The sequence below is a fragment of the Capricornis sumatraensis genome, chromosome 22 (genome assembly GCF_032405125.1).
Source record: "Capricornis sumatraensis isolate serow.1 chromosome 22, serow.2, whole genome shotgun sequence".
In the NCBI taxonomy this organism is placed as follows: domain Eukaryota; kingdom Metazoa; phylum Chordata; class Mammalia; order Artiodactyla; family Bovidae; genus Capricornis; species Capricornis sumatraensis.
Genome location: NC_091090.1, coordinates 23,356,981 through 23,645,338, shown reverse-complemented (window position 1 = coordinate 23,645,338; position 288,358 = coordinate 23,356,981). Strand labels below are relative to the sequence as shown.

The window sequence follows — 288,358 nt, the reverse complement described above, 5'->3', positions numbered from 1 at the left end:
AAAGCACATTTCTGTCTCATCAGGAAAATCTTGTTCCTTTCAAGGATTCATGAGATGTCAAAATGTGTTGCCCAAAAGGTTGTGTGATCTCATTCTGCAGTAAGTCATTGCTTTTCAAGTCTCCTCAGTATATAGCTTAGGTGAAGGCAAGGGTGACTTCCCAAGACTCTTTCAGCCCTGCCTGTACTGCTCTAGTTAGAATGACAGGCTCCCCATCCACGCCCACCAGAGTCTGAGCTCCATATGCTGCTCACTTCTAGAGCCTCTGCATCTCCCTCTGGTTCACGTAACTAATTAAAGCAAGACGCTTGCATGAAACACCCTGCCAGGCAGGGCCAAATCTCTCTTGAAAAAAACAGGCCACCCTATGAGTTCTAATGTAGAGACATATAAAAGCCTCACTTGTTCTAGCTAATCCCCCTGACCAACTGCCATGAAAATCCTCCCCATTTGATTTAGTACTTTGAGGTAAGGACTATGCATCACCTTGGGCACATCTGTTTGAGTAGATGGGTACCTCCAACTGGTTAACCGTCTCTTGGGAAGAACAGTGATTCTGAGATAATAATAGCTTAGGTCAGGAGAAATTCAGTTTGTGGACAGGAAGGTAGATAGAAAGGTTGAGATTTTGCCTTGCTGGAGAAATGAGTCAAAGCGGGGTGAGAAAGGAAAAACCAATGAGAGATAAGAGCTAGCTGAAATTCAGAAAACACCAGTGCAGACCTGAGACATTCTTGTCCTTCACAACTGTCCTTCAGCCCAGCTTTGACTCAGGTCATGCAACATCTATTCAAGGCCGAGAGTCTGCACCAAAGACCTAAGTGCTGTGCAACTTTGATTGTACCTCTCTCAGCCAGCTGGAATCATAAGCATATGTTTTTACGTTCACTTTTCTATGAACTTCGTTTTGCTAGAGATTTCATTAAAACCCACTTCCAGTGTTGATATGTGCAACATGAAATCCTCCAGATGAATTGGGTCTGTAGATGGTGACAACACTCTCGCCACACTCCATGGATCAAATTGCTCTGTATCCACTTGACTTGGCCGGAATGTAAAGGCAAATGCTGAGCAAATGCTATGAAATCAATAGTTACAGAGTGTTGCTTTCTTGTTTTTCTTTTTTTTCCCCCTAGGCAGACCCCAGAGGAGACTGACACGCAGATTAGACAAATCACTTTTCATAATCCTAAGGACTGCAGCATGACGTATCCAAAGTATTAATCAAAGGCTGGGACCAAGTAAAATGTGAATTAAATTTCTTAATGGAGAGAGACGTAAACTTTCTATCCTCAGATCTCTGGCTGTGGACATCTCTAAGGCAATGAAAAATTCAGCTACCCAGTTTATAATATTCTGAGAGATATATCACCAAAGTGACACAACTTATTATGGTTACATTTTCTGTTTAGAGAACTTGCTTTCCGACGTGGCTGAAAGGAGCTCAGGGGCAGCTGGCAGAGTTTGAGGGTAGCCCGTGAAACCTAAGGTCTTATATATTTAGGGTCATTTAAATATTTCTTTCCACTGGTGTCTGGGGGCCTGTCCTGGGGTCTCAAACAGACTCCAGGGCCTTAATATTTAGTCCATGGAATTGCAAAGAGGTGAAATCTTTTGCTTTCTAAGCCAGCAAAGCCAAGATGAGCCTAAAAGAAATTAGACTGAAACCAAATGAGATGTAATACTAAAATTGAAAATAAACCTGCACTATGGCTTTTTCAAAGGTCAAACTCATACCATCTAGAGTCCCTGCTATGACTCTGGTTAAGTTAGGGATAAACAGCAAGGAAGAAAAAAAGCTAGTCAATGAGTTTGTGAAGCAAATAAGTTTTTTCTCACCCCTCACAGAGATCTATATCAGGGCGGGGGGTGGGGGGGGTGGGGAGCTGGTCATGCAAAGTCTCTCTAGGACCTCTGTCTATCTCAGAAGCACTGGCAGCAGTAGCCAGGCGGGATTCCTTCTCATCCGGCACTCTCTGGCTCCTTGAGGATGGATGGGGCTATGAACACACATGGAATTTTTATAGGATGCAGTGTTTGTGCATAGACAAATTTTTCCTAAGGGGTTAAAAGCCTTTTATGGGCATTATCTGACTTATCCTCCCCAATCTCCTGGTAGATGGAGGGAAAGGAGAGGAAGCCAGCAGTACAGAGTGGCACACCAATCAGAAATCCACAAAGCCTGCTTTAAGAGGTATCAGTGAACTTCCCTGGTGGTCTAGTGGTTAAGAATCTGGCTGCCAACGAAGGGGACATGAGTTCGATCCCTGGTCCAAGAAGATCCCACGTGCCGCCGGGCACCTAAGCCCATGCACCCACCACAACTACTGAAGCCCACGCGCCTAGACCCTGTGCTCTGCAACAAAAAGCCAGCACAGTGAGAGCCCACTCACCGCAACTAGAGAAAGACCCAGTGCAGCCAAAAGGAAAGAAAGCTACTCCAGCATTAAAAAGAAGATTCAGTGACTTGCCCAAGAGAAAGCAAGCTGGTAGAAAAACGAATCAGAGGCATTCACTTTCCCAAGGAGACAGGGGTTGAAGAATTGCATGCCACATGCCACACACACACACACACACACCACACACACACACACGCATACTCTGGGCCTCCCTGGAACTCAAGATTACAGAGTACACTTTCCAGGACAATTGCACTCATCCCACATGCTGGTAAAGTAATGCTCAAAATTCTCCAAGCCAGGCTTCAGCAATACGTGAACCGTGAACTTCCAGATGTTCAAGCTGGTTTTAGAAAAGGCAAGAGGAACCAGAGATCAAATCGCCAACATTCAATGGATCATCGAAAAAGCAAGAGAGTTCCAGAAAAAACATCTATTTCTGCTTTATTGACTATGCCAAAACCTTTGACTGTGTGGATTGCAATAAACTGTGGAAAATTCTGAAAGAGATGGGAATACCAGACCACCTGACCTGACTCTTGAGAAACCTGTATACAGGTCAGGAAGCAACAGTTAGAACTGGACATGGAACAACAGACTGGTTCCAAATAGGAAAAGGAGTACATCAAGGCTGTATATTGTCACCCTGCTTATTTAACTTCTATGCAGAGTACATCATGAGAAACGCTGGGCTGGATGAAGCACAAGCTGGAATCAAGATTGCCAGGAGAAATATCAACAACCTCGTATTCAGATGACACCACCCTTATGGGCAGAAAGTGAAGAGGAACTAAAAAGCCTCTTGATGAGAGTGAAAGAGTTGGCTTAAAGCTCAACATCCAGAAAACTAAGATCATGGCATCCAGTCCCATCCTTCATGGCAAATAGATGGGGAAACAGTGGCTGACTGTATTTTTCTGGGCTCCAAAATCACTGCAGATGGTGACTGCAGTCATGAATTTAAAAGACGCTTACTCCTTGGAAGGAAAGTTATGACCAACCTAGACAGCATTTTGAAAAGCAGAGACATTACTTTGCCAACAAAGGTCCATCTAGTGAAGACTATGGTTTCTCCAGTGGTCATGTATAGATGTGAGAGTTGGACTATAAAGAAAGCTGAGTGCCAAAGAATTGATGCTTTTGAACTGTGGTGTTGGAGAAGACTCTGGAGAGTCCCTTGGACTGCAAAGAGATCCAACCAGTCCATCCTAAAGGAGATCAGTCCTGGGTGTTCATTGAAAGGACTGATGTTGAAGCTGAAACTCCAATACTTGGGCCACCTGATGAGAAAAGCTGACTCATTTGAAAAGACCCTGATGCTGGGAAAGATTGAGAGCAGGAGGAGAAGGGGACAACAGAGGATGAGATGGTTGGATGGGCTCACCAACTCAATGGACATGGGTTTGGGTAGACTCCGGGAGTTGGTGATGGACAGGAAGGCCTGGTGTGCTGTGATTCATGGGGTCACAAAGAGTCAGACACAACTGAGTGACTGAACTGAACAAGGAAATGACTAAGGCAAAAAAAAAGATCCATAATAAAGGGTAATTCCCTCCTAAACCCTTCCCTCACCCTTCTCACTGCCATATCCATCTAGAAATGGGCCTCAGAAGAGGGCAGAATGTACAAAGCAGCCAGATTGGCAGCAGGAGTGAAGCTTCTAACAACCCCTCAAACAAACTGACTATAGATTCTGTATATTCTGAGCTAATATACTGTCCAAGCAGCAGCCCCCAACTTTTTTGACACCAGGGACTAGTTTCGTGGAACACAGTTTTTCCACGGACAGGAGGGGGTGATGGTTTGAGGATGATTCAAGGGCATTACATTTTTTGTGCCCTTTATTTTTAATCTTTTATGCTACTGCTGATCTGATAGAAGGTACCGGTCTGTGGCCTGGAGGTTAGGGACCTCTGCTAAAGCACAGACTCAAATGTACTTTGTATTATGTCAGGCTAAGAGTGCACTGAGTCGCTGGCTGAACCTTCACCTTCTTCTGCCTTGCCCGACTGCTCCCCTTTGCCTGTGATGGCCTGGATGCAGATTTCACCCCTTCCCTTCCTCTCCCCGACTTGGAGACCCAGGGATTTTATCGGCATGTATGCAGTAAATCTTGACGGTCTATCCCCACTTGAACGCAGTGTGCTAGAGCACACCGGGTTACAAGATGCATAATTAGAACTCATTCGGCTGACAGATTGATGGGGGTGCAGTGGAGGCCAGATAGCAGTAAATTAAGCAGCAACACACTGCAGACTCTGGAGTAACGTCAACACCAAACTGCATGACTTTCGTAAGGCCTCTTCAAAGTGTATCTGTTTTAGGAGGGGTTTTCTTTTCAAGGTACCTCAGCATAAATACTTTTATGGGGAGTTTTTCCTCCTGGAATTCACCACTCCACTGACCCAACTATTTCAGAATCACCTACTTAATACACACTGTATATCATTATGGCCTATTGTGGGATGAATAGTCACATGTATGCATGACAACAATGACTTCTTAGTAGGACTCAGAAATACTCTACCTGACAAGCTAAAAAAAAAAAAAAAATCCAAACAAATCATTTTTTTAAGTTCTGATTACCTGATTCTCTGAAAGTCAAATTGGGTAAGAAGAAAGTTAAATTTCAAAGTGTTCTGAGGGATGAAACAAACAAACCTGAGTGCTACAGGTGTCCTCATTCTGTATAGGACCGCTCACCAAGATCTCAGATTAGACAAATTCATGTTTAAAGATACGCAGCCGATCTTCACCCCCAGGCCTCCGAATCTTTTTCACTTGTTTCTATCTCCGCTTAGATGTCTGCAATGTTGAGAGCATTTTTCTGATCCCGGCTCCTTTCTGTCTATTAATGAGTTGTCCTCTTTATCTGTGTTTCCAAGCTTCCTCTAAATCAGGGATCATCAAGTGTATGCACTCACAAAAGAAATTTTTAAGACTCCTCTTTTCAGATGACATCTACATTTCATTGTCATACACGTAGATAGTTATAAAGGATGTAGGCTTCCCAGGTGGCACAGAGGTAAGGAATCCGCCTGCCAGAGCAGGAGATGCATGAGACAAGAGTTTGATCCTTTAGTTGTGAAGATCCCCTGGAGGAGGAAATGGGAACCCACTCCAGTATCCTTGCATGGAAAATTCCATGGACCGAGGAGCCTGGTAGTCTGCAGTTCATGGGGCTGCAAAGAGTTGGACACACACACACACACACACACACCTCATCTGGCAGTGGTTATTTTTTACTGGTACTTCAGCTCTGTTTCAGCAAACTCTTACTACAACAGGTTCAGGTGATCCCATTTATGGAAAAGGTTTACTGTCAAAAATGCCTGCTCAAATTGTCCCTTTATTTAGGGACCCAGAGGATATTTAGACCCTGGAGTGATGCTCTGGAGTGAGATTGGAGTTGGTGAGAGAATGTTTTTTTCTTCAACACAGTCTTCTCTTTATTGGTTCTTTGTTACTATTGATAACAATGTTTAAGGCTATTGAAACAGCAAAAATATGCATAGTAAGGTGTTTGCCATTTTCAATATAGCCCCACACCCAGAATCCAAAAGAACATGGACTGTCCTGTACAAGAATTTTTTATTGTAAAAGTGTGAGAAGTGCAATCACAAAGGGATAATGTTCTCAGGCTGGTGAGTTTTAGAAAAGATGGAAGTGAAGAAACTCAAAACCCATGCCTTTAAAGCCACGTGCATCTGCATAGCCCCTGGAGAGTCCAGGTACCCCCAGAAGGATGCATACGACAGAGTGAAGATGCTGTCCTTGAACAAGCCCACCAGACAGGGGTCATTCTGAGACCAGCAGTGAGAAACACCTGATGTACCACCGCCTGCCTCTATTCCTCCAGTGATCGTGAGCAAGACCAAGAGCAAGAGCAACACTCTTCACTCACTCTTCGATTCATTCAACAAGCACCTTCTCTGTTGAATGACCATTCTCAACCAAATCCGGAGACTCCCATCAATCCTCATTTGTGATTCAGATAATAATTAAACCAGGGGGAGTGCAGAGAGCCACTGGTTACTTGGGAAGAAAAACCTGCCTTTGGTATTTCCAGACACTGGAGCCATCTAGAATTCCAGATCCCAAATAAAAATAAAATAAAAGGGGTGGGGGGGGGGTTGCCTGAGGGAAGAAGTCATATCCTAAGCTCATTGTTAAATTGCTGAGAAGTGTGAGTGATGAAAATGGCCAGAAAATATGATCCTTTGGTGGGTTGGGATCTCACTCATGTTTAATTGGGTCTCCTGTGAGGCATTTAAATCTATGGGCAGCTATCAAGGGTGAGAACTCTGCTCCAGTGGCCCCCAAATGATTTCACCTTCACTTTCATTTTAGTGGTGGAGGAAAGCCAGGACATTTGCTAAAATATTTGAACTGTGGGTGTGTGTTTTAAGGCCTGTCTGTGTGTGGCAGTCGCCATGGAGGAAATTCAGAGTTCCATGATTGCTTTCAGCATGTCGCTTACCAAAAACCAGGGCAGCCACTGTGGAGGTCCAGGCACCTTGTACATGCCCTGGATTTCTCAGTTTCCCAACACAGAATTTTTTTTTTTAAGTATGGCTTAGAAATATATTCCAAAATATATTTATAGAAATATATTCCAAAATTTCAAGTATTTCCAAACTTCCTTCAGGCTGAAATCTAGGTGCTTCCAAATAAACAAAAATGGTTTACAAAGCACTCCTTAGGGACTACACTGGTGGTCCAGTGGTTAAGAATCTGCCTGCCAGTGCAGAGGACCCAGGTTTGATCCCTGTTCTGGGAAGATCCCACATGCCATGGGGCAACTAAATCCAGGCACTGCAAGTACTGAAGCCAGCGCTCTGGAGTCCTCGGGCCACAACAAGAAAAGCCACCACAATGAGAAGCCTGGGCACTGCAACGAAGAGTAGCCCCTGCTTACTTCAACTAGAGAAAGCCTGTGCACAGCAGGAAAGACCCAGCGCAGCCAAAAGGTAATTCATTAATTTTTACAAAGCACTCCCTCGTCTCTTCACTCCAAATCCATTCAAAATAAACAGGAGAGTAAAATGTTGTTTTGTTTTGGTTTTCAGTTCTACCTCATCATTACCAACATGGGGACGAGAGACAGGTAGGAAAAGCGGTGGCTCAGGAGGCAGGAGACGGAAGGGTGTAGTCCCAGGTCTGTGGAGAGACCAAGGACACTCTAGAAGGAGGTGGTGAATCTCCACGCCACACTCCCTTGCAAAGTGATCTTGGGGAAGTTACTTAAGTACCCTCTGCCTCCGTCTCCTTATCTGTAGAGTGAGGAGCCTCTGAGTGCGTTGGCGAGGATTCAAGGAGATAGGGTGTCGGGACTGCTTAGCCTGGCACAGGCATATACCACGAGCTCGGTCCTGTCTGCCGCTACTGCCGGTGGCATTAGGCAAGTCACTGAGTTTTCTTCTGCCAATGTAGGGAGGAAGAAAAGCACATTTTATGGCTTTACCACAATAAAGTTTTACTGCAAGGTAAATGGATAGAAAAACAGTTTCTCCCTCCATTAAACTGCAAATGTCTTGAGTCCAGGTCAGAATCTTGCTTTTGAATTCCACTCCAAGCTCCCCAGCACCCCTCCATTGCCCATCAATACCTTATGCAGGGTGGGCAGCCATCTATACACGTTCATGGACATGGAGTGTCTCTAAGTTTACCTTTGTGATAAGCAAAGGAGTGAGGCCGTTTCTGTGGGGGTGTTCAAGTGTGTCTGGGAGAGCCTGTGTGAGCGAGAGTACATGTGTTTATTAGTGATTTACAGAGGAGGTGGGGGAGGGGCAGTTGCTCACTCGTATGAGCATTTCTGTAATTACTGAGCCTGTTTTCACTGACCTACTACTAAATTCACAGTTGCACAAATCTCCGGGTCAGTAGATACAGATGCTGTTATTAAAATTCTAAAATAATAATAAAGAAGCACATTTTAGCTCTGAAATGAATCAGATTTCGACACTGATCTTCCAAGGATAAGTTCATGTGGGGAGAAGAGATGAATTGCATGTTTTCCATCTTTGCCTTCCTTGCTTTGATTTATCCAAAACTATCATCTAGAAGAGATAGCTTTTTCACTTCAAAACAACAAAAATCAACCCCTGCTTCTGCACAGGCCCCCGCCCACCTCCCTCTGAATAACACCAAGTGCAGATGAAGCCCTCTGCGACAAGCCTGGGTTTCTTAGACTTTGCCTCAGAAACCCGAAGTTAAAAACACGTCTCTGCAGTGGCTGTCCATGTCTATTTCTTTTTATTTTGAAATAAAAGAAAGATAAAACAAAACCAAAACCCCCAGTGTTTTACCTGGCATGCGTTTTGTGATGACTCACTTCAAGAACATTCGATGGGGGAAAAAAAAACCCACTTCACTTTTACCTCTAGGAAATTCCCTTTTCATGGGAATGAAAATCCCGGCTCCCACGCGCTCATATTCTGGGGACTTGAGGAGGTGGCTCCGTCTTCCTGCCCTGGAGCTCCGAGCCCTAGGGCAAGGCAGTGCTTTCTCCCTAACCAGATCATATTTTTCGATCTGAACGGTTTTACGATGGGGGCTTAAGCAACTTCCTACAGTCCCGTGGTTGCTCTTAATTTCTTCGACTTGGAGTGAAACCCCTCCGGGGAAGCCGTAAAGGAAATAAAAGAAAGAAGGGAGGAAGAAACTGTTTCTCTCTTCTTTCCTCCCTAAACCCTCCTCATAAACATCCTACCCTGTGTCGCAAAATGTATGGCGCGCGTTAAGCCTTGGCAGTATTTTGACACGATGCGTGGTCCCTCTCTCCCCCTCTATTCCTTTGAGGTTCATCTTGCAGCCCAGGGCTCTGTTCCTCTGCCAACTTGGTGGGAGTGTTTAGTGACTGGAAGGCTGTGGCCTGCTCTCCCCAGAACTTCACACTTCATTTTTCCATATCCCTGGGAGCAGCAGCAAATATTTCACCAGCCTGGTTTGCCGGCTACCGCCATAAATCAGACTTAGGCCTCAAAAAAATATCCAGGCCTGTCAAGGCATTAAGCTTTTATTTTCTGACTCCATCCAGTGGTAAATGAGAGCCTGTATTTTCCTTTAAAACTGTAAAGGGATTTTTAAGGATTGTCGCTGGATGGTTACCAGCTCCGAAAGATACAATACGGAGTGTAACTGGTTAGGAGAGATTTGAAAAAGTCTTAAGTATGAAAAATGGCTTTTCTGAAAGGTTTTTCAATGAAACGAGAAACGGGGCTAAAATTTCATAAAGATTTTTTTCCTTTTTTTTTTTTTTTTTTCAGAAAGACCTGAACTGTTCATGAGAAAAGCATTAGGAAGAGTTGTGTTCTTGGAGAAATGTGAGTTATATTGGTGAGGCGTGCCTGTCTCCCTCGCCCCGTTCTCCCTCTCTTTCTCTGTGTACACAGATACTTGGGTTGCTTCATTAAGTCAGTTCCTGCCATCATGACGGATGATATGACAGCAAGAACAAACAGACTGGACAGTTTTATGTGCTGTGTATTAATTGCTTCATCATTGAGGCCGGCAAACCAAGTCCTCTTGGAAAACCCTCGGCTTAAAATTTTAAACAAGTTTGCAAGGTGCAGACCTTGCCTCTGAGGTCACTTCTTCGTATCTCCCCCTGTTGAGGAATCCAGTCTCACAGTCCTAATGCCGAGAACGTCCTTGCAGTAGAAGAGTGATGGAGTTAAATCGGCAGGTATTTGCACCAAAACACCATGTCCAGGAAATCTGAGGAAAGGTGCATGGAACCAGGCTGAAATCAGGCACTCGGGGCAGAAAAACAACCCCACGTAGAGTCTGTGATGTGTCACATGTCATCAAGGTACGTGTCAATTTTCAGTGGAATATGGTGAAATGAGAATAAATGTAAGATGTCCCCGGCTTCATCCAGGTCATTGCATAGACTTGCCATCCGGGCTGGCAAGGAGGTGTGAAAAGGCAGAGGAGAAATTACTAAGGAAACAAGGAGTCTCTAGTTATGAAGATTTCACTGCATTGAAAACAGCATGAGACAGATCAGGAAGATAACAGGCCATGTAGACGAAGAGATCTGATTTTTGAATCGTGAACCTGGGCATGAGGTGGATGGGACTGATAAGAATGTCACTGCATTGAAAACAGCATGAGACGGATCAGGAAGGTAACAGGCCATGCAGACGAAGAGATCTGATTTTTGAATCGGGAACCTGGGCGGGGATGGGACTGGTAAGAATGTCATGGATCCTGGAGGAGGAAATGACAGGTGTGCAGCAGAGTGTCATAGTGGGGAAGACATACCCTGGGCTGACTTTGCATGAACCCCATCCGTCCTGCTTGTGCAGGGACTGATGTACACAGCTCCCATCCACCCCCACGTCGTTAGTTGCATTACATTTTGGGTGTGACTTCCCTGGTGGCTCAGTGGTAAAGAATCCATCTGCCAATGGAGAAGACATGGGTTCGATCCCTGGTCGGGGAGGATCCCACATGGCACAGAGCAGCTAAACCCGTGCGCCACAACTACTGCATCTGTGCTCAGGCGCCAGAGCCACAACTACTGAGATCCATGTGCCACAGCTACTGAAGCCCGTATGCCCCAGAGCCCACGCTCCGCAACCAGAGAGGCCACCACAATGAGAAGCCCGAGCACCTGTGCAGCCACAAAGACCCAGCACAGCCAAAAACAACAAATAAGTAAATAAATCAATAAAAACTAAAAAAAAAAATTCTCGGGCATTCCAAGGTGGGGCATTATTTTCCTGGTTGCTTTGTATTCTTGAGAGAGTACAGCAGAATCTGAAAGCAAGCTTTCTGGACCAAAGCACTTTGAGCCATAGTTCAAGGCTCACTGCCATGCCCACATGGACCCACTACTAACATTCCTTCCAGCTGATCCGGCTCCATGTCTTCAAACCCTTTAGCAATACCTGGAGCCCAGCTTCCAGGGGCTAAAGCCTCTGCAGCCACATCCCTCCCCTCTCACTCGCACTCAATGGCCTGTGACCACCTTCTGTTAGTTCTTTCCATTTGCTGGGCTCTCACTTGCCTCTGGTCCTTTCCCCTCTGAAAACTGCAAAAAGTATATGAAATTTGGACTTCTATCTCCATAAATCAAGTTTTATGGGGACATAGCCGCGTTCATCTGCTCACAGATTATCTATGGCGGCTTTCACAGTAGAACAGCACAGTTGGGTCGTTGTGACAGAGATCGTGTGACCTGCAAATATTTACATCGGGCTCTTTCCAGAACAAGCTCGCTGCCCTCTGCACCACTTCCCTTGTCAACCACGCACACCCACGCTGGGCCTGGCTGGCCCCTTCCTCTTCCTCCAGAGCTGCCTGCAGACTAGCCCTCAGGCTGGTGCTTCCCTTCTCGAAAGCTCTGAACAGAGCCTTGCAGAGTGAATATGTCATATGTTGAATTCATTTCTAAATGCTTTTTCACTCAAACTACAAAATGGCAAAACTACTACATGAAAAAATTTAAAAGTCATCCAGCGGTCATTAAAAAGAAAAACAAACAAAAAAACCCTACTAAACAACAAGGTCCTACTGTTTACCACAGAGAATTGAACTCAGTATCCTATGATAAACCATAATGGAAAAGAATATTTTTTAAATGTATGTATACATGTATAACTGAATCACTCTCCTGTACAGCAGAAATTTACACGTTGTAAATCAACTATACTTCAATGATAAATAAATAAATAAAAGGAAAAGTTTTTCGTTAAAATTTTAAAATACCCTACTTGAAAACTGGAATCACATAACCAAAATGTCCATATTAGTTATCCACAAAGGGTGATACTTTAGATGAATTTAACACAGTTTGACTTCTCTGCATTTTCTAAATTTTTATAGTATACATCTCCTAAATTTTCTCTATGATATACATGTTCTAAGTTTCCTAGAACATATATTCTATCATGTTTAAATGTTAATTCTAATTGGACTTTTATAAAAATATATATCGGGCATCTTTTACATGCAAGGCACTGAATTAAGTGCTATGGAAATAATCCATGCCCTCAAGAAAATCTAAAAGCTGGTAGTTTACAAAAAAGGACATGCATAATGATGGTGACAATATGCCAGCTTTGCCTGCTTTGTTTGACTATTCAAGAGAGCAACAGTCATTTGCTGAGGAAACTGGTTTGTTATGAGATGACATATACATGTCTATCACCCTCTGTTTTATCTTCCACTTATTTACCAGAAGTCCTTGAGTATGTCTCTATCCTTTTTAAAAATGGAATGTATGTGTTTTCATTTACATTAAAGGTATTCTGGTATAATATCATCCTTTAACTTTTACATTCTTTGAAAGAGTTATTAAAAATCCCCCAAAAGGTTTTGGACAATCTTCTGTTAGCTTCATTCCTAAATTTATTGTGGGCTTAGCTGGTCTTGTGGATAGGGTCTCATTTCCCATATTCTTTTCTAGTTGGTCATTGCCAATGGGTCATGAATCTTAAACTGGTAACCTTGCTGGAGAAGGGAAAAGTCAGTAAAATGCAAAAGAGCCTCTGACAGATCACTGGGCCACAAACTAAGGAGCTGAGTCTGCCCCTGAGGTCTAAGAGCCTGGGGTGGGATGGGGTGGGGCAAGGGAGTCGTCTGTATCTTTGTTACTCATCAGAGTATCTCATGCTTTTCACAGCTGAGACCCCTGGAGGCCTGCTGCATGCACCTGGCATTTCCTGACACCACATCACCGCCACCCTGACTTTATCCAACCTCACCATCTATACACGCCCACCGAACAACCCATCCTTTCCTTAAAAATCCCCTGCAGAGTTTTACCAAGGCTCTAAGCCCATCCTTTCTGCTATAAATCTGTGGACAAGAAGCAGTACTGGGACTTCCCGGGTGGTCCAGTGACTAAGACCCCACCTTGCAATGCAGGGGACATGGCTCCATCCCTGGCTGGGGAACTCAAATCCCAAGTGCTACAGAGAACCTAAGCCAGCGGGCCACCGCTGAAGACCCTGTGTGCTGAAACCCGTAAAAATGGGTTGCAGCCTAAATAAATAAATAAAATAAATATTAAAGAAAGAAAGAAAAAAAAAAAAAACAAACCAGCACTGACATCTTTCCCTTTACCCCCTCCAGCTATCCTAGTAGGCCGAATGACCTCCAGGATCCATCACATCCTATTGGGTAGAGCTTATTATTCTAGGGGACTCCCACTGGTTCAATAACATCTGGAGGACTCTGGAATGATCTGAGTAACCCCTGAGATTTCAGGTCTTGGCTGGCCCCTCTTACCACTACCACCACCTGAGCTAAATCATTTCATGGGTGTTATAACGACCTAGTTCGCCAAGGGCTTTGCTGAAAACAAGCGCCATTTTGGCAGAAGTCAAAAGAACCCAGCAAACAGATCCTCTTTGTCCACAGTCATGAAATGTGGGGAAGAAGCTTTTGAAAAACTTGCCAAAGGGCTCTAGATAATCAAACCATCCTTAGCTAATGTTTATGCAGGAATAAGCTATGCTACTTCTCACTAGGGCCAGGCCCAGCTTTCCCTAGTGAGTTGCCCTCTCTAAGTACAGTTAGTCATCCCAGTTCTTTCAGAAACTAGACGTGGCTCTCAGTCACCTGGCTCTCAGCAAATACCAATACTGAGGCCCCACCCCAGAGAAACTACATCAGAATTTCCCCATTTGCTGTGCCAACGGTATCATGCTGGTCTCTGAGCCCGAGCGGGACCTGTCTGTCTGGAGATGGGGAGGAGTGGGGTGGAGAGCCTGTCCTCCGACCCCACCTCTCTCTAACCACATCTAAGCTAAAACCCACAAAATCAAGTAAACAGGCAAATGAGGGCTGATGCTGTGATTGGAAGGAAGGGGGAGTGGTAGGGTGGGGAGGATGGATGAGGAAAGGAGGCCATGTTTGATTGACAGAGTCTTCCTCAAGGTCAGAATGGACCTTCTATGGAGGAAGTGATCTTGGAGGGTCAGGGGGAAGTACCGTGCCACCAGTGCCCAGGCTGAGGAGAGGACTGAGCCTCAGCTGAATCCAGACCAGCCCCAGGACTTCCTGCCCACCCTCCCTGCAGACCCAGGCTGCCCCCTGGCTCCTCTGTGTGGCCCCTTGCACACACGCATGCGTGCGCGTGCACACACACACACACACACACACATTCACTTCATCACCGCCTGTGCTTCTTGGGTGTTCCATCTGCCTCTGGCTCCCATGTGAGGGGATTCATTTCCTAAAATGCCACAGCCTCGGCAGGCTGGCCGTTTAGGGAATAGCCAGGAGAGTTGGCACCTGGCTCAGGAGGCTGTGTCTCCACCAACCAGAGGTGCCAACACTCATTCTGGGGGCCCCTGGGGTTGGACGGTTTGCTCACCAGAGGTGTTTCCAAAAAGGAGATCAGCTTTCCCAGGCCTCCATGGACACTTTCACCAAAGTTACAGAGACAGAAGAACTCTGCTTCCATCTCCGTTTTCCTGCCCAAAGGACCTCTCTTTCCCAGCCAAGGTAGTCTTTGCTTCATCTCCATAACAATAAATACCTTCAATCACATGCTAGCTAGTACCCAGGGCAGAGTGCTGAGTGCTTTCTGGGTGTACTCTTCTGTAACATTCCATGCCGAGATGAAGAAACGGGCCCAGGGAAATCAGGCAGCTTGCCTCACATCTCATGGCCAGTAACTGGCAGAGGATGATCAGAACTCAGGCCTGTCTGAAACCAAAGCCAGAGAAACCATCACATCATGCTGAGGATTTTGTAGGCCAGGGACCCTAGTGGTCAGTAAAGTCAGAGGTGGTGCTCAAAGAGCCCAACCATCTTCCACCAAATTCACCAGAATTCAGAGCCACTTGGTGGCTCCAGAGCAGTATAAGCTGGAGTTGGAAGCACCCGCAGGCTTTGAAGTCAAACACTCACTTGACTATTCAAACCTTAACTTCCTCATCTGTAAACTAGGACAACAGTACCTACTTCATAGGGTTGTTGCAGAAATAAAATAATATAGCCCAGGGGAAATGTTTACTACAGGGTCAAGCGCCGAGTAAGAGCTCCATAATGTAGCCATTCTATTGTCAATGGTAGTATTATTAGAAATATAATAACCAGCAAACATTTTCTCACTCATTCAGTGAATATTTATAGAGGGTCCTACATCAGTCACTGAGATAGAGTTAAAAAAAAGCTCATTCTCTCCCCAGTTGGAAAGCCCACTCTGCAAAGCAAGTCACCATGGGAAGTTGCAAGTTGTGGATCATCAGAGAATGATGGCAGGTGTATTCAAGTTGTGACGGCTTGAAGTGGCCCCTTCCCTACAAGCATCTTTGGAGCCAGGCTTCAGGGTGGCCTGTCACATGGAGGAGAATTGAGGAGAGAAAGAATTAAGCTTTACAGAGCGCTTCCTGGGTGTCAGGCACAAGGCTCTTTGCTTTCATGCAAGGCATTTCCCCCCTATAACTCAGGATGCAGGAAATGCTCGTAGGCAGGACCTGAAATGCTCTGGGTGTCGTGAAGTCAGAGCATTAAATAACATTGACTCGCAGTACCGGAGAAGAAATAACACCCTGGTGACCAATCACTTTGATTCCCATTGTGTCTGCAGCCCAAACTAGCTGTGTGCTTTGAGCAAGTGATTTATTCTGTCAGCCTGAGTGCCTTTAGCTAGACAAGGGATGGAAATAATAGGACTAGCTGTCTCATAGGATGGTGAAATACGTGTAAAAAGAGGCTGAACAAAAACAAATATATATTAAAGCATAGATGTGGAATCTAAAAAAATGGCACAGATGACCTGCAAAGCAGAAGTAGAGACAAAGATGTAGAGAACAAATATATGGATACCAAGCGGGAAAGGAGGGATGGGATGAATTGGGACTGGAATTGACATATATACACTGCGTGCGTGAATGCTAAGTCGCTTCAGTCATGTCAGACTCTGCAACTCTGTGGACTGTAGCCCTCCCGGATCCTCCGTCCCTGGGATTCTCCAGGCAAGAACACGGGTGTGAGTTGCGATGCCCCTTTCCAGGGGATCTTTCCAACCCAGGGATGGAATGCACGTCTCTCCTGAATTGGCAGGCGTGTTCTTCACCACTAGCCCCACCCTGGGAAGCCCTATATGTACACTACTCTGTATAAAACAGGTAACTAATAAGAACCTACTATATAGCACAGAGAGCTCGACTCAGTGCTCTGTGGTGACCTAAATGGGAAGGAAATCCGAAACAGAGGAGATGGAATATGTATATGTCCGGCTGATTCGCTTTACAGAAACTAACACAGTCATGTGAAGCAAGTGAAAAGTGAAGTCGCTCAGTCGTGTCCGACTCTGCGATCCCATGGACTGTAGTCTACCAGGCTTCTCTGTGCATGGGATTTTCCAGGCAAGAGTACTGGAGTCGGTTGCCATTTCCTTCTCCAGGGGATCTTCCTGGCCCAGGGATCAAACCCAGGACTCCTGCATTGCAGGCAGACGTTTTACCCTCTGAGCCACCAGGGAAGCCCAATGTGAAGCCACTATACTCCAATTTTTTAAAAAATCTACAAACAAAATAAAAGGGAGGAGAGGATCAACAAGGGGGCGGGAGGGCTCAACAAACTTAATCCATTTCTCTTCTCTTCTGTCCATCTTCTTCAATGGACCAAATAGAGTATCTCAGTTGTCTGTGCTGCTAAGTTTATCTGACCTCTAACAAAAAGAGAGCAAACCGCAGGCTCAGAGTTCCACAGACAACAGTACCTAGCAAGGACTTAACAACCTCACTTTTTTTTTTTTCATTGTGGTGTGTGTTATATGAAAGAAAGATTAACTTCTAATTGTATTGAGTGATACTGGTTTTTCATTCTTGCTAGTCACAGAAAGCTTCCTTTTAAAATAAACAGCTTTTAATTTAAAAAGAAATCAACTTAAATGCAAATATTACGGAAATAAAAGGACAGGTGTGTGCTAAGTCACTTAAGTCACATCTGACTCTTTGTGATCCTATGGAGCTGTAGCCTGCCAGGCTCCTCTGTCCATGAGATCCTCCAGGCGAGAACACTAGAGTGGGTTGCCAGGCCCTCCTCCAGGAGATCTTCCTAACCCAGGGACTGAACTCACATCTCTTGAGTATCCTGCATGGGCAGGCGGGTTTTTTTTTTTTTTTTTTTTTACCACTAGCACGACCTGGGAAGCCCAAAAAGACAGATAGTAAGTGAATATGACCAACATCTTGACTGTGACATTTGAATGATGGAAGTTTGGGAAACGAGGATAGAGAAGCACCCATGTCACAACTTCCAATCTCCAGTTAGAGATGAGTGCCCAGAAAAGAGCCAGCGAGCCAAGCTGAAGCTTGAAGTGTATGTGTGTGGGGGGGGTGCTGGTATTCTGCCTCCCTTGGGCACCTACGTGTGCTCCTCAGTATGCACTACCAACAGACATATGTCTTTGCTTTACAGATACCCATTTTCAGACCCCAGAGAGACCACTGTCCATCAGACATCCCCTTCTTCTAAGAGGTCATGTACCATGGCTGTGGGTTCTTTCCCTGGAGTTTCCTCCTAGGCTGGGGGATACAGCCTTGTCCCCTTGGCAGGATCAATCTGGTTTTCATGTCTTCTTAGAAGCACAACTATAAGGTGACTCTAGGTGGGCCTACTTCTGCACGTGGCTCACCCCATTCACAGGCTACCGGGTTCAACTCTTAACACTTCCTTCCTTAGACGGCAATGGTGGCGGTGGCAAGAGCTGCTCCAATCCTACAGATGAGCATCTCATAAAACAGGAGCGACCAAAGCCACGTGAAGGATTGTGTCTACTGTGGCTCTTATTTCTGTTTCTCACTTAAGAGAAAGGGGGCCACTGGGTAGACATCACCCAGTAAACAGTGTGCTTTGGCAAAGCTGTGATGGTGGGTCTTAGAAGCCAGTGGACTAGGGAGTCCAGGGGATGTGGGTTGAGAGAGATGAGAATCATAGTATTTGAGATGTCGGCATTCCCCCAAACCACAGTTCCATAACTCTGCTTCACACACAAGGGGAGTGAGGCTGAGAGGTTACTGGACCTACCCAAGGTCACATGCCTCCCAGTCAGAAAACTGCCATGTGTCCCTGTGGGCTTCTGAACCCAGTTTGACCCTGGGCCTCATTAAAAATTCTTGCCATGTCTTCTTTCTTCAATGGATAATTTAAAATAGAAATAATAATAAATATAACACCTCGTTGTATATGTGTAGCACCTTTCTTCCAATAAATGGTGTTCTTTCAGCTTGCCCACCCGTGCTGCAGGGAGCGGAAGAGCTTCCACTGTGGACTCTGACACTGGGTATTGACTGAACCTTGCCTCCAGCCCACACACATACCCCTATCAAAGGTGCAGCTCACAGGACAGGGCTCAAGTCCTACAAGAAGATATGTGATTCACTACTTCAGGGTGGTGTTTTGAAAAAAAAAACTCTCACACATCATATACATGAGAATTATATTTAGAAAGCTAATGTTGTAACAGCTTTTAAAATTACTTATTTTTCTCCTAGTTCTTTGATTCTCCAAGGAATGACAGGCCCTTTTGTGTTTTTAGTAGCTGTTGTACTGGCAGTAAAATAGCAGCGACTACCCTCATTTGTTAAATGTAATAAATGTAAGAGTGATTATCATCATTTCTTAAACTTCAACACTGGAGGCATTTATATCCAGTATCTTATATAATCCTCACAAAAATCTTCATGATACAGGTATTATGCCGCTTTTTGAATGAAACAAACAAAAGCTCAGAGAAGTAATCTGCCCAACACAAAAAAGGTAAATTCTTGTATTTCTTTTTAATTTGGCTGCACCAGTCTTAGCTTCAGCATGCATGCTCTTTTACTAGTAACCTGCAGGATCTTTAGTGGTGGAGTATGAACTCTTAGTTGGGGCACGAGGGATCTAGTTCCCCAACCAGGGATCGAACCCAGGCCACCAGCATTGGGAGTGTGGAGTTTTAGTCACTGGACCACCAGGCAAGTCCCAAGTCTTCTATTTTTGACAGTAAGGTCAACCAGATTTTTCAGAGAATTCCTAAGGGTACTAGGTAAAATATAAATTCTTTATTTTTAGTGCATGACAGATTTGGCTAGAAAGTGAAATAATTCTTTGTTTCCCAGAAATGACCAGCAAGCCAAAATCCAACAGCATCAACGAGTGCTGGAGTCAGCATTTCCCACACTTCAGGAACAAATTCTAAAGCCCAAGCAGAGTGAAAGATCAGAACAGAGACCAAAAATATTGCAGGGAACGCTCTCAGTGAGTGAACCAGAGAAACCCAAATCCCACAGAACAGGAAGGTGGAGATCGTGACCTCTTGGCCTCAGCTCTGAGTGGAGCAGAAAAAGAAAAAGATCCTCCTTCCCTATTTCTAATCACAGGCCTGGACTTTCATGAATTTGAGGCCTGAATATACACAACCATTGCAGGTGGAAGAAAACTGCGAAATGTTAGTTTCAACTGGTTCTAACTTGGTGATATCCTCAGGCACCGGACAGCAGCAAATTCCAGTTTTCACTAGAGGAGAAATGCTCTTAAATGGGGCCTCAATGAATCCTTACACATCAAGTTACAAGGAGAAGGAACTCTTTCTTTTAAAAAGTCACTAAACACACAAGGAAATAAGCCACACCAAGTGAGAGTCAGCTGGAGAAAGAAAGTCTACAATCAGATCTTCAGAGACCACAGATACTGGGACAAATCAAACATAGACTATAAAATTAGTATGATGAACAGGTTCAGAAATACATAGAGACATTGATATAGCAAAGGAAAAAAGAGACTATTGTAACTGGCCAGATTTGATAAAAGATCAGATAGAAATTCTAGAAATGAAAAATGTGATCAATAAAATATGGGAAATATGAAACTGTGAGAATATTCTATAGGAAACAATAAAGACAATGAAGAAAAGCAATATTGAAAGAGATAATGCCTGAGAATGCTCCAGATTTAATGGAAAGGTGCCAGTACATGGATTAAGAAAGCCCAGAGAACCCTGAGCAGGATAAGTAAAAAGAAATCCATTCCTGGACATATTGCAGTGAACCTACACAACAGCGAAAACAAACAGAAGATTTTAAAGCAATCAGAGAGAAAAAGCTGATAATCTGGGAAAGAATGACATGTTGACAGCTGAATTCTCAAGAACAGCAGGGAAAATTAGATGCATTAATATCAACCAACTAGTATCCAGTAATCAACAAATTAGAATTCTGAACAAGGAAAGCTATTTTCCCAAAGCCTAGGGTAGGGGCAAAATTTTTTCAAAGTATCACAAACTGAAAGAATTTACCAGAACACTCTCATTGTAGGAACTTCTAAAGAACATACATTTTAGAAAGAAGGAAAATGATCCTAGAATGAGGGTCTAAAATGCAAACAGTTTAGTGAGCAAAGGAAAGGGTTGAAATGTGGCTAAACCTAAATAAATATTGATGGTATAAAAAAGCAATAATGTATAATTTAAGGGGTTTTTTTTAACTAAAAGAAAATTAAAATCCTGGACAAGAGCATGTAACATTTGGAAGAGAGCAATTAGAATTCAAGAGTTCTTTGCTTCTTTTACCTTTTGGAAAGAGCTTAAATATATTAATTTTCAACTTTATTATGTTAACTATACATATTGAAATGTCTAGGGTAACCTAGACATTCTTTAACCTAGCATAAAAGCATTGGAAATGATTTTGGGGGTGAATGAAACCAATCAATTCAAAACAAGGAAGCAAAGGAGGGAAAAGAAAAAGGAATACAGGAAAAGCAGGGTATTTATTACCAGAAAGTGCAACATAAGATGGTAAAAACGAATACAAAGAATTCAGTTATTGCAAATGATTTAAATGGATTAGACTCTAATTGAAAGACAAAGCCTGTTAGACTAGAGACTGACATGGAGGAAGAAGTTGGTCCAAGTTGAGGAAGGGTAGAAATAAGATTAAGAAGGTGATGCAAAGCAGCACCATGTCACACAGTGATGTAAAAGCTTAGCACATGACCTTGATTCAACAGGGCTTGCTAGTGTGAAGCAGGGGGCAGGAGACTGTTGTTTTCATTATAAGATTTCTTCTATTGTTAGTTAAATAATTTTTGTTTTTATATGCATGAATTATATTGATAAGTATTTTAAAGTTAAAAAAGACTAAAAGAAAGAATCTCAAAAGATCCATCCTTTGGTTTGATGATAGATGGAAAGATAGATGATAATAGATAGATATGAGGTATTTTTCCTTGATACACCTCAATAGGATTTGAATTTGAGACAGTGTTATTTAAAAAAAAAAAAAACTGTGATTTAAAAAAAACTCAAAAATAGGTAATGGGATACTGTAGAACTTTGAGTCAGGGGCACTTGAGAATGAGATATTATTATTCAGGAAGTAGACCGCAAGATGGATTGAGAGGTCAGAAGACAACATCTAGAATCAGAGAAACAAATTGCAGCAACTAAAATGATTGTCTGGATCAATGAGATAAATGTGGGATGGAAGGGAAGGAAAAATCTGAAAGGAAAGAAATGACGGTATTCATTGACTCTTCTTGTTTCTGCAGGTCAGGGGTAGTCAGAGCAATTGAGTTCCTGAAGATGAAGGAAGAGGCAAAAATTTCTTAATGAATGATGATGACAATGCTTGTTCTAGTCTGCCCTTGCAGGAGTCACTTCTACCCTAAGCCAGCTGCAGAGACTCTCTATTTGGACATTCTGGAGTGTTCGCAACAATCCCCAGTTATATTGTAACCCCCTGCTTGGTATCTTTCCTGGAAATAATTTGGCATAGCAGAGGACCAAACACTACTGTAGCCTTCAGCACCTCCAAAATACAAGGCAGTTTGATTATAATGGGGAAAAAAGATCCTCATTTGCTATTCTTCTAAAACCTCCCCTACTCCCAGTCCACAGCCCTGGAGGATCTGGAAGGATCTTGGAATTTCAGATACGTTATAAAAAAGGAGAGGGCAGTGCCTCAACCATGCCATGGGTCCTGGCATAGGACGGGCAGGTCCATCCTCTGTGCCCTAAGCCAGGTTCTTCCTGGAGCCACCTTGTCCAGTGATTGGACAGGAGACTCTAAATGCCCAAAGGCAGGGAGCCAATTACCCGAAATCACCTTTATCATGACTTTTGGTGCCTCCAGAACAGTATCCAAACTGGCCATTTCCCAGACCCTCTAGAACTTCACCTGTGTGAGTTGAGCAAGCCACTGACTCTCTCTGAGCCCTGGTTTCCCCATCTGTAAATGGGCATGGCAGTAACAGATGTCTAAAGCTTTGTTATAAAGGTGAACTGGGTCAGTGACATAGAAATCATAGAAGGCTTGGCCAAAGTACCAACTTGATACTTATTTGTTACTTATGTTTTTAAAGAGTCTTATTACTTTTTAAAATTTATTTTTAAATTATTTTCAATTGAAGGATAATTGCTTTACAAGGTACTGTTGGTTTCTGCTGTACAACAATGTGAATCAGTCAGAAATACACGTATATTCTCTCCCTTTTGAGCTTCCTTCCACCCCCCATCCCATTCCTCTGGGTCATCACAGAGAACCAAGCTGAGCTTCCTATGCTATATAGCTTCCCAGTAGCTATCTGTTTTACACATGGTTGTATATAAATATGTCAAAACTACTCTCTCAATTTGTCCCATCCTCTCCTTCCCTCACTATGTTCACAAATCTGTTCTCTACATCTGTGTCTCTATTTCTTTCCTGCAAATAGGTTTATCTATACCATTTTTCTACATTCCATATATATGCATTAATATACAATATTTTTCTCTTTCAGACATATTTCACTCTGTTTAACAGAGAGAGAGCCCTTCTATTTCTGAAGACGTGCCAGTAGAAATATCAAGGCAAGAAAAGACAGGAAAATTAGAGAAAGGGTAAAATCAATAGAACTGAATAACAGAAATGAAAGAGATGGAGTCTTTCATAATAACACCTCGGTTATTATGGAAAGTGTGTTATCAGTGATCAAAATAAAGGTGTCAGGAGGGGAAGTCTTGTCTCTGCAATGAGATCGTAGAATGTTTGAGACAGGAAACTGTGCTTCTTCATCACGGTATTGAGCACAGTTTGAACATTATTTTAGTTCTAAAGAACTCAAAGTATCTGTTGAGTAAATAAAGAATAAGGGAGTGAATGAATGAGAAGGAAAAGGCTGCAGAGGGAGGGAAGGAAAGAGAGCAAATTGTAACACAAGGCAAGTGCCCTCTCCTAAGGCTGAGATAGCAGCTGTCTCATGCTGAGGAGGGGGGAGGCAATGGCAGCCCACTCCAGTACTCTTGCCTGGAAAATCCCGTGGATGGAGGAGCCTGGTGGGCTGCAGTCCATGGGGTCGCTAAGAGTCGGACATGACTGAGCGACTTCACTTTCACTTTTCACTTTCATGCATTGGAGAAGGAAATGGCAACCCACTCCAGTGTTCTTGCCTGGAGAATCCCAGGGACGGGGGAGCCTGATGGGCTGCCATCTATGGGATCGCATGGGGTCGCCCAGAGTCGGACACGACTGAAGCGACTTAGCAGCATGTTATCTATTCCAAAACAAGATGGGATTCTGAACCTTGAGGTCATTTGGACCTGATTTTTAAATTAACTAATTAATTTGGCTGTACCAAGTCTTAGTTGTGGCATACAGGAGCTTCAGTTGCAGCATGTGGGATCTAGTTCCCTAACCAGGGATTGAACCCGGGCCCCCTGCATTGGGAGCATGGAGTCTTAGCCACTGGACCACCAGGGAAGTCCTCCATTTGGACATTATTATGCAGAATCTTTTCCAAGAAGCTAGCACTGGCCCTGAGCATCGTTCCCTCCTCCCTCATAGCATCTCCAGAGGTCTGAGACCTAAGAAATGCCCAAGGGTGCCGTCCAAGGTCATCACTGGCCTTGCTGGTCACAGGTACAGAGGCAGGGGCTAGCCTGAAGCTTAGAGCTAGCCCACGGCGCTGCTCCAGACCTGGCTCCCACCACAAAACCAGTCTCCCCCAGAGGGATCACCCGCCGCCCATCCTGGCTGGTAAGTAAAGTGGTTTCAGACCACCTTGTGTATGGAGTCAGGACACGGAAGGAGATATTTCTTTTCCCTGCAGACGGCTTGTACTTCTGATAAACTGCAGTCTGATTTCATTAATGCCAATGCTGGAGTGTATTTTCTCATGATTAAGCATCTTTTCCTCCCGCCTCTTTAGACTTTTGCTATAAATAGGAGCTTCTTTGTTCTGTCTCCTCTGGGCAATAATTGGAAACATAAAGTTGTGGCGGGGAGCGGAGACACCCTCATGTCTTTCCGAGTCTCTTGATTGTTTCTCCACAAGCAGGCAGTCGTGCAAACAAACAGGCCGCTTTGTTTGTGTTTTCTCCGAAGTCACAATTTCTTCCACTAAATGTTTATACATTCCAGCATCTTGAGGACTTGAGGACCAAGATTGATGGCATTTTAATATTCGTTTGAACATGTGCACTTAATGTGCTTGGTTAATTAGGGTAATTAGTAGTCTTTTCATTCCAAGGCCGTTGTTGAAATTAAATTGGGGCTGTTATTTCTTTTAACGAACTAACTGAAGAATTTTTATTTTGAAAATGAATCAGGACTGGCAGACATGAAGTTCAGCTCTGCAACAGAGGAGGAACGGACAAGGATGCTGGGGGTCTGGGGGGTCTTTGAGGGAGAGTTCCCAGGTTCACTTAGGCCCTCCAGACTCCCATCTGTCAGGAATTACAATTCCCAGGGTAATATGACTTTGCACCCAAACCAGGACACTTTTGAGAATGAAATGGGGCCCCATTGCTGATTTCAACAGGACCACAGCCCTAAACAGTCCCGGATAAGCCAGGACTATGGGCCCCCTACCCCACATATGTATAGCTCTTTACACAGGACATTCACTATTTGACCTCATCTGCTCTCACTGGGAGGGAGGAGTTGTTCCCATTTAACAGATGAAACAACTAAGGGTGCAAAGCTAAACCACTTGCCCCCGGCAGGAGAAGAAACCACGCTCAACTGAGCTCTTCCTTGGAGCCGTATTCTTTGTCCACCTCTCTGACCCACATTCCTTTTGGTCAGTCAGGAATGGCCACCATGTGGGTGGGGTGAGTGGTAGCATGTGAACGTGTGTGGCAAAACTGGAAGATGGATGGGAAGGTGGTGGAAAGAAGAGCCGCATTAAGGAGCTGGCAGGAGGCTCCGGCCAGGAAGACTGGCGGACGGCAGGCTGGGTTTCTGAAAGAGGCTGACTTTCTCCAGGAGCCTCAGAGATGGCTACTCTGGGGTTCCAGCCCCACATCCCACCCCCTGGACATGGATGCGGCTCAGACGAACTCCAGGGCTCCTAGGTGGCCAAGGGAGCTCTAAAGCAATGGCTGTTGTATAAGAATTTTCCAGGAGATAATATTTGGCCAACTCCTGGCCAGGAGGGCTGGCCACATGCAGCTGTGGGCTGTTGCAGTGACTGTATGTCACCCTCCTCGGTGACTCATCAGACAGGCAGCGCTGCTTCTGTCGTGTCAACGTGTTTCTCTCCACCTCCCGTCTCTCCTGCTGCCCTCATCCTTCCCGCTTGGCGAAGGCAAACATCCTCTGCTCAGCTTAACTAATCCTCTCTGATATCAGCATTTCTATCTTTACAATTTGGCATCCCTGTGAAGTTTCCCTTTGTACATTTCCCCGTTCCTGTATTCCCATCATTCAGGTATCATCACTCAATAACCATTCGACAGCAGTAATGCTTTGCATATGGAAAGAATTGGTTTTTTATTGATGGCAAATGTTGTGATGAACTTTCATGCCCACTTGGAGCCAGAGGAGCTTTTTATTGGGTGAACCGCACTAAGATGTGATTCCAAGAAATGTCTTTGGAGTGTGGACTGAGATGTACTTTTGGGAATGAGTCTTGTGGCAGGGGATGGGGGAGGGAGGGCAGCCTTTTCCTTTATTAAACTCTCATCAATCAAAATGTATAATAACAACATTATTAATAACCCCATAGTTGCATTGTGCTTGGTATTTTTTTCAAACACTTCTTTGGAATATTATTACTTCCATGTTACAAGTTAAGCAACATTGTAACAGGATTGACTGGTCAGGTGAGCAAGGAGTTAGCTGATAAGCAGGTCCCTGTCCCATGAGAAAGATACTTTTTAGCAGGTGTGAAATCCATCTTTGGGCGCCTCTGAAGATCAGAAGTCCCTTCCAAGTTAAACTCTTCCCAAGATCCCCTTTGCCCGGTCAAAATACACGATGAAGGCCAACAGGCCCAGGCATAGTGCTCATCTCAAGGCTTCCTTTGATGCAGTTTAGCATCCTGACACCTAATCCAGACGCAGTGGGAAACCAAGGCTTATTTAGCAACATATGCCAATGGCATATGGTGTGGTCAACAGAATATGAATGTCACGTATTGTTCCCAAACCAGCGCTGTTCTCCACTCAGACTAACAAGAGAATGGTAAGCACTAGATGGCGGTGGTGGCGATTTAAACGCCAACCCACCACTGCACTCTTCAAAAGCCATCCTTTGCACTGGCCTTGGTTAAATAAGGGAATGAAGGGACTCTATAGGAACTTGGAAGCCATCTGGGGCTACCACTATCACCATTTTATTAATAAGGAAGCTATTGATAAAGCCTAAAGAGTAAGGAGGAACTTGCCATAGTTAGCAGGGCAAGCCAGGGCAGAGTGGTACCAAGGACCCTAATGGAGAATGTGGCTCTTCACTCAGCTTCCCATATAGAACGAAAGACTCTCCTGACTCACCCTTCCTGACTTTTCTTCTCCTTTCTTAGCCCATTGGCTCCCCACTGTTACTGGTCTGCAGTTGGTACTCAGGGACTCACCAGTTTATCTGAGTTAAGAGGAGGGTATCCTTCTACACGCATGGTTTCCCCTGCCCCACCCCCCATCCCGCATCACTTCCACATCTTTCATTATAAGAGAGCAAAACTCCCTGATCAGCAGGTTGTACTGGAAGCACTTGGAGGTGGTGTGAAGCAGCCAGATGCTGAAACTCAATGGGGTGCATGGTTAGCATCCAGCTGCCATGCCTGGAGGGGTGCCCTTGGGGATCTGTCCTAAGAGCTGGTCCCAGACAGGACAGATCACTCAGGAATGCTCTGAGAGGAAAGGTGCTTTTGTTTCTAGCACCTGCTTCCATCATTCATGGGTGTCCCTCAGCAGGTCCTCAGCCTCGCTGCTTGTCTGACTGAATGGCTCATAATGGAACATCCGGACTCCATGGGGCTCAGATCTTCTGTCCTTTCAGACCTGACCCTCCCTGGCTCATGCTTCAAGGGATGTTTTCCTGACTACATTCTTGGTTTTCTCTAGTTCTTCGTCTGCTCGTTCTGTTTTGCTTGGCTTATGAAGTGTCATTTTTCATTCTAAGCCAACAAGCTGCTCCTACAGCCAGTCTATTTCAGTCTCAGAGCACTGAGGAGGGGGCCCAAATCCCAGTTGGCTTCTGTAGACTCTAAGGTTGCAGGAAATCCCATCCAGTGTATCCCAGCCGGTGTATCCAGTATCCTAGTGCACACCTGTGCTGTATGTAGGGCTCTTCACACTTTGCTTGGAAAACAAAGCGATTTATGGGGACTTTTCCTCCTCAATTTCCTCTCAGCACCATCTAATGGTGCTACTACCACCGAGTTAAGGGGGAAACCAAGGCCACCAGTCAGAGCAGTGGTGGCCAGTGAGACCCTGACTTCACGCCTGTTACAGCCTCTCTGCCCAGTTCCATCTCATCCTCTGTCCTCATAGCATCTGTCGGGCCTTCCTCAATCCACCTTTTCCAGTCTTTTTCCTCTTGGCTTCCTGGCTGAGGATAACCTAGGGGTTGCTTCCTCAGATACCCATGGCTGTTGCTCTTTACATTGAGGTTATCAGGAATGAAGCACCGATTCTGGGCCAAACACCGTGCTAGACACGTTGCATACCTTGTGTACATTATCTCCTGAAATCTGTACCATGATCTTATACAGGACACGTGGGGACTGAACTCAGAGAGGGTAACCATTACCCAAAGTCCAGGCAAGATTTAAATCATAGCTTCCTGGGACCTCCCTGGTGGTCCAGTGCTTAAGAATCTCCCTGCCAATGGTTTGATCCCTGGTCTAGGAACTAAGATCCCACATGCCTCAGGACAAAAAAGCCCATGTGCCACAACTATTGAGCCCATGCTTTAGGGCCCAGTAAAGTAAATGCTCTGCAGCAAGAGAAGCTATCGCAAGGAGAATCCCACGTGCTACCACTAGAGAGTAGCCCCCGCTTGCCACAGCTAGAGAAAGCCTGCGTGCCCCAATGAAGCCCTTCATATTTATCTAATTCTCATCATATTGTTGAAGGCGACAACCAGGACTCTCCTTTCAAGAACACAGACCTAGTGACTACGTATAATGGCAACCTGCACACACATTTCAGTGAACAGATGCCACATGGGGTGGGGTCACCAAACCTGAAATAGTGAGCCCTCCAACTTTAGCAATGTCGCCCCAAGGCACAAGCCATTCCCAGGTGTCGCTTAGAAGCTGCATCTGTGGTTTCTACATGTGCTTAAACATGATAAGTCCAGGACTTCCAGAGATCCCTAAAGAAAAAGTTCCCAAGTATTTTTGCAGAGGCAGAAAGAAAAAGTGCCCTGAGCCAATTCTCACCAGCCCCTGAGAACCAGCTGTGCCCATCACTTCTCAGTTCTGGCTATAGTGACATCACACTGGTGTTTGAACTTGGCCAAAGAGGAAGTATTTACACCACAGAAATTGGCAAACTACACATAGGGCTTTTGATTTTGCTCTGGGCAAGAGTGATGAAACTGACCAACTTTTGGAAGGACAGGTAGAATAATGAGAAACAATGGAGTAGCCAGTTTACCTATGGTGGGCTTTGAGGGGCTCCCACAAACCGCCACCTGCTCAAGACTCATTTGCCAGGTTGTCCCTCCACCAACAAGCCTGGGTCACTTCTCAAGACCACACTGCAGAGGCAAGGGCTCTCCTGGAAGTCCTGGTCACTGTGCCCACTTAGGATCCCACTTGTAGTCCAGACTTTACCCCCTGCTCTGCCCTCAAATACAGAGGCCAGCACCCCTTTTACCCCAGGAGGAAGCTGCCACTTGGAAGCACAGGCATGACTGGCAAGGACCCAAGAGGACCAGAGGTCCATGCTGAGGAGGACAGCATCTAAGTCTGAAGCTTTCTTACTCTCCAGATTCCTAGTTGTGGGAAGGAGCTACAGGAACACTTGGGGAAAGGAAGAAATGACGTTGCAGAGGCAGGAAGCTGGGTTAAAACTGCAGACTCTAAAGTTCCTGCGTTTGGGCATTTCCCTTTTTACCCTCCAACTTCTGGAAAAGAACTGTCCTTTAAAAAAAAAAAAATGACTGGAGTGATATTTATTTTTTCATTTAGTTTTTTGGCCATACTGCATGGCATGCAGGATGCTAGTTCCCTGACCCGGGATTGAACCTGTGACCCCTGAAGTGGAAGTGCCGAGCAATGAGCCACCAGAGGAGTCCCAAGAACTGCTCTAATTTGAGAACATCCAGGCAGGTGTGCCGTGGGCCCTCCTCCTTCCTGAGAAGGACCCCAGGTGCCCCCGCACTTGGCTCCACATTTTAGATGAAGCCTCTAAAGGATGAGCGGCAGAAGGGAGTCAGAAAGGAGAATGGGAGAGAGGAAACAGAGGATAGAAGTAAAGCCAGAGGCAGAGGAGGAGCATCAGAGACAGCGCTTTTGCACTGGAAACCAAAACAAGGAAAGAGGGGAGGGTGGGGCCTGGCGAGGATGAGGATGCAGGCCAATGTCACCATCTTACTTGTTCCTTCCACAAGGCCTTTCTCAGGACAAATCCATTCTGTAGCCAGCAGCTGCATGAACCATCCTACAATACCACTTTCAATAGGCCAAAATTTTCAATGGCTTCTTGCGACTCCAAATCACTAGCTTTGCACCTAAAGTCTCCGTTATCTGGTCCCAATCTGCCTTATCCAACTCATCTCCCACTGAGCTGTTTATAGAGGATTATTCTAAATTATAATCCTCCTTGCCTGCTCCTTGGAAGAAAAGCTATGACCAACCTAGAAAGCATATTAAAAAGAAAAGACATTACTTTGCCGATAAAGGTCCATCTAGTCAAAGCTATGGTTTTTCCAGTAGTCTTGTATGGATGTGAGAGTTGGACTGTGAAGAAAGCTGGGCACCGAAGAATTGATGCTTTTGAACTGTGTTGGAGAAGACTCTTCAGAGTCCCCTGGACTGCATGGAGATCAATCCAGTCCATTCTAAAGGAAATCAGTCCTGAATATTCATTGGAAGGACTGATGATGATGCTGAAACTCCAATACTTTGGCCACCTGATGAGAAGAACTGACTCCTTAGAAAAGACCCTGATGCTGGGAAAGATTGAAGGCTGGAAGAGAAGGGGACGACAGATGAGATGGTTGGATGGCATCACCGACTCAATGGACATGAGTTTGAGCAAGCTCTAGGAGGTGGTGATGGACAGGGAAGTCTGGCATGCAGTTGATGGGGTCGCAAACAGTCAGACATGACTGAGGACTGAACCAAACTGAGCTGATTCTAAATGAGAAAAGACAAGAGGCACAGACACTAATGCAAAATGTGATCCTTGATTGAATCCTGGAGTTTTTCTTAAGTAGCTATAAAGAATGTCACTGGGACAATTTGAGAAATTTAATAGCTCACTATTTGTAGTATAGTAACATATTTAAATAATATATTTTAATATTTAAATGATCGTATATCATATGATATATGGTCTTCCCTGGTGGCTCAGACGGTAAAGCGTCTGCCTGCAATGCAGGAGACCCGGGTTCGATTCCTGGGTCGGGAAGATCCCCTGGAGAAGGAAATGGCAATCCACTCCAGCACTCTTGCCTGGAAAATCCCATAGACAAAGGAGCCTGATAGGCTACAGTCCATGGGGTTGCAAAGAGTCGAACACGACTGAGCGACTTCACTCACTCACTCATATCATATGATACAATAGGCCAAAGTCTCATGGGTATGATCATTGTATTTTGGAATACACAATGAAATGTTTAGGTGTAAAGTGTCCTGATATCTGCAACTTGACTTTAAAATGACTGAGAGAAAAACAGAGGGAGTAAGTACGGTGAAATATGAATTGATGAACAAACTAAGTGAAGAGTATTTATTGTAAAGTTCTCTTAACATTTCTAAAGATTGGAAAATGGTCAAAATTAAAAGTTGATTTAAAAAGAAAATACCAAAGCCTAAAGTAGCTCGTGGCCTCTATCCACCATCACCACCAGCTTCTCTGGTCCAATGTCCATCACAGCCTACGACTGACTGGTGGTCCATGAACTGGTCCTGGCTCCATCTCTTCCATCTCGTGGCTCTCTCACTACTCTCCAAGCTCATAAGCCTTCTCACTGTTTCTAGAGCCAAGCGTGGGTATTATAACTAGAGAAACAGACAACACATGTATTATCTGATGAAGATCGCCTTGTGTGAGTGCAAGAAGGAAAACAAAGCATATGCCTGTTTCAGGGCCTTTGCACTTATAGCTCCTGTTGCTTGAAACAGTTTCCCCTGGGGTCAGAGCTTAGTCACTCACTTTCTTCAGGATTCTATTCAAGTATGACCTCTTCAGAAAGATGAGTCCTGGCAATCCTATGTGAAACAAAATCCTCACCGACCTCATTATTCTCTATCCCCTTTCTTCGTTTCTGGTTTATGCAAAACACTTAGCAAAACTTGACATTATGTGATTTATTTTATTTTTCATTTACTGTTTATCTGCCTTTGTCATCTGCAGTGTCTAGAACAGCAGATGACACATATTTTAAACTATATAAAGAAACAAGTGGATAACTGAATTGTTTATATATTAATTTGACACATAAATATGCCCGACTGGGCTTCCCAGGTGGCTCTAGTGGTAAGGAACTTGTCTGCCAATGCAGGAAATGTAAGAAATGGGGGTTAGATCCTTGGGTCAGGAAGATTCCCTCGAGGAAGGCATGGTAACCCACTCCGGTATTTCTGCCTGGATAATCCCATGGATGGAGGAGCCTGGTAGGCTGCAGTCCATGGGGTCGCGAAGTCGGACATGACTGAGCCACTTCACTTTCAATTTTCACTTTCATGCATTGGAGAAGGAAATGACAACCCACTCCAGTGTTCTTGCCTGGAGAATCCCAGGGACGGGGGACCCTGGTGGGCTGCCGTCTATGGGGTCGCACAGAGTCGGACACGACTGAAGTGACTTAGCAGTTAGCAATCCCATGGACCAAGGAGCCTGGAGGGCTACTCTCCATAGCATCACAAAGAGTCCCACTCCAGTATTTCTGCCTGGAGAATCCCATGGACCAAGGAGCCTGGAGAGCTACAGTCCATAGCATTACAAAGAGTCAGACATGACTGAAGCAAATCACGAATGCATACCTGACTGCCTATCATTGTTTACCTTGTCCAAGTATCTTCCATCACACTTAGTTTTGGAAAGTTACCTTTTTGTTAATTGATTCTTTTTGTTTGTTTGTTTTCCAGTTGTCTCAGTGATAGTCAGAGCTTCCCAGGTGACTCGATGGTAAAGAATCTGCCTGCAGTGCAGGAGACACAGATTTGATCCCTGTGTGTAGAAGATCTCCTGGAGAAGGAAATGGCAACCCACTCCAGTATGCTTGCCTGGGAAATCCTATGGACAGGGGAGCCTGGTGGGCTACCTTCCATAAGGTCACAAAAGAGTTGGACAAAACTTCTCAATTACACAATAACAGTTTTTCATGAGCTTCAGTCTCTTAACTGAAATAAAATAAAACAGAAACCATAAAGCCTACTTCATAGGCATGAGTTGGATTCATGGAGTAAATGAAACAGATGAATGAGACGCAGCGCCTAACACAGTGCCCTCTACAAAGCAGGCTGCGAGCTTTTCAATGGTCCCTTCACTCCAGGCACAGAAGGAGATGGGGGGCAGCACACCAGGTGTCTTGTCCTGGACCACACGGCTGCTGGGCTGCCTGGCCATGAGCAGGGCACCCCCCTAGCTGCATCCACCTCAAGGTCACCCGGCTGGCACACACCCAGCCCCCCTTCCTCCCTCCATTCAGATCTCCTGAATGCCCTGACCTCACCCAGCACTTTGCTCTGAAGATCTCTGAGGGCTTCAAAGACTCCTCTTCAGATTCAATACAAAGGATGTTCCTTCTGGGTATGTACACAGGTGGGGGCAAGGCTAGAGGGTGGGGCCCAACCATCCCTCAAAATGAAGCCACAACTCTCTCTGCTCTGCTTTTAAGGAGACTTTCCTGCACTACTATTTCCTCTGGGGCTTCCCTGGTGGCTCAGAGGGTAAAGCATCTGCCTGCAATGTGGGAGACCCAAGTTCAATTCCTGCATTGGGAAAATCCCTGGAGAAGGAAATGGCACCCCATCCCAGTACCCTTGCCAGGAAAATCCCATGGACGGAGGAGCCTGTTAGGCTACAGTCCATAGGGCCGCAAAGAGTCAGACACGACTGAGCGAACTCACTTTCACTTTCACTATTTCCTCTGCTGTCAGTGGAAAAAACCACAAAGTCCAGTTCATCACCACATAGCCTCTGGGGTGAGGGCTTTGGGGTCCACCAGAACGGTCTTACTCTCACGGGTGGAGAATGAAACTGTCCAGTCAACTGCTTAAAAGCCATACTTTCCCCCAAGGTTACCCAAGGTAGTCCCATTTTTATTCTGTCTCTGTAATCTTTTAAAATGCCCCAGAGAGCAAGTGTCCAAGTCTCATCTCTTTAAGACTGCCTTTTTCCCCTGAAACAGCACCAAAATCCTTTGTTAGCTGGTGAGCTCTCATTATTCAGAAAGCAGGATCACCATTTGTCCATGATGGCTTAAACTCCCTGGGTACCGGGTCTTCGATGCACCTCCCTTGAGAGACAGGATCCCCTCTCCTGGAATCTGGGTGGACTTGGGACCGTGTGGACCAATGGATACAGTGAAAGTGACACCATGTGATTCTGAGGCCCCAGCATTAAAGGCCGTGCAGCTCCCCCACCCCAGGTTAACTGGACACTTGTTCACAGGGCCAAGCAAGAACAAGAGAAGTCCAATGACCCTGAGGTCCCCACACCCAGAGGGGGTCCTGGCTCAGACAACCCTTCATCCAGCCCAATCTAGGCAACCAACAAGTGAATGAAGATACCTCTCAGTCCTTCACATGTTCCCAGCTGAGGCCACTTGTATGCCATGGAGATAAGCCTGTTCTAATTTCTGATCCATGGAATCTGTGAGTGTAATTAAATATCAACTTCCTGCGCCACCATATTTTGGGGTGATTTATTGTTCAGTAACAGATGATGAGGCCCAAGTACCATGTCTCTAAACCGGGGATTCTGGAAAACTTAATTATACAGACTGAATGCCCTAACTCTCAAGGAGGGGATGGAGAAGGGGGGGAAGTGGCTAGGCAACAAGTCCACTAGGAGTTGTTGATGGAAGAAGAGGCAAAGTTGGACCCACGTAAGAGTTGTCTGGAGTAGAATTAGCAGGAGAGGACAGATAGGCAAAAAGAGACATCTTCTTTTTTATTTTATTGTAATTCTGGACTGATCTTTCAATTAATTTTTTTTTAATAAAAGGAAATTGATAGAGAAACAAAGACTAACTAATGTGATTTCAATGGATGGCTTTATTCAAAGATTTTCGTGTTGCCTGGAAAGAAAGTGAAAGTGAAAGTCGCTCAGTCGCGTTCTACTTTTTGCAACCCCATGGACTATACACAGTCCATGGAATTCTCCAGGCCAGAATACTGGAGTGGGTAGCCTATCCCTTCTCCAGAGGATCTTCCCGACCCAGGAATCAAACTGGGGTCTCCTGCATTGCAGGTGGATTCTTTACCAACCGAGCTTTCAGTGAAGCCCTGTTGCATGGAACTCTGCTCAATGTTATGTGCCAGCCTGGATGGGAGGGGGGTTTGAGGGAGAATGGATATGTATATGATGGCTGAGTCCCTTCACTGCTCACCTGAAACTACCACAATATTGTTAATTGGCTAGACCCCAATCCAAAATGGTTTTGATATTTTAAAATTTTTTAATTAAAATAAAAAAAATAAAATTATAAGATTTTCATGTTGAAATTTGCCAGTGTTGGAGGTGGTATTTTGTCTCATTTAGTTTCAATGTTTCTGCAGCATTTTATCTTCTGGTTACCCCAATGTTCTTTGGGGTCCTATGGGGCAAGCTACCAAGAATAAAGGCCAAAGTGGCCACTTTAAGTTGCAGTGTGCTATTGCAACTGAAATACTGCATGTCCTTAGAAGGACTCAGATGTCAAGGAGGAGCCTTGGGCTGAGAGGAGGAAATAAGGATGCACCAGTGTGCTGTGTGCATGCGTGCCGAATCGCTTCAGTCATGTCCAAGTCTTTGCGACCCCATAGATCACAGCCCGCCAGGCTCCTCTGTTCATGGGATTCTCCAGGCAAGAATACTGGACCGGGTTGCCATTTCTTTCTCCAGGGGATCTTCTCGACCTAGGGATCTAACTTGCATCACCTGTGTCTTCTGCACTGCCTGTGGATTCTTCACCCCTGAGCCACTGGGTAAACCCTAGTGTGATCCTTAAACCTGGGTAAGTCATGTTAACAAGTCCAGGCCTCAGTCTGGTCATTCGCAAATTGGACTCAGTGATCCAAGTTCCCTATTCTAACATTTTGGAGAGAGAGAAGTTAATATTTATTTATTCTATGCTAATATTTAATACTTATGCTAGGGCCCTCTATTTAGGTTATTTTATTTACTCTTCCAAACAACAACAAAAAAATTCCTAAGAACAAGTGTCCCCATTTTGCCTATTAGGAAACCAAAGCCCAGTGGGATGAAGGTTTCAGTCACTGGGAGGTGGAGGGATGGAACTCTAGAATCAACAGGGCCACCCCCCATGGACGCTCCCTCCCTTTCTGCCCCGAGAGTGGTTCCCACACCTTGTGCCCAGAGGCTTCAAGAGCCTAGTTCTTCAGTTGGTTCTAATCCTCCATAGTTAACAGGGAAGGTTCTACCCACATTCTTTTGTACTGTCATCAGCTACTTAAAGTGGCAAGAAACAATAGCCTCTTTCTCTGCTCTCCTGGAAGGGTGGCTCTTGGACCCTTGCTGAGTCTTTGAGTGACAACCAGGGCAGACTTTCCAGCCTGACTGCCCCCAGGTGCCCTGGCCAAGTCTAGAGGGATCCTGCCACCCAGCTCTTCCCTGCAGAACTGTTAAGTAGTGTGACCTTCTGCTTTCCCCATAAAGAGAGTCCCTCGACCCTGGTATATTTGGCATATATTTGATCCATTACAGGACTCAGAAAAGCATATCATGACCCTTTTGACAAAATATTAGGGACTCCTCTTGATAAACAAACCCATTCTCTATGGCCAGAATGCGCCTTATCCAGATGCCTCACACCTGAGATCTCTTCTCCCACACCTGTCACTGATGTCTGGATCCTGAAACAATCACCAAATGCTGACCAAGTCCCACTGCAGTGGACCCTGAGAGGGGTCATTGAGAACTGTAATATCTAAGGATGTAGCTACAGAGGGGTTAAGCTCATAGGCTTTGCTTCTCTTGCCATGAAGAGTTGTCGGGTCTACTTCCCCTCCCCTTGACACGAGGCTGGCCCATGTGATTGCCTTTGACCAACAGAACGTGGTAGAAGAGTGACCTTGCCCATCTCCTCTTCAAGGTGGACCTTAAGAGAGATGCAGCTTCCACTTTTGTGCCTCTTAGAAGCCCTGACTGGAAGAATTCTGACTACCCTGGGACTACCATGCCATGAGGAAGCTCAAGCTAGCCCTGCAAAACTGCAGGGCTGAGCCCTGCCAGCATTTTTGACCCACGGAATCATGAGCAATACAACAGCTATTGTTCTAAACCACTAAACTGTGATGCTGCTGGTTAAGCAGAAACATAGATAACCAAAAGAATGTAAGAGGATTACAGCACCAAACTCATGGGGTTCAGACAAGATATGGTGTCACTGAGCGCTTGAGTCAGAATGGCTAGAAGTCTGCACAGAAGCAGACCTGAAGATTTGTAAGAGGAGATGGATTTGGGTGCATGCAAGGACAGGGTGTTGGGGAGGAAATTCTACAAGATCCAGCTACTCCACAGGCCTCTGGGAAAATGCCCTGAACACCCACCAGACTCCTCCTTTATTTTCACTTCGACTGCCTGACTGCAGAGAGCAAACCGTTAACCCTGGGGCATCAGCCTGAATTTGACCCAAAGAAGGCAAGGCAACCCACTCCGGTACTCTTGCCTGGAAAATCCCATGGATGGAGGAGCCTGGTAGGCTGCAGTCCATAGGGTTGCTAAGAGTCCGACACGACTGAGCAACTTCACTTTCATTTTTCACTTTCATGCATTGGAGAAGGAAATGGCAACCCACTCTAGTGTTCTTGCCTGGAGAATCCCAGGGATGGGGGAGCCTGGTGGGATGCCGTCTATGGGGGTCGCACAGAGTCAGACACAACTGAAGCGACTTAGCAGCAGCAGCAGCAGCCCATTATAAGTAGGAGATTTCTCCAGAGTCCTGTTTTATCTCTCCAACTCCTATGAATTTCATATTGCATTCCATACTTTATTCATCTATATCTTAACATTAAAAAATGTTTGAAATTTCTTAGCAGTTAAGTTACCTCAACCACTTCAAGGAAAACAGATACTCCAGGAAAAGGGGTCACAATGAGATAGACTGTGTAGACCCAAAACACACGTGCACCCTGAACGGGGGCATCAGCCTCACTCTCACTCTGCAGCCAAAGACTTTGGGATTTTCCTTTCAAGATCCAGTCACACATCCTTAGCAGCCATATCTAGCCTCTGGCATCCCCCCACCCTGTCTCATTCCCAGCTTGAAGCTCACCCTAGGTTCACAAGGGGCCCAGCTCAGGAGAGAACCTGCCAACTCCCTCCAGATGTGGATTAAAAATTACGGTCACCCGACACTTTTGTTCTTCTATCTCTGATCCAGGTTCCAGGTCAGCCACCAGTAGAGTGTTTGGAAAGCAACCTGAGGTGATTCTCAGCCTTTCCAACACACTCAAATGCTCCCCCAAACTTCTTTTTCTTAGAGAATTCACACACACCCACACACCCACACACACACACACACACACACTCACGTCTACAGCCTGTGTAGATACGTTGACACTTGGAAGCAATAGAGAGGAAAGCTTTTATTATTGTTTGCCATTTGAAAATGATTATCCAGCAGGATGATGTGTATTGAAGGAGACAACTCACAGTTAGCATCCCGGGGAGCACTCCCTCCCTAACCTGGGTGAGCCTGCACCACCTCCCGGCTTCTCCACTGGGGACTGCCTGGTGCCAGACTTGGATGCCGACCAACACAAATTAAAGGAATAAACGGCCTCCTAGACGGGACGCGGGATGCGAGACAGTGAGAATGCTGAGAATTTTAAAGGGCTCATCACCTCAGTAGGAGACAAAAAATAAGCCTCAGAAGGAGCAGCTACCCCAACAGATGGTCACCTTCTCCAGTTCAGAACGTCTCTGGTTCCAGGTTACCCAGTGATTGCAGAGGCGATCTCCCCTGTGCCCACATCCCTCCTGCCCACTTTCCCCCTGCCCTGCCCTGCCCGGGGCCTCCAGTCCTCCCTACAGCAAATCTTCTCTCCTCTTGGGTCCTTTCTGGAAATACAGTCAAGCCTTGTTTAAATCATGAGGCTCTAAGACGGCACTCTGTGCAAGAACGCAGCTAACCAACTTGTGTTCAAAAGTGGACCTAGAGGTGGCCCGGGCTTAATGGCATCTGTTTGGGGTCATGGGAATGCAGCAGTCTCACAATGTGGAGAGTGGACTAAACGCCCCTGAAAGGTTCCCTTTAAAATGGTTCATTCGGGCCCTTCCCTGGTGGCCCAGGGGTTAAGAATCCATCTGCCAATGCAAAAGACATGGGTTTGAGCCCTGGTCCAGGAAGATCCCACATGCCAAAGGGCAACTAAGCCTCCACACCGCAACTACTGAACTCCCCATGTCACAACTAGAGAGTCATGCACCACAACGAGAGATCCTGTATGGCGCATTTGCACACTGCAACTAAGACCCAACACGGCCAGATAAATACATATTTTTTACAGAAAGATTCATTTTATGTCATGTGAATTTCACCCCAAGTTGGAAAAAAAAATGATCTCGCAAGAAAAAAGTAAACCCTTCTAGAATTCTATTAACTAGCCCACATTCAACATTATATGATTGTTCCTAGTTCCTTGCGGGACAGCACTTGAGAGGCTCCTAGGACAGAGAGAAAGCAGAATCAGCGAGCTGCCCAGTAGGCTAAAATTAACCGACCCTCCACGATCTGGATTTGGCAAGTGGCTAAACGTCTCTCCTGATCCTCCTTTGTAAGCTCAAACGTGTCTTATGAGCCTCGAGAGGAGCTCATAAAAGCAATGATAGACTCAGGCCAAATCTTGTGGGGGCAGGCTGTATGTCTGACCTCCTAATAACTTAATTTCTTTCTCAGCCCCCAGCCAGCCATCTCCAAGAAGCCCCCACATCGGGCAATGCAGAATTTTTCTTTATATATGATTTTAATCTTCAATAGCTCTGGCTGGTTCAACATAAAGAGAAGGGAAGATACTGGGAGTGTGTCTCCTACAAATTTTAAAAAAGAAAATGAAAGCAGTCTTGTATTCCAACAAGTCCTTGTGATACTCAGAAAAGAGTCCTTCTGGTCAAAGAATATTTTATTTCGTGTGTCTATATAAATAGGCTTTTTTTTTTTAATAGAAAGCACATCACTAGGGTCTAAAACAAACGTGGTTTTGATTGAACCAGACTTACATTTATATCTGAAGCTTGTTGGCTAACAATAGAACTGGTTTTCCCATTTGCCAACATCAATGTTGACCTGTTTTCACCTACATTTTATAGACGTCAGGAAAAGAAACTGTGCTAGTCAGGGGCGTACCCTGGCCTTTCTCAGCCACACTCACTTGCATTTTTTGCAGCTCCTTTAAATTCCCCTTGTCACAAAAACTAACAATAAGGTCAAGTATTTCAGAAAGAAATATTGAATTATTATCCAACTTTGTCAAACCGCCAAGAGCCTACGAAAGCTAACCACGAACTGCAGAAGGGCGGATTAACCTCAGGCCTCCCAGCCCTGCCTCCATTGCTCGGGGAAGGATTTTTGGCACTAAGGGGGCACCAGGAGGGTTGGGGGGAATGGGAGCTGGACGGCTCACAATCACGTCCCAGCGTCCATCCCTGGGGAGTGTCTTGTTGCTCTCGTTTGCTGCTGCAAAAGAGCCAGCTTTGATTTTTCTTGGAGAAGGTTCCAGGCACCCTAACATCTCAGTCATGCCAACACCACGAGGCTGCCCAGCTCTCCTGATCCCTTGGCCGTATCCCTGTCCATCAAGGCTAATTTCTATGACAACATAAACTTCACTGTGTCGCCAATAAACTCAAACCCAATGGAACTTGATGCAGCCAGGACGGAGAATGACAGACGGGCAAGATGTCAGGGCTGGAAATAGAACTCGTTCCGCCAGCCAGTGGTTTGGGAGGGGTACAGAAGGATTTATGTGTGTGTGCATGTGTTTTATTTGCTCTAATAAGTCTAATAAAGTTCCATTAATCAATAAACCGCCTCTTGCAGAGACAGGAATAAAATGCAAGGCCCCCTGATGTGAGCTTCAGGTAGAACCAGGACTCTCTCCCTCATTTTCACTCCAGCCCGCAGTGGCTAAGAACACGGGTCCCCTATCACCTCACGGCATCTGGGCAGGGTTCTGAGGCAAGAGGGAGAGAGAAAGAAGAATGAGGGTTGGCTTTCAACGGGGCAAGGCAAGGATTAGCCTATAGGAAGGCAGCAGCTCCAGGAGATGTCAAAAAAAACCATCCCAAGCAACTTTTCTGCCCTTTGAGCTGGGTATGTGACTTTGGAAATGAGGTTTCAGTGGTTCCAAAAAAAACCTTTCTTGAAATGCAAGTACACTTGCTCCTTAAAGGTGAGTGTCGGGACATTTTCGTCTTATGAAAGAAGAGGTCCACAGTGCAGGGGTAAATGGTGTGAGCTCACGGAGAGACACAGGGTCCATGGGGGTCCTTCAGGGGCATGGCAGGCCTCCAAAGGAGGGATCTGCAGGGGTGGGTAGAGAAGGTCCCCAAATCCTGCTTTAAAGTTTTACATAGGGTCAGTCATGAGCATAACTCGCATGACATTCTTTGAATAGGTCTCATCCAGAGCATAAACGTGTCCCAACCCTTTATACTTGTCACTCTGCTGAACACTGAAAGGTCTCAGGTGCCAGATCATCTCTCACTTTCTCATCAAGACTCCAGTCTAGGACTTCCCTGGTGGTCTAGTGGTTAAGACCCTGGGCCTCCAATGGAGGGGGCCCAGGTTCAATCACTGGTTGGGGAACTAAAATTCTTCATGCCCTGGCATGGCCCCAAAAGTAAAAGACTTCAATCCACTTGGTAGCAGAGGTTGAACAATCAATTTTATCTGAGCAATCAGATAAAATATATCTACACTTTGTCCTGAAATTTTGATATTTTGTGCTGTCATCCCTCGACGTTTCTTATAGTGGTGTTTCTTTAGTTAAACATTAAGATGGCACATTTTTATCTTCATGCTGTATATTTTGATAACATGGATCTTTAATTATTCTGATATTGAACATGGTTTCTGAAGTGAGACTCATATCACACAGAGTTTCTGATACTGCTCACCCAACTCCCTCACTCTAAAGCCTCTGAGAAGTCCTCTTTCCTGTCTTATTTATGGATATGTGATCTGGAACACAACAGAACACCACAAGCCTGGGATGGCCATATCACTCTCTTTTTCCTTCTGGAGAGCTGTGGGGGCCTGCCTGCTCCCGGGTACCACACTGCAAGGTGGACATGGGGCTTACACTCAAGCTCGGCGGCAGACCCAGAACAGCAAGGAATTGATTACTCATTCTTCCAGATCCAGCTCAAGCGTCATCTTCCTGTCGCTCCCAGGGGCTGCTGCCTATATGGGGTTCCTCTACCCTTGGTTCTCTACCATTGAGAAGGGGACGACAGAGGAGGAGATGGTTGCATAGCATCACCAACTCAATGGACATGAGTTTGAGCAAACTCTGGGAGATAGTGAAGGACAGGGAAGCTTAGTGAGTAAAAGTTGCTCAGTTGTGTCCGACTCTTTGTAACCCCAAGGATTATACAGTCCATGGAATTCTCCAGACCAGAATACTGGAGTGGGGAGACTTTCCCTTCTCCAGGGGATCTTCCCAACCCAGGGATCAAACCCAGGTCTCCCACGTTGCAGGCAGATTCTTTACCAGCCAAGCCACAGGGAAGCCCGAGAATACTGGAGTGGGTAGCCTACCCCTTCTCCAGCAGATCTTCCCAACCCAGAAATCGAACCAGGGTCTCCTGCATTGCAGGCGGATTCTTCACCAGTTGAGATATCAGGGAAGCCCAATACGGCCTGGTGTGCTGCAGTTCATGGGGTTGCAAAGATCTGGACAGAACTTAGCAACCAAACAGCAACAACTCTTGGTTCACAGCTCGCCTGTGGCACTGCTGTGCCGCGTTGTCACTTACAGGCGTACTTCTCTGTCTCTCTGAGGAGATGGTGAGTTTTTTGAGGGCACAGAGTATGTCTCATTCACTGTCATTTCCATCATTTCTAGTGAGTGTTCAATCAGTGTTTATTGAATGAATGGCCCCTGCCTCCAGGCCACATGAGAGTCTGGGGTTGTGAAGCAAAATAATAACAACTGTTCTCTCAAGCAAGGGATAGGGCAAAGCTACAGATTTTTCCTCTTCTTAGCCCTCCACTTCCTTCTGCCCTGTAAATGGCTTTGCACTTGTGTCTCACAATCACGAGACATAATAAGGCAGTGCCTATCATTGAACAAGCATTAGATGATTAATCACATTCTAAGTTTTGTCTAACAACACTACACCTGGTACCTGTGTCTGCCATCCTTGCACCACTAGCACGGTTTTCTGCTTGCATCTTTAAAATTGAAGATATGTGTTGGTTGTAATGTAACTCAGATAGTAAGCAGATAAAAGGTAAAACTGAGATGAAATATCTGTCTTTTTTCAAGATTAGCTAATTTCTTTAGATGGCTAGGATATCATGTGAATGAAATCCAGAGTGTGGCCTCCTCTCTACAGTCAGAGCATGAAACAGCAAATAGAAAGACCTTGGATCACAGCAAGGTCATGACATCTACCTTTAGTACTGAGGACAAGGGGACCTCTTGTCCACTAAGGGACAATCAGTTTGAAGCATGTTGCCAACAGACAGATCATCTTTGTTCAGGAAAGAATGACATTCATCCTCTTACACCAAATTTCTCACTAGGTCAGACCTGGTATCTTTACCTATGATTTTAATGAAGTCATGTATAATGGGTCTTTTTCAATAAGGTTAGCTGGAAAAGATCCTGATGCTGGGAAAGATTGAAGGCAGACGGAGAAGAGGGTGGCAGAGAATGAGATGGTTAGATAGGATCACGGACTCAATGGACATGAATTTGAGCAATCTCTAGGGGATAGTGACGGACAGGGGAGAGTGGCATGCTGCAGTCCATGTGGTCACAAAGAGTTGGACACCACTTAGCGACTGAACAACAGCTGGAGTATGGTATGGAGTTCGTATGTTGTAAATTAATTCACATGTGTATAAGAAATTTTTAACAGAATCAGTTTAAGTTAATAACAAATGGCAACAGGTTCATAAAAAGTAGAAAAGTAAACAAATGCTTAATGAAAGGATAACACAGAAGATGCTACTCTAAAAAAGGAAAGAAATGCCCCTTCCAGGCAATGAGCTTGAGAACTGCTTGGAAATAGATTCCAACCCTTGACGTCCCCTCATCCGTCTACAGCGTGATTCTGCAAAAGTGATTTGACCTCTCTGGGATTTCATTTCCTAATCCTCTACAAAAGGGCCACTTTGGCCAATTCTGTGAGGAACAGTGGACCTCGTTATCTCTCTTAATGCTAGGCAGACTCTAGCTGCCTCTTAAAACTCCCCACAATTTCTCCATTCTGAAAACCACTCCAAATCTATAGGTAAGAGTTGCTGCATGGAACCTTAGCAGACCATCTGGAAGGTAACATATCACTGCCTACACTTCAGGAGAAGGTCAAGAGAGGTTAAGTGGCTTGTTCAAGGTCACACGTTTGGTTAGTAGGGATCTGGAACTCAGATCTTTTTTTGCCACTTACTGCTTTCCCCTTTCTTTTGTTTTTATTATTATTATTTACTTATTTGGCTGTGCTGCAGGGCATATGGGATCTTAGTTCCCTGACCAGGGATTGAACCGGTGCCCCTTGCAGCGGAAGTGCAGAATCCAGACCACTGGACTGCGAGGGAAGTCCCTGCACTTCCCCCTTTGAATACATTGCTCCACCCCTTCATGCAGCTGCATGACTGTGACAATAGGAAAGAGAAAATGGAAGAGCTCTTTTTCAACACCAACTCTCCCATATATTATGGTGGAAATGAAAGGCTTGTATGACTAAATATAATGTCGAGTATCTTACAAATACTTGAGTATTTTAGGAAGCGGGAAATGAAACTGGCTGTAAGCAGAAATCAAAACTATCTAAATTCTCTCTAGAAACGAATCTTAAACTTTTGAATCTCTGTTTTCGGCAACCCGAAACATTCATGAATTTGCTTAAATAGAGAATGGCATGACAAACATCTCTTATTGGGATGGATGAATTGAACAGAGATGCCTGCCAACATGCTTTTTAATGGTGGTGAGCCTTCCACTATATTGCTCTGCTTATAGTAGGTGTTCAATAAATATTTCCAGAAAGAAAAAAGAAAATAAGGCAGAGAGAATGAAAGGGAAAGAGGTCATTCTATTCTCGGAGATTTCGGGAAAATGGGTATTAATTCCATATAAAATAGATGTAAGGAAATATTCTGTAAAATGCTTTAAGACAGTGGGAGAGAAACCTACTTATTCAGTGAAAGAGATTTAGATGATTTAGGGCAGAAAACACTGACATTCCATTCCCAGGCTCCTCCAGGCCCCTGTACAAGTACACAAAGCCATGTACACATCAGGTATCCCAACTCAGACCTCGGGCCTCCAAGATCAGTTCTGCCTCTTAGTGATGCCAGTTCAGAAATGGGGAACCTGGGTGCTGCTCCTTTGTCAGGTGGCAAGAAGGACCCCAGAGCCACTCTTGGAAAGGCAAGAGTTGAAGTTGACGGGAATTTCTTGGTCTGGGCCTTTCTCTTGTTAAATGAGTGCAATGCTGCCAAATTAGGTTCATTGATACCTTTTTCAGCAGCAACATTAACATGAAACTCAACACACCTAAATGGAAGACCTTGGAAGAGATCACAGATTGAGGGTTGAGGTTGGGGCAGAGTCGATATTTCTGTTTTGAATGTGCCCGTGCATTTTAAATTTGTCCTTTATGCTAAGTGACGTCTCTGAGTTCCTCTAGGGAAGAGGCTATGATAAGCCAATTGCCAAAGTTAGCCATGATGTTCAGTAGAAAATTAGTCTATAAAATAAGTTAAAAAAGACTACTTTGAAAAAGCAACATTTTTTAAATGTCCAAAGAATATTTTTAAAAAAGCATTCCACTTGGGGCTCCAGCTGTATTGAGAGTCAAACTATTTGGAATCTTTATAGACACATTTTAACAGAATCAATTTAGTCATTAGGCATAACAATAACACCTGTGCATGCTCAGTTGCTTCAGTCACGTCTGACTCTTTGCAACCCCGTGGACTGTAGCCCACCACGCTCCTCTGTCTGTGGGATTATCCAGGCAAAACTACTGGAGTGGATTGCCATGTCCTACTCCAGGGGATCTTCCCAACCCAGGGATCAAATCCTCATCTCTTGCATTGCAGGTGGATTCTTTACCCACTGAGCCATACAGAATCTGCTTGCCAGTACAGGAGGCATAAAAGGTGTAGTTTCGATCCCTGGGTCAGAAAGATCCCCAGGAGTAGGAAAAGGCAACCCACTTCAGTATTCTCACATGTAAAATTCCATGGACAGAGGAGCCTGGAGGGCTACAGTCCATGGGGTCACAAGAGTAACTCTAATAGAATCCATCTGTTTTATATTTATTATGCTACAGACACTTTGCTAGGTTTCCTCATATCTCATTAAGTCATTTACTTTCTCCACTGATGATAAAGGAGAGTGTGTCTAAAATTTTAGCTTAGGGACACAGTCTTTAGAATCATACAGATCTAGGCTTGAGTCTTAATGGCTGTGTCACTTGGGCAAGTCTAAACCTGTTTCCTCATCAGTAAAATGGGGATAAAAACAGTACTATCTTCTTCCTATGTTGCTAGGAAGATTGAGATAGTCTCATGAGACATTCAGCCAAGTGCCAAGGGCACAGTCAAGTGTGCAATGAAAATTAAATCTTGTAAGTATTCTTATTTGATCAGGTTATCAATACCAAATATGACTTTTCCCCAAGAGGAAATTAAAACAACGGCCTTCAGTGCCATCCCAAGAGGGGAAAGAGGTAAATCATCCTCTGTCTCCATTGCCTTCTCCCTGGAATGGTCATGCTAGTGAGGTCTGGGCCTAATAAACTGCAAAGACAGCGATGGAGGAAGAAAACAGTGAGAAAATAGTAGCTAGGGTGTCCTGTCGCATCGCAGGGGAGGGAGCAGCAATCAGGAGAAGGAAGTACCAGGGCTTAGGAGGAGAAGGCAACGGCACCCCACTCCAGTACTCCTGCCTGGAAAATCCCATGGTCGGAGGAGCCTGGTAGGCTGCACTCCACGGGGTCGCACAGAGTCAGACACGACTGAAGCGACTTAGCAGTACCAGGGCTTAGGAGGATGATGGGGACACAGAATAAAAGCCATAAGGAGGACTTCATTGGTGTTGTTCAGTGGCTCAGTCATGTCTGACTCTTTGCCACTCCATGGACTGTAGTCTGCCAGGCTCCTCTGTCCATGGAATTCTCCAGGCAAGGATACTGGAGTGGGTAGCCATTCCCTTCTCCAGGGGATCTTCCCGAGCCAGGGATTGAACCTGTATCTCCTGCATTGGCAGGCGGATTCTTTACCACTGAGCCACCAGGGAAGCCCCAGGAGAACTCTGGGGACCTGATTGCCAGTATAAACCTCTCTACCTGCGCCTAACATCCATTCCTTCTCTCACTGCTGCAGACTTTGGGCACAAAGCCCCAAGGAGAGACAGTCAGGGAGCACCAGGCACCCTTGCTCTCCGGGAAGAACTCCTGGGTGGCGAGAGCCGGCCTCAGTGTGCAGCCGGGTCAGTGTCTGCTGTGGTCAGCCCAGCCCTGCAGAGCGCCACAGCGGCTCTGGCAGCTCCCTGGGAAAGAAGAAAGCAGCATCTTCCATGTGTGGCAGACCCTAAAACAAAATAAGAACTGCGAGATTTGATGGACTCTGACAGGGGGAAGAAGAGAGTGAAAAAGATGGAACAAAGATGCCATTTTAAAATCGCTGGCTCAGGTTCAGGATTTCACTATTTTCTATGGCAAGGAGCAAGTAAAAAAAAAAAATCCCTCCTGTTGATGAGTTTTTTGTTTGTTTTTTTTTACAGTCAGTGAAAGCCGGAGGGCACGGGGCTTCCGATTTTTCCCTCTTGGGGACCTGGGAGCTGGTGCTCTGGAGAACTCAGGGAAGGGCAGGATGGCCAGAAGGCAGCAAGGCCCCCAGCAGGCAGCACGAGTGGAGGAGGCACCAGGGCAGGAGGACACACTGTGTTTTCAACTCAGATTCTGTGATCTTTCTGCCAAACGGGGGTTTACAAAGCGAAAACCTCCAGAGCATTCTCATACTTTCTGGCTTATTCGCCTGGTGTTCATCTTAACAGGAATCAGCTGCTTGCCTTCTCACTTCTCCAGCATGTTGCCGGGGAGAATTTAGCATCTGGTCTGGCTATTATTAAAAACAAGAACATCCTGCTCCCTTGGGAGAACAGCACCACTGGCAAGAAATGGACAGAGATATTTGCATTCAGGATTCCAGAGCTGGTTTCGGTTCAATATCTGCTCTCCCCCCACCCCGCCCCCCACCACCCCCATCCCAGGCTTTCATTTTGAAATTTCCCCATGCATCTGTCATCCGCAACGTGGTCTCCTCTTGCCCGAAACAGAGAGACAGAGCGTAATTTTTCCTTTCACTGGGAGGCAAGAATCACTGGAGTTGTTCAAATACTGCCCGGCTCCTTCAGTGTGATAAAGTTGAACTACCAGAGGAAAAAAAATTTTTTTTTTACAACTGCGGAAATGAAAAAGTAAACAAGACTGGGGCTGCATGGGTATTCAGACTCTGGCTTTTTTGCTGTTGTTTTCATCTTTTGCTTTTTATTTTAAGCATTGGGCTAGAAGCCTGAAGGAACCATATAATATGAAAAACCCTGAGAGGTTTTATTAGCCAATTAAAAAAAAAAAAAAACTGAGTTCCTATTAACCACTTAACTCCTTGCTAAAGTTCCGCCTTGCATCCCTCTTGGATCCTTCCCTCCCTTGGATGCTCGAGAAGAGTGAAAGTCAGTCCAGAAGTCTCTCCTAAACGGTTTGAGTTCCCAGTGTGCCCCAGAAGTTGTGGTGGAGAATTACAGTCAGTAATAATCTCTGCCTTTCTCATATGTAGAACCACTAACGAGATCTTGATAAGAAGTTGGATTTTCTGCACCCACATAGCCACACCCAGAAAGACTCTCTGGGCACATGGCTAAAAAGGAGAAAGGTCATTGTGATATTCAAGATTTCAAAATTAAATGACTGTGAGGGAAAAAGAGAATCGGGTTAAGACATTACTGGAGTCTATCACAAGTCCCACAAAAGGTTCCTCTCATTTTAGGGCAGAAGAATAGAAAGAAACTCACAGAGAAACAGAAAGTGAAACTGGCTAGAGTTGCTGCAGTGTCAAAGATGGAAGCAGTTATTAAATAATGATCTAATTTAAGAAGGAAAGGATGCCCAAGGAGACTTAAATCATAAAGCCATTGTATCAAGGCTCTCACGATTACACACATCACATGGTTTTGTGTGTCGGCCTTTTGCTATTTTTAAATAATACATTTGCACTTTTTACACCAAAGCATCATCTGATTGTGTTTTGGGAGTTGCTGGTACCCTCATCTCTCAAAACCCTGCTCCGGCTCTGCCACTGTGTCCTATATCTCCTGACTCCGTGGATCCCACTCCATCTTCCTCCCTGCACTGGTTTTCTTCCTCCCTGCACTGGTTTACCTCTGGGACTTTGGCTTCTCAGAGAGAAATGCCGCAAGGCAGTAGGAGAACAGGGCCACAGGAGACCTGGCTGCAACTGTGTGTTCTGACCTCTTCTGTGTGGTGAAGACAAAATTAGTTCTTGAGGGGCTTGTGTGGAAGTTCTTTAGCTTGTCCCTGGCCCTCCTCAGCCCCCTTTTTTTACTAGCATTCTGCTAGATGGTCTTGCTTTCTCCATAACGATGGTATCTCAGGGTGGGGGCGGGTGCAGGGGGGCAGGGGTGGTATTCCTCCCTTCCTATTGGCTGTGGAGTGACACAGAACCGGGAACAAAGCATGGCAATCACGAAGTGAGCTAGCTTTGTGATGCTAAGACATAAAGTAGGTTTTTCAGAAAACCCCACCGAGTGGTCAGACATCATCGCAACAAGATCATAAAAAAAAAATAAATAAATACGGTAAGTTTTAGTAAACGTTCAGTGGGTTTCTAGAAATTTGATCTTTCTGCTTTCCAACTGGTTGAGCATGTCTGTCAGGACAGCAGGGCCGGCTGAATCATGGAACGCTTGTGAATAAAAATGCTTTACAAAAATGAATAATAGCCCTTCTTAGTCGTCCGCATCACTGTGCTTCTCACATCTCAGGGAGGCGGCCGGTGTCCCCGGTCCCTTCTAAATAACCTATTTGAGGAAGAATAATTGCTTGTGGGAGGAAGGTGTGCTTTTTTTTTTTTTTTTTTTTTGCAGAGTTTGCAGGAGCAAGAACATCTGAGGCAAATAAATGCTGTGTCAAGGGGCATCTGTGTGTGCACCAAGCCTCATCTTTCCCCGAGAGATTGCTCTGGCACCTCTTTCCATCCCTTCCCCCTTCTCCTTCCCTCTCCCTCCCTTCAGGCGTGCATGTACCCATCATACACACACACACACACACACACACACACACACACACACACACCCGGCTTAGTGTATTACCCTTTACATCCGCAGTGGATCCTAGGCTAAATTTTGATGAATTTTTTTTAAATTTAATTTTCAAAGCCTCGCAATTGAATGGCTACTACAATGAAGCCCTGGGGCAACTACAAAAAAAGGTGCTTGTCTTTGCTCAGAGCTCATAATTTAAACAAGGACCTATCCATGTATTGGTTACTACCTGGCCTTCCTTCAGCATCTTCTCCAGGCCCAAGGAGAGAGCCCAGGAAGCAAGAGCAGAGGTGGTGGAGAAGGGATAGGAGTGGCCAGGTCACCCAGGGCGAGGGAGAAGCCAGCTGCCCTGCTATCCCACATTCTCTGCACCAACCCCCGGAGAGCTCAGGTGGTGCAGACCTTCCCATGAAGGCATCCTTCCCAGGCCTTTTCAGCTGACTTGAGGAGCTAATGCATGAATTTGCCTGGGGTCTCACAGGGAAGCTGGCCTGCGCTCACTGAGACAGAGGTGGTCAGTTGACTTCCCCCAGAAAAACTCAGAGACTACAAAATAGCAATCTTATCACAAACCACCCCACAACCAAAAATAAAAAAATAAAAACCCTTGTTTCCTAGGGCAAGTCTCTAAACTAGCTTTAAATGATTGCGACAGACACTGAAACTGGATTGCACCCCCATTAACCTGACCGTCTAGGTAGGGTTGTTTGCTTACATCAGACCAGCCGGTACCTCCATTTCTACCCTGGCTCTTGGTTGGGTCAGTGCAATTAACCACCCGCTTCCAAAGGGGTTGAAAAGTCAGCTTGCGAAGACCTGCGGGCCCTGCCCTCCCAGTGAAAGAGGAGTGCTTCCCCTACCTCCTTCCTGGCCTTTCCAGACTGTTCTCAAATCCCATAAATATAAACATGTGGCTCTTCAACCGCATCTGCAGATAATAACTTCAGGGGGCTTCCTGTTTACATGGCAATACCCATTTCCCAGCCAAATAAACTCTGCGACAGAGAGCTGAGGTGTTTATGGGGCTGGTCTCGGCTGGGATTGAGTTAACAGGAAACACCCACTCTCTAAGAAATGTCTGATGATTCAATATTTGGGGGGCAGGGGGCACGAAGGGTCAAAAACACTGGAGAAATTGCTTTCTTCTTCCGCCGGTCGTTTTCAGTGAGAAACAAGAGAGCCCTGATGAACACAGCCAAGCTGGACAGTCCTAGCAAAGCCCCACAGCTGTGCTGATCAAGGGCTACGCGGCCCGTGAAGCGGGGAGGAGGGAGGCAGTGCAGAAGGGAGAGCCAGAAGCCGTCTCCTGACACATGCAGACCTCAGGGTGCCATCAGGTGAGGTGGTGAGAGAGGGTGATGGGCATGCCTCCCTGGGAAGTCTCTAGGTGTCCTGCCTGATTCTTCTGTTCGAATAAGCAATGTCTTCTTACACTGGTTCTGTACAGAATGCCTAAGAAGTTAGAGCCTTTGGCCCAATGGTTCTCAATCAGGGCAATTTTGCACCCCACCCCGGCCCCGCCCCACCGTCCACCCAGGGGACATCTGACAATGTCTGGAGACATTTTTCACCATCAGGACTGGGTAGCTGCTCGTGGTATATGGCCGGTAGAAGCCAAGGATGCTGCTAAACATCCTTCATTGCACAGAACAGCTCCCTGCACACACGCCCAAGAATTATGCAGCCTGAAATGTCAACAGCACCAAAGTCTAGCTCAGCACCTTTCCATAAACCAAGAAGCTGAGACCCCCGAGGAGGACAGTGATGCACCCTAAACCCTGCTGCCACTGGACAAGGCTGGAATGGCCAAGAGAGCCACCGTGCCCACCTCCCGTGCAATGCCTTTTAAAGTCACACAGATGTTTAACTTACAAGGATAAATAAATATGCATCCTCAAAGAGCTGCAAACAAGTTCCCCGGCCTAAGCTCACCCCAAGTGCTTTTAGGATGTCTCCTAGGCTTAGAAATGAGCGGTTGCTAAGCTCTTTTAGAAAACAGAGCCAAAGAGGCAAGAATGAGCAGATCTGAAAGGCAGCCTCTAATTCATAGCTTGACGTGGGCCCCCAGCCAGTGGTCATGCTCGTAGGTACTGAGGTTTCCCTGTCTCTCCCTGAAAGTGTGATAAGCCAAGGCATACAGACAGCACAGGACAGAAAGAAAGCAACCACACTAACCCAGGCCCTCGACCTTCTTGCAGAGGAGGGACTTACCAAAAATAAACAGTGGCCCAGAATAAAAGTCTCCAAACTAGAGTTAAGGTCACTACTAGTAGAATTTTTCTGAGGCTAGAGTTCCCCAGGCTAAGGTCCGTTTTTACTCATCCTGGTCTTTGGTTGACTTTCTTTTTAGGAACCCCAAAGAGATGTGACAAGGAAAACAGAACGCCCTCCTATGGTTGGGCGGCTTTTGTGATTACAGTCAAGGGTTCACTGCTGGCCCTATATATGTGCCTGGAGATGAGAATCATGAAACCATCGAGGTTGCTGTCTTTCCACCCTGACTGGTCCCCTGGTTGGAATAAGGGGCTTTACCCAAGAGTGGGGTGAGCACTCCTCCTTCAGACAACAGTCTGATAAGGAAGTGAGCGCACTCCTAGATTCTTCACCCACCCATTTCTGTGTCAATCGCTCAGTTGTGTCCAACTCTGTGACTTTATAGACTATAGCTTGCCAGGCTCTTCTATCCATGGGATTCTCCAGGCAAGAATACTGGAGTGGGTAGCCATTCCCTTCTCCAGAGGATCTTCCCGACCCAGGGATCAAACCTAGGTCCAAAGCAGAATCCAGCGCTTACCAAGATGCTTTTCCTCTCACCAATAACATAGGATCTCTGCTCTCATCCAGCCCTGGCAAGTCCTATGACCAGTAAGTGCCCAGGTGTAGACAGGAGCAGGCGTCAGACAAGAGAAGAAGCCGCGGATGAGAAAAAACCCAGTGTACACACATAACAAAACCAAAAAAGCCATTTTATTGAAAATTAAATTCAAACTTCAAATTAATATTACAATCATGAGAAAAATGCCAAATAATTCAATTTACAGTTGCAACATACAATACAAATAGTCCCTTTGAAGTTAAGAGTAAACTCATCCACAATCATGACCTGTGGCACAAAGCAGAATTTGTACAATATGTGCACTAAAGCAAGTCTTGGGCAACAGCGATTGGAAAAAAAATAAAAATTGAAAGCTTGTATTTACACAAAATGCTACAAATATTTTTGTTCCACAGAAATCTAAGAATGGTAAAGCATATCCAAAAAAAATGGAATTTTATTCAGAATACCTAAGAAATGACTGTAAGTTATGGTTTTGGCTGATAATATTTCAAAGTACTGCATGAAAAGGCAAACAGTTATTTGTAAACATGAAGTAAACAAACATCTAAAAACTTCTCACATAGAAAATAAGTTTCAAAGGCATTATCTTTTTTAAGGACAACAAATTCAAGGTTTGGGAAAAAGTCATCTTTTATTTATTTATTACGGTTCCTTCGAATGTCATAGGTATAATTATTGTTTTTGCTAATGCTTTGTGTTTTCACATATTCCCCTAGACTCTGAGTCAGTCACTTTCCTGGGAATGGAGGGAACTCTTTCAGCCAGCACACCCATCTCCTCCCCTCTGATTCCACAATGAATGGGGCCTAATGGTGTGCAGTTCTCTGCTCACTTTTAAAAGGTCCTGGTCGGGGTAAGACGGCCTGAAGCGTGAACCACAGCTAATCTGTTGAATCTTTGAGTTCTAAACTGGATGTCATTTCACAAAAAATCTAAAAATCTTTGGTACCTAATCTGGAACTCTGACACAGGTTAAAATAGGTTTTTTGTGTTGTTTTGTTCTTTAAAAAGTAGCCATATTGGTGACATTGTAAACCATGTCATTTTAACCTGAAGAAAGTACAGTGCTGGCTAGTTCATGGTTCCATAGTAGCAGTAAGGCTTTGTTTTAATCTTGAAATCACAAATCATGCACGTGACTCAGTGCAAATTAAGGACTTGTTTGTTTTTTTTTTAAAAAAAAGCAAAATTTAACCCCCAGGCTGAAAAAGGGCCAAATTTGATCTAAGAAATATATTTTGCCCCATTGAAATGGTTAGAGTAAAGAGAGAAGGAAGAAGTGCTTGAATTTTTCCCAAGAAAAAAAAACTTTAAAAGTGTTTCTGGGTTGCTGCCTGCAGCCATTACTAACATTTCAACACAAAAGCGTCCCTCAAGTCACTTAGTATGTGTACTGTAAACTTAAAAAAGCCCTTTTAACATTAAACAAGAATGTACAGATATAGTACCTTTTTTATTAAATAGGGTACAGCTGGCACTGGAGATAACATTTTTATGTCAATTAATTAAGATTGAAATGTGTAACCAGACACTGGCTTTTTTAAGTGCTGCTGAAACAAACACACATATTTTATACTTAAAAATAAATGGACGGTGGTGTGCTTCAAGCTACCACATACAAACAATAAATAGTATCCATTACTACTTCCATCTTTAGGAATAGAAAAGTGGCTTATTTATCTAGGCATACTTGGTATACAACCTTTAGAAGGCAAAGTGTCTTGGTTTGGTTTGGTTTGGTGTTCCCCTTGATTTTTATTAGGGGGAGTCAGGGTGAATTCCCAGGTGAGAAGCTCAGGTCCAATGCCCCTTGAGCTGCCCCGAGATGCTTGGTGGGTCTATGAAGTGGGCTGGGGGATGACGAGGGAGCGAGGGGCTTCTGGGGGCTGGAGGCAAATCTCTAACAGGTTCTGCTTAGGGTGGCGGGGGGGAGGGTGGCAGGAGGGGGGCACAGATTTTGAATGAAAGAGCCCTGACCTGTGGGGGAGGTGGGTGGGGATCTGCCTGGTGGTGTCGTGACATGGTCCTGGCTTGGATTAAGGACCAGGAGGGCTCAGAGTGCATCCGACAGGAGGGCTTCAGCTCAAGTTCACACGCAGTAGTAGACACCAGATTCCACCAAGCCTTGCCTTCCTGACACCCTCCAAGGTGAGAAATACAACGAATACCAGAGGCTGTGTATGGGTCCCCACAGCCTGTGTGTTCTCAGCTGCCTGTTGGAACTTGCCTGGTCCTTCAGATGACCTTGCTCTCAGAAGACAATGACTTAATTCTGCTCCTTTAAATGCAAATTCTGTGGAGAGCTGCCAGTGGGGCCCAGGCTAAGGCAGATTTGGGTTCCCCTGACTTACTGTCTGGGTAAGGCGGGTTGGGTAAGGCTCCCTGGCACAGTTCTGCTCTCCTGTACCTTAAGTATTATGACTGATCCTTCAGCTATGTGTGTGGCTTTAAGCTGACTGCGTCTTCACCATGAAGCCTGGCAATTTTGAGTTTTGCTTTAACTATGAAACCACAGAACGCCATTCTGCAGTTCAAGGATTCACTTGTGCTTGTCTTTTAATATGACGAGAGTCATCACTATTTCAAAGAAATTAGGAAACCACATCACTCCAGCATTTTATGCTGATAAAGGGCAACATAAGTGATAAAGGACTCAGGGTTGCTTTTTAAATCTCTTAATTATTGCTATTTTTTTAAAAAGGCAAAGCTGTGTTAGAGGCAATCAAAGATCTGAAAAGAACGAAACATATCAATTCCTTCATACATCGCAAAAACAAGCTACATCTAAAATATTTGGAGATGGAAGTATTTTTTAAAAATCACATTGTGCCTGGATGAACTGAAATTGCTTAGCAATATTTCAGATATGGCTCTAGCCCACTGAAGAAATTTGTTATTTAATAAAGAGCACTTTTAGAGACCGAAGTCAACATATCAATACACTAAGAAATGTTTCAAGGGTCCAAATGTCATTAAATAATTATAAATATATCTTTAAAGTTATATGACCATTCACGTTAGCAAGTTACCTCAGATTTTACACATATTCATAATTTAAAAAAAAAAAAGAAGACAAATAACACACAGCCAAACGCAAACACTATCTCTACCATTATGGCTATAATAAGGTATTGCCATTTTCAGTTTCGCATAAAAGAAGGAGTGGGTTGGAGGGGGCAGGCGGTTCAGGATTGGATTTCCTTTTGGTTCAATGGGAAAAGGAAAAAAGAAGTATGAAAAAGTAAAATAAAATAATCTATCCTGATCAGTATTTTTTTGAAGTCACTTTCTTAAAAGTAGGAAAAAAAAAAGATAATAATAAAAACAACTGAACCAAACAGTTCAAATGAGTACTTGCAGAAAGTATGAAAGCAAAAGTTTCGAACAGTTACTCTGAATGGATGGCAGGGGAGTGGAAGCATTCCTTTCTGCCTCTTTTCCCTTCGCAGGCACCTGGACCGGCTTTGTAAGCAGGTCTGCCCAGGGCACTGGTCCACATGTTGCGGCGCCGTGAACCGTAAGGACGTGTGGTTTCAAAACACAGAGAGGAAGCGGCTTTGCTCTTCCTCCCGGACTTGGAGTCCACCTCTCTGAACAGGCATCTGAACAGATGATTGAGGATAAGAGACCAAACAACAACAGCGAACAAAAAATAACTTTTTTTTTCCCTTTGTTTGTTTGCAAAGGTACATGTTTAAATAGAAAACGATCTGAAACCTGGTTAGGACTGTCTCTCTCTTGGGCCTTTTGTTTTACAAGATTTACCCTCTTAGGGTTGCAAGATCGTGACAGAGTGACTGAATGCCAAAAAAAAAAAAGAAGAAGAAAAGAAAATTTTCTAAAAAAACAGGCACTTTGTAGATAGCGAGTTGATATACATATATATGCACTCTCTATATATGTATATGTCGATACACTGGGGATGTGGCTCCCCACCGAGACCGCTGGGGCCACTGCTGAGGAAGTTTCAATAGGGTCGCCAAACAGATTCATCCATTCTGCCACTAGAATTCAAAACGGTGGGGGAACTGCTGTGGCTTCCGTCGGCGTCAACGCCATCGTTCTGGGTGGGCAGGTTTGGGTTTAATAGCGTGCTGCCATTCGAGGTGGTGGTGCACGGCGGTAGCATTCTGGAAGGAGACCGATCTCCCCCGGGCACCATGGGGAACTGATAGGATCCTGACGAGGTGCCATAGTAGAGATATGGCGTGCTGCTGGTCTGGAAGGGTCCGCTCTGGCTTTGGGAGGAGCCGGGGTAGGGTGGTGGCAGGTAGGTGTGGTAGTGGGTGGTGGCGGACATACCGAGGGACATGCCTGAGGTGACTGGCGGGGTGTAAGTAAAGGTGGCTGGATAGTGCATTCGTGGGTTGGAGAAGCGGCTCTCAGTGAGGGATGAAATGCTTGGGAACTGCCTGGGGTCTGAAAAAGGGCCCAGTTCTGAAGCACCTAAAAATTACAACAGAAGATGGGGGGAGGAAACATCTGTAAATATCAGTTAAAATCATGAAAGAATTTTTTTTTAACAAGGAAAAAAAAAAAAAGAAAACTTTAGCTTTTCCCCAATGGAACAGCAAGCCACAAACAGACTTTCAAATGCACCAGTCACTACACAGTCTTTTGGGTTTTTTTTTTCTTTTTTCATTTTACAGTCTTTTAGCCTCAAGTTCTTCACACACACCCCACCCCCCACCGCCCCAGAGAATCCCAAAGGGCTTTAAAAAACCCAAATACGCGCTAAGTTGTGCATGTAAACCCCATACTTCATGAGACAGATTTCACTCACCAGACTTTAAGACTGAATCCTCATTGATTTTTTTTTTCTCCTCCCTTTCTGTTTCTTGTGGCACCTCAGATATTTGGAAGTGACCTTTATACTAAGTCTGACACATTTCTTTTTCTCACCCAATAATAAAGAAATTCCAAAATGATCCGTTTTGGTATTGATACTCTTAGTAGGGGCCTTTCATCAATGAAGGACTATAAAAAAGATACCCTAACACGGGCCTATCACTTGAACTTGTAAAATAATGTAAAATCCTCATCTTCGTAATCAGTTTATGTATTTTTCCTCATCTCAGTAACTGATTTCAAAAAGAAAATCAAACTAGATTTCAATGTTTTCTAGAACTAGCTTATGTATCTGGGGTCATATAGGAAGAGTCTGACCCTTAGAAACTGCTGAGGGTCCTAAGCTAGCAGAATTGAAAGTGGCTGGCACCTAGCAATCACTGCACTTCAAGTCTTGACGGGAGAAGCAAGACCTGATTAAGGCTACATGCCAACAGCACCTTTGGGGAAAAGCTCCCTGGAAAGGAGAAAGAACAGGAGGGCATCTCACCATCCACCTACTGGGCCCATATACCACCTCCTACAGAATTAGCTGCAGGCCAGTTTGAACTGGGAACCTGAAGCAAAGACAGTTTTCCCCTAAAACATGAGGTCCTTTAACTTCTAAAACTAACAGGATGCCTTCTTAATAGGTATTTCTGGCACTCAACTTATGAAACCACAGTTAGAAACCACTTCATGTGGAAATTAGTTTTCGGAAATGCCAAAAACTTATAGTTGTGATCTTTAAAGACTGGGTTATGAATTTCTAACACTGACAGAATTGTGACCAGCCTTCGATAATACCAGTGTTCTTAAAGATTTTGTTCACACCTGAACTCTTCCAATCCTTTGGCTCTCATGTATTTGCTTTTCCTACCACTTTTATCTATAAGGGAAAACACTCAGTATTCTTTTAAAATTTTTGGCCACACCATGCATGGCATGTGGGATTCTTAGTTCCCCCATCAGGGATCGAACCTCTGTCCCCTGCACTAGAAGGCTGAGTGGGCCACCTTAACCACTGAACCACCAGTGAAGTCTCACTTGGTAATTCTTGAAGGCCTTAGTGAGCAGGTACTTCCTCAGCTTCCTTTTTATTTAGCCCCCGTTCTCGGATCCTAAAGGAAGTATCCCAATCCTCTTCTTTCAAGGTGCTGATCGAGAGTTGTTCATTTCTGTTAAAATACACACTGCCTTGTGTTCTTTGTAAAATGCTCAGGTTAAGTGCCTTAGTGGGCACTGATAACTAAAAGTGTCTACTTCAAAGCAATATGTCGTTAACAAAAGTGTTTCTCACTCATCGGGCAGTCTCAGCCAGACAACCCCACCCAGCCCAACCCAGCAATTGTGAAAAGTCTCACCTGCCTGGCTCTTCTTACTGAGAGTGGAAGGCCAGAGGCAGAAGTCAGAGGTGGCAGTGTCATCATCTGTAAAATGAGGGGATGAGCTCTAAGTTCCCTTCTGGTTCTACCATTCTATCACCGTGAATCCCAAGACAGCAGGAGAAGCTACTGCCTTGGGGGAGGGGGAGGGGAGGCTGGGAAGTTCCCACCCCTCACAGTAAACCTTCCCGGAATCCACAGGCCCCATAAGCAGAGGGGGAAAAGCTGGTGAGCAGCTAGCTTCTAATACCGGAAGCAAACACTTTCAAGATGACAAACCAAAACTCGCACAGTCTGGGCAGTTGCTCTCTGCTTTTGATAAATTCTTCCATCCTCCACTGGCCTCTCCCTAACCCCTCCCAAGTACGAAATGCTGACAAGTTCAAGTGTGAAAAGGTGCAAGGAGGGACGCGGACAGAATTGCCCACGGTAGTGCAGATGAGACCTGCCATCTCTCTCCCCTGGGCTTTTGTAGTGCCTGACACGATACAGGCCCGGCATGGAGAGCACAGATGCTCTCGGCCAGCCCCATTTTCATCGCAGGGCATCTAGGTGAACTTGAGTCGGGAGAGTTAATAGGTGTAGGCAGGCCACTTCTGTATGCATTAAGTTCAACACTCAGCTCATGTGAGAGAAACCAGAATAACGTGAGCAATTTCAAAAGGAAAGAAGTCACACTTAAAACAGCAGCGTTTGCTCCACAGAAGCACAGAGCTCACACAAACAGGCTCATCGATGTAAAAAATGCTTCTTGTGAGTATTTATACTTAAAATATCCTGCCCTTATAATTAAAATTCCATGTGGTTTCCCTTATTTTAATGCAGAAGCCCTATTAAAACCCTTTATGTGGGACCCTGCCAGTAAACTCCAATGTGGCTTTGAATTTATCTCTCCGCCCCTTACCCCCAACTTCTCGATTTTACCTGATACGTTTGGCTGATGTTTTTATTATCCATCACATGCCGGGATCACTGTACCTTTTGGGTTTAGAGATGCCGGCTAATGCAAATTGACATTCATTTTTCAATTAATGAGCTCTGGTTGTGGTTTATAGAACACAATGCAACAGGTTTCCGCTAGGTTTATAGAATTTTCACCAATGGCTTCCAGTCACTTAAGACTGTCAGGTCTTGAGGATTTAACTCCTTCTGAGCAGAGAGAGCTGATGTGGACTTTAAAGGGATTATACGGCCATTTTTATAACTTAAAAAAAGATGATTCTCTAGAACTTGCTTAGTCATTTTGTGTCACACTGCAATGTGTTCTGTAGGAAGAAATTTTAACAACTTGTTGCAGTCTCACGTGAGATCTCATATAATAATCAGTGGTGGGGAGACTGAAAGAATCCTCAACTTAGAAAGAAAGAACTTAAACTCCTTCCTGTCAATTATTTTCTATAATAATTATTACAGAAACAAATGCTATAACTAAATTTTCTTTCTATACTTCTAATCTCTTTTCTGTACAAGAACTCAGTTTTTCTTTTAGACCATCTTCTCAGGTTGTTCTGATCTTTGTGTCCTAAACTACTCATACCCACATCACCAACCACAATACATACAACCACAAACCATCTACAGACCTAGATATTATATCAACTAAAGAAAATGTAGTATCTATTTATTAAAAGGATAAGGACGAACACCTGGAGAGTTCTGGAAGTACTCTTACCCCAATCTAATTTTAGAAACATAAAGCCAAAGCTCAGTAACTGCCCCAGTGATCTGCCTTGTAGCCTGAGAGCTCCCCAGAGCCGGTTTAAAACTCCAGATCACAACCTACAGATTAAATAAATCCAGTACTGCCAGGAGTTACTTGAAGCCCAAGATAAACATGGTACATCTTCCCAATAGGCTGGCTTTACTCAGTCTGGAAACAAGCAGATGCTGTACGGTAAACACGAACATGATATGGACTAGCACGACTGAAGCGACTTAGCAGCAGCAGCAGCAACAGCAGCAGCAGCAGCACGCAACACTTGGGTGAGTTTTCAGGCAAACGAAAAAACTGTTTCAACAAAATTTTCCATTTGCAAAGCTTTAGAACACGTAGATGAATTCTTAGACAAATGAAAACTGATTTCAATAAAATTTTGCACTTGGGAGGCTTTAGACTATGCCCCCAGGTTCCCTAAGGTACCCATTTATCCTCCTCTGCTGGTTTGGGGTATTCTGGTGACAAAAATCCAATCTCCTCTTTTACTGTCTAGATAATCCTAATCTAACCCACTGAAAAATAGGGAAGCTAAACAGAGAAAGGGAACCATTTACTCTACAAAATCACCCAGCTCCAGAGAGGCAAAACCACGGTTAGACAAGACCTCTCAGACTTCTAACCTCTCTTCAATCTTAGTCACCCTCAAGGAATTTGGCTGACACAATCACAGATACAGATATATATATCTGCCTTAAAAGTTCTATATGCTGAAATAAATTTGCTTAAAAATATTTAAGTAGGTTCTTCTGGTGCCCACATGTTGCCCCCAAAGAGAGTTACCGTCCTTGGGAGACTATTTAAAAACTCTTTCAGCACTTGCTGACCTAATTTGCTAAACAGTGAGCAATTAATTCAGTTATTCATGGTGTAATCTGATTGAGACCAAGGTCAAGGGCTTGATTCCCTTAGGACCTGATGGTTCCCTACAGATGCATTTTATTCCAGAATGACCCTCTGCACCCCCTGCCAAAGTCAGAGACCTGCAGATTTCTCTCATCAGAAAGAGAGCTGCAGGAAACATGCTCATTGAAACGGCGGCAGCAGCAGCAGCAGCAGCAATTTTTCACAATCTAATATACCTGGGGAAGAATATATTGATGAAATGCCCATGAAGCTCCAATAAAAATAAAATCAAAGTTAAAAATAAAAATTCCCTGGGAATTCCCTGGTGGTACAGTGGTTAAGAATCCACTGGTTGGGGAACTAAGATCCCTCATGCTGTGGGGCAACTAACCCCTCATGCTAGACCAAAGAAAGCCCACGCACCCCAACGAAGACCCAGCACAGCCAAAAGGAAAGAAAAGGAAGCACTGATTATTCTTCAGTGAATGCAAAGTCTAATCATTGTGAAAACCATTTTTTAAAAAGTAAAAATTTCTTGCCCCTCCCCTCCAAAGTCTATGGGGAAAAAGGAAATAGCCTGCTTTTACCCAACCATGTCTCTCGTGTCTTCTGAGCAAGTGGAAAGTGCGGTGGGGAAGGAGTGAAACCAAGATAAGGGAGAATAAAAGAGAAACTCTGATCTCTGGTTCCTGTGGCCCGCAAACCTCCACTCAGCGCCTTCCACATGCTGCTGTCTAATGCTAGTTATCTTGACTTGTGCTGGACTCCTAACTAGAGGGAGCTACAGCAGCAGTGATCTAATACTCATTCATCTTCCCCTTTTGGGTTTAATAACAACCATGCTTGATGTTTCTTTCCCTAGTACTTTCACATATATTTTCTCATTCAGTAGACACTCAAACCATTATGGCTTGGTTGGTTGAAGATGGGCCAAGACAGCGCTAAAAACAACGGAGATAGGAGCTTGAAAAGAATATTGGACTGGGGTACTTGCCATTCAGGGCTCTCAGCTAGGAAACATCACACCCAGGAACCATTTCGGCTAGGGAGTGGCATTTACACATCCCAACTGCGGAGGGCAGGTCGGGACACAGAAAAGGACCAGGGACCTTGAGTCCAGGTGGAACACAGGTTGACAAATGCAGACTTCTCTGTCCTTTTTTAATGCAAGGGCAAACATATACTGTATGAAAAGCCATCAGACTTCTCAGCAATAAGGTATTAACTTCAAAGCTTCATGAAAGCCTTTTAAATGATGAGTTATCACTTCACCAAATCTCAAATAACATCCAGGTACTTTTTATTAAGGGCTTCCCTGATGGCTTAGTGGTAAAGAATCCACTTGCCAATGAAGGAGACACATGGGTTTGATCTCTGGGTTGGGAAGATTCCCTGGAGAAAGAAATGGCAACCCACTCCAGTATTCTTACCTGGGAAATCCCAGGGACTAGGGAGCCTGGCAGGCTACAGTTCATGGGGTCACAAAGAGTTGGACATGATTTAGCAACTAAACAATAACACTTTTCATTAACCCCCTTGCAGCATCTTCTCTATTGGAATAAGAAGCAGTGCCTTTCTCCTCTAAACATCTTCCCCTTCTACATTTCGGCTGCCGCCTTCCCAACTGCTCTATTATATAATTTCCTATTTCACTCCTGTTCTAACAGCATTTATTTTCCATATCACTCTTTTGGGCCCTCAGCCACTGAATTATTAGCTGTTTCTTAGCCTGTGCTCTCCAACTATAAAGTAAACTTTGGATGGTAAGGATTATGATTTATTTTCCTCTCATATCCCTCAGAACAGTCTACAGGGTGAGAGCTTAATTTTTTTTAACGTAAGCATGTGAATGGATGAATAAATCAATGAACAAGGCAAATGGGCTAGGGATTCAAGAACTCTGCGCAACAGCTGGTATGTTTTTGATGCATTAAGAAAATAGATATTATAATAAGCATTCAGCAATGGTGGCATCAGACCTAAATGTAACTCAAATACAATTCCTAACTTATGAAATCTCATAAAACTCTCTTTAAAGGGTGTTCAAAGCTCTCCCCAAACATCACTACATCACTTGATTTCACGTTTCAGACAGAGGCCCACCAATGGTAGTTGCCACTAGTGAACAGATGCCACCAGGCTGTGTCCAGTATCCTGAGAGCCCGTATCTATGTTAAGTCTGCACTGGGGAGTCAGAGGGAGAAAAGAGAAAGGAGAAAGAGGGCCAGGCTACAAGTGCACAGTGAATGGCACATTCCTATCCCCAGGACCCCAGGGTAACTGCTGACACTAAGGTTTTGTCATTTATTTGGAGTGGGTAGTAGTAAAGCTCACATCCTGTTTGAATTTCTGGACAGTAGATAGAGCCAGTATGTCAGCGTCACCCAGAACTGAGGATGGCCTTTATAGATGAAGTGGCAGCCTGGAGACAGGTGGATCTTCATGACCCTGAGATGAAAATGCAGTTCTGTCCTAGGCCAGCGTGAACATCTCCCCCTTGGCTGCCCTGACAGTGCATGCCAGCAGGAAAACGCAGAGCGTCGGCCTTAGATCTGAGTTCTCTGAAAACAAACACAGAACGGGAAAATCTTCCACCTTTTCAGGCCACGCAGGTGCAAGGCCTTGAAAAACCAGAGGGTATCACGCTGACCCAGCACAGGTCATGGCTACCCCTTACCAGGTGTGACCGAACAGCTCTGCAAAGCGGACATAAAAGATAATGGGAAAACTACTGGCATCGTCAGAGCTTCCTGTTCTACCCTTCCAAGGTCACATCTCACGCTGCTCAGGATGAACCTTCCTGTTTGTGGTAGGACATTTACTCAGGACCCTCACTGTGGCTCTGTGCATGCTCAGACTTACAGCTACTTCCCTGCTGTCTGCCAGACCCGGGTACTGTAAGCAGGCCCTTCAAAGCTCACCACCACACAAGGACTTTCAGGTATACAAATCCTTATCATCTTTTCTTTACCCTATATATTCAGGACATTTACATATGTAAATTTTACCACTCTGTGGTAAAAATTTTGTCACTGGTTTTAGAGAAATATTTTCATTTTCCAACTAAGGTATTTTAAAGAAGTACTTAGAATATTTAGTGTTAGAGTATTTAGAAGTACTTGGTATTTAGAGAAGTATTTTCATTTTCCAACTAACGGGAGAGCAAATGAAGAAGAACCATGTATCCTCCTTTGAGATCCTCCCTATTTCCACAGTATGGTGTTGAGAAAAGATGGGTACTTCCAAAAAATCTGCTAAATGAATGAACTATTAGCATAGTCCCAGGCAGATAACATGACAGAAGCAGAAATGCTGTATAAACATTATCTAAAAATCAACTTTCATCTCTACCCAGAAGATTACTTTGCATTTTCCACACTGAGGCTTTAAGAGATTTTACATCAACTCTCTCTTTCCCTGAATTTATTCCTTCACACTAAAATGATCAAGTATTGATCACTCAATTAATTTTACTTTTAATTTCATTAAATCAGTCAGAAAACTACACCCCACATGGAAGAAATGTGATGGGTCAGGCTGGTGGGAAAGAAAGCAGAAAAATGAGAATCTGAAATTGATTTTTTGAAGATAATAAAAGGTCAGACCAGCAAGCTCCATAGTTGTGCAAAAGAGAGGAAAAGTGCCTCGACTATCCAGTATAAATATTTATTTTCCGTGTTGTAATGAATTGTACTTTTCCACTGCACGCTCACAAATTCTGAGACCAGCTGATCCCAAGGCTAAGGAAGTATGCTACGTTGAAGGAAAGAGAAAAAGGGGGAGAAAAAAAAGTACAACCTGGCAATTTTCAAAAACTTCAACCATCCCTTTAACCCACCCAAATTTTGAGGATATTGTTGGAATAATACATTTCCTCTTGGTGAGGGGGAGGAGGGAGGTGTTAGATGCTTAGTGTGTGTGTTCGTGCGTGCACAGGGAGGGAGGCTAAGAGGAGGAAGAAACCAAAAGATGGGGTGGTAGGGGGAGAGAACGGAGTTTAAAAAAAAAACCAGAAAACACGAGAGGGCTCTTCTCGCTAGGCCTTGATGAAGAACTTTTTAAAGGCTAGGAAGGGTGGATAGTCTTTGAAACCAGATCCGCAGCAGGAAGGAGGCCAGCACCCAGGACACCGTGTCTTTCAGAAGAGGCCACCCACGGTGCCGCGGCGGTCATATGATTGCTCTGTCACATCCTGAAGCCATTTCCAGCCCATGCACACGTCTGTGCTCCCATTTAGAGAGGATGGGATATATTGGGAACACACATATGGAAACACTTTCAGAGAATCAGTTTCCATGAAATTCATAATGAGCCAAGTGGCTTCAGATGTGGTTGCGTTCCTCCGATTAGCCAGAAAAAAAAGAAGGGGAAAAAAGGAGGAAAAAAGGGACAAATCTACCCTTTCAGACCTTATTTCAGTTTCAGAGAAATTAAAAACCGCTAATGACTTATGGCTACCAAAACATAGAGCCACAATTAAGAGAGGAGGGACTAGGAAAAAGAGGGAAGGAGGTTGGAAAGCAATAGCCTTTCCCTCCTAAAAATAACAGCTTCGGTATCAGTAATCTTATCTTGGATCGGGGGCGGCTTTCCTGTGACGGTATCTGCCTCGGGTGATATAATTAATTTTCTGACATCCTGGCAACGTGGAGTGCGCATGCGCACGTGTGGGGTGGGGCCATGTGGACAGAGGCAGAGGCTAGGAAGACCCACTCTTATTTGATAACATATGTGGCCAATTAAGATTATTTTAAAAATTGCAACTAAATGATAAATTGTTCCTAAATTAATCTTTCCAAAAAGCCTGAATTTAGAAGGGACAGGCTGGTATTTTCCTGTGGCCTGTGCTAGTGGTAACTCAGGACTATATTAAAAGCAGAAATTTATGAACTGGCTGAGATGTTATATATTAGACATCCAAGCCTAGCTGATAGGAGGGCATGAAATAAAGAAAGGAATACATGGGGGAGTTTTTTTTCTTTCTTTTTTTTAAGGACATATTACTGATATTAGTAAATTAAGATGTTATTTTTATATTAAAACCAAAGTAGGCATATCATGGAGGAATATTCACATGACATGAAAATGCTCTCCAGGCAGGAGCTGGGTGGTTTGCGGTTATGTCAGCAGACTGGGGAGCAGAGTGTGCGGGAGGAGCTCCAGAGTTCCCTCTGCCCTTTGAGGTGCTTCAATGGGAGAATCTTTCAAGCATGGTATGTTGTTTAGGAATGCCGTGAGGATGGGCTGGGGACCAGCATGGACTGGTGCTTAATAGCCCCAGTCTTTGTTCCAACCATAGGGATCTTCCAGGTGTTTCTGTAGTCCCAGCATCTCGTGGTGTCACAGATTTTACTAATGGGGAAGAGATTTGAGGATCCCACCTGCAGAGCATCCATGAAAGACGTCTATTCACATTAGAGCATTAAATCCTCAACCCAGGAAGGGAGACGGTGTCACTGACCCCACGTTATGGATGACAGACTGAAGCTCAAAGATTTCCTCAAGGTTACAGACCAGTAAATGGTGGCCCAGAACCTGGCCCCAGACCTGGGGGGCTCTGCTGCCACAGTCCCTTCCACTGTTCAGAGATTCAGTGTCATTTAAAAAAATTTTTTTATTTTGTGTTGGAGCAGAGTCAATTAACAATGCTGTGATAGTTTCAAGTGGACAGCAAAGGGACTTGGCCATACATAAACATGTATCCATTCCTGGGGTCGCTAAGAGTCGGACACGACTGAGCGACTTCACTTTCACTCTTCACTTTCATGCATTGGAGAAGGAAATGGCAGCCCACTCCAGTGTTCTTGCCTGGAGAATCCCAGGGATAGGGGAGCCTGGTGGGCTGCCGTCTATGGGGTCGCACAGAGTCGGACACGACTGAAGTGACTTAGCAGCAGCAGCAGCAGCAGCATTCTCCCCCAAATTCCCCTCCCATCTAGGCTGACACATAACATTGAGCAGACTTCCCTGTGCTACACAGTAGGAGCTTGTTGGTCATTCATTTTAAATATAGCAGTGTGCAGAGATTCAGTGTCATTTTTCTGAGAGTGCTAACATATTGGAGGCCATGCCTACCTGTAGGGCAATGATGAAAAGAGTTCTGATCAACTACCCATCCTGGGGGTGGAGGCAGAGATGGGATATGGAACTGGGAGATTGGCTGTTCATCCCTATCTTGAGGGCTCCACTCGGACTCTGAATTCCCACATGGTCTTTACCACTGAAGTTCTGAGTGATTGTAAGCAGGTCACACTTTATATTCCTCAGGTTCTCTCCCTGGATAAGACTCTTGTAAGTGAGAACTGGCAAAAGTACACAGCAAATGGTAAACATCTCCATCTCACGAGAGTATCCCTTCATATGGTATTATTTGAATTAGAAGAGCCAGAGAAGAAGGAAAATGTAAAAACTGGGGTCCAAGCTAGGAAAAACGTGAGTTTGGAATCAGAATCCTGGAAGCTCCCGATTAAACTCCACACACCCAGCGCCAGACCCAACCAAACTCTTCTGTAAAAATAAACATGCCTCTTGCAGTGGGAAAAGGAGGCTAGGAGAGCAAATAATCACCATAGCGACCACATTCCACCATCCCCTAAATGTACAGACTGTGTTTTCAGATCGGGCTCGATTCTCCCCTTCTTAAAGTCAGAATAGATCTGCCCCTCTAAATCCGGCATCAGCACAGCCTGACTCTCCCTGTGACTGACTCGAGCGCTGACCCAGGAAGTCTCCAGGCGGCAGCCACCTCAGAGGGAGCATCCTTTAAAACGTTGACAAGCTCGGGGCACAGTTTTTCTTCAAATAAAATTCCCTTCAAAGGGCTTAGCGCCCTGGTGTGTCCAACAGCCCCAAAGCCATCTTGAACCTTAATGTCTGTGACTCAAACCACCCAGTGCCCCAAGACCTGGAACGCGAACCAGATGACCAAAATGCCCTGGTCCAGTCTCCGAGTCAGCTCCACCAGCTCTCCCAGGCCTCACACGACCCACGTTAATCTGAGATCAAAACCACAGGCTTCAGCCTCAAGCCGTGTCCTGCGGGACCCAGCCTTACCATGCCCCTGCTCCCGCTCCACTCAGATGCATCCGCTGACCTGCCCCCTCTGCCCAGGCCCTGGGATGGGTTCCCGTCCATGAAGACCCTGTAAGAGGCTTCCTGGCTGTGACCAGAAGGTCGCCCTAGAATCAAGAGCCACTTGTGTGTGTGTTGTATCTGCTGCCCAGATGGCTCATCTGGGCTCCTGAAGCCTTGTCTCCTCCGACTTTCTGGCTCCTGAGGCTTTCCTTGTGGGTGACTGCCTACGTGTTCTGTGACTTCATGTCATGCTTTTTCCTCAGGTTTGTGTACATGTCTTGATCTCTCCACTAGGCACACAGCAAACACTTGCCGGAGTAACAGTCCTGTCCCAACTGGCCTTTCCAGTCTCGTCTCACTGTCCTTTGGGAACTCTACGATCCAGTCAGACTGGACCCCTGTCTGGGTTCTGTCCTGTCCACCCTCTTCTATCTTGCCTTGATCAGGCGCTGGTTTTACAATCTTCTCTCAGCCTTCAGTGTCCCCACGCTCACTCTATCTCAGTTCCTTGAGATTCTAAGCAGCCTGCAAAATCTGCCTCACAATCCCCCTCGGCGTCCCAGAGTCGTCTTCCTGTGTCCTTGCTTTAGCCCAGAGTGACCCCTCCCTCCTCAGCACACCCACCCACACCCCCCACCCCGTTCTTCATCTGTCTGTCTCTTCCAGGCAGGCATGCACGTGCAGAGGGCCTATAGTCACCTCACCACTCTACCAGCCTGTAAATTCCTTGAGAATGACAACTCTGTCCTGCCTATCTACAAGTATCTGCAAATGCACTGTAGCTCCTCTCAAGAGTGACATTCGGAAAGTTTTTAAATGCGTTGTGTGTAAGGAAAAAGAGATGGTGATGCCAGGTTTGCCCTAAGTCCTCATCTCTAACCGCAGTTTGCCTGTGCCTTCTGATTTCTGCCGGTCCGTCTTCAGCCACCTGCTTTTCCTGACCTACTACACCTATGGTTTACCTGCACCTAAAGGGCTCAGGTCAGTTCTAGATTCACACCTCTGCTTTGCCCACCACTTCTGGGTGCATCTCTCGTTCTAACCTGTCCCCTGCATTGGCGCCCTTATCCTACGAGCTATTCTTTTTCAGTCCCAAGCCAACTCTCCTGTCTCAAAAGTAATAACTGTATTTAAAAAGCATGCCTCAAATGTATACACTGCTTTTCAGGTTGTCACTGTTTTTATATACATCTGGTTTAAGCCCAACTGACAGGTACCAACGGATAAGGAAACTTAGCCAAGGAAAAAAGGCAGTGACTCGTGGATGCAGCCAATTAGTGGCAGAGCCGGAGTGAAATTGTCAGGTTTCCTAATTTGTGTCCCTTTTCCCCACTAGACTTGTCTCATTGGCATCTACTACTTTTTATCCTAAGAGAAGTCCTGACAGGCGGAAAGATGGTGTTTCTTTAACAACAAGGATCGTTTCGGTTGAAATTTTTTTAAAAAGTGATCACCAACAAGCCTTCCCACATTGGAGGAACCAATATCCGGAGCCAAAGTACTACCTTTTATTTAACTGAAAACCTGACTCACTTTGAAAAGAACACTCGCTAGGATTTAGCCTAAAACCACGTACAAGACTCTTCCTACTGTCTCGATGCAATGCTTCTGCAACTTCCCAGTCCACACACAGTGTTGGCCGTAACTCGTTCCCCCGACAGCCTGAGCTTTCCCACTCAAGCCCTGCACACGGAATTAACTCAAAACTTCTGCAAGAGAAATGTCCCTTTCAGAGTTTGATTTGGCATCCATTTCAAAGAGCTGTTTGTATATTTTAGAATATGGAGAATTTTCCTTTGATTGAAACCTCTCTTTTCACAATAGACAAGAGATGATTTCTCTTCTGAGTGATTTAAACAAAAACAAACACATCTTAGTTACATAGAACCTTGTTCTCAAAGTGGGTTTTTTGACACAAATCAAAACTTACAGATTGTCAAGCATTTGGCAAAAGCCTTCAAACAGCCAAAGCCAAATAGTGAAATTTTCCTTGTTGTAGGAGATAAACAAATACTAGTGCAAACTGAAAAAAAAAAAAGGAAAAAAAATAAAAGGACTTCCTTTCACTTTCTACTCTGCTCGATAACATTACCCTCTCAACATACCCACCCACCCCTGCCAGAGGGGTTTCATCCTGTGTTTACTCCTGGTGCTAGAGTCATAAACTCGCCACAAATGGACAGTGTCAACATCTGTTGTGGCTACTCCCAGACTCCTTGTATTTCTTTAGGACATGAAGCCCGCTGTCTCCCAAGTGTAAACAGACACACCTAATTATGTATTAAGGTGTCTGAGAGGAGCTACTTGTTTTGATGACCAAAAAAAAAAAAAAAAAGAGAGAGAGAGAGAGAGGGCCTGGTCAGCTCAGTATCCTTGAGAGAAACACACAAAAACACAGCAAACAGTCCAACGGTAGCTCCCCCAACAGCGGAATTTCTCTGCCTGCCCCAGACCTGAGCCCTACATTCCCCAGCCTGGGAATACTGTCCACTGAGCCCCCTCTAGATGCGGCCCAAGACAACTGATAGCTGGTCAAGAGAGATGGTGCTGTCACAGGTGTGGGGCTAGGTCTACTGAGCCTCTTCATAAGAATTTAATTTGAGGGTGAAAAGAGGAAAGGGGCAAAAGAGATAATTCATGGATATCTTTTTCAGATCAAAATGGCCAGGTACAGCAACAGCAACAACAAACAAGGGTCCGTGGCCTATCAGAAATGTAGCAGGAGGGACTTCCCAGCTGGTCTTGTGGTTAAGAATCCACCTTCCAATGAAGGGGGCGCAGATTTCATCCCTGCTTGGTGAATTCAGATCCCACATGCCGAGGGGAAAACTGAGCTCCACAACTGGAGAGCCCACACACTGCAATGAAGACCCAGTACAGCCAAAAAAACAACATCGAAGGAGAATAGGATTCTAGAGCCTTGGACTAGCAGTTGGGCTGAGGTTCTGGAGACAGCATTGCACCCAATGGGCAGGGTGATGGTGGTGGAGCCCCTTCTCCCTGACCCCACACATTCATCGTAAAATGACAGGACCTGACTCAACTGTCTCTCTTGTTTTCCAGCTCTAAAATTTTGATTCAGCTACACATTACAAAACCTTGAGAATTCCAAAAGTACCTTAAAAAATTCTATTAGAAATACTGTTCTAAAGAAAGATGAAAAAGAGTATTACAGTTTTTTTAATGAGGTATGTCTACTGTGTGAAAAATACCCGGTTCCCCTCTAGATACAATGTGCTGATTAGAAAATGTAGTAAAAAAAAAAAAAAATGTATAATTGTTGACAATAGTTTGCAAGAAAGCCAAAAGAAAACGCAAACACTATTAGCTTTTTAAGAGTTTTTCGCCATTAACTTTAGCAGGAAAGGGGTTTAAAATTCACTTTAGGCTCATACATTCAACAAGAGATATGATGTAAGCTATTTCTTTTTCTTCTTTGCTCTAGACTCTCAGAGAATTGTTTGGACCTGACTTATCTGAAATTAAAATAACAATATTTATATCCACCTTTCCAGCTCTTGCAGGGTAGGATATATTGCATGATTTAAGTAGCTTAAGTTTCTTTGCCCCCACATATAAAAATATATACTTTCAGGTTTTAAAATTTCATTAATATATGCATTTTTAGTCTCTACAATAAAAGGTAGATTTACAAAAATCAGAAGGTAGATTATTTCCACTGTTGCTTCTGGTAGGAATCTGGTAAATTTTACCTTATTTTGGGTTATCTGATCTATTTCAAGCATGGATATTGCCTACTTAGTAAGGAAGACTGGTGTTATGTTCCCTGAGAATACACTGGATGTGATTAAAAAAAAAAAAAAATCCCTGAGGATAACACTCAACAGGCTTTTGTAGCAAAATCTGGCTTTGACATAGAGACTCCTATGACCATGCACAGTGGGGAAGGCACACTTGGAGCCCAAAGACTCGGGGTTGAGGCTTCATCTCCCCCTTTTTCCCTGTGTGACCTAGAGATCAAGTCTCTGAATGCCCCTGAGCCCCTAGTTCCTGCAAAACAGGGACTACAATAGCATCAGTACCCTGGTGAGCTGCTGTGAGGTTACATGAGGATGTCTGTGAACATCTTTTCTATAGATTTAAAACACTGTCTAAATAGTATAATGATTAATCCTGAGGTTTTCTGTATACCCTTATTTTTACTGTCGCCTTTGGACATAGTTGCTGTAACCCTTCCCGTTTGCCTCTGCACCTAATTTGTTGTAACATGGCGTTCTTTAGCTGTAGGCTTTATTTATTTATTTTCAATATTCATTTACGGGCTGTGCCAGGTCTTGGTTGCGGCACAAGGCATGTCCGATCTTCCTTGCAGCATGCAGGATCTTATAGTTAGTTGCACCATGTGAACTCAAGGGACTGAACCCAGGGCCCCCTGCATCAGGAGCGCAGAGTCTTAGCCACTGGACCACCAGGGAGGTCCTTATCCACAGGCTTTCATTTCTGCCATTGGAAAACCCACTGTTATTGACGACGGGCGCATCCTGGGTCTTTTCAGTTTCCTCTTGTTCCTCCAGCTGCTGAATGAGAGCGGCAGATTTCAAGCTTCCCCATCGCGAGGACAATTCCTTCTTCCTGGTGGTGTCTTCAGTTTTTCTTCATATGTTCAGGGCGCCTGCGTCTCCTGGTCTCAGGGTCTCCATGTCTCCTGGTTAACTCAGCCTTCAGGCCACCATCCCCTAAGCCAGACGAGCTGCTAGAGCCTCAGACTGCACTGGGTCACGGTACTCGTCATACCCAGAGTGATGCCGCTGAAATCTACAGTCCCAACCCGCAGGGTTATTTGTACAAATCTCTTTGTTCTTCCCGTTTTCCTCAGTGCTAAGCTGCCTATTTGTTCTGTTTGTTAGAGCTTACTTGCCATATTTTTCAGTATCCAAAGTTTTACCTCCGCGTGAATGGCTGCAATTTGCCATCTGCATTACCTTACTTGGTCCTTGCTTTTTCGACTTTCACAAACTTTCAGATTTTTTCCCCAACTTCTAACTAGAAGTTCTGTTATTTGCAATTTGAAATGTTATCTCTATCAAAATGTTAGAAGGAAGACCCTTGGATGGGGTTTGCTTTGGTAAAATTGGTTGGTTTTTTTTTTTCCCTCTTTTAGGCACCGGGGGACGTGGCACAGAGCAGGGCAATGTCAGCTGGCCACGTGCAGGGACCCAGGGCAGCAGCTATGGCTTCAAGCTGACATTTTATATACTAGTTGAGAGGATCTGAGTTGGGGCTGAAATACAACCAGATCACCAAGTTTCTAGTGCCAATCAATGTCCCTAAATAGAGGTCTAGTTACGTATCTCCTTATCCGCTTTTGTGGTGATTCTTTTAAATTAATTTATTAATGTATCTATTTTTGGCTGAGCTGGATCTTCACTGCTGCATGTAGGCTTTCTCTGGTTGCGGCAAGTGGGGGCTGCTGTCTCGTTGCAGAGCACAGGATCTAGGGGCCGGGGCTTGACTGCCCTGGGGCATGTGGGATCTTTCCAGACCACAGATTGAACCCATGTCTTCTGCACTGGCAGATGGAGTCTCCAACCTTTGGACCACCAGGGAAGCCCCAGTGATTTTCAACATCATACTGCAGAGTTGTAGCAAAAAAGAACAGGGCCAAAGTCTTGAAACTGGAGGGAACCATGAGCCTGGTCAAGACCACCCCTCATCTGATGAGGAAGCAAGCCGCACCATCAGTATTCAGACCTCCCGGCTCCTGGGGCGAAAACAGCCCTCACTCTAAACCATGTTGTCTCTAAGTTTTATTCTTTTTAAAAAGTGACTATTTTTTCTCCGGTGGCCTGTTATTTGGTGTTTCTCCCTCTGGTCTTGCATCCTCCTTACACTGAGTCTTTTGGCTTCCATTCTCCTTGGGCCATGTCTAGACAAAGCCAGAGAGGAAGCTAAGAACTAGGTTCCAAAGCTAACGGAAGAGCCCACCTCTTATCCAGAATTCCAATCCAGCATGTTTTCAGAGCCCCTGGAATGATTCTATCATCCCATCCTATGCGATGCTGATGTCCTTTGAATTGTACTGTATTTTGAGTTCTTTGAGCTTCCAAAACTCACTGAGAAATATGCTCCCCAGATTCTGATTTTACTGCACTCCTTTCCTTTAAAACAAGCTGACAAGGGACTTCCCTGAAGGTCCCGTGGTTTGGACTGTGCGATTTAATGCAGGGGGCTCAGGTTCAATCCCTGGTCAAGGAACTAATATTCTACATGCCTTGCAACGACGTGGCCAAACAAATAAATAAATAAAATTAAAATAAGTTCTCTTAGAAAATAATTTTTAAAATAATAATAATAAAAAGCTAACAAATTGTGGTAATGGTTTTAGGATGCTTCCCTCTGTCCTTTGGCATGGCAGGAAGAAGAGGTCACTGGTATCCACAGAGAGCAGGATTTTTTGTGACTTCAAACAGGAAATGTAAGAAGCGCTCTTATCTTTGTAAGATCTGGAAGCTAATTTCTAGAACCACAGATGGAAGGTTTGGGGGCAGAGGGAGAGAAGACTCTTTAAGGTTCGGTTAGAGGATATCTGAGAAGGGAGTAATCACTGACTACAATGGCAAAACAAGTGTCTCAGCTATTTGAAGATTCCTCCGTTAATGTTAGCCTGTGCTTGAGATTCTGCTTAGAACAAGTCCCTCACCTCTTATCAACTCAAGTTATTCCCAATTTAAGCCATGTCTTTATTTTTCAGTCCTCTGGGAGGCAGCTATGTGGGGTTGTTGACTCCATTCCCAGGGAAGACAAATGCTGGTGTCTCACCCAGCTTTCCTTGTCTCAGATGCAGGAGCTGGGCTTGCAAGCCTGATGTAACGAGCCCCCAGCCCCTCGCTCAGGGGTCTCCTCCCTTCAGGGCTGTTGCCACACGCTTTCTGTATGATCATCTAAAAGCCCCAGTATAGCATTTCATTCCATCTTTAAAAGCCGTGTATAGCAGTGGATAGAGCCTCTCAGATGGTGTTAGTGGTAAAGAACCTGCCTGCCAATGCAGGAGACTCAAAAGACTGGATTTCAGTCCCTGGGTTGAGAAGATCCCCTGGAGGAGGGCAAGGCAACCCACTCTAGTATTCTTGCCTGGAGAATTCCATGGACAGAGGAGCCTGGCTGGCTACATTCCATAGGGTCGCAGAGTCGGACATGACTGAAGTGACTTAGCAGTAGATAAAGGCAATGAAAGATATAAAAACACACTACCTACATTTTAAGAGGACAAAATACAATGCTGGTCAGTCCCCGCAATTAATCTCATCATTGCACTTCATTGCACCGCAATCAGGGTTTGCAGCGTGCCAAGGAAAGGGAGCTACTGGAAATAATCAAATTAATGTGTCAATGAAAACAACCAAACCAAACATTTCAGCTCTCAGAGTGGATTGCTGGCCTGAATTTTCCAGGTGGGTGGTTCTGTATTCACCTAATAAATCAAGCAATTCCTGAATGACCGATTCACTCCAGGGTATAGGAACAGTGTATAAACATTAAGGTTTTAGAGGATGCAATATTCTTCCTTTCAAAGTAAATGAATGATCGGGGCGGTGGGGAGTATGATTAAAACATGTTGATGATACAGGCAGATACCACCGCCGCCCCCCCACCCCAATCCACAGTCTCTCCATCCCCACCCTTCCAGGTTGAGCATAAACCACCATCTTGTTGCCATAGCGACTGCCTCAGCCTCCCAGCCACGCTCTTGGTCTGTCCCTCATCCTCCTACACAGTTCTCCCCCAAAAGGCCAAAGTGACCTTCGGAAGATAGAAACACATTTATATTTTGACCCTACTTAAACTCTATTGGTGGCTCATCACTGCAGGTCCCTGCAAATCCAAACTTCTAATCCTGACCAGCGAGACCTCGCATGACCCTAAGCCCGTCTCTCCGACGCATCTTATCTGCTGCATCCGCAGCCACTGGGCGCTCTGCTCCCCGGTGAGGGCGCGAGCGCTAGCCTTCCCCACTGCCTGGGGGGTCACACGGCTACGCCTCCTGGCTGTTCGGGTCTCAGCTTAAATGTCACCCTACTCATCAGGTCACCCTACTTTACTTTTTCACAGCACGTGTCCATAGATAATACTTTCTTATTTTCAACTGCCTACCCTTACCTAGTAATAGCTAACATGTATTGTGTGCCAGGCATTATTCTAAGGGCTTTACATATATTAGCTACCTTTTAGTCCTCCTTTTGAGGTTAGTGGTAGCCCATTTTACAGATGGAAAAATTGTGGCACAGACAAGCTAAGTAATAACCCCAAGATCACACAGCTAGTGAGTGAAGAGGCCTGGCTCCAAAAACTGAATGTTTAATCGCCACATCATATACCAGTAGAAAAAGCTTTCTGAGCTTTTCTCTGATTCATCACCATATTAGTAAAGTTTTTATCACACAGACATAAAAAACTGTGATAGCAATATTTCACTAAACAGAATTTTGTTATAAATATATATGTCATAAATATAAATATATTTGTCATAAATATAAATGTCTAAATAAATCATTAAATATATAATCTCTAAATAGATCTAATTTCTTCAATATAGAAGGTCTGGTCTTTTGATTCCATGTATTCTTTTATTAACAGAATTCACCTGCTCTTTTGTTTTAATAACCTTTAGCTTACAAGATTCTCATTTCTCCAATGAGATAAAGTGTACTTCATTATAACCATCCTCAAGTAAAGAGATGTAACACAGATACACTGCATAAAGCCATGCAAGGATGTGTAAAACATCAATGAGATAAAGTTTCTTAATTCTAAATTGAAGAATCTGTCTGCAGACCCTGACACACACATGCACATATATGAGGCTTCACCATGTACAGAAGCTCAGCTGTGGGTAAGGTCTGAATGTACTTTGGCATTAATTAACCTGATCTCATGTTGCTTCTCATCAGAATCAACTGAAGTACAAGACAAAGCTTTCCTCGACATCTGCAGTATTTATTTCTATAAATTTAGTTCATAAATCAAGCCTTTATTCTTATTATAGGTGGCAGTATCCAGTTCTCTTATGTGCTTTCAGGCCTTATTTTAGTATCACAGACATTCAAAGCTTTATGAATCTCTAGCCCAACGAACTCATCTCACACCTGAGGAAACTAGAACCCATGGAAATTAAGTGACTTGCTTAAGAACTCAGAGGTACATCCAAGATTAAATGCCAGGTTCCTCAATTCCCAGCCGAGTGCTGTTTCCAACACACTTCCAATGATGCTCTGAGAGTTTAATCACCATGCCATATGCCTAGGCCTTTCAAGAAATGTTTTTCTGATAAGCCAAGTCAATTCAATACAATTTTACTCAACAACTGCTACTTTTATCACTGTTGGGTTCTACTCTCTTTGGAGGTACATGTCCCAAATTTAAATGTTTCAATCATTTGCTAGATTAAATAGGTTATTTGAGACTTTACTCACCCTTCAAAGAGAAACCAATCCAAGTATATCAATAATCACAATAAATGTCAGTAGTTTCAAGGCATCAGTTAAGACAGAGATGGTTACAGTGGATCAAAAAATAAGACCCAGTTGGACATTATCTACAAGAAACTCACTTTAAATATAAAGGCACACAGAGATTATGTGAGCAATGAGAAATCTCATTCATTGCTGGTGGGAATGCAAAATGTACAGCCACAGTGGGAGACAATTTGGTGGTTTCTTTCAAAACTAAGCATACTTTTACTATGCCATCCAGTATTTGGACTCCTTGGCATTTACCCAAAGAAGTGGAAAACTTATGTTTACACAAAACCTACATGCAAATGTTTATAGATTGCAAGGTACTCACAATACCCATGAAGTGGTATAATGTTATTGGAAGTAGAGCTGGAGCAGTCACAAATGTATATTGCAAACTCTAGGGCAATGACCAAAAAAAAAAAAAAAAAAAAAGGTTAAAAAAAAATCAGAACTGATATGCTAAGAAAGGAGAGAAGAGGGAATCAAATAAAACACTCAAAACCACAAAAGGTAGAAAAAGAGTAAAAGAAAAAATCAAATAAAGAACGACACTAGTACAAACAAAAGAGTAACGAATACGGTAGATGTGAATCCAACTACATCAGTAGTCACTTTAAATGTCAACAGTCTAAATGCACCAATTAAAAGAGATTGTCAGAGTGGATCTAAAACCAAGACTCAGTTAATGCTTCAAAGGTATTAATGCTTCAAAGGTAGGGTACTCTTGACAACCAATTAACCTCTAAGGTCAGAAAAAAATGGAACTTGTTCTGTTAACCACCCAGGAGGTCAAACTCTCCTTTTCAGAATCTTTAAGGTCAATTCTCCAACATATCTTTAGGTAACACTGAGAATCACTGTTTTCCCAAGGTATAGTATGGGAGCTGACAAGTTTGTTATTTTTAATAATGAGTACCACAACAGTATTATCAGACTTTTTTGTTTTCTCCAAGGCTTGTTTGATTTCCTTTGTAGTTGTTATTTAGAAAGGGTTCTTTTTAATTACATGTGGATGTGACCACATCAGTGGGTATATTATTGATTTATCATGAATCACTGCTCTCCTTGTCATAGGGTGGAGTGTTTATAACCATCCTCATATTTGTTATCATTATTCCATTAATGACAGCATTATTATTAATGACAACAGGGAGCTGGAATGGTGACCGTTTGGGTTGGAGAGAGCTGTAGCCAATGTTTGGATACAGAAACATGGGCTTCTCCAGTCCACTATGCTTGGCTGGTTCTAAGCTGGTCACTGAAGGTCAAAGTCTCTCTAGAAAAGATATGACACCTTCCTGGTGAAGAAATCCTTTGAGATATTCAGGGACAATGTCACTTGAGCAGACTTTTAATTTACATGACTTTCATAGACTACACATTCCTGAATTTCTTGAGAGCCACATCAAAAAAAAAAATTTTTTTTTAGACATTTTAGTCAAATGGGATCCTAGATTTGCTTCACACCAACTCACTTATATTCTGACCTAGTTTAATAATATATGTTTGTTTGTTTCTGAAAATAAACTGTTCAAAACAAAATACAAACCCAAAATGACTTTGAACTCAAGCTAAAGAGCCATTATCGGCATTTTATCATATAAAATTTAAATGATAAAAAAGCTTTTTACCTGTTTAGTTACCTCTTTAAATGTATCTTTCTAAGTTCCCCTTACAACTGTTTCTATGTATTAACAAATCTAAAAACTAACTTAATATTATCGCACAATTTCTCTTTCCCTTTTTCTACAAGCAGTGATCAATTAATACTTCCTGAAAAGTCAAAGGGCTTCTCTGCTAGCTCAGCTGGTAAAGAATCTGCCTGCAATGCAGGAGACCCTGGTTCAATTTCAGGGTTGGGAAGATCCCCTGAAGAAGGGATAGGCTACCCACTCCAGTAATCATGGGCTTCCCTGGTGGCTCAGATGGTGAAGAATTCACCCAAAATGTGGGAGACCTGGGTTCAATCCCTGGGTTGGGAAGATTCCCTGGAGGAGGGCATGGCAACCCACTCCAGTATTCTTGCCTGGAGAATCCCCACGGACAGAGGAGCCTGGCGGCCTACAATCCATGGGGTAGCAAAGAGTCAGACGTGACTGAGTGAGTAAGCACAGCACAGAGAAGTCAATGCTCAATAAAGTAACAAAATAATACTAAAACATGGGGGTTTCAATGGTCCTATTTTTCCTGAAAAAAGTAGTAGCCTTGCTGATGGAGAAGGAAATGGCAACCCACTCCAGTGTTCTTGCCTGGAGAATCCCAGGGACAGGGGAGCCTGGTGGGCTGCCGTCTATGGGGTCACACAGAGTCGGACACGACTGAAGTGACTTAGCAGCAGCAGCGGCCTTGCTGATATATATTAATATCCCAAATAATAGACCCAGTCAAGGATATTTACATGTATATTCATTCTAAATGTAGAGAACAGATGACTACATGCATCTGTGCATATATATGTTACAGCACACAGCTAACTGTATTCCTTCACTTTAAAAGATGATAGTGGAAAATTCTATGACATAATCATGTGCGAGGACCATATCTGTGTATATGGAATACGAAATCAGGGTAAATGACAATTGTCCTTAGTCTCCTATGTAAACCCACTTCTAGATCTATTAGCCAATTCCTAAATATGGGCTTCCCTGGTGCCCCAGTGGCAAAGACTACCAGCCAACACAGGAGACCTCGGTTTGGTCCCTGAGTCAGGAAGATCCCCTGGAGAAGGAAATGGCAACCCACTCCAATGTTCTTGCCTGAGAAATTTCATGGATAGAGGAGCCTGGCCAGGTTATAGTCCATGGAGTCCCAAAGAACATGACTTAGCAACTAAACAACAACTATGGTCAGAGCATAATCAACCCTGAGGCATGCAGCCTGGACTATTGGGTTGACCTCTCTTCTGCAGGCAAGAACTTCCCATGAGCACCCACATGCACAGCAGAGAGGGAGTAACAGAGACAGAGAAGGATAAGAAGGCCAGTTCCTTGGCCTAAGGGGAGTCTTCAATCTAGTTGAAGTCTTGGAGAGATAGCAAAGGATTAGGAGGCGAGGCCCTTGGCCTATGGGAGCTTTCAATCTAGCTGGGAAAAGACAAGATCTTGTATATTCTTGTCTTAAGAAACATTATAAAACCACACATGTCAACAAGTGTAATCTTTTTTTCAGCTGAAAATGTAATTGTCGAAGCAATTCAGAATAAAAATATCATCTGAGCAGAAGGGAATTGCTTTTTAATTTCCTCAAAGAGAAGACTTTAAGTTTATGCAGGGGTCAAAAGAGATCCCCGTTCACTAAAATCCTGAGCATTTTTTGCATATTCTGGTATCCATGTGGGCTGGTATCATCATATAACCATGTCATATTCCCATCCGATTGTCTTCTGAATGAGACTGAAGTCTTCCTGAAGCCAGAGACAATGTCTTTTTATTCACTGCCTGCCTAAGCACATTTTAAGTCATGTGCCAAGTATTTGTTGAACTGACTTGAACTGGCTGAAATGAACTGAGGAAAGACATCTCAGGTAGGAAAGAAAGCAAGAGGCTACTATCAATATATTGGATGAAATTAATAAAAATTCAAAGTTCTTGACAGGCAGAAGCTATTACCTGAATTAAATAACATAAAACCTAACAGGAATAAGTGGGTTTCCCTGGTGACTCAGATGGTAAAGAATCTGCCTGCAATGCAGGAGACCTGGGTTCGATCCCTGGGTCAGGAAGATCCCCTGGAGAAGGAAATGGCAACCAACTCCAGTATTCTTGCCTGGAAATGGACATGAGAAGCCTGGTGAGCTACAGATCATGGGGTAACAAAGAGTCAGACATGACTGGGCAATTAACACACACAACAGGAATAACCATAAATTTCCATACTTGGATCTAAAAAAAAAAACCTGAAAAAGTAAAAATGTGGAAGAAATGCAGCTTGACAGAAAGAGGTCCATAAGAAAACAGTGTAACATGGTCACCAAAGAACCAAGGCCACTTTAGCCGGCACCAACAGGGGCTGAGAATGAAAGAGTTTGGTTCTGGATGCCAGGCCTCAAGAGGGCCACTGAGGAAGTGTGGTTTGCCCAAAGACCACTGACCAGGACAGTGAGGTCTTATGTCACAAAATCTCATCGTACAACAAGAGTTTAAAAAGGGGAGAACAGGAAAAATTCAGAAGATAAGACTTTATGAGAAATGATAGTTGTCCCAACCAGATCTGTTGCTTTTTTTGAGGAAGAGTTTTGCTTCAGTTAATATAGTTTCTATCGTTTTCTCAGAAAAGACTTTGACACTTTATTACATGACAGCTATAATTAATGTCAGACTCTAAATTAGAAATCAAAAACTCTATTTGATCATTTGGTTTCAAGCTGGACCTAAAGTATGTTTTGGCATGATTACTAACTGTTAGCAGCAAGTTCTGGAAACAGATGCAGTCTTGATATGTGTTCTAAATGTGAAACACATTTCAGAGAGACTTGGAGATAAAAATATACACTGCTCATGCACACTCTTACTGTGCTATTTCCTGTCCTTATCAGTCAAAAGTTTCTCTTGTTTTGCCCTTTATTTGTTGTCCTAGGTGAATAAAAACTTTTTTTCTTCTTTTTCCTTTTTCCCTTTCTACCTCTAATTTTCTCCCACATGCCCATCTTCCCTTTTTTTTTTTTTTATTTGCTCTTTTCTCTTTAAATTTGACCAGGCCATGTGACATGTGTGATCTGAGATCTCGGAGCAGGGATCAAACCCTCAGCCCGTGCATTGGAAGGCAAAGTCCTAACCACCGGACCGCCAGGAAGTTCCCTATCTTCTTCTTTCGTTTTTCCCCTGTCATCTTTTCCACTAATATTTGTTCCATTAAACATTTACTGAGCACCTACTATACGCCGTAACTGTGTTGGTTATAAGAATACTCAAGAACATGTAAGGCACAGGCTTGTCCTTGAAGAAGCCTGTCTCCTATGAGAGGGTGAAAGCATGTAATCTAACTATTATCAAAGGAAGATACATACACATTAGAGGTGTGTCCAGTACAAAGAAATGGATGAAAGAGTGGTTCGTCTGGAGGAAAGTGGATGGTTGGGAAGAAGATGCCTGAGAAGGATCAGCCTGGCCCAGTCTGGGCAGCGCAGAAAAGTGGGCTGGCCTGAAACTGGAGCAGCACAACACACGTGAAGAACACCAGGCATTCTTGGGACATAAACAGCATCCTTTACCTGGGAGAGACGTCCCTGTAGCTCAAACGGTAACGAATCTGCCTGTGAGGCAGGAGACCAGGGTTCAGTCCCTGGGTTGGGAAATTCTTCTGGAGGAGGGAATGGCAATCCACTCCAGTATTCTTGCCTGGAGAATTCCATGGACAGAGAAGCCTGGCGGAATACAGTCTGTGGGGTTGCAAAGAGTCGGACACGACTGAGTGACTAACACAGTTACCTAGGAGAGTTGGGTATTTGGGGAGGCAGCTAAGTAGCCACATAAATGGATTGTTATTTTTAGCTGGGCCAGTCCAGTACTTGAGTCAACAGGAACAACCACCTAAATAGTAAATGTTCCTACGAGCAAAACCATTCCTATGAGAAGAAAGTTTTCATTCAAAAATGAGCCAAAGATAAGGAAAGCCATAATCTGGGCCATTTGGTGACAATGTCTAAGACAGAGGAAATGTTCCCCCAGGCAGGAATGCATGAAATGCTTTCTAAAAAGAAATATCACTAAGTCAGCTTCTTCAAGGACAAGCCTGTGTCTTACATGTTCTTGAGTATTCTTACAACCTAGCACAGTTACGGCATATAGTGGGTGCTCAGTAAGTGTTTAATGGAACAAATATTAGTGGAAAAGGAAATGGTGTGGTAGTATTCAGAGGTGCAGGGAGAATGGCCTGAATGCTTTTAAAAATTTAATAACATCCTTACAATGGAATATCATTCAGTGGCAAAAGGAAATGAGCTATCTAGCCATGAAAAGATATAGAGGAACCTTAAACGCATAACGCTCAGTGAAATAATCCAGTCTGAAAAGGCTACTTACTGTAATGCCAATTATATGATATTCTGGAAACAGCAAAAATATACAGACACTGAGCTCCCCTGGTGGTTTAGTGGTTAAGAATCCACCTTGCAATGTAGGGGACACTGGTTTGGTCCCTGGTCCAGGAAGATTCCATCTGCAGAGGGGCAACTAAGCCCGTGAGCCACATCTACTAAGCCTGCATGCAGCAACTACTGAAATCTGTGGGCCCTGGAGCGCGTGCTTCACAAGAAAAGTCACTGCACTGAGAAGCCCGTGCTCCACAATTAAAGAGTAGCCCCCACTCTCCACAAGCAGAGAACGCCAGCATGCAGCCACAAAGAGCCAGAGCAGACAAAAGTAAAATACATTTTAAAAATATATACTGATAGGAAAAAGATTAGTGGCTGCCAGGGGTGAAGAGGGCAGGTGGGGAGGGATAAGTAGGTAGAACCCAGGAGACTTTTCAGGGCAATGAAACTATTCTGTGTGACTCTGTAATGGTGGATACATGGTACTAAGCATTTGGCAAAACCCACAGGCACATACAACACGGAGAGTGAACCCTATTGTAAACGATGGACTTTAGTTAATAATAACGTACAAATACTGGTTCGTCAACTGTTAACAAATGTACCAAACAAAAGCAAAATGTTAATGACAAGAAAAAACGGCTGGTGCAGATGGTGTTGGGGAGGGATATAGTAACTCTGTACCTTATGGTCAACTTTTTGGAAATCTAAAACCGCTCTAAAAAATAAGCATTAGTTTAAAAACAAATATACATGCTAGTATGTTTCTACTCTTTTGAAGGGAATGACATAACTTAGTCCTTCCACTAGCATTTATCAGGTCAGACAAGCTTTCTTTACCAAAAGTCCTAAGGACAACAAATCCCTGGACAGACACAATCATACTCCCTGAAGAACCTCTGAGACAAGTGGCTGGACAGTTCTGAGTAACTCACTTACACGAGACCATGGAGGTGTAATAAATTAACTGACATATTTGAGAAAGATGCAAAGACTCTTTAGTGACAATGAAACCAAAACTCAGGTTTCCTCAAGTTCAATTGCCTCCACCCTCGTGTGGATCCCGGTGAACCACAGAAGCCACGGCGTCATTCGAAAATTAACTTTAATACTTTTGCTCAAGTTAGGTTCAAGCACCCAAACTTCTATGAAAAGAAAGGGATTACAGCAAATCTTTCACTAAAATATGTAACCACGTTTTTGCCATCCCTGCCTAAGCATGATCGCTTTCATTACTGAGTCTTTTCTCCACGTGTGGGTGGCTATACGTGTTATCAAAAATAAACCCTCAATGAAAACAATCGACAAGAACCACGTATACGGTCACAGTTGAACCTTGTACCCAGGTTCATCCTGGGCTTTGGTAGCTCATTCTAGCTACAAATAACAGTAACTAGTCACACAGCCAAATTTTGTCAACTTTGTGAGCTGGGCCAACTATCCCTAATCAATCTCATAGGAATGGAAATCATTCTTGTATCCTCAGCATCAGAAACTCAAAAATTATGCTCAGCTGAGGTCCAGGGATGCCCTTGAAACTGGGCCTACAGCAATAAGATAAAAATACCCTCTGCTTGTGTCAGAAAATATCCTATTTCTAAAGAAAGCAAGATGAGTTTTAACTCACAGAACGCAAAATTAACCCAACCAATCACAGTCAATATTATAGGGAAGAATATTGAATATTCACTTGGTAACACAGGGCTTGCCTTTGTTTAGGGTCCATTAAATTTAATAACTTCCCCCTCTGTGGCTTTAAACAGAGAACTTCTTCAAAATAAGAGTGGCTCCTATTAAACTTAATTACTTGCCCGTGGCTGAGATGGCAGAGGTGTGTCTACCGAACAGGTAGGTCTTAATAAAGGAATAGTTCTATAGTAAAAAGTAGATGGTCTAGTGTTTTATTATAGTTGCTTTACCTTTCTGATTTAATTGCTGGAGTTTTCCTTTTAACCTCTCTGAAGGCGTCACTCCCTCCTGTGAGTTAAGAGAGGCCCAGCTAAAATTAACATCCACATATACTTGGCACATTACTGAAGCTGCTGGTTTCAAACCCTCAAACCAGAGGAACTGACAGAAACTCAGCTATAGAAGGGATATTTAAAAATGAACTACATCAAACATTGCTGGCTTTGAAATGACATGAAACAATCCTGCCAAGTGACCTTGAGTGATCAAATGGAGTTTTTCCTCTGCAATTTCTAGATTTTGTAGAAGTAATAAAATAGTTTTTAGGAACTTTCTTTATCAGACTAACCCCTATTCTGCTGACTTTTTGGAATATTATAGTTTAGCAACTAAGAGTCACAAAAATGGAGACATCTTAGTGGCCCTGTATAGTTGATCAAGTGGCATTTGTTGATATTTAAATATTTTGAAAGAATAAATTCAAGACTGCTTGCTTAAACAGAAAAAAAAAAAGATCTTCAAAAAGATTACAGTTCTTAATGCTGTCTTATGTAAAAATAACCCTACAATTGTAGAGAAAAAACATCCATATAACCTGTATTGGTCTCTCCCAGGGACCCCAAGGCAGATAACATATATGATCCTGTATATCTAATTCATGTGTCTTACATCTCTAAGAAACTTCCTAAAAGGTTCACAGAGGCCCATGGGTACAACGACCAAGACCACAGAAAAAAATGCCAAAGAGCAGTACAGACTTAGGCTAATCTAAGATGCCTCAGGGCTTCCCTGGTGGCTCAGCAGTGAAGAACCTGCCTGCAATGCAGGGGATGCACATTCGATCCCTGGACTGGGATGATCCCCTGGAGGAGGGCATGGCAACCCACTCCAGTATTCTTGACTGGAGAATCCCATGGACTGAGGAGCCTGGCCAGCTACATCCACAAGGTCACAGAGTTGTGACTTTCAAGATACGACTGAAAGGACTCAGCATGCACGCACACAAGATACTTCTAGGGTCTATGCACCCTAGACTGGTTGGAACCAGGAGGTTGATGATGCTGACTCCCCATTACCTCACCTCCAACCAATCAGAAGAACATCCATGAGCTGATCATGCCCTGTTCCTTGCATGCTATAAGATTCCTCACTACCCACCCCAGGGTAGGTCACACAATCTAGAGGGCATTAGCCCACTGTGGCCCCCTTGGCCTGGCAAAGTAATAAAGGTACTCTTTTCTGTTTCACCCACCCACCCAAACAAGGTACTTATAACTTACATGGGTGAGATGGGAGGAGTTATTTGCAATGAATAAACCTATGTACAGTCTCCGTTAGAAGGCTAACAATAGCTCATACTCTGACTCATAAGTCAAAGAATAAGATACAATAAATAGCTAGACATCTTTTTGTAAGAGTATAATTACATAAAATACATTTTGAAAGTCAGTAATTATGTGTCTACATACTATTTTTTAACGAGCTCCAGAAAAGTAATTATAATCTTTGTGTTAAGCCTCACAAGTGCTTTGAACATCAAAAATGCCACGAGTGATAACAGTATTACAGTGATGAAGCCATGCAGTGGTCTGGTTTGTTGTCAAGTCTCCCTGCCTTCCCACACACCTTGCTCTTTAATAGAATCAGTGAGAAACAACGTTGGCTACCTCTGTAGGGTGAATGTTCTTTTACAATCATGTAAGATGAAATAAGAGAATACGTAAAATCACTGGGTGTTCAGGGGTGCTACTTAAATCCCAACTATTATGTGATAAAGCCATATTTATCATTGTAAGTATGGTAGGGAAAGGAACCAATCCCTCAAGGGCTTCCTCTGCACTAAATCCCTCTAGACTGGTTTCTGTTTGATTTTCATAATTCAGCTGGATATGAACTCAATACAATAAGGTCAACCCTATCAGTCATTTATAGGGCTTCCCTGGTAGCGCAGCTGGTAAAGAATCCCCCTGCAATGTGGGAGATCTGGGTTCGATCCCTGGGTTGGGAAGCTCCCCTGGAGGAGGAAACGGCTATGCACTCCAGTATTCTGGCTTGGAGAATTCCATGGACTCTTAGATGGGGTTGCTACTTAAATCCCAATTATTATGTGATAAGGCCATATTTATCATTGTAAGTTCGGTGGGGAGAGGAACCAACCCTCAAGGGCTTTCTCGGCGTTAGATCTCTCTAGACTGGTTTCCGCTTGATTTTTATAATTCAGCTGGATATAATCTAAACTCAATACAATAAGGTCGGCCCTATTAGTCAGTTACAGGACAACACTTTATTGTTCAGCCATAAACTTATAACTGCTGCTATTGTTCTTCTTATAGTACTGAAGGCTACTCAAGGTTAAAGAAATGTATCCTGGATCTTGGAACTGCCCCCTGTAAACTTTGAGATGTCTGGTTTTGCATCTTTATTTGCAGTAAAGTAGGGATTGCAAGTAATGTATCTTTATCATCTTATTTTATTTACTCCTTGCTTCCATAAAGGATGTGGGGGAAACTACAGAATATACAATTTGAGCAAACTCTGGGAGATAGTGGGGGAGAGAGGAGCCTGGAGCCGCAGCCATGGGATCACAGAGTTGGACGTGACTTAGCGACCAAACAATACCACCACCACCACCACCAGGACATATATACAGGCTTCCCTGGTGGCTCAGTGGTAAAGAAGCCACCTGTCAATGCAGGAGAAGTGGGTTCGATCCCTGGGTTCGATCCCTGGAGAAGGAAATGGCAACCCACTCCAGCATTCTTGACTGGGAAACTCCATGGACAGAGGAACCTGGCGTGTTACAGTCCAATGGGTCACAAAAGAGTTGGCTACAACTTGGTGACTAAACAACAACAGGGTATATATGGGTTAGTATTATTGTCTTTATTGTAATTCATTAAGTTTGAGCATTTGCAGCCACACTTGATAAATGACTCAGAAGAAAGAACAACAGAAAAGGAAGTTGTAAAGCTGGATTCTCTGAAGGTCTTTAAATAGATTAAATTGTGCTATTTCTTTGCAATGGTCTTCTCGGATAAAATGGAATTTCCTTAGGAATATTCCTTTCTGAAAGATATTTCTGGTGACTTTTATGCTTATGATCCCTTGGAAAAGAACATTAGCATGCCTAATTACATGTAAGTGTAATTTAACATTTTCTGTCTTCTGACATCATAAATGAATAGTTATTTTCTCTTAGTGCTTTACTGACTTTTTGTGAATGCCTCCCAATTTCTTTTAGCTCTATGAAAATTCATAGTTAGTCTATGGAATAATAATAGTGACAAATATTTATTGAGTACTCTATGTGTTAGGCACTGTGTTAAGTGCTTTATGAATGCCATATAGTATTAACTTATTTAAATATTTCATGAGTTTTTGTTTGTTTGTTTTAAATATACTCTGTGACCACCCATTTCATAAAGCAAATAACTCCTTTAAAAGTTTAGATTTTTATCAACTGATTCATTTAAGTCAGGGCTTGCCTACAAATTATAAATAGACATACAATTTTTACAAAACACTTTTAGCTCCTTAATATCAGCTACAATCTGTGTGACACACATACGGTGTGTCAGGCCTGCCCAAACACTTTACACCTATGCATCTCATTTAATCCCCATAGTAACCCTAAGAGCTAAATATTATATCCCTGTTTTACCAATAATAAAAGTTTCCAAGAAGTGAGAAACTTGCCTAATATGAGCTGGGATTCAAACCTGGGCCTGGACCTCCACCCTTACTGTGTAAGTGATGAATTGTATTCCTTCTCACCCAAGCTCATATGAGAAAGTTTTGATTAGGGAGATGAGAACGGACTGCTCTACACTAAAAGAAAACAGGAACTATTCTGGAAAGCATCTCAAAAAGTGAACACAGAACTGGCAACAGAGATGGCAACAGAGGTTAATATTTTAGCTGTCCGTGTTATAGAGACATAGCGTCCTAGAACTTAGGGACACCTTTCGATACTGAGGGGGATAATAACAAGACAGAAAGTATGCAATGTGGTACCTGAGAATCTATGAGACAGACTTCTGTCCAAGGAGTGTCCTAGAACCAGTCCCAAGGGAACTGGAGATGGGGCTCACTCCTGAAGACTTGGCTCCGTAGTCCACCAGGCAGTGCTCTGGGGCGTGGATGCAGCCCCACACCCAAGAGCAAGGTCAGAAGAAGCAGGGCTCCTCTGGTTCCCTGACAGTTGACATCTAGTTCTTTCTTCCTGATTCGTTACACGCTGACAAGAGGGATTTTCTGTTCTCTTTGCTCTCATGTTTACACAGAACCTCCCACCCTGGCCCCCATGCTACTTTGCCAGGAACAACTCATAGAGATGTTTCGGGTGGAAGGAAGAAACTGGACTAAACTCAGGTTTAAACTAGTTTCAAGCAGAAGCCCGTTCCTACCTTTGGCCTCAGATTAATACATGGCTGGATAATAAACCAGTCTCTGCCTCCTCCGTGAAATGAGAAAAGCTGTGTCATATTCGTTCATGCAAATGTTTTCAGTAGATCTCATTAAACTGCCTCCAAATAACCTGGCTGCTCCATATTACACATGATAAATGATAAAACGCCATTTAGGCAGCTTTTTTTTTTTTTTCCAGTGTTATTGTCAACGTTTTCTCATTGAATACACCTCAGAAAGAAAATGCTGGAGATAAATGTCTCTAAAGCTGCCATCTCTCCCTGAGGTTTTTTTTTCCCCTCCAGGTAAAGCCAGAGGATGAACAGCTTCAGCCACAGAGGGTTGAACAGACAGAAGCCCCAGAGAACCCTAAACAGAGGCAAAGTTGCACAAATCTGTCCTGGCAAAGTGTCACCTTGGCCCTAGGTAAGACAAAAACAGACTCAGCCTAAAAGACGTAAGGGAGGACCAGAACTAACTCAACACCATCCAACAGTGTCCCTGTGACCCTGCATCAGCCCTGGTTACCCCTCTGTGCTTCCCTCATCCTTTCCCGTGTCCTTACTTGACGTTTGCCTAAAGGAGGGAGCCGTTCCAGTAAAGGGAAGTGATCACTACAGTTCTATACTCTGCAGATTCCCCAATAAATACCATATGATCATGACAATAACAGCAGTTGGAATGAGAAAGGGTCACGTGGTTTTCCCAAGACTCGGAAGGTTCCCGTCCACCCCCCACCCCTGCTTTCCCTACTCACCCCTAAGGGAGTCCGTCTGTGGCAGAAAAGGTGAAGGCCTTAGGACCCGAGAGCCCTTTCCTGCCATTCGCTTCAGAAACAAAGCCTTCCCTCCTCCCAAGTTGAAAGAAATAAAGGAGTCTGAGCTAATCGCAACCTGCAAGCCTGCGGGCGGCCCATCAGCTTGCCAGTGGTGCAACCCGGCGGAGCGAGTACCGGCTTCGAGCTTTTGCAGAAAAGGAGAGAGGGAGAGAAAACAGAGACAGAAACACAAAGAGAAAGAAAGAAAGGCATTAACCTGGCCAGGAGTCAAATAGATGCATGGAGCCCGAACGCTGAGAGCAGTGTTGGACGCATAGAGGGTCCGACTGTGTGTGCTTCTTGCAGAGGGGGTGGGGGGGAGCGGGGGAGGGCTGCATCTGAATTGATGGGGGCAGGGCTGCGGTCCGGATGCAGGGGGTATATGACAGATTTTTTTTTTTCTTATTCACAGGACTCAGAGGGTTGGCCGAGAGCCTTTAACTTTCCTCCACTTGTCAATCTGACATCTTTGTGGATACTCTCTGGTTCCCAGGGACAAACGCTCTATGAGAGGGGGGTGGTGAGGCCAGGATGTTGATCACACACACCCCCACCATGAGTCACAGAATTTCGTGGTGCCTTGGGAAGAGAGGACGGTGAGCCCTGGGGGCTGCCACGTTGCGAGCAACAGCAGTGAGCTGTGTGATTCATGGCACTGCCTGGGTCTTGAGTTGGCTGCTCAGAGGCCACAACACGTGGCCCTTTAAGCCTCTTGCAGCCTCACTGTCCTTGGAGTGACTCGTGTCTGTCTGACGGGGATCTGAAGTGTGCAGTTTCTCTCTCTCTGAACTGGCTACCTGGAACTCCTGGGTGTTTAAGAGCCTCTAGAAACAGAGGGCTGTGCCTTCAGGCTGTAGTTTGGCTTTCAGGCAGATGTTAGGAACAGAAAGGAACGCAAGCAGAGGAAAGCTGGGCGGGCGGGCACAAGACCCTCAGGAGAAGGCCCCAGTTGGGAGACAGCGCCAACCGAAGGGGATGCAATTCAGCAGGACTGAACCTTGGGGACACTGAGTGTCCTCTTAGCAAAGGATGCCATGTCTGGTGGAGATTCAGGCTCTTGACCTCAATTTAAGTTCAAGCCCTCACTAGCCCTGTAATTTGGAAAACCTGGTTTGCAGCTGTGGGACCCCTGTTCACAAGCCTCTGACGGAGAGTTTACTGTGAGCGTAGCTGAGACAGCTGGGCCCACCCTGCAGCCCCAGTCCCACCCTTGCACCAGAGTGGGCTCTGAGATCAAGTGTGGTCTTTACCTGAAATGCGCCTGGGCACGTCGGTGATGGCGGGCAGCCCGGTGCCCCGCGTAGAGGACAGCGGGGTGGTGGAGTGGATGGATGGAGGAGTCATCTGGCTCAGGTATGAGGGGTAGGACTGGTCATAGGACCAGGGCGGGGAGGACTGCGCCTGCCTGGGGTCTGGGAAAAAGAAGAAAATCCTTAGCACACCAGCCACTCTGGCCTACACACACAACCCCAAACTTAGAAAGGATAAAGCAGGGGAAAAAAAAATCAGACTATACAAGGACGACGAATTTCCCACAACCCCACCCTGCAGGCCCTATGGAGCGCACAGCTTTCTAGACTCCGAGTCTCTGTGAAAGTAACAAAATGCATCATGCCTAAGGACTATTTGTCTCCCTCACACATAAATATTTCTATTTGGAAAGACTAACAGTCATTTAGAAAACAATCTGTTTTGGGTATCTTCACAAAGTTGAACTCTATTTTCTTTGTTTTCTGTGTTTTTTTTTTTTAAATTTATTACTCCAATGAACATGTATTACTTATTTCTTTTTTAAAAAGAAATGTTGGAACAATTTACTCAATTAAAAAGTAGAGAGATGGTGCCTTTTGCTGCTGCGCATCCAGTCAGTATCCTTCAGACGTGCTTTCTGGTTCTAAAAAATGCATGATTCTGTGATTTTAGCACAGTTCACATCCCAGGCAGGTCAATGGGGATGAGGAGTCTGGGGTAGAGATGAGCACAAAGGGGACAGCATGTAAGTACAACAGGAAAGAAAGGAGCCAGTTATGTTGGGCTTCCCAGATGGCTCAGTGGTCACAGGTTCGATCCCTGGGTCAGGAAGATCCCCTGGAGAAGGAAATGGCAACCCACTCCAGTATTCTTGCCTGGAGAATCCCCATGAAAAGAGAAGACTGGAGGGCTACAGTCCATGGGGTCTCAAAGGGTCGGACACGACTGAGCAAGTGAGCATGCACAGTTATGTTATTCTGATGCTAAAGCTACCCCAGAAAATAACCGTTAAGAAAAAAACAAACCTTAATTTCAAAACTAACCAAGAACAGAAAAGCTTTATCACCATCTAGTTTCGATGTAAAGCACATGAGTTTCTGACAGGAAGAAAAAAACCCAAAACACAACAGGGAAATGTCTTTAATCCTATTGGAATCTGTTTAAACGATGTCACATGTTTGGAATGTGGCCTGGAGTTACCTACAGTCACTACAATAACAAAAATAATGGGCAACCAACTGGTTAGAGTGAACGGCTGAGAATTAGTAATATCTTTCAATGTATCTCTAACAGAGTTTTTTGGAGATACACAAAGAATCATAAGCTAATTTCTTTTAACTTTTTTTTTGCGAAGTTCACTTTTTCTTAATTTTAAAAAATTCCAATACACCAGGCTGTTCTCAAAACAGCTTTGTATATCAGAATAGCCATGGATTTTGGAACATGTCGAATTAGGTTCAAGTTCTGAGGCTTATATTTCTAAGCTGTGTGATTTTGGGTTAATCACTCAGTGACTCTGAACCTCGGTTTCCTTATCTGTAAAAGGGGATGGGAAGTAATAATATCTGAATCACAGAGATGTGGAAATTGCATGAGAAGACTATGCAGAGAGGGCTAGCACAGGAGGTGCTCAGTGATATTAATTCTTGCCTTTTAAAAAACTTTTGGTGACACAGGAATTGTTTCATGATTAAAATACATCTGAATTGGAGTTAATCCATTCAGAATAGGTTTAATTTTTAAATTATTCCCATATCACCTATCAGCCTCTGAAAATGGAAAGCTCGATTTTTGAAAACAATAAATATATTTGAGTCAATTCAGGTTTATCTCTACCAAAAAAAAGTGGATAATAAGATGTGGGGTTTTTTCTGAGATCATTCCTCCTTTAAAGCCTCTCAGTTTTTCTGTACAAAGCCATTTAGTTTCAGCTATTTCTTGTTTATTTGTTCAATTCAGAAACAATTTATTTAAAGACTATCTAAATGGGACATACTTTCTTTGACTCAAAATAATTAAATACATCTGGATATTTATCAAATGTTTACTGTATCAACAGATATACAGAAAAATTTCATCCAATTCTGTTTTAAGGAACATTTACCTGAGTTTGCAATTTGAATTTAAGTATACTATCGTAAATGGTTCACAGAGACGTTTCCTTCAGAAATTGGATGGATATTTAATCGTTCAAGTAATGAAATTTTGTGCTTTAAACTGTTCAAGGTTGAGATTGTAATAGATCGGCAACATTTCAAACCTGATCCTTGTTATATATCTGATACAGATATACTTCCTTGTTTTAACCATTAATGTCATTTGCTATTCAGATAAATGGTAAATGACCTTCAGATGGAAAGAGATGCATTCCTTACAACATCAGAAAGCAGTCTCACAAAGACAAGGCCTTCCCTCAAGCACCATTTTTAATAGATACAAAGGATAAGAACCACACAGCAAAATGAGCAGGGCACACGGGACTCAGATAATCTAACATCACCGGATGACTTTCTGAGCAAGCAGTTTCATCTGTATCTCCACTCCCATACTGTAGCATGTTACCAGCAGTATAGGGCTCTCTGCCTAAAAGTGGGGGAAACACAAAGAAATCTAAAGAATGACTAAAGTCACTGATGTTTAGACATGTCACAAAGGAATCAGGGGACTTAGCTTGAATGGAAGATACAGCTTTGCATTTCTCCTTAAGCTGACAGGCAGCTCAGTACAAGGGGAAACAAGGGGCCTTTCTGATGAGAGGATCTGAGCTGGGGTCCCAGCTCAGCTATGTGTGAGCTGGATACCTTGGCTGTACTAGCTAACCCTCTGAACCTCAGTTTCCTCGTCGAGAAAATGAGGCAGCATAGCATGGTGAAGTGAACATAGCCAAGAGTTCATGTGTGCCAGCTGGACAGCCAATTTGGGGCTTGAATCACAGCTCCCCACTTTATTGAGCAAGTCACTTAGATTCTGAGGGCCTCAGTGGCTCACCTGGAAAATGGGAATCAGGATGCTGATTAGGGCTCTGTGAGCATTTACACGGACCAGGCCTTATCTAGTAGGTTGTCTGCCACTCTTGGCACATACAAAGTACACAATAAATAGAAATGATTATTGCTATCTGTAAAATGAGTATAACTACTATCATTTTTGTTTACAGAATTAAATGAAATAACACAAGAAAAGCCTTTTGAAAACTCTAAAGTACTACATGAAAATGGTCATTATTCTCATGGGATGTGGGAGCTCACATCACATGGCCAAGGCCCTGCTGTGTGACATGGGGTGTGTTTCTTAATGTGGCTGAATTTTAATTTTCCTCATCTGTAAAATGGGTATGATAACACAGTCTCAGAGAGTATCATAAGGATTAAATAACACAGAGCGAATGGCTAAGCATTATTCAAAAAAATTAAAAATCTGACTCTAGAGGACAAAAAAACACAAAACATAAAACAGAAGAAATACTGTAACAAATTCAATAAAGGCTATAAAAATGGTCCACATCAAAAAATCTTTAAAAAAAAAAAAAATCTGACTCTAAACTATCCAGCGTGGCTGGGTTGTCTACTGTTAGTCTTAAAGATGTTTCAGAGCAGACTCATCACAATTCAATATAATGTCTGGCACATAGTAGGTGCTCAAGAAATAACCACTGCACGAACCTCCGGGGTGGCTGGAGTGAATAATGCGATTTTATAAAGAAGTAGTATTTAGTCTTTCTCTAACTTCCCCTTAGGCTATAAAAGAACTTGTGTCAAATGAGGTTTTAGCTTTGATATAAACTTCCTGACTGCTAGAATACACACTTGAACTATCAAAGGATCACTACCCTTTGAGTAGAGGGCCTTTCTGAAGATTTCCAGTGTTAGCAAAAAGAACTTCTCACTATCCCTAAATAAGTGAGAAGATCTATCTTTGCTTTCTGTCTCTCAAAGAATAGGCTGCAGGCTGACTAATCTTTCTTTCAAGGTCATCATCCTAAGATTCTATGATACTTAAGGAGAATAGGACAGGGCTTGGCAACTGAACAACAAGAAGGAGAGTTACTAAAGAAAAACAAAACACAAGAACCGCCGTATGGGGCTTACTAGATCTAGTCTAAGGCATTTTGAAAAGGAACTGCAATCTTAAAAAAAAAAAAGGACTGGTCTCCAAATACCCCAGTCTTTCTCTAACACCCTGTGAAGGAGGCCTCATCAACCCCAGCTCCCTGATTTCTGGCCTGTGGGATCTTGGACAAATTATATAACCTATCTGACTTCAGGGTTCCTAATGTGTATAATGGGGATAAATAAGACTTCCCTCCTAAAGTTGTTTTAAAGATTAAATGAGGTCATGTAGGAAAGAGCTTAGCACATGGAAAGAACCCAGTAAATGTTCACTACATTAAAGCATCTCCTTTACTGAGCCTTCGTTCTGTATTTATGTTTTCAGCCCATAACCTCTTATTCTAGCAAAAGGCCATTTTTAGAAAGCTTCCTGCAGTTCTGAAGTCTGCTGTTTGGAGACTATATCTGAGACTATATCTGGTCACTTCGATAGCCTTTACAATCATTTAACCTGAGTCACGCTCCTTCTTCATCCTAGCTTCTCCCAGACCAAGAAATCCTAATCTGTTTAGTGTCTTTTCTAATACTGTATGCGTCAACTTTTTTCAAACTGTTAGTGGGGGGAAAAATGGCTATAAAAGATCTTGACTTCCTAAATGCCCAACCACTAAGAAAATGTAATCTTATAAATATATGATTACAGCATATTTGCTTTGTTGTGGACAATTATTAAGGCTGACAATAGAGAAAAGTCACCTTAACCTGATCTCACCAATGATTTCTGAACTCAACTTCCTGAAGAAACCTGAGACTTCTGAGATTGACTCTGAACTTGGATGACTCAGATGACAGATGTTTTTAGGCATCAATCCTAAGATTACTAATAGGGAATAGTGAGTGTAGGACCTAGGTCTAAGACAAACCTACGAATTAACCATTAACAAACAAGAAACGATCTTCATCTACCTTGGGCCCCACAAGGCTAGTATAATGCATTCCTTCCCTCTGCTCCATCCAGAGTTACACTAAAAGTCTTGTCAAGTCTACAGACACATGGAAGGAAGTACCTTGTCCTTCCAACCCAACACAAATAAGAATATCCTTGATTTGGGGGTCTCAGAGGCTCAAGCCACTGTCTTGGTATCACATCCTGGGTGATCTGAAATTACTTATGAACACCCATGAGTTTTCAGAAAATAACTGAACTCTATTTCATAGAAAAAACTGCTGTTACACTTTAGTTTTAGGGTGCTTTAAGAACAGTAATTCAGTACTTTTCTATGGCAATCTACAGAAACAGCCTCAATATTATTTTTATTACTATATTCCAGACATTCAAAGCATTGACAGATGTTTTTATATAGATATGATCACTGTAAAACAAGACCTTGGGTGCTGGTTTTTTTTATGGGCACATACTCCTTCGTGCTTGAGAAACCTGAAATATGAAATAACACATGAGCGTTTTAATAGGTCTCCACCCCTATTTTTCCCCAAGTTTCTCTCCTATCACCTAAAAGGTGTGTGTGTGCGGGGGCGGGGGGGGGGGTTACTTAAACAGAGGTGATAATCAAGTTTGACCTGTAACATAAACTTTGAGAGAGAAAATCAGGTCTTCCTTATACAATGGGCAGCCGTGCTCACAGCAGGATGTGACTGATCACAATGACTCAAAGGCAGAGAAGACCTAGGGCTGAGCTCCTGGAGGCGCTGGGGATGACCAAGGAGAGAAGAGCCCCCAGTCTAACTGGGGACTCACACTCGCAACTAGCACCTGGCTTCTGAGGTCAGGCTTATTGGACACCTCAGACCTACAGCTGCACACGTGCAGAAGAAATTGTGGTCTCCTCCGTGTCAGCGGACCAAGTCTAGCTACGAAGAGTGCTGGGTAAATAAAAAGGCGCCAGTTACGCCACTTGACAAAAGGAATCCCTTCAGCTTCTAGCTGAAGCAACGTCTGTTGGATGAACTTTAAAAAGATACCAGAAAGGCACAAACTATTGGGTATAAGACAGGCTCAAGGATGTTTTGTAGCAAAGGGGGAATACAGCCAATAATCTGTAATAACTGTAAACAGAAAGTAACCTTGAAAAATTGTATAAAATTTTTTAATTAAAAAAAAAAAAAAAAAGACGGACCTCCAGAGTGGTCCAGTGGTTAAGACTCTGCTTTCATTGCAGGGAGCACAGGTTTGATCCCTGGTTGGGAACTAAGACCCCACAGGCCTCAAAGCACAGCCAAAAGTAATTAAATACAGAGAGAAGATACAAAAAATAAAACAAGTAAATAAATAAAAAGACACCAAAATCCAGGGACCTGCATACACTTTGCACTTTCTCTCCCAACACTTTGCACTTTCTCTCCCAATTCAGTAAGTTGAGCACAAGGTTCTCATTTAGCTGTCCCTTTCTCATCTCCAAAGTACCAATGGTCATAACTGCCACCCTTAAAAGGGCTTTCGGGATGGGGTGGGGAGAGAAGTTTTTACATGGTATTCTGGTGAGTCAGCAAACTATCCATTTTCCTTGTCGTGAACAGCTTCTGTAACCTACAGAGCAGTGAGATGGTCTAAGGAATAGATTAAAAAAAAAAACAAACCCAAAGACATTTCTTGCTGTGCAAAAGCTTACACAAGCAGGTGGGGAGAGTAAGACTAACAGATATAAAATGACATGTTAGTTCAAAAACTGTCAAAGCATGCACCTGTGTGTTTTTAAAAGCTCTAAAGATAGACATGAACCATGGTGCCCTGATATCATTGTGGATCTTATCAGAGCTCCTTCTAGAGTGGTGCTCCTTTGGCTTAGGCTACCTGGAGACTGGCCTCACATCCTACAGACCTCAGAACATAAAAGTACCAAAGAAAACATCCCCGGAAGATGCTCAGAAACTGATGCTACCTGGGGGAGAAGTGGTTCATGCATCTCACGTGGTCTCTCTATCAGGCAGAAATGGAGACTAGCATTTATTTAAACCGTGGGTGTGAGAAAAGCAAGATCTCTCCTTTGAGTTAGACCATAGTTTCTGAAATTTAATAATGGGTGTGGAGAAAATGAAGCAGCGTCATGCATTTCCTGAAATGATTTGTAAAGAGTCATGGGATCTAAGAGTACCCAGACTTTTCAAATGACTGAGAAACTACATTTCATGTCTACACACTTGAACTCCGAACACTTAGGGTCATAATAAGAGGAAGGGGGAGGCAGATGGTTAGAAAAGAAAAAAAAAAAAAAGCACTGTAGGTCAATTAAAAAAGCACCAGAGGAAAAACAAGTGACTCTAGGAGAACAGGTCTTTTCTTAATGAATACGATAACGTGGGGAGAGGAGAGTGGGCAGAGAGCTTTAGAAAAGCCCTTGGAGGAAATTCCCTGGGGATAGAGTGATTGCAGCTCTGTGCTGCCACTGCAAGGGATGCGAATTCCATCTCTGGTTGAGGAATTAAGATCCTGCGTGCCACTGAGCCAAAAAATAAAACAAATTTAGAAAAAGAAAAAAAAAAGCCCAGGGAAAGGTACATATGGAAACTCAGGAGTTGCTGTTAACAGGTCCCCTTCGGTAAACACTCTGGTTAGACACCTACAGGTGTGAAAGGACTGCTTCCTAAGAACTGCTCACAACAGGGCACACCTTGGATACGGTGTTCAACTTCACGCAGAGATGGGAGGAAACTAGCCAACGGGGCCAAGCCCAAACCAGCACACAAGTGGCTCCTTCCTGTTTGTGCTGCCAGAGGGCTGCTGGGTGACGTGGCAGGACAGTGGCCAGCGGTTTCTGCCCAGACCGTGCACCCCCAGGGAGCACCTGCTATACTAGGGGACCATCACGTTGGAAGAGCATCATATTCCCACCCCTTCTCCTCTACCCACTTCCCCCTCAATGGCACTCAACTCAGGCTGGAAAAACCCCAAACATTTCTTCAGAAAACTGGGGTATTTAACATGAACTGCATAGACAGTTCTCCTGAAGATTTTGCCTTTCTGTTGCAACCGGGATCAAAGTCAATAATCTCAATGGAGGGGAGCAGTTTTACAATTTCCTATCCTAGGCTGTTTCTGTCATATTACTATCACTCATAATACAAATAGATCCATTCATTCATATCCATTCATTCACATTTCCTAACATTTATACTAAAAATGTTAAGTTCTATGTCTTTTCTAATAACCCTGCTAATAACTAAGTGAACATTTAGAATGTGCTTTCCCACTCACTTCTGGTTCTCTTGACCAAGAAGAAACATGGTCCAAAAATAGGCTTCTTGGGGTGCAAGAGGAACCCTGGCTGGGGGGCCTCTGGAGCTAACTGTGCAATCAAACACCAGCGATTCGCCTTCTCTGAGTGTCGTTGTTGTCAGGCGTAACATGAGAATGGATGGTCTCTAAGATGTTTTCCGAAGATAAAATGCTGTGATGCTAACCACTTGCAAAGTTGGGTACCCTACTACACTCAGTCCTTTCTGGAGATGGTAGCTGCACCAGAAATTACTGAAGCCCTGCTGAGCTGATCTGGGGTGGCTGGGAGAGGGGAGCTGACACTCAGGGTGCTTCTCATCACACAGCTTGTGACCCATGTCATCACAGAAGACCTCAAAAGCAGGATTCTGACCTCCCTCCTTGTCCCCAGTCAGGGTTCTCTCCAACTGACCAAGGTGGCCAGAATCACTTGGCAGAAGACCAACCCAACCGATTCACAGAGCTTAAGACTGAAATTTGAAACTTCACTCAATGCTCTGATGGTGACCTAAATGGGAAGGCTATCCAAAAAAGGAGATATATGTATAGCTGATTCACTTTGCTGTAAGGTAGAAACTAACACAACACTGTAAAACCACTACACACCAATTAAAAAAAAAAAAAGACTGAAATTTGACCAAAAAAGCAGCAATCTGTTTGGATAAAACCAGATGCCTCACAGGGTACATCAGGCACTAGGAGTTAATACAAACAATGGGAGGAGAGGGTCTCCATGAATCTCCACGAATCTTAAGAGACAATAGTGGAAGAGAGAATGAGAAATGATACAGTCTAAGACATCACAACCTCTAACAAAATATTAAAAGAAAAACCAGAAGGAAGCTAAGACAAGGTAAAAAGAGGTGTCTGTTCAGTCTCACCAATTTGGGGCTGGAAGGAACTCATCACTGTCCTACAGAAAATGAGGGAATTTCCTTACTTCAGAGAAAAACCTACTAGAAGAAACAAGAGGGCATATCATACGTCACAGCTAACCCGGTCTCAGCCGCAGCATGTCTAGGGCCTCAGTGTAAAGGCAGTAGAGGAAAGGGAACTAGTCACAAGCAGGTATGGCCAGAATCTGAGAAATGACAGGGATGTGGTGTTGGCCAGGGGACGTGACCTTCGTTCAAATCACAATATCGAACTGAATGCAGTAAATTCAAGTTCAGTTCAGGCTATTAACATCCAGGGGGGTGCGCTTATAGCAGTGGGAGTGTCACAGAAGGTCCTCAGGCATGGTGAGTCCTTTTGTCGGATAGATGATGCTATTATCTGTGGTTCTAAGAACCGTCTGCCATCACTCACTCATTCATTCATTCAGAAAATATTTATTAAGCACCTACTCTGGTACTGTGCTAGGTTCTAGAGACATGAATGGTGAATAAAGAGTCTGCATGCCCTCAATAGAGTTTACAATTTGGTGGGAGAGACTGACATTAATCAACTAATCATATAACTGTGATAAAGTGCTAAAAAAGAGATGTCCTTGGCATTGTAAGAATGTGCCATGAGGGACTCCAGCCATGCCTGGGGGCCAGGAAAGGCTTCTCTAATGATGTAATGATTAAGCCAAGAACTGAAGGGCAAGCAGAAGTCCAGAGGATACTCAGGTGGGGTTAAAAGGGCTGCAGGCTAAGCGACAGCATATACCGAGTTCCGGAGACAGAGGTAGTACAGTTTCTTTTTTGAAGAGGTGAGAAAGCCAGTGTGGTTGGATGACTGACAGAAGGTTCAAAACAGTTTGAGAAGAGGCTGGAAAACAGGCAGGAAGGACCCAGGCTATGCAGAACCTGTCGGACCACGCAAGAGGTGTTGGTTGGTCTTTATACTAAGAGCAGTGGAAGGTCACAGGGGTGTTTTTAAGTATAGGGTGACATCATCAGATACGCATCTTTTTAAATCTCCCTCTGACAACATCACAATAGAAACAGGGCAGAAGTCCAGCCCAGGACTGGACACACAGGGAAGGGTGTGTAGGGAAAACAGCAGCTGAAAGGGAGGCCAGGGTGGAGTTCAGGAGCTGCACCCAGGGAACCAGGAAGCAGCCAGAGGCACCCAGCTGCCTCTGCACATGGCCCGACCACGGGGATGAGCCCCTGAGAGGCCTGGCCTGGAGCAGGTTGGCTCTGGGTGGGCGAGGTGAGCCCCAGGTCAAGGGCCTGGGGCCTGCAGCTGCGATCTGGGCAGGCTCCACCTCATACCTTCTGGTTCAGGGGTAAAGCCTGGGCCTCTGTACCTGTAACAAGTTCCACAGGAGATGCTAACAGACGCCAGAGTTGGAGAACAATGGGCATGATTTTTACTGATGACAGTTAGAAAGGAAAATTACCCAACACTACTTGATTTAATCTTCCCTATCAAGAAGAACAATCTCCAAATAGAATGAGCAGAACAAACATGCTTAAGAGGAAATGAAGGCCCAAGACAGGTGAGGAGATAAGAGAGAGCAATCTACTGCTTTAAATGAATTCAAGTGTCTGCTCCAAGATGAATTATACCCCACAAAATTGCAAGAACGTATGGAGACTGGCAGATAAAGGGCCTCTATGTGACAGAGCAGGGTCGGCAAAGTTCTTTATATTAAGGAAAGCACGTCTTCCTGGAACTCTGTTCACTCCTAATCTTAGGTTCACCACCTGGGATTCCTTGTCCATATGACAGTTATTAAATTATTTGAAGATAATGCCTTTAAAGTTTACTACATAATTGTACTTTTACATGCTATCACCCCATCTACCTTTTCTGGAGATGGCATTGCTACTGGTAAAATCTAAATTACAACTAGCGTTTTGGAATCATTGCTTGCAGCCCACTAAAAACACTGGAGTCACTTTTGACAGCCTGTGTACAATCAACGCTTCACACTTGATCCCCAAAGTGAGAATCAGAAAGCGGGATGGGTTCACTAAAAACTTGTTTCCCAGGATTACTTGAGCAATAGGTTAAGGGAAAGGTCCTCTATCTGCTGTGCATCTTGACCTCAGCAAGATACATACCTCTAATGGGATGTACAGGTACTTAAAAGGCCCACCAGAAAGTGATCACTGACATGGGTCATGGTCAGCTTTGAAAGAGGAACACAGTAGTATATTCGAGGGCTTGACAATCCTAGTTACATTCAGCATCTTTAGCAAAGTCTTGAAGAGTGAAAAGCAACTTTCCTAAGCTTCAAGATGAGATGAAATGGGGAGGGAGAGTCAACATAGCGGATGAGGAATCAGAGCTATAAAATAACTACGAGATGGAAAGAGGAGGTGGAAGTGACACAATGAGACTGCCAAAGGACAAAAGTGCAGCTGCAGCCGGTCAGCTCCCAGACAGGCCCAGGAAGGCTGCCTTGAATGCAGCAAGCCTTTTCCATGGCCTGCACACCACAGTGTGATGGGGTGACAAAAAGCCAACACAGTCCTGGGATGTATTAACAGAGCACACGTGAACCCCTACCCCCAGATAAGACAGTGCTAGAGAGTTGTGTTTTCTCGAGGTGGGGTCAGCCCAGAACCCTGGAGGAGACGGAGCAAGCTGTGGGACCTCCATCTGTCACAGGAGGAATGGTTAAGGGACAGCCAAGAGCTCCCATCCACCCTCAGCCTCTCCCTGGGACACCTACTTCCCACCTGAACTGAAGCTTGGTTTTCTCCCCATCCTTCCTCCTAACCTCTCCCCTGGGTCGCGGCTCATTCTCCAAGGCCACAAGATGAGCCAAATCCTCTTCAGAAATTCTTCTGTCTTTCCTCTAACCTACCAACCTCTAGAACCCTCCCAGACACTGGTAAGAGGTTCCACATCTTTCTTGTTTCCCTGACTTGCACCAAGTCCTACAGAATTCCACGAGAAATTGCCATTCCCACCGACATCCACCAAAGCAGAGCCCACTTCTATTTACAAACTGCAACCCCTGCAGGAGACAATCATAACTTTGCTGACTGGCTCTTCCTCACATCTCTGTCCTTCCTTGGGTCCTCCGTGATGCTCAAAGTCATTTTCCTTTCCCCACCCACTCACCTTGCTGACAGCCCCAAAGGTGTACTGTTCTCCTAACCTTTTCCCTACATCCTCCCCACCTGAAACCACCTTGTCAGACTTTACCTTCCCAGGACACTGACTTATAATTTCAGCCCTGAGAGTTCCAGAAACTCTTGACACCTCAATTTTCTTATGTGTTAAAGAGGGTTCATAATACTGACTCTGCTGTGAAATCTGTCCTTTAAAGACTGTTACAGCCAACTGTTTTCAAACAGCTAAAAAAGCAAGTCCTTATCAAAATAAACAAAGCCCTGGAAAGAATCTGATGGTCTTCACTGGGAATGGTCCCATACAATTTTATTCCTGGAATACTTCTGCATGTATTAAAATAAAAAAGAATGGAATGAAAATACTTTTCAAACTGATAACATCTGTAATATGCTGTTGCTATTAATACTACATAGTACAATATACTCTGACTCTGAAGCCCTGGGTACCCATCCACAATTCAACATCAAAATACACCATCAGAGCATCCTATAACTGCATACCTGACTTGCCCCTCTCCTGGGTTAGTCCAGGAGGTTGAATATGTCATTATTAGACTCCTGTTCTGATCATTCTGCCCAGAATCCATTGCAAAAGGCAAAAAGGGGAAAGAAGGGTCCCTAGGCAATGAGTGACAGGGGAAGACACAAATACATGTATGTACATATATAGACATATATGTAAAGCTCAAGGTAAAAAGAGAAAGATGATGCTTTGGGAACAAAGGAGAGAAAGAAACACAGACTTCCACGGGGCACAGTCCTAAAGTCAGGCTAGAGATGGAACAGTCTTAGGGAAGGAGAGAGTGAGGTGTTATCAGAGATGGATTCTCCTTATCAAAACTAGATAGTAATTGAGCATCATGTATTCCAGACAGGAGGAAATTACAATGACAAGATTCTGGAACTCAAAAACTTGATTTTTCTTGGAACATTACCCTTCTCATCTTTTTGTAAAAACATAATAAGGCCAGAGCATCTTCATTTAAAAAGGGAATTTCAACCAACAGAAGTCCAGGGACCTTTAAGCAGCTCATCTATGGATGATGTCAACAGCTGTGGGGACAACATGGCACATTGATGGCCAGCCCCTCACAGGGTCATACTGAGCCTTATCCTTCAAAGGCAGCACAAGCCGGACCTGAACTCCACGTTTCCTTATTAGGAAAAGAGATTTGAACTCATGTTCACTCACAGGACTTAAGCTGTTTCTTCATGATGATTGTAATGGGCAACCTCTTCTAAAGAGCCTTCCTGCTCACACACGTGCATGGTCGCAGCAGATTTTCCTGGCTATTCTGCCCACAAGATCTCCAAGGAAGGAGGCAGGACAAGACTCCACAGTAACCTCAGAAATGATAGCTCAGCACCACCCAAGTGAAAGAATGGTACTTCCAACCACCTGTCTTGAGTGTGGCGATTTCAGTTCCTTAAGACAAAAGATGCCTCTAGGTGAGTAGGACCACAGCGGTCGAAAAGCAGGAGAGAGACCTCGGCAGACTCCCACTCCCCACATCCTACAGTTCTTCTCACCCACAGTCACGCTTCCTGCTCGGCTCCAGTCACTGCGCCCGCCGTGGGCTCACCCTCCTCACACTCAGAGCCACAGAAACTGCAGCCCCACCCACTTCACCTCCAACTCCTTTCACACTAAAGAATCACAGGACCACTGGGCACTCGAATAGGACGCTGTGCTCCCCTGTGTCTAAAAGGCCTTGCTAATAAATGTTCCAGTGCAAGCCCAGCAGACTGAGGGCTAAGACAGCCAAATATCAACCTGGGTGAAACCCAGCTGGCAGGGATTCTCCTTCATTTTTAACTAAAATTTATTTTACTTCAACTTTAATTGGAGGATAATTGCTTTACAATGTTGTGTTAGTTTCTGCCGTACAACAAAGTAGATCAGTGCTACGTACACACATATCCCCTCTTTTTGTGGATCACCTTCCCCTCTAGGTCACCACAGAGCACCAAGTATATCTCCCTTTGCTCTGCAGCACCTATTTTATACTTAGGACCGGTAGTGTGTATGTCAATCCCAATCTCCCAATCCATCCCATCCCCATCTTTCCATCTTGGTATCCGTACGTTCGTTCTCTTCACCTGTGTCTCTATTTCTTGGGTCCTCTTAATGCTTAAAGGAGCGTGTTTGCCAAGGAGGGGAACACAGAATCAGACTGAAGTTGGGCAGAAAACGACTTCACTTCCGTCAAGGAAACCATCAATAAGACCACATCATTCTACATGATGTCTGCCACGTCGTTTTTTTCAAGATACCCCTAAAAAGGTTACCTTGAGTATAGGTTCATATATAACTGTCCATTAACTATCAAAAACAATTATGCTGCCTTTTAAAGCATAATTCAGATATTCACAATGCATCATTTTTATGAACGTTTTGTCCCTGAGGGTCCTAAAAAATATCCGAGGGGGAAAGGAAGATGTTGGTCCCTTAGGACACGTGTCAGATTGTCAGCAACCTGCCCAATTCAATGGCCATGACGCTGGTTGCCCACTAAGAGTCTGGAACTCAAAGTCAACTAAACTAGCTCCAAAAGCCTAGAGCAACACATTTCTTGAGAGTCCTTTTCCTCTACCTGCAAAAAACCATACTTTTCACAACTGCTTTAAGGCTTCAGTAAGAATTTTGTGTAAAACTAGTCTGTAAATGGTAACTGCTGCTGCTGCTAAGTCGCTTCAGTCGTGTCCAACTGTGTGTGACCCCACAGACAGCAGCCCACTAGGCTCCTCTGTCTCTGGGATTCTCCAGGCAAGAATACTGGAGTGAGCTGCCACTTCCTTCTCCAATGCATGAAAGTGAAGTCGCTCAGTCGTGCCCAGCTCTTAGCGACCCCATGGACTGCAGCCTACCAGGCTCCTCCGTCCATGGGATTTTCCAGGCAAGAGTACTGGAGTGGGGTGCCACTGCCTTCTCCAGCAAATGGTAAAGAGCTGCACAAATAAAAGCCTGAAATGGGAGGAAACAGGGACAGGAGAGAAGTTCACTTCAGCCTCCCAAAGATGCTGGAGGTTGATTGTGCAGGGTCCTCCAGCCATGTGGATCTTGCCCTAATTCTGATATTAACGACTCACTAGAGGGTAAGTGGGACTCTGAGTAAGTTATTGAGCCTCTCAGACCATCAGTTTTCACATCACCACCTAGCTCATAGACCCGTTGTGAGAAATGCCTGCTACACCATATACAGCAGCCACGGCAGTACTGTTGACACACAGCAGCTAATAGCAATCCAACTCAAAGAAGTACTAGGAAAGAGATTTGGGCCAGAATAGTAACAGGTCACCCTTCCTGAAGAAGTCAAACACCTGCTCACTCATTCTTCACCAAATCTAACGTCGCCAAGCAGTGGGCACCACCAAAGACAGTGGGGACACAGAGATCAGTAAAACATAGCCCTGCACTTGGAAGATTCTGATGGAGGAGATGGACACGCACACACACAACTGTCACCGTGTTCAACAGTGGTGTGGAGATTGGACTTGATTTGGGTAGGCTGGAAAAGGCCTAACAGAGGCGCCAGCATTTGATCTGAGTTCTGAAGAAAGAGAAGTGCAACCAGTCTTAATTCCCTCCCAGATTCCTGCTGCTGTTTCCTGAATGATGACCCTGCTCCTGCCTCTGCCCCCTTAGGACCCGTGCTTCACACAGCAGCCAAAGTGAGTTCTTAAACACATGTGAGTAAAACAGATGACTACTGAGAACCTACTGCAGAGCACAGGGAACTCTGCTCAGCGTTCTGTGGTGACCTAAATGGGAAGGGAATCCAAAAAAAGAGATATAGGTATACATATAGCTGATTCACTGTGCTGGACAATGGAAACTAACACAACATTTTGTAAAGCAATTATACGCCAACAGATTGTTTTTAATGTGAATTAGATAATGTCATTTGCCTGCTTCACATCTTTCAATAGTACCCTTCTGTGCTCAGAATAGAATCCACTTTCCTGAACAGGGCCTGGAAGACTCTCCATTATCCAGCCACTGCCTACTCCCCTCGTTCACTCCACTCCACCTGCCAGGACCTTCCTGTCCCCTGAACGCACCACACTTGCAGCTCCCTGAGAGATTTGGCCTGAGTTCCCTTTGGCCAGAAATTCCATCCTCAAAGCTCTCCAAAGAGCCCTTTCCCCACTTTCCAATCAAAATTAGCTTCTGCCCTGCTCTCTCTCTCATCCTCCTTTCATTTTCCCAAAGCTTTTACTATTATCTGAAATTATCTTGCATGAATGCTTGACCCAATTGCTGACTATATGTCACCAAAACACAAACCCCTGGCAAAGAGAAACTAAACTATCTTGTTCCCTTACATCCCTGTCTTGCAAACAGAAAGCACTCAATAACTACTTTTTGGAGGAATGAAGAACAGCATGGCAGAATGCCCACCTCAAAGGTTAGATGGATTTCCCAGTCTACCAGGGGCTGAGTCAGCTTTTTACTCCTTCTAGATGCAGCTTACCCGTCCAGAGAGCATTTTGAGTTTAAAAACAGTGCTTATGGGGAATTCCCTGGTGGTCCAGTGGTTAGGACTCGGCGCTTTCACTGCCAAGGGCCTGGGTTCGATCCCTGGTCAGGGAACTAAGATCCCACAAGCTGCATGGCGTGGCAGAAATAAATAAATAAACAATAGTGCTTACATGAGCAACATCTCCTGACATAGTTATCACCACCATTATCACCACATTCTGAATCAAAAGAAGTGGATATTTTTGACAGACTAGGTGTTTCCTAGCACCCAGAGACAGGCAACCGATGTCTGAAAGATTAAAAAAAAAAAAAAAAGAGGTACAGAGGAAGCAACTTCCTCAGGAAACCATGGGGAGGCCCTGGGCCCTCAGGCAGAACGACAGCCATTTAAGACCTTGACAGTGACAGGCCAGACCAATGCTGCAAAGAAGCCAGCCCACTGCACGGCTAGGACCCTGAGCCCCAGGAACCACAAGAGACACTAACATGAAACATTGAAGGCTTAGGACTTCCTCAATTGATAATTCCTAATTTCATGTCGCTCTTCTGGGAGTTCAACTTGACTTTTATGCTGGCAAGTGGGAGAACTCAGTGATTATACAACCATGATCACTATTAAGAAAATAGATTCTTCTTAAAAGAATCTAACACTCAAGCTCCGAAGGCCATTTTAAAGACATCAGTCATTAGCAAAATATAATTAGTAAACAGTTAAGGATCACATTGGGCTTCCCTGATGGCTTAGTGGTAAAGAGTCTACCTGCAATGCAGGAGACACAGGTTCGATCCCAGGATTGGGAAAATCCCCTAGAGAAGGAAATGGCAACCCAATACAGTATTCTTGTTTGGAAAATCCCATGGACAAAAGAGCCTGGTGGGCTACAGTCAATGGGGTCATGAGAGTCAGACATGACTTAGCAACTAAACCACTACCAAGGATCAGAATACAAAAATCACACATTTAAAGAACCCAGGGATTGCAAAATCATAGAACATGTATTTTCCTTATATATATCATAATAGCCATCATAGTCCTTCCAAATCACGTATAAACACATTTATATATGTGTACACATGGTTCTACACACACACACACACAGAATCTAAAGATTCCTATAAAGACAAAAGGACAGCTATTATGACCCTTAATCACTAATATAAAATCCACCACTTAAACAAACTACTGCATATAAAAAACAAGCTATGAGGATACATTGTACAGCACAGTACATACAGCCAATATTTTATAATAACTATAAACAGAGTATAATCTATAAAATTTTAAAATCACTGTTATACATCTGAAACTAATATACTACTGTAAATCAACTATACATCAATAAAAAATTAAAAAGTCCATTACTTTAAATGCATCAGCACCTATAGCCACAAGCTTCAAATTCACAAGTTAGTGTGAATTTCACCCTGGCATCTTTATCAAGGACCCATGTCTAGTGAATACATTAACCTGACTCCTACATTTCAACATTTGGAGATTTATTTAAATCTAACACATGATTCTTCTTCACAGAGTTCTAAGGATCTTCCCTAATACAGGTTTCTGTTTCTCTTCAGTGCTTAGATATTTTATTTTTATAGTTCTATATTATATTAAACACATATACTCAGGCATACCCAAATTTTCAGACTAATAGAGACCCACAGAAACATAAGTAAATATCCAAGAAGATATATATCTAATATGGGCAGGAGAGAAGCAGACGCAGGTCATTTTGTTTATAAACAATTATGCTTACAAACCACTAAGGACACTCAAAACCTAACTGCTACAGACAAAAACTAACCCTTTGAAATGATCCAAGTTTATCATACATTTTATTCTGAATCCTTTTCCCTCTCAGCTGGCCCCTCTGCCAACAATAGTAACTAGATGGTCTATGAGTTCCTTGCTGCTCTCAGTACTGTGATGGCGAATTAAAGATGTACAATGATTAGCACACTTTATCATCACCATGACATAAAAGCAATCAGACTAGTCCTACAGTAAGATCTGCCCAAGCCAGACAGGATTAAAAAGAGAAAAAGAGTTGGGAGTCTTAATGCACCAAATGTGAATGATTAGTCTGTAATGCGATGCTGATGTTCATTTTGAAGAAGAAAAGTGAAGCAAGAAGCACGCTGGAATGCACGAAGAGAAACGTCGCATGAAGACCGGGAGCTCAACGGGAATGGGCGGGGGAGGGGGTGGGCTTCTGCCCAAGGAGCCGCTCCTTGGTCTTGCCTTGTAACCACCAATCAAGACTTCCTGTTAGCCCTGGGCAGTTTTCAAGCACACTTAATGAAATAGTTATACATGTAAGAAACTTAAGCCCAAATCTGAGCCGGTAACACTAATTTTCTAATAGTGAGGGTGTGATGGTATCCCCCACACCACCTGGACACAATATAGAGAAACACAACACACATTCTCCCGGAGAGCATGGTATAACCATCCCACCTCTGCTCAGACTGACATCACTATGGAGGACAGCATCCATAGAGACTTCCCCCAAGCTTCATCCCCAAGTTAGTGAATATTGGTATTTGCTTTTTATTAAAAAGAAAAAAATAAAAGAAAAAGAAGAAGGTCAGTATCTTCAAGTGTCGATCTCTTTCATCGTAAGCCATTTCCCAGCTCCAGGAGTTGTGAAGTGAACGCGTCTCATCTGGAAGCCCCTCACCCCCAGCCTGCCGGAGTCTGCGCAAGTGAGACCTAGGAGTCTGTCTTACCTGTAATCTGACTCTGTCCTTGTGGATTAAAAGGACTTGGTGCAGAGTTCAGGGAGGGCCGTGGGTTCTGAGGCGGGACACCTACTCTCATACTGGGATGAGGAATGCGCCCTAAATCACTGAGGCGATCAGAGAACAAACTAGGTTTAGAGTCATCAAGCTTCTGTCTGTGCCCTGGAAATAGCAAATCATAAAATAAAAGCATATTAATTAGCTGAACAATTGACCATGCTAAATAGATACGTGAACATACATACTGGGGGGAGGGAGGGGTAAGCCAAGGAATTTGCAATACTGATCTTTATAATGAAGCATCTGTATAATGTCTTCCATTTCAAAGGGCTTTGTAAACATCATTCCATGGTTAGTGTCCCTGGCTTGGTTCTGAACGGAGAGCTGAGGGGTCCAGAGAGGTGACTTGGGGCCCAGTGTCAGTGGTGAGGTCTGGATACCAGAGCCCAAAAGGGACTCTCTGGGCGCCCTCTCTGGCCTCTTGGTGAGGCTGGGAAGGGTGACCATGTCCGGGACTGTGTTTGCTCATTTTAAGAAGGTGGAAACACCCCCATGAAAGTTGAGTCTATGCATGGAACACATACTGGGCCGTACTTGGGGCAGAGACAGAGACAAACACACTTGTCAAAGGGACATTTCCGTGATGACCATAAGTGACTTTTCCTTTTTTATGTTACAACTGTACCTTATGACGACTCCTTTCTGAAAAATGAAAACTCAAACTGAGAACCCCTTTAAGAGGGAAACAGAAAAACAGGCAGGGAAACTCAAATTCTCGAGAGGAATGTGGCTATTTTGTGATATGCCAAAGCCTGAAAGTGTATAATAAACTATGTTTGATCAGAGAGAATGCTTTTTTATTTTAAATCGAGTACTGTGGTTCTGTAAGAGAAATTGAAAAATACCCTTTGGGTTACCATGGGAATGTGAGAATCCATTATTTTGAAAAAACAAGAACAACAAAAACTTTGCTTTGCCTCTCTTCTAGTTTATTCGAGTATAAAATCCAAGGGAATTCTAGATATTAAAGAATTATGCAAACTGAAATACAATCAAGATCCTAGGACTTTAAAAAAATCATCCAATCATTCTTAGCAAAGAGTATAGTATTGCCTTGGTACAGGTATTAACAGGAAAACATCTGAATCTTGATGCAACATTAGTTTAGTATAAATCCATAGAATGGGACTGGGGTGAACAAGTAACATTATGTCTACTGGCTAAACAGAAACACATTTCATATTCTGCACCAGTGAAGCCCTAGTATGTTGCCCCAACAGTTTAGTAAAATGTTAAGTAACTGAAGCTAATTTAAAGAAGAGCCATTTAAGATGATGACTAGAATAAGAATTTGCAGGAAAAAATTAAGGGCATTGACAGTACTATCCATAATAGAATAAACCTTGAAGGCAGATTATTAAGAGCCATTGAGAATGGGAAGGTCGATTCTACAAGTAGTAAGAACACCTCCTCACCCACTTAGTACAGGATAAAAGAGATATATCAGGACAGGGTTAAGCCCAGCATTAGAATTTCCCAACTATAAGCTGTCCTCCTAAGACAAATTCCTTATTTTATTTGCCCCCAAATGTATTTTCCTGTCTCCTTTTTCATTGCCTACCCAGCCCAAAGAAAACAGACAGGAAGCCAAGGACTGGTAATAGGAGTGTAGCTGCCTTCACAGCCAAACATGTTCCAACTAAGGCCCATTAACTGAAGTGCACCCACCACCCTATTTCCTGCCAGTGTTAAGTCTGGGGCCTGCTACAACCGAGGGGCCGAAACGGAGAAAAATGATCAGGACAAACTAGGAAAGCTCATTGTTTACTGATGGCTGTTTTCCCCACCATTTATGACATTTTATCCAGATTACAAATAGATTATAGAAATCTAAAGGACCTTTATGTGTGCCAGTTGCTCAGTCATGTCTGAGTCTTTGTGACCCCATGGACGGTAGCCTGCCAGAAATCCTCTGTCCATGGGATTTCCCAGGCGAGAATACTGGAGTGGGTTGCCATTTCCTTCTCCAGGGAATCTTCCTGGCCCAGAGATCGAACCTGGGTCTCCTGCATTGCAGGCGGATTCTTTACCGTATGAGCCAAAGGACCTTCAGAGACTATCCAAAACAGCTCCCAGGCCCCAGAAAGAAAAGTGCTCACAGATGAAGTGACCGAGGCCTACAGAGATAAAGCAACTAGCCCGCGGATCTCAGCTACTGACCACCTCAGCCTGGATCAGGATGCAGTTCAGGTCCTAGTAGACTAAGTTTTCTACACATTGCGTGGCACCATCCACGGTGGATCCTAGCATCTCCCTTCCTCTCTCAGCTGCTACAAAGGACTGAAAAAATTCAGACTACCAGAATGAAGGACCTGAGGACTAAGCCCTGCAAGGCGTCAGGCTGGTTTTCAAGACAAGCAGAAGCAGTAGCAAGGATTCATCCACAAAGTTAATAGCTCACCCATTACCCTAAACAAACTTCCATCAATACACTTTGCTGAATCTAACAAGGTTCGCAATTCGAGAATTACATAGTACTCATCACACTTAGATCCAGGGATTCTGTTGTTCATACACATAACCAAGAAAAAGTATTGGTGTGGTGTTGATACAGCTGTAAACATTAACAAGAAAGCTTATGGAATTGTCTCTGGAAGTTATTTTTTTAATAGGCCATATTTTGGGAATGGCAGATTCCCTGAGGGTTGAAGGGAGGGCTCCATGATCTCACATGGTTCCTCTATATAGTGGGGCTTTATGGGGGCCACAGTCACAAGAAAATTTAATGAGCTTTGCCTCTGCTTTCTACAGACCTTTCATTAGGTTTTCATGGAGACCATATGTGAGGGCTTTCCCAGTGGCTCAGATGGTAAAGAACCTGCCTGCCAGTGCAGGAGAGGCCAATGACAAGGGATCGATCCCTGGGTCAGGAAGATCCCCTGGAGAAGGAAATGGCAACTTGCTCCAGTATTCTTGCCTGGGGAATCCCATGGACGGAGGAGCCTGGAGGGTTACAGTCCACAGGGTTGCAAAGAGTCAGACACAACTGGGCATGCATGCCACGCATGGAGTCCATATAAGGTGTGAACTCAGCACACAGGTGTGTGAGGACACATTTATTTCCTCTGGTGCTTCAGGGCAGTGACAGGAGGTCGTAAGCAAGAATCAAGGACTTCAAGGAGCACGCGTGTGTGAGAAATTTAAGAGCAGGTGCAATCTGAAAAGCCTCAATGACCTTTTGGAAATGATCCTCAAAGATGAGCTACAACCAAGTATCTGTAGACACCCTACAGTAATTCAGGGAACATCTATCTGCAGTTGCATCTGTACAGAAAACCCTGCATTTTTCCTTCTAGAATGTCTGCCCCTCACAGCCACCACCATGACCACAACAGAATCCTTGTAGGAGAATGAAGAGCAGAAGCTAAATGGTGCTTCATCTTTCAACCATGACAAGTACCTGCTACTACTAAACCACTTCAGCGTGACACTTGAATGACAGGCTGAAAGAAGAGGTACTTAAACCCTCAGCACCCAAGACATCCCTTCAGAAATCGAGGACCCGGAGGACAAAGGGTACACTGACTTAAATCAAGGACAGACACTCTGCCATGGTACTGAGAGAACCAAATGTCATCTGAAGGGCCAAAGGAAGGCTTCCCTGGTGGTCCAGGGGTTAAGACTCTGCAGTTACACTGCAGCAGGTGTGAGCTGGATTCCTGGTTGGAGAACAAAGATCCCGCATGCCACATGGTATGGCCAAAAAATAATAATTATTTTTTAAAAAATGTTTAAAAAGATAAAGGACCAAAGAGTGGATCTTCCAAGCAGGAGAAAGCTATGAAGAATGGATAACTGCTGTCTTGTATCTGTTGCTATTGCTGCTGCTGGTGGCTCAGTGGTAAAGAATCCACCTGCAACATAGGAGACTTGGGTCTGATCCCTGGGTCGGGAAGATCCCCTTGAGAAAGAAATGGCAACCCAGTCCAGCATTTTTGTCTGGAATATTCAATGGACAGGGAAGCCTGGCAGGCTATAGTCCATGGGGTCACAAAGAGTCACATACAACTGGGAGACTAAACAGCAATTGCAGCAACAAGGAGCTTGGAAAAATATGAGTGTCCATCAGCTCAGTTACACCCGGGGCTCTGGAAGAGGGTCCTGGGAAGGTTATTCTTTAAAAGTTCACCACATAGTCCATCGCGCAACCGATGCAGAGAGCCACAGCCCAGGATGATCCCACAGCCCCACGAGCTCAAGACCACCAACTCACTCCAATGCCTTCCCCCACTGCTGTGGTGAACCTTGACCTCTATCCTGAGATTCAGGTTTGTGCATCCTTCTGTCTACTTGACTTTCCCCTGAAGCATTTCAAAGGTATCTTCAATGCAGTGTATTTAAGACAAAAATCTTGATTCTTTTCTCCAAGAAATCCTGTTCCTCCCTAAGAGCCCCCCTCTCAGTAAATGGCACCAGCCACTCTGTCCCTTAAGCCAAAAACCTTGACACCATCCTTGACTTCCCCTTACCCCTCAAACCCCGCGTTCAGCCCATTATCGAGTCCTGCCATTCCCATCTTGAGAGTCTACCTTGAATCTATTCAGTTCTCTCATTTCCACCAGCACAGCCCTGGCTCAGGACCCCGTCAGGTCTCTCTGGGCATCTGCCATTGTCTCCCTCCAGTGTCCCATCCCAGGACCTCTCCGTCTTCTGCTTAAAGAAATCACGCATCTGAAACGCTCTCCCTTCATTCTCCACACAGCCTACTCTTTCTCATCTCTTAGACCTCAAGGTGAACACCACCTCCTATGAGGGGTGCCTGCCTACCAGACCCAGCGTAGGCTCCCTCCCGCTTGAGCACACCCTGTTCAATTCCCTTGATGTCTGTCGTCGCAATCTGTAATCATCTCAAGCACTGATTCATCTCAAGACTGAGTCTCACGAAGACAAGCGCTCTGGCTTGTTTACAACTATATTCTCACAACCCAGTTTAATCCCCATCATATAGGTGCTCAATAAATGTTCAGACAATGAATGAATGGTCTCCTTTTTTAGATAAATATCTTGGTTTAGAGAACTTTTTCTGTCTCAGGATATTATATTACAGCACTATCTTCCTCCCCGCCACCCTCAAAAAAAGTCTTCCTTTTTTGTTTGGAAATCGCATGAATCCAGTGGGCTAGGCTCCTTTCTTAGAGACCAGCCTTTATTGGGTGCTTCCTAAGAAATTTCCCTGAAGAACATTCATTTAAGTGAAAGCTTCCTTGCTTTCTGAAAATGTCCCATTTGCTCTTACTATAATTCTATTTCTTTTTATTGGCACATAATTGCTTTACAAGGTTGTGCTACTTCCTGCCGTACAACGAAGTGAATCAGCTGTGTGTGTGTGTGTGTGTGTGTGTGTGTGTGTGTGTATGTGTGTGTGTGTGTGTGCGCATCACCTCTCTCTGGGATCTCTATCCCATTCCCCACATCCCACCCCTCTAGGTCATCATAGAGCATCAAGCGGAGCTCTCTGTGCTATAGAGCAGCTTCCCGGTAGCTCTCTACGTTACACATGGTAGTATTCGTGTATCAATACTACTCTCTCAGTTTGTCTCACCCTCCTCTCCCCCACCCCGCTTCCTGTTATGTCCACACGTCACTATAATTCTTAAGCATCGCTGCAAGTGATTTAGAATCACAGAGCTGAAAAGGACAAGAGAAATCATTTAGACTCAATTTTAGAGCAATGCACTTCTTTAATGGATGAGGACTGAGTCCCTGAGAGGGGAGGTGACCTGCCCAAAGTCACATAGTTAGTGTCAGGATGAGAACTCAGGTCTTCTGACTGCTGGAGCAGGGCTATTTTCCCTCTCATGGCCAACCAGCTTATTTTAGATTAAAATGGCACATCATCATGGACTCAAGGGAAATCAAGGTCAAAAATTAATATCAAATGGGGAAAAAAAAGGAGTTTTCAGAACAAATTTCTTTCAAAAAGTTTAGTGTGTTTGGCTGAATGTGACTTTTGTTGCAACAAACGCAGGGGCACAAGAAGAAAGCGTGATGGAAAGGTCACAGCATTCACACATCTCTAGAGCAGAGATGCATGAGGAACGTTAAGTCATCAACCAATAGTCTAATGGTCCCATTCTTCCCCGCCTGGCTCTTTCAGTCCAAAGGCGCGGCTCACCCCCAGCGAAAGTTGGGAATGTTGCCATTAGAACTTCTGCTTTAAAAATCATGCATTTGAAACTGGTCCATGAAGACTCTGAAACTGTAGTATGTGAACTATGAAAACGAACGTGCCACTCTAATGTGACCCATTTTGCCCATTTTTATAAAAGTCGATTGAGCCCGGTCAGAACCTCACGCTCTCTGCACTGTATCTGCAGCGTGATGCACTGCCTCGGCTACAGCACCCTCTTGAAGGACGCCCAAGTGTACTGACAAAAGAGTACCCCTTTCACAAGGGGTATGCCATGTCACAGCCCATCCATCCTCACGTGGCACTGCGGGGTTCATTTTGCTGGTCACTGGGGCGTGATGCCTGACAGCTCCTCTCTTTACACAAGTATTTGAAATTGGTTTTAAGTGCTCCTTGCTTGGGACCCTGGTGGCCCAGTGGCTGAGACTCTGTGCTCCTAATTCAGGGCGCCCAGGTTCAACCCCTGGTGAGGGAACCAGATCCCACATGCCACAAGTGAAAAACCAGCATGCTGCAATGAACATGGAAATCACATGTGCCATAAGTGAGATCTGGCACAGCCAAATAAACTCTTTTTTCAAATAAAAGCACTCACTTCTTTTATTAGATATCTATCTACTTGCATCCCGGGTATCAGGAAGACACAATTTTTAAATAAATGTTAACAGGCAGATCTGCCCTAAAGCATCCATCAGGAACCAGTGCACGCCCATATCCAGGTCAGTTAGTCCAATCAGTGTGTCCTGATCATCTACCATCCAAGTCTCACTGGGCATAGTAAGCGGGGGGGGGAGTAAATGTGTAAAACAATGTCCTTGCCCTCAAGCAGCGCATAGTCTAGTAGGAAAGAAAGAGGAACAATTACATATAACTGCAAAGGACTGTGAGGCAATCACTGAAACACTACAGTTTGGGGATCTATTGAAGAACTGTTAGTACGGACCACTTCAAAATATTAAGGGAGAGGTGCTTTTGGTAATTAAGTAAGAATATGCCCTTGCCTTTTAGAACAAATAATTATAGGTTAAATGTCCTGATGTTTGGTGTTTCTTGTAAAATATTTCAGTAAAATAACAAATGAAGCAAATATGGCAAAACGCTATTCATTATAAAACAAGGTGATGGGTATCTGGGGTTTGATGAAATATAATTTCTTTTAATTTTTCATGATAAAAAAATAACAAAATGCCACTGGAAAAGCAGTGGAGCAACTGCTGTTAACTAAAAGGAAAAGGGAAACCCTCACCGATGAGCTCATTATGTCCTCAAAGGTGGAGGAGGATTTCGATAAGCAGAGAAAGGAGAAAAGCTAGCTGGAAGACAAATGATAAAAACTGTCTGAACAGTTATTATATATTACATATAATAAATATATATGATATATAATATAATATCTATAGAAACTGACCCTAATAATAACTGTCCTATGATCAAGATAGTGCTGAATATATATGTGACATTATCCTAAACAGAGGCAAACCACCTTCAAATCACTTGACACCTCTCGTTTGACAGCTATACAATCCTTTTCAACGATGCAGTATATATTTACATATGTTAATCTGTCCTTATAAACAGATTATTCTACCCCTTGCCCAATAAAGTGACACTTTAGAATCTGTGAGCCTCCCCGGCCATGCATTAGGCTTCCCTGGAGGACAGCGGGGGTCTGGGAAGATGTGAGCTAATTTCGCTGCCAACAAATAAGTGACAGAATAAGATCTGGGCCAGTATCCCAGGGCTCAAGCCACAGGATAGAACCATCTAACAGTGTTGAGACAATGACTTAGAGAGTAAAAAGGAAGATGGGAGAGGACTTGCAGAGGGGAGAGAATTACAATCTTTCAGAGTTAATAGGTTATATGCAATAGGGATGCTATTCCACAGCAGTTGTGAGGAGGGGGGACAAAAATGATGCCTTCAGTCCTAATCTCTCTACCCTGAAAGTGATACATGAGGGAGTGTTTACAGAGAGGGGTTAGGGGACAGATTGACTAAATTTACTAATTTTTTTTCACTTTTAACTTTTTATGTTGTATTGAGGCCAATTAACAATGTTGTGATAGTTTCAGGTGGACAGCAAAGCTACTCAGTCATATACATGTATCCATTATCTCCCAAACTCCCCTCCCATCCAGGCTGCCATATAACACTGAGCAGAGCTCCAGGTGCTATACAGTAGGTCCTTGCTGGTTATCCATTTTAAATATAGCAGTGTGTATATGACCATCCCAAACTCCTTAACAATCTCCCTTCTGCAACCGTAAGTTCCTTTTCTGAATCTGTGAGTCTCTTTCTGTTTTTATGTTCATTTGTATCATTTCTTTTTAGATTCCACATATAAGGAGTGTCATATGGTACTTCTCTGGTGTCTGACTTACTTCACTCAGTATGGCAATCTCTAGGTCCGTCCATGTTGCTGCAAATCAGGTGAATTCTAAAGTCATAATTCAATTCCAAATGAAATTACTTGGAATTTTACCTCAAAGGATAAGCCTTACTCTATCCGAGAGAGTTTGGTTTAGATGGTTTTCCACAAAAGCACTGTAACAGAGATGATGAGACAAACTCCAGTCAGTTCTTAGGGAGGCCATGCCAAGTTTGGGTCCAAACACTTTACTGAGGCTCTAGATTAAAAACCTTGAATTTCTGCATTCCTACATACGTGTGAAAATGAAAATACTGTTGAGAAAAGTGAAACTCTTCTTTGTTTACATTCAGAGGACTACATTTCACTGGTGGTTTGTGAAAGTCTAAAAATCGAAGACCTGTAGCCTTGTCACGCTTGTAATGTTTAGACAAGCTCTTCGCCTCTCCCTCACACACCTCCCCACCCCCTGCCCATGCCACTGCAAACAGTCCCAACCAACTTCTCCTCAAATGTCCCTGTTTCCATTAATATCACCATTTCCCATCTCCCAGGCTCAAAATCCAGCTGAGGTCTTTCCCACCTCCCTTTCCTTGACCCCAGCTTCCATCCAGTCAAGCCCATGCCTATAGTATCTGCAGGTCAAGTCCATCTACAGGGATGTGCCCCTGGGTTTCATTTCCACTAGGACCACGCCTAACCTCTCACTTGTGGCTAAGACACCAGGGCAGCAGGCTGGTATATTTGAAACAGCAATGACTGGTTGTTGCCATTCCCTTCTCCAGGGGATCTTCTTAACCTAGGGGTTGAATCTGGATCTCCTGCATTGGCAAGAGGATTCTTTACCATCTGAGCCACCAGGGAAGATTCTGTATGACCACAGAAAGTGTTTAATGGAACTCTCTGAGCCAACTAAAAATGAAGAGATAGTTTTCATACTTCCTAAAGTCCTTTTAGTGCCTGAATCCTAACAGTGACATTACTTACCTGCTCCAACCCTTCCCATTGTCTTAAAGTGTCTACTGAATGAAGCAGAGCCCCTGAGCCTAGCAAACAAGAACCTGGAGAAGATGGTCTCAAGGTACCTTATCAAGCTCTGTTCCAAAGGCTCCAACTGTACTGCTACCAACCTAAGCTCTGTTCATACTGGAGTCCCCACAGTTCTTCAGAGTCCCCATGCCTTTGCCCAAGCTTCCTCCTCCACTCAGAATTGGCTCTCCTCAGCATCTACATTGGCCAAATCCCTTCCCAGCCTCAACCTGGTCATCACACTGTTCCACTCTTTTCTGTCTCAAGGGCTTTGGTGAGTCTTCTGGTTTCTATCACGGCAAACTGAAATCAGCTACAACTGCTTTTTGTCCACTGCATGTGGTTATGCTTAAGTGTCGTAGGCATTCAGTAAGCATTAACTCCCTGGTGCCTCAGATGGTAAAGAATCTGCCTGCAGTGCAGGAGACCCAGGTTCGATCTCTGGGTTGGGAAGATCCCCTGGAGAAGGAAATGGCAACCCACTCTGGTATTTCTACCTGGAGCATTCCATGGACAGAGGAGTCTGGTGGGCTACAGTCCATGGGGTTGCAAAAGAGTCAGACACAACTGAGCGACTAACACTTTCACTCTTCCATGAATTTATCTAAAATTTAAAACCCTCATATCTTAGGTTCTCCTGGACTTGACTATGAACCTGAAGATGAGTATCATGTTTTACATCTAGCACTCTAGCACAGAACTTAGAGTCTAAGTACAGAGAAGACACACAACAGATACTTGTTGAATTCAGAGAATTTAGAATTCTTTCTCCTTTTGTTCAGTAAAAGTCAGAGAGGAGAGGGGAAAAAAGGCTGGTTATTGGGAAACATTTCCCACAGTTAAATTGATGAGTCTCTAATCTTTGCTGGGAAAGGCTGCTGAGTCATCTTTTTTCCTAAGACTATGCTGTCTGGTTCAGGTCAAAAACTATTTTGGGACTAGAATAATGAAACAGACTAAGAAACTGTTCATGTTTAAGGCCTGGAGCTCCTCTGAGCCGCTGGAAATTAGCAACTGCGCCCTGTGATGTGTGCCTGGGGCCCCAGAGTGCACATAGGATGACCCGTGAGACAAGACCGCCCTAGACTACTGTTAGTGTTTGGTTCCAGTCAGAGGACCACAGATCATAAACAAATCCCCTTCCAGGAGATTCTTCTCTGATGGCATTTAAAAAATGAACTAACAGAGCTTCCCTCTGAGGGCCCTTCTTAATCTATAAACCAATTTCTAAAGGACAAAAAAAATCATAATCACCACCACATATCTTCAAGGGCCCGCTTTCAAGCCCTTGAACATAGTCAGGCATGTAGAATTCAGAGTTCATCAGGAAAGAAGAGAAGAAGAACAGTTTCACCCAAGAGAGGTCTGAAGCCTTCCAAGTCTCTTGGGTAAAAACATAATTATGGGAAGAAAAACATAATCTACTCAAGAGACATAATTACATAGTTAAGCCATAGACTACATAGAAATATTCTAGGAACTCCAGTTCATAGAAAAAAATGTTAAAAGCTGAATTTGCTTTATTTTAATAATATGAGGCGCCAGTTTAGATCAGTGAGTAAAAAGTTCACTCTCCCAAACTCGCATTGAGTCATTTTTTTAAATATAATTAGCATGAGAGAGATCATTGAAGGACAGCCTCTTTCAAAATTGAAGCCTTCTAAAGGTTAAAGAATTCAAGATCTTTCAATAAGCACACAAAAATGAAAGAATTGTGAGATATTAATTTGTGTGGATATAAATGCAAGTTCCTTTATAACTTTTAGATTTAAGGCAAATTCCCATGATCAAAGAATAAAGTATCTGGAAGAAAGGACAGTCACCCACCAGGGAATAACCTCTATACAACATATGCTGTGCATACAACCCTGTTTCTTGAAATAAAGGAGTCAAATAAGTTGAAAAACCTAAAGAAAGAGAAATTTGTGGAAGGGAAGGAGAAAAAAGAACTTTAAAAATGTAAAGAAAGACCAGATGAAAGCAAAATGGAAATATATAAGAGGGGACGTAATATGTTTGCAGGCGGGGAAGACGGAACTCTACAGGGAGCCTGGCTGACTTCAGCACAGCCCCTCTGCTCTGTCCCAAGACATCTCCAGTCTCCTCCGCCTCTTGACCTCTCAGTTTTCTGGCACTTTCTTTCCACTTCCACCCCTGCTATCCTTGACTTTGTCTGCCTGTTGCTTCCAAGGAATGATCTCCACTTATATTCCCATTCAAAGTCAGACGATATGAATTTGAATTTTCCAGACCTGGCAGAGAATGTGGGTTTCACCAGATCACATTTTTATTTTAGAAAAGGAATTGAGGGACTTTCCTGGTGGTCCAGGGGTGAGGACTTCAGGCTTCCACCACAGGGGGCACCGGTTCAATCCCTGGTCAGGGAACTAAGATCCCACAAGTCAAAAGGTGCAGCCGGGAAAAAAAAAAAAAAGAGAGAGAGAGAGAGAAGAGAAAAGAGAAGGAATTGATGCCCAGAAAACCCCAGTGACTTGTCTGAAGTCATGGAAGCAGGTAGTGACCCTGACCTGCCTTGGTTCTCTTCTTGATACACCAGGCTGCCACACAGGGAAAGAAGAAGGAAAAAAAAAAAGCTAAGGAAAAAAGACCTAGAAAGAACCAAAGAAGAAAAAGCAATGAGACCCATAATTCAAATATTTCATTACATTATACCTTGTCTTATTGACTCAGTTTTATCACAACATATCTTGTTCTGCTAATTACAAGCCCATGTCCACAACTGTCCTTGGGCCATCAGAATCTGCAACTCTCCCTTCAGTTTCTGGGAAATGAACAAAAGATCTCTTTCTCTATGTCTACACATTACTCCCCAAACTTGGTAAGACTCGAGTGTGTTAGTTCTGAAAACATTTCCTTTGCCTTCTTTGACTATAATATATTCTCACACACCACAGTTTTGCGTTACTGGCCTTTATAGAGACCCCACTGAGAGATGTAAAGATTTTTTTTTAACGGTAACGTTGCAGGCAATGGAAATGGTAGTTTCCATAGTTGAACAAAAAGCATCACTGTTTATTTGCCAATAATCCAGCTAAACATGGATGGCATTATTCTTCAAAGGGTCTAGTGACAACTAGCCTACAGACTGTCACGCAATTCCTGGATCCTGGCTGAGTTTCCTTTGCATGCGATCTTCCCTGTTTCTCTTTCATTATTATAGTTTTGGGGCATGTGCTGTGTGACTGTGTGTGTGTTTCAAGCAAAGAAAAAAAAAGGCACTACATAGAAGCAATTAAAAAGTGCAAAGGGCTCCTCTCTTGACATTTGCTGCTACAGCCAAGGAACATCATTTTCAATTTTCCCATTTCTGTAACAGGAAGAAAATGTTAAAAAGTAATAACCCAAGGAAAAAGTCAGCCAGCTCCTGCAGCCTGGTCTTGCTGTGCTGAATGGCAGTGAAGACCATAGAAGAAGAAAAAAGAAAAAGACAAAGCAGAAAAAAAAAAGGGGGGGGGGGGGCGAGAATTTCTTGCTTAAACTGGACCTAGTCCAGCTGGCAAGAAGAGGTGGTTTTCTTAACGCTTGCGAAACCTGATTAGTTTTTTAAAGGAATGAAGAAGAAGGAGATGTAAACACAGCCATTAAGACAGATTTAAGGTACTTAGTTTTAATCTGGTCTAAGGCTTCTCCAATTGTCTGCCGCTCCGCAATTCTCTGCTCCCTAGACATGAATCCAGGGTATGTCAGTGTTCGGAGCGGCCAATGCTGTCAGCTGAGCTCTGTGGTTACCCTCTCAGGTCAGGCGTGGAAGGAACAGCGGCTTAAGCAATAATGGATGGATGCCTGTTACGTGCTGTGTCTGTCAGAAGTCTGTTTTACTACATTAAAGGACTATTGTGTTTATATCTATACAACAGGTCTTCAACAGATTGTTTAAACATGATTAAACAGGAGATGTCTTTGAAATAACCCCCCTAATAAGAGTCAGATGGGTAAGGAACTAAAAAATGCCATCAACAACATTAAAAAATAACAACCTTATTTCTCTCTAAACTGCAAGGGTAACATGATATAAACTCCAAAATAAAACCGTTTACAAGTTAAACTCAGAAAAATTCCCTCGTGGATCAGCAGCTTTTTCCAATGGAATAACGTTGATCCACCCATCCATCCACCCTTCCTAAATGCTGTTGCACAATGTTCTACAGGCTTGATAGACAGATAATTGCTTTGTTCAGTCGTGTGTAATGAAGGGAGTCTATTGTGTTAATCTCAGTATTCTTATTTTCTGCAAACTTGGAATAAAGAGCTGAAAACTCTACCTCTTCATTCCAAAACAACCAGCGTTTACTTGCTTTCAGATCTGCTAAAGTGTTCTTACATTCCACTCTGTCACAAAAGGTGCCAAGTATTTTGAGTAGGATCAAGTTATTGTTGTATAAAAAGGAATCTAAAGTAGTGTTAAATGGAGTTAGAAGATAGCAAGTTTTACCTTTTTTTTTCAAGGCACAGCAGACTACAAAAGTGCATGCTTTTCAAATCCAAGGAAGTGGGTTGGTTTCCATTTTTCAGAATTCATCATCAGTACCCTCTCAGTGAAAGACTATGATAGAGGAACCAGTTCAATACATTTTTAAATATTAAAAAAAAATACCTTCAGATGATTAAAATCAAACATTTTTCCTTCCCCAAAGGCAAATGTAAAGTTTTAAGGATTTTTGTTTGCTGGCTTCATGCTGAATTACCTAGTCAGTGAGGACATATGAAGATTTTTCTTTGGTCTGCATAAAATGTATAAAGTATCAGCACTACCATACATGCATGTATGTGGTTATAAACTGATATCTCTATTATACGCATACATATATGTGCACAGGGAGGGAGAGCCCAGTGAAGGGACAGAGTCACTACCAATGTCAGTTCCATGTCCCTTCCCAGAGAAGTAGGATGCTGTCCTCTTGAGGTTCAACCTGCTGTATACTCTGCTTATACCAGGACACCATGGCTCTTCTGATTACTGAACACATCACCAGCCTAATTAGATGCCTTGGTTCTATTTCATTATGGCACATACTCAAGAATTCCAGGCAGCTCACTGGAAAAGGAGGAATACGGTCTAGAAAGTAGGGTAAACCCAGGGAAAGAGCATCTCCGTTTGATTCCTTCTCTTCTGGGCGCTGCTGCTTTCAGGGCCCTTCATGGTCACAGAAATGATGTCCTTTCTGCGCCAAGGGAAGGCCCTTCCTAAGAGTCCACTGGCCTAATGGCTAAATGAGTCCAAGAGATTCAATAAAGCTCTGTCCAGTGTTACGGAGGATTGCCCAACGCGTATTAAGGAAGACAACCCGTGACTATTCATCAGGAGATCTGGATTCTACGCTAAGAGTAACTTGTGAACTTCTCAGGTAGGTACAGAATTTTCTCATCTGTCAGCTAACAGACAACTTAACTTCTAATTCTAAGAATCAGTGATCCCACGGATGTCTTACCTGTCACCATGGGTTACATACACACACAATCAGTGAATGTAATATAATGGAACGGTGAAAAGATCAAGCTGCTGGCTGACTAAAAAGCAGAATCCCATATCTAAATCTGGGCCAGACTTGACAAGGACCAGAACATGGGGAGTGTGTTTCTGGCTTTGCCACGAACTCGACTGCAGAGTTATAGGCAAATAATTCATTATTTCTATGACTCAATTTCCTCCTATGACTCAACTTCCTCATCTATCAAATGAGGATCAAAGTATCTACATCATAGGGATGTCATCAGGATGAAATGTAATAAAGGTGAAAATGTCCTACACAGGGAAACCATGGTGCAAATACAGTATTCATTCTTCAACTAAAATCCCTTAAGCACTTACTATGTACCATGAACGGCGCTAAATCAGGGGCTCAGCGTGCACTTGGGGAGTTGTCAGATCAACAAACAATGACAGCAATGTGACAAATGGCATAACTGAGGTCTCAATAAGCAAGGGGGAATCGAAAAATAAATGCTTAACTTCCTTGCTGTATAGCCTGGTGCTTTCTGACAACCTAGAGGGGTGGGATAGGGTTGGGGAGAGGAAGGGATACAAGTATCCTTTCAAGAGGAAAAGTATATATGTACACTTATAGCTGATGCATGTTGTTGCAGAGCAGAAGCTAAGACAACGCAGTAAAGTAATTATACCCTAATTTTTAAGAAAGACAAAAAATAAAAATAAATAAGTGCTTAACTTTCAAGAGCAGACAGGAAGGGCTTGCAGAGGAGACAGCACTTGAGTATAAACTTAAAAGGATGAGTAGAATTCAGTCAAGCAAATGAAGATGAAAAAGACATTCCAAACAGAAGCAACAGCAGGTGCAAATACACAGAGGTTAAAAAAGTATAGAGTGAAGCAACTTGGCGGGGCTGGGGTTCAACCACAAGGGTATGGGAGGGAGGCGGTGGGGGCAGGTCAGATGCTGAATAGCCTGGTCCACAATGTCACAACATCAGAACTGCATCTTGTAAATAACAGGGGACCACTGAGATATTTTAGGCAAGGGTGCTCCACGGGCTGATTTATAGTTTCAGAGGACCACTTTACTTACAGGAGAAAACAAAACTAAAAAGCAGTGCAGTTTGAGGCATGAAACCAGTTAGGGAATTATTTTTATATTATAGACCAGAAAATAAACACGGATGAGTGTCAATTATAGCAGGAAAGCATTTCAGACACAGAGCAGAGAAACAGACCACACAGTAGAACAAGAAGATGTAAGAGGTAAGGCGGGGAGGCTCAGCCTCTGGTTTCTGTTTTGGTCAAACAGATGAACTGTGGAGAACCTGGAAACTGAGAAACCGGAAAACCTGAGGGCATTCCTATTTGGGTGGAGGAGTTTGGTTAAAGTGGAGGTGGGGGATCCCGAATATTTGGGGAGACATCCCCTGAAGCACCCAGGGGATATACTCAGGTGGAGATGCCCAGGAAGCAAACCAGAAATATGAGTCTGAGATTTCAAAGAGGAAGGAGATGCATTTTCAGGGGTCACAGGAACCTGAAGCCACCCGTGTAAATGACAGGGTCACCCAGAGAATGGGTATAGAGAATGAGTAGAGGAGGGTATCTAAAATGGAATCTAAGAAGTCCAAACATTTAAGGGGTCAGCACGCAAGAGGAGCAGGTAAACAGGTGGAGTTAGAGGAGGAGGAGGCGGTCAGTGGTGCCACGGAAACCAAAGTGGAGACAGCCCTCCTCCTGGACGGACACAAGCCAGGAGCCGCTCTCTTGCAGCTACTTCAGGGGCCCAAGGAAGCCTGGCAGGAAAGCAACCTCTCCTCTTGTTCCAGGGCCAAAAGCACAAAGTTAATTCAGCCACGGTGGTAAAAAAAAAAAAGAACTCTCTTCCATGTCCTCTGTACCCATCCATTCCCCAAGCGACGCTATGCACACCTATGGCTTCTAGCAACCTCATACACCTACAGCTTCAAGTGCATCTCTGGTCTCTCCTGAACCTGAGATTCACACTTCCAGATGCCTCCAAGGTATCTTTTTAATAAAAATACCTTCACCAGCAACTGCAAGTGTGCAGTGTCTTCTGAGTGCAATCTTGGTCACGCTTTTATAAAATGGAAAATTGCAACATTCCTTTTTTAAAGGAATACTTTCAAACCTCCCCACTGCACGACAATCAGCCACCTCTGGGCCAAGTCACAAGCCAATCTGTGACTCTGTACCCATCACGGGCACAGGTCAGAGAGTAACCAAAACGTGGTCCAGTCTAAATATCACACTGGGAACATCTAAACCAGCATCCCAGAGGAGTGAGAACAAGACAAAACAGGAAGCAACAGCAAAAATCTCTAAAACTAACCATCTTTCCCAGCATGACTTTGGAGAAAAAGCTTTCCCAAATCCCATGGAGCAGTATATCTTGATCACTTCTTAGCCTACCATTGGCACGCCAACAAGCTTAAGAGAAATATAGGAACAAAATCAAATAAACCCAATCCTTCTTCTGCACCTTCCCCCTTTCTGCAGTCTCACTCCCAGTGTCAATCAGAACGTAACCAACCCTGAAGAATGTATATGGAGATGGAAGGAAAGAATCCATCTGTTATGGATGGAGGCATGGCAGGGGTCCAGGACAAACAGTAGGAGTGATAGCATTTAGAGAACTGCAAACTTAACTAATAAACATATATCAAAGGACTTTGAAAAGAAAGTCTAAGCCACCAAGTTGGCCTGAAGATCTTAAGACCTTTTCCTTTTCCCTACATGGACACTGAACTCCCAGAGGTTGCTAAATTCTAGAGCAATTTATATGTCCCTTGAGAAAACATGATGGTCACCTCTATGATTCTGCAAAGGGCTTTTTTTTCTGTTAATTTGAAAGGAGGCCTTAGACTGGTCAATAGTTTTAAGTACCAGTTCACAGCACAAATTTTCATTCCATAATACTAATCTGAAAAAACAAACTTCACTGTGTATTTTAAAAGGTAATTCAATTACCTGATCTACTTTGTCCCACTGAATTACCTTCAACTGAGTATCTACAAGAGGCAAAGCACTATTTGAACTGAGCCCTAATGTCAAGGATTAATAAAGAGGAATGTAGAAGAAAATTAAAACTGAAAAATACCACCCCAGCCCAAGTGCCAGGCTGTAACTTTCCTCAATCGGTCTGCAAAGAGTCAAGACAGAGAGATATCTGCTTTAGGATTGGGGGGTGGGGGCGGTTTAGCAGGGGGGGGGGGCGGTGGGAGGGGGGGGGAGGGGAGGGGAGGGGAGGAGGGCGGAGGTACTAATCAATTATAAAAATAGAAGAGGTTTATTGTTAAGTCTTCTGAAAGTCACTATCTATCTACCTAGAATTTAATATTCAAGAATTTCTGCCAGTAAGTTTAACTACTGATAGTCAACATCCAGCTCACAGGCTTCTCTGGTGGTCCAAGTGATTAAGAATCTGCCTGCTAATGCAGGGGGACATGGGTTTGATCCCTGGGCTGGGATGATCCCTCATGTCATGAGGCAACTAAGCTCATGCGCCAACCTGCTGAAGCCTGTGCACCTACTGCCCCAGTTCAGCAACAAGAGAAGCCACCACAATGAGAGGCCCACACACTGTAACTGGAGCGTAGGACCTGCTCACTGCAACGAGAGAAAGCCCCCACACAGCAAAAAAGACCCTGCACAGCCAAAAATAAATAAATTTATAATACTAAAAAAAAAATCCGGCTCACAGGACTTCACATGCATAAAACCTTCCCTCCACCCCCCAAGCTGAAGCTGCTCCTGAACTTCCCTTCACTTTGGCTGCCACCTTCTCATGCTTCTCTTAGGCCACTTCCTACCATTTTCTATCACACAGGCACAGTCATTTAACACCCGTGCTTTTTCCCCTTATCAGGTTGAGCTGCCTTCTGGGCAATCTATATGACTAAGTCATCTGTGCATTCCCACAGGCCTTTTTAAAGTACATATAGGTACCTAGGACTTCCAAAACCATGCTTGAATAATAGCCAGGACATGAAAGCAACCTAAAGGTCCATCGGCGGAGGAATGGATAAAGAAGTGGTACATATATACAATGGAATGTAACTCAGCCATAAAAAGGAACAAAATAGTGCCATCTGCGGCGTGGATAGAACTAGAGACCGTCAAAGAAAGTGAAGTAAGTCAGAAAGAGAAAAACCAATGATAATATCATTATATATGGAATCCAGAAAAATAGTACAGGTGAACTTATTTGCAAACCAGAAATAGAGACACAGATGTAGACAACAAACTTATGGATACCAAGGAGGGAAGGGGGGGATGAACTAGGAGTTTAGGACTGACACACATACACTAACAATATCATATATAAAATAGACAACTAATGAGAACCTATTGTATAGCCCAGGGAACTCTACTCGGTGCTCGATGGTGACCTAAATGGAAAGAAATCTAAAAAAGAGGGGATATATGTATAACTGATTCCTTTTCCTGTACAGCAGAAACCAACACAACATTACAAAGCAACTATACACCAATTAAAAGTACCTAATCAGTGTCTGTTGAATAAATAAATGGGCTAGCGCCTGAGAGAATCTATATGCTAACAACCATTCTCTCTAGTCAAAAACAGTCCTCATTACAAGAACACTCAAGGCAATAGGAAAGCCTGGTAAACTCACATATCTTGCCTTCTTTTTCTGGATAAGAAATGAAAATTTGGACTTAATATCTATGAAGCGCTCTCTGGGAGTCTGACACTTAAAGAGACTTCCAAACTTAGTATTTCCAAGAGCCAGATAAAAGCTCTACAGATTCTTATCCTATTTTAGACTTACTAACAAAAATGAACAAATATCAACTTTTCTTCCTCTTACAGCAAACACTAGACAGGAAGCCTGCCCTCCTCAAAAAAGATAAAATGCACAATGAGTCATCACAATGTACACATTGTATTGTGTCCTTAAATACTGAAATACACATACATGTATAATATAAAAGTATTACGAGCATTATTTAATATATTTACCAACCTAGTTCTCCACCTAAATATTCCCTTAGCCATTATGCAAACCATACTGTAATTCACTTTACCTTTCCCTCCAAGACAGTGATCTCCAGGGAACATCAGTACTGTGGCAAGCAGTTCAGAGGAAAATGTTATAGCCACTGATGCTGGACAAGGGGGAAAAAAAATTGCAAAGCAACTGAATCTGCATTAAAGGTTTGGGCAGACAGAATGAAATTATCCTGATCTTAAGATGTGCTTTCAGGGGACTTTGCCAGCGATCCAGTGGTTAAGACTCTGCACTTCCACCAGGTTCCATCCCTGGTCAGGGAACTAAGATCCCACAAGCAGCATGAAAGTGAAAGTGCTGGTCGCTCCGTCGTGTCCAACTCTTTGCGACCCCATGGACTGTAGCCCATCAGCCCATCCTCTGTCCGTGGCATTCTCCAGGCAAGAATACTGCAGTGGTTAGCCAGTGCAGGCAAAAAAATAAAATCAACATTAAAAAAAAAAAAAGATGTGCTTTTGGGGTTAACAAATCACACGTTTCACTGCATTAAGAGCATTTTTTTCCCTTCTTGTAAGAACAAAATCCCTTGGCCCAGATAATAATTCAAAGCGTCTATACCTGAGATGTTTGGACCCGTTGCAGCTCGGGGGGCCTCGTCCCAAGACCTTATACCTGTTGACCATGATGGCATTTGTGAAAAAGGCAAGAGAACTTCTGACTTTTTCACAACTGAGCTGGAGGTGGAAAACTTGACATTGGTTCTCAGACATATGTGACTCCTTTCAAGAACTCCTGACTCAAAATTTCAGAGGGAAGTGGCCCTGTAATAACATCTCTTCTGAGAATAGTGCCATATGGTTTTAACAGAGGTTTATTTCCTGAACCCAAAGAGGGCTGCTGATTCTCAATCCAAGGAAAATAATTATGCAGACAATTTCACTCTATTACTCTCAGTGAAACCCATTCTGTGTGGTCCGCACATGCCTGCTGACACCTTCAAAGAGACATTAAGCCATTTTTATGTACCGTACCTTTAATGGGTAGAATGCAAGGGAAATTTCCCTGAAGATTAGCACCTGTCGCCATGCATAAGGCTCCCCCACTTTGACTCTCATGTGTTAATACTCTGAGCAGGTCAGGAAAAAGGCAGGAGATGAACGGAGCTTGCAAGTAACAGCTAATTATCAGTCAGATAGGAGGGCAAGTACACACACAGACAGACACACACAGACACTGAGAACCTGAAATACTGCATCTCCCAAAGTCAACAGCGGTACTTCTGGGAAATTACTTCAGACACAATTGGCAGGTAGGAGGGCTGGCGGAGGGCAGTTGTTGAGGGGAGGCGGGGAGGAAAGGGGAACCACTCTCTTAAGTAAATGTTCACAACGTTCAACTGCTAACCTTAAAAATAAAATCAAAATCATAGGAAAATAAAACCCTTCCAGTGCCAAAGACGAACAACACAAATGCTGTAAAAATAAAGACTTCAACCAAAGAACACAATCATTAAAATATAGCAATCTCAAAGGAGACCACCCTTTAAGCCTAAGAATATTCCCCTAAGAACAGAATATGCCAGGTTGCCCCTGAATCTGAATTTTATTATAGTGGTTGGCTAGGAAATGAACTCATTTCTCCCTTTCAGGCAATTAAAGATCACTGAGTTTGAACAGGAACCCAGGAAAACTACTTTTCATTTTGCCAGCATTCTTGGCACTTTGTAGAAAGAGCCTCTTTCCCCTATATTAGCACTTTTTGCCTTCCAATACCTACCACCTCTCTTTGAATCAGCTGAGAAACAACCAAAAAAAAAAAAAAGTAAAACTTCTGGAGATGTCTACAGGAATTTTACAAAATTGAACCAGAGAGAGGCAGAGACAGAGAGCCGTGTACAGCAGGCAGTGTCCAGACCCAGAGACTGGGAGCCAGATAGAAGCAGTACAGTACTCAGCACCAGGCAGGCCAGGGCTGTTTTCTTTAGACTGCCTCTACGTCGTGCCAAGAAACAGACGGATGCTGCTGAAAGAATATCTTCCACAGCTGGGCATCTGGGTTCTATGACAGACAGCCCTGTTCCTGTGTGTGGTCTGTAGAATATATCGAAAGCTTGGGATGGAGTTCTTGGCACAACAGGAGAAAAACCTAAGGCTGTTCTTTTTTGCGGGGAGACGAAATGAAATTCCAACATCACACCAGAGTGAAACTGCCTCTGTTGCTGACACCCCAGACCTAGATTTTGTTTCTCATTTTTGACCCTGTGTCTGCTATCTACTGATTGATTGAGCAGACAAAACTCACTTTCATTTCCAGGAAGACTTTTACATCTCTTTTTTTGTGCCAACCAACACTAAGGCATTTTTCGTTTCGAACAATCCAAGGGAATGTTAAACAAACTGGAAATCTTGAAATTCCTTAAAAACAGAAACAACAGGAAACAGCCTCACCATGCCTGAAAACTATGTTGCCAAACAGGTTTTGGTTGAGTCTTCTTAAATTAAAATATATATATATATATATATGACTTACTTTCTTTGATCAGATTTATTTCCTTAACTCTCTCTCTGTGTCTTTCTGTCTCTCTGACTCACTCAGTCATGTCTGACCCCATGGACTGGAGCCCGCCAGTCTCCTTCATCCATAGGACTTCCCAGGCAAGAATAGTGGAGTGGGTTTCCATTTCCTCCCTTCTACAGGGAATTTCCCGGATCAGGGATCAAATCTTGGACTGCAGGCAGATTCTTTACCCACTGAGCCATTCTTAAAACACTGGACTACAAGGAGATCCAACCAGTCAATCCTAAAGGAAATCAGTCCTGAATATTCATGGGAAGGACTGATGCTGAAGCTGAAACTCCAATACTTTGGCCACCTGATGCGAAAAACAGATTCATTGGAAAAGACCCTGATGCTGGGAAAGATTGAAGGCGGGAGGCGAAGGGGACGACAAAGGATGAGATGGTTGGATGGCATCACTGACTGGGTGGACATGAGTTTGAGTAGGCTCCAGGAGTTGGTGATGGACAGGGAAGCCTGGTGTGCTGCAGTCCATGGGATGGTAAAAAGTCAGACATGACTGAGCAACTGAACTGAACTGACCCGAGTTTTACTGTGACAGTATACTGGCTGAAACAATAGAGCAAGAACAGAGCCTAATAAATAAAGCCAGCCTCTACTGTGTATCTTTCAGAGTAAAAGGCCAGAGCTCAATAGAGAAAAAGAAGGCTAGCCTGGAAAATTAACCATTGACAGAGAGTAGCGGCCAGCTTCCAATAGCAATGGAATAATACGACACAACCTTCTTGCCTTTGAAGATGCCTGTACCAGGTGTATAGTATTGCTTGAGGTCCGGAGAGGGAAAAAAAAAAAGCACATTACACGAACCTTGCTTAATAGGAATTTTAAAATAGAATAATACTCTGATTTACATCCATAAACATCACCCAGACAGTAACAATTTTGTACAAAAGCCATACGTACTCGTTATAGTCAGGAATTCCTCTAGTCTGGATCTGCTTTTTGATGTAACAAATCTGGTGAAGCCAATGCCTAGGAATCACTCTACCCCAATTTAAAAACTGAGGCACTTTTGCTAAAAAAGAATGGGAAGGTATGTGGATTTCCCTGGTGGTACAGCACTCAAGAATCCACATTCCAATACAGGGCTCACAGGTTCAATCCCTGGTCAGGAAACGAAGATCTCACATGCCGTGGGTTTACACCACACCTAGAAAGACGCTCATGCACGCAATGAAGACCCAGCACAACCAAAAAAAACGAAAGAAGAACGGGAAGCCACAGTATTCTCCCACCCCCACTCCTGACAGTCCAGTGTCCCCCTCTCCTAAGACAGCTCCTGGGTTGGTTTTCCATTTCCCTCAGGCTCTAACTGGCAGAATGGAAGAACTATACCATTTTAATTCCCACAATACCATTTTTATGTACATTTTTGTTAGATCTCTATTTCGGGGACTTGAATCCACAAAACGTATAAAAGTTTCCCTGGGGTGGTAGAGGTAGGAAGTTAATATGAATCCATTTCATTTCTATGGAAGCTTTTGCCCTCCCTAAAGCCAGGGTACCTGCCAGAGTCCTGAGCTAACAAATATAGAAATGACAGTGAGTTTGGGGCATGCCTTCAAAGAGGTGTGTTAGGAAAAGGAACAGGCCTGGAAGTGGCACATTTTTAATGCCCTACTTCCATGTTACAGAAGACACAGCGTCTGAGCACCAGTGGAAGCGCCTAGTGACCAAGAGATGTATTCCAGGTACCAAAGAAAGACAGTCTGATCAAAGGACCATCGTGGACTCAGAAAGAGATCACAATGTTTTTTTTGAGTATTAGCGTCCACAGTGATCTTGTCCCCCAAATCTGAAGAACTCTGATCAGTGTCACTCCTCTGACATGTACTATATACATTTCTTTGTAATCTCCCCTGGCAAGTATTTCTCAACTTTCCAACTCTACACGAAGTCCTGCAAGTATTTCTCAACTTTCCAACTCTACACGAGGTCCCTGAAGACAGAGCTCATCTTTACTCTCTATTATATCTCCCAAACCTACAAGAAGAGCTGGTGTTTCATTGGTGGGTTTGGACAAAGTCAAAGCTTTTTCTATCACGATTTTTCTATCATATGCTCAAATGCACATGAGTCAAGAGATGGAAAGAAAAGAATGAAAATTGATCGTGTCATTTGACCATATCACTTTCTTGGATTACTTTACACGGCCATTGCATTCAAAGACAAATACTTTCTGTTTCAAAAAATATGTAAACAAAGAGTTTTTCATTTTCTCACCATCCTCCACAGTAACAATGCCTGTGTTGATGAGCACCCATGGCTTGACTCGTAATTTTACACATGAAGACACAACCATCAAAACTACAGTTTGCCAGAGTGCTGTAGCTAGATTGACAGCAAAAAGTAATATCTACTTTTCCAGTGGCAACGGTGGTGTGCAGTAGCTTAAATGTGTTTTTCATTGTCGAAGGGGTCTGATTTCTTTCATACGGATATTGTTAGGGGGCCGAGGATTGGTGATGGAGTTAAGATGACAGAAAGTGAAGTCGTGGCGGGAGAGACTGCACAAATGCTTCATGCGCCTCTAGTTAGAGATGAAAGGTGGGTGGGGAGTGAGCCCTGGGCTTTCTAAGCTCATGTCCTTGGAGACAGATGCTCAAAAAATGGAGTATGAAGAGAAAAAGCTGAAGGCATTCAGTTCTTGGAAATCTTGCTTACTCTTTAGAGCGTATGTGTTAGAAGTCGATCTTGAGGGAATTACCCATAGTGGTTTTGAGGTTTCAGAGTAAAGAGGGAAAACGAGGGAAATTGCACGAGCATCCTGATCAACTTCAAAAGTTGATTTTATCTGCACATTTCAGAACTGAATGAAAAAGAGGCACTTTATCCACATTTTCTCTACAATGTTTGAACACTGGTTTAATTCTGCTCCAAACTCTCACTCTGGATAAGAGAATGGTCTTATCTTTAATAATAATCCCAACAAACACACATCATAAATTATCACAAATATTTATGCAGATCAAACCTATAGACCCACAGACTTGTTGTGTGCTTTTCTGACATTAACTTGTACTGTGGGAAATTTATGGCCTGAAGGTAAAATGTAAATATCACTTAAAAAGTAAGTTTTAAATACCAGAATCAGAACCAGTCTCTCATTTTGTTTTTCTCTTACCAATATTCTTTACAAACTATCCATTCATTTACCCAATAAACATTAGTTGGGTATGTACTATGTATAAGGTACTTTGCTACAAACATTGAAGAATATATGTTCTTTGGAAGGAATGATGCTAAAGCTAAAACTCCAGTACTTTGGCCACCTCGTGTGAAGAGCTGACTCATTGGAAAAGACTGATGCTGGGAGGGACTGGGGGCAAGAGGAGAAGGGACGACAGAAGATGAGATGGCTGATGGCATCACCGACTTGATGTACATGAGTTTGGGTGAACTCCGGGAGTTGGTGATGGACAGGGAGGCCTGGCGTGCTGCGATTCATGGGGTCACAAAGAGTCGGACATGACTGAGCGACTGAACTGAACTGATCTGAACTGAACATATGGTCTATGTCTTCAAGGATCTTACAAGGCGGTAGGTGAGATAATACCTAGACATAAGTGTGTGCTTAGTCGCTCAGTCGTGTCCAACACTCTGTAACCCCATGGACTATAGTCTGCCAAGCTCTTCTGTCCATGGGGATTCTCCAGGCAAGAATACTGGAATGGGTAGCCTATCCCTCCTCCAGGGGATCTTCCCAACCCAGGAATCAAACTGGGCTCTCCTGCATTGCAGGCAGATTCTTTACCAGCTGAGCAACCAGGGAAGCCCTAGACATAAGTAACTAACCCAAAGCAACATATTTTAAAAACAGCAAAGTGTTGCAGTCAGTGTTACAAGATTTTAAATGCCAGACATTCTTCCTAAAGGAAAGCTTAATGGAGTAGGTGCCATTTGAGCTAGAGAGGAGGGTGAGGTTTCAAAAGATGGAAATGGAAGACGCATACTGAAAGCAAAAGGCACAGCATGAAAAGAGATGTGTAATCAGCAAAGGACCAGGCCCATTCAGGGAGCAGTAACAACAGCTCGGCTATAGCCGTGCTTCTCACAGGGAGCGCCAGCCCCAGGGGGAGCTTGGTTTTGACCGTCACATCATTGAAGATGCACTACTGGAGTTCGGATGTCAGTCGTCCTGCGATGCATGGGACAGTCCTACACAATGCAGTTTTCCCACATCCCTCAGGACTTTTGGAAAATCCATTAGGCATTCAAGTAGGTGAAAAAATCTGGTTATAGTTACCTGACCCTACAACCTAACTCTACTTAAACATAAAGATTTTTTTTTTTCCTGAAGTTTTAACACACTGGATTTTCTAGGAATAAAACTACCCAGAAGTCAAGGGAAGAGAATATACTTTGGTTAGGAATTTTACCAAGAGCTGTACATTTTACAAAACCTTTAACAGTGATGTCATTCTGGGTGTCTGAGTCTCTTAACGCACAATCCGGATCAGTCTTAATCTGTAGCTGCCACACGTGAGATGGTTCAATACAACGTTCAAGCAGCTGCTTAGTTCATTAGTTTTCTACCCTACTCTTTCCCAAGTATTTAGATACTAAAATATATAAATATAATTTTGTTTTAAATTAAGTCCCTTGGTTTTTCCCTTTCCTTTATACTTCAGTCCTAACATTGTATTAATTTTTTGGAAGTGATAGGTAGATAGATGTATCTAGATAGATAGAGAAAATCATGATTTCTTTTCAGAATAGTAAAGGAAGATTATTGGAGTTTTGTTATTTAAAAGAAAAAAAAATGGTGCTGGCTCTAATACATCCGAGAACTACTGGACTAGAAAGTGTGTAAGAAAGTGGAGGGAGACGTCAGGATAAGACAGGGCCAAGAGGAGACACATAAGGATAAGATGATCGTGGCTTTGAGAAACCTTTAAGTGACGGGGTAACAACTAGAGCCCCGCAAGGGTGACACAATGGAAAGCCATCACGGTGAGACGATCAAAGCCTCTGGGCGAAGAGGACTTTTAGAGGAAAGAGACTGAGGGCAACAAGAACAGTGAGTGACCCTGGCATGTCACTCCCATTCCTATGTCAACACAAGGAAGGGATGGTTTTTATAAAAGGATTTTGTGGCATTTGTTTCAGGGATACAAAGATGGGGAAATTGAAGATGGTTAGGAAGGAAGATGAAAGATTTGGAGAGGAGGACTTCCCTGATGACCCAGCGGTTGAGACTCTGCCTTTCAATGCAGGGTACATGGGTTCAATCCCTGGTCAGGAAGCTAGAATCCCACAATGCCTCAAGGCCAAAAAAAAAAAAAAAGCCCAGAATATAAACAACAGAAGCAATACTGAGGCAGGCTCGATAAAGACTTGAAACGTGAGAGAGAGATTTAGGGGCTGATCACAAAATCAAAGTGATTGCTTAGATGAGCGGGCAAGGAAACAGAGAGAGGAGAGCCAAGTTCAGGGCTCTGGGTGACGCTGACTTGTGAGAGGAGGTGGCAGTTTAAAAGATAAAGCGCCAGAGGGAGAGGAGCAGTCAGACCGGCAGGAGGAAGCCTGAGTGGGACCCAGCAGAAGCCAAGGACAGGGGCAGAGGACGTAATCAAGAGGGTCAGTGCCTGGAGAGGCCGAGGCTGGAAACCAGGAGAGGAGGCGGCCAGAGGGGGGCTGGGTCCTCCCAGCAGCTGAGCGGAGGCCGGCCTGCAGGCGGCCAGGGGTGAGTGCATGGGAGGAAGCAGAGGTTATAAGCCCAAGAGGCTCTTTCAAGAAGCTGGGTGGCTAGAGAGAAGGGAAAGAAGGTATTCGCTCAAAGAAGGAGGAAAGAAAAGGGATGTCTTAGGAAGGTAAATCTGACTTGATAAACAAAAAATGTGGCAGGAACTGGTTTTCAGTGTCTTTATCTGTTAAATAAATGAAGTGAGCCTCAGTGGCCTTAGGTAAGACTTTAAGATTCTCTGATGAGCCCCTGGGACAAATCACATTGGGTAGGAAATGAAGCCTCAAAACAAAAGTCTTGTTTCGTGGAAACAGGATTTATCCCTCCCTGAAATTGAAAGACAGAAAAACAAATGTCCACTCCTTAGGAGGCTCCTTCTACAGACCGCAGAGCACTCTAATACTTGAAGGGCACCCACCAGTGTCGTGTCCAACTCTTTGCAACCCCATGGTCTGTAGCCCACCAGGCTCCTCCATCCATGGGATCCTCCAGGCAAGAATACTGGAGCGGGTTGCCATGTCCTTCTCCAGGGGCTCTTCCTGACCCAGGGATGGAACCCAGGTCTCCTGCATTGCAGGCAGATTCTTTACCATCTGAGTCACGAGGGAAGCCTGTGCCCACGCCCACCCATGAAGAGGTACCAAAAGTCAGACTGGCCACCTTCTCAAGAGACCTGACAGCCGCTGCACAATGATGTCTCCTCCTGGCAGGAGCTCAGGCCCTGACGTTGGCGCTGGATTCCAGTCCTGACTTTGCAACCCCGTGGGTTTGAGGACTTGGTCGTGTTCCTTAACTTTTCCAAGTCCTTTCCTCTTCTTTCACATTTACAAGGGTTATTCATTTATGTATGCAAATTTTGGCCACACCCTGCAGCCTGTGGGATCTTAGTTCCCCTACCTGGGATCGAACCCACACCTCCTGCATTGGAAAGGCGGAGTCTCAACCACTGGACCACCAGGGAAGTCCCACATTTAAACTGAGATCACACCAACATTCAGTCATAGAACTGTAATGTTGTATAACATAAGGTCTTATTATTGGCATTTTTAATATCTCAGGATTAGTGTTCCTGCTGTAGTTTAAGAAGTACGAAACTGAGGCACGGGAAGATGCAGCGGCTCTCCTAAGCTATCACAGATGCAGAATGGAGCTCAAATTTCAAAGCTAGCAACACAGTGACCACACCAGCAAGTCCAAGTTCCTTCTTAATTGACTGAATAATCTGCACCAGCTCAGATCAACAAAGTATTGATAATGATTCACAGGGTACGTGTGGTATCAAAATTAGAGCCCTTGAAGAAAAAGACTCTCGTGACCAGCGATATTTAGTCTCTTGCTAAATGCGTCGCATAAAACCCCTAAATGTGCTCAGTCACTTCAGTCTTGTCTGATTCTTTGTGACCCTATGGAGTGTAGCCCACCAGGCTCCTCTGTTCGTGGGGATTCTGCAGGCAAGAATACTGGAGTGGGTTGCCATGCTCTCCTCTAGGGGATCTTCCTGACCCAGGGATTGAACCTATGTCTCCTGTGGCTTCTGCATTGGCAAGTGAATTCTTTACTACTTGAGCCAGCTGGGAAGCTCCTTAAATCCCTAAAGGACATGTAATCAACCATGAGAGAGGAATATTTTAACAGAAAGGATTAAAAAGATGCAGTGTTTTGGGGCTTCCAAGTTCCCAGTGCAGAGGGCCCAGGTTCAATCCCTGGTCAGGGAACTATATCCCATGTGTTGCAACTAAGACCTGGCACAGTCAAATAAATAAATTAATAATAATAAGAAGTAACATTTCCATTCCGCCAGCCTCTTCTGATCTTGGAAGCCTGACCCACCTTACCCACCAGACTAGTACGGGGTTCAGGGAGAGAAGGACTTCCAGGATCTGGTGTCCAGGGGAGCCTAGTTGGCCAGGCAGTGGGCCCATCTGAAAGTGTTCCATGTGACCAGGGGACACCTCCAGTGTCTCTGGGGACTCACCGTCCCCAGTGTGTTTTTCTCAGGACTAAGACCCCAACTAGAATCACCATAGGAACTTGGAGCTTTCAGAGTACCTATGTAATGCCCATAAGGAATGGCCTGGCCAAGGCTTATAAACAAGTCACAACACAGGTGATCTTAGTTCAAAAACAGGCCCCAAAGCCACTGGGTAAATAATAAGAAACCACAGCAGAGACGAAAAAAAAAGTGTCACACATAAACTCTTTAGAGCTTACAAACCTCTTGTACGTACAAAAGAGAGCAGATCTTGCACACTAAGCATCAACGAAGCCCTCCTTAGACTCCCCTCGTGTCTAAAAGCAGTGGTGCAGCCATGTTACAGACAAAGGTCCCAGATACATAAGAGGCTGACAGGGTCTCCATGTGCAACGAGAGAGACTGTGATTCACGTCCTGCAGAGGCCATGTCCAGACAAATTTTAAAAACCATAAATCCGACTGAGACACAGTCAGCTGCCTCAAGTTATCAAAATAAGGATATGATGACATTCATTAGGGTGAAATGGGCAAACTGAACCAAGAGGCTGTATCTATCTGTTCAATCCTCTACAGGTTCTAAGGGAAGAGATCCCTCTACTTTCAGTAAGAGTAAGTGCTGGATAATGCTGGGACACTGGTCTCAGCTGGTTCTTCCAGCTCTGTAAAGAGCAAAAGAAAGGACACAAAAATCTGGTTTGAGGCAGCTCATACCAACCAGGGGCCACTTGGAGATACAGCCTGGGGAGGCTGACACTGATCAAAATGAAACAAAGGATTTGCATTTCATTTCACATTATTCTCAGGTCATCATCCAAGTACCCTAAAGGGAAAAAAATAAATGCGTATATGTGGGGTGCTTTCTTGGGTTTAGCAATCACTTCACAGTAAATTTACTCCTTCTAAACATTAGAGTTAACTACCACTTGCCAGGTACTGAGCCAGGTACCTGTACATTAGGATAAAAAGACCTAGTCCCTGATAAGCAACCTATAGATGTTCGTTTGGGAGCTCAGCTATCTCTGTTGTTGAGAACATTTTTCTAATTTTTAACACAATTCACCATGAGTCCAATTCGTTGTCCAGTGGGTCTTATCCCATAAGTTAATAAAGATAAAAACATTCCTATTAATTAATTAATTTCCTGGATAAAATAAAGATTTGGATGCAAATATTTCACTGTATTCTTCTGGCTGAAGAAGAATAACAAACTGAGCTACCTCTTCTTGCCAGGGAATAATTACACTGAGAGAAAACAAAGAACAAAAGTAAAACGAGAAAAACATTAGTGTTTTAAGAAAAGCACTGGGACTCCCCTGGAGATCCAGTGGTTAGGACTACGCACTTCCACTACAAGGGCCACAGGTTCGATCCCTGGTTGGGGAACTAAGATTCTGCATGCCACAAGGTGCATCAAAAAAGAAACAAAAGGTACTTAAATAAATGTGAGCATCACTGTATCAATTTCTTTGCTTTACTACTATGATGCATGTGGAGGGAATCTATCAGTTTTAACTCTACTGGCAAGACAAAATGGGGAAAAAATACCCAATATGCTAAATGAAATAAAGACTAATGTGGGAAAGATTTTTTTTTTTCTCCCCAGCTAGAAAAGAAATATCTCCATCCTTTTAGAATAATATGGGAACGTAAAATGCCTTCATGTCAGTGTGTTTAACATATAACCCACCTTAGAGTGTTTTTCACTGACTTAGTCAATTCACTCAAACTTTAATATGCCTGAGGATGATACAAATACTTCCCTGTATAGACTTCTGCTCTTGCTTCTGGGTCAGAAGATTTTACTTTTAATGGAGAGCAAGGGCATGCGTTCTCTTCCCAGTAGAAGGTATAACCCTGTTTGTTTCCTATGCTCATAAAACCAGACAGGAAGACAGGGAAGTGACCCGGAGCTAAACCATTTGGTGAAGACCCCTGCCCTTTTAAAAGGCACTGATCAATACTTGATGGAAAGAGAAACTGGCTGTGATACGCTCCTGTTTTGGCTCAGATCCACAGTGACCACAGTTCTGAGAAGCTCCCTATTTCAATGCATCCTTCACACAGTTCCAGATGCGGCTGACTTCAGCCTCGGGTTCTGGCCACTCAGTACAAGTCTGGGCTCAAGCAAGTAACTTGGTTCTTTCTGACAGGACCACAGAGACACGATATTAGACAATGGCTCATAAAAAGTGTGCTGATGGGTGATGCTTTCTGGACATCACTGTCAAAATTAACCTGTAGTTGATGCCTACTCACTTGCATTCAAATTATTTTGCTCTGAAAGGGAAATGTTTACTCTTCTACACATTTGGTTTCAACCTCTGAAACCACTGCTTGAAGTTAATCTGAACCACTGAACGTCTGCTTTAGAACCCAAACCCAGGTCCCTCGTTTTAATGACATCAATTAGAAGGATACTGTCTATAAAATTCTACTGTGAATAGCTGTGTGTTGTCACCAAACAAGCCATTAAAACCAGCGCCCTAGTCCTGATGAATTACTTAAAACTATAGTTCACAAATTAGAGAGTGTTCATTATCTCCTGCTTAAAGCTAGTTCTTAGCCAGTCTAAGAGTTCTCTTATTCATGTGTCTGTCCGCTCTCACCTGACTCTCCAGGCGCACTATTAGATGGCCTTCTACGCCACTGGTATGTGGTCATCTCATAGGCTCACCAGTACCAAGCAGGAGCAATGCATGAGAGTGGACCAGGCCCCCTGCCTTCCTGTTCCCTTGGTAAGGATCAAACCAGCACTTCCCACAGGATTAGAAATAGAAACCAGCTTACTTCACTGATATAAATAACTCTGTAGTGCCCTTCACTGAGCCCTAAAATCTTTCATGTATTAAAACCAGTTTCCTTAAGACAGACTGTCAGAAATGGAACCTTTTTTTTCCCCTTTATTTTGAATCCGTGTGTCTCTGTATGTTTTATGTATCTTAATTAATATCTTCTATTTATAATGTTTACTTGTATGAATGTCAAACGAATGGTGGAGGGGGGGTTGAATTTAATAGTATTCTAGTTTGACAAGCCAACTCAGATCATGCATTCTAACCGCAGCTGCCATGGGAACATTTTTAAGACTCGTAATTAATGTCTACTGACACATCACGTTTTTGTGTTGTTGTTTTTTAAACTGCACCAAGAGATTAATATGGCTAATTCATTTAACTGATGTTACAGACTGATGGAGCAAACTATATGACAGGCACAGAAGAATACACAGGATCCTGGTAAGATATAATCCCTCACAAAACACAAAGATGAAAAGAAAAGGAAACTTAAGCCCAGTGCTCTCACAGTTTGGCTTCCTCCCACACACTTCCTGCCACCAAGGGTATGCAGTCCATGTTCAGAACAGCGCTTGGAAGAAGGCCCAGAGGAGGGCCGAGAACAGCAGCAGCACATAGTAGGTGCTCAGTAAATACCTGCCGACTGTATGGAGACGCCTTCCTTCTGCACTGTCCTTCTCCACAGGGTTCACACGGACTTAAAAGGCACAGAAATTCCCAAACAAGAAGTTTCAATCAACCCCGACTCTCATCACACTTGGGTCATGGAAGGACCTTTCCAGCTGGCCTCCTTGGCCCCCTATATTCCTCACCTCCTGTTTCCTCCTTGCCTTTGGTTCCTCCTGCTTCCTCCACCAAACGAAAACATCCCCCTTGCCTCCCGATGTTGGACCACTTCCGTAGACAGGCAAAATTTACTGCCATCCGTGCATGTAGAAATGCCAAGCCTTCCTCTTCCGACTCTCCTGCTGGCAAACCCCCAGAGCCACCCTCCTGCTGCCCCATCCGCTCAGACTCTTCTGGAGCCCGCCCGGCCCTGCGTCCTCCACCCAAGCCTCCCCATCCAGCTGGGTGCTCCTCTCCTCCTCTCCACGCATGCTCTGTCCCACTCGGGCCTTTCTGCTGGCTCCCTCCTCACACCGCACGGTCCCTCCTTCCCGGTGCCTTCAGTGAAGGTCTTCAACTCACCCAGTCATGCACACTCACTGTCTTCGGGACTCAGCTTCCTCCAAGTCATTTCATCTTTCTTTAGGATTTCTACCATACACTAAAGATGCTAAGACTCTCACATTTATGTTGCAGCTTACAATAACAACCTTATTAGACATGATTCCCTATGATCACCATTAGAGGTGGGTTTCATTATCCTCATTTTTCCACTGACAATGCCAAGGCCCCGAAAGATGAGAGTTTGTCAAGGACACTTCCCCCTGAAAGAGGGGCCCTGGAGCTTCAGGTCCTTAACAAAGTCCTAAAGGTCCTCCCGACTGTGCCGCCTCCCCCTCTGGGACCTCCCCACTTCCATCATCCCCTTCCGGAGAACACTCTCAAAGGCTGTGAACCTTTTAGGATTTCCCTAAAGGGTCAGGGGTTAAGAATCCTCCTGCCAATGCAGGGGACCAGGGTTCAGTCCCCGGACAGGGAAGATTCCACATGCTGTGGGGCAACTAAGCCCGTGGGCCACAACTACCGAGCCCACATGCTAGAGCCCATGCTCCACAGCAGGAGAAGCCCAGCCGCAGCTGGAGAAAGCCTGCACTGCAGAAACCAAAACCCAGCACAGCCAAAAAATAAATACATAAAACCTTTTTAGAAAGGCTGCGAACTTTAAAAATTCCTTCTCCCTACCTCCTGTCCTCCGTTTCCTCTTAAACTTTATCAAACCATCTTGTGAACCTGTCCTTCCACAGACATTTCTTTTGCCAAGATCACCGATGGCTTCCGTATGGCCAAACCTAATCAACAGTATCTGACACGGTCAGTGACGTTATTCCGGAACTGAGTCCCCAGCTTCCTGGACACCACACTCCTCAGGGCTCCACCTACTCACTGACTGCACCCCCTCAGTTTCATTTGTTGGTCCCTTCTCCCAGTTCCAATTTTCAAATGTTGGAAACCACCCCAGGGCTATGTCCTTGGCCCTCTTCCCTTCTCTATCTAAAAATATTTATTTCAGTCTCACAGCTCCAAATAGGACTCCAGATCCATTCTGTTGCCTGAACTCCAGATCCACCGTCTACTCCCAGATGATCTGGGCCTTCCAGCACCAGCCTCTGCCCACAGCTCCCTCTTTGGCCTCGTGGCCTGACCCTTCCCCGTTCTCTCTGCTACAGCCACACTGGCCATCTTGCCCCTCCATAAACATGCCAAGGGGGTGCTTCTCTGGTGGTCCAGTGGCTAAGACTTCACACTCCCAATGCAGGGGTCCCTCTTTGATCCCTGGTTAGGGAACCTGATCTCAGATGCCCCAACTGAGAGTCTGCATGCCACAACTAACCCTAGTGAAAGTGAAAGTGAAGTCGCTCAGTCGTGTCCGACTCTTTGTGACCCCACGGACTGTAGCCTACCAGGCTTCTCCGTCCATGGGGTTTTCCAGGCAAGAGTGGATTGTCATTTCCTTCTCCAGGGGATCTTCCCTGGAGGATCTTCCCCAGGAATCAGACCCAGGTCTCCCACATTGTAGGCAGATGCTTTTACCATCTGAGCCAGGGAAGTCCAACCCTAACTCAAATAAAGATCCCACATGCCACAATAAAGACCGAAGATCTCACGTGTTACAACTAAGACCTGGTACAGCCAAATAAATAAATAAAATTATATTAAAAAAATTAAAAACTAATATACCAAGTAGCTTCTTGATGCTTTTGCTCTTCATATTCCACTGCCTGGATCCCTCCCCAAATGTATAACTTAATTCAGGTCTCTGTTCAAATGTTATCCATCAGCAAGGCCTGCCTGACTTGTGCAAAAGAGGGCCCACCTCCCAGGGGTGATCTCTATCCCCTGACCCTGCCTCCATTTCCTTTAAAGTGATTATCACCACCCTGCATATCTGCATACTATATATGTATGTGTTTGCTTACTATCTCCTTCCTCCAATAGGAAGCAAGCTCCATGAGGGAAATAAATTTGTCTCTTTTGTTCCAGACTATCTCCCTAATCGGGCTTCCCAGGTGGCACAGTGGAAAAAAAATCTGTCTGCCAATGCAGGTGATGCAAGAGATGTAGGTTTGATCCCTGGGTCAGGAAGATCCCATGGAGTAGCAAATGGCAACTCACTCCAGTAATCTCGCCTGGAGAATTCCATGGACAGAGGAGCCTGGGAGGCTACAGTCCACGGGGTTGCAAAGAGTTGGACACGACTGAGCACACACACACATTCCCCCTAACATCTAGAAGAAATTTCTGGCATATAGCAGGACTTAATAAATACTTGTTGAAGAAATGAACATATGATAATATCACATAAATGAATAAGTATAGACCATCCAGTCGTTTAGTAATTACAAGTGTTAGCATCTGAACCATATTTCAATTCCTTAAGAGCAGAACCTTCTGCCTAACATTGCAATGTGTATGTCACTGGTATAGTTGTGGGCACACAGCAGGTGCTCAGTAAAGACTGTGGCTGTCTGACTGATTTGAGCAATGCAGAGAAAAGCAGGACCAGAATTTCAAGGATATTCAGCAAGTCATTATTTTTAGGTAATTCTGTGTGCAGATTTTCATGAAGAAAATCAACTGACAGACTCCTGCCCTGTAGGAATATAGTGGTATGAGATTGAACACGAAAAACCATAATGTATGTGGAATTAAAAAAAAAAGAATGTAAATAACTATAAATAGGTCAGACCCTTAAGGCAAGCACCCAAGCTGAAAGAAATTCAACTAAAAGATAGGAGAACAGCGGTTAAGGTTAAAGAGGAAATGTGGGATTTTAACTAAAGAAATCTAAAAAGAAATATGAACTGAAGAATGATCCATACAAAAAAAAAGGGAGGGGAATTAACCCAGAGAGAAGGAAGTAGGTAGCAGTTCAAAGCTACAGGCGCTGGCACTTCCCTGGTGGTCCACTGGCCAAGACTCCACACTTCCAGTGGAATGAAGATGGAGGACGCTACATGCTGTAACTCAGACCCGGAGCCACCAAATAAAAAAACAAACACTAACTGAAAAAAAGCTACAGGTACCTGTCAGGGTTCAGAACCAAAGAACGCAGCCCACATCCCTGCGGATAAGTTTGCTCTCAGAGGAAGGAATATGAGCCTTTGCATCAGTGGCACCACTGACTTCAGACTCAGAATCATTAACAAGAGAGCAGCCGCTCTGGAATTTCAAGGCTTTGGGAGGTTTGGTAATGTTTCCAGATCTTTCCTCAAACTAGCCACTCTGTCCTGCCACAGATCACTACCAATCAGTTTTATCAACAAAAGGAATATGTGACACCTGACAGATTCATTAAGCTAACTACTAGAAGATTCTGCTGGCAGTCGGCTATTCACATACTTTTAATGGAATTTTTTTTTTTAATCAGAGAGGAAAAACAACAAGATATTATTTTTGTTGACTTAATGTACATGGCAAGAAGGACTGGAAACCAAAGACGGGCGTACTATATTTGCCATTGAACACACAGTTGGCATTGAACAAAGGTATAATTTGTGGAGGTTATCATAGCTGGTTCCTTAGGAACTTGGTTATTTCTTTGTGGTTTTTCAACATTACAACAGCGAGGTAAGAATTCTCTGTATTATAGTTTCATCAAGAACTTAAGATGCGTAACATCTTTAAGGTACACTGCCTCTGAGTTACACTAGACTGTTTTTACTGTTTGTTGTTTGCGGGGGTGGGGGGGATTGTTTTCTTGTTTCTTGTTTGTTTTTTGACTGTACTGCCCAGCATGTAGAATCTTACTTCCTCGACCAGGTCTAGAATCTACAACTCATGCCTTGGAAACACAGAGTCTTAACTACTGGACCACCAGTGGGAAGTCTCCGGGTTGTCTGTAATTTCCTACCCCAGAACACATCATTGCCTCTATCATTTGACCAGAGCATCTTTATTTGTCCTAGTCCAGGCCTATAAGCTTCCTTGTCTTATTAATAGGGGAAACACAATTTAGAATGACCTCTGCAAACTTTCCCAGAGCTCTGGACCACAAAGACTGACTAAGCCTCTTATTTTTTTCCCCTCCATCACAGGCCCTCCTCAGCCAAGGCATCATCACCCTGGCTTATTTCTTCTGCTTGGTTCTGTGGGACAGACTCCCAACTTACATAAGAAGTCAGACACTAGACAGGCTGGTTTCCTTTTCACAAGCTCTGAATAAAAAATAATAATAATTCAAATGATAGTTCCAGGTAGATAAAGTAGCTTAACACAAAACATCTGCGAAGGATGCTTCTTCCTTTCTCAGATATCCTTATGAACTGAGGATGTGTTAGATTTCAGAGATTTCTAAGAAGTTTGAATCTATGTGGTATATTCACACTTCTAGAACTTCAGAAATAGGAAAAGCCACTGCCTGGTATTGGCCTTCCTTCCACTTGCCCTTCACCAGACACCCTCACTCCCAAGGAGACGGGCCAGGATGAACAACTGTTCTACCTGCTGTCTGAGCTCTCTCTGTAGGCTTTTTCTGACGGGGAAGATGAACTACTGTCTTTCCCTTCCAGTCCTGATAATGCGTGAGCTGCTACACTGAAGAGATCGTCTCTTTCCCTACATTTGTTTTCCTTCATTAATTGGTTTAAATTGGCTTTTTTTTTTTTTAACTTGTATTTAATTCCTACTTACTTTGAGGGGGGAAAAGGCTCATAAAAAATAGTGAATTTTTCTAGTTAGAGTAACCTAAACTTTTTTTGACTGTGGTAATGTTTTCTGCATTTTCTTTTCAATTCTCAGCAGGAAACTTTTCTTGAATTTTGTTTGAGTCAGACTAAGCTGTTTTTAAATATTAAATGTTCAACTGAGATGTGTGACCCTGGGCAAGTCCCTTAACGTCTCAAGGCTTCTTCCTCACCTGCAAAATGACATTTTCTCAGCCTACTCCACAGGGTTGTTATGAAATCAGAATTTAACGTGTGTGTGTGTGTGTGCACTCAGTTGCTCAATCATCTCTGACAATTTGTGACCCTAAGGACGGACTGCAGCCCACCAGGCCCCTCTGCCCATGGGATTTTTCCATCAAGAATACTGGAATGGGTTACCATTTCCTTTTCCAGGATCCTGACTCAGGGATCGAACCAGCATCTCCTGAGTCACCTGCATTACAAGTGGATTCTTTACCACTGAGCCACCTGGGAAGCCCCTAAGTTAACATACACTTTGGAAACAACACAAATATAGCGTATGAGATCCTAAGCTAAGGCACACAGAACCACTCGGAAGGAAGACACATGGAGATGGAGCCTCTAAGACGTTTGAAAAGAGACTCAAGAGACCCTCAAAGCACGACTGTGGTGCCCAGCATAGCACAGTCTTAGTCATTTAGCGTACAGGGCATCACATGAGCACCTATAAAACAAAGTACAGATGAAAGGAGAAAGAGACAAGAAGAAAAGCGGAAGCAAGGAAGAGAAAGTACAAATAATGCAAGTTATTTTCTGAGACAGGCAACTATATTTGGAGATTAAATAATCCCATGAGCTATAAAATTTTTAAAGGAACCAGAATAGGAAATTTTACACTAATTTTATAAGCTAATTTTCACAATGTTTATCTTTACTAAACAGAAGACTTACCATTCTGATATTAAAAATCAAAGTGCAGCCCAATTCCTTCTAATAAGTAAAAAAATAAAATCAGCTTAGAGGATATGAGCAAAATTTTATAAAATAAAATGTGTGAACAACTATGCATGTACAGAAAACATGCACTTAGGAAAATATTAAAAGTAAAGACATCACAATATAAACTGGAGTCATCTTTGGCATTGAATTTCAAGTGACTTTTACTTTCTTCTTCATAACTGTTTGTGTTTTCTGAAATTTACAACAAATGTGCTTATACAGTAATTAAATTAAAACCAATATTACTGTGAGTGGATAAATAAGCTGTGGAATATCCAGACTGTGGTATTTGGCATTACAAGAAATGAGCTATCAAGCCATGAAAAGACAGGGAGGAATCTTAAATGAATATTACTAAGAGAAAGAGGTCAATCTGAAAAGGCAACATATTGTGTGGTTTCAATTATATGACATTATGAAAGAGATAAAGTTGTGGAGGCAGTGAGCAGATCAGAGATTGCAGGGTTTGAGGAGAGAAGGGAAGGGATGCCCAGGCAGAGCTCAGATTTTTAGGGCAGTAAAACCACTCAGGATGAAATTATAATGGTAGACACATGTCATACATTTGAGAAAATCTACAGAATATACAACACTGCGTGAACTCTACTGTAAAGTAAGGACTTTGGGTGATAACAACATGTTAATCAACACAGGTTCATCAACTGTAACCAGTTCCACTCTGGTGGAGGGGTTGCAGTGCGTGTGTGGGAGCAGGGGGTACACAGGAAACCTCTGTACCTTCCTCTCAATTTTGCTCTGAACCTAAAACTGCTCTAAAAAAATAAATCTTAAAAATAAATGTTATTTCAGTTCAGGGTTCTTGAGTACAAGCTACTCATTCTCCTTGCTTGGCCCTGTGATAAACCTTCCTCTGCTTAAAAAAAAAAAAGTATTTAAAATTTAAAAAGGGGACATCCCTGGTGGTCCAAGGGCTAAGACTCTGCTCCCAATGCAGGGGGCCCAGAGTTGATCCCTGGTTGGGGAACTGGATTCCACATGCCGCAACTAAGACCCAGCACAGTCAAATAAACAAACATTTAAATAAAACGTCAGAAGAAAGAATGGGCACCACTGAACATCGTATTCCCACAACATTCCCATATGTTTTCATCAAATCAACATACTTTCCACAAAATCTAAACTACCAAAAAATTAAAGTATTAATACTTCCATGGCAGAGCATTTATCCATGGTGGCATTCACAACGAACAGGAAAAGACAAGTCTGCTATAGTACATGAGAATATTCATCTCCTGTGACTTAATAATTCCAATTTCTCTAAGGAGAAAAGATGGTGAGGCAGAGCTCAGCAAGGCTCAGAGGAGTCCCAGGTTGCATGGCTGGTGGTCACAAGAAACTCTTCGCACCCTAGTCCTTCACATTTCACCATGAACTAAGGACAACTCAAACAACTACAACAAATATGTGAGTCTAGCTTTGTCTTAACCTCTGATAGAAATTTCTATAAAGTTTCCCTTCCAAATTACACACAGATATTCAAAGCCTTTATTATCAAGCAGAAAAGGGAGCTTCCTTGGCAGTCCTGCGGTGAGGACTCTGTGGTTTCACTGCTGGGGCCTGGGTTCAATCCCTGGTTGGGGAGCCAAGACTCCACAAGCCTCACCATGCAACCAAAAATTTTTAAAAAATTTTTTAAGCAGCAGAAAAAGTATGGACCTGAAGTCATAAAACAGAGTTGACTTTCTTAGCATGAAGGACGTGGGTCAGTTAATGCAACCCCCATGAGGCCTCAGTTTCCTTGTTTGTAAAAGAGAAGTTAATAGACATAAGGCATCCAGCACAGAGCCTCATGAACTAATGAACATTAATTTTTGTCCTCCCCAGCCCTCCCCCAGGATGCACACATAATTTAAATTAGATGAGTTTTATTACACTCCATTCAGCTTTGGTGGTTCAATGGGTAAACTATCTGCCTGCCATGCAGGAGACTCAGGTTCAATCCCTGGGTCAGAAAGATCCCCTGGAGAAGAAAATGGCAACCCACTCCTGTATTCTTGCCTGAAGAATTCCATGGACAGGGGAGCCTGGAGGGCCCCAGTCCATGGGGTCACAAAGTCGGACACGAAAATCATTCAGCTCTGGAAACCTTTCTTCGAATCAAATGTACTTGGAAGGCTATTTTCTAAGGCAGAGCCATGCTTCTCTGTTCCAGTCAGATGAAGTGATGTAGAGCAAGGGAGCACAAAGATGTTGGGCAGGAAGCAGGTCTGCTGATGGACGAAGAAGGGAAGAGAAGGGAACGATGGGATAAACTGAGATAAAGTCAGAGATGGAGGGACTAAATTCTCAATGAGGGCCCTGAAGGCTGTAAGGAGATGCACACGTGGCCAGAGAGGGGACAGCTGACAACAAAGTACAAGTAAATCACAAACTTCTAAGTCACTAAAATGAAAGCTGGGACCCAGCTCATCTTCCCTACAAATAATGGCTTTACCTCCTGATGTGTTCAAAAAATACTGTGACTACCCTTAGGCTCGATTCCCGATCTTGCTGTGGCTCTTTCAAGTTAGGTTCTCAGTAATTCCATCAGCACCCCAGCATTCAGAGGCTCTGACACAGAGCAGTCTGGCTATTAATGTTTGCCCAGAAATAAAGGATACATGTATGTATAAATATATGTAGAAATAAAGGATACATGTATGTATAAATATATGCTGACTTTTCTTCCTAAGGTTAACTTATTTAAACTACCAAAGTGATCATGAATGAAAGGGTCTAAGTATCAACATTAGAATTTCATTGCATTGCTAGAGGTACCTCGTTAAGTGTGTAGAGGTCTTGGAATTTCAGATTCTACTGTACAAAGAATAATATTTTAAAACGTAGTTCTTTTCTATAATTTACAAACCATGAGTCATCCAATAGTCTGACTCAACGTAGAGGAGACTAGTGTGACTACACAAGCTGAAAACTACCAAAATCCACTCCCAGAACTGGTCAGACAGTATCAGGGATAGAACTAGAAATAGTGCTTGCCTCTAGTTTGCCTTCAGAAGCTCTTTGTAGTAGCAAAAAAAAAAAAAAAAAAAGTTGGCTTCCAATACATTTTTGGTGCAAATTATTACCTTTTCAAAAAGAATGAAAGGAGATGTATATAAATGAGCCAGAAATGCCACCTGTTCCTTCAAACTCAAGGCTCTCCCCCATCCCCCATAAAAGTTTTTATTTACCAATGTATTTGGCTCATCCTGTTGAGTGCCTAGCTGAGAGGCACACAGCAAAAGTGATAACAACCAGAGGCATCTATCTAGATCATCAGATTTCCTTCCTCTGGTCAGTGTGTGCCACAAATCTCATGCTGCAAAAGCGACATCTCATCTTTCAGTGTCAGATTTCTTCCAATTCCGTTGCAAATTTCTATTCTATTTCAGTTCCCCCAACAAAAGAGAAGCAGAAGTGGTGAGTCCCCACCACATAAGAGCTTCTCCTGAGCTGTCACTGATGGGAGAATGTGGACCCACAGCAAAAAACGGACGGTCAGTGCAGCTCCATCGCGTCCTGTTCTAGTACTGACTTCTGTTTGCACGCCAGCACTGGGCCAGTATGTGACAGACCAACTACAGTCAAACCAAATCCCCAGTACAACTCCTAGCTGGACTGGATGAGAGCAACGAGGAAAGGCACGTGTCTTATTTTGGGTTTTCCAGATACTTGGCTCCACCAAGGAACTGTGGCCTCAAAGCTCACAGTATATAGAATCAACACAGCATAGAGTAAAAGGAGGCCACAGGACTTCCCTGGCCATCCTTTGGTTAAGACTCTGTGCTTCCATTACAGGGGGCACAGGTTCAATCACGTCTGGGTACTAAGAAGCACTGGGTTCTACGAAGCACTGACCACTGAAAGCTCTCAGTCTGTCTCTATCACAGCTTTCCTAAAGGAAGGGGAGGTTGGTTCACAAGTGTTAAGTCAAGTCCTCAGGGAAGAAAGAAACTCACAAAAGGACAGACGGCCATATAGTTTCTGTGGACACACCAACGGGTCTTCTGCTACTTCAGCTAAACCAACACGATCAGCTTAATCCCTGGGGAAATATAGTCAGCCCCAGTTCACAGTATTTCAAAACTATCACAGAAAATAAAGAACAAATGCCCTTCCACTGCCCACATATGTATAATGAAGAGACTTTTCCCCTAACAAAGAAGGATTCAGAAGAGCACTCTTTTTCACAATAGGAGTAAACCAAACCTCTTGTCAGTTGCTTTTCCTTCCCACTATCCATCCCTGGGCTTCGAGAGCAGAAAAGAAGGGCCACTGACCCCCTTTAGGTCCCCTTTTCCTATGGAAAAGACAGCTGTCGGTTTTAAAAACCCTCAGAATAGGGTTTTAAAAATAAATTATCAGGGCGTGAGGGACACCCAAATGTAGAAATCACAAAAATAACTCAATCAAGTCCCAAAGTGCCAAAGCCACTAAGAAAATATCACAGACAAGGAAGAAAAGAGGCCAGTAAAAGGAAACAAGTTGTGACTTCTGACCCAACCGCGGGCTGTGGGTGGCTCTCCAATGGGCAGCGATGCCTTGGAAAGGTCAAGTGTAGTGGTTCAAGGGTCTAAAAGTACTTAATGAACCAAGGAGCGCAAGTTATTTTGGGAGGAAAGAAAAATATGTTTTCTGAGTATTTTTCCTTTCCTCTAGCTTAGCACCACACCCACCTAACCTTCTTCCCAGTCGCGTCACCTGTCTCAAAGTCTGTTTCTTTGGTCTCTTTGATTATTTCTTTTCCTTTAGAGAAAATTATATCCACTTAGCTCAAAACAAAGAACCCATCTGAGAACACTATGTGTGTGAGCTTTGTTTTTTCACCGTTGCATCAATGCTTGAATCCAACCATCTGCAGGTGGGTTAATTTATTATTACAAAAGTTGCTCAGACAGGTATTTAATCAGTGAAAGAATGGATTCAGAAATACATTTTAAAATGAAAACCCTGACACTTGGCTTCCTTGAGAAAGCTTAACCCAGGAAGCGGGACTCTTGGCTTCCCTGCAACCCCAGCTCCACCGTGGAAAGCAACGGCGTACGTACACAGTCAGCCCTTCTCAGATTCGCTCTGCTCGACTTCTCCCCTGCTCTGCCAGCTTTTAAATGCATGAAGGTTTCTGTTTTCAGAAATAAATCCTGCCTATTTCCCCTCTCCTTCCTTCTCCACGCCGATAAATTCCTTGAGGGTGATTTTCAGATTGCGTCTCTTGAGCTACAGGTTATATGAACTTCGGGGTCACCTGGAAATGTTTTTAACTTCTTCCAGTAGGGAGGGAACAGAGGAAAATGAATCGACTTCCTAGAACTCTACCTTCTGAATCTGGCATATACAAGTCAAACAAACCTGAGTTTTTCTAAGGATAAAACGATCTCACCCTCACGTGGCCCCAAATTCTTAATCATGCATCTCTTGTGATTATCAAGAACAATTTTTTTTTGCCATGTGGCAGATCTGTTCCTCTTTTTCGTCATATTTTTCTCAATTAAAGATTCTAATGGCCATTGAAGCAAGACAAATTACCCTCATCATTTATGTCTACAAACCTCTGTGACTCTGAGCTTCAGAATTATAATGGGAAACAGAAATCATGACTTTGATTTTAAAAGCAGAAGGGTGGCACTTTGTTGCACTTGATAAACACGCAGAGAATCACGAAGAGGGAAGGGGTTTGAAGGAGAAGCCCTCCAGTCAAAATCCTCAGCCTTCAGTGACCTGTCCTATTTAACAGTTCTTAGAGTCCCGAAGTTCTTCTTTAAATCTAACCTAAATCTATTATGCTTCAGTGAAAACCTACGCCGTCTCTATGCCAGAAACAAAACAGCTGGTCACCATACACAGCTTAATAACTCCTCATAATTTCGAAGTCTGTTATTAAGTCATTTTTTAGTCTCCTCTTCTTGAAGCTGAATAATCCCAAGTCTTTCAACTTCTCCTTATAGGTTCAATTTTACAATCCTTTAATCATCATCAATGCTTTTCGCTAAACATTCTTACGTTTTCCATGTTGCTCTTATGTCTTGAAACCCAGCTCACCTTTGGAATTGCTTCTCGCCGTCTCCAAAAGCCCAGGACTTTTGTGCATTACACACACCCCACAGGATGTACTCAAATAGGAAACCTACTGCTTTGTTTGGGTTCTTTTTGGTGCAAACCTGCTCCTACAGTTCCTTCTTTAAAGAAAACGTGTTCTTTGGGAACCAGTGTTTATTCCCACTCTTTCTTCCTCACCAGAGCTCTTCACAGCCTTTCTCAATCCACTTTCCCCAAATGATCCTGTTATACAGTGAGTATCTACCTAATCAGATGCGCTTATTTAAACCAAGTTGTTAACCGAAAAATGTCTTAAAATATGCTATGCTTTACTGATAACATCTATGAAGGTCCTGTCCTCAAACTCTTAACTCAGAAAAGAATCTCCAACACCCTTTGCCTTGAAGCCTCTTCTCCACTCTTCCTAGACCTGGCTTTGTTTCACCTTCACGTATCTGCTCTGAAGCTGTGTCCCTTCCAGAACACTCGAGAACAGGCTCCCGATCCTTCCTTACTACTAGATCAGTTCCCTTTACAGAACTGTCACAACTTGCAATTAGATGCAATTACAGATATAAGTTCATTTGCCCATTTCTTTCTGTCTGGCACGTAGAATGGAGGCTCCTCAAAGGTGGGGTCACATCTGCTCTGCTTTGTATGCCTGGAACCTGGCTAATGGTACACATTTGATTTCTGAAGGAATCAATATCTCCACTGCTGGAAATATTTACATTTAAAAATATATCTGGGGGGAGGGGGATTGCACGGCGGTAGTAAAAGGTACAGACTTCCAGGGGACTTCCCTGGCGGTCCAATGGTTAAGACTGCACGCTTCCAATGCAGGGGATGTGGGTTCGATCCCTGGTCGGGGAACTAAGATCGTGTAGGGTGCAGCCAAAAATAAAAAAGTAAATTAAATAAGACAGGCTATTCTTAAGCTCTCTTTAAAAAGCTGGGAAAAAAATGTTTTACAAAGGTGGAGACATCCAGCTATAAGATAAATACGTACCAGGATGTAGCATACAACATGAGTGATATAATTAACATCGTTATATGTGATCTATGAAAGTGGTTGAGAAAGTAAATCCTAAGAGATCTCATCACCAGGAAAAAAACATTTTTCTATTTCTTGAATTTTTAATTGGAAAAGACCGATGCTGGGAAAGATTGAAGGCAGAAGGAGAAGGGGACGACAGAGGATGAGATGGTTGTATGGCATCTCTGACTCAATGGACATGAGTTTGAGCAAGCTCTGGGAGATGGTGAAGGACAGGGAAGCCTGGCATGCTGTAGTTCATGGGGTTGCAAAGAGTTGGACAGGACTGAGCAACTGAACAATAACAACAAGAAATAATGGATGTTGACTAAACTTATTGCAGTAATCATTTCATGACATAGTAAGTCAAACCATTATGCTGTAGACCTTATAGGCATTCAGTGCTGGGTGTCCACTATATCTCAATAAAACCGGCAGGAATAAACATCTCTAATTGTGATTTAAAAGGCTCTGTCAGCTGTTACAAACGGGGGTGGTATTTCAGGAGTGGTACATGTAGTGGTGAGACAGGGTGGTGGGAGGAAGGGGCCCTTCTCATGTCTATCTAGTTAATCATTCAGGCAAAGCCAGGACCAAAGCCCCCCAACAGAGAGAAAACTGCTGCCTCTTCCAAGACATTCAAAAACTGGAAACTGTGGTCAGTCCCACTGTCTTCCTTCTGCTCCTTAAAGTAATTAATCTCATTTCCAGTAATTCTCTCTCCCTTCAGCATCAACACACTCACACTTCTTGTAGTATTCCATCATCTTTCTGGTGCTACGTCTTCATGGCTGATCCCTTCACAGAAGCACTAGCATTTAACTTCTATGAAATTTAATGAATGATGAATATTATTTATTAATATTCAGGCTATCATTGGCAGTGGAAATCTTTGGAGATGGGATTATGGACATTTTTTACATTTCCTTCTTTTGATTAATTTTTATTCTCTAACTTTTCCTCCAAGGCCTTGTCTGTATTTTCTAGTTGAGTGACTTTTTTTTTTTAAGGTTGTGTGTTTGTGTGTTAGTCACTAAGTCGTATCTGACTCTTTTCAACCCCATAGACTGTAATCCGCCAGGCTACTCTGTCTATGGAATTCTCTAGGCAAGAATACTAAGGTAGGTAGCTATTCCCTTCTCCAGGGGATCTTCCTGACCCAGGGATAGAACCCAGGTCTCCTGCATTGCAGGCAGATTCTTTACCATCTGATCTACCAGGGAAGCCCTTTTTTTTTTTTTTTTTTTTTTTTAAGGTTTAATGAGCTTTATTTTGGTGGTATTCAAAGTGAGATTCTACTGAGGGTTAACCTACAAAATTTGTGTTCATCTCATAGAATTCGATGTTTTAAGCTCTGGTGAACTTTCATCTTAATGAATTCAAGATTCATTTCACAAACATATATATTGACTCTACACACACACACATATTTCATATACATGTCTTCTGTGTATGAGGCTATACCTTGGGACTTTTTGACTACATAGCAAGGCTACCGCATCACCAGGCTTGCCTCTCAGGTAACACTGCTTCAGAGCATCAATCAAGAATATCCTGGGCACGGTACCAGGAGCTCCACAACTTTAATGACAAAGCACCAGGGAGTCTGAGCAGTGAATAACCAAACAGGAAGAGACCTGGGCTCCTTGCCCACCTCCATAAATCATCTGCTGACTCGGAGACCGACATGCAGCAAATGAGTTTTCAAGTGCCCATGCCTCAGTTTACCCACCTGTAAAAGGCATAATGTATTCCTCAAAGGGATATAAAGAGAACCAGTGAGGTAACGTCTAAGCCTCTGGAACTCCTTGGCAGAAAGGCGCTATATAATTACTATTTGGTATTTAAGTTGCCCTTCATGCGTGCCAAGTAGTTTATGATCGTTCCTTGCAAGTTACTCCCAGCTACTCTGAAGCTGTCTTCATGTCTACTTCCACTGAAAGGATGAAGAAACTGAACTGGAGAGCAGTGTAGGGATTTGCCTAGGGTCACTAAGATGGCACTGAGATCTCAGAAGAGGACCTTTCACGTCCTCCCACTCCCTCAACCATAACTGAATCCACATCTTCCACACAAATATACCTACAGATGAATTCCCCATTATGCTGCTCTGAAACAGCCCTCATGGAGCAAAAAACACTGTAACTTGTTTTTGTAGAATAGAGTGAATGGTGAGGAGGTGAAACAGAAACCAAAGCTCTAGAATTAGTAACCTAGACTTCACAATCACTCTTTTTTTTTTTTTTAACACATCTATATTTCTCTTCACTTCCGGTGTAACAGTGTTTCAGGACCTTCATAATCTCTCTAAAGGGCTCATGTTTTTCTATGAATAATTTTCAGGGCCAGCCCTAAGAAGGCATAGAGTCCAGGTTAAATCACTCTGAGCTTTGCCTAGCAAAATACATGCTAGCATTGTCACACAAGTTGTAGCTCATGAGAATTAACGTCAAGAAGGTAAGGGACGAGAAGATGCATGTCACACAAGGTACACATAGAGTGCGAGGGTTCATGGAAAGGCGGAAAGTGCCAGCTTGCGTGAGTGTCAGTTGACCTCTTCCCCACCAGCCACTTTGATGAGAGTTGCACAGAGCCAACATTGGGGGCCCTCCATCCACTTTGCCTACAGAGAGTTCTTCCCAAGAGTGTGAACCCAGCTCTCTTAAACCATGCCCCTCTAGTCCTCACATCTGTTTTCTCCCCTGCTTCATTTAATGACTGATTTACCATCTTTTGGTAAACGAAGCATCTTCTGGTTCTGAATCCTATACTCTCACTAAAATGACAGAAAATGGGTGGATACAACATCTAAGAAGTGCTGCTCTGGTTGTTCAATGAGCAGCAGCCAGACGACCTCAGAGAGTCAAGTGCAATGACAGAGCTTGTTACCATAAATTTGGATAGAAAGTTACAAAGCACCATAAGGGCCTGCCCACGAGGAAACAGGGAAGTTGAAAGTTGAGTTTCGTCTCCCTAAATACCCCTTTCCTCTGTCTTCGCCCCTTCTGTCTGCAGGAACATTTCTTCCCACCACCCCTCCCCTCACTGGCCCTGGATTTTTCAGAGCACCCCTCTTTCCCTCATCCATCATCCACGGAAGCCCTGGGTCCCACTCCCTTAAGCGCTACTCCACCAGTTTGATCACGGCCGCCTGAAAGTCTCAGCCCAAAGAACGGCTGGGAGTGTGGCTCCCCAGCCCCCAGAGCAGCTGGACTCTCCACAGGGTGCCTCTCACACCACACCAAACGGGCAGCCAGTGGCCACAACTGCTGACATTTTAGGAACAAAAACTGGGTCTACCCTGAACAGGTTCTCACTGAAAGAACTACGAAAGAACATACATCAAGAAAACTGAATCCAGAAGGAAGGACCCACGTGTAGGAAGGAATGGTGAGCAAATAAACTGATAAACATACAGGCAAATATGAAATAAACAGTTTAAATACTGAAGGTGACTAATTCAGGAAGCATAACACAAAGATAAAAATATCAGACAACAACATGAGAAGAGACGGAATCAAACTTACAGTTACCAAAGGGAAAGGGACGAGTCTGGGATTAACTTGTGCACACTACTACACATATAAAATAGATTAAACAACAAGGACCTACTGCATAGCAGAGGGAACTATACTCAATATCTTGCAATAATGTATAATGGAAAAGGATCTGAGAAAGAATATATACGTCATGTGACAGATATATTAGATATAGAATATAGTTTTCTATAGGTGTATATTATATATTATGACATATTTCTATAGAGATATGTAATAGAGATAGCTCTATAGATATATGATAGGTATAGATATATGTAATATAGATTATGTATAACAGATATATAGATAGATCAATATTTATTCTTTTTCAGATTCCTTTCCATTATAGGTTATTGAAAGACATTGAGTATAGTTCCCTGTGCTAAACAGTCAGTCCTTGCTGTTTAATCTATTTTACACAGAGTAGTGTGCACAAGCTAATCCCAAACTCCTAATTTATCCCTTCCCCTTCCCCTTCGGTAACCATAAGTGTGATTCTATCTCTCCCCCAGGAGCTCAGATGGTAAACAATCTGCTTGTAATGCAGGAGATCTGGGTTCAGTCCCTGGGTCAGGAAGATCCCCTGGAGAAGGGAATGGCAACCCACTCCAGTATTCTTGCCTGGAGAATTCCATGGACAGAGGAGCCTGGCGGGCTACAGTCCTAATGCTTCACTTTACTGATTCACGTTGCTGGACAGCAGAAACTGATAAAGCAACAATACTCCAATAAAAATTATCTTTTAAAAAAAACAGTATAGTAAGGTTCTTCTATTATCTGACGTGGACAGAGATTATAATGAATTTCACTGAGACAAATAGATACATTAAAATAGTAATAATGATAATTAAAAGAAAATCAGAAATTGAATGATAATCTGCTAACCAGGAGAGGAAAGAGCACGTATCTAGAACAAAACTCAATGAGAACTACTCTATAAAAGGGAAATATTGGCAAAGGGGGTAAATATGGAAATATAAAAACCAAAACTTCACACCATGAGACTGTAGAATCCTACATCAGACCTGACATCAGGAATCCACACTGCTAGGGCTGACCTGCAGCAAAATTGCAACACTTAAACTTGGCGATGACTGCCTTCAAGGCCAGCAAAGGCCCGGCCTGCCCACCTGACTCTGTGTTTACGTTTAGTACAAGGACTTGGTTGATCATTCTCCCTTCATCCTCCCAAGCCTCCTCCCAATAATGGATTCAAGATGACTTATTTTTTATCTTAATATAAGTTTAAATCTGAGTTACCTTTCTTAGAGGAGTCTGGACATAGGTCATAATCCTGAATTTTAATGAAGTACTTTCGTCTGCAAGCAGAGTCCCACCACCAGAGCACAGCAGCAGAGAAATTTCGAGAGGAACAGGGAGCTCTTCCTTTGCAATTAATACTTAAGCACCACATCCCAAATACAGTCTTCTGCATATGACCTCGAATGAATACTGCTGATTTATGTACTTTTTATGCACTGGCTTAATTTCCAAGAGTTTCTCGAAAGAGTGAGCAATTATTTTCCACGTTTGCCTAAATAAAAACTTCAGAGATTTTATATGAAGACTAAAGACAGGTCTATGACAAGACTATGATGTTAGCTGACATTATAAAAGTATCCTATAGCATGCTAGGTAGGGACAAGTATGAATATGAAGAGCAACATAACGAATCTTTTTTTCTCTGTCATTCTCAACTATTCCCTATCTTCCTCTGGTCCAGCCCTTCCTGAAGCAAATGCTATAGTATAAACAAAATAGAAGTAGTTCAGTGATCTATTGGAAATTCTTTCTCTCAGGAAGGAAAATTTATTTTTTATAAAATAAAGCCAAAAAAATATTTTTTCTCTCTCTTAAGTATTTAGCACTGTTTTAAGAATGAATGACTTCTGACTTCCAGTGAGATATAAGCTGGTGACACACTTGGGTCCAATCGGTGTGTTTTGAGAGCACATAGAGCTTGAAAACCTGCCAGGCTGCTTGCTATATTTAGTGAGAAGTAAATATATCAATGGCAACTGTGTCTGTGGACAGGGAGCTCTACCTGGGAAAGCCATGCTGCTTGTGAACACACGTCCCATACAGTGAGAAAGCACATTCAGAACCAAGAAGCCAGGGGAGAGTGCAAAGGAGGGACATGAGCATGTTTTAACGGCTGCGATAATTTGCCATGAAAGGATGTGAAGGCCTGGCTCCTTGCTGCAGCATGCCATGTGCTGCTGAATTCAATTACTGCCCTGCAGTCTGCGAGCGAAGGAATGTGTAAACAGGCCATATAGCCTTGCATCAGTTCCACAGAATATTGCACAACACAAAATGCCTCTCGATGTGTCATTTCCTTCTTGGCCATCTTCCCAGCTCCTGACAGTCAGTCAACAGAAAAAAAAAAAAAAAAGTACTGCAAGAGGTTTAAAACTGCTCCTCTCAAGAGTACATTCCACCAACCACCAGACTTGACTTCCACCAGCGCTTCTGACTCCCTCACCATCCTCCATAAGGAAAAGGGGAAGGGGAACAGTTTTTTTAAACAGTGATTATTCTCTTAAGTCAAAGGTGGTCAATGATGGTTTGGATCTTAGTGACCAAAGGATACATATTTATGACCATCAAACTGCTGCTTGTGGTTGCTGCCTTGTAAATATCAAAATGTGGCATGGACCCCTCACTGCCACTCCTTGGGCACTTCAGAGACAGGGAAGAACCACAGGAAGTCTCAAGTCAAGAAGTGGAGGGCGTTTTCGCAGTGGAGGGCATCATGCAATGTGAAGTCAGTCAGACACAGAAAGACAGATACTATGTGATATCATTTATATGTGGAATCTAAAAAATACAACAGACTAGTGAATAAAACAAAAAAGAAGCAGACTCACAGATACACAAAACAAACTACGGTTACCAGTGGGAAGAAGGAAGTGGGGAGGGGCCATGCAGGGTAAGGGGGGAATAAAAGGGGTTATTATGGGACAATAAAAAACCATGTGTAGGGACTTCCCTGGTGGTCCAGTGGTTAAGACTTCACCTTCCAATGCAGGGGGTGTGTGTTCAATCCCTGGTCGGGGATCTAAGATTCCATATGCCTGGTGGCCAAAATATCAAAGCATAAAACAGAAGTAACAGTGTGACAAATGCAACACAGACTTTAAAAAGTGGTCCACATTAAAAAAAAAGTCTTTAAAAAATATCATGTATGTGAAACATTTGAAAATCATAAAGCCCTATAGAATTTAAAGAATCTTTCATTCAATAAAAAAAATTGTTTTCACATTTTAAAAAAGTTAAGGATTTTTTTTTTTTTTTAACTAACACTCCCAACCAGAGACTAAAATTCAGGCCTGTGGCATCAGGGATGTGGTACAAGGCTTATCAAGCATTTCTCAAATTGTCTACACAAACAGCAAGAATGTGAACATACAAACTGTGTCCAGACAAACCAAACAGCTTTAAAACAATTTTGCTGTCCCTTCATCTAACACACTTCACGTGTTTCCCGTCCTTTTTCACATCTGACCAAGCTCTATATCAGCATCCACCAGTGATAAATAAGCAAAGATCATGGGCCAGGCACCATTAAAAGTCTGTTCCTACACTCCACAAGGGTGAAGAGCAGTGGAGGATAAAAGCCAGCTGCCACTGACACCATCTGCAACGAGGAATAGCGAATGCCAAGACCATGATTCTTGCCACCCGTTCTGGGGCTGGAGAACTGGAGAGAGCGACTGGCCTGGTGGTCCAGTGGTTAAGACTTCACCTTCCAATGCAGAGGGTATGCTTTTGACCCCCCATCAGGGAAGTAAGAGCCCACATGCTGCAGGGTATGGACAAAAATTAAACAAATAAATAAAAGATATATTTTAAACTGAACATTCACTGGAAGGACTGATGCTGAAGCTGAAACTCCAATACTTCAGTCACCTGATATGAACAGCAGACTCTTTGGAAAAGACCCTGATGCTGGGAAACACTGACAGGAGAAGGAGAAGCGGGCAACAGAGGATGAGATGGTTGGATGGCATCACTGACTCAACGGACATGAGTTTGAACAAAATCTGGAAGATGGTGAAGGACAGGGAAGCCTGGCATGCTGCAGTCCACAGGGTCGCAAAGAGTCGGACACAACTGAGCAACTAAAGAACAGTGAACAACAACAATATTTTAAACTTGAACAAAAATAGTCTTTATGGAAATTTTTAATATTCATTAAAAACAAATTTTTTTAAAGAACTAGGTGGAATAGCATGGGAGAAAAATGAGATGCTTCAGAGCCCAGATCACTGTTTTATTTAAGTCTGTTTTAAATGTTCAGTTTATAAGGTAAAACCTCTGCAAACAGAATAATAATAATAACATGTTCTCTAAAGAATTAAAAACGTGCAATGAACTGGGCACAGGTGACAAGAAGCAAGCAGGAAAAGAAAACAGTTTCGCTGCAGGACATAAGCCTGACAAGTTGGTGAAGCCGAGTGCTGAGACAGCCCTGAAACACACAGGGCATCCTGCACACTCAGAGAGGGTCTCCATCCCCTAAGCGCTAGCCCTGCTGAAGTCACAAAAGGAGTTAAGCAGAGCAGTGCTGCAGCCATGCACTCCAAGCCTGCAGGAAAGGAGCCAGATCGTGGGAAAGAAAAGGCAGGGCTTTCCCCTTCTCCCCAGCTCAGGACGGGTAGGTGGCCAGCACTGACCAAGTGTCCCAGTAGCAAAGACACAGATGATGGCTTTGGTCTCTCCTGGAGGGTAACTATGATTTACTTCCCTGGGGCACAGCACATGGAAGCTCTTAGAAACCCATTCATGTGCATTAGGAATCAGATTTGCAGGTGTACTGGCAAGGGAGAATTTGTAAAGCTGAGTGATAGAGAGCATAAAACCACCAGGCTTGTTCATTTGAGGATCCATAGACCACCTGACCTGCCTCTTGAGAAATCTGTATGCAGGTCAGGAAGCAAGTTAGAACTGGACATGGAACAACAGACTGGTTCCAAATAGGAAAAGGAGTACGTCAAGGCTGTATATTGTCACCCTGCTTATTTAACTTCTATGCAGAGTACATCATGAGAAACACTGGACTGGAAGAAACACAAGCTGGAATCAAAATTGCCGGGAGAAATATCAATAACCTCAGATATGCAGATGACACCACCCTTATGGCAGAAAGTGAACAGGAACTAAAAAGTCTCTTGATGAAAGTGAAAGAGGAGAGTGAAAATGTTGGCTTAAAGCTCAACATTCAGAAAACGAAGATCGTGGCATCTGGTCCCATCACTTCATGGGAAATAGATGGGGAAAGAGTGGAAACAGTGTCAGACTTTATTTTGGGGGGCTCCAAAATCACTGCAGATGGTGGCTGCAGCCATGAAATTAAAAGATGCTTACTCCTTGGAAGAAAAGTTATGATCAACCTAGATAGCATATTTAAAAGCAGAGACATTACTTTGCCGACTAAGGTCTGTCTAGTCAAGGCTATGGTTTTTCCTGTGGTCATGTATGGATGTGAGAGTTGGACTGTGAAGAAGGCTGAGTGCTGAAGAATTGATGCTTTTGAACTGTGGTGTTGGAGAAGACTCCTGAGAGTCCCTTGGACTGCAAGGAGATTCAACCAGTCCATTCTGAAGGAGATCAGCCCTGGGATTTCTTTGGAAGGAACGATGCTAAAGCTGAAACTCCAGTACTTTGGCCACCTCATGCAAAGAGCTGACTCATTGGAAAAGACTCTGATGCTGGGAGGGATTGGGGGCAGGAGGAAAAGGGGATGACAGAGGATGAGATGGCTGGATGGCATCACTGACTCAATGGACGTGAGTCTGAGTGAACTCTGGGAGTTGGTGATGGACAGGGAGGCCTGGCGTGCTGCGATTCATGGGGTCACAAAGAGTCGGACATGACTGAGCGACTGAACTGAACTGAAGATACTTTGGCTACAGATTTGCCCAGCTGCCAAGCAAGGCAAATAACCTTTTTAGGTTCAAATATCTAATATTCTTCTCCCATAAGAGGACTGATCTGACTTGACTTGCTGTTGACCTGCTGATACCAAGCGCCACAAGGTATCACCCACCCCTCATTCATCTGGTAATTACCAAACTGGTCTAATTCAGAGTGAAGCTACTAGCACTGGAAATTGGAGTGACCTTGAAGAACTTCAGATGTCTTCCAGAATAAAACATCAGAAGACTTTTCAGGAAATGGTACCTCAAAAAATTATTTCTCCTGTGATGGCAATGATATTTCTGATATAAGCACTCATGGAAGTAGGTGACATTGGTGGTCCAGTGAACCACCATCCCCATCATTCATCTTGCAAGATTTTTTTCCCCTCAAGCCCAGGCTGCACGTGTATCTTGTTTTAACCAATAGAATATGTAAGAAGTGACTCTACTCCAATTCTGAGCCTTAAGAAGCCTTACAAAGGCCTGAAAGTTCCCACTTTTGCACCCAAAGGAACCCTGAGCTGCTACATAAGAAGTCAGACTCCGATAGAAAAGGCCACATGGAGAAGGTGAGGAGAGAGAGAAAGGAGAGAGAGAAAGGCCCAGCTGTCGCCTCCTTCCTGCTGAGCATAAACTTACAGTCACCCCATGAAGGGACCAGACAAGGGACTAAGACCATCAGGATGTTCCAGCACCAGCTGCCATCTTACTGTCAGGAAGACCATAGACAACCCATCCAGATGAACCCCAGTCAACCCACAGAGTTGTGAGAAATAATAAACTGGTGACTGTTTCTTTCTTTCTTTTTTTTTACTTTTTTCTGCACCAGGAAGCTTTCGGGATCTTGGTTCCTTGACCAGGGATCAGACTTGGGCTTCCTGCAGTAGAGGCACAGAGTGCTAACCACTGGACCACCAGGGAATTCCCTGGTGGCTATTTTAAGCCACTGTGTTTGGGGATGGCTTGTTATTTAGCAATAGATACCTGACAGAGCAGCAAGAGAACAGAAAGACTTCCGACTGTGCAGGGTGATTTACTTGTTCCATCCTCTGCACAGCCAATAATACCTTCCATCACTCTTCCTCCTTAACTCAGAACCGCAACAGTAGAATATGACACCACTGAGCAAGATTTCACCTTCCTGGACAAGTTCTTTCAAAAGGACTGCAGTTGGAAGCGACTGCATGCGTGGAACAAAAGATCCTAATAGAAGGTGATGTTTGAATGAGTTAGGCATCCAAATGCATTACTGGAGCTGCTGCTGCTCCACTGACTTCTGCTGGTGAACATACGGCAGTACCTCTTCAGAGCTAACTTGCCAACAGAAGGTCAAAATGCCTTGCCTAAACACAAGGCTGACAAATTTGGGATCTTAAGTATGATGTCATGTCTTAAACTGATAAGCCGGCAGAGAAAATAAATGGCATTTTGTAAAGATGTGTACCGTTCTCATGTTTACGCTACTTAAGATGAAGGTTCTAATAAGTCATCGGCTGTGTTCCTTTAAAGGGAAGTTTTATAACTGAGATGAATCACAACTGCAAAAGATCAAAGTTAAAAAACATCAATGATGCCATGGGGTACTTTTTAATCTTGTAATGAGTGATGATCATGCGCTCTTATGAAGTTCGTCCAACTGCCAGCGCCAGATGTGTATATTAAGAGAAGGAGTTGTTTGTGATGTGACAGTACCCGTTCAGCTGCCAGAGACAGAAAGCATAGAAGGATGAAACCTTTCTGATTTTTTGAGTGAAAAGCAAGCCTTGGCAGATGGGCTGATAAGTGGGGCCTCCGAGGGCGGCATCAGTGCCCTCGCATCCTCTCTTGGACTTTGCTGCGAACAAGCTGTTTATCATCAGTTCTGCCCAGCTGTCCCCAGGCAGCATGAATACCTGCTCCAGCACAATTTATAACACTTATTAGTGTCATTTACTAATAAGCAGAAATTAGTAAAGCCATCTGCAAGAAAAAAAAAAAAATTACCCGAGAGAACAGAAGCTAGATGGTATCTATTTCCTGGAAGTGTACTCTAAGCAAAAACTACAGCAAACTTCTGATGCTGAAACTGATGTAATAATAGCTCATGCTTACTGAGCACTTACTGCCCGACAGTCCCTGGGCTGTGCATTTTAGATACATGACATCACTTAACATCTCTGCAGTAATGGATGAGGAAGATACTATTATTAGTCTTCTCACTTTATTATTAATTATTTTTCTCACTTTAACAGAGGAGGAAACTGAGGCCAAGAGAACTTAGGTAACTTGCCTATCACCACACAACTGGTGAATGGCAGCATCCCAGGCTTTCAATCCAGACAGCCTGATGCAAAAGCCCACACCCTTAATCACTGTCCTGTTGCTGAGTAAAGACCCAACCAGTTAACCTGGAACCTGTCCTTGTTCAAACAGCTCATCTGCCCAAAGTAGTCTTTTCAACTTATACTGTATCTTCTAAAGAAGGAGTGAAATTCCATTAACAGGACCAAGAGAGCAAAAATACTCCATCCCTTCAAACTTTCGCAGTAAGAAACAGACGTACAGTCTTTCAATGACAACCGTTACTTACAGAATTAAAATTTTGTGGGAGAAGATGTTAAAACAAGTGAATTCACTGTCTTTTTTTTTTCTCCCCTCAGGAAAGCCTTTTCCTAAAGCTCTTCTCTGTTAACGGTTGAGAAAATAAGCCACTTTGAAGAAGTCTAGAGCGGTGGTTGGCAAACCACAACTTGTGTGCCAAATCTGACCACCCCCAACCTATTTTTGTAAATAAAGTTTTATTGATATGCAGCCACTACCATCTGTTTATGTATTGTTGAAGGTTGCTTCTGAGCTACACTGGTAGAGTTAAGTCCCTGTGGCAGATATCATAGGACCCAGAGAGTTGAAATCATTTTCCATCTGGCACGCTTACAAAAAAAAGTCTGCCAACTCATGTTCTAGAGGATTCTTCATTTAACATTATACACACACCTATCAATTAAAAGCCTTCAACTGACAGTTGAAGGAAATTTAAAATCTTGGGCATTTTCCACACCTGGGAGTCTCAAAACTAAAGAACAATATTGAGAAGAGGGTTTTACTTACAAAACATTCAATGCTCAGACGGCCAAGAGCAGGGCAGAAGGAAATAACCCCGGACCGAGAATACAGGCTGTAGGATTAAAACGTTACTGATACCAGACACAGCCAGACACTGAGTTTGGCCAGTCACCTTGTGATGTCAGAGAAACGACATCGCATCTCCACAGATATTTTTGGTTTGTGAGCAGATCTACAGCAGTGGTCCGCCACTCGATTTCTATATCTGCTTCTCCCCAGCACCTTCAGCAGCATCAAAAGCCTAAACTCAGGTCACATGCATACTAGCTGCTCTATCCCTAACTCTCACTGCTTTCAGAGCAGTTCTCTGTCTTTACAGGGACTGAGCCTAGCAACTGTTCATTCTGCCAATGGCCTCCTGGGAATGAGGTGATACTACCCTTGTTTGAAAGAGAAGTGACTCTCCCAAAGCTATTCTACCTCCTTTTTGTCACCACTTTCAGAATGAGGCAGCACCCACCTTCCCCTGCTTCCTCTCCCAACCATCAAGTCTGAGCATCAACTTGTGAGCATCTGGAGATATACACAGAGAGAGAGAGACAGACACACACACACACACACACAATGATGGTTTTTCCAAGAACTGAGAAAAGCAGCTGAGATCAGCAGGAAACATCTTTACAAGATAAGTATTAGTCGTGTTAAACATGAAAAGACTACCATCCTGCTTGGTGCATTATTAAGAGGGATGTCCCTGCCTTTTCAGGAACTCGGGGGCTAATGAGATAAAATGCTAGATGTCTTCCATCCTAAACCATCGTTCCAGATGGAGAGTGGTCCAGAAAAGTCAGGCAAAAATCCGAAATCAGGCCAGATAGCCCTAGGCTGATCCACTCACCTGCACTGCATGACTGCTGACCCTGAGGACCAGAGACGGGGCAGCCAGAGATGTGTGTGTGGCCACTGCCTAACAGGACACTCCTAACCTGAGCAGACAGAGCCAGCGCTCTCATTGCTGAGAAACCTAGAAGAACGCCATACACATGCAAGAAGGAGAAAAGAAGAACCTCAAAGACTGACTTTTCAGGCAGGAAACCTCCCTAGCTTGGGTGAGCAGTCAGCCTTCGTGAGAAGAGACAGTGCGAGAGGAGCGGAAGGCAACACGTCTTCCCATGGCTCAAGGACAGGCGGCCCCAGGGGCAGAGGGGAGGCAAAACTTCACCAGCCCTTTGCTCTCGATTTAGGAGCAGAAAAGCTATGCCATTGTCTTGGCAGGTGTATCATTATATAACAAAGATTTCTGCCAGCTGTCCCTCCACCACAAGCCAAATTAAACTCTCCAAACACAATGGCTACATCTCCAGTGGATTCACTCATCAAAGGCGGAGTTCTGTATGATGTTTCCATTGGCACAGAATTTTTAAGGTTGTATATATTAAATAATCTTTAATCCTTAAACATACTTAAATTCGGCTCTGGTAAGTATGTTCAAATCAGTTTTAGGGATGGAGGGGGGAGCAAACCTATTTTAATTTAGATTTAAGAGGAAAATGCATATTAGCCCAAATGGATGATGGGCACTGCCTTCAAATGATGCTGGTTCAACCTTCCAGATGTCCCAGGAGACAGAAAAACCAAGGTGGATTTAAATCTGGCTTGACTCTATCTGCTAAAGAAACTATCTATGGCAATTACTAGAACATGAGCAAACAACAGTGTTGTAACAATCAAGCAAGTTATCATTTGCAAATAAATTCTTTGTAATTAAGCAGTGTGCTCTCTATAAAGGGAATTGAGTGGGCGAGTTAAAAAGTTAAAACACATTCTTAGACCATGGGAAACACACGCAAAAGCTTTTTGACTAAGCTCAGGATTTTGCAGTTTATTGTTTTCTTCCTCAGCTCTCGTGGGTCTGTTCTGCCTCATCTATTGTGTCCAGTGGATGAGCAGAATTTTTTTAGCAAAAAAACTTACAGTAACGGAAATTCACAAAGTTATGTTGGGCTTAGCAATTTTGAGGCAAAGGTGAAAAGTGTAATTTGATTTTCCACTAACTGTGAAGATCTAATTGCCCCTCGTAAAAACATATGCAGATAGAAAACTTGGCAAAGTAACTCTTCAGGTGAAAGTAGCACTAATTTATCTTGGATAAATTCCTCACAGGGTCTCCACAAATTCTATTCCCATTTCCAATAGGAAGGCAAGCACTTACTTCTGGGTTCCCGGGGTCCATCCACTGTGACTTTAATAGCTCTGTGATAGGTGGCTACTTGGGGAGGATTTGTGAAGACAGTTATGGTCAAGGTGAAACTCTTGCCTGCAGATAGAAAAGGGGAAATCCACAGTGAATATAAAAAGACAGTATTGATATAATGGCAGTACTAATGTCTACATTGCATTTAAGCATCTCGGAAGAAGTAACCAAACACGAACAAGGGTCAAGACTCCTTATTCTAATGAGAAACCCTCTGATGGCCACTTTAGGGAGTTACTAAGCTCATGAGCACTAAAATCCTCATCTTCATGGCAGTCTTGTACAGGGAGGCTCCAATTTCAAAAAAGAGTTGCTCAGTAGCAAGAGCTCTAATGCAAACAAAAACTCTGGACCACTTGAAGAGGGTTCTCTCTGCTTTCAGTTTTTCTACAACATCAGGAACACATCCAAGCAGACAATTTTAGAAGTCTCTATTTAGGATTAGGTCATGACCCCGTGAGAGAACAATACTAAATCACTGTTGATTATGCTATTGACTTCACATGGCTTTAGCATTTCATTTGCTTAACTGCACTACAATGAGAAGATGAAAGAGTAAGATTCTTATGGGAATCATTTTAACAGGAGCCAGTGTCTCCCGTCCTGGCCTTAATGTGCCTGTGGTATGATGATTTCATCATTACTGGAACAAAGTTTTTCTCCTCCCTGCCCACCCCTTCCCTAACATACCTCCTCATCTAAAGAGCCATCTTGAAATGACTCCCTGACAGTAACTTATTTTTGGTAAATGTACATGACATCTCCCAGTGTAAATATGAATGCTTGCTTTCAGCAGAGGTTGTGCTTCACTGAAAAAGTACATTTGATGTTTCAAATTAATGAGCTAAAAAAAGGTGATGAAGTTGGGGTGGGGGGTTGGAAGGGCGAAGGGTGGCAAAAATGATGGGGAAAAGTTTGGGTGCAGATGTGGCTGTTTGCTTTCTCCAGAAGAAGATACCAGACTCTGCTACCCAGACTCACTGACAGTTGTAATCAGTTAGATTTGCGACGGTTAGTCATGTCAGATAGTCAAAACTGCAAACTGTTACAAGACAGGAAAAGGTGGGCGTGAAGCAGTGACTCAATAAAACATTCAGCAATCTCAGGCCAGAGAATTCATTTAGCCTGCTCCTGGGACAGAGCTTTGAAAAGCTCCTTTCCTTTTGCTTTTTTTTTTTTTTTGGTCAAAGACTGTTTTTCCCTTTACTGAAAGCAGAGGGTATGAAATCAAAACACAAATCTTAAACAATATGTAGCAACACAGAGTTTAATGCAATCTTTTCAAAGCTTAATATGGAACAGGTTGTAGAGGAGGCTTAATGTAGAACAGGCCTTTGGCTGTCAAGTCCAGTGAATGGGTTTTCTTTTCAACCCAGACCATGTAAGTTCCTAAAATATGTTTAAGACACATATCATTTGTTACTAGGCATATATAGTTTTAAGTCTCTTTGGCTACCCTGAGGCCAAGAAGGTGCCGGGAGGGGCGGGGGGGGGGGGGGGAGGGGGGAGGGGATCGGGGAAGAAAGAAAGGGAGGGGGAGGGAAATATGAGGAAAATGAATATTGATTAGAAACCAGTGAAGTGCCAGTCACTTCATACACATTATCTCATTTAATCTTACCCACTCAGGTTTATCACCCTCATTTCACAAATAAGGAAACCGAAGCTCAGCGAATCTTACTAATTTAACCACACAACTAATAAGTGGAAAAAAATCAGGATCTGAAACCAAGTCTTCCAGACCCTAAAATTAATGCTCTTCTTTTTGACTTTGTTAGAGAACATTTTTAGAAACTAGTAGGTAATTTATTGCTACATGTGTCCCAAACAGCTCTATCAGACCAGGAAACAAATATAAATCTACTAATGAAGTATGTCAGCCAGAATGATGAAATCATCTATCTTTAAAGTGTCACTGATATTCTGTATTTTATCCATTATATATTGAATGTTATATGGATTTAAGAAATTTAATTATCTGGTTAGGGAACAAAGGATTTATTATAAACATTAAGACTAACCAGAAGAATAAGGCAGCCAGGAGTCTGAACTACTCACAGAAAACTGAAAGCCTACAGAAATGGAGATTAGAAAGTCGAATAGGAAGTCACTGGATCCAGATCAGGACCTTAAAACAATGGGAAGATCTGGAGGAGTGAATGGGCTGAACTCCTAGATTGAAAGTTAATTTGCATTAAACCACACACAAAAAAAATTCATTCTGGGTTGGATCAATGGCCTGTGAGCCAGGACTGTGTTTCTAACAGTGCTTCAAGAGTGGTGCTTAGAAGACAGTTGTCATCCATGGCACGAATCTTCATAAACCAAGGATGTACACGTCTCAATTGTCCTTAATGACTCTTAATAACCGCAAGAGACAGTGCCGGTGAATTTACCTAAAATACTTCTGAGAACACTGCTGTTTGAGACTTTCACAATGTACTCTGGATATTAAAATGCACTGATGCTTCTCCACAATTCATAGAAACACCTCACATAGGAACAAAAGAAGGTGAAATATAAAATTCACCATCCAATGTTCACATCAGAACCGACTTTCTATAAAAACTTCATTTTAAAAAGAGCTGGGTCTGAGAGAAAGGAAACCAATATGAAAGTCTGACTGAAGTCTTCTAAAATCAAATCCTAAGAATCAAGATGTACTTTAACAACTAAAACAAAAGACAAGGCGGTTCCTCCCACTTCTTATTGCCCCTTCAGAAGGAACATGAACCTAATGGTTCCAGAAACTATCACCCAACTGGGTCATTTGCTCTCATCCCTATAAACAGTGATACATTTCTGAAGTCAAATGTTTCCATGAGTATTCATGATTTCCTCCCTTAAATTAAAAAAAAAATTCCAAATCCCATTGTTTACTACTCTCCATAAGTGATAAAAAATGCAGCTCTTACTTAGGGAGCTAGCACTCGTTAGACAACTCATTGTAGCATCCTTAGCTTCATCTAGGAACTAGTTCTGCATTATGTCCTCAAGTCATATATTTTCTGAGATACACATAGGACCTGTCATTGAAAGACAATACTAACCTAGCCCGAGGGGCTGTCAGAAATAGTGGGGTAAGTTAAGACTATAAGCACAGATTGTATCCAGAACTGACAAAGTACCATGCTCTGCACACTACAGGTGTTTAGAAGTGCTTGTAAATTAAAAGCAACTCGCTTGACGTCAAAAGTGAGGAAGCACATCAAGAAAACTTAAAGACCAAAGTCACTTTCCATACTTGGCTTAAAATATAAAGGAGAAAAAGAGAAAAGACAATTTAAAAATGCAAGCCACTCTGGACTGAAGGCAAGTCTCACCGATGCTCTCTACTTGTATTCCAAAGCACTTCGAAAAGCTGTGGTCCTCGGATAACCCATGATGCCAGAGTAAGTAGCCATGTTACTGCTTTATAAATCGAAGACAGTTTTTCTAATTCCTGAGAGTGTATCTTTCTACCCATGAAAAAATGTAGCATTTGAGGAACTTGCTGGTTTTTCATTTTTTAATGCTACCGAAAATAGAAAATGTAAATAGCTGGGCAGCGAACACAATGGCAGCATCTTGTTGACCCAGACTTTAAAACTTGAGAGAAATATAGAAGTGTGAAAATCAAAGAGGAAGCTGGAAAGGGACTGTTAGAAGCAGGTCAGGTACACAGGCAGGTTAAAGGATTTCCTGTCACTGAAGAACTGACCCATTTTTTCTTTTCAAAGGGTAGTATCTCATCAATATTCTCTGTCCTTTTTCCCTCTTCATTTCAGCTTGATATTACTGTTTCCTTTCATATAATATTAATGTCCTGATTTAAAAATCTATTATTAGTGATACATCAATTTTTCTTTCTCTCTCCACTCGCTCCCCCCACCCCCAATCTAAGTCTCGAAGACAAGTCTGGACCAATTTCTCCATCCTGCCTCTGGCAGCAGACTGTGGCATTTCAGATCCTCCACCAAGTCCCGGCTGCTTCAAAGGAAAAATCCTACTTTCTTCAGTTAAGATCATAAGAAATATAGGGGGAGGGGGTCAGCTCTGTTTGGACATAATTACACTTCATCAAAAGAAGCTTTCTTCATCTTCCATGCGTGAAAAGTCTGCAAGCAGTTAAGTCTGTCTTTTTTTTTTTTTTAATATAAAAATTGCTATTTGGGAAACCAGCCAAAACTCAGAAAGCCAATATAGTAAAACAGTGCACACCCTTTGTTTCTCTTTGAAGTTTCTTAAATAAATATGTTGAGGGTTTACAAAGTACACTATCACTTTGCCATAGTTTCTACTCAAACTGATCAGAGAAAAGTTATGCAGCATCTATATCATACAAAAGCAAGATAAATGAAAACTCTAGTTTGTATCTGTAAAGTGATGTATAGTGCCTGGTCTTTTAAACACTAAAATTTAACAAAGTAATGTTACATTAGAAGAAAGATGCCCTTCAGAAGATACAGGTTCAGAAGATATATCATGTTCAAATTTCTCTTCTTACAAGAAAAAAAGAAATTTGAATTGTACAGTGGGCCTGCACAGTAACCGAGGGGAAAAATGAATACACACACATACATACTTTACACCTAATCAGTCAAGAGTGAGACTAAGATGTATCTTTTTTTTCCTTTTAATGAAAGGGAACTAAACCTGATGCAAAGATAACCCCTTGAGTTTTGATTCTACCAGAGGCTCTCATTTTATTTCAAATCTTCAGTGACAGTATCTCATTAGCATGCATCATTTTTTTTTTTTTAAGTTAAAAAGTACAACTTCTTGGCTCTGTTCCTAGAAAGTAAACTAAAACTACTCACCGGAAACAGTCTTGCATGAATTTCCCTTATCAAGTTTTTACAATGGTAATAATTTGACATCTGATCCAAACTAAAGGGCAATTATTGGACGTGGTTTAAAAATTGATGCTTCTCATTTCCTAACACAAACCTGGGTTAAAGTCATTCCACAGGTCTTTATAATTTATTTATAATTCATTTCACTCCAGTCCTAAAGTGGTCTATTTTCCCTCTTCTCATCAAAATACTTAAAATGGAAATGTCAGATTCAATCAATCAGTAAATGAACATAAAACTTCTAATGAATGATGATTAAAAGTCTTGCCATAGAATAAGTAAATAAAAGCCAAAATACTGGTTTTCTTTGAGACTTTTAAAAAAATATATTAACTGCATTTATGAAACAGCTACAAAAACCCTAAAAGGGATTATTTTCTCTTTTATGATCTTTTTAAAGATTCCTAATATTTGAATGGGGGGTATGGATGGTGGAAACTCTTGAATAATGTGGAAATATTTAGAGTCCCAATCATTCATCTGTCTAGGCAATTCCACATAGTCATTCTAACATAAGTAATACATTATTCACTTATTCAAATGAAAAGCCTTCTATAAAAGCCTATGATTTTTAAATAAGTTCCTATAGGAGTAAATTAAATCCTACAGAGGTAACATATGTGACAAGTGAAGAGCATTATGCTAGCTGTCCTTGCTACAACTTAGAGCAAAATTGATATTACCAGGAAATTGATCCAATGCACTCCCTTTTCTTTGCCCTTTGCCACTGAATGTACTCAGTTATTTGGCTCCTCATAACTCAGAACTTGAACCTCCAACTGTTCTTCCTTCCACCTCATATGCTCACACCCAGTGAAATTAGGAACTGGTCCTTCTGAAAACATTGTTTGAATTTTCAATATCATAAAACAAATGAAAAAGGCCTGAGTACTCACTAAAACACTCAACCTCATCTGGACGTATTTAAAGAAAACTTTCAGTAATTCTATTCAGTAGAAGGTGCTGATTTGTATACAGACTTAGCCTACATTTCATCAGAGGATCCTAAAGTGTTTATTCCATTATCCATATGAAAAATCAGAGACCTACCTCTTCCACTCCGGCCGACAAATCTCAGATCGTTGAACCTTGCTACTTGGTTTTTCATAACAGCAGAGGCATTTCGGAGCTCAGCAGAATAATTTTCATCGTTACCCGCCATGACAGTAACCACAGTCCCATCTGGTACCTCTCCGAGGGCTACCACCTACATAAAACAGGAAAGATAGCAGCAATAATGGCATCTCAGAAAAGCTGAAGAACTGAGAATATAGTCTCATCGTAAAGGATGCGCTGTATCAGGACTTAGTGCTCTAGTCCAGGAATGGCAGACAGGAACGAGGCATCTGCATACGGGTTCGGATGCCACTTCAAACAGACCAGCGTTTCAGGGCCCACCCATTTCAAAGGCATGCAAAAGTTTCCTTCATTTGTTGTTGGACTCTTCACAGAATACATGTACATTTTTATTAAATCCCCATGTTAAGTTGTCCATAGGAATTATACCACAGAAGGAAAGCTGATGCCCCATGTGCAGACTGCATCGTACATATTAAGGCACTGCCTGTCTGCAGTGTGGAGCTCCCGGAGGTGTGATCTCAGCCAGATCATAGCCCCCACCCAAAAAAAGGAAGTGTGGTCAGCTCCATGGGATAAGACATTTAGGGGAAACCTTACAGTTCTTGACTACAGGGAAGTCTAAATGTGGTATGGTATCCAGAACTACATTTCATCAACTTATTCTGAGCTGAATATTCAGCATTCAATCACAATGCAAATCATGACAGAATGCCCACTCTGCAGTGGGATCCATTGGAATATACAAAGCTATCATGAGCTTAAAGTCTAGGTACAGGAATAAAGACATGTAACAGGCTGAAAATGATCACTGACACATGAATGGTACAGACAGAAAGTGCACCTTTAGCCAAACTTCTGTCTCATCCCATCTGCCATCTTGGAATGACACACTTGCCTCCTTAATCTTCAGCAGTTAACCTGCAGCCGACTAACTCGGAAAAGTCAAGATCCAGAATAATCAGCCTTTGAGGCTAATAAACATTTTTCACTGCTGCCAGGGAACACATTTTTAACCAGGGTCAGCTAATTTGCAAATAGGTGCCTCTGATTAACATGGAGCCCGGAAGGGACTGTCGGTGCAGAGTCTTTGCTGTCATACATAAAACACACTATTTTTAAACCTATTACCAAGGGCCTGCCTCTTAATAATATCCTTTCTCACAGCTAACTTCCAGGATCCTATAATATTCAGATGATTTCCATCTCTTGCTCATTCGGCTTCCAGATGCCCTTGCAGTGAGTAAGCCAAGGCTCCAACTACAGTAACCCCATCACCCTCCAATGAGGAGGGTGCTTGCCTGTCTGGCAAATATTACCCTCATCCTTCCATTCCTCCCTCTTTTGTCAAGATGTCCATAAAGCAAACCAAAGCATTTAATTCCACGCTCCCAATACAATTCGTACATAACTCTCATTAAAGCAGATTTCTTACAGCATGATGAAGCATGATCACTATACTTTAGAACTGCCTTTCCCCCACCAAGGAAGCCTGCTCCAACACCCCTCCACTCTGCCCTTGGCTCCAGCCAGGGAAACAACCCAACAAACAAAAAGAAAAAAAAAAAAAGTCAACATTTTTTTCACCTTTACTGTTCTTTTAGGGTTTCTCAGTTCTATGCCTCCTTTAAAGTGAAGTCACTCAGTCGTGCCCGACTCTTTGCAACCCCATGGACTGTAGCATACCAGGCTCTTCCATCCATGGGATTTTCCAGGCAAGAGTACTAGAGTGGGTTGCCATTCCTTCTCCAGAGGATCTTCCTGACTCAGGTCTTGAACCCAGGTCTCCCACATTGTAGGCAGATGCATTACCAACTGAGCCACCAAAGAAATCCATGCCTCCTTTAACACTCTGCTGTTCGGTTTAAAATCTTAAAGCTGTCCTCAAATTATAGAACCCACTTCTATAGCATCCCATTGTACTCAAATAATCCTCTTTTCAATGTACATATAGGAATGACCATCATACTCCCTTTGATACGCTAGCCCAAAGCTAAGAGACTCTCTCTAGGGGCCCAGATTATATGAGACTAGAAATTACAAGAGGCAGGGGCCTTCATCTGCCTTGTTCACCACTCTGTTCTCAGCTCCCAAAACAGTGCCTGGCACAGACTAAGTGTTTGATAAATATTTCTGAAATGAATAAATGAAACAGCTCCATAAAGAGCATCACGTCCCACCGCCAACAGTCCATGAGAGAACCAGTTAAAGTTTGAGTCAGCACTCCCAGCTAGAGGCAATATGCCCTTGCTCCAAACTAGTTTTCTGACAACTTTTTCCGTCCCAGAGGAGAGGGAATCATGCCCACTGTCCTTTACCCGGAATATACGGTTACTCTACTCAATCTGAGAAGTCTCCCAGGTCAAGGGTAAATCCCATGAGAGCATGACTTCCTTCCTGCATACTTGATCTAGTGCCTCAAGCGGCTACTGAACACAGGTAACGCTGTACCCCTGACGGGGGCAAAGCACTCATCAACTTTTCAAATTCACAAGGCCAAAAATGTGCACATCTGAAAAATACTGAAATAACTGACTGTGTTTGCCAGTATTCATTTGAATGCTTGACATTTTTTACACTCAGCATATTGTGTTTTAACACCTGCTGTGTGGCTTTCTATGTCAAAGTAAATATGGAACCAGTAAGTGTATTAATGAAGGCAGAAAAGTTGGACTCTTTAGAACAGAATTAATGCACCAAAAATCAAGAGACCCTCCTCTTTACCCCCACCTCTATTACCCCTCTGCCATGATCGCAAGTAACTTCATCTCCTGAAACTACAGTTTTCCAACATAAATTGGAGATAATTTTTTTAAGTCTGTAAAATGTAGAAGATATACCATAAGTATAGAGTATAATTATAATGATGTGCTTTTAGTAAGATGAGCAGGCTAACTTCTGTTCCAAGTCGGCCGTGTGCTAAACACAGGCTTTTCCTTATAAGCATCCTTAAAGGGTTCAATTCAATATGTAATTCTTTACTTCATGTCCTGAGATGTTTTTTGGTGTTGTTGAGAGATATAGGACTGCTGATGGGTTTGACTCCAGGCTGGTGAAATTTCCAGAAAAAAAGTGAAGAAATCTGCCCCAATATAAAGATTTTTTTTAGAGCTCTGGGACATTATTATTTTACTGCATATTTTTAATATAATGGATTTTTTTTTTAGTTAGAAGAAAAGGAAAATTGATTCAATATGGGAAAATATGAAAGAAAAGATCCCTAAGAGTGAAATACATAAATCCACTTTTCTTTGCTTAAGCAATATAATAATAGCCATATTAAATAATGGTATGTTTTATGTATCACATTTAATAACAAAACAAATAGGTCATCACAAATTGTGTGAGTCTTCTATGAGGCTTACAACTTGGCCTGGAAAAAAAAATGCTAACTAACAAGATATAGTGATAACTTTTCCTGTTTTGGCTGAATTCTATTTTAGTAGCTAAATCTATTTGTTTTTTTTTTTGTTTTTTTTGTTTTTTTTCTGCTATTCACTCTACCACATCAGATTGACTAATGTTTTTCTGAGGAAAAAAAGGGAGATACAGAGAATATATTTGATTTTATATCAATCAGAAGTGTAATTATATGTTTGAGGGTTTAAAAAAAAAAAAAAAAGAAGTAGATCTCTGAAGCTAAAAAGTTTCCCTTGGAGATTCTCAACTGTGTTTATCTAAAAGAAAACCAAAAGAATCAAGAAATTTTTACACATTTCATCTGCACCAAACCCAAGCAATACAAAACATTTTAAGGGGTAGAAAGCACTCAAAAATCACCTTTTAACTAGTTAGTTTAGCACTCAAAATTTTGTTTCCACATCACCCAATACAAAAGTTCTGTTCTGCAAAGAATAATTTGTGATTAAACTTTAACAGTTACTTTTCTAGGTGCTTTTCAAATATAAAATCTACCAATTCAAGAAACTTCATGGGGAAGAGGGAAGTAATTTTGTGTCCTGACATTTCAGAACAGAGAAAGAAGTTCCTTTATTTTGCGCACCTCACGATAACAAGCATTTAAATCACATGATATAGAGCTTGTGAAAAATAAAGTAAAAGGATATTTAACTCTAAAAATGCTATTGAAAATTTTTATGAGGGTTCCTCTGACTACATCTGTGAGCTCCTCTGAAAGAGGAGCAATGGAGAATTAACTCAGGCCCTTAAAATTGTTTTTGCGGTCTTATTATATGGAAATTTAAATTGCTTATGACATTTCCATAGATAGAAGTCAAGTCTTCTATCTTGACCAGTATCACTTGGGCACATTGTACTTGCAGCAAAATTGAAATATAATTATTTTTCAAGATAGAATCTGACCAAATCTATCTTTGGAATAAAAAGAAAGGTAAGGGAGTAATTGCAAAAAAGAAAAGTTTTATTCCTATGGTAATTATGTAAAGATAACTTTAAATAAACTATCACAAAGTTTCACAAATATTAGTTACTTTTAGACTCTAACCTAGAACTTAGAAAAACTTGATTGAACTGTACAGAAAAGAGTAAATGTAGTATAAAATAACATTTCTTAATTTTTATACTATATGTCAGAGAAATTTGATGGGCATTATTTCAGTTTAAGCCAGAAATTCATGAGCCATGTATCAAGCTGACTTAGAGCATCTAACAATGGATATTCTGGAATTCTAAAAAGATAAAAACAGCAATCCCAAAGGGGCAAAAATAATGAATGACATTTTACCATGCCTGTTTTCAAATATAAGTTTTTTTAATTTTTTATTTATTTTCCATCTAAAACTATTTGTTTCCATTATCCTACCAGTAAGTTTTATATTTACTCAATCCTAAAATTTTGAATTTTAAATAATTTGTCTTGCATCTAAAGGCATAACACAAAAATAAGTCTGTCTTCAAACAACTTGAGATCTATTATGATGTACATAGTTTTGCACAGCAACTCAGAGTAGGTTTAGCAAAGTTTTAACAGGCTTAATAAGCTGTTTTCTTTCTTTAGGTATAATTACATTAAAAAGACACAAACATAAAATAAGATCGCTAATTATGTAAGGAAAATACAACTCACTATGTCAACTAGGTATTAGCTACATACTTGCTTATGAAGAGAAAAATGGCCAATGATGTTGAAAAAATTATTTTCAAATAGAAATTGCTCCATCATTTTGAAGCCCTACTTGTGACAAATACTGAAAGGTATTATTAAACATGCAGAATTAACTATGAGCAATAGATCATATATCGAAAAATGTGTTTTCTTTCTTTAACACTGCCAGAAAAACATATGATCCTGGTAAATATACAGACCAGTGTTCACTAACTTAAAGCAGTGCAATAGTCTTACTATTACTTTTAACTTTAAAACACACATCTGGACTTAAAATTTCTGCATAGTGTTTCAGCTTGAAGCTATTTAAAGCAACTGAGCTACGAACCCTGAACACCAAGCTTCAGGATGAAAATGCGGACAGACTCCTAACTTACATGGGTGCTACTGGCTACAGGGCTAACACATTCTCCCCACTATTTCTACCTGACTATTAACTACTGCAATGGATTTGCATATCGCTTTCTCATCACTGCAACTACCCAAGACAGAAAGGGCCTGGGATCCTCTAATAGTATGCCTTAACTATTTTAAGCTTTCAGTGACATACACCTGAAAGAAACGTTAAAAATATTTATTTCCATTTCCTTGACACCTGGGAGGACTGAACATTTCAAAACTGCAGAACTTTGTTAGAAATATAATGCTAATAAACAACTTGGTATAGTTTAAAGCATACACGTTGTTTCTGCACTTTTACATGTCAGTGTATTAAGTACTCTCGTATAATTCCAAAACAAGATCAGATGAACAACGCTAGTACATGACATGTCTTAATGCAATACACTACCAATATCATTTTGAAGCACTGTTTTAAGTTAACATATCAAAACACAGTCTACTGAATTCATTTCTGATCTTCTACTTTGTAGAGCTCAGTGTCACAGGCATAAAATATGGGCTCAATAAATATTATATTGATTTGAATACCAGACTTCTCAACAATTAAGTTCTACATTAAATATATTTACCTGTCTGCTATCTACCCAACAACACTATAATTTACTTTGTACATAGCTCTGAATATGATAGCCAAATTGCTGTCACCACTTTTAAAACTGAGACTTCTTCATATTACTTCTTCTTTGCAGATGTATTTGATTATGTCGCAAGAGTCTAGAAAGTCTACCGCTCACAGGCTTTTATCTCCAAAGTAAGGTAAAAAGAGGTTGATTTTACTAACATTCAGATGAAAACAAACAAACAAAAATATTGTCAAAATCTGGATGTTCTAAGTATCTACACATCTATTTTCAGTAGAGACAAAACTTCTATACTGAGTGGATGTCAGCTGTCCACCACTATTTGAATTTTGTTAAACACAAGTTTAGGGAGGTGGGAAAACATGAAAGTCAAGATTTACATTAATTCAATTTATCTTTCAGCTAATACAAATTGAAACATTCGATTCAATATGGCCATGTGTTATCTATGGTTTTGTTTACTGGTTAAAAGTAAAATTACTCTATAATTAAAAATAAGTATGATGAATAACAGAGAAAGCAATTTATTTTCAAAATATTTTTAAAAGGGTGGTAATGAGAAAACCTAAAGGTAGCCAAAACATCTGAGAACAGCTCAAACTAAATTGCATTCTATCTTTATGCCAAAAAGAGCCTTTCTAGTCAAAGTATTAATGCTCAGAATCAATTCAGCACCATAAATGCAAGAGTATAGTTCAAGACATTTATACCTTAAAACCATGTTTAGCAAAACTAATGGAATGCAGAATACCAAACATCTAGAGCCTTAATTTTTTTCACATCCTGACTTCTGGCATTTTACATATATAATATCTATTTATTTTTATTATTTGCTGTTTTCATCCAGGGCTTTTTGTTTGTGTTTTGAGGGGATTTGGGGAGGAGGGAGGTAGGTGGAAACAAATTTCCACTCTCACATAAGGCTAATTAGAAAATTCTGGACTCTTGGACGATGAATTGTAAAAGATATCTCTCACATGAAAATCCACATTTCTACGATTCACCTATATTCTGAGCTTTCCATATTTCAAGGAAGGAACGCTTAACCTACAAAATGGGTGGTTTGTAAATGGGACGGTTAAAACACACACACGTTTCTTGAGCCAACTGCAAAATGAAACTTGCCTCAGAATGCAACATCCCCTTTCCATAATAATTCATTCTGATTCCTGCTCTGATAGAAGACCTAGCGAGATAACCAGCTCTAATTGACCTGGACTCCTCTTTCGTTCCACCCCACCCACACACGGAATCTGAATTGGTGCGTGGCGCAGGGGGGTGGTCAACAACAGGGAACTGCCACTGGCCCGTGGGAGTTTGGCCCCAGGGTCCACAAGGGAGGAACTGGCGGGATTCCTCCCTCCCCCCTTCACCCCACCCCAAGGCCTGGCTTACCCTGCTCTCCATAATCCCAGAACCCAGGGGACCCAGGCCCACCTTCGCGGGTTCAGAGGCTAGACTGGACCGGAAGCATCTTTCTGCGAGCCCTCTCCTCCGCGTCTGGCTCATCGCCCCCTCCATCCCAAGCGCCTAATCCCTCGAGGAGGAAGGGCCTGGGTACCCCGTCTCTCCAGCAACCCGGGGCGCTCTGCGAGGGGGCGAGGGCTGCCGGGCACGGGGGGACCCCAATTGCATCACAGAGAGACTCCGGACCCTCAACCTGCCGAGCCGCTGCCCGCGACTCCGGCTGCTGACATCCGCCCTCAAACTAACGGGCCAGGCGGACCGAGGAGGCCGCCGCAGGACGCGCGGGGGATGCTCTCCAGCCTGGGGGGGGGGGGGGGGGTCACTGCCTCGGCGCCCAGGTCGCGGACCCGAGCCTCCCACGACCTTTCAGACGCGGGAGGGACCTCTGGGGTCTGAGTCCTTAAAAGAAAGAATAAGGCAAATCTCACAGTGTCACCTCAGTTTTCAAGGAGGGCGAGCCGAAGGCATTTCGCAGGTTTCCCTTCAGCCTCGCGGCGCGGCGAGCCCCCGCCCCCTCCACTAGCCCGCGCCGCCTCGCACTCGAGGGTCTGGCTCCCGGGACTCCGGGGCTCCCCCGCCTCCGGGCGCGCGGCGACCCCGGCGGCCCCGCCTTCCTCTGCAGCGGGAGTCGGCGAGGGTCTGCAGGCTGAGGACGCCCCCGTCCCGCCTTCCCATCCCTTGCTCCCCGAGTCCCTAAATCTGCCCGGACCCTCTTGGACACCCGTAATGCGGCCCACACGCCGCCGCCAGCAACCGGCACCCGGCGCCCCGCCCCGGGCGCGAACGCCCGGCGCCGGCACCCCACTAACACTGGCCCCCGAGCCCGGGAGGGGCCGGGACAGCCAAGGCGCAAGCCGGTCAGAGAATGGGGCGCCGAGACGGGAGGAGGGCGTTTGGGAGGGAGGGGAGGAGAGGGTAGGAGCCCGCGGAATCCCGAGGAGGGGCGGCGCGGCGGCCCGCAGTCGGGTTCAGCCGGGATGCCGGGGACCGGGGCGCGGGAGTCTCAGGGGAGAACGCCGGGGATCCTCGCCCCGGAGGAGTGGGGGGCGGGGTGGAGCTCGTCCCGGCCGCGGCTCCGAGAGTGGGCACCGGGGGATTCCTGTGGGAGGGGAGAGCGGCTCAGAGGAGTGGGTCGGGACTTTGGCCGGGAGGCTCGAGGGGTGATGAACGGATAGAGGGGACACGGGCGGAGGTGGTGGCTTCGGGCACAAGTGGGAGAGGGAAGGATCTGTGCGGGACCACTAACGCGGCGAGCCCAGCTGGGGGATCCCGAGGAAAAGGGCCAGACGGGGATCCCTCAGGTCGGAGCCACCGAGGTACGAGCCTTGGAGGCCTCCCGGGTCGGGACCCGGGCCCCCGCGGGCTCGGAGACGCCTGCGGGCAGGTCCGGCGGCGCCGAGCCGGGGGCGGGGGTGGGGAGGGGGGCAGCCGCAGTTTCTTACCTTGAAGGCCACGGGCAGGGTCTTGTTGCAGCGCCAGTGCGAGGGCAGCACGGAGCACAGGAAGTTGGGGCTGTCGGTGCGGACGAGTTCGGCCGGGTGGTCAGCGATGATCTCCACCATGGTGCGGTTGTCGTGCGGCGGCCGCAACCGGGGCACCGCGGCCGCCGCTGCCGCCGCCGCCGCCGCCGCCGCCGCCGCCGCTGCCTCCTGCTGTTGCTGCTGCTGTTGCTGCTGCTGCTGTTGTTGCTGCTGCTGTTGTTGCTGCTGCTGCGCAGCCACCACCGGGCTCACGTCGCTCATCTTGCCGGGCTGCAGGCTGCTGGAGGGGGGGCTGAAGCGCCGGCTGGTGCTCGGATCTACGGGAATACGCATCACAACAGCCACAAGTTAGCGAAGTGGCCGGGGGAGGGGGAGGAGGGTGGAAATGAGGGGCGAGGAGGAGGAAATTGGGGGGGTGGAGGCGAGACGGGGGAAAGGGGGCTGGAGGTGATGGGGCTGAGGAGGTGAGAAATCAAGTTCGATGAAGCCGACTGCCGGGCGGAGTCTGACGGGAGCCAGCGGCGGCGTTGCGGAGCAATCGGCTTGGCGGTTGGGGAGACCCGAGAGGCGCAGGTCTTGATGGAGCCTTTGGAACACCCGGGGTGGCAGCTGCGAACGAGCACCGGGACGTGTCTGGCCCGGGCAGGCGGGAGGCTTCAGTCTGCAACAACTTGGAGTGGGGCCCCCTGGGGCACCGCGTCCTGGGTGCGCTGGCGCCCCCTCCCAGTTCGAGTCCGGCGGTGGAGCCCAGTGGGTTCAGCAGTCCAGCCCCGAGGCCAGGATCGCCGCGCGCTGCCCGCCACCGCCGCTCCGCGCCGCGCGCAGCTACCCGGCTGCAGGCGTCCGCGCCGCCGCCCGCCCGCCCGCGCCGCTGCCGCCGCCGCCGCCGCCTCCTCCGCGGCGGCCGCCGCTCCCCCCGCGCCGGCTGCGCACTCAGATTCCTCCCGCGGCGGCTGCCAGCCCGGCTCCCCGGTCCGGCTCTTTCCTTTCCCTTCTCCTCTTCTCGCCCTCTCACCGCCACCTCCTCGCATCCACTCCCTCCTGCTTTTTGCAAAGCTCCCCTGACCCTCGCGCTTCGAGGTGCCAGGAGGTAAGTCGCGGGCAGCGGATCTCGGGGCAACGGATCTCGAGGCTACGAATCGCAGCCGCTGCCGCCGCCCGCCGGCCGCGAGAAGGAGCCCCCGGGACGCCGCGCGCAGCTTCGGAAGCCGAGAGAGGCGGCCCCGGGCTAGCGGGATCTCGCCGGGTCGCGTCTTCTTGCTTCTCGCCCTCTCCTCGCAGGACAAGGAACCCCCTTCTTGGTCCAGGGAGATTGAAGCTGAGATGCCAGAGAGCCGCTGGCTGATCTGACTGTCGTTATTTTTCGTTTTAACTTCAGGAGAGGAGGAAGGAAAATTCTTGAGCGTCTGTGCTGACTTCTCAGCACTCTTCACCCTTCCCCCACCCTACCCCCCCCACCTCTGCCGGAGCGGCTCCCTAGGGAAAAAAAAGATTTTGCAGGGTTTGGGTGTGTTTCTTTTTCTTTTTTTTTTTTCACTTAAGTGACACAAAAATTTGGGATGGAGGGGACACTTGTCAAAATAGTTTTAGAAACTCAAGTGGGTGTTGGACACTTTTTCCTTCTATATTCAAACTAGCCGTTCCTAGAGAACAAGGATGAGTTTTTTTAAGCACTGGAAAACTGTCAGCTTGATGATTAAAATAAGTTGCAAAAACCCTCGCTGGGGGAAAACCCCAGCAGTTTTCCATGAATTTCAAACTTTTATTGTCTATTCTGCATCTAAAACTAGGTCTAAGGTCTTAATTTCTCCCCCACCACTCCCGGGGGAAAAAAATTAAAAGTACAAAATAAAATATTCAAAATGTTTCAATGGCTATTTATTTATGTATTTATTTCCCAATGTGGGTTTAAAAAGCGACTTTGGATCCCCCCAAAAGTTGTGGTCGAGAGGATGAAGGAGCGCAGAAAAAAAGCAGCAGTTTTACCTAAAATGTGGTTTTTGGAGGCTGGGATTTCTAATGATTAGGTTTTTGTGGTTTATATAGACACGACTCTGGCTAAGGCGATCATTACGCTGATGAGAGTCAGAAGCACGTGGGTGTCTCCGACCAGCCTCAAACTCTGAGCCTTCAAAACAAATAAAACAATGTGCGGCGCCCGCAGAAGCCGGGAAATCCGCTTGAGGCTATTGCACCCCTAAGAAGGGGGCACCGGGCTGTTTCCCCTCCTCTAACTGTACTTCTAAGTTCCTGGCTGTCAATCTCCTTTAAACCTCTCAAAGCTTGAAAACGTGTCTGTAAGAATCATCCGTTGCCAACGTTTCAAAGATGCCTAACAGGGTAACTGACACTACACAGTAATAAGCGACCTTGTAAAAGAAATGAAAAGTTACAGTGCCTCCTCTTCGGAGTATTCAGGAAGATAGTTGAGTCATCACTCATTCTCAACCCCCTCCATCTTATTTAAACCAATTCACATACCCATTAATCGGCGTTTTTATTGCTCTGCGCAAACGCCTCTCTCACCCTGGTAGCGACCTGCCACGACCCTCCCTCCTGGTTTTTAAAACATCGCTTCCACGCGCCCAGCCGGCGATTGGGGGGGTCTGCGTCTTTGAAAGGGCCTGGAAGAGAGAGCGTGGGGGCCGCGGCAGAGGGGACCCGGTGCCTGTCCAGGACTCTGGAGCCTATTTCAAGAGCAAGATGAACATCAAGGGCTTCAGTTGCCTGCTCGGGGACCACTAAAGAGATGCCCTCTAAAAAGATGCTCCTTCAACTAAGGGGCTTCCAACCGTGGGAGCGGAGGCGGGGGCGGGGATGGCTAGGCTAGGCGAGCTCCCTCACGGGGGTAAGGTGGGGTTGAAGGGACACTGCTCCGTCTTTCCTCTTTGGGGCTTATTTTTACCTTCCCTTTCCCCATCGACAACTCCACGCCTCCCTCGTCCGACTTCTCCTTCCCCAATTTTCTCTCCGCTTTCCCGCCTCTCCTTCCCAAACCCCCGCAGACTGGAGCCTAGCCGCTGCGCCCCTGCGTGACTCATTCTGCATCACCTGCTAGGACACCCCCCTGCCCAACCTACTCCTCGGGATGAGAGAACCCACTTATCCCTACGGACTTGATGCGCAGCGAGGAACGGTGCTGTCTCCGGCGCGTGCGATTTTTAATTATCTTTTCTGTCACAGGGGAGAGCTCTAACCCTGGGCACCACCGCGCCACCGGCGCGCACGAGGGTCGGGTCTTCCCCAGCCGCAAGCAGCGGACCAGCAAAGGGAAGCCAGGCTTACCCTTCAAAAAGACAGAAGAGAGACCAGACTGCTTGCATTAATTTTCTACCTTATTCCCCCCACTCTTGCCTCCACTTAGTCACATGCACTGGGGCACACACGCTCACACATCCCCACGCCGACACAGAAAGACAGACACTACTCATACACAAGGCTTTTTTTTCTTTTTCTTCTTCTTTTTTTTTTTTTTTTTTTGCCTTTCAGCGGGACAGTTTTATTTTGGGCACGTTGTACCTCAGTCTATCAAAGATCTCTGATTTGGTTTGTTGTCTTTTTTTAATGTGTAGGGGCTGCAAAGGAAGAGAGAAGTTACCGGAAGCTGATTATTTCTGTGGTCAAGGGAGATAAAATTTCAGTAACTATTAATACCACAGTCGGTGTTATGCCGCCTTCTCTGGGGTTGTCCTTCTCCCTGGAAATCCGTAGAACCAGTGACTACCAGAAAATGTGGTGACACTAAGTAACAGTCAGTATTTCGAATATGGGCGACCAGACGGGTTCTTTTTTGAATAAGAACTTCTAGACCAGTTGAACTTAAGTAACTATTTTGGGGGCTTTTCCTCTTTCCTCATTGCTGTTTTGTTTTACTTAGTGGATAGCAAAATATGCAGGCCTGAATGTTTGGGTGCTTTGACTGGGGATTTTAAGGGTGATTTAATCAATGTTGAATTATTTATTTTAATTAATCATATCCGGTAATTCAGCTTTATAGCCTGTCCTTGGACATCCTCCCTTCTTTTCACATTTCAGTGGAGCTAATATAAGCAACTCTTGGAAGTTACTAGTCTTGGATCCCTTAAAATATCCTACAGTTATTTATAATGTGGAAATGAAATTTTCCACTGAATACCCTAACAACGTTTCAGGTGTCTGGCACAGCGGATTTTCAGTCTCCTTTCAAAAATATCCTCTTGCTGAACATTCACACTTTCAACTAGAGCTGACTGAGCCTGGAACTGATGATGTCTTGGCTCAGAGAGTTATTCTTAAAGGAAGAAAACATTTTTACAGACCCCTAAACTGAACCTCTCCTGGTAATAGTAGGCACAGAGGGAAACTGTGAAATTTTACATGTGTGTATTTTGTGCTATAGTTTGCATGAGCTCACTCTTGGGCTTAATTTTTTTTTTTCTACCTCAAAATGTTCAGAAGAAATCACCCACTAGGTTCCTCTCCAGAAATATGCCTCTCTTCTGTTGTATGTTATGGCATTTAAAAACACACACACATTTTCTGAACATGTAGCTATTCCAGAAAATACAGGCATAATTTTCCCCTCCATCTCCTTTAACATTTAATATAACTGTTTAGTAACAACATCTGGAAATCCTGACTTTCCAGACAAAGAAAATGAGATATGAAACAGTCAAGTTACTTATCTAGTCAAAGAACTGAGTTCTCAAAACCAAGACCAGAAGCCGTGCTTCTTTCATTCAGGTTTTCTCTTCTAATTGCTAAATCATTTTATATATACTTTTTCTTGATAAAAAGTGAAAAAGCCACTGTAAAATCGTAAACTAGTTTTCAGTGGGTCAGTTGATGAAGTGGGACAACCTTTCAGACATGCAGTGAAAAATCATGACATACTGATGATTGCTAAAGTTTTGAATGGTTGGATGGGAAAACCTTATAAACAGAACCATCTTTACAGAGTTTTCCTTTGGACTGTGAGAATGAAATTCACTCAGCTCTTGTAGAAGTAGCACTGCCACTAGGCCAAGAATTGTCACATTACAGTCCATAGGCCAAACCTGGCCCAAAGCCTATTTTTGTACAATCCACAAGTTAAGGATGGTTTTTGAATTTTCAGATAGAAAACAATTTGGAGAAGAATAATACTCGTGACATATGAATCTGATATAAATTCAAATTTCAGTGTCCACAGCTCTATTCATACAATTGTGTAGTTATGGAAAGGACTACGTGGCCTGCAAAGCCTAAAATATTTAATATCTGTTTTGTTTTGTTTTTACAGAGAAAATTTGCCAATCCCTGCCCTGAGAAGGATACAGCACCAGAAAGGAGTAAGCTACTTTTCTGTATAAAATGTTAGTTAGACTAATATTTTTCACTTAATCATTTTGGATGTGCCAAAACAGAGAATGAGGAGTTAATAATTTTTCCCTAGCTGTTTAAGCACCCTTGTCTAGCACACCTGTATATGTCGGCATCTTCAGCTATCCTTCATAGTGGGAGTACATTAACTGCATAGATGAGCAAGCAAGGGGTAAAGAAATGTACATGTCATTTGAACATGAAAAAAAATACATAAGGCTTGCATAGGTTTATTCCATCTGTTCTACAAACAATTACACAAGAAACATAAATGAGCTTACCAAGAATTTTCTGCTTTACTAGATTTTCACAGGGCCCGAAATGCAGGAAACCCTGGTTCAATTCCTGGGTCGGGAAGTTCCCCTGGAGAAGGGATAGGCTACCCACGCCAGTATTCTTGGGTTTCCCTGGTGGCTCAGATGATAAAGAATCTGCCCGCAATGCGGGAGACCTGAGTTCAATCCCTGGGTTGGGAAGATACCCAGTCCAGTATTCTTGCCTGGAGAATCCCCATGGACAGAGGAGCCTGGTGGGCTACAGTCCATGGGGTAGCAAAGAGTCAGATGCAACTAAGCACAGCACGTTTATACTTTTAAGACAGTTAGCTTCATAACTTATGTGATCCCAAAGCTTTCTGACTTTTTTAATTTGAATTTTTATACAGTTCAATACTGTCTGATTTGTTGTAAACTCACTCAGTTTTTCCCTTTGTCAATGAACCTATAAAAATTTGCATGGCTGTAACAAGAGATGAAGTGTTTTGTAGTTGGGGGGCTTAGCATCGTAAACTTTTCCTTGTTGCTCCAGTTAGCATTCCCATGGGCCATTTTCAGGCATTTATAAGAGAGTGCAGCATTGTCATAAAAAGGCTTACGCTTGCCATGTGATCTTCCACATTTTTGGAGCACCTGCCTAATTGTATGCCAGGAGCGACACGGACTAGAGCGGTACATGTTATGTTTGACAAAAAGATCAGCTTCCTAAATGACACCCTCTCTACCTGAGGTGACAACATAATTTGTAAGAAGAATCTCATTTATTACCTAGAAGTCAGAGAAATAAAACTTACTTTCTTAAATCAGCCCTTTGGTATTTTGATGTTGGCAATTGTCCTGTGTCAGTGGCAGTGATCGCCAAGAAGTAGTGGAAAATTATATGTAAAACCTTATAAAAGTCTGTGATGAAGCACCTAAAAACACCCTAAAATAAGGTTTCCCATAGTAATCTATTTCTTTATTGATGTGCTTGCATTTTACCTTCTGGACACCAAGGCATGCTGCTATCCAACTCTAATCCCACTGCCTACAATTCTGAAGTTTCACTCTAGATTTTGGAATGGTAGCCTGAACTATTTGTCCCCTCTCTCCAACTTTCCATCAGGGTAAGAAATATAAATCCTAACAGTCTTAGTCCGTATAAAGAAGTACAAAATCAGCCTTTGCACAGTCCGAGAAATTTGAATTCCCAACAAGAAAGTCAAGAAAAATAGAAGAGGAAAAAAGAACAGAATAGAAATAATCCAACTTGGTTTTCTTAGCTGCAGTCCTAGGGGATGCCAGTTCTGGGTCACCATCCTAATTATTTTTTTTCCTCTTTATTTCATACCCAGAAACTCTTTCTCCAGTGTTTTCCCCCAGGAGTTCCTGAACTAGACTTTTCGCAGAAAAAGTACTTTCTTTTTCCCATCTAGCCATGATCAACACTCGATGATTCTTTACTTTTGTTTCATTTCACATGATTCCCCTAAATTATCCTGTTGTTGTTGTTGTTGTTGTTGTTGTGTGTGTGTGTGTGTGTGTGTGTGTGTATGTGTTTCAGTTGCTCAGTCGTGTCTGACTCTTTGAGACCCTGTGGACTGTAGCCTGCCAGGCTTCTCTGTCCTTGGAATTCTCCATGGCAGGAATGCTGGAGTGGGTTGCCATTTCCTTCTTCAGGGGATCTTCCCGACCCAGGGATTGAACCCAGGTCTCCTGCATTGCATGTGGATGCCTTAAGGTCTAAGCCACCATGGAAGCCGTTGGGTGAGATCTGTTCATCACACTCCTATAAGTCACAGTTTTTCTCTAGATCATTTTTCTTCCCTGAGGGTGCCAATAATCAACGTATTGCCTCTCAGGTCCAAAGTCAACTTTTTTACCTGCTCTGTGAAAATGGATCTGGGCCCTTTAAATATTTCTTCTTACCCACTGGCATCACCGTTTTGTCAGTAGGGGGCACTGGAGAAACATTACAGAGGGAAATGGTTTTGCTTCCTGGTTCTCTCATGCTCAACAGAGCAGATTGCCGCAACCCAGCAAGTGTAGCTTCTTCAGCTCACAGCCCCTGCGATACACAGTTCCCCAGGGCTCAGCTGCTCTAGCAAAGTTGGTTTCTCCAGTACCAGGCTCCTGTTGTGCACAACCAGCTGCCAGCAGCACCCAGCATTTTCTCCCAGCATCCTCCCAACTTTGTTTTGTAATGGCATGCCTGTGGCAAGACATGTACTTGGAAACAGCTTTCCCTAGCACCCTAGAAGGTAGATTTCTAGCAAATTCCACCAGTGCAACTTCTGTGCCCCATAGTGAGTCAAGGCTGCGCTCTCCCAATGAGATCGGTATCTCAGGAGGTGGGGAGGGGCGACTCTTTCTTGGTTACCCTATTTCAGTCCTGAGGGTAGTGGATGCTCTTCTTCCTATAGTCTTAAGAATTCTCTTGACTTCTTCCTAGCCAATTTCTTGTGACTCCAATCCATTGTTATAGTCAATAATTCCTTATAGTAAACTTTCCCTTGTTCAAAATACTATGTGAACATAATTTAAAAGAGCTTATTGCAAAATACAAAATATTTGAATTTCTTAAAAAGTGCTTTGTGGTCTTGTTTTCCTCAATTTTTCCAGACTGATAGAGTAGGGATTACATTTTCTATCCTCCAAAATGTACTTGTTCACAGTGGTTTCTATTTTGGGTCACTTCATTTGAGTCATTATAAGATGAGCATTTCCAACATTACATTACATTACATCTATTTAATTTATCTCTACCCAAGAGGTATGATAAGTCTACATTTAGAAGACATTAGGAATTCCCTGGTGATCCGAGGGTTAGGATTTGGCTCTTTCACTGCTGGGGCCAAGTTCATTCCCTGGTTGGGGAACTAAGATCCTGCAAGCTGCACAGAGAGGCAAAAAAAAAAAAGACGTATATTTTTAAGAGATGGCAAAAAAAAAAAAAAAAGATGTATATTTTTAAGAGAAGGTATGGAATGGAAAGAGAGTATAGGTTAAATTGGTCAATATTTTCTACCCAGAGTCCTCTTGATATCTCTCATGAAATCCCATAGTCCACAATGTGGTACACACATACATAGCAGAATATTACTCAGCCATTAAAAGGAATGGAATTGTGCCATTTACAGAGATGTAGATGGATCTAGGGGCTTCCCAGGTGGTACTAGTGGTAAAGAACCCGCCTACCAATGCAAGAGACGTAAGAGATTCGAGTTCGATCGCTAGATAGGGAAGATCCCTTGGAGGAGAGCATGGCAACCCACTCTAGCATTCTTGCCTGGAGACTCCCATGGACAGAGGAGCCTGGTGGACTATAGTCCATAGGGTCTCAGAGAATCGGACATAACTGAAGTAACTTAGCACACACACAGATAGACCCAGAGACTTCCTGTCACACAGAGTGAAGTCAGAAAGAGAAAGTAAATATCCTATATGAACACATGTATGTGTAATCTAGAAGAATGGTATAGATAAACTTATTTGCAAAGCAGAAATTGAGGCACTGGCATAGGGAACAAGTGTACGGATACTGAAGGAGTTAGTAGGGGATGAAATGGACTGGGAAATTAGGACTGGCATATATACACTGCTATGAATGAAAGAGATAACTAATGGGGACCAATTGTATAGCACAGGAACTCTAGTCAGAGCTCGGTGGTGACTTAAATGGAAAGGAAATCCAAGGAAGAGGGAATATATGTATGTGTGACTGATTCACTTTACTGTACAGTGGAAATTAATACGACATTGCAAAGCAACTACACTCAAATAAAAACTAAAATGAAAAATTTTACATAAATAAAATCACACACAAAAATTCCAGAGCTGCCCCATGCCTAGATCTGATAAAAAGCTGGTGTCAGGGAAGGTGGATAGGTATCTCGCAAGACGTGGAGAGCGAAATGCTGCCAACCCAAGAAAGCCAGGGAGCCAGAGTAGATGATACTGACTTATTGTACTTGAAGTCAGAGACTAGGCAATGCTATCTTTCTACTGTAAAATAAACCAACAAACATTGGATGAAGCAAAATAAATAGACATGGTATTGCCAATTTTCTCCCAGCTTTTAATATGCTATATGCATCTTGAAACTCCATGAAAAGAAACTAGAACATACTATTTCCCAAATTCACTTAATTATTGCTTCTGAGCAGATTTAAAGGTCTTTGATGTATTTTTAGAAAATCCAGTGTTAAGTCAAAGTGGAAAAAAATTGTTGCAACGTTAAAGGGACTATCCTGTCTAGAAGGGAATATTGTAATATAACAGGAAAATAAAGTTGGCTAAACTACTTACAGCTAGGTCACAAAGGGCCATGGTACCATGATCCCTACCTTTGTACACATATACAGGAAGGAGAATATTTAAGCTGCTTTTAGGAGCCTTGCTCTTGGTCCTCATCCAATTATTCTAGCCCATTCTTGGTCCAAACAGAAGAGTTAAATGGAAGTTTCTCTGAGCAGGGCCAGTAGGAGGGTGAGATAGAAGAGCCTGCAAAACAGGGTCCAATCCTGTTTTATTTTACTTTTTGGCCATGTTGTGTGGCATGTGAGATCTTAGTTCCCCAATCAGGGATTCAACCTGTGCCCTCTACAGTGGGAGCACGGACTCTTAGCCACTGGACCTCCAGGGTAGTCCCCATCCTATCTTTATTTAAAGTTTGACTCATACTTTGCTTATTGTGGATCTTTTGGTATTAAATTTGATTTTTAAGAATACTGCATGAATATATTATCATGAATAATGGGTTTCTTGGAATGCCCTCAAATTTTCTATTCAAGGCCATCCTAATCCTAGCCCAGCTCTGTTGGATATGGAACTTACAGAGCGATTCCTGACCTCCCTGCTTTTCAACATCTTTCCTTTTTTAAAATCTATTCCTAAAGGCAAATACAAATTGTAATAATTCCACATTCTCCCAGAAAAGAACACACATTATAACTTTCAGTACCTAACAGAGGTTTCAATAGCAGATAAAACAGAAGAGTTTGACCTTCAAAAATATAATAATATGTAAGGGTAAATCTGTGTATACCTGGTTATCACTCTGTAGCAACAAAAATGCAAATCATCCATTTTTTATTATGCAATTTTAAAAAAGGCAAAAATATGCCTACTTTGAGGTTTAACTCTGTTTTTAGAAGAACTATCTTCAATTTTACTTAAATATGTTGCAAACACAATATAGTTAGAGCCTGTTATTTTTCATTTCTGTAAGTATTGTGTTGGTGTTAAATTCACTGGATTCTTTTAATAAATGGATTCCATTATCAAATCTTTATAACAATTGTATTAAAGACATTTCCTACTAGTGCCAACCTGGCGGAAATAACTTTCAGCAAAGTGGTAGTGGGGTGGGAGAGTTAAGACATTTTTAAAAAAAGGCTTACTTGGCTACTGTTCTTTCCTCTCTCAATGCAGTTCTTTTTCTGTTAATTTACATCTTTGCCCAGAGAATATATTTATTTCTATTTCCTAAGTAAAATCTCTAACTTTTCTTTAGTTTTTTATGGCCAGATTTGAGGCTTAACCATGATTTGTTGACTCTTAAGCATTCTGAAATAGCAATTTTCCACATGCTTTAAAGCTTTCTACTTGACTATGCCTGGCAAATCTTAATTAAGATCATGACTTCTGCCTTTGGGTCAGATTTATATGAACCTGGCTAATCAACAAATCTAAAAATCCTATTAGATGATACTATTCTCATTATAGTCAAGTAAAAAAGAAACTGATGAATTGTTTCAGATATTTATCTGATTTGCTTAGTTTAAAGCTTATTCTTCTCTAAGATTGCTGAAAATTTGGGTTGCATCTAGTAGTTTCATTGAACTAGTCTTTGTTCTGTTTTTAACTTCTTCACAGCAGTTTATCCTTATTAAAGGGCATATTATTATAGTGTGCCCATAACTGTAAACATGGAAATGACTTGAGGTGTTACAGTTTATTATATATTGTCATTTGAGATTTAATCATGGCTTCTCTACTACTGATAGTGTTATTCACAGAAAATAGAATACCTTTTTCAAAAGTATCTATGATAAAACTTGAACTGTGAAAAAATATTAATAAGGAGATAATTACAAGAGGTATGATACATAAGAACCATAACTCATCTTAAAGTCAGCCTTAAAATTGGAAAGTTTTTCAGTTTTCAACTTTGTTTTACAAACTTTTATAAACTCAGTCATAGAATTTCTCTCTCATCAGAGATCCAGCAAAAGCATTTCCATTCAGAGCTAAAGTTTCTGTAGAATATTTCCAACTGTCAGTGTTAAAAATTTTAAAAACTGGAAGAAAAAATAGTTGGAAATTTGCTTTGCATTTGTCACTGAAAAAAGGGGATGGCTTATATCTAAATAAATTAAAGTCTAAACAGTCCATCTGTGATTTTTATTACACATATATGAAAAGAAAAAGAGATTTGTTTTAATTCATTCACTTCTCCCTTGAAATGATCAGAATCTATGTGGCCTTGATGATTTTAATACAAGTTGCTCAACTTTCTTTTCTTCTTGGTCAGGGAGCATGAAATTTGGAGCCACTGAAAGAAAAAAAAACTTTCAGAAGGTTTATATTGGAGTGGAGATTTGGTCTCTTCCCTCTGAACTCCCTTCCAGGGGCAGAACAACAGGACCACATGTAAGTGTATTTCTTCTCAGCACATTTTAGAAGAGAGGGTAGCAGTGCAAAATGGGGCGTGTACTTCGCACATCTTTTTAGCTAACTCCCCATAAAACCTGTAACAAGGGCTCCAGACCATCATGTCCTATGACCTCACAGAAATTTCCATTTGAAGATTCATTCTGTAAACAGTCAAGGTCAATATGTCCAGTATACCTAGCTCATTGTTCCAAGCAGAAAGGGAAACAAGAGACATTTATGCTGTCAAAGCCCACTGTACACAGTCCTTATATCTCCTCCACTTTATTAATATTCCCACTTCTCTCAGGATTGTGAATTCCATAATGAGAGCGACTATGTTTGGCTCACAAATAATCTGAAACCACACCACTGAAGAAATCCAGGGAATTCCATTCCTACTGTAGTCCATGTATAACAATGTGAATAATGTTCCCTGGAGTGATATAACACGGCAGCATATGGCAGCGAGCATAAAGCCTGGCTTATATTAGTAGCATGTGACCAGTATACATGAGTTGACTGAATGAATGAATATTCCCCTTTAGGCAGAAACTTGGGTATCAAGATAAACTAGTCTTCTCCATCATTTTCCACTTCTACTCTTTCACCTAATTCTATTAACACTACTTTCTAAGTATGATTCATATCTACTTTCTTTCCATCTCCATAACCAGTGCCTTAGTTCAAGCCTCTATCACCTTGAATCTCAACTGCAAGAGATTTCTAGCTTCCTGGTGCCATTCATACCCACCTCAATCCCAAATCATTCTCTATGTTCCTATTAGAGGATTCTTTTTTTAATTTAAAAAAATGTTTAAAATTAATTTTGATTATAGTTGCTTTATAGTGGTGTGTTATGAAAATGAACCGACCATGCATATACAGATATTCCCTTCCTTTTGGACCTCCCTCCAAAAGAGGTCTCTTTTTATAATACAATTTCAGCCATATCATTTCCTGGCTTGAAACCCTTCAGTGGTTCTATATCAGCTATCGTATGGGACAAGGGATAAAACCCTGTACCATCTGGCTGCAAGCACAGGGGTTAAAAGGTGAAACCCAAATTTGAAAATAAACATATCTTATGAAAAACCCCATTCCATACATCTCCTACTCTCCTTTGCCGTTGAGGGCAGGGGTTGGCTTTGTTCATTCTTCATCCCCAGCACTTAGCGTAATGTCCGGAATACGATAAGTGCCTATAAATACTTGCCTACATGAGTCAGTGAATAAACTTATTTGAAATTTTATTTAGACCTGAGTTTTCTGTCCTTTAAAATAGGAACTTTTTTATAGATAAAAAATAATAAATAAAATAGGAACATTTTGAACAAACAAATTGACAGCAAAGGGGGAAAGTGGGTATGGGATTGACATATACATACTTCCGTGTATGAAATAGAGAACTAATGAGAACCTACTGCCTAGCACAGGGAACTCTACTCAGCGCTGTGTGGTGACCTAAATGGGAAGGAAATCCGAAAAAGAGGGGATATGTATATACATATACCTGATTCACTTTCCTGTACAGTAGAAACTAACATAACATTGTAAAGCAACTACATGCCAATAAAAATTAATTTAACAAAGTAAAATAAAATAGGAACATTTTGTGTTATTAAATCCTATGGCTCTGATCAAATACTGATTAGGATGTGGAATAGCTCATTCTGACACTTTATTGAGAACATACATTTCAGGGAAAGCCTTGGGAATCACAGTTTGTCATTGTCTAGTAAAGCTGAAACTGCACATATGTTCCATAACTTTGTAACCCCACACCTAAATATCTACCGTAGTTAGAAAACACATAGAAAATAATGATATGTTGCATGTTTTTCTGGAGTAAAGAAATGAAAGGCTTGTGCACAGAGGTAAGGAAGCAGAGCTTCCGCCACCTCACACTGCCCTGTGTCCTGAGTGCTCAGGGATCAATACTTTCTGCTGTAGCAGTGGTCTTCAAACTAGCAGTGTAATGCTGTTTGCTGGAATATTTAAAAATACTCATCCTACTTTAGAAAATAAGAGAAACAAATAAGGATAGATGAAACGATATAGAGGTTAGTCATTTGTAAGACATGGGACAAAGACATGTTTCTTTATGTAAGACATAAAGGAAACAGAGCTTAACATGCTTAACGTCCACTGGAAGGGGTAGAATGACCAACAGCATCAAATACTCATAACACACTAACTAAACATGAAGCACTCAATATTCTCAAGATCTTAAACGGGCATCCCATTGATGACATTCGTTCTGGCCCATGTGTCCTCTGCCCAGTAAACTCAGCAGCTGCCCATCAATCTAATTGGTAAGCTACAACAATGGCCAGGAGTACCATAAGCAAATGGGTACGGGTTCTAGGTACCTTCCTTCTTGCAGAACACTCTTGCACAGACCTCAACTCTGACTGGTAGTCACGTGGTTGGCAGAATGTTATAGTATTAGAAAAAGAGATGGAATACACAAGCTTTGCATAATTTCAAACAATGCGCCCTACCCTAAAGTGTAGCAATCTACATCATCTCTGTCCTCTTGCTTCTCCTTCTGATTTCAACTAATTCAATCAATTGCATGATTCGAGAATCTTAATGTGGTCTGTAAGACTTCAGTTCGGGCTTCCCTGGTGGCTCAGGAGGTAAAAAATCCACAAGATGTTCGGGAGACCTGGGTTCAATCCCTGGGTTGGGGAGACCCCCTGGAGGAGGGCATGGCAACCCATTCCAGTATTCTTGCCTGGAGAATCCCCATGGACAGAGGAGCCTGGCTACAGTCCGTGGGGTCACAAAGAGTCGGACATGGCTGACTGACTAAGCACAGCACAAGCCTTTAGTTTAGTGACAAATAGTTTCCCTTATTGTTCTTAGAGGTTACCATTGCATCAAGGTAATCTCCCATATAATGTTGGATTACATGTACCCCTACAGGACAACAGAGGATGAGCTTTCCAAGAACACAAATTGTTTTAAGAATTAATTTCAATATCCTCAAAGTCATATATTATTTTTGTTGTTCAGTCGCTAAGTCGCATCCAACTCTTTTCAACACCATGGACTGCATGCAGCATGCCAGGTTTCCCCGTCCTTCACCATCTCCCAGAGTCTGCTCAGATTAATGTCTGTTGAGTCGATGATGCTAACTAACTATCTCATCCTCTGTTGTCCTCTTCTCCTTTTACCTTCAGTCTTTCCCATCATCAGGGTCTTTTCCAATGAGTCAGCTCCTCATCTCAGGTGGCCAAAGTATTGGAACTCCAGCTTCAGCATCAGTCCTTTCAATGAATATTCAGGATTGATTTCCTTTAGGAATGACTGGTTTGAACTTGCAGTCCAAGGGACTTTTGGGAAATCTTCTCCAGCACCACAATTCAAAGGCATCAGTTCTTCAGCGCTCAGCCTTCTTTATGGTCCAACTCTAACACCCATACATGACTCCTGGAAAAACCATGGCTTGACCATACTAACCTTTGCTGGCAAAGTGATGTTTTGCTTTTTAATACACTATCTAGGTTTGTCATAGCTTTTCTTCCAAGGAGCAAATGTCTTTTAACTTCATGGCTGCAGTCACCATCTGCATTGATTTTGGAGCCCCCAAAATAAAATCTGTCACTGCTTCCAATTTTTCCCCTTCTGTTTGCCATGAAGTGATGGGACCCGATGCTATGATCTTTGTTTTTTGAATGTTGACTTTCAAGGCATCTTTTTCACTCTCCTCTTTCACCCACATCAAGAGGCTTAGTTCCTCTTTGTGCTGTGCTGTGCTGTGCTGTGCTTAGTTGCTTAGTCTTGTCCAATTTTTCACAACCCTATGGACTGTAGCCCACCAGACTCCGCTGTCCATGAGATTCTCCAGATAAGAATAGTGGAGTGAGTTGCCATGCCCTCCTCCAGGGGATCTTCCCAACCTGGGACTGAACCCAGGTCTCCCGCATCGCAGGCAGATTCTTTCCCATCAGAGCTACTAGGGAAGTCCTTAGTTCCTCTTTATTTTCTGCCATTAGAGTGGTATCATCTGCATATCTGAGGTTGTTGATATTTCTCCCAGCAATCTTGATCCCAGCTTGTGATTTATCCAGCCCAGCATTTTGCATGATGTACTCTGCATATGAGTTCAATAAACAAGGTGACAGTATACAGGCTTGTCATACTCCTTTCCCAATTTTGAACCAGTCCATTGTTCCATGTCCAGTTCTAACTGTTGCTTCTTGACCTGCATACAGATTTCTCGGAAGGTAGGTGAGGTGCTCTGGTATTCCCATCTCTTTAAGAATTTTCCACAGTTTGTTGTGATCCACACAGTCAAAAGCTTTAGCGTCGTCAATTAAGCAAAAGTAGATGTTTTTTTTCTGGAATTCCCTTACATTCTCTATGATCCAACAGATATTGGCAATTTGATCTCTGGTTCCTCTGCCTTTTCTAAACCTAGCTTGTACATCTGGAAATTCTTGGTTTCCATACTGCTGAAGCCTACCTTGAAGGATTTTAAGCATAACCTTACTAGTATGTGAAATGAGAGCAAATGTATGATCAGTTCAGCCACTCAGTCCTGTCCAACTCTTTGCAACTCCATGAACTGCAGCATGCCAGGCTTCTCTGTCCATCACCGACCCCCAGAGCTTGCTCAGACTCATGTCCATTAAGTTGGTGACACCATCCAACCATCTCATCCTCTGTCATCCCCTTCTGCTCCTTCCTTCAATCTTTCCTAGTAAAGAAATTGTATGATAATTTGCACATTCTTTGGCTCTGCCCTTCTTTGTGATTGGAATGAAAACTGACTTTTTCCATTCCTGTGGTCACTGCTGAGTTTTCCAAATTTGTTGACATACTGTGTGCATTCCTTTAACGGCATCATCTTTTAGGATTTTAAATATGTATTTCTTCCTAAAAGCAATCTGCCTGGGAACTTGCCTGTGCTTCCTATTTTCTCTCTTTATATTTCCCTTTTCCTACTTCACAAAAGAAAAGTCACATCCTGGCCATCTTCCCTTCTTACTATGTTTTGCTCCAGGGCATATTAAAAATCTCCTGGCTGCCACATAGCACTTTCATTAATCAAGACACCAAAAGCAACACTTCATTTGACATAAGCAATGCATTCCATTAGTCACCAAGTCGTTGCTTAATTTTCGACCCCATGGACTATAGCCCACCAGGCTGCTCTGTCCAAGGGATTTGCCAGGCAAGAATACTGGAGTGGGTTGCCATTATCTTTCCTGACTCAGGGATCAAACCTGCATCTCCTGCATTGCGAGATGGATTGTTTATCACTGAACTACCAGGGGAGCCACATTCAATAATTATTTGTAAAATAGTATAATATATTTATGTTGTTTTCATCAACTGTATACTAGGAGAATACTAATAGTGTAATAACTCAAACCAGAAGTATTTTAACAATTAGAAACGTATGGACCTAGTTCAGCTCAGTTCAGCTGCTCAGTCGTGTCCAACTCTTTGCGACCCCATGGACTGCAGCATGCCAGGCCTCCCTGTCCATTGCCAACTCCTAGAGCTTGCTCAAACTCATGTCAGTGATGCTATCCAACCATCTCATCCTCTGTCTTTCCCTTCTTCTCCTGCCCTCAATCTCTCCCAGCATCAGGGTCTTTTCAAATGAGTCAGTTCTTCACATCAGGTGGCCAAAATATTGGAGTTTCAGCTTCTGCATCAATCCTTCCACTGAATATTCAGGACTGATTTCCCTTAGGATGGACTGGTTGGATCTCCTTGTAGTCCAAGGGACGACTCTCAAGTGTCTTCTCCAATGCCACAGTACAAAAGCATCAATCTTCAGCGCTCAGCTTTCTTCACAGTCCAACTCTCACATCCATACATGACCACTGGAAAAATCATAGCCTTGACTAGACAGACCTTTGTTGCAAAGTAACATCTCTGCTTTTTAATAGGCTATCTAGGCTGGTCATAACTTTTCTTCCAAGGAGTAAGCGTCTTAATTTCATGGCTGCACTCACCGTCTACAGTGATTTTGGAGCCCAAGAAAATAAAGTCAGTCACTGTTTCCACTGTTTCCACTGTTTCCCCATCTATTTCCCATGAAGTGAAGGGACTGGATGCCATGATCTTAGTTTTATAAATGTTGAGCTTTAAGCCAACTTTTTCACTCTCTTCTTTCATTTTCATCAAGAGGCTCTTTAGTTCTTCTTCACTTTCTGCCATAAGGGTGGTGTCATCTGCATATCTGAGGTTATTGATATTTCTCCCGGCAATCTTGATTCCAGCTTGTGTTTCTTCCAGTCCAGCGTTTCTCATGATGTACTCTGCATAGAAGTTAAATAAGCAGGGTGGCAATACACAGCCTTGACATACTCCTTTTCCTATTTGGAACCAGTCTATTGTTCCATGTCCAGTTCTAACTGTTGCTTCCCGACCTGCATACAGATTTCTCAAGAGGCAGGTCAGGTGGTCTGGTATTCCCATCTCTTTCAGAATTTCCCAGTTTGTGGAGATCCTAGGAAGCTAACAATTTCTAAGTTATGTACCTATTAATTATGTACCTGTTTTTGCTGCTGAAAATAGTCCAGCATGACTGGTTGAGGACTTTAAAGCATAAAATATTATCACATCAAGACATTGTACAGGATGTGTAATAGAAGTAGGATGACAGGAAACAATGAAACCTTTTGACTGACAAGGATCTTTTTCATATAAATGGTCTCAGATCACTATGACATTTATCTTGCACGAATATATCTGAAAAAATGATGCATAGGTTTTCTTTTCAAAGTAAAAAATTACAATACACTGGAAATAGCATCTTTGACAGCTATTTAAGCCTATAATAGAAAATGTTAGATGTTTTATCAAAGTCCAATGAAGAAAACAGAAACATTCCCAGGGATTTCTTTCAACAGAGAGAATTTAATAAAGGTATTTACAGGCTATGGAAGAGCTGAGAAGGCAACAGGGAATATGAAGCAGTTCAGAGGTTAGCAACAGCAGGAGTTCCTTCTAACCCCAAACTACAGCAACAGCAAGAGTAGGTTTTGTTAACAGAATGCAGGGCCACCTAGCAGTCAGGAGCATGGAGGGACCACGTTGAGGATGTAGAACCAGAAAGGGAAGAGTTGTTTAGTGTACAATGGAGTCACAGGGGCAATGCAGCAACTGCTAGAGGTACTACCTGAGGCTGAATGAGGAGAGACATTTCTGGCTTCTTTCCTTCCTATTTGTCCTCTGCACGCGTGTCTGCATGCTCAGTTGCATCCAACTTTTTGGGATTCCTTCCCCAGGCAAGAATACAGTAGTGGGTTGCCATTTTCTTCTCCAGGGGATCTTCCTGACCTAGGGATCGAACCCTCATTTCTTGCATCTCCTGCGTTGGCAGGTGGATTCTTTACTAGTAGTGCTAGTGGGAAGCTCTCTAATTCCACTAATGCCTCCAGTGGCTGACCCTACTGGGAGCCAGTGGTTAGAATGGTTAGAGAGCCTGGGAAAAGTAATTCCGTTAAATACACAGCAGAACATGGAAAGGAAAGACAAACCAGTGCCCAGCACAGGTGTGAACCTGAAACCGAGTAAGCAGTATGTAGAAAAATGACGTTAGACCCCTGTCTCACACTGTATACAAAAAGTAACTCAAATTTGGTCAGAGGTTTATGTGTCAAAGCTAAAACCATAAACTTCTTAAAAGAAACTTCAAGTATCAGTACTTGTAACTGTGGATTTCAGTGGTTTGTTAGCTATGAGACCCAAAAGACAAGCAACCGAGGAAAAACTAGCGCAACTGGACCTGGTCAAAATTAAAAACTTGTGGACTTTGAAGAACACTATTAAGAAAATGAAAAGATAACTAACAAATTGAGAGCAAATATTTCTGAATCATATATCCGATAAGAGTCTAGAATCTAGAATAGACACAGAACTCATAACTCCTCAACAAAGCAAGAGAAAAGGCAAAACAACTCAATTTAAAAATAGGCAACATATCTTGAGAGACATTAGGCCAATAAGCCCATGAAAAGAGGCTCAACACCATTAGTCATTAGGAAATGCAAATCCAGACCACAGTGAGATACTGCTTCACATCCAGTAGGATGACTTTAATAGAAAAGATGAACAATAACATCTTTTGGAGAAGATGTGGAGAGGTTAGAACCCTGATGATGGGAGTGGAAAACAGTGTAGCCACTGTGGAAAACACCTTGGTAGTTTCTTTAAAGGTTAAACATAAAATTGCCATAATTCGCAGCAGTTATATCCAGGAGAAAAGAAAGCATACATTCACACAGAAATTGTACACATATCCGTAGTAGCATTATTTATAATAGTCAAGATGGGGAAAGTTCTTAAATGTCTACTGACTGCTGAATAAATACATAAATGTGGTATATCCATTCAATGGAATATTAGTCAGTTATAAAAAGAAATGAAGCAATGATCCATGCTCAAGCATGGATGAACATTGAAAACATAATGCTAAGTGAAAGAAGCCAGGCACAAAAGACCACATCTTGTAAGCTTTTGTTTATAGGAAATGTCCAGAATTCAGAAAGTATGTTAGACGTTGCCAGGGGCTGGAGGGAGGGGTAAAAGGAATGACTGTCAATGAGTATGGTATTTCTTTATGGAGTGAGGAGAATATTCTAGAATTAGATAGTGGTGATCATGATACAGCCTTGTGAATAAACTAAACAGCTATTGAATTCTATACTTCAAATGGTGGATTTTATGTAATAGAATTTTATCTCAGTTTTAAATTAAATTAAAGTTTTAAAAAAATGAATGACTGACTTTCCTGGTTGTCCAGTGGTTAAGACTTTACTTTCTAATGCAGGGGGTGTGAGTTCAATCCCTGGCTGGGGAAGTAAGATCTCTCATGTCATGCAGGGCAGCCAAAAAAAAAAAACAACACAAAAGTTTGGGACTAGAAATATACTGGGGGAAGGAGGTTTAGTACTTCAGTTTGTAAATTATTCTTGAAAGAAACCTGTGCTCATGTGCTCTAGGAGGATAAATGGATATTCATAGCAGCACTAGGAACATTAACAGTAAAAGGATAAACATAGAATATTTGTGCCATAGAACTATCTACAGTGAAAATGAACAGACAACAACCACACACAATATGGGGCTTTGCAGGTGGTGCAGTGGTAAAGAATCCATCTGTCAGTGCAGGAGATGCAAGAGATGCGAGTTTGATCCCTGGGTTGGGAAGATCCCCCAGAGGAGGGAATGACAACCCACCCCAGTATTCTTGCATGAAAAATTCTATGGACAAAGGAGTCTGAAGGGCTACAGTCCACGGGGTTGCAAAGAGTCACATGTGACTGAGCACAAAAAGGACATATAGATAAAACTCAGGAAACCAATATTGAACTAAAACAACAAATTGCATGAGTATAAAGACAGAGGAGAATAATCATAGCCATGCTCTTCATAATAAGCAGAAAGAAAACTACTCAACCAACACCCACAGTAGAATGGATAAATTATATTTACTGACACAGTGAAATACTATGAGCAATGAGAATGAATTAAGTTCAATCTATATGTAACAAATAGGATTAATCTCATAAAAAATATTGAATGGGAAAAGAAGTGACAGAGTACATATTATATGTTTCTCTTTATAAAAAACTCAAAACCAGGCAAAGCTAATCTACAAGATTAGAAGTTAGGATACCGGTTACCCCAGGCAGAAAGGATGGTCGTGTCTATAGGCCTTCTGGGATGCTGATAACACTCTGTTTCTCTATCTCAGTGAAGGTCAAATGGATATAATAACTTGCAGAAATTCTACAACCAGCACACACATGATGTGCACACTTTTTTGTATGTATATCATCTATCAAAGTTAAGTTCAAAAAGAAAGTAGCAACCATCTACTAAAGAATTATTAAGTGTGATACTATTTATATGAAATTCAATAACACAAAATTAAATAATATATTGGAGAAACTAACGTTTGATATAAAGAAAACAATAAATCCCAAATTCAAGCTTGTGGTTATCTCCAAAGTGGATCAACGACCAGATCAGGGTTTCATAGGTATCAGTAAATAGCTTATTTCATATGCGGGGTGGTAGGTACACAACTCTTCATTGTATTGCTGTTCTGTATGTGCCATAATATTTTATAAAATCCTCTTTACACTACTTAATATTTAATAAAAGTTATTTTTAAAAATTCTATGGTTCTGAGTGCCAAAGTCTATAACTTAAAGCATATATACTTCCCAGTTGTTGGGTTGGGCTGCAGATTGGTTTGGAAAATCTGTCATTATTTTTCCTATATTTAAATACTATTAGTTATTCTATTAGTTGATTCAGTACACTAGAAAAGGAAAGGTTTTAGTCAAATCCCACGTGAACCAGTTAACCCAGAAAAATCAACTTATTAGTTTTCAAGTTTACAATTCAAAAGAACTATATTCCCAAATTTTATTTGCAAAAGGATTCTGGGGAGTTGGGACCACTTTTTCTCATAAAACAATATTATAAATATTGGTCAAATTCTCATCTGGCCCAGGAAAGCCTATTTAACCTGCAGTATAACTAAATATAATACTGAATCTTATATTCTCCCATTGATCCTGTGGTAAATGAGGCTTAATTTTTGCCCGAGAAGTCAGGATGCTAGAACATAACCAGCTACTGCTTTAGCCCCAGTCTCTCAATCAACGATCCTTCTCCTGTAAGTATCTAGAGAACAACATTTTCATCCCATGTCAGGTCCCCTTATCGAGGCCGTAAGTGAAGAAGATTTCACTGAGGCAGCAAAGAGTGTGTCCTCCTCTATACAGCAGAGGCACTGTGGGAAATGACGTTGCATAAATAGAGCATGGTTATATTGTAGACTTCCTGGAAAGCTTCACAGAGCAGTTGAGGATTTATGAGATAGGTCATTAGATGATCTAATAAAATTAAGCTGTCAGCTACTGAATACTTACCATGTACCATGATTTTTTCCCAAGTAGTGTACATGCAGAACTCATACACTCCTTACAACAACTTTATGAAATATGTAGATAATTCAACACCCTTATTTTTCAGATAAAGGAAACTGAGAGGCAGAGTGGTGTCAGATGACTGAGAGGCAGAGTGATCGTTCACCTGATGTCATATGACTAGTAAGTGTAAAGCCAGAGGCAAACCCAAGCCATTGATTTGTAGCATCTGCCAATTTCTATAGTGTAAGTATTTCCGTCACAATTGGCCTTAAGCTACAAACATGATGTTACCAACAGTGGGCAGGAAAGCGATCTGCACAATTGGCTCTAGCAAAATGAAATGGTGCAAGCCAGCTCTAGTGCAAAGTTGAACAAGATTTATCAGTGCTTATTGTCTACACGAAGTACTGTGCTAAAGCAAAACAATTGTTTAGGTTCCAATTCTTGCCTTTCTGGTAGTGATAGGATGAATGGAGAGACAATATTTACAGTAGTGAAATGCTGAATAAAACTTATATATATCACTTTATAAAAGAAATGACGGTTCACATTTAATTATCAAATAAATAGTATAGATTAGAGGTAGAAAAAATAGCAGTGAACTCTATGGACCAGTAAGATTTTATGGAGAGTTAATATTAAATCATTGCAGAATTTGTGTGGATGAAGAGGAACGCAATCTAAAGAGGGGTGTGGACATGAACAAAAAGCACTAGTAAGTGAATTAATGTTTTTCTAAATCAGCTCAGTTCGCTAAATCAGACTACAAAAGGAAATTGTAGAACCTCTCAATGAAAATTTTTTCCGTGACCGGATCAGCTTCAACGTTGATCCACCAAGAGGCAGGGGGATGAACTGGATGACCTTTTGAAATCTTTTCCAAGTTTGCTAGTTCTTATAGTTGTAACTCTTTAGCCTTCCTGATCTTAAAATACATTAATGAAGGAAGTATTGAAATCTAATCTTTCAAAATGCTATGTTCTGGTTCTGGAATGCAGAGAATCTTCCTCTGGCTAAAATATGAGGATTTATATTTTTTATATAAAAATCCTTTCTTTTTATGCAGTGAATAATTAATCAAGTTGGTCTGTTATGTTGATTGTTTAGGGTGTTCTTTGGCAGGAATGATGCTAAAGCTGAAACTCCAGTACTTTGGTCACCTCATGTGAAGAGTTGACTCATTGGAAAAGACCCTGATGCTGGGAGGGATTGGGGGCAGGAGGAGAAGGGGACGACAGAGGATGAGATGGCTGGATGGCATCAGTGACTCGATGGACGTGAGTCTGAGTGAACTCCGGGAGTTGGTGATGGACCGGGAGCCCTGGCATGCTGCGATTCATGGGGTTGCAAAGAGTCAGACATGACTGAGCGACTGAACTGAACTGAGCATGTTGTTGACAGATATCCTAAGAATTGGAAATTCTGTTCCATTGCATGGATATTTTAAAGAATGAATTAATAAGTGTCAATTGATAGCAACACTATAAAAAAAAAGTGGATGATCTCTTAGAGAGCGAGAAGCAAAAAATATTCAGCATGCAGGCTGTTTTTCTAAACAAGGAGAAGGAGAGATACCACCGAAATGTGCAGAGGAGGCTGAGAGCCAGAGACTGAGGATGTGGATCTCTCAGAGTCGGAGACAATCTGAAGAAAGTGAAGCCTTTGCACTTGTATTTCTTTATGCTCAGAGCACTTTTCTCCCGGATATCTACATGGATCACTCCCTCATCCTTTGTTATTTTTTGGCCACACTGGGAAGCTTGTGGAATCTTAGCTCCTGGGATTGAACCCATACCCTCAGCAGTGAAGGATAGGAGACCTAACCCCTGGACCGCCAGGGAATTCCCTCTTTCATCTTTTTAGATGTCACTTCTCCGAGAGGCTTCCCCAGAACTGTATATATTAATAGCAATTCATCCCCCCACCCCTCACCTCACCAGCTGGCTCCCTTACATCCATTCTCCTGTGTTATGTTTATCCATTTCTCTCCTGACAGTTTCTTGGACAGCAAGGAGATCAAACCAGACAATCTTAAGGGAGATCAACCCTGAATATTCCCTGGAAGACTGATGCTGAAGCTGAAGCTCCAGTATTTTGGTCATCTGATGCAAACAGATGGCTCATTGGAAAAATCCCTGATGCTGGGAAAGATTCAGGACAGAAGGAGAAGAGGCCATCAGCGGAAGAGATGGCTGGATAGCATCACCGATACAATGAACATGAACTCGGGCAAGCTTTGGGAGACGGTGAGGGACTGGGTGGCCTGGTGTGGGGCAGTCTGTGGGGTCACAAAGAATAAGACACGACTGGACAACTGAACAACAACAACTACTAGTCAGCGTTTGGTATACCTGTTTATTTCCTTATAATCCATCTTCCCTCTTTCCCCAACTCAAATGTATAAATGAGAACATCAGCTCCATGAGAGTGTCTGTCTGTTTTGTTTACAGCTGAATCCACAGCATCTGTTACAGTGCCTGACACACAGCGGGCACCCAGTAAATACTCGTTTGAATACAAGTATTCAAATATGGATGATCAAATGTGGCAGAGATGTCACATCTCTGGTTCCTTGAATAGACTACGTCTCTAACACTGATCAGCTAGATGCAACACCTCTATCGATTATAAAGAAAATAAAAATTAATAAGTATGGAAGAAGACAGCTTGAGCCCACTGCCAGCCACTGAAGAAAAACTAAGAAGCTCTTCAATCCTGTTTTTGGCTTAATGATACAGGTAGTGTAATGAACTTAGATCCATACTATAAATTTGTCATGATTATATCCTTTTGTTTTATAGCCCTAAGAAGAAAAATGTCCTGTCAGTTTGTGGGCCACTTTTTAAAATCTCATAGGTCCACCAAAATGTTTTACAGACATTGTGGTAGAGGTCCTTTTTTTAAAAAAATCTACATTTATACCTTTGCAAAAAAGACCCTTGGGGGGTTTCCTCGGTGGTGCTAGTGATAAAGAACCTGCCTGCCAATGCTAGAGACAGAAGAGACATGGGTTCGATCCCTGGGTCGGGAAGATCCCCTGGAGGAGGGCATGGCAACCCACTCCAGTATTCTTGCCTGGAGAATCCCACAGACAGAGGAGCCTGGCAGGCTACCGTCCATAGGGATGCAAAGAGTCGGGCACGACTGAAGTGACTTAGCAAAAAAGACTCCTAAGTTGATATATTTAAGTATTGATTTTTATATGCCAGGTTTTTAAAACATGCTGTATATAACCGATTACTGTCTTTTGACATTTTCTGAGAAGGTTTATAATTCCTAAAATATTCACTGAGAAATATATATAAAATGTTAGTGTGTATTAACTAACTTAGGTGAAGTCATTTCAGGGCCCTTTAACCTCTTTTGCATTCTTCTTTTAAAATTTGGTTTCAAATGACTGTTTCTGGAAGACATCCTGGTATTGACTGGTCTTCATAATTCAGCTTGTGATACATGATTCTGGCAACTCCAAGATCAGTAAAGGCAATTTGCAAAATTTGCTGGTTGCTGAGGGAACAATTATTTTAAAATTCCCATTTGTATACAGATCAGCTAAGGAAGTTTCAGCCAAGTTAAAAGAGGATAAGGGATGCTTAAATTGTTTTCACTTTAACCAATACCTTGTATCACACCTAGTTATTTCTCATAGTGCTTCAAAGTGTTGAGTTGGATATTTTTTGACGCTCCAGAAGTAACTAGCAGAACCCAAGACACTAGGACCTGAAGCTGAAGAAAAAGGGAAGTTGGGTATCCACATTACCACTGTTTGGACTGATAAGGATGTATGACATTTGTTTGTGCCAAGTGGGCGCTGTGGACAGTAACAGTGCTAGAACCATCCGGACAGTAGCTCATTGAAGACAGCTGTCACTAGTCTTGGAAATGGGGAAGGGAGAAGGAAAGCCCCGGAAGAGGTTGAGCTGCCGCAGGAGGAACATATACTGGTTTTTGAATTCCTGTTGTTCATTAGCCAGAAAGGCAGGGACCCCCAACAGTCAGACACATAAACAGGCTCTACCCTCTCATTATCCAGTTGTTCAATTACTTGTTCAATTAGTTTTTTAAAGCCCACATTATCCAATTCAGTTCTTAGGGCAATTCTATGAGGTAGGCATCAAGAAAAAAAAATAATACCTCTTTTTCAGATTAGAAAACTTGGAAATCGATTCAGACAAGTTATGCAGTGAGTCTAGGTCACACAGTTAGTGAGAGAGTCAGGGCTTAAACCAACATTTTTAGGCTAATTTAATGTGTGTCCTTATTTAATGTTTTCAAGATCTCTTTTAGATAAGGGATTGTTAGATCTGTTTGAGAGTATATAAACATAGGGACTTCCGTGGAGGCCCAGTGGTTAGACTTTGCCTTCCAATGCAGGGGCTGAGGGTTCAATCCCTGGTTGAGGAGCTAAGATCCCGCATGCCTCACAACCAAAACACCAAACATAAAACAGAAGCAATATTGTAACAAACTCAATAAAGACTTTAAAAATGGTCCACATCAAAAAAAATTACCCAGTGCTTTATATATATACATATTGTCGTTTTTTTCATTGTTCAGTTGTTCTGTCGTGTCCACTTTGCCACTCCATGGACTGTAGCCTGCCAGCCTCCTCTGTCCATGGAATTTTCCAGGCAAGAATACTGGAGTGGGTACTGTTCTCTTCTCCAGGCGATCTTCATGACCCACAGATCAAAGCCAGGTCTCCTGCATGGTAGTCAGATGCTTTACCATCTGAGCCATCAGAGGAGACCACATATATATATATATGGAGAGAGAGAGTATGTAAATATGTATAAGATGGTTCTTATTCTTAAAGAATTCTTAAGGAGGTCACTGTTGAGGGGACGATCTTAAGCAGTCTGGGTGAAAAGACAGTAAGAGTACGAACAGTAAGAGATAATTCAGCAAAGACAGCTAAACTGCTTTCCATTAGAAATAAACAGAAAATTTTGGCAGGGTTTTCCCGCTGAAGAGATAGTCCAGAATCAAGGAGAGAGAGCAGGATGAATGGCTGAATGAGTTGGCAGAGAGACTTAAGGGATTTTGTTTTGCCTAATATTTGATTATGAAAAAAAATTTTTTAAATAGCAAAGTTGAAAGAATATTTATAGCAAACACCCATTTAATTACCCACCCATGTTCTATGTTCTATATTAATATTTTATTACATGTGTTTTATCACACCTCTGTACTTGTATCATCTTTCTATCTCTCCAGCAGTTCATCTTTCTAAAAAAAAAAAAATAATTTCAAAGTAAATTGCAGACAGTACAGCTGCAGGCATTTTCAAAACAGGGATGTATTGTATTCAATTTTAAGTTATCTGTGTTGTAGCACTGTAATTCCTCCTGTCTCCTTACCTTTAGTAAAGCTCACTCTACACAAAGAGGCCTTGTAAGAATGGTGTTTTTAAATAATAGAAGTCCAAAAAACTGGCTGACTTCCAAGGGTAAATAGATGCAGGAACTGAGATAAAAGAATGTACAGGACAAAGGGGAGGAGTCAAATTTGGTGGAATCGGGAAGTCAGAACTAGAGGTGAGCACAAGATTATCAACTTCCTGGACCGTGCAGGCGTTTTGGGGAGAGCATAAGTTCTGCACAAGGTGCAGGTAGGGATCAGAGTTGGGTTAAGGTTACAGATTAACTATAAATCACATAAAGGATTTTACTGGGGTGATGAAATGTTCTAAAACTCAATTATGGTGGTAGTTGCACAACATGGTACATTTACTTAAAACCATTGAATTATACAATAAAAATAAGTATATTTATGATATGCAAATTATGCCTCAATAAGATTTATTTTAAAATCCTAATCAAAATAAAAAAAAACAAATTTTTTAAAACATTAAGAAAAATCCGAGATGAATATGTAACTGATAATCTCAGATATTGTATTTATTAATATGGACTCTATTTTTTGTTTTATATAATATTTAAACAAATGTATTCAATAACATATAATAATTATACATATTATTAAAGTTTATATTATCATATGTAATTATGGAGTAAATTAGAATATGGGAGTTTCCTGTACTATAGCTTTATAATTACCCATCACTTGATCATATCTACTCAGCTTTAAAATTTTATCTTAATTTTAAAGCAATTATTGAATTAAGAAGTTGTTTCATAAAGCAAATAATCTTTTTATAATTAATATAGTGGTTAAAAATTTCTTGGGTTAAATAGTGTGTGACTTTTGAAATGTTTACCTTTATAGGCTATAGTATAAAGAGCCATAAAACTGTTGCCCTTTTCATTGAATTTTTGTGACATTACCTTCTTGTCCAAAGGTTTTCTCTTATAGTCTTCCTTTACTCTCCAGCAAGCCTCTGATTTAGGAAGAGTGAATATTACCCTCACTTTACAGTTGAGTAAATAGAGCTCAAGTGGATTGGGAGACTCAGCATTCAGGTTAAAAATTATATCTGAGCATAAAACAGTGTGTCTTTCTACCACCAGATACTATCAGATACTAATTTCTATCAGAGTGGTTTCAACTGATAGAAATTAGGGCTCTAATGTTCATTGTTGGATTTCCCTGGTGCCTCAGTGGTAAAGAATCCACCTGCCAATGCAGGAGAGACGGGTTCCATCCCTGAGTGGGGAAGATCCTCTAGAGAAGGAAATGGCAACCCACTCCAGTATTCTTGCCTGGGAAATCCATGGAGAGATGGGCCTGGATGGTATAATCCTTGGGAGTCCCAAAAGAGTTGGACATGGCTTAGTGATTAAACAACAACAGTAACATCAATTCATAGATTATTTCTATATATGAAATTGGAGTAGGCTTCCAGTCTCCAGTCTGACACATAAAGAGCTTGGAAGTTGTCACTCCCATCCTCACAAAAACAGAAAAAAGCTGAACATAATTGAAAATCAACAATTCTTCATAGATCCATCAGAGAACTGAGGTTGCAGGGCAAACCACTGCCCCAAACACTGGAGAGACAGATGGTTTAGCTTACCCCCAAGATAAAATGTTTTACCAAAGCCTAATTGACCTGAGGGAAAGTGAAAGTGAAAGCCACTCAGTCATGTCCGACTTTTTGCGACCCCATGGACTATAGTCCATGACATTCTCCAGGCAAGAATACTGGAGTAGGTACCCTTCCCCTTCTCCAGGGGATCTTCTCAAGCCAGGAATTTAACCCAGGTCTCCCACATTGCGGGTGGATTCTTTACCAGCTTAGCCAACAGGGAAATCCTGAGGGAAAGAAAATAGCTAATTCCAGCCTCCTCTAGCTATGTATCTGGAGGAAGGGAAATACCCAATTCCAGATCCCTCTAGCCCTTCTAAGCTACTTAGTAGGGTGCTGGAGAAGACTCTTGAGAGTCCCTTGGACTGCAAGGGGATCAAACCAGTCAGTCCTAAAGGAAATCAACCCTGAATATTCATTGCATGGACTGATGCTGAAGTTGAAGCTCCAATACTTTGGCCACCTGATGCAAAGAGCTGACTCATTGAAAAAGACCCTGATGCTGGGAAGGACTGAAGATAAGAGGAGAAGGGGACAACAGAGAATGTGAGGCCTGGGTGGCATCGCTGACTCAACAAACAGAAGCTTAAGCAAACTCAAGGAGATGGTGAAGCACAGGGAAGCCTGGCATGCTCCAATCCACGGGCTTGCAAAAAGTCGGACACAACTGAGTGACTGAACAGCAGCAAAGTTGGGGAGGAAAAGATGAGTCCTCTGGGAGGTTGCAGCCTAGGGACACAGGCTCACTGAAAACCTGAAATGTAATCATAGGCTATAGGACCTCCTAGGTGGCTCAAGAGGTAAAGAAGCTGCTTGCCAGTGCAGGAGACATGGGTTCAATTTCTGAATCAGGAAGATCTCCTAGAGGAGGAAATGGCAATCCATTTGAGTATTCTTGCCCAGAGAATCCTGTGGACAGAAGGAGTCGGACATGACTAAGCATATACAAACACACAGTCAAACAATCACAACTCAAAGAACTGCAAGCCTCAGACCTGCTGAAGAAGGCACCTCTTGGGGATCCGAAAATGAAGACCCTAGAGGAATTGTACCCTCTGACACTACGGTTGCAGCACCAGTGAACACAGCCTAACTCCTAGCTAAACAGAAAACTTCATACACTGAATGACCTCTCTTACTTTTACCCAATACATCATGTCCGGCTTTCAGCAGAAAATTCCGAGGGGCACTAAAAGGCTGAAAATTCAATCTGAAGAGATAAAACAAGGATCAGAACCAGACAAAGATATGGCATCTGGATATGATGAAGATATTTTTGGTATTATTAGAATGGGAATTTAAAATAACTATGATTAATACACTAAAGGCTATCATGGAAAAAGTGGACTACAATGTAAGCTCTGATAGTTAATGTAAGTTGGAAAATGGAAATGCTAAGAAAGATTAAAAAAGAATTTCTAGAAATTAAAAAAATTAAAAAACACTGCAGTCAAAATGAAAATTGCCCTTAATAGGCTCAGCAAAGACAAAGAAAGATTTCAGTAAGCTTGAAAATATATCACTAGGAACTGAAAAAAAAAAAGAGGAAAAAAAAGAATGAAAAAATTAAGACAGAGTATCCAAGAACTGTGGGACAATGAGAAAAGGTGTAACGTAACTGTGATGGGAATACCAGAAAAAGAAGGATCAAGGAGAGAGACTAAAGAAATACTTGAATAATAGCTGAGCAGTTTCCAAAATTAATGACAGACACCAACTACAGACCAACCACAGCAATCTCAGAGGACACCAAGCAGAAGAAATAGCACCCCACCCCCAAACCTACACCTAGGCATATTGTAATCACACTGCAGATAATCAAAGGGAGACTGGAGCATGGATCCAAAGTATAAAGGATTTTTTGTTTTGTTTTTTTCTAATTAATACGACAACTACTTGGTTTCCCTTCTTTTTCTTCTGACTTCCCCTCCACTGACCTAAAATCTCTCCTATCTGGAGAATATGGTAGAATTGTCGCAGGGGGCTGTACAGCCAAATTATTTCCCCCTTTAATAAGGAAATTATATTTAAATATAAACAACAAAAAATAAAATGCTCTATTAGCCTTAGCTCTCCAAATGAACTGCAGATTTCTTGAAGGCAGGGATTGTGGTGGTGGTTTAATGGTTAAGTCGTGTAGCCTGCTAGGCTCCTCTGTCCATGGGATTCTCCAGGCAAGAGTACTGGAGTGGGTTGCCATTTTCTTCTCCAGGGTATCTTCCTGACCCAGGGATCAAACCCAGGTCTCCTGCATTGCAGGCATATTCTTTACCACCTGAGCTATAGGGAAAGCCTAATAACATAATTCTGAATCCCTTAGTGTATGTGGGCTTCCGTGGTGGCTTAGACAGTAAAGAAGCTACTTGCGGTGCGGGAGAGCAGGGTTCAAATTCTGAGACCAGGGTTCAATCCCTGAATCCCTGAGTTCAATCTCCATTATTCTCTGGAGAATTCCATGGACAGAAGAGCCTGGTAGGCTACAGTCCATGAAGTGGCAAAGAGTCAGACACGACCGAGCGACTTTCACTAGAGTGTGTGGTACTGTTTATCCTGTTGAAGCAAATGACTTGCTTGCTGTTTAACTGATTGGACTTACCTGTAAAAGCTTAACTATTAACTACACTGAGACCTGAAGGTTAGGACTGGAAGCTGGTGAAGACAAAAGCCTCTAATCAAGTGGATTAAGTAGTTTTAAAGTATTCTTTCTATGTTTAAAAAGTAAAACTCATTGGTGCCATAGTATGCTCTACCTTTATGAAACCCCAAATGATTTGTTTACAAGTCCATTTCTCCTGTTAAGGGGTAAGTTCCTCTAGGACAGGAATCACACCTTTCTTCCTCTTTAACTGTGAGAGAAACTTAAGTCATATTTGGTAAATAAAAAACTGAGAGATAGCTGATCAGAGAAAAGAGAGTCTAAAGCCATTCTCTAGTAATAAAGCTGTGCATTTCGAAGAAGTGCCTAAATATTATATTAATATTTCAGAGGAATTTTGAAAGAGTTATTCCCAGAGAAGAGATATGCCTGCATCCTTTGCCCCACAAACCCAATCTTCTTAGGGAGCCTGGATTCCACTTCATCTGCTCAATGGCTATCTCACAGGTTTCTGTCAGCTCCTTCTTTCTTTTTTTCCCTAATCTAATGTCCTTTTCATGAGGGGGAGACCCAACAAAAAAAGAACCGAAACTCTTTCTACTTGCACCGTAACTATTTCCGTCTTCCATCTTGTTTCCTTCCTTTCTTTAATGGCTGAGCTTCTCAAATGTGAGATTGTTGAATACATTCACATCTCAATCCCACCGCACCATCAAGACTAGTTATGTGAAGGTTAAAGAATTTCTGAGTGAACTCAGAAGTCATTTCGTAGTGACTGAATAACATCCACTTTAAGTTCCTTGGGCTTTAAAATATTTTCATAAAACAACTGATCCTTTTATGAAGTGAATAAGCACATGCTAATTTATCTGTTTCCTGAAGTTGTTCAGAAGGAAGGCAGGACTCCAGGTGGGGGTGCTGCCAAGGAGGGCTGTCTGAGCCTCTCACAGTAGAGTTGTGGAGTTTGGGGTTTGGTCCCAACCTTTACCAGGTAACATTATTCCTGTTTCCAAGCTGACTCACCCTGACTCAAATAAGACCAGCATTAAAACTGAAATGCTGAGTTATCAATTTGTAGTGAGGAAATATAACTGTTGGTTGGAATGAACCATTGTATCAGCTCGATCCTCTCAGCTGAAGCTCCAATACTTTGGCCACCTGATGGGAAGAGCTGACTCATTGGAAAAGACACTTATGATGGGAAAGATAGAGGGCAGGAGGAGAAGGGGATGACAGAGATTGAGATGGTTGGATGACATTACCAACTCAGTGGACATGAGTTTGAGCAGTGATGGTGAAGGACAGGAAAGCCTGGTATACTCCAGTTCACAGGGTCGCAAAGAGTTGAACACAACTGAGCGACTGAATGACAACAATCAGCTTGATCATAATATTATTTGGAACAATATCCAAAGATTGCTGATCAGCATAAGAGGAGTTAGCTATCTAATTTGTTCCCTTGAATGATGTTAGGACTCTGAAAGCCTGACTCATTTCTCTTTTCCCATTCACCTCCACCATATAAAAATATGCTATGCCAATTTCTAATTCTGCTTTTTCTGTGCTTTGTAACTTACTAACCTATTTTCAGATCTAGTATTTTAGTCAGGTTACAATTAAGGCTTGTGTTGATCTATATCCCTTCTGTGATCTGCTACTTGTTTATTGTATAAACTAACTTTCAGAGATTAGTCTTATCAGTACTTACAGAAACATCTCACTGTCATCTGCTCTGTGCACCTATAGATGGTACATATGGATTTCCACATATGATGTCATATTTCTTTTTAAAATGTTTTATTTATATATGTATTTATTTTTGGCTGTGCTAGGTCTTCGTTGGTGGAAGGGCTTTTCTCTAGCTCTGGTGAGTGGGTTTCTCATTGCAGTGGCTTTGCTTGTTGCTGAGCACTGGCTCTAGGGTGAGTGAGCTCAGCAGTTTCAGCTCCCAAGCTCTAGAGCACAGTCTCAATAGTTGTGGTGCATGGATTTAGTTGCCCCATGACACATGGTTATCTTCCCGACCCAGGAATCAAACCTGCATCTCTTGCATTGAGAGGCAGATTGTTTACCGCTGAGCCACCAGGGGAGCCTCATATTTCTTAAAGCAAGGCACATCTGGATAAATCAGCCTGATCACCCACCTACGTACTTGGCTATAAAATAAGTTTTTAAGATTCTTCCAGACTGTGACTGTTGGCTTTCCCATTGTTTAAGGTATTCAAAAGAACATCTTTCCAGATCCCAAAAGTAGTTCTAAGTTAGGTTCCAAGTATTTGAGCAAAGGCAACACTGTTGGAACAATGGTAGTAGAAATGGACTGTATTTTTGGTATGTAGTATAAAAATTATAGTCATGAACATGTGTCCAATTATAGACAAACTATTGAATGAAGTACGACTGGCTAACTTCAAGTTTTATTAATATTAATTTACTATTTGTTCACTTATTTTGTAACCTACTAGCACTTCTTTTTGCAAAATAATCAGCTACAAGGGCCAAAAGTTAAAGAAAAATTTATGAAAGAATAGCTTAAAATTGAGAAGATTCAACTTGTATGCTTTCTCCCCATCTACCATTAATTAGAATGGGATGATTATTGCAGGAGCATAATTGAGAACTGCTGCTATACAGTGAGTTACTGAATACTTTTGACTGAGTTAAGAACAATTTTATTTCTAATATAAAAGTAGAAATTGAGTAGAGAAGCAAAAATGTTTAACAGAATTCTCTTGGTAAAACTTGAAATAAAATATTCTCTTGGTTCAGATTTTTTAATCATGTATGACATCCATTTCCAGAGAGAAACCAGCAGAGTTTTTAAATCTTGAAGGATATTGTTCTGAATAAATATATTATACTATGATATGACAAATGTAACTAAAAAATGACTAGAATATGGTTGAGTAGCCTAGTTTTTGCTTTATCATTTGCTTTCTAGTTGGGGGCAGTCACAGGTTCTGTAGAAGTTATTTTCAAATATTAGGGAATCTCAAAATTGGGGTCATTGGGTATGAACTGCCTCAAGTTCTTGTTCTTTTCTTCCAGTTAATCCTTTTCTATTTTAAGGTTCATCCCACTTCCTGGACTTTTGATCAAAAACTTCCTGTTTAGGAGTGGAGCTTGCAGCAGGGATTCAGGCTGTGGAGGTGAGAATGCACGGTGCAGAGGTTTGGGGAATGAGGAGGCATGGACAGACACATGAGTGATACCTTGCTGTCAAAGAGGCAGTCTTAAGGAGAATAACGAGATTTTCAACAAAGTAATGAAAACTAAGAGATGCCCCTAATAGGCACTCATATACAAGCCAATCATTGGGATCCTCTAAGGCTATCAACTTTTATATCTGAGAAGTGTACCCCAATGCCAGCTCTAACTTAATCCCACAGGACTCCCCAACTACTTAAGCCAGTGTTTTCATTGCAGCAAAATTACATTTACGCAGCAGTGCCGAAAGAGAAAATAACCATAGAAATGGAAATTCAACTTAAGAACTGACACTTTGGCCCAATTCATCGACTACAAAACCAAAAGGACAGAAATTATTTCCAGATTCCCTCAGTGCTGAAAAGGAGATCAAACCCTGAGCCTTTGGAGTGGGAGCACTGTCTCCAAAACCCTAGACTACCAGAAAACTAACCCTAGGGAGTATCAAATAGTGAGAATTCACACAAAGGAAACCACTTGAATACAAAACTGGGCATCACCCAACCACCAGTAGCACCCTGTGCAGGATGCCTCATCTTAACAACAAACAAAACAAAAATACAAACTCAATCATCAGCAGACAGGATTACCCCCTCACTCATCCTTGCCCATCAGAGGAAAAACAAACAAAAACAAAAACAACTCAGCACAAATCTCACTCCATACAAAGCTTACACAAACCACTGGACTAACCTTAGGAGGGGAGAAACCAGAAGGAAGAAAGAATTCATCCTGAAGCCTGGGAAAACGAGATCTCAAACACAATAAGTTAAAAAAATAATAATGAAAAGGCAGAGAAATACTACACAAATGAAGGAACAAACTAGAAACACAGAAGTCCAAAGAAATGAAGAGGAAATAGGCAAACTACCTGAAAAAGAATTCAGAATAATGATAATAGTAAAGATGATCAAAAACCTTGAAAACAGAAGGGAGAAAATGCAAGAATAAAGTAACAAAGAGCTAGAAGAATTAAAGAATAAACATACACAGACAACACAATTACTGAAATTAAAAATACTCTAGAAGGAATCAATTTAAGAATATCTGGAGCAGAAGAACAAATCAGTGAGCTGGAAGATAAAATGGTGGAAATAACTTCTGAACAGCAGTATAGAGTAAAAAGAATGCAAAGAACTGAGGATAGTCTCAGAGACCTCTGGGACAATATCAAATGCTCCAACATTCTAATTATAGGGATTCCAGAAGATGAAGAGAAAAAGAAAGGGTATGGGAAAATTTTTGAAGAGATTATAGTTGAAAATTTCCCCAACATGGAAAAGAAAATAGTCAGTCAAATCCAAGAGACACAAAGAGTCCCATACAAGATAAACCCAAGGAGAAATATGCCAAGACACATACTAATCAAACTAACAAAGACTAAATACAAAGAAAGAATATTAAAAGCAGCAAGGGGAAAAAAAAACAGATAACATGCATGGGAAACACTATACCTTTAACAGCTGATCTTTCAGCAGAAACTCTGCAGGTCAGAAGGGAATGGCAGGATATATTCAAAGTACTGAAAGGGGAAAATCTACAACCAAGATTACTGTACCCAGCAAGGATCTCAGTTAAAATTGATGGAGAAGTAAAAAGCTTTTTGGACAAGCAAAAATTAAGAGAATTCAGTATGACCAAACAAGCTTTACAACAAATGTTAAAGAGACTTCTATAGTCAAGAAATACAAGAGAAGAAAAAGATCTACAAAATCAACCTCATACAATTAAGAAAATGGCAATAGCAATATATATATCAATAATCACTTTAAATGTAAACAAGTTAAATGTGCCAACCAAAAGACACAGACTGGCTGAATGGATTAAAAAAAAAAAGACCCATATATATGCTGTCTACAAGAAATCCATTTCAGACCTAAAGACACATATAGACTGAAAGTGAGAGGATGGAAAAATATATTCCATGCAAGTGGGAAGCAAAAGATAGCTGGAGTAGCAATCCTCATATCAGACAAAATAAACCTTAAAATAAAGATTACAAGAGATAAGGAAGGACACTACATAATGATCAAGGGATCGATTCAATAGGAAAACATAACAATTGTAAATATCTATGTACCCAACATAGGAGCACCTCAATACATAAGACAAACACTAACAGACATTAAAGGTGAAATTGACAGTAACACAATAATAGTGGGAGACTTTAACACCCCACTCACACCAATGTCAAACAAAAACTTAATAAGGAAACACAAGTCTTAAATGATATAGTAGATGTATCTAATTAGATATCTCATTGATATCTTCAGGATATTCCGTCCAAATGCAGAAGAATACACCTTCTTCTCAAGTGCACATGGAACATTCTCTAGGCTAGACCACATCTTGGGTCACAAATCAAACCTCAGTAAATTTAAGAAAATTGAATTTGTATCTCCAGCCACAATGCTATTAGATTAGATATCAATTACAAGAAAAAAACTGTAAAAAAAAAACCAAATACATGGAGATTAAACAATATGCTTCTAAATAACCGACAAGTTACTAAAGAAATCAAAAGGGAAATCAAAACATTTCTAGAAACAAATGACAATGAAAACATGACAACTCAAAACCTATGGCATGCCACAAAAGCAGTTCTAAGAGGGAAGTTTATAGCAGTACAATCCTACCTCAAGAAACAAGAAAATCATCAAAGAGACAACCTAACTTTACACCTAAAACAACTGGAAAAAGAAGAACAAAAACCCAAAATTAGAAGAAGGAAAGAAATCATAAAGATCTGAGCAGAAATAAATGATAAAGAAATGAAAGAAACAATAGTGAAGAAGATGAACAAAATTGACAAACCTTCAGCCAGACTCATCAAGAAAAAAAGAGAGAAGAGTCAAATCAACAAAATTAGAAATGAAAAAGGAGAAGTTACCACAGACAATCCAGGAATACAAAGGATTATAAGAGACTACTATGAACAACTGTATGCCAATAAAATGGATAACCTGGAAGAAATGAACAGATTCTTAGAAAAGTTCAATCTTCCAAGACTGAACCAGGAAGAAACAGAAATTATGAACAACCCAATTACAAGCACTGAAATTGAAGCTGTGATCAAAAATCTCCCAAAAAACAAAAGCCCAGGACCAGATGGCTTCACAGAAGAATTTTATCAAACATTCAGAGATGAGCTAATGCCTATCCTTCTAAAACTTTTTCAAAAAAATTGCAGAGGAAAGAACACTTCCAAACTCATTCTATGAGGCCACCATCACCCTGATACCAAAACCAGGCAAAGACAATACACAAAAAGAAAACTACAGGCCAATATCACTGATGAACATAGATGTAAAAATCCTCAACAGAATTTTAGCAAACAGAATTCAGCAACACATCATAAAGCTCATACACCATGATCAAGCTAGGTTTATTCCAGGAATGCAAGGATTCTTCAATACATGCAAATCAATCAATGTGATATACCATATTTACAAATTGAAAGATAAAAACCATATGATAATCTCAATAGATGCAGAAAAACCCTTTGACAAAATTCAGCACCCATTTATGATTAAAACTCTCCAAAAAATGGGCATAGAAGGAACCTACCTTGATGTAGTAAAGACCGTATATGATAAGCCTACAGCAAACATTATTCTCAATGGTGAAAAACAGAAACCATTCCCCTTAAGATCAGGAACAAGACAAAGGTTTCCACTTTCACAACTATTATTCAACATAGTTCTGAAAGTCCTGGCTACAGTAATCAGAGAAGAAAAAGAAAGAAAAGGAATCCAGATTGGAAAAGAAGTAAAGTTCTCACCATCTGCAGATGACACGATACTGTACATAGAAAACCCTAAAGATAGTATCAGAAAATTACTAATCAATGAATTTAGCAAAGTTGCAGGATACAAAATCAATACACAGAAATCACTTGCATTTCTATATACTAACAATGAAAAATCAGAAAGAGAAATTAAGGAATCAATCCCATTCACCATTACAACAAAAAGAATAAAATATTTTGGAATAAACTTATCTAAGGAGACAAAAGAACTGTACACAGAAAATTATAAGATACTAATGAAAGAAATCAAAGATGACATAAACAGATGGAGAGATATTCCATGTTCCTGGGTAGGAAGAATCAATATTGTTAAAATGACTATCCTACCAAATGCAATCTATAGATTCAATGCAACCCCTATCACTACCAATGGCATTTTTACAGCCCATGGGGTTGCAAAGAGTCGGACATGACTGAGGGCGAGCACAAATTATGAATCCTACCACTGTATTGGAGCTGCTTTGCGAAACGTCGTTTTGAACGGGCTAAATCCAACTAACTCATTTTAGTACCGTTCATCTCTCTTTGAAACTCCCGGCTCTCCTGGTTTCCATAATACTGCTTCCTTAGCGTACTTCACGAGCTCTTCCTCTCCCTGTCCTACTGAATGTGGGTGTCTAGAATCCAGTCTTTGTTCTGTGCATACTCTTCTCAGCATTTCATTGTCTCTCTTGGCTTCAGTTGTGTCCACAGATCCTTTAGGAGAACGTTTTCAGGCCAAAACGTTTCAGGGCTAAATTCGACATCTACGTGACATGTGTGGAATGCGATATACTGTGTGCTACTGTTTCCCAATGGGCATCTACCCTCTTGAACTCCAGACTTTATTCTGGCTTCTATCTCCACCACTCTGTCTGAAGTGTCCAGTTGGCTATTGCTTTATAGCTACCTGCAATTTCGTATGATGACCTTAAACTTAACACGACTAACTTGTCTCTAGGTAACTTGAGGAAACTTGGAATCATCCTGTTTCTTGTGGCTTACCTCCATCCTGATATCTTACCAGTTAGTTATATTTTGGTTCTCTATATTCTACTTCCTTAGTATTTCTTCCATCCGTCATGTTCTATCATTTGCTAGTCCACTGACATAGCTCTAGCCCATATCATCTCTTTCTTGAATTAACTTCTTCCAATTTTTCACCCTTCCAATATTTCTTGCACATCACTGCCAACCTCCTAACAGGCAAATTTAATAATGTCATTAAGATACATATTTCCAAGTTTCCCCATTTTTTTATCAGATAAAGTCCAAATTCCATGAAACAACGCCCAAGACTTTCTCTGATTTGTCCCCTCCCAAGTTTCTGGCTCCCATTTTTACACACTGTGATCCCAGTGTGCTGGACGGCTTGCAATTCCCTCTAACACATTGGCTTTGCTTCTGTTACTCCCTTTGCCTAAATTACCCTTTTTCATTTTGTTCAATTATTATTCACTTTTCAAGGCTGGGTTTTTTGAGTTATCCATCTTCTTAACAGTAATAATGAAAAAGAAGACATATTAAGTGTTTATTATGTGCCAGTCACCTTATGTACATTTTCAGGCAATCATCACAATAAAACTCTGAAGTTTATATCATTCTTAATACAAATTATTATACTAATAAGTGGCATATGTGTGCTCAGTTGCTTTAGTATTGCCTGACTCTTTGTGATCACATGGACTGTAGCTGGCCAGACTCCTCTGTCCATGGGATTCTCCAGACATGAATACTGAAGCGGGTTGCCATGCCCTCCTCCAGGGGATCTTTCCAACCCAGGGATTGAACCCGGGTCTCCCGCAGGCAGATTCTTTACAGCTGAGCCACTGGGAAAGTTTAGCATTAGGATTAGGGTGGCATAGAAGCCCATATTTTTTGGGTTAATGAGTTTCTTTTAAGTATACTTTGGAAAGAGAATATAGCTTCTGCTGCATCCATGAAAGACTAAAATAAAAGTAAAGTAACTTGATTAAATTTTTTGATATAAACCCCTGGTCACTGGGCTTCCCTGGTAGCTCAGATGGTAGAATCTGCCTGCAATGCAGGAGACCTGGGTTCTATCCCTGGGTCAGGAAGAGCCCCTAGAGAAGGAAATGGCCACACACCCCAGTATTCTTCTTTGGAGAATTCCATGGACAGAGGTGCCTGGTGGGCTACGGTCCACAGGGTGGCAGAAAGTTGGACACAGCTGAGCAGCTAACACTTTCACTCTTCACTCCTGGTCACTAGCAGTTGATCTGAGCATTCTTTAGTCAATACTGGTTTGCATCCAGCTTCAGAGGGTGAATTAGGAACAGCAGGCTGCACTAGCTATACTGTGGTTTATTGCGCTCATGGTACAGATTTTTCTTTCCACATTTCATAGAAAAATTAATGTATATGCATAATAGAAAATGGAGACAATTACTCAAACAATTCCCTGAATTAGATCCAGTTTTACATTTAAATATCTTAATGAAAATACTTTGTCGAATTGAATGTTTCTGTATATTTGTCTCAACTGAATTCTCCACTTTATTTTCAGGTACTGATAGACCCTCTCTCCTCATCCCCTGAAAAACAATTATTGTTTTCTTTTATTCCTTTATTTTGGCCATGCCATGTGCTTTCAGGATCTTGATTCTCTCACCAGGGATCGAACCTGTGACCCCTGTAGTGGAAGCACAGAGCCCTAACCACTGGACTGCCAGGGAATTTTTCCTCACATCTTCTTAAAGCAAAAATAAAATATTCCTTGACATATATTAGACAGGTCTAGATGGGCTTCTATTGTGTGAGCAGGATTAGAAATTCAATTATTATTAAAAGAGGTACAAACTTTCCTTCACTTTCATGAGAACTTAGGATGGCAAAAATGCTAAAGATAATACAAACTCTGTACTTCATTACTCATTTATGCCTAAAATTGGATTCTTGATCTCGTGCATACACCCAAGATACTCTCTCCCCAGTCCTTTCCATTTCAGTTGATGGCAAAGTCATTTTTCCAGTGTCTCAGAACACTTGAGAGTCATTCATTGGTTCCTCTATGACCTCACATTATGTTGTTCTTCTTTCTGGGTCATTCTTCTTCAGTTAACATGGCCTTCTGGACATTCCTGCAACTTACCAACCCTGTTCCCACTTCAGGGCCTTCGCGTGCATTGTTCTTATGGTCTGGAATTCTCTTTCTTTAAACATCTACAGGTACCGCCTTCACTTTCTTCCAAGTCATTATTCAAATAACACTTCCTTAGTGAGCCCTACCCTGCTAGTCCAATATAAAAATCACAGTTCTCTTATTCCTTCTGTGCTTTATTTCATTCTATAATCTCTTCTCTCTTGTATAATTTTTCCACCTCCAACACTAATGGCCTTTTAATATATTATATAATTTGAGTATTCATTTCGCTTATTGTCCAACTCCTTCTAGAATGTGAGTTTGATGATGGCACGGAGTTTTGTTTTGTCCACTGCTATATGTGGCTTCTAGAATAGTGCCAAGCACACTATAGACCCATCATAAATAATTGCTGAGTAAATAAGATAATTAGCACCTATTACTAACTCTCAACAAATAGACCCTATTTTCAAAGGTAGAAATGTAAAAGTTGTTTCCAATACAAGAGGTATTATATAGCAGATTCTATGGGAATGGAGCAACTTAAGTTTCCATAAGTCTAGAGAGGTCAGGGGCCAAATGAAACCCTGATTTTCTCTGATTCTCTTCCCATCAGAATCTTGAAAACATGATCATTTTCTAGCAGCCAAGCACTAATTTTAAAAGATCCTGGAATGTTAAACCTGCAGTGAGAGTTTCCTAAGAGGATGGATCATGATTACAGTTCTACTAGCTGCTTTTAGTATTTCTTCTCTCATCACTTTGCTACCCTTCCTACTTTGAAATATATGAGTATAATTGGAAGGTTTGGGAAGCCAATTTGATTACACTATATTGTATATAGTGTAATCAATTGAATAATTATTGCTGCACCTCCTCCAGTGTTTCAATAAATTTGATTAATATATACCTTTCCCTGTTGGTCTTTTAAAATGCACATAGGTGAACATTCAAGTTGGCCTAAAGCAAGAGTCTGACAAAGTTACTTAATTTTTAAGCATAAATATGAAAGCTAAAATTATTCTGCAAACCTTTAAGATCCATCTTTTGGTCATGCCTATTTAAAAGAAGCACAGAATTTTAGGGCTACAAGATTGTATTTTACTTGGCTTGATTGCCTTATTTTACACTTATGAAAACTGAGCCCCCAAGATACAAAATGACTTTCCCAGGTACCATGGAACTGAATAACTATTTTGGTCGGAACTTCTAAGATTAAAACAAGGTAACTCTGAGATTGCCACTGAAAACCTGTTCTTAGTATAAGGAAATTAATTGACTATAGCAACAATTACAATATGGAATTCTAAACAATATGCAGTCTTACCCAGTTTATTTCCATGGTGACTATATAAACACTAGAAAAGCAAATTAAGCAAAGGATAAAATAATTGATAAAATGATAAAGAAAAAGTCTCCACAAGCATCCTAATAAATAATTAAGAGCCATGGGTCACATAAGAGTTAAGAATTTGCAGCTCACCTGAAGTGAACTGTTCCACGACAGGAGGAGAAGTCACTTTCTCACAGAGATGGTTCCATAGTATGCATGGCCTCTGCTATTATTTGGAGGATTAGGGCTTCTTTTCTTACCTAACCAATCTAGTCATCTTTTAAGATGCCAAGAAGTATTTCTGCTTAGATATATACCCTTTCTGTTTGCATTAGTGAGTCTATATTAAGGTTAATATGCCAGAGGAATGTAAAAATCTACAGTAGCAATGCTGTTTTCCTTTAATGGCTTTGTTCAAGGGATGAAGACTTTTTTGTGGTGTGATGAAATGTTTGGTCTCCTGGTGTGTTTTCTCCACATGTGTGGAAATCTCGTATTTTTCTGAAAGCTGGTAATCATCAACATCTTATCGGCACTGGTGTCATTGTTTTAGCTTTGTTATAATGAAGATACTTTAGTAGTATTGATAACTGAGGATCTCTAACTGAATGAAAAGTATTTTTGACCCTTTGTGGACAGGGGTGCTCTCAAACTACAAACAAAATGATAGTTAAGTCGCATTTTTAAAATGGATTTTAACAGATTCCAGGAGGTAGAAACGTTAAGATAATTCATGTGACTTCAAAGGTAAGATCTTTGTGAACAGCATGTCACAACTTCCTAAGAGTGAAGTTTTGAGCTCCCTCTACCAGAACCTTATTTAACTCAGTTTCTTTTCTCCATGACACCTTTCCTATTGTGTGTGATCATATGTAGGTCAGATACCAGTGGCTTGAGAGTAAAGTCTGGGTACTGTTCTGAAAACTAGATTAAATCTGGTCCCCATGTGATGCAGGTAAAACTCCTATGAAAATATCAGTATGGCAACACTGATGGAACAAAATTTTAATTGAAATGATCTCCTTTGGGTTCTATTTCTGTAGATCTAATATTAGTATTTCTCTTAATTGTCTATTTTCTTGCTAATGTACTTGAAAGGGTTTTTCAACAATTTTATAAACCAGTCTTCCTTCCTAAGAAATTATGACAATTTTCTGTTACTTTCCCTTAAAGTCTACACTTTGTGCACCAATGAACTGAGCCTTGATTTACACATTATGGTGAGCTTTTACATCCGAAACATATTTATTCTTTTGAAACTTTAATTATTTGGCAAGTATTTAAGTGTTGGGGAGGTTGAAGAGACCTAAACACGAAATTAACAGAGGACTCAACTACAATCCACAGAGGAAATAATCAAATAAGTTGCTATTTTAAACAATGTAAGCAAATAGGAGGAAGGAAGGGATTATTTCAGAACACAAATATTCACCGGCAAGAAATTAACCGAAGTAGTAACGCTTAAAAAACTGGAAGGTTAGTAGTTAAATCTTTGAAAAATAAGGAAAGCAACTCAAGTCACTCTTATGACTGTATTATTTAAAGAAATATATCTGTATCAATCCTGAGAGGACAGGATGTACAGCTCAAAAGTGGGAGTCAAGATTTAAAAATAAGGAGAAGGAGGCTAAAATTCTAAGGAAAAATAAATATAGGATCATGCATCAAGAAGCCTTGAAATAGCAAAAAGGTTTCAATCAAAACGTAGTCGTTAAACGTTAAAAAGAGGAGGGGGGAAATTGTCGCTGCGGGGTATCATCTTCCACTGCCTGTAAGGGAAGGATGGAGTGGTGATACGCGGGAGCCGGCGGAAGACCGGATGTTTCACTGTCCCAGAAAGGGTCCCCTGTCCTCACACCGGCACCGCGAGCGGTCCTCTGGGGAAGCAAGCCTTTCTGATCTTTCCATTTCCCTGCACCATCCTAAAAGCACAGTCCCGCTGGGACCCCGGATCATCCCAATTCTGAAGGAAACCGTTGGAGAGGCCAATCTCTGCCCTGAAGTTGAAAATAAACTTCCTCCGTCCCTCGAAAACCCCAGCCCTCTCAGCTCATTCTTAAAGGAGTCCAAGTTTGGCCCGGAACACCCTCCAGTTCTGTTCATCCCAGCAGCCCTTGTCCTAAACAGGCCGCGGCGGGGCTCGGGGTCGCCCGCCCGCCAGCCAGGCGATCAAAGCACCACGGCCTTAGGGAAAGCGGCAGCAGGCGCGCGCCGCGAAGCCCCGCCCCCAGCGAGTGTGGCGGAAGTGGCTGGCTAGGGAAAGGAGACCGCGCGCCACCTGGCCGAGCGCGCATGCGCCCGCGCCCGCGCCGAGAGTGGTGGGGGCGATCGTAGCCCTCCCTCCTTCACCTCCGCCACCCCCGCCCCACAGTGAGAATCGGGCTCACGCCATCTTGCCCCCCCCCATCCCACCCCAACCACGTCCCCGCCGAACCACCCTTTCCCTTTCGACACTTTCAGCCCCCCACCCCGCCCTTTTCCAAGCGTGTCCCGGGCCGCCGCCGCAGAAACCGCACCATCTCTAACCCCACATTCTCCACGCGGGACGCGCAGCCGTGTCTACAAGTGTTCTTAGAGCAGAGGTTGTAGGGGGCATCGGGGGCGGGACGGGGGAGGACGGGGGACAGGGCTGGGGTCGCGAGGGGCTCCAAGCCCACGTGTCTGGGCCCCGCCCCGGCCCCTGTCCCCGGGGGGCGGCCGCGGGGGGTCCCGGGCGTTCGCGCCGGAGGCCGGGGGTAGAGCCGAAGCAGCGTCTCCAGAGCCGCCGGCCCCGCGAGGCGCCCGGGTTCCCTCGCGGAGTGTGGAGTTGGCCTTGACTCCTCCCCGTTGGCGGGTGGGCGTGGGGCCAGGGGAGTTGGGCGGGCGAGTGAGAGCGGGTACCGCTGGGTGTGTTAAGCACCTTCCGGCTGTCATCTAGGCCGTGTTTAGGGGGAAAGAATTCTTAAAAGAAGGAAATTGTTGCTTTATGGGCGAGGTGGAAGAAGAGTTAGGTAGTGTTAGAAGAAGTATAGCATCCTGGAAAAGGAAAAAATTGACTCCCTCCTCTCTGGGGTGAGCCCACATCTGTGATCCCTGGGGAAATTATTTAGCGTGTTTTTGGCTGGGTGTTTTGGTCTGTCAAATGGGGGTAGTAGTAACCTAGCTCAGAAATGTGAGGATTAGATGAGATAATGCAGGTTAAATGCTTATTGCAAGCTCTGAGCACTGATCAATTACCTGTTAATTACCTGTCATTTTTATCTCTCTGTTTTAAGGAATTCAGAATGACTGTGACCTGGCTAAGTGAAAAAATGAAACTGGCCTCGATTTATAGGGGGCAGTGGAATGTAATATGTGGCGCTCAGAGGCGTTCCTGGAAATGTGTTATTAATGTACAGGGGAATAAATGAGCTTAACTCCGTGAGATTATAAGACTTTAAGCTACCAATATTTCCTTGCAAAGAAATGATGATGGATTTATTTGGGAGGGGAAGATCTAGAGTCTTAGTGTATGTGAGGGATAGAACTTTGGAAATAGAATTAAATTCGTCTATGAAGATTTACTTGAAGACCAAATTGAGTACCGAACTCGTGGAATTTCTGGTGTATGTTTGAGAGAGGATGGATTTGATTGTTATGAATGCATTTCCTGATAGTTACTATTTTGCAAAAATAAAGTGCCCTTTAGTGTGCTATTGCGCATTTCTTGTCTCTGGGAACATTCAAGAAAAGATCTAGAGCAGCCCTGTCCAGTGGAACTTCCTGTCGTTCTGGAAATATTGTATAATCTCTGCTGTCCTAATATGGTACCCACTAGACACAAGTGGGTCTTAAGTACTTGAAGTATGGCTAGTGCACTTAGGAATTTAATTTTTAATTTTATTTAAATTAATTGATGTCGGGAAGATCCCCTGGAGAAGGAAATGGCAACCCACTGCAGCATTCTTCTCTGGAAAATCCCATGGACAGAGCAGTCTGGAATGCTGTAGTCCATGGGGTTGCAAAAGAATCCAACAGGACCTAGCAACTAAGCAAACAAAATTAATTGAAATATAAATAGCGGCTTGTGGCTAGTGGCTGCCTTGTTGGACAGCATAGGTCTAGAATCCAGGCCTTGAGACCTTTTCCAATTCTTGATTTGGTTGAATTTTAAGTTGGAGAAGCCAGTTCTTAGAACATTTGTTGCCTTAGGGAATCATAATTACATTCAAATAATACCTTTCATTCAGATACTGTAGTTCAAAGCTTGGGTCTGTTAATACTTATTTACAGCTTGCAAATTAAAGCAAAGCATTCTTTTGACTCCTAGGTTGTACAGCTAATGCCAGATTCATCTGGAGATTAAGTGGAGTTTCCTTTAACCATTATTGTACTGTATTGTGACTGGGTGTCCACTATCTTTTATCACTTCAGTTAGTTTTCAGTGAAAACTTTTCAACTCTTTTATTCCTAAAGTTTTTTCAGTTTGAAAGATGGTGTTTTTCATTGACTTTTTATATAAGAAATAATTTGATAAATTATAATAGTAAACTCTGAGCATTGGGCCATTGCAATAGTTTTGTGGTTATTGGTATTCAAAACTCTTGAGATAAGCCTGAAATTTGGCAGTATTTTGCAAGGATTCTTTCTTTGAAATAAAATTTTTTTTTTCAAGCAAATGTTTATAAAGTTAAGTTTTGAAGAAAACCTTAAAAAACAACCCCACTTTATTTATAGATAACACACCCTCAACTATGGCCTGGTGTCTGTAGAGTGGTACCCTTTGTCTCAAGGCTGATGATTATCCTTGGATCTGGAACAAACACTTGAAGCTCATAAATAAAGCATATACAGAGAATACACCGTAACATACAAATCAAATGGATTGCTGTTATGTAGGGTGACTGTATACCCTGCTTTTTTGTGTCAGTCATGGTTTAGAGCCTGTTTGTCTCAGCATAATTATTAATAGGGATCCTTTCATTTTAAAAAATGTTCCAGTTGGGTCCGCATAATAATATGGTCACCCTCCTTTTAAACTTGTTGAAATTTGGAGTATATAATTTTAGGAGGAGTAAATGTACTGTGGTCTCAGAAATGTACTCACTTTAAAGTAGTGACAGATATTGCTTATGTGCATGAATAACACATGAGCTGTCTAGAATAAGGCCAGCAAGTGACCTGTCTGCTTGCCACTGATCATTAAAAATTTCTACTTTTACCAGTATAATTGGCTAGCAATCTTGGGTACTTTGATTGTTGGTTTTCTCTAAAAAAATATTTTGTTGTAAAATCTGCAAAGAAAGCTGGACCATGCCAGTCAAATCAGAACATTGAGTATTCTTGTTATACCTGTTTTACTTTATGGTGAAATTGAGCAATGAAATTAGAAATCTGCTTACCTTGTTAAAGACTAGTTTCACTTAAATAGTAAAGAATAATAATTCAATCTAATGCATTATTGTATTAATTGAATTTATAGTGTAGTGGATTAAAATACTTATATTGAGAGTCAAACGCATTTGGTTTGCTTCCTCACTGCTGAGGGTTAAATGCAGTAACCGGTGTGATGTGTTGGGTGCAGGGCTGGGTGCAGCAAAGCACAGAAGTAAGTACTCAGCAAGTATTAGCTGCTCTAGCCTTAAGTTGATCAAGTAATGGATCTGGAGATGCATTTTGGATTAGTTTTAACTAATTTCAAAATCCAGGTATACACCTTTTCTGCCCTATGATTTCAGTTGAGGTGTTTAACTTTTCTGAATCTCAATTTCCTCATCAGTAAAATAGAATTAGGGCTTCCCTGTAAAGTGTCTGCCTGCAATGCAGGAGACCTGGGTTCGATTCCTGGGTCGGGAAGATCCCCTGGAGAAGGAAACGGCAACCCACTCCAGCATTCTTGCCTGGAAAATCCCATGGACGGAGGAGCCTGATAGGCTACAGTCCATGGGGTCGCAGAGAGTCGGACACGACTGAGCGAATTCACTTCAACCTTAACCTACCTCCTCACAGGATTACTGGAGGCTTCAGATGAGAACTGGGTAAATTGTTGTCTTGTCTTTCAGATGTTAATTTAACCGGTTTAGTCTCAACTGGTCTACCTCCTACCTCCAGTAAAGACTGACCTTAAATCTGCAAAAACTGCATGTATTTTAATTTGTGAATCAGCACATACATAAGATCATTCTCTTTTACAAATAATACTGTAAGTCCCAGCAATGGTGCTGAATTGATCTGTTTCCAGTATATTCCCTGCACAAAACAACTCTATACTAACTGCTAAGGGAAAAACCAGTGTTTTCATGGGCACTTCGTGTGTTCTAAACTAATGCTCTATCTTATTTATCCAAAGATGTCATTCCTACTTAATAGGTGGTACTGATGAGTCTTTACTTTCTGGAATGGATATGTAAGATTCTTTGTTTATTCTGCTGCCTCTGATAATATCTGACTAACAGTGGATATTGAAGTTTAAGTTTATGAATATGAAAATAACATTCTGTCTGGCATATAGTATGTATTAGTTGCTGAAAAACTGTTGTGTTCCTTGAATTTTCACAGGGCAGTAAATATGTGAACTTTTAAAATTATAAAATATACAAATATACTTTACTTAAAAAGCTTAAAGTATACTTTTGCTATTTCAAATGCTGTAGAAGTTTTTTGACTGAATCCTTTATATTTCACTTTTTTTTTTCATATTAGTTTGTTTCTGAATCTTTCAAAGACTACTCCTAAGCATAGTATTCTTTCTCTGAGGATATACATATTTAATAGTAGTACTTTGGGATATGTTTTCAAGAAACTGTACTTTTGCTTGGGTTCATAATCATTGTCATCATCATGATGAGCTAAGTATTTCTAGGTAGCAGGCACTGTCCTCAGTGCTTTGTGTACATTACTTGATGTCACCTATGAGAGGAGTATTTTTAATCTCCTTTTTAAAGATGAGGGAACTGAGGCAGGGAGGTGATGTGACTTGCCCAAGGTCACCTGGTAAGTGTTAGAGCTTGTATTTGAACTCCAGAGCCCAGCTCTTTACCTGCTAAACCGTGAGTTGGCATAGACAGATACTTCACAACAAAGTTCACTATGACAGACACATTGTGGAGGACTTGTGAGTTAATTATAACCAACTTTTATTTGTGTGATCCTTGTGGGATAGTAGAAAGAACTCTGGACCAGAAGTCAGGGGACCTCAGTTTTAATCCCAGCTGTATCGCTAAATAGTGATGTGTCCTTGGGCAGTTCAAGAAACCCCTCTGGACTTCAGTATCCTCACCTGAAAAACGAGGGATTTGGGTGAAATTAGTGATTTTTGAACTTTAGTTCTGAACCTCTGATGTCTTTGGTCCCCCCTCCCGACAGTCCATGGTGTTGCCAAGAGTCAGACTCGACTGAACGACTAACACTTTCACTTTTTTTTTTCATCTGCCAGTGTGCATAGTTATACTTTGTCCATTATAGTTATAGTTGTTTATCTGTTTGCCTAAGGTTTACTTTTAGGCAAAGAATTCCTGAACTTAATTTTTAAAGTTGTCAGTCTCTAAGAAAACTTAATGACACGTCGCTTGGTACTGCTTCTCAGTAATCCCTATTTTAGTGTGTTAAAACTAAGGCACTAAGGTAGAAGATGGTTGAACTTTTGTATGTATGTAGGTGGACTGGATATTGCGGGTTATCTAAGATCAGAGCGCTTTTCTGTGTGGCAGATTTGTGGCCTCCGCCCAGTGCTTTTACTCTTAACCTTCTTTGTTAGTTGAGGGGGAATCATGCCTAATAGGAAGGTTTTGAACAAATGTGAGCTAATACAGGTGAAAGATCCTTTATAAATTCCGAAATGCTTATGCAAACTCATCTCTTTTTTACATGCCTCCAGAAAATGTCCCCCTCCTTTTTCTGTTTAGTCACGTTAAGTGTGTTTTTAACCACATGAGATATTTTATTGAATTGTTTGTACTTAATATGGACTTCTCATAAGATTTAATATTTTTAAAATGTGAATCTGGACTGGAAGAGAATCTTGATGTTTAAGAGATCTCCTTTTTTGACATCCTTGTCAAATATACTTACTTCTTATTATTAGAAGTATAATTGATTCCAAATTTTTGCACATATCTGGAAAGTTAACCATTGTCACTCAATTGTGTACTATTTTATGTAGAAACAAGTGTTTTTGATATTGGAAAAGTGAGCTTGCCATTTTGTCAGGGTTTGGATGTCACGTATTTTAGGATGATCTGACAGGCAGATTGGCTGTGTGTAAGAAACATTTTTGCAAAAATGAAAAATTTTTTGAAACTCTTTTAAGAGTTAATACTTAGGAAACTCAATATTTCTTAAGGAGAGTACTGTATATGAAAACATGGAAAAAAAAAGAAAGCGCATGGAGTAGAAACCTACATTAATATGAAACTAAAGAAAAAATATAATAATAGAACTTCACGTGTCTCTGACCAGTGTGACACAGCTTCTTTGTCAGTAGGTTAAAAAAAAATTGCTCAGGTAGCTAACTGAGATATATAAATGTAGTTTATAATCTATCTAGAGGGAATTTTCGTACTTTACAAGTGTTTTGATATTTTCAATTCAAGTGTATTTTTTGAATGCTCATATGTTGTAGCCACTGTCTTCTTTACAATACTCCTCTGAGACAAATTATTCTTGACATATCAAGAAACTAAATGAGAGATTAGTTAACTGTTGTTACCAAGTTCTAGTATGTATTAACTTGAATTGGGGTGTGTATAAATATATTGGAATTACTATTGTGTTATCCCCAACTAGACATAGAAGTTTTAAAATTTTGCACATTTTAATTTGCTTTTTTATTTTTTTATATTCTCAGTGATTGATCATTTGGTATTATTTTTCACAGCAGGAGGAAATTTATATCATGATATAACTTGAGCTTTTTTTTTTTAAGCAATAAAGCTGAAATGTAGTGTGTAATAGTGTTGGTTTAACCATAATCTCTTCCTGCCTTTGGAGTTCTATGAAAATGAAAATGTTCTGATTATAACAGAACATTATTACTTTATATTATTTGGGATTATTACTTTATATTATGTGGGATGCTCAGATTATGAATGATTGAAATTGAGACTCTTAGATGCTCAGAATCAGTACAGAGGTCTGCTGAATTAATTGTTCTCAAGAGTGAAACAAAAAATTCTGCTATCTTTTAATAAATGGCTAGACTGATGGATTTCACAATCCAGAGTTTGACATTGTTTTGAGAGTGTTTTAACTAGTAATAAAGTTTTCAACTCTGAGGTATTTTAAGCTAAAGATGTTTCATGGTATTTCTTTGGTCATTTAGTCACTAAAAATATGAGCTATAAATAGAAACCGAGTAACAGTTTCATTACATTTTTGCTTAATTCACATTTGTGCTGTATAACTTTACTACATTAAAAAAATTTTTTTGTCATGATATTTTCTAAGAAAAGGGGTATATCCTTAAATTCCATTATTTTTATTAAAATATACCAGTTTTTCTACTCTGGAACAGAATTTTACAGATGTGATATAATATTGGCTATTGGCTTAATGATCAGGTTTAAATATAAGTATTAATCAGTGATGAACTTATTCCTTGAGTTCACATTTAAACTGTGGCATGTTGAAATAATCTAGGTCTCCATCTGCACATCTGAATTCATTTTGTAAAATATGGCAAACAGCTGCATTTCAATTGAAAGCTAAAACAACTGTAGGACATTAACCCATTGAGAAGATTACAGTAGGTTTTCAGTTCCATGTTAACTATATTTATTAGAGAAAATTGACTTGAGTGCTTCTGCTTTTAACCGACATTTATTTTTTTTAATGTCTGGGAGATAGGAAATAAAGCATTGGAATGATAGGACTTTGATGTGTTAAAAAGTTAATGTCTAAAGAAGTTAATTATCTCCATCATCAAACAAAATGTGGGCACAGGAAATAATTTTAAAGATTCTAATGCACTATCAGCTCATTATGTCAAGAAAAATGTTATCCACCTGTTTGATTTAAGAATTAAATAACTTGACTGTGAAAGGATGATCATGGTTATAATAAACTAGAATTGGGACCTTTTCCCTCTTACTAATAAATACTCTTGATATGAAACATTTGCAGTAGGGGCACAATCTAAGAAAGCTGGAGTTTTGCTATGAAGTTACTTTCTGAAATGTCTCCTCTTCAGAGAGTGTTAAAGCAAGGTGACTGGATTTGCAAAATGAAAATTACTCTGGCAGTATCTCAGGAGAGTCCCACAGAATGGCATGCCCTCAGATCTGACTTGAGTCAGCCTAAATCATAACTGCTTTTGAAGGGTGGGGTTAACACGTAATCTTTAACATCTTCTCCAGGATGTCATATCTCTTGTCAGTTTCTCTTGGGACAAGTGGAAACATTTTCTAGGTTCAGTAGGATAGCCAAGTTCCTTTTTTAATCAATGTGTCCTGATTCTGTAGGACTGTTCCTGGAAGTACTTGCTTTCCTGTCTTATTTTTCCCCAGTCTTGGACTGATGATAAAATAATTTTTTTAAAAAAAATGAGTTCCAAATGGTGTTTCCTCTTTCTCTCTAATACTTGTAAAAAAAAAAAGTACTTATCCGCCCCCCCCCCCCCCCCCCACCAGAAGTCTTTGTGAACAAACAGGACAAATTTAGGCTTAAAAAGATCGATGGTTTTTCATAGCATTAGCTTCTTTAGTTTAGAATTTTGGTTTTCAGGCTCAGTTTGAGTGAAACCTTTTTCTTTCTGTTTCTCTGCTCTTACATTCTCTGTCAAATGAATTTTGCCTGTCCCTTAGGCCCCTCAGATTAGAGAGGGGGTTATGTTGGCAGAGAGTTGGTCCTGCCATGGAATGATATTGGGATGTTCCAGATCTGGCTACCGAGCTATAATTATGCTTGCCTTAAGTCTCTGTCCTTTTGCCTTATCAGAAGCTTCCTATGTGGCCCATCTCAGACAGTAGTTTGTAGTAGTTAATTTTTTGAGCTTTCACTCATGGAAGTGAAAGTGAAGATTGCTCAGTCACATCTGACTCTTTGTGACCCCATGGACTATACAGTCTACGGAATTCTCCAGGCCAGAATACTGGAGTGGGTAGCTGTTCCCTTCTCTGCGGCATCTCCCCAGCCCAGGGATCGAACCCAGGTCTCTTGCATTGCAGGCAGATTCTTGACCTTCTGAACCACCAGGGAAGCCCACTCTCTTTCACTCCTGGGGCTCCGACTTTCCATCTCAGCCATCAGTGAGTGACTGGTTCAGGCTTCCTTGATCAATTTTAGTCTCTGTTGCTCACCAAAGTGGTCAGGTTAGAGGATATATTAAGAAATACATTTGACAGCAGTATGGAGAGTGAACTGAGGTGCAAGAAAGAAGCTATAAATAGAACTCAACAAGAAAGGGAGGAGGTAGAAACATAAAGTAGAATTTATTTGACTTCTTAGCAAATTTTAGGGTGCAGGAGAAGGGATCAAGGATGACGACTTGAGATTTTGAGCCAGGCTGACTAGTAGCAGCACTGATGTCAGTGTGAAAACAGAACTTATTTTATAAGGAAACTGATGAATATTTGTTGAATTATATTGAGGTCTTCTAGTGAAAAGATTCAAGTTACTTAAACTTTGTGATGTTGAAGTAAGGATAATTAAATTTATATAAAAGTTCTTAGCACATCAAGAAAGGGAGAATTCTTGAGTTCTTTCTGTTTACAATAGTTAACACTGTATACTGACTGCTCAGAACTGTTCTGGATGCTTTGTTCATGTTCATTTAATCCTTACAACAACCCTGATAATTGTAATCCTTACAATTATCATTACCATTTTACAGATGAGGTAACTGAGGTATAAAGAAATGAAGGAACTTGCCCCAAGTGCTAGTGAAGTGGTAGAGCTAGGCTTCTAACCTTGGCGGTCTGACTCTTAACTCCTCGTTATTTTTATTATACTTAACATTTCCTAGTACTGCTTAATTTTATTATATATTTTAGATTTGTTAATTCTTCTTTAACTCTGCAAACTATTTTTTAAAGAAAGTCATAGTATTGAAAAATTTATATAAACATAAAATATTAACTAACATTTGTTGAGCACTTACTGTGTCCTTGAGATAAAAGCCAAGGCTTTTATCTACTTTTATTACTTAAATGTTATTTTCACTAATTCTTATTTATGGGACTGCCACATACAGTAAATAAAATGGTGTATATTAAGATTGGCATCTAATTTTTCCCATTATGCATCAGCTTAATTTTATTGGGAAAAGAAATCACATTTTAAATTGGTGAGTATTATTTAACCATAAGACTATAACATATCACAATGCTAATTTCTGATCTACTATTCAGCTTTATTTCTATTATTTGTATTTTTGGCTGTGGTTCAAATGGGAATTAGGTCATGTTTTGGTTTTGTAATTTTGTATCTTACAGCTGTGCAACTTTTTCTTTAAATAAAATGTTACTTGAAACCCCAATATATAAAATAGAAAGATCAGAGTTCTTGTGTTCAGGATGGACAGTGAGAGCTCACTGAAACTGGAAACTTACTGAAATATTGCCAGGGAATCTTAGGGCTCCCTGGAACACATTTTGAAAACCACTGAGCTCTATTAAAATACTTTAATGAGTATATTTCTCCCAATACTTACTGTAAAATATGTAATGAGAAGTTTTTCACACAAGCAATTTTTTGATACCATATTTGACTAAGCAGTTTTCTACCTTGCCTTTATTTGATTTTAATAAAGAACAAGTATGGATAAATCAGATTTTTACATAAGGCAAATCAGAATTTTAAAAATTTCTGTCATTTTTGAAGTAATTTATAATTGCTTCCATTTTCTATGCATTTACTTATAGCTAAATACATTTTGTAAGCTGGGTTCTCTTTTTTATTTAGATGAATAATACTGCAGCCAGCCCCATGTCTGCTGCCCCTTCAAGCAGTGGAAGAAGCGCAGGGAAGTCAATAAGCTTCACCGCAGAATTGCAGAGTATGATGTGAGTATGGCTGTATGTCTCTCTTACTACTCTTTTAAGTTTGTTCATGTTGAATACCAAGACTTATAAAAGTTAACTTGAAAATTTGTACTTAAGTAAAAAAATGAAATAGTCTGATAACATTTTAAATAGCCATGTACAGAAGGGGCAAATTGGTTAAAAATGCAACAGTGATACTGTATTCCAAAAGTACTGGTTCATCTTCATAAAAGAATGAATACTCATGTAGACATTTGTGCCCTAATTATTATCTACCGAGATTTGTATTATGGATGGTTTATGGTATTTTAGATTTAGAAAATTTTGACATTGAGTATATTCTTAGATAGTGGGGAATATTTTCACAGAGTTCTCAAGTTTTTCTCAAATGTCAGTCATCATAATTCCATGGGCCTCATTTAGTTTTCAGTTTTGATAATATTTCTGTGTTTCAGAACTGGAGAAAAAACTTGGGACATTTAAAAAACACATTAATTTCTTTTTTCAGATATTGCGTATTCATTAAGATTTCTTTCCTAAGGCTCTTTTCAGCTCGATTTCTGGCTTCTTTCATTGAGACTGCATAACTTGATCTGATGAGAGGTAGCAGATTTATTAGAAATGTCTGCTGGCACGTATTAGCTTTTCTTTATTATTGGTTCAGGAGACAATTTTCTGCATATGGGGGACAGCACATTAGAGCTCTTCTTTTCCTGTGGCTACATTATTCATGACATACCCAGCAATTTTAAAAGAATGTTTCTGTTTAAGTGGGTGTATATTGATAGTCTTCATAGTGGATTAACTCCCCTGTGTGATGATTATCCTTCAGAAGAAAAATGAGTTTGAGCATGTATCTAATAGTTGCTTGGTAAACATACTTTAAACAGCGTTGGAAACATTCAAGTCATAGGTTCTCAAACTTTGGTCTTGGGATCCTTTTAAACTCTCAGTTATTGAAGACCTTAAGCAGTGTTTGTTTATGTGAATTATTTCTATTATTATTTATTGCTTAGAATTTAAAACTAATGAAAATGATTCATGTGAAAAACAATAAGCCTATGATATGTTAATGAAAGTAATATATACCCTATAAAATAATTATATTCTAAAACCAAAAATTGGTAACACATTTTGTTAGGTAAGATAAGACTAAATTAAATGTATTAATTTAGGAGTTGTAGGAAGTTAGGCTGTCTTTTAAATTATGGAAACTTTTAAGGGCTTATGCATGTATACACTTTGTGTATTTAAAGATTTTAGCTACAGTTTTGGGGCTTCCCTCATAGCTCAGTCGGTAAAGAATCTTCCTGCAATGCAGGAGACCCGGGTTCGATTCCTGGGTCAGGAAGATTCCCCTGGAGAAGGAAATGGCAACCCACTCCAGTATTCTTGCCTGGAAAATCCCATGGACAGAGGAGCCTGGCAGACTACAGTCCATGGGGTCGCAAGAGTCAAACATGACTTAGTGACTAAACCAGTGACTAAACCATAGTAGCTTTATGCTAAAATTTTATGTTGTACTGTTAATTATGTTTAAAAACTACTAAACATGTTTTAGAATGTTTATAATATAAAGCAAGGAAATTCATTTTCCTGTAGAGCCAGTTCATTAATTTACTCTGTAATTTTAAAAACTTTTAATTTTGAAAATTTCAAACTCATAAAATCATTGGAATAGTATAGTGAACTCCATACATCCATCCTCAGACTAACAGTAATTGTGTTTTGCCAGTCTTCTTTAACCTTTTTCCCTACTCCTCACTTTTTTAAAATGAAATTATTTTAAAGCAACTCTAAGCTATCATATTTCAAATTTGGTATTATTTATTAAAACAGTGTATTTATTATTAGGTGAAAAAACATGCTTTGTAGCTGAGGTCAGGAAACTATAGCCATAGACTGGCTGCTTGTTTTCAAAAATGAGATTTTATTGGACCACAGTCACAGACATTGTTTATCTATTATCTGTTGCTTCTTTCATGTTTCGTGGCGGAGTTGAGTATTTGTGACAGACACCATATGGCCTGTAAAGCTGAAAATATTTACTATGTGGCCCTTTACAGAAAGTTTGACGACCTCTGATCTATAAAAACAGCTTTCTGTAAGAAGAAAGCCGTATTTCCTTTTGTCATTTATACTTAAAAGAGGTTCTACTTAGTGCATTGGATAGACTGTAGGCCATTTAAGAAAACTGAGAAAAAAAGAAAATAAAAGCTAAATTCAGCACTTTCTTATTAAATACTTTTGCAAAGATCTTCCCAACTAATGTGCTTAAGCTGGATTCAGAATGCAAAAGTTATTGTTGGCCACAGCTTCGGAAGAAATGTACATTTTCCTTCTATTTCAGACCTCATAGAGAAGCTACTACTAATAGTTACATTCATCATTTATAGTCTGAAGTTATTTTTTTCTTCTTATGAATTGCTTCATAGAACAGGAAAATGGGGCCAAGATTAGGGGAAACCTTTTTTAATTTACCAATATTTTCTGATAGCATAATGTTTTCAGGCTTTTGATTATATAAAATTAGAATCAATATGCATTTGAGCCTTGCTTATGTGATTTTAAATAAGAAAGTGAAGCCTTAAGTCTCTGTGTTTATTTCATGTTGTAGGAATTTGATTCTGTGAATCTTTACTTTTTTTCCTCTGCATTTTCACAGTTCTTCTAAGCCAGTGTGTATTGTGTTGCTTCTTTTAATCCTCTCCAGCTACTGTCTTCCCCAACCATTGACCACGAATGAGCTGTTTTTTCTTGACTGCATGACCTCTAAATAAGTAACAATATTGTAGTGTCATTTCCAGGGAATGGCTTCACTGAAAGGTGTCTAGTTGTCTGGCACAAATGGAATTGTCAGGATGTGCTATTAAATACAGAGCTGGCAGCTGGTCTGTCTTCCTATTAGAGGCTTGATAGGATTGACCATATTTTAGGTTTGGGTGAGAAATACTTTGAGTGCAGCATTCTCTAGAACATGCTTCCACAGATTTTAAACAAAAGTATTGGCAGTCAAACAGTTCCTGGGGGGTTGGACAGCAGCTTTACCTTACCTATGCTTGTAACTTAACACTTGCTCTATGCTCCTTATCACAGCTTTTTGAATAATACATTCTAGAAAGGGTTCAGAGGCTTTTCATTTAAAGTTATTGAACTCAAGTAGCCTGTAAATTAGAAAGTAAAATCTTAACAACCCACATTGCAGGTATTTTGAATGACTTATTAAATAAATTAATTTAAACACACTTCAAGGAATCTTCATTTTTTCTTCCTTATTTTACTCTCATAAATTTCTTTGCTTGGTTATATTGTACTCTTGCAGGTTTATAGGCCTGGTGATAATGTCAGGTTTCATTGCTTGGTAGCATTTAGTAATTCTCATGTGACCAAATTAAAAAAGAAAGGATTTTGTTTGCATGCTACTTATATTTTCTAAGAACTCTTCCAAGTGAAATTTCATCCTTATCTAAACTCCACAGGGTGAAAAAAGTCTTTTCTAAATCAGAGTTTTCTTTATAGACAATGAAATTCACTCTTTTACTTGTACTATTCTGCAAATTTTCCATTTTTTTTTAAAAAAGCAACATTATTGAACCCTTGTATGGCAAAACCTGAATGCCTTCGAGATAGTGTAGCAATAGAGAAGGGTTGTGGAGGTGAATGAATGTCACATGATAGGATGTGAAAAATTCCATGGTAATACAAAGTGGGGAGTGATGATCTGAGTGTAGTCTTCCTGACTTTAGGTCTGTACTCCTGACTGCTTTCTGGAACATCCGTTAAGTATTCTGTTAGTAGCTCAAACTTAGCGTGTCCAAAAATGAACGAGTAGTTTTCTCAGTAAGATTTGCTTCTTCTCTTGGGAATTTTGGGATAAATAGCAATAACCATATATACATTGCTACACTAGAGTAAGGGCGCAGTTGTGTATGTGAAATGGTATCATTTGGCTATTATATAACATTAAGAAATGAGTTGTGAAAGAATGTGTTCCTAGTTCTATCCATACCTTAATCTGCCTATCAAGGGATCTAACATATAAATATATGAATTGATAATTGATATGTATTAAACATATCAATTTTGGAGAAGGAAATGGCAACCCACTCCAGTACTCTTGCCTGGAGAATCCCAGGGATGGAGGATCCTGGTGGGCTGCCGTCTGTGGGGTCACACAAAGTCAGACACGACTGAAGCGACTTAGCAGCAGTAGCAGTAGCAGCATGTGTTAAACGGCCACAGGGTTCCTTCAAACACTGAGTTTCCCTGGTGTATTTAAGTTTTTCAGGAGGCTGGAGCAAAGAAATTCTTACTCGTGATAAGTGGTAACATTAATATTATTAATATTACAGTTTCAGAGATGCTTTAATAAGGCCAATGATAATAGCAAATGCTGTTGTGTGTACCAGGCATTCTCCTGAGCACTTCCACATACCATTTCATTTGCTCCTCACACAACCCTTTGAGGACAAGTGTTGTTCCCTTTTATAGATGAGGAAACTTGAGACACAGGTGTTTGTAACACCAAAAATTGCCATTGTAGCAAATGGTAAAACCTTGGTTTGAAACAGGAAGTCTAACTCCAGAGTCCATGCTCTTAACAAATTACGCTAAACTACATTTCAACTAATAAAACTTATTTTGATTTACAAAATTTAGTTTACAAATGAACTTTTACCAACTTATGTGTGACTAGTGTGGTATAAGGAAGAAATAATGGGAAAGGCGAGTAATTGGTTAATTACTGTTATTTGTGATGAGGTCTAATTCTTATAATGAATATTGGATTAATTTGTATTTTCATAGTATAGCATTTGTTTCAATTTCTAATGTCTAACCACCAGATCTTTTTAAGCAAGGCCATATCAGAACCAATAAAAAGTATAATTTTTCATAGAAACTTAATACTTATATACTCCTTACTGGATGCTTATATGTGTGATATTTCATAATTTTGAATTTAAACATGGCCACAGTGTTGAGTAGTTAAATATCTGTCCTACTTTTGTATTTTGTCACTATTAAATGATTTATTTTAATTCTTGATATTTAAATTTCATTAAAGTAAACGTATAACTTATCTTTACACTTTCTGTGAAATTCATCAGTTTGGAATGCTTTAAGGTATACACTAGTTTATAAATGTAAGAATAATGAATATTTTCAAATTGTAACATAAAATTGGTCATAATCTTTCCTGAAAGTGAGAAAATGTGCAAAAGTTGATTGAGAACATGAAAGCACTGTGAAGCTGAAGGTTGTTTATACTTTTTTTCCTTTTAGAAATGAAATAAGGTAATGGTTAAATTGCTCAATCCAATTGAGTTAAGTACTTGCACTGAAAAAGCATATCATTTTATAAATGTGACAAAATACAGTTTTGAATTTGTATTTAAATATCTTTGTCAATTATTTCATGAAAAGAAGATAGCTAGGCCTTTTATTTTAAGATACATAATTACTAGAGGGAAAAAATTCTGTTTCTTAGAAATGAATTCTTGAAATTCAGGGAGATAAGAGTCATTTAATAATTCTGTGATGAAAATCCTTGGGCCTGTGGGGAAGAATTCATGGATTTGTCATTCTGAGACTGTAGTACTGTGTGAGTGCAGTTACTAATACTGGTCAGTGGGAACACCTGTTCTGAACTATTTTGATGGCAGCTGCTGCTGCTGCTGCTGCTGAGTCACTTCAGTCATGTCCAACTCTGTGTGACCCCATAGACGGCAGCCCACCAGGCTCCCCCGTCCCTGGAATTCTCCAGGCAAGAACACTGGAGTGGGTTGCCATTTCCTTCTCCAGTGCATGAAAGTGAAAAGTGAAAGGGAAGTCGCTCAGTCGTGTCCGACTCTTCGCGACCCCGTGGACCCGCAGCCTACCAGGCTTCTCTGTCCATGGGATTTTCCAGGCAAGAGTACTGGAGTGGGGTGCCATTGCCTTCTCTGTTGATGGCAGCACCAGGACCTAACTGATTGATGGTTATTTATTGACTTGCTTACCTTTCATGTTAATATTCATACATTCTACTGTGCTCTTGAGTGCTTCCCTCAAGAGTTATGTAGTATATGGCTTTTGTGTAGTAGTAGCTGAAAACTTCTGAATTCTGAAATACTTCTTTCAGATAAGGCATTGTAGACTTGTGTCTACCTTATACAGTTTATATGAAAATTAAGTGAGGTACTGAGTCAGAGCACATGAAAAACACTGGTCCATGTTTATTGTTCTGGCACATGATAAACAATTTCCTGTTAGTACTTATCATCACTGTACTTAAAAGAATAATTATCATCACCTGTTGATTTAGGAAGTTTATAAAAATTTTTCAGGTGTAGGGAGAAAGGTTTGCAGTTTTATGGAGAAAATTTTTATAATTATAGAGAAAAAATTAATTTGTCTATATTATATAGCATGCTGTCCAGGAGAACTTTCTGTAGTGATGGAAATTTCTGTTTCTGTACTCGCCAGTAGATAGCCACTAACCACAGGTACCTTTTGAGTACATTAACTGAGCAAGACGACTGAGCTACAGAATTCAGAGCAAGTGAATTCTACTCTTTGTTTTAATTAGTTTAAATTTAAATAATTACATGTAGTAAATGGCTCCCATTTTGGACAATACAGAAGAAATATGGAAAATAAATACACGAAATACTTCTTTTCTAGTATGCTTATATTTTTGTTGAAATTGGAAAAATACATTTTACATGTTACATTATTTTGTTTTGTATTTACTCTTAACGCTGACATCCATTAACTTTTTACTCCTCCCTTTTTTGGGTTGTCATTGTCTCACAGTTTTTCAGTGATTTGGGGATGTTAATTTTTGGTTACTTTGACAGGTCAGATTTGATGAGGAGGTTTAATATTACTTTCGTGTTCTATTTTGTAGGCAGTCTGGATAATACTGAATATTAAAAATGTTCTTCTGTGAATTTACTTAATATATTTATATTTAGTCTTTCTGAAAATCCTGTGATTATTGGTGATTATTGTTCTGAGTATGTTATATTGCACTTAATTGTCATGCCAGTTGTGTAACTGAATGTGTAACAGCATTGTGAGTTTTGGGTGCTTGTTTTCATGTAGCTGGATTTGCAAAACTTTTGGTTAGGTATATAAAATTGAGCAGTATGTCACATAGCATTCTGTCAGTTCATTATTTTTATTTTAAATATGCTGAGATTTTGAAAACTTATTTTTAAGTGTATGAAGGTCAAAATTAATTGTTGAAAAAGATACTCAATAAAAATGGATTTGTAAATGCTGAAAATATATTAGAGAGTGGTTACTAATTTTGGGTAGGAAATTAAAATTTTTTACCTATGATTATATGTTTCCTTCTTACAAGAAATTCTGTTGATACAGAATGTAAACAACTCATTATATGATATCTATTATGTTTTTAACCCTCTTTTATTGGACCCTTTGGTTATTTCCAGTTTTTACACTGCTATTGAAAATGATGTAATGGAAGCTTAATATCTTATATAAAAGTCTTAGAAGAAGATTTTTTTCTGAGTCTAAAAGCTTTTTTGATAGTAATTTCTTGATTTATCCTCCAGGGAAACTGGACTTTTTACATGTCTACCAACAGTTATGAGAGTACCCCTCTCCATCTCTGACATTTTCACAGTAAAAACATTGTGCTTTTCTTTAACTATTTTACATAATAACTTTCCTTTGACTACTGAGTTTGGAATTATTTTGGCCGTTTGTATTTCTTCATTTGTGGGTGTCTGTTCACAATCTGAGCACAGTTTTACTGACTTCTCATTTTTCCTCCCATTGTTTATTATTATGGGCTTTTAATATATTAAAGACATAAAGCCATTATTGATCATAACATAGAAGTCTCCCCACAGCCCCCCATACCCTTCATCTTTTGGTTTCCATCAGGTTTATTTCTTTTTAACCTGTTTGTTTTCATTTTCAGTGTGGTTAGATCTGCCTTTATTTTATTACTTCACTTTGACAGAAAGTCTTACCCACAACTTTTGTACAAATCATCATGTACTTTTCATGTTGCAGGCTTTTAGTTTCTACAGTTTAACATTTAATCCATTATTTTGTCGTATAGTGCCAGGGAGGGTTCTGAGTCAAAACAGTTTTTACTTTAAATTCGCTTGCCAGTGGTCTCACCACCACAAATATATAAACCTCCCTTTTCTCTCAGAATTGAAATGCTACCTTTATCAGATAATGAATTATTATTTTTGAGTTTTCTGCTTTGTCTATCGAATTGTCTCTTCTTTTGCCAGTACTACATTACTTTAGTTATTATAGCTTCTTAATATGTTTTAATGTTTGGTATTACAGTTCAGGGTCACTTGCATAACTTCTCTTTTTAAAATATTTCTTGTCTCTTTTCCTATTTTTATTCTTCCAGATGAATTTTAAAGGATCATTTTATCAAGTTCCAAAGCAAATTCTAGTGCAAATTTTAAGCAGTTTCGTTTTTCTTTTCTTTTTATGCTTTCTGCTGTATACTCAAATTTCAGACATTGGTCTGTGTGATTTATTTTAAAGTCAATTAATGAAATAATTTTACTTTTAGAAATTTTATTTGAAACAACGCTGGGTAGAAACTGACTGCCGAGTGACTTGGTTAACTGTTGTGCGATTAGAGATGCTGAAGAACTGTTTCCTTTAGTGTTGGTTTTACTTTCGTGAATGTAGAATTGTGCTGTGTCTGCAGTGTATAACAATCAGCCAGACTATCGCCTCAATTTTCAATTGTACAATTATTGTCTTGGGTGAAGAGCATGATTGGAAACAAAAGACTAGCTTACAGCTGTATTCTATTAGAATTAAAAACCAAGGCATCTATGCCATATATATCATAGAGAATAAATATATTTAGTATATTTATTTTATAAATACATGAGGTAATCCAAGTGATAAAATGGATTTTATTTTGACCATTTTAATGAAAATATTTCTATAGTAAGGTTATTATAGCATGTTTACGATTATGTACAGATGGAATACCAGGTACAATTTGAACTTTTTTTTTTAAACTGAAATTTCATTATAAAATATATCAGGTGTTACAGTCCACTTGTACCATTTTGATGCCCTAGGATACCATTGAGGCATAAAGTGTAGTTTGCTCCTGTGATCAATAGTCCTACTTTGATCTGCTATTTGAATTTATAATTTTGGGGGGTTGAGTTTTACGGTTTTTCTCTCGTTTGCATCAGCTAATTTTGCTGCTGTTGTGTTGTACTCTGGCAGGGTTTCACCTTGCCACCCAGTCCCCCTCCCCACCCCGACACTTGAATGCTGCTTCTGGCTACTATGGACTAGAAATTAAATTTATCAGATTTGTGTCTAAAATAAGTCATACTCTAGGAAAACCTGATGCATGTTGTCTTCTGAGAAGAGTCACTTGATCTTTGGTGTGTAAACTTAGTTATCAATTTTGAGAGTTGGTATACTTCTTACTTTTGGTTTTTGGTTGTATTTTAGTAGCTGAAATTGTTCAGGTAGCAGGTCAGAGTTTATTTGCAAGTCCTTTGTTGGGACCAAATCTGTTTTCATAATGAAACAATGTTAGGGATGTTAGATTGCTGGGTTAGTTCAATACGCATAACTTTTTTAACACATAAAAGTAGTGTGAAGTCATATTTTCAGCTATGCATAATTATCATTCATACCATTTTGAGGAAGCAGGCAGGGCCAGTGACTGGAGTTGGCATGGAAGGGATGGGGAGGTAGGGAAGCTTGAGAGTGGTAAAGGTTTGTAATGGCAGCAGTGGAGTTAGGGAGAGAAAGCTCATCAGGAATATGCTTAGTGTTGCCTAAGTTGTCAAGGGCTCTGACAAGTTGTTGTTGTTCTCTTGCTATGTCTTGTCCAACACTTTGTGGTCCCACGGACTGCAGCACGCCAGGCTTTGCTGCCCACTATTTCCCTGAGTTTGCTCAAGCTCATGCCCATTGAATCATAGAAGGGCTCTAACAGCAAGGTTGTATACTTTTCTGTGACGGTGCTCAACTACTGGGCATAGGACTGGAAAAGAAAGGTGATTGGGTTGATTTAGGAATTAAAAACAGAAGAATATTGAAATTCAAGGTGTTAGAGGTTCTAATCACTGAGCCTAGGCTAGTGGTGTGGGATGGAATAGAAAGGAATGAAGTCGATTAATTTGTTCAACAATGGGAGAAGGGTTTGGAAAGTTTAATGAAATCTAAAAGTCAGAAAAGTATAAGATTAATTGAGAGAACTGGAGGAATAGGAAATACAATAAAGTGGAAAATATCAGCTTGGACAGCTCATCCCCCAAGAAGACATCACTGGCTGTCCAATCTTGTTAATTCCTTTCTGTGTGCCATGGCACCTTGTATTAATAGTATACTCTTTAAAGAAGTCCTTACGTTAGTGTATTCCAGGGATCTGTTTACTTGCCTGTTTCTTTGCCCACTGTAAGTTTCACGAAGCCAGAGCTTGTTTTAACTTTCCTATTTTACAGTACCTGGTATATGTTAGGTACCTAATAGGTGCTGAATTTAATAGAATGAATAGGAAATTGTGTTCAGGGTGGGACAGTATAATTTAGGAGGACAATCTCCATGGGTCTTGGAGATTATAACTTGCTAAATTTATTATTTATGTCCCTCATCCCTTGTCTGTTTTGCTTTCTTACTAACTTTAGAGCTGAAGTTATATTATTCCCTTTATTCTCTTCCGACGTTAACTTGAGTTTCTTCTTCATCTTCATTGCATGAAAAACATTTTTTTTGTGTGTGTGTGTAGCATTCTATATTTTGAGTGTCTGATTTGCTTGAAACCTCTGCTGCGTCCTTAGAAAATTGTGGCTATGTGTCACATCTGGTTTGATGAAAGAAGGATGATGATGTGGAGTCATAAAAATTTGAGTAAGTACCATGAGTTCTATTTCTAATATCGCTGAAAATTTTATTTGTAAAACTCATATAAACATATACATCTCTCAAGATTTCTTTTGTGGCTTGAACCAGATTGTATAAATTATTTACAGAGAAGATAGATAGGTGTTCAGTACAGATCTCTATATAACATGTCTATACTTTTTACATCTAGTTTGACTTTGTAGGTTTATAGATAGACTTGAACCTCAGCATATTTTTGTAGGATCGCTTATCTGCCTTTATTCAGGAAGAAGGGAATCTGGCTAGTATCCATTACTTAGACTGAGTGGAAGATCTGAGAGTCTTTTTTTATTTAGAGTCTTTTTTTATTTACTCCTGAAGAAACTGGAGAACAGTGAGGTGAGGTGATTTGCCCTAGACTGTGTAGTAAGTTAGTTTGGTGTTCAAGGGCTATATACCTGGTCTTCTGAATATCAGTCCAGTTTACTTTCCCAGAGCCTGTCTGCTATAAATTAGAGTTAAGTTGACTATTCTTCACTTTTTCTTCATTTTTTAAACCACCAGCACTGACTCAATTCTTTGTTTTACTTGTTTATTTGAGATGACACTACAATATTGGACCCACTTTAAAGTGAGGAGTGAGGCATATACTTGAAGTGTTTATATTGATTTAGAGCATAACTTCTCCATGTGCCTTAATTCCTATGATCATTTATTATAAACTGCTCTGAAAGTATAAAGGCTTCATTCATTTAGACACTACTGAGATGTCTGAATTTCCTGATTAGAACCTGACATTCAGTTGACAAAAAACTATCCTTAAAATTTTTTGTTGCTTTCATGTTTCATAAGCATCCTTTAAAAGACACAGTGACCTAATTATAACCACATTTCAGCAGCCAGACATGATTTTTTACAAATTATTCTTTGGTTTGAAGTTAGTTTTTTTTTTCTCCTTTCAACTCCCAACATTTAGTCTAAAGAGGTGCCTGCCACTCAGTGTAACCAGTATGAGAACTGTTCCTCGTTGTCTTTTATAAGGTAAGTAGCCTGAGCCAGACTGTAAACCAGTCCCCTGCTTTGTTCATTGAGATAGTTTTCTTGTGATACTGGCAAAATTAAATGATGTGCACAGTAACGTACATTCTGGTGCAAACTCTTGGTCTCCTTGTGGACTCCTAACAAGCGGTTCTGTCACTTATAGGAAGAACTCATTTGATATAAAGGATTATTGAATGCTAATGCTGTTCATTTATTCATTCAGCAAATTTGAGTGTCTATTTCCTGGCAGACTTCTAGGGGCTGAGGATATAGCAGTGAATAAAGCAACAGCAATAACCCCCACCCCCACCCCTCACCCCCAATCTCTTGGAGTTTATGTTCTAGTTCTGTTAGAAATACCATTGTTATTTCTTTTTTTTCTCAGAAGTTCTGTTGTTTTTGTATTAAAACTGTATTTTTTCAGTTTACAGTCTTATGTACTTGAACCTGTGACTTAGTTCTATGTATGTTTACATATTGCTGGTAATCCTACTATGAAAAAATTCATTAAGTTTAATCAACTTAATTTTTTATTTGATTCTCCTGAGCTTTCTAGGAAGAGAATTGTATTATCCGCAAATAAGGGTTTAAGACGGGCTTCCCTGATGGCTCAGTGGTAAAGAATCTGCCTGCAGTGCAGGAGATGCAGGAGACGTGGGTTCTGTCCTTGGGCTGGGAAGATCCCTTGAAGGAGGAAATGGCAACCATCGCTTGTATTCTTGCCTGGGAAATCCCATGGACAGAGGAGCCTGGTGGACTACAGTCCATGGGGTCACAAGAGAGTTGGACACGACTGAGCAACTGAGCATGCACTCACGGGTTTAAGTCAGAACTTCCAGAACATCAGTAATTAAGAGTGAGGATAATGGATCTTTTTATTCCTGATTTTAATGGAAATGTTTTTCTTGTTCACTGGTAAGCATAATGTTGACTTTTGGTTTAAAATGGTTTAAATCACTTTGAGGAAGTAGTTTTATATTTCTGAATTTAAAAAAGAAAATGAAAGGGCATTGAGTTTTATCAGATGCCGGAAAGGTTATATTTGAGATGATTGTATGCCTTTTTCACATTTGACCTACTCATATGTTATGTTAGCAAGTTTTCTATCATTAAACCATGTTTATAATCTTGTTATGGAAGTTTATTATCATTAATTATATCTCTAAAATAAAGATTAATCTAGAACCCACTTGAAGCTTTGGCTTCATTGTGTCTATCTTTACATATAGAAGAAATACTGTAGAATAATAATCACATTTTTTGCTTAGCTCATTGTCTCTTTCCTGTGACTTACAAAACCTTTGACAACAGTTTGTATTTTTTGTCACCTTCTAACTTTATTTGAAATTAGTGGTTCTGAAGGAAGAATCTTTTTAGGAGGAGATATAGAGGGAGTTACTTTCTAATAAAAGAGAACAGGTACATCATGAATTGACTATGCAACTTATGTGGATAGAACAGTGTATTAAGCAGTCTTTCTTTGATTACCTGTTTTATATTTCTGACACATGTCCTGTTTCTCAGATTTTAGAGATTATACTCCAATTAGAATTTTAATAATGAACTATAAAGCCTAGCAAATTAACTTGATGAAAATCAGTGAAACAGTCTACTGCTTACCAAGACTAGGATCTTCTGATGTGGTGACTCGCAAGCGTCAGTGTGCATTAGAATCACCTCAAAGCCTTGCTTAGCTATAAGACTGCTGGGCTTCAATTCCAGGCTTTTGATTTCAGTGAATCTAGAGTGAGCCCAATAATTTGCCTTTCTGGTAAACTCTGAGGCGATACCGGTATGGATGGTCTGGAAACCACACTTTGAGAGACAGCACACTCTCTTCTCAGTGCTCTCTGACTTACAGTGAATAGTTGATTTAATCATAGTTCTAGCAGGTGAGGACTAAAAGAAAACTCTTACGTGTAAACTAAAAGCCAGCCACTTTTCTTAACCCTTATTTTAGTAGACTGAATAATGGAAGATAAAGGATAAAATGTAGAGGGTTACTGTGATTCTGTCATTGTGATTAAGTGTAGAGATAGACTGCAATCCTGGTGATAGGATGTTCTTTTCTTTCCTACCTGTAGTTGTGCAGAAGTACTAAACTCAAATGTAGATCCCCCATCCATAGTACAATCAATAATATTTCTAATCAAGATCCCACTGATTATATAGAGACACAATTTTATGATATCAGTGGGAAGATTACAAATTTGAACATTTTTATTCATAACTTAGTTTATAATTTACTAAATATATATGGTATGCTATGCATGGTGGATTCATTTGCATAAATAAGTAAATTTTGACAATTATTAAAGAAAATGCACAGGTCAGTCTGAAATTGTGAAATGTGGGAACTTAATTCAGGGAAAGCCTCTCTAAGGAAGTTCATATAAGCTGCACCCTGAAGGATTGGCAGGAGTTTGGGCTCCACAAAGATTATAGAAAGAAGAAATATTACTATCATCACTAAATCACTTATAGGTATTATGCACTCATCTCTTTCCATGTATTATTTCATTTACTAGCCCTGTTGGATAATATTTTTCCCAAATTTCAGATGAAGAAACTGAGGATCAAAGAAGTTAAATAACTTTGCCACAGTTTCCCAATTATTATGTGGTGGAGCTGGGATTTCATTAGGTCTTTCTGATTCTACAGCCAGACTCTTAACTACCATGTTACATTAGGGAGACTTGAGGATATTTTCTAAATTACCAGATTACATGAGCTACTTTCCTATTTTATGTTTTCTCATTTTGCACCAGGGCCCTGCTGTTTCTATAAATTAGACTAGAGTAGGACATTTACAGACACATACATTCAGATATGCATATGTATAGGTGTTTGTATTTCTATGGCTTACTCTCATTGTAAAGATAACACTTTTGAGAGATTCTGAAATCTTTAGAAGAAAAAAAGGAAATAATATTATTCAGAGAACCATTTCGACAATTTTGTTATGTTTGATTATTTCAGCATTTAGGCATCTGTAATTTTTAAAAAAAATTGTAATCATACTTTGTATACAAAATTACTTACTGATAAATAGACCTACAATGTTCAAGTGAGATCTACATCTGTTTTTGGAATGCTAGTAATTTTATAATAGTTTCATTTCATAGTATATTGACTTTAGACTTCATGTAAGTAGTGAGAAGGAAGAGGTTTTACATATTTCATGAAGTCACATTAAAAGCATTTTGTTAGAGTCATCTTTGGGAGTCAAATTTGGTAAATCATTCTTTAACCTTGTTGCTCTGATGGAGTGAAGTTTATAAGAGAGACTTACAATCTAATTGCTGATCTGTTTTTTTTTTCAATTTTAAGGAACAAGGTGAAATCTTGACTTGTAACTTATCCTTGAGAGTATTGTGCTAATAGTGTCCCTATTTTTTTTTACACTATTACTTTTCATTTATTGATTTTTATACATTGCATGAAATTTCTTGGGTGTGTTTTGTGAATACGGAAAAATCATTTAGATTTCAGCTGTATATTTAAATGACAATCCCACAGGTTTATGTTTCTTTTTGTTTGACTTTTTTTTTGTTTTTAGCTTGTATATACCCCTTGGTTTTTGTGGACAGACCCCCAAGGATGCCAGAAGAGTTTAAAAATATGTGGACTTAAGCCTTGCCACATTTTATGTTTATTAACCAATTTAAAAAAATATTAAAGGTCAGATTTTGTTTTATTGAACTTAACATCTTGCCATTAGTGATATATGCCTATTCCTTTTGGGTTCATTATATGTCATGGTGATTTGTGTTGAGGTATTTCTTTTGTGTGCATCTACCTCCAAAAGATTTTAAATACAATTGCAGAACCTTACATTTGTAACTTGAGAAAGGAGGAAGCACATTTAAAAAAGAAAATCGGAACATCATTCCACAATAGTCATACATAAATCAGTGAGATAAAATTCATTAAAAAACATGATAATTGTTCACTATAGTTTAATGTAGTATAACTCTTATTTCTAAGCTCTTGGATGTAAATTGAGTTTAGGTATTAGCTAGATATTGTATTACCCACACATGAGCCTTAAAAATCTTAGCTTCTTTCCTTGATAGCAAATATTTTATTGAAAAGTCTCTAGTTTTAAATACATAAAATACTGCTTTTTTTCTTTTCTAGACTTCAAAGTTATTTGTGAGGTATTTTCCTCTTTTATATAGTATTTATATATATTTTATGCAGCATTTACAGTATTTATATAGTATTATTCTATTTATGTAGTATTTTATATATTTTCTGTTCTTATTATCAAATCCCTCTTCCAAGTCTTTTTGTGTTTTGTTACGACAACTTTTCATTTGCTCACCTATTCCACTTACTCATTAATTCACTCATTAAGTCATCCACTTACTCATGAATTCACTCCAGAAATGGTTATTTAATTCCTATTGTATAACAGACATTTGGGTACATGATATGGAAGGAAAGTGTGGGGAGGAAACAGAATGGGGATTTTTCTGCACTGATGTGTGTGTTCGGTACGAAGTGTGACTTTGATGTGTCTTATCTCTTGTCGTCACATGAGATAGGTTTTCCATTTTACAGAAGAGGTTCAGAGAGGTTCAGGGTTTGCATAGAGAACAGAGCTCTGATTTGATCCCAGGACTATCTGATCTTACACAGTGTTGCCTTCCTACACGGGAGATGGTGAATAAATTGAGTACACTCCTGGTCTTCACAGAGGCTATGGTTTGGTGTGCTGTGGTCTCTGTGCTTTGTGAAGATGTCTGCAGAGTGTGAGGTTTAGCTATCTTCTTAGCCTTTCTCCCTTGCAACCAGAAAAGCACCTTTAAAAAGTCCATTTTCCTTACTAGGCCTTCTCATACCATCTTATGTGAAAAATGGACTTTACAGCTGAAAAAAAAAGCTTCACGGTCACTGGTCAAGAAGAATTGTATGTTTACATGTATGTGTAAGTAGAGAAACAGTCTCATAGACAGAAACAGGTAATGATAGAAGATGAATATGTGAAAAATGACAGGTATACTAGAGTTTGGGAATACACAGGTAGGTTAAGGAGATTTTCAATTTGGAGTTTGTTAAAATAATGTCATCTGTGCTCTGTCTTCAAGGATGGCTAATCTTTGGCATTGTGGAAATCTGGAGGGAGGCTGGCAGTGAGGATAGGTAGAGAACACTATGAGTAAGGAAAAAAGCATGATGAACATAGCATTGTAATAGTATAATTGAGTGGTAATGACAGTGATTGAAGAATAGGACATGATTTTAAGTGATAATGCAGAGGCTAGATTGTAGGTATTGAGGGCTGATGGAATTAGTGCTTTAGATACCAAAGTAATTTCAGGGTTTCTATTCTGGAGGAATTAGAAACTGATGGTGCCAGCTGGCAAGTTTGAGTGTTGAGTTTTATCATTTGTACCTTAGCTGATCCCAAAACAATTAGAAGAGTTTGTCATAATTGTTTATAATAGAATAGAAAAAACGAAAATCAAGATTAAACCTAAACGGAGAAGAGATGCAAAATTAGTACCGGTGGTATAAATGCAGTGAGATATGTATAATAAAGTCCCTCTCTGTTTGCTGAGTTGGGGCAAAAGTTTTACTGTTAAGCTTCCTAGAAAATAGGAAAGCATAACGTTAGTGTACTATACCGTCTCAAAAGAAACTAGATTCACAGTCCATGATATAACTCATAGCAGTTATTTGGAGTTTAACGTTTATTGGTATTGAGACCTGAGAGAATTTTCTTCCTTGGAAGCCTGTGCGGACACTTACTTTATTATGTAGTCGACAATATTCTTAACTGGATACCAGCAGTAAATATAATATCAAGTATCCAGTTGATTCTTCATAACATCTTTGACGTCCAGCTAAGGAAAACAGCGCTATTAAGTAAAAGCGTATTTATTTATTTTAAAGAGGCTAATGGAAAGTCTGATCTCAAGATGAGTTGTTTCAAATTGTGCTTTCTGGAACTGTAGGTGTTTCATCACAGACCTCCAGGTTGCTGTTCCCTTATTCCCACTTTAGTCAGGGTAGCTCTGCCTTTATTTGTCTCATAGATTGGGTTTGCATTTTAAAATCTGATGTTGGATCAGAGAGGTCCATAGCTTAAAGAAATTTGAAACTACTGACTTAGAGCCGTGATATCTAAAGTAGAGTTCAGGGAAAAAATATTAAGTGACTTCTGTTTATATGTTTTTTCATGTCTTAAATTTTCTCTTTTTGTGACTAATTTATAAGGTAAATAAAAGGTTATATGTATATTATTTATAAACAAATGTACAATGGTAGTCATTTCATGTATATTTTATTGATGGTTATATTGTAAAAGGGAGAAGACCCACTGAGCTAGGGGAATGTATAGATAGAGTAACTGAGATAATTTTTAATGAATATTGTATCACAAAATTTAGTCTTCAAAACTGCTTGGTTTGCTGAAAGTTTTAAAGTGTAATTCTTTGGTTAAAAAACAGCAACAACAACAACAAAAAAACTGGCCAACCTGGAAGCCCTCATATGTCCTCTATTGCCATTTAAAGGCACAAGCATTTTTTTTTTTTTGGCATATTCAGGTTTGACCTTATCTTTTTTTAATAGTACTAAATTATAGTGACTTCATATGATATTCTTGAGATATTTATTTGAGCTTTGACATATTTATCTCATTAACATCTCAAAACATCCATGGAGGGCAGGGCAGGTAAGATGGATTTTTCCTCTTATTTCGCAGGTGGGTAAACTAGGGCATGAGGAGGTGGTTAGTTTTCTTAAAGCCATTCAGGAGAGTAGAATGCTTTAGAATTAAGTTCTTCCACCTGCTTGTCTTTTTCATTACTTTTTCTACTTCTTATCACTGCCCTCTGTTAGTGCCTTCTTAAAACAGCTCTAGGGTTGCAGAAGGAAAAACTCAAAAGATAGATGTCAGGATTCAGTAGAAATGAGCATAGTTAGATGAAAGTTAGGAAGAAGAAATTGAATTTTAAATGGAAGGATAAACCTTCAGGCATGGAATGGTGAAAAAGCTTGTACAGATTCCTGTTGTTTATTAGTGGCTCCCTAAAGACCAGGGTTGAGAAGGATTGTGGTTATGCAGAGTCTCAGTGGGAAAAAAATGCCTCTACCATCATGTCTGCCGAACAGCCTTCTGCTAGCCAGGAAGTACTGTTAAAAATAATCTTCTCTCCAGAATGTAATAAATATGGCAGACACAGAATTTGGAAAAGCCATAGAGAGTTTGGAAAAGCCATATACAGTTCAGTGTGATAAGTGATGAAACTGAAACTCTGAAAAACTGCTTTGTTTTACATCATTATGACCCTGTAAGTAGATTTTACATTTGCGGCTTAGTCCTTTAAAAATCCTATCGTACTAGAAAAATTGGGGGTGAGGTTGAAAGCTTGGGGAAAAAACAGGAAAACTGAACCCTGTAAAGAAATCAAAAGGAAAAATTTATTGAGACTATGTCCTGTGACTCTAATTAGTCTTTCACTATGAATTTCTAATATCCTGGCTGGGTTATCATGCTTTGTATTTTTAAGTTTGTTTTCTCTGTGGGGCTACCTATTAGATATTCAGGTGTGCTGAGGAAGTAGATACTGATCATGAGGAACATTTTAATATACTGCCCTCTTATTAACATTGATCAGTTTGATTCGGATTCTGTTAGGTTCAGTGGAGATGTTCTGAGACTCCTAAGAATGAAACCTGCTTTAGAGAATAGTACATGGCAACTGCTAAACTACCCTGCTTACAAACAGTCCCTTATACTTCAAATTTAAAAATTCTCAACTTCCACTTGTTTTACTGTCTCCCGTGTCTAGCTCATCACATTCTTCATTTCTTAAATGAGCTTCCTTTCTCCATTCACTCGGTATATTCCTCTTGTTGTCTTTAAGGCCAGTTCACCTTTCATATGCAGTTTTCTTTTCTCTAATTCTTTCTAGCCAAGAGTAAAATGCTGAATCTTACACAACTTCCTTATCTGAAAAGTTGACATGCTTTTGTTCTTAATTTTTAATGGATTTTAAATTTGTGGTAAGCATATCTCTTTGTGGGCTCTATCACTGTTGATGTCCCGAGCCTAAGTGTTGCTACTTTAGGAAATTTATGTACACGTATGGACCTTCCACTGGAAGCTTGAAATCTGAGCCAGTGGTCATGTGGATATGAATGAAAAGAGAATTCAGATAGGAGAATGAAAAGAAATAGACAGTACCTGAATGGGCAACTAAGGGCTTGTCATTTCTAAGGGTGGAGAGTAAGAATAAGTATGTAGGTAAGGGGAGATTGAGTCTGAGTCACTGAGGGAGTTCCCAACTGTGTAAGAAGTAAAAGAGTTGAAAATTGTATTCGAAGTGGCCTAAGAAATCCTTCAGAGGAGGTGAATTTCTAGGAACTCTCTAAGAGTCTGACTGCTGTGTGTGTGCCACTGAATCTAGGAGATGGCCCAGACCTCGCAGACGTCCTTTCTCATGTCTACTTCCTACTGCCTTTCATTTCTCTAAATTGAGGAACTTGAATTGCTATTTCATCTGACAGTTTTTCACATATTCAGTTGTCTTCTGTATTGCCTGTTTCATTCAGCTGATTGGAAATGGAAAAAAAGACCCGACTGGGCACCTGCAATTTTAAAATACTTAACAGTAAATATTAGTATAAAAATATCAAAAGGAGTAATTAGTTTTCAAAATGAGAGTCTGAAGCCCTGTCAGTTCGAGGCCTCTGAGATTTTATAATGGGTTCTTAAAGACCTGACTGAGGCGCTGCCTAGCAGGTGAGTACTAGAAGCCAAACGGTTGCCCTCAGCAATAGCCATGCCTCCCGAGCTCTGCGCAGCCAGCGCTGCTGGGGAGCCATCTCAGGAACACGGGCCAGATAGTGTTTTTAACCTTCAGTAAGGAATGGAGAAGTTTGTGGTGGTACTTCGTCAACATGGGTAAATACAGCCTGAAATCTAGTCAACATAGCTGTGCAGCTTAATGATTTATACAGTGTAATTGTCGAGTTATTAAACAATTTGAATTTGTCAAATTCGTAAAGACCTTGTTTTACAAGAGAGAGTTATGTACCACGGATCCACTGCATGTTCAGGCAAGGTGCATTAATTGAAGGGTGAACATGAGAGTTATCTTTAGGTTTGAAAAGTTATGTTTACACGTGGAAATGATTAGTCTTTCTGTCAGTTTCTAGCAAGTCTCTCAGAATTAGTAATTAGGAGTGAACAAGGAGGTGTTCTTCCCTCAGCATCAGACAAACTGTGGAACAGAAATGGAGTGGACAACTTCAGGGAGCTGGTAACACCTTCATTGAATGTTATTTTGAATGGGGCTTGTCACATTCTGTTTTTTCCGGCGATCTTGTGAAAATACAGGTTCTGATTCAGAAGATTGAGGCCTGAGGTTCTGCATATTTATATATGCTGATGCTGCTGATCTGTGGACCACACTCTTGAGTAGTCAAATTTATTTATTAAAAAATTTAAAAAAATTTTTTAATTGGGGGAAAATTGCTTTACATAAGTGTTGTGTTGGTTTCTGCCATACAGCAACACAAATCAGCCATAATTATACATTTATCACCTCCCTCTTGAGTCTCCCTTCCCTCCCCTCAGCCCACCCCTTTAGACTGAGTAGTCAGATTTAGACTTTGAAGAGGATTTAAGAATTGGAAAGTAGATTATGTGTAATAACTGCAGTGATTTTTTTTTTTTTTCTGATTGGCTGTAGGTACTTTCCATGTGTTGTCTTACTTTTCACAGAAAACGTTCAAGGTAGGTGGTAATATTTTTAGGATGAAGAGATTGAGGCACAAGGAGCTTAAGTAGCTTGCTCACGGTTTTGTAATTGGTGTGACTGGGATTTAAACTTAAAAGATATCAGAACCTTTGCTAGATCTGTCATGTTTCCATGAGATTCTGTTGTTTTTGTAAAACTGATTTTTTGCACATAAAAAGAGTTTTAAATTATGGGAATTTACTTCATTTCTTACAGCTTGAGCATGGGATAAAAAAAAAAACAAACCCAACATTGTTCCCAGTAGCAAATTTGTTCTGTGGGTTCAGGAAAATAAGCTTTTTAAACGTTAAAGCATACTGTCAACTAAATTTTAAAAATAAAAATATTTATTCATTTTTTAGTGGAAAGATATTAGAAGTATAAAAAAACAAAGTTTTTCATAATTCTGTTATCTAAACATAATTTTGAGTTCCTCTGATACACATGCACACCCATGTATAATTTTAAAAAAATTGAAATTGTGTTGTTTTTGTGTACACCTATTTTTTTCTTATTAACTGCAACTTTAATCATGACATAGCAAAACTCTAATTTACCCTTTCCCATTTTTTCTCTTAATCATTGACAAGTTCACCACTCTGTCTTCAGCTACAGTCAAATTGTCCTTATTCTTGGTCCCTCCCAATGATTGCTGCCAAATTCTGCTGGTTTCTTTGTGTTATCTCTTTAACTTGCCCGTGTTTTTCACATCTAGGCTCGATTTCTTTCTACTAGTTAATAATGACTAAATCACCATGTAATTCTTCAATTCATTCTCTTCTGCTTCCTTGGTTGACTATTTTGACTGCACATAAAACCTTTTGTCTTTTCTTACATCTTTTTAGTGACTTTGATGAAATCAGTGTGAATACTTGTGCAGTTTAAAGTCAATAAAGTTATCTGACCCTGTTAGCTTTTATTTTTAACTAAAAAAAATTTTTTTTTAACTTGGCACCATTGTGAGATAGGGTACCAGTTTGCATGTTTCCTTTTTAATGTAGTATCTATGATTTTATACTTGCATGTGTTTATTTAATTTTACTAAGTGATTCGTGCCTTATTTAGGCTTTCTGAGGTTGTTGGTTTGCAGAAGATTGGAGAAGTCTCTTGACGTTTGTAAATGCTCAAACAGCTTTCTCTTCTTAGTTTGTTATTCTCAAAAATGTCTCATCTACCTGTCATCACCTATGGCTTCTGGTCAATGCATCTTTTCTCAGTGGAGCCATATAGATTGAGAAATGTAGTCTCACAGCTTTATTCCTACCCTCTGCCAGGAAAAAAAGCAGCTAGAGCTCTCTTGTGGCTTCTCTAAGATTTTTTTGTCTTAAATAATTACGGAGAAATGGTTGTGGATGTAATTGGGATGAACAGTGCATGGCAAAAGATTTACTTCCTAGAATCATGTACATAATCTCTTTGGTAGGTACAGAAAAATGTACCCTTATGAGTGGATATTTGGGAGCATCAAAGATTCAAGTAAGAGATCAAGGAAGAGTTTAAGAAATTACAGTTAGAAATTAAGACTTAGAAATTAAAGTTACCTAGGTCACTTAGCCTAAGTGTGGCCATGTAGGCCTTTTTAGTTTGGACAGTGAGGTCTGGTAAAGGGAATGTTGTGGATAGTTACAGGAACTAGGATTTGACTCCAGATCTGACAGACGCCAAAGCCTGTGATTAAAATGATTATTGTTTAAATTTTATAAAGAAGAAAGATTGTAAATTCCTTATCTTCAATTTAACAGCTTAATTTTTAACTCCTAAAATGGTATGTTCATATCATGTGAAGTATATGCTGTGTGGTATGAACATTAAATAAGATTTTTGGTTCTAATGATAGGTTAAGAATTCTTTATTGGCTTGTAATTTTCATCTTCTGATTAAACCTGACCTAACCTTATCACTTGGTATCCTCTTCAGTTTTATTTGTTCTTAATCTTTCTGATCCTCACTGATCAGTATTACTAAAAGTTACACTTTGGGAGACTTCAGAGATGCAAAGATTCTCTCTTTGTATTTTGTCAATTTAATAAAACTTCATGTTACTGAGAAGTAACACCTTTACAGATGAAACTGGGGATTATGAATTGACTTCATTAAGGTTGTGAATAACATTGTAAGGTGGTAATTAAGAGTGAGAAGCTTGGGTTTGAATCCCAGTTCTTCAATAGTGTGACTTGGGCAGACTTTATTACCTCATTTTCTGTTTCCTCATCTGTAAATAATTATAATACCCATCTTATATGAGAGAGTTGACAGAACTAAAGGAAATAATGTTTATAAAGGGTCTAGCATAGTGCCCTGCACAATAAACATTCAAGAAAGAAAAGCTAACATAAAAACAAAATAGAGTTTCAGTTAAAAATCATGAAGGTATGTTGGGCGCATACATTTTCTTAAAATATGTTACTGTGAACTTGAATGAATTTAAAGTTTAAAATATTAGATTTTCACAATAGATTGAAATTATATACATAGAATATTTATTTAAACCTAAAATAAATATTAATTTGGGGGGCTGTATTCATCTCATTGAATTGTCTGTGCTTCTGACTTCATTTTCCTTTTTGATGTTACTTGTTGGACACATCAGTGTTGACTGACATCTCTACTTGAAGGAAAGGCAGGAAAGTAACAAACTGAAATTTGAATGCTATCTGATTTGTGAAATAAACTTTACAAATGTTTATAGGGGAGATAGTTTGGAAATTTATATATGTGCCACTTGTCTTAATAACTTATTTGTGTCTCTAGCTTATTATAAGTTTACTGTTGGCTCCCGAACTTGGCTAATTTACCTGGAAGCTTGGCTTAAAATAGTTTCCCAAGATCCTCTCTTCCCCCCTCCCCTTCCCAAGACCTGTTCCTCAAGTGATTCTGTTGATCAGTCAGATCTGGGTGTCACTGGCCTGCAACAACTCAAGTGTAGTGCTATGAACTCCATAATGGAACATACTTAGTCTTTTTTTTTTTTTAATTAAGCAATAAGGCAGCTTAGTTTACTTTGAAAGGTTTTTATGGCAAATACAAGTCTCCTTTGAAGAAAATCTGTGCCATCTCAGAACTGCAACTACTCATTATAATATGATCATTAAAAAAGTATTTACATTTAAGTTGGAGTGGTTCCTTTTCTCTTTTTTTAGAAACATGTAAATCAGATAAAGATAGAACCTGATTTATAATTTTATTACTCTTATATTACCAAATTTCTGTTTATGATACCTTGCTCAGAACATATCTCATGAGATGGTTTATGCCTGTGTGGCTCCAGAGCAGACCTGGGCTTAGAGAGTGAGGCAAGCACTGTGCCCAGGGCACAGTATTTGAGGAAGCACTCATTCCAGGGCTGTGCGTTAGGATCTCCTAAAAGTCTGAACCCCAGGCGCCTGCGTGCTTGCCTCACTCTCTTCCAGCCCTGCTCCAGAGAAGTAGACTGCATATAAATTATTTTAATTTTAGTTTAGCATAATCTTATGCATGCTTGAATGTTTCATAAAAATAATCACAATGAAAGTAGTGTAGCCAAACCCAAATTTATATTATCCACAAAAAATCCGTTCACTGTTGGAAAAAGATAACATTATGATTTTATTCTTGCATGTTCAGTGATTGTCAGAGTTTCAGAAATTCCAGCTCAGTTGAATCTTGTCTCAAACTGAACTGTGCTTATTTTATCTGCTGGCAGCTATTTGAAATCATTAGTCCTCTATCATAAGTTTCTTAATTTGATAAGGAGTACACTCAGCTCTTAAACTTATGGATTAGTATTGAAGTAATAAGTAGTAACTTCAGTTTTACTGTATTTCTGTTAATAATTTTAGAATTCTTTGAGAATTTGCCTATGATTTTTCTTTTTCTTTTTTTTCTTTTTTGAGTGCTACATCTGGAAATGCTCAAAAGTTGTTTGCCTTTTTAAGAGAACAGTTTGCAGTGAAAGTATAACTCCTTTAGAGGTGAGGTTCAAGTTAACGAATGATGAACCATAATATGAGGAAGCATAATATTGTGAATTATTATTTGGCAAACATAACTAATGCAGGCATTAGCTGCTGAAGCCATTAATAAAGTACTACTTGCAGAAAGCTAGAGAGATAGGCAACACAGAACTTTCTCTGTAAACTCTCAGAATGTAAACTAGAGTACAACCTAGCTTATTCAATAAGGACTAAATTCTTTAAGTTTGATATGTTTGTAGGTTCCATGATTAATGTGTAACTCGAGTATAAAAGGTGTATTTAGAATCTGTTAAAATTTGTAGATGTGACATCATTGTCATCAGGCATTTTATTTCTTAAAGTTAGAATTTATTTAAATGCACTTTTTTTTTTCCAAAATAAATTTTTATTTCTACTTACAGGGGTGCCAAAGTAAGTTTTCCTAAATAAAATTATGTAATATTTAGGTCTGTTGATAGTGTTTAAAGTAAACAAAAATAAACCCATAACAACCAAGGGTGGGGGAGTATCTAGATTTGTTTTTAGCTTTCTTTTTCATGGTTTCTCAGAAGTGTATCATATTATAAATACATTCAAAATGTTTTTCTCTGAGGATATGTAGCATTCCTATAAAGGTTAAATCAATAAAAATGATTTGGACACATTCCTAAGCATGGCTAGAACAGGTAGCCCGTTGTTTTAGGTACCCTTGCGTTTCTGGAGCAGATCATTATGGCGTAGCAAAGGAACTCACTAAAAGTTGCTTTCTATGTGCAGATGCATCAGCTTAAAAAAAGTAGGATTTTCTGACCTTCTAGAAATGAATGTTTTTAGGGTAGCCCTGTGAATATTGATTTAATGATATATTTTAAACTCCAAGTTCGAAGCGTTTTTTTTTTTTTTTCCCTCTTCTCCGAAAGCTGAAGATACACCATAATTGATAAGGAAGAGGTACGTACAGGAAAAATGCAATGGGCGAGCCTTTCCAGCCAGTTTAGAATAAATGGTAGTCTTATGAGTAAAGAAAGATTCGCACATTATAATTGCAGAATTAGGAACGAGATGTGATTCTTTTTAGTCTTGCCAGTTTAGAAGAAAATTCCGTAGTCACTGGGATGTTATCTGTTCATTTGACCAGTTCAGAAGCCAAGCTTACATTTGAGCATTTATTTTAAAAAGCGTATGTGCTTCTCCTTTGCTCAGTGTTGACTTCTTAGTGTGGTATTGTTGCTAGGGTTTTATTTTATGCGTTTGCTTCCTGCTCTCCTGTTCATTTCATGTTTGAGTGTGTAAGTTTTAAGTTCATGTGTAAGTTTTCAGATCATACTCTTTTCACAGCTCCTTTTCAAAAAATAACTGTCAGCTTATAATAATAAGGTAATTTTTCTTAAAGTTTCCTTTAAAACAGCATTCAGGATATTGGATGTTTTCTGATCATGGAAGCACAATGAATTGACCATGTGTTTGGCAGAATAAGGTTTAAATCGAAGTGGAGAATTTGAGTTACATATATTAATGTAGTTTCACTATACAAAATTTCTAATCTTGTACATGTAACATATATTTACTTTGTGCATAACTACTTTATCGAAAATACTGTTATTTGTTGGAACACATGATTTCATTTCGTAGCTAAGAAAATAGTTTGTGTCTCAGTAAAAATTTTTTTTGTGGATATAAATTTATATAGAATGGTTAACCACTTAATAATGAAATAATTTAGCAATTTAAGCCAAATATTTTGCTCTCTTAAAAATAGTTATTGTCTCTCTTGATATATTCTGATTTATCATATTAAAAATAAGAATATTTATGAAAATAAAATAAGCTATAATCACGTAACTCAGTTTTCTCTCTAGATACTTGTGTATGATAATTTAAAAAAAAATCTCTTTAGGTGCTTTCCTTGGTCCTATTGGTACACTAAAATATTCTGCAATCCGCTTAACACATATTATAAGGGAAATATATTGTTAAATCTTTATTGTTAAATTAAGAGTGATGATCTTCTGACAATACTGATTATCTCTATCTAGGTTAGATAATGGCATTTTAAAAATAAGGTGGATACTTGTGGTAAAAAGTTTTAAAAAGGTTATTCGTTTTCCTCCTAAAATAGAGAACATATTATGTGTGTTTAGTTTTAACAAGTGAGGGAATGTAAAGAATTCTGTGAGAACACTGGAGTGTTAATAATATGAGAAAGAGGAGTTTCTACTTATGGAGAGAAGGTTGGATTGGTGATCAGAGGTTTGGATTACATTGACTTTCATGTTTATATTGCTTTACAGACATTCTGCAGTGCGTTGTCTTTGTCAGTATATCTGGTTTATGGATTCCCTTCTTAAATCTTTTTATTTTTGTGTTGAACTCTGTAAGAGCAGTAGCAATTTTTTCTGCATTTTGTCAAAAGCTGAATTACCTGAAAAGCTTTACAAATTTCATGAGAAGTAAAAATTAATCTTGCTAGATTACCTTTTGTAACCAGCTATCTTGCCTGATATTGGATGCTACTGCCTTAATAGAAATTTCTCGTAGACATCTTCTTATGATGTCTTATTATTTTTGAATTCGGTGCTAAGGTCCTTGGAAGAAGTGCTTGTATAGTTTTACATTTATATGTTTTATGGAAAGCACAGTGATTGATAATAATGTAGATTCTTAGCATAAAGAACTTTTCTTTCTGTGCTAGTATAATGCAGATTTCTGTAATCTGATAGAAATTTATAAAATAAAGTGAGAATTCACTTTTCAAAAAATAGGGTTTCTTTGAGCTGTATTTACAAAAAATTGTTATAATAAAATTTTTATTGATTAAAAGGAACATGCACACTGTAACTTTTGGATACCCTTGTGTCTAATTCTGGGATCAGATTATGCTAATACAGTAAAACCAATGGGATAAAAAATATTAATTATAAAATACAGCCCTTTTTTTTTTCAGTTTCATAGTGAATTCACTTTATTTGGATCCATTTAAGTAGTTTTTAATCATTTGGTAGAAATGATGATACCTTTTCCCTTGAAGATTATCCTGGAAATTTGAAGTTTAAATTGGGAACTTCAGTAGAAAAATTAGAAATGAAATTAATTATAATTATTACTATCAAAATAGCCAAATTAATACTGTGCCAAATTGTTTACCTAGATTATATTGTCAGTGAGTAAATATGTTGAAAATATACCTGTTTAGCACCAGGCCAGAATTATTCTTTGATATAATGTATGTGAATGGGTATTTGTTAACAGATTAATTGCATTTCATATTTTCCCTTGTGAAATATAATAATTTGTTTAACTGATATCAATTTTTAATGTAAATTTATAACTGGAAAATAACATCTTTGTGTTTTACAAGTGTATTTTCATCTTGTATTGCCTAATAGATGCCTAATCTCTATTGTTGGTTTTACAGATTAACATTTCTCTGTTAGTGTACATGCAATAAGTAGTTGATTGTCTTTCCAAATGAACTTCAAACCATACCTCAACTAACTAATTTATAATTATTTTCTTCCTGGTTTACAGTTATTATCCCAAGTTTCTCTAGGCACTGATGTATATGCATGCCTATGCCCAGGCAAATTCGTATACTACATATTAAAATTTTCATAATTGAAAGAAATTGAAGTTTTCTATACGTGGCTAATACATGCCTCTCTACAAAACTATGTCCATATCAATGGAAGGTTCTGTGGAATACTGCAACATCATTATTAGAATTTTTCTAAAGAAAGAGTGCATATATATTATTTAAATCTTACTGTTATTGTGATTTGGCTTGCATTTTTCCTTTATTTCCTTTTTTCAGCTCGTGCTTTTACCAAACCATACAATGGATTTAGTTGCTAGACATCTGACTGCAAGACATAGCTAACAATAAGGAGTAGTATAAACAAAGTTTGGCACACTTGTGAGTCATATAATTTTCACAAACCTGTAAATGTGTTTTGAAATTTTGAGTTTTAAACTTTTAAGTCTTTTATGTAAATATGTTTTTATAGGTAAGGGTATAATAATTTCAGTAGGTACCTCTGATAATAAAATTGAAAAGTAAAGTAAAATTATTTGGTTTTGTGGTAAAAGTTACTGGCCTTGCACAGGCTATTTAGATGTACCTTGTTAGGACTGTCACTTCTCTCATGTAACTCTTACGTATAATTTCTTAAGGGATGGTAATAGAAGTCATGCAGATGACAGACTTTAAACTAATGGCCACCATAATCTTAAGTACACGCCTGGGAATCATGCAGCTTGTTAAATTTTCTGACATCACTACATCTAATTTTAAAGTATCTTAAATATCATTAAAATTGCATTCGCTTGATGTTTGTCTGTGTAGTGCAGAAATCCTTTTTTTGTAGACAGTTGATTAGAAAATTGAAAATCACTTAGAGCCAAAATCACACTTGGTCTGAGTTTTAGTCCTGAACTGCATATTGGATGTTGGACTTCTGAGTAGTAACAAGAACACAGAGTATTTATAGGAGATGTATAAATAATGAACTTTTTTTCACTGCATGTATTAAATGCTTATGTAGGACTCAATTCTACAGCTCATTTTATTTTTGAATTATCTTAAATATCCTGATGAATGATGAGGTTTTTATTTATGTAAGACAGCATATTTATGAAAAAATATACCTTAGAGTTAATATCCTGTTCCACAACAACAGTAAATACCCGAAATGATTGATATAATGTTGCTTACATTCAGCACTGTACCAAAGTTGAATCCTATGTCTTTAGTAAATAATATAAAGGAGAGAAATTCTGAAGAATTCAACATAAGATGAAGATTTTTGTATACAATGTAATAAAAGAGCATTTAATCTCAGTTGCTATACAGATCTTTAAAAAATTATGTGGGAATGTATGTGTGCTTGCTGTTAAATGGACAAAAGCTTGTGGTCAGCTGTGGTTAAAACTGTAAGGAGGCTCCCTTTGAATAAGGTATAGAATTTTCCCATTATTTTTTGAATTGTAACACATTAAACAAAATACGTATTGACTGAATTCCATAAACTTTGAAATGACAATAGATTGTATCAGGGTGTATATTTTCATTATGTGAGACTTCCTTCTCTGATAATTTGTTTTAAAACTGTTTCATATTTCTTGAAGCATTTCCATGTACTTTAGACAACTTAAAGTATTTTGCTCTTTAGAAAACACTTGAGTATGGAGTTCATTGTTATCCTTATTATGGGAGACTAATGACAGGCTTTTTTTTTTTTTTTTGGATAAAAATTTGTATTCAGTGGATTCACTGGTCTAGGAGAAAAAGGTAGTGCATTTTGGTTAGCTCATAGGAAGACTGCGTAAATTAGCACTGATTTTGCTAGCACCCATTTACTAATAAGTTTTGTATGGCGAATAGCTAGGAAAAATAGTTATGCTTTAATCATATTGCAGTTTTTTGTTCGTGGGAAGAATTTTTTCATATTGAAGGTATTTGCCTGTTTGACCATATGTGTATTATTTTTACAGAGGCCCAGTGTAGAGGTAGACTGTTCCAGTGAAGCTTAATGTAAAATTATCTCTAAAGACTTTTGTTAGGTAATTAATTGCGTTTGCAGTCTTGATTCTTTTGAGGAGCTTCGTATGACCTCCCTGTTGACTTAGGGTTGTCCCATGTAAGTTTCTTGGAACAAAGGTTAGAACAGCATGGAGGTTGGTATCTGTATGCTTTGGAGAGGAGTTTGAGATGTTACCCTGTTTTGCCATTAGTTTTCAAGTATGCATGGGTGCATCATTAATCATAGGAAATGCAAAAATAAATAATCCAGTCCCATTGGATTTTTTTATATGAATACTTACCTTTTCCCTTTTTTGTATATACAGTTGAGGTATTTAGGTAACCCCTAACCTTTTGCTTCAACAAAGAAGTACAGTATAAAAATATTACAGTTTTCATGTGAGCAGCTCTTGAGAAGGGAAAAAAGCCCTCTAGATGAATATTTGTTGGGGGAAAAAAAGTTGTGATACAGAATGTCTTAACTCAGCCCCAATACAGTACTTGAGGACCACCAGTGTATAAAATTGAAAGCACATGAGTTTTGAAGCACTAGAAAAGGTTTGTAATTGATTAGCGCTGCTTGGAAGTATTGAAGTACAGTGAGTTTTGATTTGTGAATGGTTCTATTCAATAAAGATTAATTCTGTGTGTTTGATAAAATCTTACTGCCTTCAATGAGTTAGTTTTTTCCCCCCTCTGCAGTTTATTTAACCATCAAATATTTCAGTGTTCTTTTAACAAACTGGAACATTTCTATCTTACTGAATTTAGCATTAGCATGACTGATTTAAATAATTCAAACTATCAGTGATTAGCTTGAAGGGTGTAATTGAATAGATTAATTTTTTCTTCTTTTAAAATGACTAGAATATATCATAATATAACCATGTGTATTTCATGCTTTCTTATGATTTAAAGACTATCAGGAGGTTTACATAGACTAACAAAATTTTTTTTCTGATTCCTTTTAAATCTTTTACATTCTAAAATATTATAATGTTTAAATGTGAAATCTTTACCAGTTTTCATGTAAAATTATGCTTATTTACTCTTATGTAAAATAATTCATAATAAGTATCTTTGGAAATTGCATCAACCTTGTTAGTTTTTAATAGGAGTGGATCCTCTGTGTATGTTCTTTTTAAATCAGGGGAGATCCCTGGATTTTGGAGTTTAGCTCTCTTATTTTAGAAGCAAGTTGTGACACTTTGTTGCTAGTCAATCTTGAAACTATAAAGTCACTATCATTGATATGAACCACAAGTATTGTTTTGGAAGTCAGTGTTCACACATCACGTTCTGTCCGGCACTATGATCAGTTGCAAAGTTTTATGTAGAAATTGTTTGTCAGCTGATATATTTTCATAAGTAAGTTTTTAATGGTAAGATGCTCCATGAGTTACATCTATTTATTTTAACAGACTTCATTTATGATAAATAATGAACAGATTTTGAGTAGCGCAGATTGAAAATTCATACACAACACACACACTCTCTTACATACTCACACATACACTCACACTCTTTTCCCTCATTATTTTGAGGTGAAACAGTTGGTCAGCTTTGTCCCTCACCTAGGAAGAGCCCGAACTTTTAACAGTATTTTACAAAATTGAAGTACATACTTTTGACATTTCCTTAGGTTATTTTGGTGATCAATTATGTAAACATTTAAAGCCTAAAGTGAGGTTTCAGACTTCAGATAGATTCCAGAAGGGGGAAATGTTTGTAATGTGATGATACCCTGTACCTTCTGTCCACCACCCACCTGTAATTAGTCCGGTGAAGTGGGTTCATTTTATGTTCTCTATTCAGGGTCTCCAATACTGTTTGGGTGTGGGAAGGGGTAAATTCCACTTTGCAGAAGAAGAAGACTTAAGTTATGATGTATAAGCATATATGACATGTGATAGAAGATTATCTAATTCACTGTTAATGCCTTGTTTCTAACTTGATCAAGTTTTGCAAATTTTACTATAGAAATAGTTATAAGGATGTTACAGAAATGCAAGACTCCCTGTCATGATAGAATAAAGAACATTTAAACATATTTTTTGTGACTATATTAATGACTTTAAATCTGATGCTAAAATAGTGCTTGAAATTTGTGTTCCTGATCTGGTTTGAAAACTCATTATTTTTTTAAAGCAGAGTAATATTGTGAAGAGTAACTTAACTTCTTGAGGTGCCTGTTTCAAGTTATCCCTCCATATAACAATTGTGTCAAGCATTTTTCCCCCTCTTCTTGAGTAGGTATAGCAAAAGTTTCCATGTAGAAACTATAATTATAAGAGTTGTTAATGCAGTCTAGTTGTGTATATGTTCTGCTTCCTTAATGCAAAAGTTTTTACAGTAATGCTCATTACCTTCCATTACATTAAAAAAATAATCTGTGATTATTATATTGGATGTGTTATAACCGAGGGGGCCCACTTAGAGCTGTTGAGGAGTCACTACAGCAGTTTTACATTTTTTGGTAAAATACATAGTACATTTCCTCACCCTTTTAAGAGAAACCTTTTTTCTCCTTCAGGTTTAATTATTTCTCTTTGACCGAAACTAAGACTGATCCTCTGGTAGCCAGTTAAAATGTGTGAAGTAGGAGGAGTAAAGGAAACTCCAATCGTTAGTTGTAAGTTATAAAGCAAAGTTAATACAGGTATACACAGCAAAAGGATTTATTTTAAGGGATAAAAGAAAATTTTATAAACTTGTCTTAGAGAACATGTTGGACATCATAAAGAAAATCTTGTAAGTGTTTAGCTATTTTACTATAATACCACTTTAGCTGATGAATGTTAAAGTAGTTTACTTTTTGTATCAACACTAACTGGAAATTAAATATTAATACTACATTATGCCTGTTTTATTTAGAGTCCAGTATGACTTAATTGGTCTGGCTCTTTTAAATCATGCAGAGTATCCTTACAGAATTTTCTTTTTTATGAGACTAAACGATAACTCATTTGGTAGGTTCAAGAATATGATTAAAAGAATCCTAGACATTTCAATGTTTGCTGTGGGTTTATAACAAGTTCTACATATGGGTAATAGTGTGTAGATGTAAATGAAAATTGTATAGAAAGTTATGATTGCATGTAAGGTTTTGAAGACGTCTGTGAGCTTTTTAATATCTTGGATTCCTGGGCAACTATAAAGAGTTTTTAAAAATGGCTGTTACATACTTATCATAATTTTTTTGAATGTATGCTTCAGTTCTGTAAAATTGTTTAGAAACAAGCTTGTGCAGATAGCTTATGATACAGTTTAAAATTATAAATAGGTATCTTTTAGTAGAGCTGGTTAAAATGTTAGTTATACTGCAGGTTTCTTTCTCTGTTTGCATGCTTGAGTATAATGTCAAGATACTTCTGTGGTCTGTTATTTTGTAAAATTGCTTCCTTTTTAAAGTTTGCTCAAATATTGGGAGCTGCCGGAATGAATACTTTTCACAATACTTTGACTAATTTAGTGTCTAATTTTATTTCAGTGAGGGTTAATGAGAGTATTAAACTTTGCTTTACTGTTTCGGCTACCTCATCTCAATAACCCTAGAAAACATTTAGACTAATGTGAGATAATTTAATTTTTTCTATTTCAAGTCATTAGCCCGAGAAGTAGATAAGTTACAGATGCCAGAAGCACATTTGTACTGCAATTTCATTTTTCAGCTTTCAGTGCAACAAAACAGCATCATTATGACCTTTCATATAATGTTAGCCGGCGAAGCTAGCAAGTTTATCCGAGCAACATACCTTTCTGTTTAACAGGTTCATCTCTGATAGATTTTAAAATATGATAACACTTACCCCAAAAGAAGTTTTGCTGACATGGTGTCACTGTGCTGAAGAGGCTGTTTGATGCCATAGTCCCTCCTTTTTTTTCAGATAGAACTTGTACCCTCTGTTGTAAATTCTGCTTGCAGCCTTAAACTGAAAACACAAACCATACCCAAACCTTGTTTTAGTTTTACAGTATGCCTGCAGTACATAGACTTGATATTTATTTTTTTTCTGTCAAGAAATTATGTAGCTGGTAGCATGGGAAAAGCAAGGAAACAAAACAAAAAAGAGAATGAGCAAATATTGGAAGGACCTACTATTACTGCATAGACTGTGGTTTAGAGAGCACTCACTGACTCTGTTGGTCTCGGTGGCTGGTAGGGACCTGCGGAGATTAACCATTTAAAAACCAGAGACTTCTTGCTGTCCTCCTGGAGAAAGTTTGCACCGCACTTGTGGTTCTGTGGTTGTTTGTGAGGCGAATGAAGCATTCACACAATCCAAAAAAGCAAAAGCTTTCAAACTCCTTTTTTTTGCAAGCACTATTACTGGAGAGACAGAATCATGTGGTTTGTGACCTCACAGTACTCACAGTCAAGTGGGACTGCCTACCACTGTGGCTTCCCCCCCTTGCTCATGCTCTTTCTTTCTCTCTCTCCCTCTGACAAAAGGCTTGTGGTAAGGCCCTTCCTGGCATCCAGAAGGATATAGCTTTTTAATTTTTGTGACTCATGAGGATTTGGATAGAATACAAATGCTGAAGGAGCCCAAACTCCTGTAAGGTTAAGCGTCTGTGGAGCAGAGCTCTGCAGTTGGGGGCTTTCTTTTCTATCCCCCACCCCTATATTTTTGGTGCCTCCTCCTTTTATTTAGTTCATTATTGTGTCTGTGGAGAAGTGAGCAAAATTGGCTCAAGAGGCGGTGTGTGAAATCCTGAACAACAGTGATGATTTACAATAATTTACATCTTTGGACTGTATCACATTCTGGGGTCTGCTTCATATTTGCTGGGTGATTGGAGTCCTGTTTTTCTTTTTCTTGTCTTCTTAAACTCGTGAATCTGTAACTCATTGTAAAAAAGTTTACCTTTTTTAAGGTCTGGTTGCAAACTGCTTGCTGGGCTTGACTGTAAATTGGCTGTCATGAAAGTGTTAGTCTGGGAATTCCTTTACAAATATTAAATCATGTCTGTCTAGTTTATGTATGATCAATATTGGATGCTGGCTCCTACAATAAAGATGAAATATAATTGGTACATTTTGTATTACGTTTACCTTTATCTCATGGCTAGTTTGAGTATCTTATAAAAATGAATAGCAAGAATTATAGTAGCCCAAGTTTATTGGATGGATCTTAGTTTTCTTTATGCTTGTAATAATTTTTTATTTTTTAAGGAAATATACTCATTTTGTATAATCCTTTAAATAGTTTCTTTGGATATTAGCTTTAACAGAGCCTTTGGTAGCAAATCTTATACAAATATAAAGTAAAATTCTTATGTTGTAACTTAGATTGTTAAATGTTATTGATTTCTCTGAGCTCAGAATGGAGTGGGTTAACAGAAGCTGTGTTTTTTGTTTATAATAGAAGCTTTGAAATAAATTACAAAATGCTGTGTGTAGTAAGGAATAATGCACACAGAGTATGTGAGTCGTCTCGATTTGCTAATTCTGATTCAGAAGAAAATTGGAAACATCTTTGGGAAACTATCTCCTTTTTTGCCCCTTTGGACATGTATGTATAGAACTCATTTTCTTGTTAGGATGATTATATATCATAGGCAGAGAATTTCATATTTATGAATAGAGCTTCCTGTTTTCATCAGTTGAGAGCGATGGGGTATTTTTCAACAAAAATTATCAAGCTGAACAGACCAATTTTCTAGGCATTTTTTGGCCATTTATCCACGCCACTCTGAATTTGCATGTTAGACTTCTTCCTGGTGTGATAGTAACCAGGAGTGGCATGAAGTAAATGACTGGGAGGGTGGGTGGAGACAGTGAATTACACAACATTATTCAGGGTGTTTAATGGGGTAGGGCTGGGAAATACTAAGGAAGATATTAAAGCCAAAATGCCCCTTTGTGTGGTCACCCTAGCATACTTCAGTATCTGCTTTTGGTTTATATTCGGTAAAGATAAATGTACTAACGTGTTCGTTAGTTTCTTAGAAAAAAATAATTTCCCCAAAATACACTTGGGAGTACATTGAAATGACTTTAATCCTTTATTATTCAAATGTCTAGAACTTTTCCATAATAAACTTTTAGTGATAAAAGAAATACATTTTAGTGTTTTATTCAAAATACAGATTTATCGTGCCTCATCATGTATCTCTCAAAAACAGATTTTACATTGAAAACTAAAAGATTTCATTTAACATGCAGTTATTCGTGCAAAAAGAGAAAAGTCATTCATTGATTCTCTTTCTTAAATAAGGCGTGCAGTGGGATCTGTAGCTCTAATTAATATCTAAAGTAAGTTAAAAGACAACTTTGTCCATATAATTTGTGGAGTTTTCAAGCATAATTCTATATGCTCATACAATAGTGCGGAATTAGGCAATTGAGAAAAATGTAGTAGTCTGATAAGTATAAATGTTTTTTTCTTTTCAGATTGAGTTTTCCGGTTAGGATTCTGTGACATCTTTTAACCCCAACTTTTTGCTAAATGTTTTCTCCCTTAAAATATTTTTTTAAATTAAGTGTACTTTGACCCTCTAAATTAACTGTGTATGTATTTGAATAATTTCTAACATCTATGTGTCTCAACTGCTTGTTCTCTTTTGCAGGTAACCCTTCTGCACATAATTTTTCGGTCAGAGTAAAGCACTCTTACTGCCTAATAGCTTAGTAGATATTGTTGACTATGACCTTTCTGCTCTGGGTGAGGCCCATCTCATTCTGACTGGAGAACATATGAGGTCATGAGCTTTAAAGTTTATATATTCATTATCTGCACACACAAAAACACATACATATTTTTTTTTCTTTTTCTAAATTGAAAATCTATCCGCTTTGGAGTAAATATTACCTTGGGGTAAAAATTTAAAAACAATAGTGATAACGGGTACACGTTTGATAACTGACCGTTTGTTTCATTAGAAATAGCTTACCACATGTGATGGAGAGAGACTGAACCACATGTGATGAAGAGAGACTGACTCAGCAGAGTCATTGCAGATAAAGCTCTTGATTATGCTTCACATCAGAAATGAAAACCACAGGTTTTTTGTTGTTGTTGTCTGGTTTTTAAAGACCCTCAAAACTTCATTTTTTGGGGGGATATATGAGTATTTGTTATGTTGAAGTAAGTAATGAATTTAAGTCTGCTGTATAAATTATGTATTATAATGCCATGGAAATTATAGGTTTGAACTTGAAAACAGTTTCACAAAAGTGATTTTGCTTCCCATTACCTTATGTTTAATAAGTTTGTCAACATTGGTTGAACTTTTTATATTATATATTGTTAGATGATATAACACTGTAATGTTTTAAATACTACATATAGCTTCATTGTTACCTTTTGAATCATTTAAAAAATTTTCTGAATTAATGATCGTATTATAATCATTTTATCACTTTCAGTCTTGTGTCCATTTCTGTTTTTTTTTAAATTGTTTTAAACTTCTCTTTGTTGCTGTTCTATTTTTTCTTTTAGTTGAGAGCAGTAGAAGCAAAATAGGTTTAATGTAGGAGTTGTATAAATTGTAGAAATCTATTTTGGCTTAAAATGTTCTCATTGATTGTGAGGTTTTAACAGGGAATTTTCTTAATTTGTTGTTTCAGTGTGGTATGTGGCAATTTTTTTGACAGTTTTTTTGGATTTAATGTATAGCTGTTGAGACATATATAGAATTTATTGGATCTTATATTGATGCTTTGAAAAATGTTTATATTAGTAAAATACATATAATTTTATTAATATTTTAAATTATGATTATGAGAGATTTAATTCTACTTATTTTAATGGGATATATATCCATGTGAACTGCACACATATGTGCGGATGTATGTATGTACAAGGTATTATTTTGTGGTACTTTAAAACATTTATGTGGTGTGTGTATATATATGTATTGTATAAAATGTGATTTTTTTTTGTAATGGGAGTACTCTTTGTTTTCCTTTGCAGTGTCTTTCAGTTTTGTGAAAACCCAAAACACTGCCATTTCCATGATTATTTGAACAACTTCATTTGGTTGGTATAAGCAGCTTTCTGGCTGACCGTGAGATGATGTGGAAATTGGATGCCAGAAGAGAAAGTAGTTAACTTCTGTCTCTCTCTCTCCCCTTTTCTTTCCCTTTCCACTCCTCCCACTTTCTTCCCTTTCTCCTCTAGGCTTTTTTGGTTTCTCTTTCTCTGTTTTGACATTTCTATAAAATCTCAAAGTAGATTCTTAAGGTCCTTGTAGGCGATATTGACATTTATCTTCACTAATGAATATGTAGGAGGTCTGCAGCTTCTGACAGTCAAGGAGAGTTATCGTTATAGCTTGATATAGTACACCTCATTTGTTAGGTGGTAGTGGCATCTGATTACAGAGATTTTCTTTCTTTTAACAATTTTAAGTCCTTCCTCAGTGTTAATTTACTTTAACATTATTTCACACGAATTTAGGACTTTAATTGTGAGGATTACTTTTTTCTCCCTTGGACAGTTTTTCAAAGTACATAGTGATCCATACTTGTTTAATGTTACTGTATAAATAATTCATGTTTCTTATAATTATTAAAACAATTCATCTTCTATTGCTGTCACTTTTCTAAGGAGAAAAAAGGGGAGAACTTGCAGAAAATATGGGAAACATGCTCATATGACAGCTGAGGATGTGGCTAGGGTAAAGCAGGAAACTCCTACCCACAATGCAATGTTACATATACTACCACTTAATAAAATTTATATCAAACATGCTACTGACAAAACCAAAGAAAAATAATATCCCTGCGATACTAGTTAACGTACTAAATATATCTAGGGAAAAGTGAAACTAATCTTTTTGGAACCTTTCTACTTAGAGACTATAGTAAATGAAACTGGGACATCATAGCACATTGGAGCCTTTGTGCTATGGGTCTTGCTTGTAGGTGAAACCCTCCTATAATGAGAACTTTTTGGATATTCACTTTCCTGGAAAAGGCACAAAAGGGCACTTTTTTTTTCTTTTTTGATTGAATTGTTGCAGTATTATACGAGGTTCGAGAACATTGTCATCTAGTAAGAAAAATAAATTATGAGATGTTCATCATATTTATATAAACTCTTTACCCAGCAAGGTATATTTCTTTGCATTTTAAGTTGGTTTTTATTGCCAGATTTGACATGTGGTTCAAAGTGTTCATTGGAGGCAATTTTCTTTCCAAAGTAATTGTTTTTCTTGCTCTTAGTTATCGTAACCTACCTATAGCTTACCTGGCCAGTCTGTATGCTTTACTAAAGGGAGGTTAGTCTGAAGCAGAAAAACGGCTTCTATAATGTCATTGAAAAAGATATGAAGACATCGTCTATAAAAGAAAAACAGGTTTTAATATCCTTAGAGTTTCTGTTTTAAGTCTTAATTTCTTATGCTCTTAACTGTCAGATTTTAGTAATCTGGATGAATTTAGTACATTAGTAATTTAGATGAATTTTGAGGTTTTATAAGGGAGATTTTCAGATATTTAAATAAGGGAAGATGAGAGTTTTCAAATTGGTAAATAATGTGTAGTAATTGTGTGAGATAAAGAAGAGAAGAGACAAGAGACTATAAAGTTAGTGTTAGTTTTGGAAGATTCTTTCTTAGTATTCCCAGTTATGTAAATGGCTCCTGTTTCAGACCTGCCACGGTATTTGTCATCTCACATTAGTGTATTGTCTGCCTGTCTGTATCTTTGTTAAGGATGGTTTGTTTAATTGTTTGAAGTGTTTTCTCCTGTAGGGACTGCTTATCAATAACAGCTGTAGCGCTGTGGCTTTTCTCCATGGACTCATGGTGGTCTTTAGAACCACGTTCTTCAGCTTTGACAGGTGAGACAGAGGCTCTCCAGTGCCCCTGCATTCGGATGAATCTAGCTGTGGTTGGAGAAAGTGCATCTTGCCAAAGTATATGGGTGAGACCACACACAGCCTTTAAAATAGTTATTGTAGGCTTATTTTTAGGGATACATGTCTTGACAGTTCTTTTATTTGCATGCCAATTTCATCGCTGTGTATAGATTTTTCATTGGTTTCTGTAAAGGGAGTTGCAGATTTAGGTCTCTATTTGTGTATAATTTACACTGGAAAATACTTTGAGTTCAGCCATAATTAACAATGCAGAGAATATATTGAAAATGAATCACTAGAATACTGATCTTTTTGTTTTTATAAATTTGATGGTATTCCCCTTGGAAATCTCAATTTCGCAGTCAGTTTAGGAGTCAAAAATTGCTTCAGTTTGTACTTAAAGATTAAATAAATTATGAAAGAATTTGAAAATATTTACAAACTTTACTTGTATTCCTAATAAAAAAAACTTGTGGTTTGTGCTATTCAGGAGTATGTATTTTTATAATACTGGTATAATAAAGCAATATTGGTGTAATAAAGCATTGTTCAAAATATAAGTTCTGCGCTTAAATAAAAGCTTGAAAACTTTGAAACAAATTGCCAAAGAAGTCAGTTTCTTAGTGCATAAGCATAATATGCAAGCTATTTAGTCTTTTTATGGGATGATTAAAACTTTATTTAACTTGGTGAACTCTAAAAATTCACCATGTTTTTTTTAAAAAGCATGTTTTGTCTTCTAAAACTGGCTTTTTCAGTGACCAGTAAAGAGCACGTTTTAGACTTTTATAAAATATTGCTTCTTTTTATAAGATGATACAGTATTTGGATAGTCAGTTATTCATGATTCCTAGTATTCGTGATAGTGGTGTTGAAACTTAATTTCTTAAGTCCTGGCATGTCTTGGTCACAAGACTTCTCACTTGATCAATGGATGTTGGCTAGGTATATATTTATAAAAAATATAATCAGCTATGATAAGATTGTGGTTTCATTCTAAATATTTTCATAGTGAAAACAGAATCTACTGAGATAATTGGAAATTCAATTTCCTTCCCATCATTATCCCAATACCTTTCCATTTCTAATGGTTCTGGCAGGAAAGGTCTGGGGAAGTTGTGTTCCTACAGCTTTTCTA

At 41.2% G+C, this 288,358-nt stretch overlaps 1 protein-coding gene and 1 non-coding gene across 5 annotated transcripts; one reads left to right on the top strand and one right to left on the bottom strand.

Annotated features, from left to right (window-relative positions):
* Positions 1-57,286: 57,286 nt before the first annotated feature.
* On the bottom strand, positions 57,287-281,293 carry RUNX2 (RUNX family transcription factor 2). Of its 4 annotated transcripts, none has more exons than XM_068960610.1 (8): positions 281,221-281,293; positions 189,163-189,518; positions 180,158-180,314; positions 174,231-174,335; positions 112,571-112,744; positions 93,055-93,216; positions 59,511-59,576; positions 57,287-57,765 (listed from the first exon to the last, which is right to left on the bottom strand). In XM_068960610.1, exons 1-8 carry the CDS (start codon positions 281,276-281,278, stop codon positions 57,287-57,289), a joined length of 1,557 nt encoding a protein of 518 aa, XP_068816711.1. In that variant the 5' UTR covers positions 281,279-281,293. The 4 variants fall into 4 exon arrangements, with proteins under 4 accessions (XP_068816711.1, XP_068816713.1, XP_068816712.1 ...); XM_068960612.1 differs by lacking the exons at positions 59,511-59,576; positions 281,221-281,293 and adding an exon at positions 73,730-73,751 and having other exon boundaries at positions 93,074-93,216; positions 189,163-189,366; positions 189,442-189,534; XM_068960611.1 differs by lacking the exon at positions 59,511-59,576 and having other exon boundaries at positions 281,221-281,278.
* Positions 109,879-109,951, top strand: TRNAE-UUC (transfer RNA glutamic acid (anticodon UUC)). The gene has a single exon. It is a non-coding gene; the product is annotated as a tRNA-Glu (tRNA).
* Positions 281,294-288,358: the final 7,065 nt, after the last annotated feature.

Bases quoted from the DNA above. Each gene is read 5' to 3' on its own strand.
- RUNX2 (XM_068960610.1), bottom strand. From the start codon at position 281,278: ATGGCATCAAACAGCCTCTTCAGCACAGTGACACCATGTCAGCAAAAC. The intron at 189,519-281,220 runs GTAAGTGTTATC...GTATTCCCGTAG, and splicing joins TCAGCAAAACTTCTTTTGGG to ATCCGAGCACCAGCCGGCGC. The intron at 59,577-93,054 runs GTAAAGACCACA...CTCATTTTACAG, and splicing joins CGTGCCCAGGCGCATTTCAG to ATGATGACACTGCCACCTCT.